The 275,685-nt window shown below is 47.7% G+C and overlaps 19 protein-coding genes across 26 annotated transcripts in view; 9 read left to right on the top strand and 10 right to left on the bottom strand.

Moving 5' to 3' along the window:
- MFSD2A (MFSD2 lysolipid transporter A, lysophospholipid) overlaps nucleotides 1–6,939 on the top strand; it is a 10,294-nt gene extending 3,355 nt beyond the window's left edge. The window contains exons 4-14 of the mRNA XM_050909808.1: nucleotides 1,299–1,422; nucleotides 1,554–1,632; nucleotides 2,216–2,388; nucleotides 2,497–2,587; nucleotides 3,222–3,343; nucleotides 3,657–3,740; nucleotides 4,639–4,722; nucleotides 5,059–5,171; nucleotides 5,383–5,526; nucleotides 5,720–5,896; nucleotides 6,277–6,939. Coding sequence (XP_050765765.1) covers nucleotides 1,299–1,422; nucleotides 1,554–1,632; nucleotides 2,216–2,388; nucleotides 2,497–2,587; nucleotides 3,222–3,343; nucleotides 3,657–3,740; nucleotides 4,639–4,722; nucleotides 5,059–5,171; nucleotides 5,383–5,526; nucleotides 5,720–5,896; nucleotides 6,277–6,334 — 1,249 coding nt within the window. The 3' untranslated portion in view covers nucleotides 6,335–6,939. The remainder of the gene's footprint in view (nucleotides 1–1,298; nucleotides 1,423–1,553; nucleotides 1,633–2,215; nucleotides 2,389–2,496; nucleotides 2,588–3,221; nucleotides 3,344–3,656; nucleotides 3,741–4,638; nucleotides 4,723–5,058; nucleotides 5,172–5,382; nucleotides 5,527–5,719; nucleotides 5,897–6,276) is intronic.
- An 11,974-nt stretch (nucleotides 6,940–18,913) lies between these two features.
- On the top strand, nucleotides 18,914–27,140 carry CAP1 (cyclase associated actin cytoskeleton regulatory protein 1). Its single transcript, XM_050909727.1, has 12 exons — nucleotides 18,914–19,042; nucleotides 19,494–19,594; nucleotides 20,066–20,143; nucleotides 22,028–22,171; nucleotides 22,268–22,353; nucleotides 22,885–22,990; nucleotides 23,098–23,275; nucleotides 23,955–24,142; nucleotides 24,349–24,472; nucleotides 24,575–24,657; nucleotides 25,203–25,346; nucleotides 25,734–27,140. Exons 1-12 carry the CDS (start codon nucleotides 18,949–18,951, stop codon nucleotides 25,815–25,817), a joined length of 1,410 nt encoding a protein of 469 aa, XP_050765684.1. The 5' UTR covers nucleotides 18,914–18,948; the 3' UTR covers nucleotides 25,818–27,140.
- Nucleotides 27,141–27,303: 163 nt separating this feature from the next.
- Nucleotides 27,304–32,298, bottom strand: PPT1 (palmitoyl-protein thioesterase 1). The gene is made up of 9 exons (XM_050909728.1): nucleotides 32,205–32,298; nucleotides 31,747–31,856; nucleotides 30,797–30,924; nucleotides 30,469–30,539; nucleotides 29,665–29,767; nucleotides 29,481–29,571; nucleotides 28,863–28,961; nucleotides 28,578–28,649; nucleotides 27,304–28,099 (listed from the first exon to the last, which is right to left on the bottom strand). The coding sequence occupies exons 1-9, from the start codon at nucleotides 32,296–32,298 to the stop codon at nucleotides 27,977–27,979; spliced, it is 891 nt and encodes a 296-aa protein (XP_050765685.1). The 3' UTR covers nucleotides 27,304–27,976.
- Nucleotides 32,299–32,999: 701 nt separating this feature from the next.
- On the top strand, nucleotides 33,000–37,595 carry LOC127024963 (sodium-dependent phosphate transport protein 3-like). The gene is given in 12 exon segments (XM_050909711.1): nucleotides 33,000–33,096; nucleotides 33,427–33,599; nucleotides 33,842–34,075; nucleotides 34,180–34,267; nucleotides 34,658–34,744; nucleotides 35,128–35,246; nucleotides 35,462–35,623; nucleotides 35,822–35,954; nucleotides 36,040–36,141; nucleotides 36,144–36,186; nucleotides 36,471–36,561; nucleotides 37,097–37,595. Coding segments are annotated over 12 exon segments (1,461 nt in total). The 3' UTR covers nucleotides 37,229–37,595.
- A 1,139-nt stretch (nucleotides 37,596–38,734) lies between these two features.
- Nucleotides 38,735–42,348, top strand: RPL11 (ribosomal protein L11). The gene is made up of 6 exons (XM_050909802.1): nucleotides 38,735–38,744; nucleotides 39,134–39,284; nucleotides 39,721–39,827; nucleotides 40,239–40,370; nucleotides 41,184–41,294; nucleotides 42,273–42,348. Exons 1-6 carry the CDS (start codon nucleotides 38,739–38,741, stop codon nucleotides 42,300–42,302), a joined length of 537 nt encoding a protein of 178 aa, XP_050765759.1. The 5' UTR covers nucleotides 38,735–38,738; the 3' UTR covers nucleotides 42,303–42,348.
- A 2,850-nt stretch (nucleotides 42,349–45,198) lies between these two features.
- Nucleotides 45,199–48,563, bottom strand: LOC127025182 (kelch-like protein 31). Its single transcript, XM_050910035.1, has 2 exons — nucleotides 47,365–48,563; nucleotides 45,199–45,931 (listed from the first exon to the last, which is right to left on the bottom strand). The coding sequence occupies exons 1-2, from the start codon at nucleotides 48,552–48,554 to the stop codon at nucleotides 45,199–45,201; spliced, it is 1,923 nt and encodes a 640-aa protein (XP_050765992.1). The 5' UTR covers nucleotides 48,555–48,563.
- A 3,795-nt stretch (nucleotides 48,564–52,358) lies between these two features.
- Nucleotides 52,359–68,260, top strand: ELOA (elongin A). The gene is made up of 11 exons (XM_050909953.1): nucleotides 52,359–52,430; nucleotides 57,713–57,769; nucleotides 58,398–58,516; nucleotides 59,414–60,629; nucleotides 61,923–62,037; nucleotides 62,410–62,565; nucleotides 63,017–63,114; nucleotides 63,397–63,577; nucleotides 64,115–64,226; nucleotides 64,527–64,678; nucleotides 65,257–68,260. Exons 1-11 carry the CDS (start codon nucleotides 52,359–52,361, stop codon nucleotides 65,316–65,318), a joined length of 2,340 nt encoding a protein of 779 aa, XP_050765910.1. The 3' UTR covers nucleotides 65,319–68,260.
- Nucleotides 68,261–68,730: 470 nt separating this feature from the next.
- PITHD1 (PITH domain containing 1) lies at nucleotides 68,731–71,709 on the top strand. Its single transcript, XM_050909923.1, is given in 7 exon segments — nucleotides 68,731–68,922; nucleotides 69,164–69,207; nucleotides 69,370–69,447; nucleotides 70,315–70,419; nucleotides 70,925–70,989; nucleotides 70,992–71,032; nucleotides 71,259–71,709. Coding segments are annotated over 7 exon segments (627 nt in total). The 3' UTR covers nucleotides 71,361–71,709.
- Nucleotides 71,710–72,165: 456 nt separating this feature from the next.
- On the top strand, nucleotides 72,166–81,616 carry LYPLA2 (lysophospholipase 2). The gene is given in 11 exon segments (XM_050909804.1): nucleotides 72,166–72,182; nucleotides 74,738–74,843; nucleotides 75,647–75,678; nucleotides 76,361–76,426; nucleotides 77,246–77,293; nucleotides 77,492–77,562; nucleotides 77,839–77,892; nucleotides 77,895–77,911; nucleotides 78,104–78,205; nucleotides 78,654–78,830; nucleotides 79,068–81,616. Coding segments are annotated over 10 exon segments (696 nt in total). The 5' UTR covers nucleotides 72,166–72,182; nucleotides 74,738–74,765; the 3' UTR covers nucleotides 79,119–81,616.
- Nucleotides 81,617–81,753: 137 nt separating this feature from the next.
- GALE (UDP-galactose-4-epimerase) lies at nucleotides 81,754–85,417 on the bottom strand. Its single transcript, XM_050909803.1, has 10 exons — nucleotides 85,231–85,417; nucleotides 85,011–85,126; nucleotides 84,627–84,740; nucleotides 84,193–84,369; nucleotides 83,948–84,061; nucleotides 83,784–83,850; nucleotides 83,579–83,664; nucleotides 83,346–83,423; nucleotides 83,023–83,137; nucleotides 81,754–82,934 (listed from the first exon to the last, which is right to left on the bottom strand). The coding sequence occupies exons 1-10, from the start codon at nucleotides 85,349–85,351 to the stop codon at nucleotides 82,879–82,881; spliced, it is 1,044 nt and encodes a 347-aa protein (XP_050765760.1). The 5' UTR covers nucleotides 85,352–85,417; the 3' UTR covers nucleotides 81,754–82,878.
- Nucleotides 85,418–87,190: 1,773 nt separating this feature from the next.
- HMGCL (3-hydroxy-3-methylglutaryl-CoA lyase) lies at nucleotides 87,191–92,135 on the bottom strand. 2 transcript variants are annotated; one of them, XM_050909841.1, is made up of 9 exons: nucleotides 92,085–92,135; nucleotides 91,630–91,719; nucleotides 91,259–91,366; nucleotides 90,746–90,841; nucleotides 90,085–90,233; nucleotides 89,400–89,463; nucleotides 88,925–89,113; nucleotides 88,667–88,792; nucleotides 87,191–88,272 (listed from the first exon to the last, which is right to left on the bottom strand). In XM_050909841.1, exons 1-9 carry the CDS (start codon nucleotides 92,133–92,135, stop codon nucleotides 88,171–88,173), a joined length of 975 nt encoding a protein of 324 aa, XP_050765798.1. In that variant the 3' UTR covers nucleotides 87,191–88,170. The 2 variants fall into 2 exon arrangements, with proteins under 2 accessions (XP_050765798.1, XP_050765799.1); XM_050909842.1 differs by lacking the exon at nucleotides 92,085–92,135 and adding an exon at nucleotides 91,789–91,839.
- Nucleotides 92,136–93,659: 1,524 nt separating this feature from the next.
- Nucleotides 93,660–101,635, bottom strand: FUCA1 (alpha-L-fucosidase 1). The gene is made up of 11 exons (XM_050909710.1): nucleotides 100,590–101,635; nucleotides 100,494–100,503; nucleotides 99,884–100,012; nucleotides 98,549–98,961; nucleotides 97,789–97,923; nucleotides 97,428–97,565; nucleotides 96,641–96,746; nucleotides 96,004–96,204; nucleotides 95,600–95,790; nucleotides 94,667–94,766; nucleotides 93,660–93,979 (listed from the first exon to the last, which is right to left on the bottom strand). The coding sequence occupies exons 1-11, from the start codon at nucleotides 101,633–101,635 to the stop codon at nucleotides 93,839–93,841; spliced, it is 2,610 nt and encodes an 869-aa protein (XP_050765667.1). The 3' UTR covers nucleotides 93,660–93,838.
- A 12,384-nt stretch (nucleotides 101,636–114,019) lies between these two features.
- On the top strand, nucleotides 114,020–118,483 carry PNRC2 (proline rich nuclear receptor coactivator 2). Of its 3 annotated transcripts, none has more exons than XM_050909987.1 (3): nucleotides 114,020–114,085; nucleotides 115,188–115,392; nucleotides 116,153–118,483. In XM_050909987.1, the coding sequence occupies exon 3, from the start codon at nucleotides 116,171–116,173 to the stop codon at nucleotides 116,591–116,593; it is 423 nt and encodes a 140-aa protein (XP_050765944.1). In that variant the 5' UTR covers nucleotides 114,020–114,085; nucleotides 115,188–115,392; nucleotides 116,153–116,170; the 3' UTR covers nucleotides 116,594–118,483. The 3 variants fall into 3 exon arrangements, with proteins under 3 accessions (XP_050765944.1, XP_050765947.1, XP_050765945.1); XM_050909990.1 differs by lacking the exon at nucleotides 114,020–114,085 and adding an exon at nucleotides 114,737–114,756; XM_050909988.1 differs by lacking the exon at nucleotides 114,020–114,085 and adding an exon at nucleotides 114,839–114,859.
- Nucleotides 118,484–119,055: 572 nt separating this feature from the next.
- Nucleotides 119,056–130,679, bottom strand: SRSF10 (serine and arginine rich splicing factor 10). Of its 5 annotated transcripts, XM_050909759.1 has the most exons (7): nucleotides 130,534–130,678; nucleotides 128,286–128,390; nucleotides 126,427–126,530; nucleotides 123,990–124,152; nucleotides 123,643–123,696; nucleotides 123,369–123,470; nucleotides 119,056–120,279 (listed from the first exon to the last, which is right to left on the bottom strand). In XM_050909759.1, the coding sequence occupies exons 1-7, from the start codon at nucleotides 130,596–130,598 to the stop codon at nucleotides 120,261–120,263; spliced, it is 612 nt and encodes a 203-aa protein (XP_050765716.1). In that variant the 5' UTR covers nucleotides 130,599–130,678; the 3' UTR covers nucleotides 119,056–120,260. The 5 variants fall into 5 exon arrangements, with proteins under 5 accessions (XP_050765716.1, XP_050765717.1, XP_050765713.1 ...); XM_050909760.1 differs by lacking the exon at nucleotides 123,369–123,470 and having other exon boundaries at nucleotides 130,534–130,676; XM_050909756.1 differs by lacking the exon at nucleotides 119,056–120,279 and having other exon boundaries at nucleotides 120,286–123,470; nucleotides 130,534–130,679.
- Nucleotides 130,680–134,254: 3,575 nt separating this feature from the next.
- Nucleotides 134,255–137,367, bottom strand: LOC127025030 (fatty acid-binding protein, liver). Its single transcript, XM_050909807.1, has 6 exons — nucleotides 137,311–137,367; nucleotides 137,128–137,165; nucleotides 137,026–137,096; nucleotides 135,804–135,976; nucleotides 135,423–135,512; nucleotides 134,255–134,342 (listed from the first exon to the last, which is right to left on the bottom strand). The coding sequence occupies exons 1-6, from the start codon at nucleotides 137,365–137,367 to the stop codon at nucleotides 134,292–134,294; spliced, it is 480 nt and encodes a 159-aa protein (XP_050765764.1). The 3' UTR covers nucleotides 134,255–134,291.
- A 1,968-nt stretch (nucleotides 137,368–139,335) lies between these two features.
- Nucleotides 139,336–166,033, bottom strand: MYOM3 (myomesin 3). Its single transcript, XM_050909806.1, has 36 exons — nucleotides 165,927–166,033; nucleotides 165,700–165,774; nucleotides 164,849–165,008; nucleotides 164,441–164,598; nucleotides 163,214–163,309; nucleotides 162,469–162,557; nucleotides 159,405–159,449; nucleotides 159,055–159,195; nucleotides 157,906–158,067; nucleotides 157,488–157,629; nucleotides 157,197–157,396; nucleotides 156,822–156,875; nucleotides 156,365–156,492; nucleotides 155,516–155,699; nucleotides 154,456–154,630; nucleotides 153,701–153,822; nucleotides 152,828–153,015; nucleotides 152,525–152,651; nucleotides 151,862–152,040; nucleotides 151,671–151,785; nucleotides 151,236–151,392; nucleotides 150,737–150,846; nucleotides 150,207–150,251; nucleotides 149,939–150,075; nucleotides 148,145–148,289; nucleotides 146,826–146,885; nucleotides 145,773–145,840; nucleotides 145,371–145,481; nucleotides 144,216–144,303; nucleotides 143,092–143,130; nucleotides 142,455–142,560; nucleotides 141,475–141,638; nucleotides 140,800–140,836; nucleotides 140,661–140,683; nucleotides 140,515–140,570; nucleotides 139,336–139,793 (listed from the first exon to the last, which is right to left on the bottom strand). The coding sequence occupies exons 1-36, from the start codon at nucleotides 166,031–166,033 to the stop codon at nucleotides 139,494–139,496; spliced, it is 4,293 nt and encodes a 1,430-aa protein (XP_050765763.1). The 3' UTR covers nucleotides 139,336–139,493.
- Nucleotides 166,034–173,600: 7,567 nt separating this feature from the next.
- On the bottom strand, nucleotides 173,601–180,937 carry IL22RA1 (interleukin 22 receptor subunit alpha 1). Its single transcript, XM_050910052.1, has 7 exons — nucleotides 180,895–180,937; nucleotides 178,556–178,688; nucleotides 177,645–177,826; nucleotides 176,218–176,402; nucleotides 175,609–175,744; nucleotides 175,239–175,360; nucleotides 173,601–174,620 (listed from the first exon to the last, which is right to left on the bottom strand). Exons 1-7 carry the CDS (start codon nucleotides 180,935–180,937, stop codon nucleotides 173,601–173,603), a joined length of 1,821 nt encoding a protein of 606 aa, XP_050766009.1.
- A 5,038-nt stretch (nucleotides 180,938–185,975) lies between these two features.
- IFNLR1 (interferon lambda receptor 1) lies at nucleotides 185,976–190,334 on the bottom strand. Its single transcript, XM_050910034.1, is given in 8 exon segments — nucleotides 185,976–186,695; nucleotides 186,697–186,915; nucleotides 187,124–187,251; nucleotides 187,777–187,933; nucleotides 188,477–188,619; nucleotides 189,022–189,203; nucleotides 189,459–189,582; nucleotides 190,277–190,334. Coding segments are annotated over 8 exon segments (1,731 nt in total).
- Nucleotides 190,335–228,451: 38,117 nt separating this feature from the next.
- Nucleotides 228,452–257,812, top strand: GRHL3 (grainyhead like transcription factor 3). Its single transcript, XM_050909873.1, has 16 exons — nucleotides 228,452–228,508; nucleotides 239,412–239,598; nucleotides 240,307–240,368; nucleotides 241,955–242,291; nucleotides 242,592–242,671; nucleotides 244,551–244,704; nucleotides 245,520–245,631; nucleotides 246,377–246,471; nucleotides 248,169–248,327; nucleotides 248,902–248,980; nucleotides 249,383–249,516; nucleotides 250,396–250,430; nucleotides 251,152–251,240; nucleotides 251,385–251,470; nucleotides 252,624–252,688; nucleotides 257,105–257,812. The coding sequence occupies exons 1-16, from the start codon at nucleotides 228,492–228,494 to the stop codon at nucleotides 257,217–257,219; spliced, it is 1,806 nt and encodes a 601-aa protein (XP_050765830.1). The 5' UTR covers nucleotides 228,452–228,491; the 3' UTR covers nucleotides 257,220–257,812.
- The last annotated feature ends 17,873 nt before the right edge of the window (nucleotides 257,813–275,685 follow it).

The raw sequence follows: 275,685 nt of genomic DNA, 5'->3' as shown, positions 1-275,685 counted from the left end.
TAAGCATGCAGGAGAGGAGGGGCTGGAGCTGGCTCTCCCCTTTTCTCCCCCAACCGGGGTGACGTGCGCATGGAAAAATGTGCATGTGTTGGGTCCTGTGCAATGCCTCTGCCGGCTCTCCATCCATGGAGATTTGGTTCCTCGCTTTTCCCTTCCCCCCCAACTTTTAAATTTAAACTTTGCGTCCCGTACGTCAGTCCGGATGGAAAGATCTCGCTGTACCCTGGCAATGGAGTGGCGGAGGGCCAGCCCTGACCGTGCGTGGCTCTGCCCAGTGTCCAGTTCTGCTGGCTTCATTCCAGGACACAGCCTCCGTCCAGTAGTTTGCGGAATGCAGGGTTCTTGCAAATCCCCAGCAAAATCAGTCTCCTAAACAGATGTGTATGTAACCTCAACACCTGGCTCGCATCCCTCCAGGAGGAGGAATTCCTCCTGTGCCTTTCCAAGTAACGGGGGGACCTGGATGCTTGCGGTGTCCTCGGGCTGCTGGTGCAGGGTAGAGCTGTTCCCTGTCTGGGTTGCAGCAGGACAAGGGTTGTGAGATGCGCTGGATGAAGTGGAGAGATGCTCTGGGTGGCTTCCCGCTGCGATCACCCTCGCTGGCTGGTCCTGCTGGGACTGCTGCCAAGGCCCAGCGCTTGAGCAATCCCCTCTGATCTTCTGTTGCGCTTTGCATCCCGTGTCTCTGTGCCCACGGCCCCTGGAAGCTAGGCAGGGGTGGAGGAAGGCGCCAGCCTGCTGCTGGCTGGTGGTTTGCCCCATCCCTGCCTGCAGAACGGAGGTGACCCTGGGACCCAGGGCTTGAGGGGAGCTGGCAGCAAAGCCAAGCTGGTGAGAGGCATTTGGCTGCTGGTCCCGCGGGCTGTGCTGCCTGACTGCTGCCAGCCCTTGCCGGGACGAGGGAGGTGATTACATCCCGCTGAACACACAGCAGTGCTGCCCGGGGGAGAGGTCGGGGCCGGGGATGGAAGTCAAAGGCAGCAGCAGATCAATCACTTCTGTTGAAGCAGGGATGTCTGTTTTTGCAATTAAAGCTCTTCCCTGGAAGTCTGAGCCAGCACTTCGCCTTCCCAACCCTGTGAGACCTGAGCTGCTACCTTCAGCCTGGTCTAAATCGCCTCCGTGGCAACCACCTCCTGTCCAAGTGTTGGAGCAGGGTGGGCCACCCCGGGGCAGCTCAGGAGCCCCCAAAATCAGATGCCTGAACCCCACTGGATGTGTGACAGCGGGGAGAGCCGGTCTGGTGGGGTTACCCAGGCTCTGTGTGCTTGCGAGGCTAATACTGTGTTTTCCCAAAGGATCATCTTCTCCACCCCGTTTGCCGTCATCTCCTACTTCCTCATCTGGTTTGTGCCAGACATCTCCAGAGGCCAAGTGATGTGGTACCTCGTCTTCTACTGCATCTTCCAGACCCTTGTGACGGTGAGTTGGGCTCTGCCACACCAGGGCTGGTGGGTGAGGGATGGAGAGGACGAATCCCTGCCTTCACCTCGCTGAGCTACACAGAGAGGCAGGTCCTCATCCCCAAGCTAATTCTCCTCGTGCCGTTGCAGTGCTTCCACGTGCCCTACTCAGCGCTGACCATGTTCATCAGCAGGGAGCAGAGTGAGCGGGACTCGGCCACTGCCTACCGTAAGAGTATTTCCTTCCCTTCCTCGCCATGGCCAGGGGCAGCTGGTGCTCAGCTCTTTTGCTGCAGCTCTCGCTGGGGCACGATCCTCCTCTAGATGCCTTGCTGGAAGGGCTCATTGGATCACACCCCACCCCAAGGGTAGTGTGATGAACATCATTCAGGGCTTGAACTGCAGCTGGTCGAGCTCTTCCTGTTCCTCTTCCCCAGCTCCTCCAGCAGACATCCTTGTGTAGTCCGGTGAGAGCTGGGCTGATGGGGAGGTGGTCGCTGTTATGGCCAAGTGCCTGGAGCAGATGATGGGGGATCTGAGCACCTGAGTCTTTCCTTCTGCTCTGTCGTACAGTAGTGGGAGCAGCATGACCAGGTCTTGGCCTCTCTCCCTGCCTCAGTTTCCCTAGCAGACGCTCTCCTTCCCTGTGGCTTTATCACTTGGTGATTTGGAGGGAGCTGTAGGAGAGCTGAGCTGGCTCATTTCTCCTGAAGGGCAATGAATTGCAGCTGGGGAGGCTCCGCTGTGGAGAAGGGTTTTGCACCCATGGGTGCCCAAGGGCTGTGCTCAGTCCTGCTGGCCTCTCCTTCCAGGTATGACAGTGGAAGTGCTGGGCACTGTGCTGGGCACCGCCATCCAGGGCCAGATCGTGGGCAACGTGATTACTCCCTGCATCGAGAGCCCCCTCTTCATTGGCAAGACCAACTCCTCGGTGGCCATGGAGGAGCTAAACATGACCCACGACACTGGGTCGCTCACAGACACGGTAAGCTGGGGGACCTGCTGGCAGCCCCTGCCACACTCTCCTTGCCTTTTTGATCGGGCTGGCTCTTGGGACGAGCCCCCTCCCTCACCGCTCCCCGCTCTTGCACAGAGAAACGCCTACATGATTGCTGCGGGGGTCATCGTGGGACTCTACATCCTCTGCGCCGTGATCCTGTTGGTGGGCGTGCGGGAGAAGAGAGGTGAGGCTTGAGACATGCTGGGATGCTCTGGACTCGTGGAAACACTGTAGCTCCTGCCAGGGGCTCCCCAGGAGCCTGGCTGAGCTCTCAGCCCCTCATTTGTGGGTCAAGCCCCAGAGGAGAGGGGCAGGTAGAGCTGAGGTCTGGGTATGGGGGCCTGGGGAAGGCACTGCAGAAGGGCAGCACTGTGGGCAGGAGGCCAGAGCATCTCCAGGGTACGTTATGGCACAGCCCTGAGGACTTAGCTCTCTGCTCTGCACTGTCAGAGATAACTTTTATCTTGCACAGTTCTGGCTGGCCAAGGTTGCTAGTGCCAGCTAGGGCATCCCAGGGTGAGGAGATATCCAAAGTCCAGTAGCTTCTGTCCTTTCCTCCCTCTGCTTTGTGACCAGCTCTGCTTATCCTGGGCAAATCAGCCAGGCCATCCTCTCCCCTCCGTGGGGCTGAGGGACCCCCTGTGTGAGGGCAGGGTGGTCCCTGCAGGCATTGCCCTGACTCCTTTGGGGTGGGATGCTGTAGGTGGGCAGGGGCTTGTGCAGGGTGCTCAGCAGCAGGCATGAGGCAATGCACTCCTTGCACCCAAGGGTGCTGTTTCAGTGGGTCTAACGATGGGCTGATTTGCTCTGCTCCCCAGAGTCCTCTGAGCTCCAGTCGGATGAGCCTGTCTCCTTCTTCCAGGGGCTGAAGCTGGTGATGAACCATGGTGCCTACATCAAGCTCATCGCCGGCTTCCTCTTCACCTCGCTGGCCTTCATGGTAAGCACAGCTGGGCTTGAAGGATTGGGGAGAGGGAACGGCAGCAGTGCGGCTTGGAGATGGCTGGGGGATGAGCAGCGTAGGGCCCAAATAGGATCCCGGCAGGCTGGGAGCATGTGAGGTGGCAGCTCAATGAGCCGGAGCTGCCCCAGGCAGAGAGGAAGGATGTGGCCTCATGCACTTGGATGGATCGGTGAATGGCCGCTTTCTTCCCCTGCTTGTGCTTTGCGTGCAGCCTTGCGAGGAGGAGTGCATCCCTCTGGGGTGGTTGGGCTGTCTGTCCCCCCCTAACCGCTGTCTGTCCCCTCCGCAGCTGCTGGAGGGTAACTTTGCCCTCTTCTGCACCTACACCCTGGGCTTCCGCAACGAGTTCCAGAACATCCTCCTGGCCATCATGGTGCGTATGGCCCTGTCCTGGAGCCCCTCGGGGCCGGGACCGCAGTGGGATGCATGCTGTGGGATCCCTTGGGTCCTCCCCAGGAGCTGGCATGGGATGGGTGCTCCGTGGGCTGAGGGGAGGGAGGCCGTGGGGCTGCAATGGTCTGCCGTGGGGACAGTGACTGAAGGTCCCCTGGGAGGAGGGGAGGGAGAAGGAGCTGCCAAATGTCCTGCAAAGGCCGGGCGGGTTGGCAGGAACAGCGAGGCCTTTGTTCCCGTGTGAAGGCGGCCAGAGACGGGGGAGACCAGGAGCCGTAGGGGCCTTTTGTCCAAATCCTGCCACTTATCTCCCCGCCTTGAGAAAAGGATCTCAGTGTTTACTGCCAGGAAGATGGAGCAAAACAGCTCCCTGAGAGCCCTTTCCAGCTTGCCTCACCCCTGGGAGCCCTTCCCACCCTCCTTGCTCAATGAGGTGGAGAGGTCCAAGGTGCCAAGGTCCCCACGGAGCCTGGCTCTTGGCCATGCTGTGCGCAGGCAGCGGTGACAAGATCAGGTCCGTTCCTAGCACGGAGGATCAAGTTGGGTCCTCCCTCTGTTTGGGCAGGTATGCCCCGAGGACGGCGGTGCTGGGTGCCAGGGTGCTCTACCCTGGGGGAGGAGGTGGCCCCACACACCCGCTCCAATCGCAAGCTCTCCTTCCTGGGAGCGGAGGCAGGCGAGGGATGGGGTGAGGGCAGGAGCAGGCAGCATGGCTGCATGCCAGCCCTGGGAGTGTGTGGAAATCGGAGGTGCTGGAAAAAGCTGGAAATGTGATGGAGGAGGCTGTGCCCAGGAGCTGCTCCTTGCTGGGAAGAGCTTTTCCCCCAGAGAAGAACCTGGCCAGCAAGTGACACCATGAACCCCTTCTCTTCCCATAGCTCTCGGCCACCTTGACCATTCCCCTCTGGCAGTGGTTCCTTACCCGCTTTGGGAAGAAGACGGCTGTCTATGTGGGCATCTCGGTGAGTGGGTCCCCTCGAGTGCAGAGGTGCATGTGAGGATGGTGTTTCCCACATGGGGTGAGCAGAGCTGTGTCCCCCTGAGAGGGCCTGGAGCTGGGCAGGGGATGATGATGATGATGATTTGGTGCCTGTCCCTCATCCTGCTATTTGTGCTGTCATGGATGTGGCCAAGGCCAGCAGAAATGGGCACTGCGGGGCTCTGGGAGGAAGGCTGCACTGCTGCTTCCCCAGCCGTCCCTGTGGTCGGAGGGCTGGCATGCACGGGAGGGAAGGGGAAAGGCCAAGGAGTCTGGGTCAGGCACTGCTGACACAACCTGGTTTCTGTCCCCTATCCAGTCTGCCATCCCCTTCCTCATCATGGTGGCTGTCCTGGACAGTAACCTCATTGTCACCTACATTGTGGCCATTGCAGCTGGGATCAGCGTCGCAGCCGCCTTCCTCCTGCCCTGGTGAGTGTGAGGTCCTGGTTCTCTCAGCAGTGCATGCTGAGAGCTGGGCAAGGTGCTTCCAGGGCCTGCTGGAGTGGTTAGAAATCCTTGGGAGGCTGCCTTGCAATGTTTTCAGCCCAAGATGGGGCTCTTGCAGGGAAATCCTCTCAGCAGGGAGAGGAGATGCTTTGTTGGCTCAGTCCTAGTGTTCACTATCCCGCTTTCTGCACAGGTCCATGCTCCCAGACGTCATAGACGACTTCAAGCTGCAGCACCCTGACTCCCATGGCCATGAAGCCATCTTCTTCTCCTTCTATGTCTTCTTCACCAAGTTTACCTCTGGGGTCTCCCTGGGCATCTCCACACTCAGCTTAGAGTGAGTTCTTGCATGGGAGCCGAGGGGCAGGGAGGGAGGCAAGTCTTGCACCTCTGCATCCAGGCATTTCTGCTTCCCAAGGACTGGGACGGGGGGGGGGGTCTAAATCCAGTTGTGGCTCCGAACCTCTCCCCACAGGGACAGGTTTGCCTCCTACAAACTCCTTTGCCTGAAGGTCCCTTTCTGTCCGCAGCTTTGCAGGGTACCAGACCCGGGGCTGCTCCCAGCCCAGCAAGGTGAACTTCACCCTGAAGATGCTGGTGTCGGCCGTGCCCGTGGGGCTGATCCTGCTGGGTCTGCTCCTGTTCAAGCTGTACCCCATTGACGAGGAGAAGCGGAGAAAAAACAAGAAAGCCCTGCAGGACTTAAGGTGTGTGTCAGCTTGTGCTATGGAGGTAGCAAGCACAGCATGCCAGCGGGGTGTGTGGGGGCAGGATCAGGCCCAGACGGGTTGGGACGCACTGTGACTTGTGCAGGAATCCTCCAGGACCTGTGGGTGGTGGGGCAAGGGAAGGGCTGGCTTGTTTTCCTTTTCCCAATCCCAGCTTCCAAAGAGATGGCGTGAAGTGTTTGAGATCAACAGGGAACCCGCCCCAGTTGCTAAAGAAAACTCGTTTGGGGACTGCACAAGGCGGTGCCGTCCCTCTCGAGCGCTTCGGAGGCTCCTCTGCTCCAAGGCAGAGGCCTGCTCAGAGGCAGAACTTGCTCCATGGCTCACTCCATGCCTCCTCCCCAACCCTTTGTCCCCAGGGAAGAGAGCAACAGCAGCTCGGAGTCGGACAACACAGAACTGGCCAGCATCGTGTGACCCCGGGCTGGGTCCGTCTGCTCACACCGGGGTCCGTCTGCTCTCCGAAGGACTCGGCCCCTCCGGGGCTGGACCAGCCTCATGCTGCTGTAGGTGTGCCCCATCAAGGAGCGTCTGGGAGAAGCCGTGCAGAGCATCCACCGACTTGAACACGAGATCTGTGCTGGTCTTGTGCCTTCCACGGGATCCACAGAGCGCTGGTAGTGTACATTACACAAATTGACCCTGTGGTACTTGTGTGCCTCATGAGAAACAAGCACTATTCCTTGCTGGGTCCCGGAGAGCAGAAAAGCCCGGAGTGGGATCCTTTTTGTTCCTAACACTCGTGCCCGTTGCCCGTCTGTGCCCAGCCCACGTGGGGCTGACCGCCTGTGGGACTGGGGGTAATGGTTAGTGTACATTACACTGTCTATGTGACCGCGCCAAGGACGTGAGCTCACCTCTGCTGTCTGTACATATGACACTAATTTGGAAGGCTGTTCTTTTTTTATAGATAATTAACTTAATGATGTAAATATGAAACTATTTCCTATTTGTATATATCTGTACAGAAGCTGAACTCGAGGACCTATTAATATTAATTTACATAAAAGTGGGGGAAGTCAGCAGTGTGGGTGTGGAGGATTTTTTTGTTTGGCTGTATCTTTTTTTTTTTTTTGTGGCTGTCAGCAAGCCCAGGGTCCCTTTACATGCCATGGGGTGCAGGATTGACTTCCCTGAGCCGAAGGCGCAGGAATGCCATAATCCAGGCAGGCGGCTGTGGCCGGCAGCCCCTTACCCCCGTGCGGCTCCTTGCTCAGTGCCTGCGCCGCAGCAACCCAACAAAGGCTCTATTATTTTCTCCCTTTCAAGAGGGAACGGGGGTGGAGGGAGGAATGAAATCAAAGTGCTGGCTGCGGAGATTGTGAACCTGGGGCTGGAAACAGCAGAGGCAGCTGGGGAGCGGAGAGAAAGGGAATGCGGGCTGTGGGTGACACTCAACATTTTCTCCCAGGGCAGAGTGCTGTGCAAGTGCTAATCTAAGTGGATATTTATACCTTGCTCTTGCATTCCCCTCTCCGCAGCAGAAGTGGGGAGAGCCCTGCCCTCCCCGCTCAGCAGGAGCACTGCACTCCTGCGGCAGCAAGTGTAATGCAGAGGGGGAAAAGCAGGCTGGAGTAAGCGCAGGGAGGATGCACCGGAGATGAAGCAGCCACCCATACAGTTGGGGCAAATGCCCAGTGTGAGGGGACTGTGCTAGCTCTGCTGCTCCGTCCCCATGGCCGTTGTGCTGGGGGACAGGGCTGTTGCCTTTTGTTAAGCACACTTGTCACACCAAGAAATTTGTGGGGTCAGTGCCTGAGTTGAGAGCGGCCCCTCTGTGCAGGGGGGCTCGGGAGAAGGATGGCTCATCCTTTGTTCCGCATTTGGGTACAAAGGACTGGAATGAGGATGGGGATTTAAAAATAGCCAGAGGGATTAAACCTTAGCTGGGAATGCTTAACTGGGCCCCACTCTGCCACCATGGCACGGATCATGGAAAGAAGCAAAAGGGATGATGCAAGGAGGCTGGGAGCTGGCTCTGTGCTGAGCAGAGGGCAAGAGGCAGCGTTAGCCATGGCCTGGGTGCCCCCTGCTCCCCCAGGGATGGAGCTTGCAGCAAAGGAACAAGGGCAGGATGAAACAAGGGGGACAAAGCCAGTGCGCTCTGAAGCCCCTGTGGCAGGGCAGGTAGGTGCCATGTGCACCCTCTGCGAGAGGAGGAGGGCAGCACTCCAGCCAAGCACAGAGCTCAAGATTGTTGCAAATGTAATGACCCCTGCCCTGTTCCTGGCCGGGTTTGTGAGGAGTCATCCTGGCCATTGCTATGACCTGGCTGCCTCCAGGGGCTGTGGGCAGCGCTGCTGTCTCCAAGGATTTGAAGGATTGCTGCTAGCTTTTCTTCTCAAAGAGTTTCAACAAAAATCAGGGATGTTTTATTCTTTGCCTCTTCTTTTTTGGCTCTGTGGGGTTCATGAGGAGTCTGTTCGGGTTTTTTGCAGCCAGCTCAAGAGACTAAAACCATACTGAGCTTGAACCGGGGCCCAGACATTCCTAGCTGAGCACACCTCTTCTATTTGAGACTTTTAAGAAAATAGATGGGGGGGGGGGGGGGGAGGGAAAAAATGACCATGGGAGTTGATAGCACTGGGCAAAACTCCAGCCTTGAAGCAGAGACCGTGTCTTGCTTCAGTCGTGATTACAGAGAGCTTTCACTCCAAGCATGAAGAAAGCCTCTCTGGCATGGAAAGTCTGCCTGGCCAGAAATGCATGGGGAGATGCTGCCCGCACCTACAGCTGGCCTCGGGCAGCAGCTGTGCTATGGCTTAATCCACACTAACCTTGATGATGAAGCAAATGCACCCGAGCGTCTGAGCAGCACCTCCCTGCAGAGCTGGAGTTACACGGCTGCTGCGTCCTCCGTGCCGGCCGGGCCAGCCACGCGTCGGGGCTGACATACGGGCAGCGCTGGTCCTGTGAAATCAAAGCCAGAACATGGAAAATGCAGGGTGTCAGCTGTGCGCTCAGCACCTGCTGAGCTGATGCCTGTAGCGGCATATGGGCTGGGGCTGTGCTGCCCAGGAACCATATGCGGGTGCTGGGAATCAGCCCCGATTCCCAGCTGATGGGCTTTAAGGGGCTCCCGGGCCAGCGGGGGCAAGGATTACCTGTCTGGTTCCAGGGGCTTGGGGAGCCTTCCCCTGAATTTGGGGGGGTACCGCTGCCCATGCTGGAAGGGAGCAGAGGGTTTCTGTTCTGCTCAGGGAATCAGGTTGTCTGGTCCCTTTTGTTCACGAGGGAAAGAGCCTTTCATTGTACATAGGTGAAGGTGCACGTGAGCAGTGGGGCTCCTAGAAAGAACCCAGCAGGGGCTCGCTCCGTGGGGAGGGAGGCACCCCTTTCTCCACTGACACTCATCAGAGTACGTTAGTGCACCCTGTACCCTTCCCAGGGCTTCTGGTCAAGCTGCAAGGCTCACCTTGAGCCCTGGGGAAACCTGCTGGGTGCCAGCTCCCAGTGCACGTGGCTGAGCCCGGACTGGTGGGCAGCTCTGCCTCTCTTGCAGCACAAAGTTCTCAGAGGGGCATTTCAGGAGGATGCTGCCCTGGCCACACCACAGGGCAGCACCGGGGTGAGCCAGCGATGTGCCATCGGGGCTGGATGTGCCGGGGGGAAGGTGGAGAGGGGTCTGGGAGGTGATGGGGCACAGACAGACATTCACCCCAACTGCAGGGCACTCGTCCTGGCAGGTGACTGCGGAGGGGACGAAACCAAGCAAACATCAGTCATAGCCTCCAAAGGGCAGCACATGAACCTGCAAAATTGGACTTACATCCTCTGTTTGTCACCAAGGGTGGCTTTGCCAAGAGGCAGGTCCCCTCCTGGCTGAGGCAGACGGAGGCAGTGGGAGTGACTGGAGGGATAGTCCCTGAGGTGAGAGCGGGCACGCTGTGTCTGTTTACCCTATGGGGAATAAGTGGAAGTGTGAAAAGTCTCTCCTTGCAGAGAGTGAGGAATAACCCCCCTCCTTATCCCCAGGGAAAGGGCAAAGAGCCTCGGGTTTATCTCACAGCAGGAGAGATTTAGGAAACATTCAAACAGCTGCTGGTGGGGATGGTTTTCCCTTGGCCCCTGGGCTGGAGGGACCCGCATACCCCACGCTGCAGCAGAAATCACCCAGGGCTGGTTTCACGGACACTTCATGCTGAACCAAGCACAGACTCCCACAGAAAAGGGTGTCCGACAGTACCGCCACCCTGCTGTGCTGGTACGGTCTCCGAGGGGCTGGATCAGGGAACAGATCCAGCTGGAAATTAGCTCAGCCTGGGAAGCTCTGGGGAGAAGCAGGATTGCTGGAGCAGGGCTGTGCTCGGGACAGAGGCACTGGCCAGTGTGTCATGGTGAGCAGGTCCATCTCCCTGGCACGCTGATCCCCAGGCGGGCTGGGCTCTGGCACCAGCTTGGGAAGGCAGAGTTAACCCGGGGCCAGCTGCGCAGCCCGAGGGGCGCGGGATGGAGGCATTCCTGGGTACGGCTGTCCCCAGGCGTCACCTTGTCTGTGCCACCCGGCTAAGTTCACTCACTTTGTCTGCAAACAGAGACTGAAGGCTACCGACCTGTTTTGGTGGGCTTTGGTTAATGTTTTGTAAAACCACTGTTTCCAAGGCACTACACTACGTGGCCAGAAACTGATGGGGCAGCGAGATGATTTCCTGCTACCAAGAAACTCCCTTTGTCCGGGAATGAAGCTTTAAATTGCTTTGCTGGGAAATGAAACGCTGCGTGCAGGCCAGTGCTCTAGGCTTAGCCTTAACCAGAGATGGCTCAGGGAGCTCTGAAAGCACAGGACTGCCTTAGCCCCTGCCAGGACTGTGTTTGCTCCTGCGGAGGAGTCGGAGGCTGCTGAGCACCACAAGGACCTGGGCTGGAGCTCGGACAAGCACCCTCCTTGCACCACAACAGAGCAGGGACAAGTGCTCTCCTTCAGCTGCAACAAGCCAAAGGGCGCTGTCTAGGGGACACAAAGGCATTTTAGCCATTTCATGGCTAAAAAAAGAAGCAAATATTCCCATGGTGCTTGGAGGAAAGGGGGACGAGGCACCAACCACCTGGCAGCAGCATGGGGAAGCTGTAAGCTTTTCCCTGGAGACAGGACAGTTACGGCCACAGGCTGGCGTGGTTTATGGGCACCGGGATCCCCCACAGAGCACTGACCTAGTTTACAGTCCTCCTGTATGCAGGCAGCTCTTCTGCGACTCAGCCTTACCAGGAACTTGATCTTTGTTCCTTCAGGAACCACGTTCAGCTGAACAGACGCACCCCAGAAGCAAACATACCGGCCTGGGGCTGGGTTGCGATATCCTCAGTGAGCCACGCTCTTCCTCTCCCCATTCTCTGGTTATTTCTAGTTCCTCTCCCCAGTCTCGCTTCCTCCTCGCGGCTGCAGCCCAGGAGAACAGCTCCTGCCTGTGCTGCCCACCAGGATTACCACTGCCCCTGCACCAGCGAGGCAGGACACGGCTGGTGCTTCACTGCTGTGACCGTCACAGGATGCTATAAAATGTGTCATTGGCTGCACAGAAAAGAGGTGGTTGTATCTTATTTTCTATTTTGCATCATGTCAATGGATCCTAAGGTGTCTGATCATGATGGAGATGACTGCGAGAGGCAGATCAAGTGTTGGCAGGGTGGAAAACGAGGCAAGAAAACCAGAAAACCAGGCAAATGGTGTTGGTGACTGCAGGGAGCTGCTCATCTCCTCTACAGGCTTCAGCCTAACTGGGAAGAACGATGCAAGGGCAGTGGTGCAAGTCCCGCTTGGCTCCGTGTGCTTTGCCAGGGCAGTGGCTGGGAGCCGGGGGGGGCTGCACTGAGGGAAGGGGGCATAGCGAAGACACACAACTCCTACCCGCTGGCTGCTCAGAAAAATCAAACCCTCAAAGGGTTCTGAACGCCTCCCCAGCTCGCAGGGAGCGCGAAGCCGGAGGAGACAACCTCACTAGATGTCAGCAGAGCCACGCTCCCGGCGATCCCGCTCCCAGCCCTCGGCAGATCCCAGGCTCGGCCCCGCTCCCGCCTGCCCTGGATGGGGTCCCACAGACGGAGCCTGGATCTCCTCTCCCACAGACGGAGCCTGGATCTCCGCTCGGGAGCTCGGCAGTGGACGGGCCCCACTTCCACGCTGCGCTGCGGCAGATGTGACCATCTATGGTAGCGGAGCGGAGGGCAGGAAGCGGTGGTAAAGTCAGCCGACCTCGCCGCCGCATTTTCTCCCTCCCATCCTGTCAATGTGTCCCAGCCCTCGCCGGGACAGATGCTCTGTTTGTCTGTCCAGACCCCCAGCTCCCCCGGGGCTGCTGGGACCCAAAACCAAAGAGCAAAGCTCCAGGTCCCTCGCAGCAGGCAGGGACGACTGCTGCCCTTTCACTAACCATGGCAGCAAACACGTTTTTAGAGCAAGTCCTGCCCTAATGGTAAAAGCAGGCAGTGGAGCCTTCTGTGGGAACAATCCCGTGTTGATTTCAGGGACCTCTTCCTGACTCAAGAGTTATTTGCCCCTTGAGCACCCCGGTCTCGGTCTCTCCAGCAACAAAGCTGGGACAACAATATTTATCCACCCTCTGCCAAGTGCTTTGAGACCCTCAGATCAAAGAGGGTCTGTGAGCACAAGGCTCCAAAGTGCTCCATACCCCCACGGGAGCCTTGTAGGAGTTGTTTGATGCTTGGGATGAGCCAGCACACACCAAAAGTAAAACCATCTTTGCTGCACAGAGCCAGCAATGGCAACCAACCCTGGCACAGAGCACCAGGGGCCCAGAGCCCGCCATGTTTTTCCCTGTGTAAGGCTGTAGCTGTTTCAATCGTCAGCAGTCCCCAGAGGGACCTTTCTCCCATCCTGCACCCACCAGACGTAGCTCAGAGGGGCTTTGACCTCAGCTCCCCCCGACACAGCCAGATGCCGTTCCTGGGGGACAGGAGGACCTGATGTCTCCCTTCCACCTCCTCTGTAGCCCCAGGCCACCCCGCTCCCCAGCCAAGCCCTGTCCCTGCAAGGCTGGGACGATCCCCCTCCCCAAGGGGGGCTCGTCCCACCTAGCCCCACCCTGGGGACCCAGGTTGCAGCCCCCAGCCACATCTCTAGGGCCCCAACCTCCAGCCTAACCCCTCTACCAGGGGTTCCCACCTCCTCCCAGCACCCCAAACCACCCCCAACCCCTCTCAGGGGGTCCCAGAACTCCTGAGGACCCCCACTGCCCCAACAGCCCCTTCTGGGGAGACTGCAGCCCTCCCCCAGACCTTGCCCTGGGGTGGGGGTCCCAGCTGCCCCCGCTGGGGCTCTCAGCCCCTCTGTGGGGGCTTCGGGCACCTCAAGGACCCCGCAGCCCCCCCTGCCCCTCTCCGGGGGTCCCGGACCTCCCTGGGGGTCCAGGGCCCCATCCGCCCCCTCGCCCCGCCCCGACACCTCCGTGGCCCCACCCCCAAGCGAGACCCCGCCCCTCCGCCCCCACCCCCTCACCCTCTCCGGCCACGCCTCCAACCCCACCCGCCAATCGCAGGGCGGTGGCCGACCGAAGCTCCTCCCCGCCGGCGCCGCGCCGCGCCGCGCGTACTTCCGGCGCGCGGGGCGGGGGCCGGAAGTGGCGGGCGCGGGGGGTGCTGGGCGGCGCCGGGCGGCGGCGGAGCGGGAGAGCGGCGGGGAGGTGAGCGCCGGAGTGGGGAACGTGGGCGGGGGCTCCCCACCGGGGCTGCGGGCCCTGCCCCGGAGCCGGTATCGGCGGGAGGAGACTCCCGGGGGGCAGCCGCTAGCGGCCGCGCCGGGGCTGGCCGGGGGGCGCCCGTTAGGGGTCGGGCCCGCCCGGGCTGGGAGAGGGGGGGGGGCTCCGTCCGCCTCTGCCGGGGCCGCGGTGGGCGGGCGCAGGGAGGCGGGAGGGGCTCCGACGCGGCTGCTGGGGGTAAATCCGTGAAACGCGGTGGTTTTGGGTTAATTTAGTCACGGAACGGTGAAAACTCCCCGACGCGGCTGCTACCGGGCCCGCCGCCGCCCGTGGCACCGGGCGGGGCAGCTTCGGGCCTCCCTGGGGCTTCCTGCGCGGAGCGGAGGCGCTTCCTGCCGCGGGGGCCCGGCCCGGGGGGTGTCTCTGCGCCCGAATTGTGCCCGGGGCGGGGGTACCGAGGTCTGGGCCACCGAGGTCTGGGCCGCCGTGGTCCATCGCCGCTCGGCCCGCTGCGGCGGGGTACGCCGTCCCGGGGAGGGGCGGGCTGGGGGCCCGTACCTGACCCCACAACCCCAGCGAGAGGGGTTTAATCCTGCTCGCTGTGTCCGCTCTGCCTCCATCGAAGGAGGGTCGGGATGTGCTGGCGGCCGGTCTGCGGGCAGCTTTCGGTCAAGAGCCGCCTCTCCCCGGTAATGTGGCGAGTGGGTGGGCTACCGGGGCCGGCAGCTCCTGGGTGACTCCCTCGGGTGGGGAGATGTGTGTGCCCAGGTGATATATCCAGCTTTCCGCGACAGGAGTGATTTGCCGCAGCCTGAAGCGAGGGTATTGCTGTAGTTTGTGCTTCCAGACCGCCAGGTACTCTCTCCATCTTACTGGGCTTGGGGTGGATCTCGTCTTTAGCCTGTTGCTGACTTCTCCGCTGCCTTTTGCGTTTTGGTGGTGATTAGGATGGGATAAACGTGTGATTGCTTTGGATTTTGTGATAGTGAAATGAAAAAAAAAAACCGATACGGACGTTTCACGTGTCAGGTCGGTGGATTTTGCACATTGGGTTCTGGAATTCCCCAAGACCTGGGCTATCGATGGACATCACTGAAAAACCAGGAATATGTGGCGTTGAGAAACTGCCGTATTCCCTTTCTCTTCCTGAGGCGATCCTTGTGTCCCCGGAATATTGCTGAGTTTTCTGAAAGCCAAAAATACCCCCTATTATTCATGTAACAAAGTTCAGCCAAGCAGCCTCTGCTTGAGCAGGCACAGCTCAGGAGGGATGCTGACGAGGTTCGATGCTCTGAATTCCTCATATGGAGCTTGGTACTGTATCCAATTTAGCTTAGATCTGAGATCCTCAGTTGCTTCCCTGGTGAATTCATCGCCCTGACAGGGAATGGAAACGAGAGGAGCGTAGCAACAGAGTCTGGCAAGTGCAAATCTCCTATTTCATATAGTTGTGATGAAAAAGGAGTCCTTGTGCTTGCTCTAGTGTGGAGCGAAGTGATACTTTAACCATCTCTTAATGTTTGAGTAAAAATACCAAATAACATTTTTAATGAGTTCAGTAGGATTTGTTATTTGGGAGAGCTTAAATAGGGTCCAGATGGGTTGGGGTTTTTTTTAAGCACTTTTGGTTTTCTAAATAAAGTAGATCTGAAATACCAGAAGTAGACATTATGGGTTCTGGAGCAATGTCAACAAGTATTGTTGTACTATAAACAGCAGAGATCTCTGTCTTGGCAGCTGCTGGGACTAGCAATAGCTGTCTTGTGTTCGTGGCTGGTCCTGACAACTGACTAAATTCAGGCATTTAAGTCCTGTCTTGCTTCAAATAATTCCTTACTTGATGAGCTGAATGGTTTTAAAAAAAAATTCTTTGGGCTTTTGGAAGATATAAATGTTGGAAATCATCTGGTAGCTGATCCCCTGAGATATTCCAGTGTCAGCCCAGAAATAAACTATGGTATGTTCTTAATTTAGTTGTCCCATCTTTATTCTTTTGCCTGTAGAAACAGGAAGTAGCTGATGCAAATTTCGTGTTGCTGACAGCAGTGTGTCGGGCTTCACAAAAGCTGAATCTGAACAGAGGCGTAGGTTTGACTTGCTTTGGCTATAAAACTACCATTTGCGTCTTCCAGAATGTCTAAGTGAGGACTCAGGTTAGTGTGCTGTCTCAGGCAACCGGAAGAATTTCATTTATGCGGTTTTTATGAGAACTTGCTCACTCCTCTGAGGACCGGCCTTTGGCTGGGACATGCCGATTCCTTGATATTCTCCAAACAGGAAACTCCTCTTACTGTGTTGTTGTACAGGATCGGCTTTGGGATAGCTAGTGTTTTTACAAATAAAATCCCTTCCCTTTATTGCTCTGAACAGTATATCAAAACAGTCTAGTTGTAGATGAAAGCTTGTTTGCTGTACAGTGTGTTCAAAGCCATGTTCCCAAGCTTTGATGGAAATAAAGGCTAGTTAATAGATTAACCAAATGTGCTATGAAAATGAATGGACTTTCTGGCCCAGGGTGAAATGTGCGTTTGCTGCCAGTCCATAGCTTCCGCTCCATTGGTAATCAAAGTTCAATTGAATTTAAACAAGACCGAGATTTAAATCCTGCATTATAGTCCCAAAAGGGAGAGCTTCATCTCAACTCCACTTCTGTCAGCGGGAGAACTCTAACCCCTGGCTGCACGGCGTAGCTTGAAAGCCTTTCTCATTCCTCCTGAGCGCAGGATGATGTGCTGAACAAAAATGACTCTTCAGTGATATATGTGTCTCAGCTTCCTCTTTAAAGAAGGCAAATGAGATCCGATAATATGTACTGTACTGAGATCTGTGAAGTCAGCTTGTCGCTTACTGATAAATTATTTTGCATTCAAAGGGATCAATAGACAAAACGCTGTTTAGATGTAGCCCAAGCAGGTCTACTTGGTGATCTTTTCTTTTTTTTCCTTGCTAAATGTTAATCTCTCTGGATTGCAAACTCTGGTTGATGTTAGTTACAACTAAATCTTTTTATTTCATTCTGGATGAGTATGTAGATAGCAGAAAGAGCTGTATCCACAGGGCAAAGAGCATAGTAAGGGTGAGTCAAGATAGCTTTAGCGAGGAGTGACTGAGATAGAGCTGCCTGCTCTAGGACTTTGTGCTGCCTGCACTTAGTTCTGATTTTGCTGCCAATTTACCAAGTGACTTATCTTGCGAGTTGTCCTAATGCTGTCCATTAAACAGGAATTAAAATGAGTTCACCATCTGCCAGATAGCGCTAGGTTTACAAAGCTGGTATTGAGCACTGTGAGTTTATGGCTTCTGTCAGGAAAACCCAGGAAGGATGAGTCAAGCGGCAAGGAGACTGGAAGGAATCTGAATCTCAAGGAACACTTTCTTGTTAAAGGACATTAATCCTGACAGCATATCTAGAACTGATGTGATATGCTCCTCGCAACAGCGTGTTTTATTGCCGGAGGTCAGAAGCAGCTTTCCATCTGGACTTTCTGGTTTGTAATCCTGATGTGAAATGCAGTTTGCGACTGGGTAATGGGGCTGATCAGATTAGAGCCTCGCGTGGAACGTGGTGGGGATCTGTGGTGCAGAACAGCAGCTTTGTCTGCCCTGAAACCCCTGCATTACGCCCCTCTATCTTGCTGCGCTCTCGAAGCACGGGAGAGTTTCTTTAACAGGTGGCTCTTTGGGGGAAAAAAATCCCACCCTTCTTTTAGTGTGCTGGGAGCGGGGGAGGCAGAGCCCTGCTCTTGGCTGCTCTCCCACTTGAAGACGTGAGCCCCATTCTGGATGCGTCGTCCTCGGCTGCAGCAGAGCGCTGACGATCCTGTGGTCAGGATTTCTACATTGTACAGAATTAAAAAAAAAAAAAAAAGGTAGTCATTACTGTTGATTATATGGGTGACCGCCCACAAGTTTCAGCCTCTCTGAACTTTTTTTGTATCTGGAAGCCATCCAGTTACTGCTGTTCAGTTTTATGCACAGTATCTCCTCTGGCTCGCTCTTGCACAGAGGAGGAAACCGCTCTCTTCCTCTTGGAAGGGGGGGGCCTCTCCCCCGCCCCCCCCCCCCCCCCATCAGTGCTGCTTCTCCTGATGCAAGCAGGCGAAAGAGGGGTGGAAAATGGCCTTGTTTGTCTTGTGACATCAGTGCCGCTTGTGACTAATGCTGGATCTGCCCCACATCCTCTGGAAATTGGGTGAAAACATGCACTTTGGAGCAGGGCTGAGAAGGCTTGTGAGCAAAAGCAAAAACCCTAGTTAGAACTTGAGGTTTCGTTTCTGAGGGAGATCTAGAATCAGTTCGTTGACGCAGCTGGGTAAACCCTGCCTTCCTTTTTGGGTATGCTGGAGAATGTGCTGGGAAGGACGTTCTCCTCCAGGCAGGGTTTTGAGCTCTTGCAGGCTGTTGCAATAAGAAGGAAGCTGTGTCCAGGCCATAATCGTGTTTCATATTGTAGAGTCTTTTGATAAGTGGTGATAAGATAAAAATGCAATTGGTGACTTGCTACTCCCTCCCTGCATTCCCTGTGCATTAGCGTGCTTGGAGCATGACTTGTCTTGCTCCTTGGTGTAGAGTCTCTGCAAAGCAGTAATTAATGGAAAGTTTATATGACTCTTAAGACTTTTCTGGATGAGACACTGCAAATGACTTACGTACCTAAATCGCTTTCCCGTGCAGTGCCTGCAGAGTAGGTTCTGCAGTTCAGATACCAAAGCCTGTAGAGGGAGAGTATGAACAGGGGCACATTGTTGTAGAAGCAGCTATGCCTTCTTAGCTTGTGCAGCTGCTCGTCTTAGCGTGTGCCAGGGTGGCTCATTCTGCACACTGATGCTCCGCACTATAGCAATGCTGGAGTTATAGACGTTCCTTGGAGGAATTCAGGACTCCAGGAGGTCCCTGCAGATGCGTTTGCAGAATCAAACCCACTAGTTCTAACCTGAAGTGTGTGAACTTCCAGCGAAGCAGTTGTACGTGATTTGCTATATGGTCGCAACTGGGACTTTGGCCAAGAACTGACTGCAGTGAGATTCTGTGCAGACCTCTGTTTTATTGAGTGGTGTCAATACAAGGTTAGAAGATGTAAGTTTTGTATCCTTATACATGTAAGAAGTCCTTACAGTGGAATAGAAACTGTGTGGCCATTAAGGAGCGACTGTGGCAATAGAAAGTGGCTGTTGTGTAATCCAAACGTCCTTGCTAATGTGAGGGTACCCTGCTGTCCATCATCAGGGTGCAGCTAGGTAGAAATTATTCTCCTGGAACTGGTAGAGCTTGTACCAGACAGCTGATAAACCCTCTTCAATATTTGGTGTAGGAGTTTCATGCTGTCAGAGCACACGAATAATTCTCTTCTGTCTGTGCAGGTTGTAGACAGCGGTAGATATGGAAAGACTGGTTGAACGGTTGGAGAAGGCTGTGGAGCGCCTGGAGACGGTGTGCCAAGGATCTGGCATGTGTGGAGATGGCTCTTCCAAAGGTAAGGCCCGAAGCACCTCCTCAGCAGCGTCGCCCCACGGGAGTCCCTGCACCGAAGCATCAGCCGGGCAGCGCGGCAGTGTCAGACATCGGCAGTAGCTGTTGCAGAGCGGGCGGTGCTCGTGCAGAGCGTGCAGCGGGCTGTTAGATGAACTGGCTCTGCGCAGAGGGGAAGTGAGTTTCACGGCAGATACTGCGCAAACGCAGAGAGGCCTGCGGTTACCGTCCTGCTAAGATAAGGGCTTCCTGTGGCTGCAATGCTTCCCTCGTCTGCGTTCAGCTGCGTGCCTCGGGCTGAGCCTCCTGCGTTTGGTCGATACGACCCGGGGGGAAGGTTCAGCGTGGAGCGGGTGGGAGGCCCGGGAGCGCAGTGCGCGTGTGTGAGTGCTCCCCACCCCGGAGCCCACCCGGTGCCTCTCGGCGATACCTGTGCTCTGGTTCCTTCTCTGCAGGAGTGGCTCAGTACGTGCAGGCTTTCGATGACCTTCTGGCTGGCCCAGTAGCTGAATACATCAAGATCAGCAAAGAAGTCGGTGGGGATGTGCAGAAGCATGTAAGGACTCAAGTTCTTCTCTCTCTGCTCTAAATAGATGTCGCTTGTCCTTCAGGGCTGTTAAGGGCCAAGTTTGCTGTCCATGTTTGCATTCCTTTAGCACCGTATTCTAGGATGTTTATAATCCCTGAGGATTCAAAACAGACGCAGATGCCCAGATAACCTCCAGCAGATTGCCACCTACACACACACGATGAATCAAACCTCCTTCTTGAAATCTTTGGTAGTTAGGTGCCTGGCTCTCTTTAGACTTCGGTGCATGCCTTTAGGAAGCCTGTAAACTACCCAGCCCAAGAGCTGTTGCACTCTTGTGAGTTTTCTCAGAGGATGGGTGTCTCCAAGAGTATGTGCTTTTGAGATCAGCATAGCTGCTTTCTTACAGACTGGGAACCGCAGGCAGCGGGAGCCTGAATGACTGTAGTGTTATGCTGGCTACAAGGGAAGCGCTCTCATTTTTCTCTCTATTCTTAGGCTGAGATGGTTCATGCGGGCTTGATGAGTGAGAGGGCTCTTCTGGTGACGGCATCTCAACATCAGCAGCCAACAGAGGTAAGTCTGGGAAATCATTTATCAGCAACCTTGTATGCTCTTACCTCAGAGTCGGGCATGACTGCAAGCATAGGGGAATCTGGGCTGTTACAGTTCCTCCAAACGAGGAACTGGAGGAGGACTAGAGACGCTTGCATCTGTGAGGTGGCGCTTGCTGAAAGCGTGAACTGTTCTGGGTGCTCACCCAATACTGGGCAGAATTCCGGAGGCTGATCCTTAGAGCTGCAGAACTGGCATTTTCCAGTCATTCGGGCAAGAAGTTTTCTGTAGCTGTCGGAGCAGCTCGTGAGTGTCATCTCACAGCATCTGTCTCGAGTTTCACCTGGCACCAACGCTGCACAATCACTGTTCCTTGAGATGCAACCTCCAGACAGGAACTTGTCTGAGACAGGAGCCACAGTGGCATTTGCGTAGAGCGTGCTTTTCATTATGTGATGCTTATAGACTTTCAGGCATTAAACTCCTTCTGAAGTATAACAGACACTTGTCTCTATTGAATGGCCTCTGAATAATAGCTAGGCTTTTAGGATTGATTTGTCCTCAGCAAGTAATTTAACACTTTACCCTAGGCTGCTGCTTCTCAGCAGGATGTGTGACTGAGAATCTGATCTGAATGCGTTGGCTTTTCCCTGCTGAGAATTGTTTTTCCTGAGCAACAGGATCCCACCTTGCTTTTCTTTGCAGTTATTATCTGGCTCAGTCATGGCTTCTACTGTTACATTGTGGTAGCTGGATTTCTGTGCTACTTTCCTATTCACTGCAAAATATATCTGCATCTTCTTCCCTAAACTCAGCATTGGAGGGTGGTTTATGTTTCACCAGGTTTGCTGGGATGCTGCTCTGCATAGCCTCTAGTCTGAGAATCTGCTTATGAATTGCACTGACACATTATTTAATTAAAGGATTATGAACAAAGAACAACCTTAGCCTAGTGTAGGTCTTTGTGCAGGTTGTCTTGCAGGAGTCTAGGCAGTCCTGGAGTAGCCAGTTTAAAACACAAAATGTATGAACTCTCATTGCTTGTGGTGAAGAATTTTCCCATCCTGTTACTTGACAGTGGTGCTAGGCTGGAGCTTCTGAAAGTGTAGCCTGGGCAGTGGTGCTCGAAACCTCTCTGTTTTCATCTAAACAGAGGAAGGGACAGCAAAAGGAAAAGCCAAGGCTTTGAAAAGCAAGTTTTGCCCAAATTTGTCCTTCACTGCTGCCACCAGCAGGAGACTTTCTGATCCTAAAGGAAGGCAAGTCGCCTAAGAGGCATCTCTGGAAATGTGTAATTGGCTGGCTGCTCTGCTCTGACCTCAGAAGACTTCCAAGCGCTTTCAGTCAGCATTCCAAGTGGACAACACACAGAAACAACTTTTATCATCCAAATACTAAAGGCTTGGATTGACCTGAGAAGTAACTTGAATCCTGAAGTCTAGCTTGATGGGGTGACTTGAGACTGATTGTAACGCAGGCTGTAGATCCCAAACTGCAAAAACCTGCATAGCACCCCTTTCTCTGAGGGTTTGTCAAGGAGAGGAAAAATTCGACAAACTGTCTTGGAACAAAAGAATCCAGGAAGGGCAAATGCTATTTCTGTCCTTGTTACTAACAAGCTTTGTCAGTGTCTCTTGGATTGAACATGAGTCACGGTTCTTGGCGTACTCCCATAGTACCAATCCGGTTGGGAGCTATGACTTCAGCCCTGGAGGAGCTAGGCTGTGGGACTGAGCTCGGCTCGCGGGGAGGGCCAAGCCTGGACAGGAGCTGTAGCAGTAACTTGGGCCGGTTGGAATCTTCCTCCGAGTGACCGTCATCTCAGCAGAGCCGCCCATGAAGATGTGCAGCCATTCCAGAGCAATACTAATGTACTTAATTGTTATTGTTCCTCTTGTCCTGCAGAGTGCGTTCTCATCGCTTCTGAAACCGATTTCAGAGCAAATCCAGGTGGTGCAGAATTTCAGGGAGAAGAACCGTGGTAGCAAACTGTTTAATCACTTATCGGCAGTCAGCGAGAGCATCCCAGCCCTGGGCTGGGTGGCCATGGTAAGAACTCCAGTAGGAAGTGGTTTCCTTGGGCTGGTGGGAAAAGTCTGGCTCCCTGGTCAGCTGCTCCATGCCAACGTGTTCTTTCTTTATTAGGCTCCAAAGCCTGGTCCTTATGTGAAGGAAATGACCGATGCTGCCATGTTTTATACCAACCGGATCCTCAAGGAGTACAAGGATGTGTAAGTTCACCTTCTCTCTTAAAGATGTCATTGAATACAGCTAACTGGGTGTGTAGGAGCTACTCCAGTGTCTAACCACAGCTGCCTTGGTCTTTAATTCATTCTTCTTTTTAAAGGCAGGATATATTTATAAAGCCTCACTTAGCTGTTCTTTCCTGATCCTTAGGGAAAAGATTCCTTGCGTTCATGTTGCAGCTGGAATCTCTGGTAGCAAGTGTATTGCTGCTCTTGTCTCAGCAGCATCTGGTGGCTGAACTGTTTCCCAGGGCAGCGAGTTGTGTCTCGGGAATGGGTCTTGTTGGAAGTACCAGACTCCTCAATGAAAATGGGTTACAGGGCAGAGCAATCTGTGGCCTGCAAGGTTAATACTGAAGCTAGAACGCAGTGCTGGAGGCGTGAGGCCGCTGTGCTGGTCCAGCTGCGTCTTGCCTGTAGGCTGAGAGGTGGAGAGATGTAAAGAACTGTTCGTAGTCCTTGGGTTTTAATGGCAAATGCACCTGCTCGCTCCTCATGATCTCCTTGTGTCCTCAGAGATAAAAAGCAAGTGGACTGGGTGAAAGCTTATCTGAGTATCTGGACGGAGCTGCAGGCCTATATCAAAGAGTATCACACCACAGGGCTGACTTGGAGCAAAACAGTAAGTGCTGCCTACATCTGCGGGAGCTTCTTAGATGAGTATTGCATGATTATTGCAGCAGATACGGAGCTTGTGCAATTGCCTTTCCTCTTGCTGGCCTCTTACAGGGTCCTGTAGCAACAGAAGGGGCTAAATCACCATCCGCTCCCCCAGCCGGGGCTGCGCCTCCCCCGCCAGGCCCTCCTCCCCCGCCTGCTCCTGCCCCCACGAGCTCCAGCACAGATGACTCTGCCTCCCGCTCCGCGCTCTTCGCCCAGATCAATCGGGGAGAAGGCATCACCTCTGGTAGGTGGAAGTAGCTAGCGGAGGGAGGGCAGCCACGAGCGAGAGTACTGTTGTGCTGCGAATCCTTGTTTTGCTGCTGTCCCTCAATACACCTGCTTAGAAAGTACGCTTGCAGTAACAAAAGACCATCTGGTCTGAGGATGAGGCTGGGAGCCAGAAGCAGCCCCGAGGCAGTTCACAAGGACAAAGGGAACGCATCTGAGTTAGCATTCTCAGCCTCATCTGTCAGGCGTAGCACGAGATTAATTTCTAGCTGGACTGGAGGCAGTGAGCCCTTTGGTTGCCTGCACGGCTCCAGTACAAAAGGTGCAATTTTGCACCTATTCATATTTGCACAGAACTGATCCCTTTTGTGTGCTACTTGGTTAGCGTATCAGGACAGACGTGAAACAAAAGCGAGGTGCTTGGCTCAAGGCTTTTTCGAGCTGCAGAGTGGAAGAGCTGGCGCCTTCTGGTTCTACAGTACATCTTGTGTTCTCATCAATATTGCATCAGTGTTTCTTGCTCCCTCTTTCACTTGCTGTCACTCATGCTTGGGCTCAGCTTAGGCCCAGTCTTAATAATTTATTCGCACTTTGAAAAATGTTATCATGCTGGTTGTTGTAATCACTGATGTCTGGTGTTTGTGAAACTGCATTCTTGGAGGAGAGCTGGATCTCGCGTTTGACTTCTCTTGCAGGCTTAAGACATGTCTCAGATGACATGAAGACCCACAAGAATCCAGCACTGAAGAACCAAGGGGGTCCTGTGAGAAGCGGACCCAAACCTTTCACTGCTCCCAAACCAGCCTGTAATGCTAATCCCTCCCAAAAAACCTCTCCAAAGGCACCTGCGTTGCTAGAACTAGAGGGCAAAAAGTGGAGAGTGGTGAGTGCCTGGCATCGGCATGGGGGGGTTGGAGGGATGGGAGCTTTGCAGCAGGGAAGGAGGGTCTCCTGAAGACCTTTCTCCTAAGAGGCATCAGCCTGAAGGTATATGCAGTTTGCTTTTAAAGGGGCTGCACTGTCCTGCTGTTCACATGGATTAATCGGTCTGCATTCCAAAATTAAATTGTGTTTTCCCTGCCTTTTCAGGAAAACCAGGAGAATGCCACTAACCTGGTAATCAGCGACACAGAGTTGAAGCAGGTAGCATATGTTTTCAAGTGCACAAATAGTACACTCCAAATCAAAGGCAAGATCAACTCCATCACCCTCGGTAAGTGGAGAAACCCTGAAAAATGCTTCTGCGTGCTGGTCTGTTTGCAGAAGGCTGAATCTCCGAAACCTTTCTGTGACCTACTCTGTCTTTTCTTTGCAGATAACTGTAAGAAGCTAGGTCTGGTGTTCGATGACGTGGTGGGCATCGTAGAGATCATAAATAGCAGGGACATTAAAGTTCAGGTGAGTGTCTGCGACCTGTTCTCTGCCTGGAGTGCGACTGCTGCACTGTGTAACAGGGCGTCTGTAGCATCTGCTGCTTTGAGTAGTTTTATTTCCAGAACAGGAATGTGCATCTGTGGAGAACATTCATGAAACACCATCTGTCCTACTGCTCTGCAGCTCACCCTGCCCAGCCCTTAGGAAAGGGCTGAAATTTGCCTCACTGAGCTGCTTCAGGGCTCTAGGTAAAAGATTAGTCTCTGTGAGGCGGGCAGCACGATATGACTGCCGAAGTAGGAGGCCAGCAGTAGAATCTACTCCGATTCCAGTTTTGGTATCTGATTTGGGACGGTCAGCTTGCCCAGCGTTCACTGTAGTTTTGTTCTAAAGAGATCAAAACAAGAAATAACTTTGGATTTTTGTCAGAAGTGGGAGTGCTTGAATCCAGCATGTCTGGGGCCAGGGGGGTTGGAGTCAAACCTTGAAGGCAAGCACAAAAGAAAAATGTTGTGGTTGCCCAGGTCAAGCTAACACTCCTCTAACTGCTGCTTTGACCGCTCTGCTAGGTAATGGGTAAAGTGCCAACGATTTCCATCAACAAGACAGACGGTTGCCACGTGTATCTGAGCAAGAACTCCCTAGACTGCGAAATCGTCAGTGCCAAGTCATCAGAGATGAATGTCCTTATTCCCACAGAGGGTGGTGACTTTGTAAGTGTTAGTTTTGAAATCGCTGTGGAGGCCTGCTTGGGGTTGGGGTAACGCAGGGCAGGATTCGTATTTTGAGCCCTGCAGGGAATGTCAGTTACGGCGAGGTCTGGAGGGACAAGTCTAGACTGTAGACTTTGGAGGTTGTGAATGATAATCAGATGTTAAAACCAGCAAATCAAGTTGTTTGTCTTTATAGTGAGATACTTGCTGTTTTGTGAGAGCTGCTTCTTCCTCAGGATCTCTTGGGGGCAGAACAGGCAGTGTTTGTGGTACAGGAGGGGACACAGCATGTATCTTAAGAAAAGAAATGCCTGAAGCAGTGGGAGTAGTTATTAGGCTCAGTCATAACCTGATTTTTGATGACAGATTTCTCTTTTTACCCTCCAGACTGAATTCCCTGTCCCAGAACAGTTCAAGACAGTGTGGAATGGTCAGAAGTTGGTTACCACTGTGACGGAAATTGCTGGCTAAGCAGAAAAGCTCCAAGGCTCATGCCCTCCCCTGGCCCTGCTGTGGGACAAATCTGCTTTCAGATGATTCTCTTAGATTTCTTGTACCTTTCTGCTCTCAAACTGCTTCTCTTCTACCCGAGAGACACAGCTACCTGCCGTCACTGAAATACCTCTGCCTGGGGTTTGGTGTAGGTGGCGGGTCAGTTATTGTCCACATCTATTAGCAGGAAGGTGTATTTTTTTTTTCTCCCCTTGTCCAATCTAACTGCACCATTGATCAAGTCAGATTTTTGGTGAACTTCACAGCCAGTACTGGCAGTTGGCTTTCAGAGTGTTGTTCGGTTTTTTTTGTATTGCCTTTAAGCAAACTGTTCATGTGAGAGAGGAATGTTGTCCCCTTTTTAACAAATAACGGTGTCTGTCGGGGTCCGTAGTACCCAGTTGCTATGGCAGATGTCTCAAGAAGGTCCTGGAAGCTGCTAATTCCAGCTCTATGTACTAGTTGGTGGCATTACAGGACACGGGAATGGCTTTGTCGGACCAAAGGCTGAGGACCTGGGCCATAGCATTCTACCCTGATTTCTCTTTCATCATTCCTACTAGCTCAGTGTATTTCTGATTGTGCCATGACAGGAGGCTTTATATTAACCAGTGCCACAGGAAGACTGCAGCGGAGTAACTGCAGTTACCCCCCGGCAGTCTGGCTGGTAGCTTGGAGCTGAGCACCTCTTACTCCATGAGCCCTCCACCCTCGCAAGGGAATCTTTGCCCCAGGGCTTCTTTCTCGGAGCAGCTGAACTCAGGTTCAGTCTTCCAGGACAGTTCTTCTGAACCTGTCCCCTTCTGCAGAGGAAGGGTCTCCTTCATTCCAGGGTCAGTAGTGCAGTATTGTAAATACCCAAGTTGGATCAAGTCGGTTCATCACTCTCTTCCTCATCTGCAATCGGTCCCCATAAAGCGAATCCTCTCAGCCTCCCCTTTCCCCTGTTGCTTGGCTCTTTACTTTGGTGGAAGCTTGTAGCCTCTGTTCCAGGGCCCTGGAGCAGAGTGATGGATCTGAGACACAGTACTGTACTGACCCATAAAGGGAGCTGCACATGCTTTGACCTTCATTTTTCCAATGCCTCGGGTGGCATAAGCATATCTTAAATGCATTCCCTCTGTAAAGTGTCAATGTTCTTTTCTCTAGGACAAAACTTACAAAAAAAAATATGCAATTTTTTTATTTTGAGACTGTCCTGTGACTTGTACTCGTCTTCTCCTGAGGCTTGTGAAAAAACCTTTCTTATGTACTTAAGATTATACAGAAGATAGAATAAAGTTAATGCCAACTTGCTCATTACAGTGGCTCTTGTTTACTCTTTGGGGGCTCACAGGACCTCAGGTAGGACAAGATGCCCTTTGCTGCCTAACCCTGCCTAGCCTGCTTTGAATACTTTCCCCATGGGGAAGTACAAGACTTTCCTCAGCTCCCCTCGAATCAAATTGTCAGTAGCTGCCAAATCTCATCTCTGTTTTTAGTTGGTTAGATGTAAAGTTCTTTATTGATTTCAGTTGCTGTACAAAAGTGCATAAAACAAGCCATTAGTTGAAAACTGTTCAAGCTGTTAATACCCACTTAATTCAAACCCCTCCTTTTTCCCCAAAAATCCCTAAATTTGGCCCTTTTCCCCATCTTGAAGGAGAGGCTGTAATATCTTTCCTCTGCATACAGCCATCTAAGTCTACTTGCTGATCCCCTTAAGAGGTACAGCATTCTTACACTAGTGATTTCGGTTAATACTGCCATTGCCTCCCGCGAGGAACAGGCGACAGGGAAAAACAAACCTCTCGTACAGCTAATCGTTTTGCCATCACCAAGTGACCAGCAGAGCTGCAGCTCTGAGAACTGAAGTAGACTTAGCAGGGCCTGTGCAGGATGGAGTGCTTCAGAGTCAGTGCAAGGCTCAGTCCACCCATATTGGAGCGTAATTACATCCAGACAAATCCCGGTCTCTTACTGCAGCGTAGCAGGTGCCACCTCCGCACACCGTGGAACTGCTGAGCTAAACCCCGCTTCTTCCCCTTCCCCGGATCCCCGCAGGTTTGTACGCAGAAAGTGCTGTTGCACAGTAGCAGCTGCATTAACTACAGTGGTAGACCCTCCCCAGTGTTCTCACAGGGTGCCTCCCCTTAGCTTCACTGGAGGAAGGGGAGGATAGTGGTGTAAAACCACTCTTCTGAGAAGTGTAGATGATCCCCTTTCACCCCCAGGAACACCAGCTTTCCTGCTTTGTCCATCTCCTGCAGCCCCAGGCGATCCTGCAGAGAGAAGTATGACCATAGCTTCCCGGGGCCCTGCCACAGCCAAACGCTGGCAATGGCTGGGGAACCCGGCGTGGAGAAAAGCACTGATGGACAGAGACTGTTGCTGCAGCAGAAGTGGCTGGCAGGCTAGAGCGGGTTCCAGCTCTGCTCTTCAAAGCTTCTCCTCATAGAGGGGAAAAAGGCATTTTGGATGACTCTTACAGCAAGGCTTTAAAAAGGAGCAGAGTTCATTAAACACATGCTGAAGGGGATCTTGAGCCAGGCATGAGACCACCACTGTAATTCCCACTGCCAGAACTGGCCTGGAGAGAAATGCCTTCCCAAACAGCTACTGGCAAGAGGAGGCAATGCCCCAGGAACAGCAGAGATGGTGAATGGAGCAGAGCTGTGGGGTTTAGAGCTCCTCAAGGCCCCAGGGACACTATAGAGTGGAAACAGCAGAAACCCCTCAGCCCCCAACAGAAGGACGTACCTCTGTGTACAGCGAGGTCTCCTTCAGCGGGATGGTCTCCTTGGCTTGGCCGCTTTTGTAAAACCCAAACCACTGTCAGAATAAAAACAAGGAAACAGTTGCTGAAGAGCTCCCAGGAGATAAGCAGGCTCTCGCCAGCTTCCGCTGGAGACAGTGCAGTATCAGGCCTATGTTTGTGCTCAGCCTGCTCCTCGCCAATCTCAAGTTCTGCCACCAAAGGACAAACCAGAAACAAGCAAGCACCAAAACACCACCCAAAAGCAGCACCCACCCTGCCGGCCTCACCTCAGAGATCGGAGGGTCGACCATGGTATCATTGAGAAATTTCACCATCACAAACTTTTTCAGAGCCATCAGGTTTTTCTTGTACGTCTCATTGATACCCTGGAGGAAAGGAACAGAGAACAGATCCGAGTCACCGGAAAGGCCACTGAGACAGGTCACGGAAACCTCCTGCTCCAACTTGCCCTGCACCTGCAAAGGAAACCCTGGACTGCACCAGCCTAGGAGGCAGGAACGTGCGTTTCTGTCACCAGCCTCCCTTCGCTGTGCTCATGGCGTTCAGCCTCACCTCCAGGCTGTAAAGAGGGGATGGGCCTCCCCTGCCTGCCCAGGGGAGGGAGAGGATTCACCCACTTGAAAGGTGACGGGTGGACCGCACACGTGACATATTTACACCAACCACTCCAAAAGACTGCAGAGACACAGGAGCTGCTCTGCCACGGACAAGTCGCATTTAGAAATCTACCAGCAAAAACACTTCGTATGCTCCTGGGATGCAGGGCAAAAAATGCTCCCCTTCGAACTCCAGCAAAACTACTGCCAGGGAGAACTAACATGAATGAACTCACTGCTAAGGCTTCTGCTCTCCTGCTAGCATTTAATCGTCAGCCAGGTCCTTACCCTCTCCTGATTTATGTCAGCCAAAAAGATGCTGTTTTTCCTGTAGTCCTCCTCCTTCAGAGGGTCGTGCCAATACTCTGCTTGTACCAAGCTGGAGAAGAGAGAAACCAAAGATCAGACCGGAAACCCAGAGCTTCTCACGTTGTCCCGGCCGCCGTCGTTGCAGCTTGACGAATATACTCACTGCTCTTGAACAGCTTGCGTGTAGGCGGCTAGATCCAGCGTCTTTCGGATCCAGTCACAGATATGGGAGCTCTCACCAGGACAGCGTGGAAAGCCGTACACGCCTAGGGTATGGAGACATGTAACAACTTGGTGAGCCAAACTGAAATCCCTTAATCCCTCCAGCTCATAAAGAACCACTGCTCTTACAGAGCAGCGGCAAGAATTACCCAGGGAATCAGGCAGCCTTTAATCCTGCAATCTCATTAGACAGCCCTCCTGCCCCTGGGCACTATTACACGCAAAGATAATGGATGATGTTCTTGAGCTGAGGGTATTGCTCTGGAGAATGGGGACGCGCAGACAAGCAGAGTACTGTCCAGCTCGCCTGGTGTGTTCCCGGAGGTCTCGGGATGGTTCCCTACAAGTCTTCCCACTACACTACAAAGAAATAGACTCAAGCCATGGAACTTCTCAGGGGAGAGTATCTGAAATTCATTGCCAGCCTCTCTTAACTGTACACCTCTTAAATTCCATTTCATACTGCCTCTTTAATCTACTGCAATAAGCACCTCCCTTTCCTTGGGGCTTTAGTCTTCCAGATGCTGACTGTAAAATATCCTTGTGACCCAGAAGGTGTAGTTTCACAAAGGCTTTGCTCTGTCGTTAGAAATTTCTTCTCCTGAAATAACTAATCCCAAGTGCTTTAATTAAAAAGAAAACAGTCAGTTTTTAGGACGAGGCCAAAAAAATCATTCCTCCTGCCAACAAGAGCCCCCCACCCTTCACAGTGGTTAGGAGGTGAGGTAGCTTCAGAGGACATTACCTTGGTGCTGTCCCCCAACGGAGATCAAATTGAGCATGGGAGGAGAAGGACACCTCTGGGCCACTGCCCTCCTGTGGAGAAAGAGGAAGGAGCTGAGCACACGCAGCTCTCAGCTTGCCGCTGCTGCGTGGGCAACGTTTGCAAAGAGAATTAACCCTTCCCGGTAGAGGAGGGCTACAGGTAAACACATTCTTGCCTCATTTGGAGCACTCCTACCTTTATGAAGGGGTTTGTCAGTTTACATCTGCTTAGTACTTCAAAAGAGTTTTAAATCGGAACCTAAAACCTAACAGAAATCACTGGAAATGGAACAGAAGTGTAAACTTACAGGAACTGGCCACCTTGGGAGAAGCCCATTGCGTTGTAGCCTCCTTTCAGGTGAGGGTCCTTTGCGAGCTGGCTGCACACCTCGCTCACTTGATCGTTCACATTCATAAAGAAGCTGTTCTCCATATCCTGATGGATTAGCCAGATTAGAAAGTACAACTTGTACCTTTACAATGGCTTATGCTATTTTAATCTCTGCAAATAGATCGCTAACAGTTCTGCTTTTGAAAGAGGACCTTAACTTTCACAGTATGACAAAAGTGAAATTCAAATTTTGAGACTTCCCTTCACCATGTCTTTGTTCTACTCTGCCTGGCAAAACTGTCTCATACGGAACAGTGACATTTCCCCAAACTTCTTGACAATTTGAGCCCCTTCAGATTTTGTACATATATATATATAAAAAATAAAAAAAAAAAATCAAACTTCACCCATCTTTTCCAGATCCCAGACAATAACATACATTGCACATTATCCTGAGAGACTATTTAAATAAATTCAGTAGGGCTACACAAAACCATCACAAAATACGAAGGCGCAGAAGAAGTCTATATCTATTATACTGAAGATGTATGGTGAATAAATGGTTGTAAATCAAAAAGGATGGCAAGCGATAAAGCTCTGCTTTAGCACAGTATCTTACTGCATGCCTTTGTATTACCTGGAGCGGTGAGAGAGTGCTAATCAGTGGATTTGCATATTAATCCAATTTAGACTAGGGATTTGTTTTTCCCCAGTTCTTTTCTGCAGATATTCTCTAGACTTTATTGGTTTCTACCTGTCAAAGCTGTTTACTTCACAAAGAAGAAAAATATTAGCAGGGAAAGCACTATGGCAATCCTTGTAGGACCACATTAATAACAGAGACTGCAATAACTATCGCACTTTCAGATCCGCACACTGGCCACCACCCTGCGAAACAGAAATGTGAGTGACAGCAGAGTTAGTCACCTGTATCATGTTGCTTCCAATCTTGAGAGACACAACATAAATCCCTGGTATTTTATTCTCCACTATTTTCTTAATGTAGCCCATGCTTTGTGGATTGCAGCAACTGTCTCCTGTGAAAGGGAACACCGCGAAGCACCATCACGCCACCGCCCAGGCCCTCACCTTGCCTCTATAAACATCACACTAGGAACCCCCCGCTGCAACGAGGCCAGGAGCTGCCAACGCATACACAGGCCCGGGGGAGGAGAGTCAGCACCTCCCAGCCTCCGCAGAAACCCGCGGCCCGGAGGAGGGGGACACCGGAGCGGGGCCGGGGGGCGGCCTGAGAGCTCCCCTCGGGCCTGCTCGGGTCCCAGCACGGCCACGTCCGCAGGCCGGGCGAGCGAAGCCCCGCCGCCCCGCCCACAGAGCCATTACCGGAGGATCGGCCCCGCCCCCCGTTGCCGGTCCCGGCTCACCCATGCCGTGCCAGATAACCAGGGGGACGGCGGCAGCCGCGCAACCCAGGCACAACCCCAGCAGCAGCAGCACCGCCGCCCTGAGCGCCGCCATCTTGACTGGGCACATGACTCGCGCCCGGCACGGGTCAGGCGGCGGGGGCGGGACCCAACAGGGGCGGGACCCGTGGCGGAGGGCGTGGCCTAGCGGTGGCGGGGCGTGGCCTGGGGGCGGGTTCTCACGCGAGGAGCTGGTTCGAGTCGCGCTGTACCTCCATCCCACCCAGATCCCTGAAATCCCAAATCCTGCCTCACCACGTGGCTGCGTCCCGCTCCCCACCCCCCGGGACACGGAGCCAGGAGATCCACGACCCCGCTGGTCACCTCTGAGCTGGGGGAGACACCTCTCCCCGTACGTGGGCTACCCCGGGGGGACGGGGTGGGGCAGGGAAGGAGCTTCCCTTTGCACCAGCCGACGGAGGGCAGCGGGGGTCTCTCCCACCCCGGGGTGCTCCTGCAGGAGCACCCCGGGGTGGGAGAGACCCCGCTGCCCTGCCAGGCTGTTGCAGTCGAGGGTTATAAACCACGGGTGGAAATAAGGCCATCCCGGCGAGGTTTGAGGCTGCTGTAAATCACTGCGCTCATAAAGTGTTTGTGCCGGCAGTGCGGGCATCTGCAACCGGCAGCCTGCTCCGCTCTCGCCGTGCCGGTAACGCTCGGCTGCTCCCGTGTTTGTTGACGTTTGAGATTCGCTTCCCAAAAGGGCTGGACGTGATCTTGAGGAGAAACAGGCAGCAACGTTGCAGGCAGGAGAGGATGCAGCGCCACGTGGACAACACGCAGGCAGGGGACGGGCCGGAGGCAGAGCAGGACGAAGCCCCTCTGCTTGCTCAGCAGTCCTCCTCCCGCACAGGTAACTCCGCTCCCTGGGGAGCAGTGGGCTGAAGTGCTGCCTCAGCAGGGCCTGAGAGCCAGCAACCTCAGGCTTCAACATGTCCCCTCCATCCTTGGGCAAGTCTCCTTGCCTTCCTGCCCTTCTGTTCTCCTTCTGAAGATACGAACTGCCATCCCTGCGAAGGAGGAGGGCAGGGGCTCAATGGTAAATGTCTGGAGGGTACCTGGAAAGAGCCATTTGTTGCTGCAGTAAGGTGATTGCCTGATGACACGGATCCATAGGAAGGGGCGAGAGTTAACCCGTGGCCTCTCTGACCAGCCCTGGTTTGTGGGCGCTCTCCCTCCACAGGGCTCTGCTCCGCTCGCTGTGGCCTGGCCCTGGTCCTGCACGTCTCGCTCTTTGTGGCATATGCACTCCGGGTCAGCCTCAGCATCGCCATCGTCGCCATGACTAACAGCAGCCATCCCCACGGCTGGTCCGGCAGCGCTTCCCACGGCTCCTACCCAGGATTTGCTCAGGACGTAAGTGGAAAGCAGATGCAGATAACTGAAAGATGCTTCCCTGGCTCAGTCCACTCTTGCTTTTGCATGAGGGCAGAATGGAAGCAGCAGAGAAAAAGCCTTGAGGACAAGGGGGGTAAGGAGCAGAGAGCTCGGTTTGTTGTACTCAGGGCTGCATTTCTGGGTTGCTTCTCCCCTTCTGGAGGAGTCTGTGCCTGGAAAACGGAGATCTCTGTCTGACAGACATGTTCTGTCTCCTCCAGGCCCCTGTGTACGACTGGAGCGCTGAGACTCAAGGAATCATCCTCAGCTCCTTCTTCTACGGCTACGGCCTCACGCAGGCGCTGGGCGGGTACTGCTCGGGGCTGTTCGGGGGGAAACCCATCCTGGGCAGCGGGCTCCTGCTCTCCTCTGTGCTCACCCTCCTCGTGCCCCGAGCAGCAGAGCTCGGTGTGAGCTTCCTCATCGGGCTGCAGGCACTGCTGGGCTTGGCTGAGGTCAGTCGTGGCTCCAGGTGCTGCCAGGCTACGAAACCTGCTCTGGTTAGCCCTGGCTGTGCTCTCTGTGTCCCTTCCTTCTACGCTCCCTGTTATCTTTGCAGGGAGTGATATTTCCAGCTCAGTACACGCTCTGGGCAAAATGGGCCCCTCCACTGGAACGCAGCAGGCTCATGAATATCGCTGATGCTGGTAAGACACAAGGACTTTTCCTTACCACCGATTTCAGTAAGTGCAGGACCTCCCCTCATCCCCTTCTTTCCAAGCCAGTCCTTGTAGCAGCCTCAAGTTCAAGGCCGTGGGTCCTTGGCAAAGAAGCATTAGCAGCGTTCAGCCTTTCTGCCTCTCCTCTCATCCTGTGTCTTCTCTGTCTCCTCAGTTCAGGTCAGCTTGAGGCAGGAGAGGGAACTCAGACACTGAAGGGAGCAAACCTGGATACAAGGGTGCTTGTTTGCACAGGCGCTTCATTTGTGCTACCACATTTTCCCATCACAAATCAGGCTGGAGGCTGTAGGTCTGTCCCACTCGCTGCTGGTCACACAAAATCCCATTAAAATGACTCTTCTGGTTTCTGATCCCTAGGATGCACTTTTGGGACTTTCTTTGCTCTCCTTGTGGCTGGGATCATCTGCCAGAGTCTGGGGTGGCCTTTTGTCTTCTACATCTTTGGTGAGTAATGGCCCATCACGTCCCTCTGCTCCAACCCCGCTGCAGACCGTTTGCTGGCAGAGCTCCCAAAGGTTCCTCATCAGAGCCCTGCGGGACCAGCTCCGACTTCACTAGTCCCACACAGAGCTCTGGGCTCCCCTCTCGCCCACCAGGCCAGGATGAAGCCATTTTGCTGGGGTACTATTAGGGAACATGTCTTTGCTGAACCTTTTGTGCCATCAACCCAGCCCCTTCCACTCTGAGCAATGGCTTCAGGGGAATTTGTCCCTTTCCATCTTCCTGCACTCGCCATTTCGCTAGCACCAGCCTCCATCCTGCTGGCTCTCAGCTCTGCCGCAGCTCACCGTAAGAGGAGCTGGCACCGAGAGCCCCGCTCCTCGCAGGTGGCGTTGGCTGTGCCTGGTGCCTCTGCTGGTTCCTCCTCGTGTACGAGGACCCTGGCCATCACCCATGGATTAGTGCCGGGGAGCAGGAGTACATCGTGTCATCGCTGGCTCACCAGGTACGCACAAACCTTTTAACCCCGACTGACCACGCTGCAGACACTGTGGCAAAGGGACTGCTCTGAGGCACTTCAGCTGGGTTCCTTATGCAGTGGCCAGGGCTAGTCCCAGTCTTCCCAGCAGCAGGTGGAGAGGCCAAGGAAAGCCTGGACAGCCTGCCCAGGGGATGTGAGACAGGAAAGGAGGCACTGGCTGATGTTTTATTCCCTTTCAGGGCAGCTCTCATGGCCACTCCCTCCCACTTGTGGCCATGGCTAAATCACTGTCTCTTTGGGCGATCACCATTGCCTGCTTCTGCACGGACTGGCTGTTCTACATGCTGCTGACCTCCATGCCCACATTCATGAGCAACGTCCTCCATTTTGACCTCAGAGAGGTGAGTGCTGCCCTGCAGCTGAGGCTGGTCCCTGCAACAGCGATGAGACTTGGTCCATCTGTAGGCTGGGAACATGGAAGTTCCTCAGGGACATCTCTTCCTGAAGACTGGTGGCTCTGGGACCAAGGGAGCTGCAGTCTTGGAGCTCTTGTTCCTTTGTGCCATGGACGTGACAATGCCTTGCTCTCTGCTCTGCAGAACGGGCTCCTCTCCTCCCTGCCTTATGTTGGGAATGGGCTGGGGCACATCCTGGCTGGGCTGCTGGCTGATTTCCTCCTGGCCAGGCGGGTGCTTGGCACAGCAGCCGTCAGGAAGCTCTTCTCAGCACTCGGTAAGGACAAGCTTTCATCTGCCGTCCAGCCTTTCCAACACACTTGTGTGGTCTGTTATAAAACACATCCCCTTTTCCTCCCAAGGGATGCTGCCCCCAGCCGTCTTCCTGGTGGCTGTGCCTTACATTGGCTGCAGTTCCACGGTTGTTGTGGTGCTTCTAACACTGGCCTTGACAATAATCAGCATGACAGGGCCGGCATCAATATTAACCACATTGACATAGCGCCCAGGTAAGTGGGTCTGACCTCTGTACCCTCCCTGGCTCTGCATCCTTCATGTTCCCAATCCCCCAATCGCTTCCCTTATCTTCTGTAGCTGGTAGCATTGTAAGCTAAGGAGTAAAATAAAGGCTTAAAATCCCCCCCCAGTCTTGCAGGGAAGATCCCAGTGTTGCTCAGCATGACAGGCAGTATTCATGCAGATGAAGGAAGGAACAGGCAGTGCCTACTCCTCTCCCTTCTTGTGACAGTTTCCTCCCTGCCTTACTCAGGAAATCTTTGCTTCCTCTCCCCAGATACGCAGGGTTCCTGCTGGGAATCACAAATACCTTTGGCATAGTTGCAGGAATTATTGCTCCTACTGCAGTTGGACTTCTCGTCAGTCAGGTAATTTGGGGCCACAAACCGCAAGCACATCCCTGGAAGAAAACACAGGTCTGCTCTCAGAAATGGATTCCTTTCTTTGCACTGAGTCAAAAATTACTCCAAGCCAACCCCCTCTCCCAATGAACACATGCGATGTAGCACCTGGCAAACCAGAGCTCTGGACCATTTTGAGGACATGGGGATGACTCAGAAAGCAGGAAGAGCTCCACATGGGCCCCATGTGGATGTACTTAAAGATAGGGAGAGGGTTGAGGGTGTGGGATGAGGGGAAGCTCTGTGCCAGGCAGGAAAGGTTCCTGAATTCAGCACAGCACACAATGTTTCCAAAAATGCCAAGGCAGGAAATGCATCTCCAGCAAGAGGGGCTCTGGCATATGTCTTGAGTTGAGCTAAGCTCTTCTGTTGTTGGTGCTAGTAGCAAGGAGAGGATGGAAATGAGTTTAATGCCAGTGAAGTGGGTGGCAGTAGTTGGGTGATCACTACATGGAGATAAAGGGAAGGGTGATACCATCATGATCTGTTCTTGGCCCCACAGGATCTCCAGACTGGCTGGAGGAATGCCTTCTTCGTATCTGCAGCCCTCAACCTGTTTGGCCTGATCTTCTACATAGCTTTTGGCAGCAGGACCATCCAAGACTGGGCTAGGGAGGACACTGCTGTGCAATGAGCGCCACGAATATGGGAAGGTACCCAAGGCAATGGGCTGCAAAGGGGCACGGGTCAGGCAGGAGCCCCCTCCACTACCCTGCTCTCGCCTGCGCAGCAAAGCTCAGCCGTGTGTTCCTGCCCACGCCCCGGGGGCCCTTGCAGCATCCTCAGGCGATGGCTCAAGATACACAGCCCTGCCTGCACTCTGACTCCTGAAGTGCCCAGCACCTTCACCCGGCTCTGTCCACCTTCTGATCCCAATCTACTCCTCTGGGGAGGCACCAGCCCTTCGACCCGTGTTGCCTGCTGTGTATTTAACCCTGCCCTCAGCCTTTGCCCACGGGAAGGAACACTGCAGCGTGGACAGATCCTAAATGGGACCCACGGAGAGCTGGTAAAGCTGGCTGTCAGCCGAGCTCTGTAAGGAGCCTGCGGCTATTTCCAGCAAAGCTGTTCTTACACGAAGTAATTCAATAATGAAGTAGTAATGTTACTTTTTAACTAGCAGCTTCTCACGCACAGAGACTCCTAACACTTTTTTCCTCTTCTTAATGAGACAAGATTATTATTCATTCATCCTTCATCCTCTTTTAGAATCAACTGGGGCAAAAAAATAAGGGAAGGCATTACAGAGTTCAGCCTGGTGGCCCTGAGCATGGCCCCTGGGAGGCAGGGAAGGGGATAAGCAGGGAAAGCCTTGAGCTGGTGTTGTCCTTATTGAGTGAAAGCATCATTGCAAGCATTCAGGTCAGGATGTGGCCACTGAAATAAACGTTTGGACCCAAAAAAGGGTGTGAATTTGGCTTGTCCCCTTCCCAGAGAAGCTACGTTATGTTCTGCTCCCAGCTGACTGCAGTGAGGGGGTGGGCTGCGAGTCCTCCCTTGCTCCAGATTAAATCAAAATGGTGCAAAAAGAGGATCCAGATCCCAGGCAGAGATCTGAAACCCACAACCGCTTCCCTGAAAGAGTGAAGTGAAATTGAAATATGTTCCCATGTCTGGTTCAAGGAACTCAGGGGTGTGGGGGCAGGAGAAGCTCCGGGAGCCAGGCTTGGGTAAGCTACACTCGCTGGTGCTTGGGAGTGAAGAAACTCCAACACCTTCTGGTGCAGCATCTCCCAGCAACACCGCTGCGGCTCATCCCTCCCGGCCTCAGCAATAAACCGGGGCTCCTGGCAGGACACCAGCCCCCTCCGCCGCCATCTGCTCCAGCGCTCTCCAGAGCGAGCCCCACGGCAGAGGCAGCAGCTTACGGTGGTGCAGGCCAGGCCCTGGTCCCAGCCTGGCTGCGGGGTGAGGGCGGGCAGGGCCGGCGGCCTCTCCGCACCCCCGTCCCCACGGGCCTGTGGGACAAAATGGCCGCGTGGGCTCCCCGGGACCCACGCCAGCCCGCGGTTGCCCCGGCAACCGGCCGCGGCGCAGAGCCGCCCTCCGGCCGCCAGGGGGCGCTGCCGCCCGCGCCGCGCCCTCCCGCGCCTTCCCATAAGACCCCGCGGCGGCACCCGACTGGTCTTTTTCCCGCCCCCATCATGGCGGTGAGTGGAGGTGCCAGCGGGCAGCGGCAGGGCTGTGCCGTCTCTATCCGCCGCCATCCGCCCTCGGCGGGGCCCGGCCGGGCCACGGCCAGTGCGGGCGGGAGCTGGGGAGGCCGGGAGAGAGAGCTGCGGGGCCGGTATGGGCAGGGAGGAGCCGGTGGGCTGCCCTGGGGAAACGGCTGCCATGACAGGCCGCGGCCTGCCCGGTGGCTGAGCCGCCGCGGCGGTGCTTGAGAGGGGGCTGCGGCGCTGGGGTTCGCCCTCGGGGTGCAGGGGGGCTCGGTGTCAGGCTGCGGTAGCGGCCTGGCGGGTCCTTCTCCGGCCGCCGGGGCGAGCGGTGGGCTGTCTCCCGGGCGCCCCCCATTAGCCCCCGTGTCGTTTCTCCGCAGCAAGACCAAGGTGAAAAGGAGAACCCCATGCGAGAGCTGCGCATCCGCAAGCTCTGCCTCAACATCTGCGTTGGGGAGAGCGGGGACAGGCTCACCCGAGCAGCCAAAGTGCTGGAGCAGCTGACGGGCCAGACCCCCGTCTTTTCCAAAGGTGAGGGGTGGGTTTGCCTGCCGGCTCTCAAGGGGGGGCTGCGTGTGCTGGGGGCTGCAAAGGAGCAGTTTGTTTTCTGGCTTCAGCAGGGGTTGTTTTCCTTCAGCTCCTGAGCATGCAGAGGGTGAAGTGGCAGCGTGGCTCCCAGGGAAGAGGCTCCTCGGCAGAGCCGGTGTGGGGAGGTCTGCTCCGATGTGGGCCTTGTTGTGAGAATTGGGGGCCTGAAATATTCAGGTGCTGGTGGTCACTTCTGTCAGTTCAGTTCTGCCTCCAGACTTGGGCTGCTGCTCTGCCCTTGTCCCCAAAGAGGGAACGTGTGGTTGCTTTGGTTCTTTTTACTTTCTTTTAAAGTCATTTCTTTGGTGGTCTTAAGCTCTGAATCCCCTGGGTGGGAATTCTTTGAGTAGCCTCTAAGTGTAATTATTGCTGTCTACAGCACGATACACTGTAAGATCCTTTGGAATCAGGAGAAATGAGAAGATTGCTGTTCATTGCACGGTTCGCGGGGCCAAAGCAGAGGAGATTCTGGAGAAGGGGTTGAAGGTGAGAATTTGGCTGGTCTGGATCTTTGATTTGTGAAAGAACAAAACTTAATCCATACCGACTGAAAAGATGTGTGCTTTGAAATGTTGCACCTGATCTAGTTACAGGTTAGTCGTGGATGTTAAGGGTTGGGGGAGCAGCTTTGTCTGATACGCAGGCTGCTGTGTTTGCACTGTTTCTCTGGTTGCTGTTTCATCCTTACTTAAGAGCTAGTGGGTGCAGTTGCTGCTTTCTCTTGAGGTTCTGTCTTTACTGCTGTGATGTATGAGCAGGCTGTGGGAGCAAAATCTTAGGGCTAAAGACTTAGTAGCCTGTAAGCAAGTTGTGGGTCTGGTAGCAGTTGGAACACACAGGACTTCTTACTCTGTTTGCAGTCAATAATGAAATAGTGACTGACAACAAATGTTTCAGGTGCGAGAATACGAGTTGAGAAAAAACAACTTCTCAGACACTGGGAACTTTGGCTTTGGAATCCAGGAGCACATCGATCTGGGGATTAAATATGATCCCAGTATTGGTATCTACGGCTTGGACTTTTACGTGGTGCGTATTCCCTGCTTCCTTGCAGCTACTGGGCTTGTGTGAAAGCTCTAGAAGGAACCTAGAATGATAACTGGCTCACGCGAACTTGCTGCCAAGTGCTGGAAGATAGAAAAATGTCAACAAAATCCAAGTCTAAACTGAGATTCCCAGGGCTGCTGTAAAATCCCTGATTTATGACATGTCTCACGAAGCCTCTTCAGAAACAAATACTGTTGCTCTTACTGCGGCTCCTGGGATAACACTGAAACAGCTGTGCTAGGTTTGGGGAAGGAAAGAGCAGCAGTGGAAAGCACAGCAGGGGTTTCAGGAATGCAGACTGAAAGACGGGCTGCATTGCTGGAAGATTCTCCCTGCATTTAGAGGGCTGGGGCTGGGTCATGTAGCGGCGGTGGTGGCTGGCGTGTTTGACTTGTTCCATTCTGCTTGTGCCTCACGCTAAATCTCTGAAATCAAGGGATGCTGTTCCGTACATGTTAGCAATGCTGTTCAATGTATCTTTTGTCGAGAGCTGAGGCCTCTGGGTATGGAATAGTGTGTCTTCCACACTCACTTTGGTTTCTCTGAGTCAGCATATGTGCTAAGTTGTCCAACCTAGGAGCTGTCCCTGTCAGTTTACCTGGCTGCTCAGAAGTTAATTAGTTTTCAATTTACATTGAGGCTGTAGAAGATAACGCTTTCAGTCTTGAGTGTGACTCAGACAATGAGATGTTACTGATGTGGAAATTCTAGCCTTCCCTCCTAGAAAACTGTTAAGTTTAAGAAAATAAATAAATGCCAGAATGAAATAGCGCTGTGGGTCTCCTCTCCTGGCAGGTGCTGGGCAGGCCTGGTTTCAGCATTGCTGACAAGAAACGCAGGACTGGCAACATTGGAGCCAAGCACAGAATTGGAAAGGAAGAAGCCATGCGCTGGTTTCAGCAAAAGGTAAAGTCCATCTTTATTTTTGTATCCCAAGAGTTTCCTAGCAAGTATCAGCAAAATGCTTCACTGTGGAAGGGCTGGAAGAAGTCACTGGGCAGGAGGAGATCTTGATCACTGCTTAAATCATTGAATTTTACTGCTCTGGGGCAGTAGGAGCTGCGTTTGAGCATGAGTGCTGTTCATGCCCCTTTTTTTGTGTGCTGAACTGAAAGGGCAGCTCTTGCAGGATAGCTGGAAGTATCAGCTCTTGTGTAAATCTGTCTCCCACAGTTTTTGGAAGTGTTGTGTGTATGTGGATCACAAGTGATGAGGCAGGGTTAGGATTGGTTTATCTGACACAGCTCCTGGCTCAGCTGCCAGACTTGGAGGATGGAGCGATCCACATAAAACAAGTTCTTTGGTTTATCTGTCCATAGCTCTCTCTGACCCAGACTGGATAATGAATGGGAGATGCCAGAAGCTTGATTGGAAATGCTCAGGGATGGGGACTACTGATACTTTTTCAGAGGTGGAAAGGGTGGGCAGTCTGTCTGGAGGCTCTTTACTGGCTACTCTGCCTAGGCCTACACCGGTCATACCCTGCGCAGGGCGGGCTCCAGCCTGCCCCTGCTGAATGGCTTTTTCCCCACCTCATGCCTGGTTGTGCTTACTGTGGCATAGTTACCTTCAGGGGCCAAATCCTGGGACTGCAGAAGAGATGAGTGTAGTTCTGGTCAGATCAACCTGTGAAGGGTGGGGCTGCTTGTTTCGCCAGGCTGATGAGTGGAGTTTAATTCTTGTCTGAACAAAGCCCCCCATGGAAGTTAACAGCACAGCAGCAAAGTCGAAAGGCAGTTAGCTGCAGAACTGGTGTTCCATGGCAGTGTTGTCTGGCTGGCTTGGAATGAATGTGGTGACTCAGTTTTCTGCACAGCAGTACTGCACCTTTACCTGATGGTACTTTCTCACTTGATTCTTTTTTTTTTTTTTTTTGTCTCATAGTATGATGGCATCATCCTTCCTGGTAAATGAGCAGTTCCTGTTACCAAAAAAGCAAATAAAATTTTCTAACCTTTAACTGCTGTTGTGAATTTTGTGGGGGCTCCTCCTGACCTGGGAAGCTTCTGGGAGCAAGGGTCCCTCACACTGGAAAGGCAGCAGAAGGACATGGACTGATGCTGTGCACTTGAGGAGAACATGCTGTTCTCGAGGAGCAGGCGTTGGATTGACATGGATACAGTCTCCACTTCTGTACTGTCCAACTGCACAAATAATATGTAGAACTTTTACTAGAGTCTGCAGATGGGCATAGAAAGAAGAAAAAAAACCAACTTTTTGACCAATGGAGTTGTAGAGCAAAATTTCTGCAGGGTTAAATTCCTGAGGGGAACAAAGTCAGCGTGCTGGTTCTGATCCTCCACAGACCAGCCTGCAGTCTTAAGGGCAGCCTGCTCTTTAATGAACAAGGGATTCTGAATTAGCAGAAGAAACTCAATTGCTCTAGGAACTATTGGAAGTGCAAGTTCAATGGGAAGCCAAAGGGAACAGCGCACATATCCTCTTAATAAAGCAGAGCCATAAAGCCAAAATGTGGCTGAGGGTTCTTTGTCTAAGCAAATATGACAGGACTGGTCGGAAAGGGCTGAGGGGATGGGCAAGGCCTGTGGTGCTGGCAGTGCAGGGGGACTGGCGAGGCTCCTGAGCTGAGATTCCGACCTGGTGCCACAGGAGGGGGCTGAGATCAGCCAGCAGAAACTCCCAATCCGTGCTGCATCCGAGGGTAGTGTGAGTGCCCTCCAGTGCCTGTACCAGAAACAACTGGGAGAGTTGTTTCTACCCTGCAGATTGTGGTGCTCTCAATGTGCTGTAGAAATCCTGAAGCAATTACTGGATGTGCTTGGAATGTAGAGGATGAATCTTGACTGGTTTCTTAAAATGTTTCAGGAGTGTGAACTTACGCTGCTGTAATTACACAGCCAGACAGTTTTCCCCTGCAAAGGAATGGCCTTTATTGTTTAAAGAGAAAATTCCCAGCAGGATAATACACAAGTGGAGTTCAGCAACACCCTAGCCTCTAGTATTTGGTTCTCTCCTGCATCTTACGATAAAAAATTATAATTAAAAAAATCAAGGAGCAAACTCACTTCCATCCAAATCTGCACACACTAACACCAGTGATTGTGCGGTGTTGTCTCAAAGACTAGACCGTTCCCTCGTCAAGCCTGTTGGAGCTGTAAACCAGGTGAGGTTGCCAGCGCTGTTCAGGATGGAGCCCACTCCAAAACGCACAGGGCAGCGTGTGCTGTCCATGCTAAAATGCACAGAGGAAAGTAGAATTTGAACGGAAACAATGTTCTGCCTCTGTATAGCTTTATGCTTGATATGAACTCTTAATTGAGAGAGGTGAATTCTCAAGAGAAAGATCAATACCTTTACTTGAACTGTAACTTCTGCAAGCTGCTCAGTTTTGGTGAGTTGCGAAAGGAAGTGCAAACCAGTCTGCTTTGCTGAAGCTCTTGTCTTGGCATCTTCATGGCACGTTGGGGTTCCCTCGGGGGGCTCGGGGGCTTCTTGGATGCAATTTCACTGTGTTGTGTAAAAAAGACGGGAACGAAAACAAGAGCGTTTGCCCAGATACTGAGCAGTGTGTAGCTGCCTTGGCCTGAGACAAAGGTGATGAGCCCATCTAGGATCACATGTAAATGCTCCAGTAACAGGACCTGTTATCAGAAGATGCTGGCCTCAGCATGTGACTGTTGTGTGATGTCTTGTAATGACCGTGGGCTGGAGACCAGGAAATAACCACCACTCTCTCTTGCCTCCTGCTCGTCACAGGTTATCACTGCTCTGGGGCTGTATCTCACACCCGCCGGGGCAGGGTTTGGAGTGCTGTGGTGTGGTTTGTCCTGATGTGCTCAGCCCAAGAGCCCAAGTGCTCTGCAGCGCTGTAAGGGAGGGTGTGCAGTCCCTGTGCCCTCTGAAAGGGCAGCCAGGGTTTTGATGAGGACTGGTAACTGTCTCACTCGGATGCAGTGACAGGGAGGGACCCCAGGCACTGAGCAAGTGCTTGCCCCTGGAAACTCAAGCTTTTCCTTTTACAGGTCAGACTCTGCTTTTACAGCAATGGGGAAGCGCTGATTGAGTTCAAAACCAGGCTGTCAGCTTGATGGTACAAGTAACAGGACCTAGCTAGGAATTTATCTGCAAGAGCTCCTGGTTTAGATGTGAAGGGATTCTGTTCCAGCTGATACTTATTTTCAGGGCACCATTTGCCTGTGAAATCTCCTGGAGTCTCATAGCATCCTCGGGCACTTCCCCAATTCCCTCTGCTTGAGCTAGAGTGTAGCACTTGGAAGAGCAAGAGATCTTGGTGAGTTCCTCCAATAGTTCTCTTCCTTGCTATCAAGATTCACTTTATTCCTGGTCTGAAGGTATCTAGCTTCAATGAGTAAATATTAAATGTCTTTCCCTTGAACAAATGCTACGTGAGCAACAGGGTCTGTTCTAGATGTGCCACTTTCTTGTACCTAATACCAATACTACTGTTGTTTTGAAAGTGTCTCACGATACTACTCCTACAGTAGAATTTCTCCTGCGTTATTCTAGTTTGTTTTTCTTCTTTTTTTTCCATTTTTTTCCAATCCACGCTGCGATACAGTGCTGCAGGCTGAGGAGAAAAGCTCTTCTGTCCTGCTTGCGTCCGTGTCTGCTCCGCTTGAGCAATCCCTGCTTAAGCTGTGGGATGGAGATGCAGGCAGCTCAGAAGACACTTTCCTAGAGCCCAAAACTTGCCGTGATGGAACAAGAGTGTCTGAGACTTCGCAGTGACTCCAAACATCAGCGTGCCTCCCCATCCAGCTACCCCACGCTCCTCAGCTCTGTCTCCTTCCCTAGCTGCTGGCTTAAGCCACGTGGCACCCAGGGCTCTTTACATGCTGGCTGCTGCTGAGGCCACAGAGCTGGCCCGGGATCTGGAGCTCGGGGAGCGTGGGAGGATGATAGTGCAGCACGAGACACCCACGGTGGCCTCAGGGAGGTCCTCGTCCTCGGCCCACTCGTTGAGATCAGGGTTGTAGCACTGCACACATTTCTGATACCTCTTCCTGCTCTCATTCCAGCCACCCACCAGGCACAAGCGCCCCTCCAGCAGAGCCACCCCGGCCGTGCTGACCCCCGTGGGCAGGGGCGCCACGTAACTCCACTGCCCCGTGAGTGGGCTGTAGCACTCCACAGGCATCACGTCCACCCGCTCGCCCTGGGGACCCAGCTGGCTCCCACCCAGCACATACGCTCGATCGGCCACGGTGGCCGCGCAGTGCCAGCCCCGGGGGGTGCTGAGCCTTGCCTGCTCCCTCCAGGTGTCAGTGCTGGGCTCATAGCAGCACACGGTGCGGGAATAGGCATGGCTGATGTAGCCACCGGTGACCAGGAGCTTGCCGTCGATGACGGTGGTGGCGTGGCAGCAGCAGGGCGTCTCCAGGCTTGCCTTGCTCTGCCAGCTGTTGGCAGTGGGGACGTAGCACTCGACAGATGCCAACGCGCCCTCGGCGTTGCGCCCTCCGACAGCGTAGAGGAGCCCATTGCAGGCGCTCAGGCTGAAGTGCGTCCTCCTGTGCTGCATGCTGGCCAGGTGCAGCCAGGTGTTGAAGCGCGGATCGTACCTGGGGGACGAAGGGCAGATCTGTCTGTCCAGGACTAGCATCAGAGCCGCGGGGAGAAGGGGCCTGCCAAACATCTGCCTTTGGAGGAGACAACTCATGCGCTGGAAGAGCCCCTTTGCCTTCTCCAGCAGTAAAAAAGCATCTGGACAGGCAGTGCGGATGGAGACGATGGCACTGCACAAGACTGGATCCTACCTGTGGCTGCTGGGGTTGTTGCCGCTCTAACCCTTGGGACGGCCCAGCATTGCTCCTGCCACCACAAGCTCTGGCCTGGCTTGGAAATGGCGAGTGCTACCGATCTGAGGTGTCCCCAAGCACCGTCACTGTCCCCTCTGTTGGGTCTTGGCAGGTAGAAGAGGACCTAGGGACAGGTCTTCCCTGCCCACCCTGCCAGGCCAAAGCCAAGCACCTGGTAAGAAGCCGGCTGCTTGTGTGCCCACGAGATGGCAGAGGGAACTGGAACTGCTGTGTCCTGAGCGATGCCACAGGGACTGAGGCCAGGCTGGGAAAGGTGGATAACCTACTGGCCAGAAATAGAAAGGAGACCTGCCAGTGGGTCCCTGAAACCTCACTCGGTGCAGGAGAAAGAGCCCAATGACGGTTCCTAACCGAGGGGTGGTGATCAGGGGCCGCGAAGGGCTGGCCTCGAGCAGTGCGGACGACGTTGCGTGTGGAGCCTCAGGTGGCTGAGGCAAGCCACCTGGAAGTTCAGGTTTAGGTTGCAAACAAAATACTGCATGTCAGGTTGCCATGGTTACTCCTCCTTTCTTTGAATAGTAATCCCTTGGCGAGCAGGTGACAGGTTTATGGGGATTTAGGAAACAAACCTTGTCATTTAAATGATGAAGAGAGAAATGGAGGTAGAGAGAAGAAAACCTGAATGGCAATATGAATCCTACAGACGGTAAATCTACCTTAAAATTAATCCAGACAAACGAGAGACCAGGTCGAGGCTGGCACTGGCTGGAGGAGCAGCCAGCAGGCAAAAAGGGGAGCTCCCCAGCATAACAAAATGGATTACTGCTAAATAATGAGGGCTTCCATTTCTCCAGGAGCCTCACAGGTTTGAAGAGGCCCTGCCTTGCCCTCATCCTGCACCGGTGCTGTGCGCTGCCGGAGGATGTGGGCAGCACAGCCCAGGCACCAAAGTCCCCAGGGGAAGCCCAGGCCAAGGTCACGCAGACCAAATGCCTGGAAGTGGTTTCCAGATCTTGGGTCTCACAGTCCAGCACCCTGTGCTGGGCCTCGGTGTTTGTCCCTCCCTGGAAGCTTTATCCCAGAGGCCAGACCTACCTCCTGGTTACTGATAGCAAAGAGGAACCTTTCTGACACGCTCGTCCCTCACCCCATGGGAGATGCTGGGGCACAGGCAGACACGGCACAGCTCTGAACCCCTCCCCAGGGTATGCGTGGCCAGGTGGAGCCCACCTTACCTGCTCAGGCTGCTGACGGCATGCTTGGCCTGGTTCCTGGCATCGTTTTGGTCTTCACCACCTGCGATGTAGATGAATCCATCCATCACCACCACGCACTGGTTAAAACTTTTTGCTGGCATCTCCGTCAGCTTGTTCCAGTTTCCCTCTACGTCCCTGTAGCTGATCTCCCTGCTAAGAGCCTTCTCGGTCAAAGCTGGACGACCCCCGACTGTGACAAGCACCCTCTGGCCTCCCCGAATCCGGGTTCTCCGAGATTGAAGGCTGTTTTGCTGGTGGGGGAGCAGGTGGTAATTCATGGCATCCACGAGGAGCTTGTGGCACTGTGGATCTTGCATCATGCGTGGCACAGGTTGCACGTGGTTGACCAAGTCTGGAGCTGAGATTGTGCCGAATCGAATGTTGCTCAGGAGGTCAGCAGCATATCGGACCCGTTTCGGGTCAAACTCCAGCCACTTGACAGCAATCTGGAAGGCTGCGACCTCACTGGGTATCTGCAGGCCATCATCCATCAGCAGCTCATTGATCTGATCGAAGGGGAGTTTCATGAACTGATCGGTCTTGGAGAACTCCAGGAAGTTTTCCCGGATGAATTTTCGGGTGGTGTCTTTCACCTGGTTGAGGCCGTAGGTGGCCGAGATGTTGGCGATGTACACGCAGTTCTCCACAGCCATCTCCCGAACGAGGAAGTCGCTGCACATGTTCAGCAGTGCCGGCACCTGCAGCTGGGTGGCCGCGGCGATGGTGCTGCCGATGGTGTACAGCGAGAGGCTCAGCTTTCCCGTGTAGGCGTAGGCGATGACAGTGGTCAAGCCTAGTGGGGAGACGTCGTGGAGCTCCACCCGGCGCAGCTGAGGGTCTCTCTGCAGCAGGCGGTGGAAGTACTCGCTGCAGGAAGCCAGGACGAGTTTATGCACCTCAAAGGACTTTGTTTTGGTGGCAATGGTGAGATCGCAGAGGAACCGCTTCTGGCGCATCTGGTTCATCCCCTCCAGAAGGCTGGCTCCATGGTCCGGCGCTTCAACCTCCGTGGCCGTGCAGTGGAAGCCATTGGAGCCGCTGTCGTACAAACCATTCAAGTGATTGAGGTGTTCAACATCTAGCAAAGCATCTTCCACCATCACCGGGGTGATGGATGCATCCTCTTTATCCACCTTGGGCTTCTTGGGGGTTTTCTTTTTGGGTGCCATCTTGGCAGAATCGGAACAGGAGCTGGTGAGAAAGGAGAGGTGAGGAACATTGTAGCAGGGGTAGAGGTGTCCTTCTGCTCTTTAGGACATTCAGTTAAGCAAAGGAAAAACTCCCACTGACTCATATACTCTTTGGGTCAGGCCAAGGGAAGGATGGAAACTGCCTCCCAAGCCCTGCACCCCTCTGAGCCGTGTGAAAGGCATCAAGGGCCATGATTGCAAGAGGGGATCCTCAACTCTCAACCAGTACCAGCACCTTTGCTGTGTTAAAAAAGGACTGGGGATCTTGCGTGGTTGCCTTGGGAAACTGTGAACATTCACTGGTTCCTGGGATGTGGGGCCGTGCTCGGCCCCACTGACACCTCCGCTGTCTGGAGTGACACAGACTCCAGGCAGAGTGAGGCAGTGATAGCAGGGTGTGTTTTTCCTGACTCAAGCGCATGTCAGATGGGGTGAATCAAGTCCCAGCAGCTCTGACAGAGCTTCCCACACAGCAGCGAGGTGAGATGAACCCCAGCACCGCAGGACCGCATAGAAAAGGGTGTGCATTTCCCCCTCAACCCCTTGGGCACGGCGAGGCACTGCTGGGTAACCAGTGGGACCAGCTACCCTTTGGGGTGACCAGTTCAGAGTGCAGGTGAAAGGGGGGGGAAAAGTCAACAACAACAACAACAACAAAAATCCAGCTTTTGAATGTTCCCAAATTCCAGTTTGAAACTCCAGTCTGAAACTCGGCAGTGACCTCAGCTCCTCTGAGGGAGCTCAGAGCAGCCAATATATGAGGGAACAAATCTGCTGGCCAGAAATAGCTGTTACTGCACTGTCTCACATGTCTGGGTACTGTTTATTATGCTTGGCCATAAAGATCAGGTTTCTTGGAACTGAGTAATCAGCTCGTATTTAGCACTGGGCAAAGAAGAAGGGGGGCATTATGAGACTTCAGCAAAAATATGGAGAAGGGAAAAGTTTAGTAAAAGTCCCTGCCGGGAAAGAGGATTCAGGGCTGAGTCTGAGGGTGGAGCAGCAGTGCCGGCCCGGCCAAGCTCAGCTGGCCTGGGTGAGCAGAGGGAGCAGGGACAACACAGAAGCCAAGGGGATTCAGGAGCAAAGTCCCAGGCACTTGAGCCATCCCTGGTATTGCAGTGTTTCACGGGGCTACCCCAATTTACGCCACTGAGACCTCATCTATCACAGTGTCATATCCTGGAGCGGGCATCAGTCCTTCTGAAACTGGGATGCAAATGCCACTCTGTCTGTGTGTTTGAATATGAAACGGTTTCTGACACCCAGCTGTGGCTTGGGAAAAGGAACCGGGATTTACCCTTTCAGAGCAACAACACTTTGACATTTCCAAACACACATTTTGTTCAGACTATCCATTCCCCAGGAAAATTTGCAGTTTCAGCTTTTCAGCTGGGTTTGAAGTGAAAATACGGGTTAAATATTGGAATTTCCCAGGAAATGAAAATGTTTTCCAGGCCTTCTATCCAGATCCCTCAAACCTGCATCTCTTTGAGATACGACACTGCAAGAACCTCCTTGCTGCTGAACAAACCCAAAGAGAAGCAGGACTTGTCCTGGAGGGAGGTGGCTGTCCTGCTGCCCCCATGCTGAGACCGGTCCCAGCAGGACGGGTGCCAGGCTGAGGTCTGTAACCTGCTGGGGCAGGAGGATTTGGCCTTGTGAAATAAGTGACCTGGGTGTCAGCTCCCACTGGGCTGCGCTGAGGATCTGCCCGATCCCTTCTGCTCCCCAGACGGCCTTGATTTTGGCCCTTTTTTACGGAAACAAGCACAGTGACTGCAGCAAGCCACTGTTTCCGTCCATAAAACTGCTCACCCCCCTTTCAGGGGCTCCAGACCCCATTTTAGAGAGGTGACACCAGTGCTCAGCAGCTCCGGTGGGCCTGGTGTGGAGCCCAGCATCACAGCTGGGCAAGTTGATCTCTGAAAGCCTTCTTAACTCCTTCTGGAAAGCCCAGCAATGCAGCTGGCTTTCTCCATCCCCTGTCCACCCCACTCAGGAGTCAAGGGGGGAAGCTGTTCTGGGATAAAACAGAGGTCTTGTAACTGCATTACGCTTCATACAAGTACAATGGAGCCATGAGAAGTTTTGGGCTCATATTGATGTCCGTGGGATCCTGCCTGTCCCCTTTGGGCACCTTTGACAGACTCCGATTTGAAGCACGTGTTCATGTTATTCCCGTGTCTGGCTGCAGGAGGGCAGAGCGACCTTTAGTACCTGCAGTTAATTTAAAATGGGGCATTATTGCTGCTTCTGATTGAAATACCACTGTAGTGACTTGAAAGCAATATTTTTCCTACAGATTAATCCTGGCTGCTGGATTAATCTAGGGAGCTGGAATGGTTTGAAGGGCCCAGACAGAAAGGAGGGAAGACAGGGCTTTTTTCTAGCTGTTTAAACTTCTCTTAAAAGATAGCAGTTGTCCTCACATCCTTTCAGTACTGCTGATCTCAGCCCGGCACCATATTACTGAGCTAACAGCAAAGCAGGACCTATGCTGGGTGATACTGTGTCTTGAAGTTACAGCAGGCTTATTTTAATATCTAAGCAAACAGGCAGGATCCCTCTACTTCACCTGCCGGTGCCCCAAGCCCTGGGTTCAAGCAGGGTCTGAGTGACAGCAAACACCAAGCTGGCCTGGAAAACTACCTGGACTCTGCAGCTCTGGGCACTATTTTGCTGCCAATAATTCCTCCAGCCCCATTTTAGAAAACAACAAAGTCTTTCCCCATGCCATTATGTCCATTATTCAGCAGTTCCCGTGCCCCACACAAGGTCTCTGCAAATCCTGCTAGGCGAGCCCTGGTTCTCTACGACTCATCTATAGGCTGGGTCTGCTCCTTACCTTGCTGTTAAGACCGGTTAGTCCAAGGGGAAGCTCTGACCAGCACAGGGCTCTGCAGGTTGAGACACAGAGACCCTCAACTTTCCCCACGCAACATCCTCCTCCCACCTCTCCCCTCCCAGCCAGCTGACTGCTCTTATCACTTCTACATTTACAGCAGGCTTTTGGGGTGATGCGAGGACAGCCGCCCTCAGCCGAGTCCCGAGAGGCATGGAAAGGGCTGGATTCAGGTAGCGCGGCTCCAGCCAAGGGCATCATCGCAGCCAGCGTCAGGAGAAGGCAGTAAACCAAAGGCTGGGCATGATTACCTGGCCGCTGCCCAGGGCGAGGCAACGAGGAGGCAGCCAAAGGCCTGGCTCCACCACAGAGGGGTTCACGCGGGCATTTGGGGATGAGCTGGGGGAACATCGCCCTGCTGACGCCTTCCCCGCTCTCCTGAGCGAGTGGAGGGGATGGCAGCTCCGAGGCCCTGGCCTGAGGAGCCCCCAGCCTGGGCAGCTGTGGCACTGCTCAATTTGCCTTTGGTCACGAACAAATCTAAAAACCTACTTTCCACTCCCAACAGCCGTGGTGGAGCCGTTGGGAGGCAACGGGAGTAGGTATGAAGCCACATTTGTCTCAGGAAAGACTGTCCTGACCACGGTGGGCCCGAGGTCGCACCGCTGCCTCAGAGAGGGGCGGCCACGGCGGCCGCGCTCCCCTCAGCAGCGCCCTGCCAGCACTCAAGATGGCGCTGCCTGCCGCCGCTGCCAGGCCCCAAGATGGCGCCCGGCCGAACTCTGCCCGCACCCGCCATGGCCGCCACCGGCCGGGGCAACGGCTGCGCCGCTTCCGTTTCCTGCCCGCAGCCAAGATGGCGACGGCGGTGGAGAAGCGCCGTGTGGCCAGCGGGCGGTGAAGCCGCTTCCGCCGCCGCGGCCTCTCCAGCAGTAAAAATGGCGGAGTCGGTGCTGGAAGTTGTGGGCAAGCTGCAGTCGCGGCTGGCGGGCAGCTCGGAGCCCAAGAAGGTGACGGGGGCGGCGGCGCGGCCGAGGTTCCCCCTCCTCGGCGGGTGCGGCGCGGCGGGGCCAGGGGTCGGGAGGGCCCGGGCCTCTCCGCGGGGAACACGGGGAGCGGGGCCGGGCAGGGCCTGCCCTCCGCCGGGCCTGCCCTCCGCCGGGCCTCCCCCCGAAGTTTCCTGCCCGGCCGAGGCCGCGGTCTGTGGGGCGTACACGGGCGGCCCGCTGCCTCCGAGCCGTGGCAGCGGGGCAGGCCCGAGAGGTTGTCCCCGGTGGGAGCCCCCCGCGCTGCTGCCAGCCTGGGCTGGGATCGCAGGCCCCGGCTGCCCCGAGGGAGGCCCGCTGCGGCGTGCCGGGGTTCTTGTGTGGGATTCCCCCGTGGCACGTCGATGGGGTGCGGTTTGAGAGGCATGGCAGGCAAGCGGGCAACAGGAGAACTTGCCGGAAGAGTCTTGCCCTGGTGACGTGTTCATGGTGGAAGAGCCGCGGTGCCCGGCGTGAGCCCGGGCAGGAGGTGACAGGGAGGCACAGCCCTGCCATGGGACAGGGGAGGGCCAGCACCGTGGCAAGGCCACCACGATTGCCAGGGAGTTGGGATCAGGGCAAGAAGTTGCTGAGTGTTAACTCTGCCCCGGCGTGAGTTCCCTCTCTAGCCTTGGGGAAGTTGCTTGATGCCTCTCGCCCATCTCCACGAGGTAACGTGTCCGCTGCCAAAATCTGCTGCCTGCAGCAGCTGTCGTGGAGCGGCTGCCGTGTGCGCGCTGCCCTGATCTGCGCTTGTGCACGAATCTATTTGGTGAGATTCGGCTGCGTCTGTTGCTGACAGCAACTCTCCTGCTGGGCGCCAGGGTTCCGAGCCGTTTTTTTTCAACTGAAATTTGGATTTAGGGTTGAGCTCAGGCGTGGGCCCAGCACATGCTGTTATCCCATTCTCTAGGATGTCATGTTTTAAAGGGGGAGCATCTGTTGTGACTATTTACAGGTGTTTGGTGCATGTTTCACTTAATTCAGGTGAAAGAGGAAGCAGTGAGGGCTGTGCAGCCACTCTGCGCTCAGTTAATTTTGTTTAACCTAGGCAAACGCCTGCAGAACTGCTCGCTTTCCAAGGCTTCCCATCACCCATGAAGAAGGATGGATACCGAAGTGCTCAAGTGCTGACCCTTTGAAATTGAAGCCCCTGTACCCAGCTCCAGCCTAACTGGGGGCAAAGCAATGCGAGGGTCTGGTTCCTTTTCTCATCCTCTCAGCCAAGACCAGAGCAGGGTTTAACCGGTGGGGCCCTGAATGGACTGCTGAGGAGTCAATTCCAGGGGGTCTTGGGCTCCGTGGTGCTGAGAGCACGTGCAAGGCTTCAAATATTGGCTCAGCACGCTGTGCGCAGAGAATTAGTGCTCCCGTTTCCTGACCCTTGTGTCAGCTTGGGGCAATAACTGCTTGTCTGTGTTTCTTGGGCATTGTAAGTCTTCGGGCGCTATTTGCACAGGCTGACTCTTTCTCCAGTAACCTTGCGGTGTTAAGTCGTTTCTTTCTCTGTTGATCCTATGCAGTTTTGCAAGGGGAGGGAGAGGTGGTAAGCATTCACAAGCTGTTACTAGCTAGGATAGTGACTTTAAACCTTTTCCCTTCCCCAGCAGAAAGGTCTTGTGACCTGTACTCTTTTTATTTCTGATACCTTTTCAACTATATCCTCGGAAGTGTTAGTGTTTCTAGGCTTGAATTTAGTTGCCATTGCATTGTCTTGATAGATTGTGTATCTTCTGAGCACCTTCCTATGTCAGAAAATGGCTTTTGGCTCTTCTGCTATAATGGTTCTGTAGCAGCTACAGCTTTACCCTGTCAGCAGGGCAAATCCACGGCACCTCTGGGTGCTACCCACAGGTTACACCATTTCCAGTCTTTGGTTTTCTTGCTTTGCCCTTTTGAAATATTTTATCAGCAATGTGAAAGAATAATATTTCCCCAGTATTGTGTACAACTCTAAATTGCCTTGCTGAAAGGTGTTAATATTGTTTTTGGGTGAAAATTGGGCTGCTGGCACAGAACTGTATGAGTGAAACTTTGGATGCTGCTGTAATGGTTTGGAAACGGTCTTTTTTTTCCAGCAGAGAAGGTATAAGCTTTGTTGCAGGACTGAGGGAAGAAAGAGAGTAAGGGAAACATGAACAAGAGAGCATCTTCACAGAGAGGAAGAGGCCAGGCTGTGCTGTAGTAATTTGATATTAATGTGTGTTGTTAGTGTTGTAACAGTCTGGCTGATTTTTTTTAGAAAAAGAAAACAGTCCAGCCATGTTAAACAAAACTTTCTTGGAGCTGGAACTAGGTGAAGTTTTTATGATTTGTGTCTTGTGGCTGATTGACTGAAACTCTACCATACGCTGGGGTGTTTTAGAAGAGCTTTCTCGTATCTATTTCATCTGGTGTCTAGCAAGATACGAGCCTTGTGTTTTCTGTCTTCTATCCGGTCACCTTTTTCTCGTAGGACTTGTAGGGTCTCAGTTATTTCTGAGATGAGCTGCCAGATTTGAGTCTGCTTGTCTGACTTCAGCTGAAGGCAGTGGGGTGTACTCCATCAGCTTGTTTCCATAGGAAATACAGATTAGTACAAGTTTTTAAGCCTCACTGCATCAGAGTTGTCTCACTTGGTGCATCTCATGCACATGGACCTGTGGTCCACAGAGGTTGCAAGCAAAGCGAGGTTTTGCTGTGCTGTACGAACGCAGCTCCCAAATATATCCCTACTCAGATACTGCCAGGCTGTATGCCACTTGGACAGCGTCAATAAGCACAGGTTTTGATATCTTAGATTGTCCGATAAGTGCATTACTGATGACGCAGGTAACAAAAATGCCTTGTTTCCTGACAGCGTCATTTCGAGATTTACTACTTGGCTGATAAGTCTGCTGAACTCAAACTGTGTTAACGTTTCTAATGAACGTGCAGACATAAAAGCTTGGTAAAGTGACACTTAGGCGAAGGTATGTGTATGGTGGCCTCTCAGAAAGCCAGCTCTTGCTTTTTTTTCAAGATATATAGAGGTTTCCCACCATTGACTGCAGCGGCTGTGGAATAAGCCAGTTCCCCGTGAGTTCTCACCTGTGAGATGTGTTCTGGATCAAATGTGTGGGTCCCCTGATCTTAAACCACACTTCCCCTGGCTATATAAAATCCAGAGATGAGCTCCGTTGAGAATAGCGCTTTTCTTCTTGGAATTCAGCCCTGAAGGCAACAAATAACTAAAGAGCAAAGAGAGCTGTGGAAGATGCTACAGTGGGGTGTAGCTAGAAAATAATTGGGAGGCGTTAAGGATACCATAATGAGTTTTCCCTTGACTTACTCTCATGATGGGATTTTGTAAGCTCTGAAACAACCTCTCTAGGAGGGTAATAGGCTTACAGAGACGCTATTGTTTTAATATTGCCCTGTTTTACTCTTTTTCTATCTAGTACAAGATCCATCCTTCTTCCCCTCCCTTCCTGCCCGCTTCCAAACAGGGCCTTTACGCACAGTAGTCCAAGCCCCTGCATTACCGATCCCAGAAGGATCTTGGCCTTCCCGGAGGGATCCTGACCTGTGAGCTCTGGTAGGCCTTGCCGTGGCAGTTTGAGGGGAGGCAGCAGAGGTGGGCTGTGTCTCTACCTCTGCTGCTTCTGTTCGATGGCTTCTCTTGCCAGTGGGCTTGTTGAGCCGCAGTGCTGGCGAAGTAACAGCGGTTCTGAAAACTGAAAGGATGTCGGGATTTTTTTTTAGCTTAACTGGCTTCTTCCCCTCCGCTCCCCATCAGCTGAGGTAGGTGGTGGAGCGCGTTACCTGCCCCAGATCCTGTGAATCCTGGGGGAGACTCCACATTACCGTGAGTCCGGAATTCCAGGGACAGAGGGCTTGAAGACCCTGTTAGCTGTGGTTACAGCACAGCTAGAACTGTTGCATCCCTCTCGGCATCCCAGCTCAAGAGTGCTGAAACACACTGTTACTGTTGGTACCAGTGTTTCAGTCTTCTAAAACAAGAAAACCTAAACCTTCAGTCATGGTAATTAAGTCCTAAATATTGTGGTTTCTGGTGAACAGAAACTGTCCTGTGGTTGTGCTTAAGCTAGATGAACCCTTATCTCTGTGTTGAGTATTTTCTCTCTGAAAGTAACAGCACTCTTCAAATAGCTTAAAAGAACTTATTTCCTTCAAAAGGAAGGAAACCTCTAAACCTCTCTGATCCTTGTACAGTGGAAGTGGGGGTGATTGGAATAGCTTAGGCCGACAGTGCTAATTTGAGCATGAGCATAGTGCTTTAAAGAGAAGATCTTCTGGATCACGGACAGCCCTTTGTATGGCGTATAGCGCAGCAGTGCTGAACAAAGCCTGGGCTGTATGTATAGGGGCTATAATAATGGGAACGCTGACAAGGCTGGTCTGTGGCTATAGCTGAGCTGCGGGAGATAATGTGAGGGGCAGCAGTGCTGTCAGACGTGTGCTGCCATGTACTGTAACTAAAAAGTCGGTAGACATCTCGGTGAAGTGCTGTCCCAAACCACCTGGGTGGCGGAGGTACAAGTACGTCCCCTTCACCTGCAGCCCCTCGCCGGGGTGCAAGTCGGAGAGGGCTCCTCTTCCCTCCCTGGCCCGCAGAGCAGCTGTACGTGCTGGCAGGGCCTCGCTTGGCAGCGTGTGTGTGGAGGAAAACAACATTTTTCACTGGTGTATGGCGAAGGGAAGGGAGAAGAGTGGGGCGAGAGGCAGTGGTTGTGGAAGGGATCAGTTGCCTTTTTAGCACAGACTGTAGCTGAGAGGAGAGAGACTGTCAGCAGCATTGAGAGAGTGGAGGGTCCGCAGGGGAGATAGGGATTCCCTCTTAGATCTTTAAGAGCATCTAGAAATCTCCCTTCCCTCAGTGTCAACTTTGTAAAACTTCAGAAAGGACTCTTAATAGTTTTTTTTCCCCTCCTCTCAACAAGCGATGCGATTATCAGCACCACCTTCTGAGAGTCACTAGCTTCCGAGTCCTTTCTTCCACTTGCTGTGCAACAGAGTTGTGTCTGTCTGTTCCTGATGCTTTAATCCAAAGTTAACTTGCAGTCCTGTGTGAAGAAAGCATTAATATTTGAGTGCATTTTAAGATTCTCAGATGGGCCCTCATAGGCAGAGAGATGATAATTTCTTTGATTTGGAGCAAGACAGCAGCTGTCTGCCACTTGGATCTTTCTAACAAGCTCTCATGCAGTGCAGAATTCTCTTCCTTTCTAATCGCAGTATGTGATTCAGTATGACAAGTCTGAACACTTTCCTTCTTGTCTCTGCAGCTGCTGAAAAGTCTGAAGAGGCTGGCTGAGTTGCCCATCACAGTTGACATTCTTGTGGTAAGAGCTGTGAAATCTCTCACTCTTTCACCGTGTCTGTCAAGTCACAGGATAACTGTTTGCCACGGAAATGCTGCTTTCCCTGGAATGGGGTGTGTTGCCTCGGCCATCTGCTACAGCCCGGTGTCCCAGGCGCGATTGTGATGAGGTTCTAGAGATTCCAGGCACGGGGAAGGAGCATGTCAGAGCAAGTGTGAAGCCATGGAGGACAGTTTGTCATCCTCAGTTCTTCCAAAAGCTTAACACTTGACTGGGATATGAGAGTCGGAGCAGTTCCTAATGATAACTGAATCAGCATGAAATTAGGAAGTGCTAATCCTTAAAATTATTAGTGACTTCTGTCTTCAAACTTACCAACAGTCATGGTAAATACTAACTTGGTTTATTAATACAAATAATTTGTGTTTGACTAAGGTAAAGTCTTCTTTGATTTACAGAACTGTACTAAATGATAGAATGTCTGCTGAAAACGTAATACATGTGATATCTTTGCCGTTAGGTCAAGGAAGTTTATTTCTAGCAGCAATAGGTAGCGGGTTAACTTTATTCACTTTGTAGGAAGTTTAGCAGAGGTGAGAATGCTGACTGTTTTGCTAAGATGAATTCATGTCTTGGCTCTCTCATGAAGGAGACGGGTGTTGGGAAGACTGTGAACAGTTTACGGAAACACGAGCTTGTAGGAGACTTTGCGAAGAACCTCGTAGCCAGGTGGAAGAAGCTAGTGCCGGTGTCCCAAGAGGCAGACAGGTAAGTGAACCTGTTCAGTTATCTTGATGGATAAGCTTTGTTTTATTTTTGCAGTGGAGATTATGAACTTCTCTGACCAAGGAAACAAAGTGAAGGCTCTGGAAAAACTTGTAACACAAGTGTGCTAACTCTGCATGGGGTTTTTGCCTTGTTTTGGCATAAACTTCCTGCCTCTGCTAGCTGCAGAGCATTGGGTTGCTAAGGGCTGCAGTTTTGCGTGAAAGTAGGGGCTGATTTTTCAAGAATTGGCAGTTTGATGAAGAGATTAACAGTATATGCCAGAAAAGTGCCCTTAATAAAGCAGGAGATGCAATCTGCTTGCTTCCCATTTTATGATGCTAAAGAGAGGAAGTTCTAGGCCTACGTAAAGGAAGTGGCTCGCTTTGAAAGAAGGCTTTTATGTGCAAAAATTCTATGGAAACTGAAAGTTAATGCTAGCAAGCATGTTGCAGTAACAAAGCTGTGTTGAACCCAGCAATGAGATCGTTTAGATGTGGGTGATGAAGACCCAGTTATTCATGATAATTTCAACGGCTGTGGTATCCCTGCATGCTTAACTGGTGAACTGAGGGCATGTTTCCCATAGGCACCACACAGCCAGGAGTGTGTGGGCATGGAGAAGTCTCTGTATGCATCTGTCTCTGCTTCCCAGTGAACTGTGAAATCTCTAGTCCTAATAAAAATGCTTAATCAATTCCTGCACTAGAAACGCAGTTTCTAAATCCCTGAATGTTGCTGTGCCTGACAGAATTAGTGGTATTCTTGGCACAAAACTACCAAATACAACCTTAGCCTTCTGTAAGAGAGGTTCCTGTCCACACAGTCCATGGGGAATGGCTCTTTTCATTCATATTGGGAAGTTTTAATCTTAACTATTTTGTTTTCTTATCCCTTCAGAAATAACCTAGATTCTGAAGACCGTGACTACGAGAGGAGCAGCTCAAGCAAAAGACATCAAGAACCCCCCCTCAGAGAGGATGAGGAACCTGACCAGGAGTATTCAGAACCCTTCCAGCCGTCTTGCAGCCAGTCCTATAGCCCAGATCATAGGGAAAAGAAGTCCAAAAGGTATCCTAGGCCTGAGAGAGCCCATGAGACTTATGGCTATAGCAGCCACGAGGGGAAGGGTTGGGGCAGATCTTCCCCAGTGCTCTCTTCAGATCAGGAGTACTCGGACTATGGGCAAACTGTGTCACCTGAGCCAAGTGAGAGCCCTCAGGATATGTACACAGACCCTTATGCCTCTGAGGAGCAGGAAGAACCGACAGTATTTCATCGGAAAGCCAGTAAAGGCCACAGCTTTCAGGAGAAGCTGGGGGGAGGCCAGGAGAGGAACCCCGGTGAGTTCTATGACAAAGGGAACATGAGTCGAAGCAAAGAGCACAAGTCTTCTCACAAGAAGCAGCGACTTGATGGCAGAGGGGAGGACAGGACCTCTGCCTTCAGCCCAGAAAGATTGCACAAGACCTCTTTTAAAGAGCAACTCCGAGAAGCCCCCATGGCAGGGGGCAGCAAGGAGAAGCAGAGGATGTCAGATGGCACCAAGAAGGAGAAGAACCGAGAAAGCGGCACCTCCAGAAAGGAGAAGTTGCACATATTGCCACACTTGGAAGAGTCTTTGGACAACCATGTCAAGAAGCAAAAACATCGGGACTCTGAAAAAAGCAAATTGGAAAAGCCCAAACTGAGCCTGGAGACCTCTAACACAGAGCGGGAGAAACGGAAAGCTGAGAGTGACTCGTCAAATAGGATTAAAGAAAAGGGGATTTCTGGGAGCTTAAAATCTTCAGAGGGGAAGCGCAAAGTCTCCGATGTGGACAAAAAACCAGTGGGTTTTTCTTCAAATTTTGGGGAGGGGGAAGTGGAGGATGAATTTGAACAACCTACAATGTCCTTTGAGTCGTACCTCAGCTACGACCAGCCCCAGAAAAAGAAAAAGAAAGCGGTCAAACCCTCTGTGTCAGCTGGGGAGAAAGATCGAGGGCACAGCAAACAGAACGGATCCAAAGCCAGTACCAACAGCTCAAGCTCGAGTCGGAAAAGTCCAAGCCACAAGCGATCAAGTGAGAAAAAGGCAGAGAAGAAACTCCCAGAGCCTCCGAAACCAAAGAGGGTAAGGTTTTGAAGGATCTGAAAGTGAACAAAGAAGGTGGGATCGGCTGCTCTCGGTCCTCTGCTGTCTGGGGCTTATTAGTTTTCCCCTTGGAGGTGCTGGGCTGTGTTCTGCATCAGGGTGTGCCTGCAGTGTCTCATTGGTATCTAGGTCTGTGACTCCTGGTTCCTGCTGGGAGACACCGTGTGTTTCATATGCCCTAAGCCGCAGGCATTGCTTTGTGCTGTTGAGTGGAACTCTGCTGTAAAAAGTGGGTGAAGAGGGAGGGGAAAAAAGAAATGCAATAGGCAAAACCCTGTTTATTCAAAAATGGGGAGAGTAAAAGAGAACACCTTCAGCTAAACACTGGTATGAAAGCATATTGGACATGATACACTTGTTAAGCATGCAGAATATCTTTATATGTGAGTTGACTTAGAATCCGGCCTAATATGCAGTGCATCTCCACCTGCTAGCAAGGTTCCCATATCTCTCCTCTCATTTTATGCTTCTCTAAAATGGACCTTTTTTATCTATATCAGTACTACAGTTTTGTTAACTAACATGTAACTGGTGTTACAACATGGCTTATTCTAGAAGACAGACCACCTTTTGTGAAAGTTTGAAAAATGAGCAATATTTCTGTACATATTCATTGCCACACGGGTGCCAGGGTTTTGTATATAAATAGGGACTAATGTGTAAAACCTGTACTGCTTAATCTTTTTACTCAACTTTGAAACACTTTGCTCTTCAAAAAGTGTTTTTATAATCTTAGCAGCATTTAAAATCCTGCTTTGCCATTCATTCTAATAACTCATATCAAAGTTTTAGGTTTCCCTCAGTTTCTGAGGTTCCCCTCTTCTCCACCACTGCAGTTTTTTGCAGGAGGCGGGGAGGAGGAGAAGAGACAGAATGGGTAAACGAGTGTTTGAGATCAAGGAAATGTTTCTGCCAGCTTTCTCTTCTGTTTTTTCTCTAGTTCTTTGCATTGTTAATCTGACTTGGGTTCTTGCCAGAGGCCTTCAGCATGGAACCTAGTAGGTTAAAGATGTGGATGGCTCTTACTGGAGGGAGCTGAGTGATTCAGATCCTGAATTTTGGATTCTTTGTATTGACAGCCTAGACAGAGCCACAGTAATGTGGCAGAAGTGCAGCCTCCCCCTGAGGCTATTTCCTGGTGCAAGCTGATCAGCATTGAGTGGCTTATTCAAAATATCAAACAAAATGCAATTCAGTGCTGTTTGTACGCTGGCAGGATGTAACATTCTCCGGTATTCTTGGCTTACTTGCATGTACATCCTCTCCTTCCAGATACTTTTAGATGTGGTACCAACATTACCAGACATCCCACTGCCCCCCATCCAGGCCAATTACCGCCCTCTTCCTTCAATCGAGTCCATTACCTGCTCCCAGACAAAAAGGAAAGGTATGTTGGGCAGGAAAATAGGTTTGGAATGGGCTGCAGCCATTGTTTGTGGGAGGGAGTGGGAGTGGATGCTGGTTGGGTTCAAGTCTTTCTGTTGGGGTCTAGCGTCCTGCCTCTGATGCCCAGAGCCTAGGTTTCAGAAAAAGGTAGCTGCTTTCCCACATGCTCTAGCAGAAATGAGGAAGATCCTTTGCTGACCCTTCTTGAGGCTTGGGCTTTGGACTTGCCCTTCCTGAACGAGGCTGCAGGTCTCTTAGAGAAGACCTTTTAGATTGCTTCTGAGGGACTCCAATTTGTGTCTCCTGTGCCGTTCATCAAGGTGGGCTCTTCTTTCCTCTGTTCCTTTCTTACTCCAAGTCTTTCACTTTACAGCGGTGTCCTCGCCAGTTGAAGAGAGTGAAGCGGGTTTCACAGGCCGCCGGTTGAATTCAAAGATGCAAGTGTATTCGGGCTCTAAAACTGCCTACCTCCCAAAGATGATGTCTCTGTATCAGCAATGTATCAGAGTCCTCAGCAACAACATTGACTGTAAGTGCCTTTCCTCATCTGTCTTAAAGTCATGTTGCCATGCAGATCATACTGAAGTCTTGGTAGCTTGTTTGTAAATATCCCAGCAGCATCTGGCTTGGAGCATGTGAACAGTTAGTTGCCCCTTGTCACAAAGCAGCTAATTAACATGGGACAGATCTCACTGAAAGCTCAGGTGCTGCAGGAATCGGCACCCAGCATGCTTTCAGGGAATGCTAAAGCACTGGAAATAGTGGTAAACAGAGCCTTGCGCAAGCACTTCTTAACTTGGAGATACTGGTGCCTGATGACTCACTAGAGCTATTGCACCTATGGTTCCTTTCTCCTTCCCCTTGTATTGTGTAGTGGCGTACAGCACTGCTGGTTTTTCCACTGCATTTCAAGGTGTCAAGCCCTTTCCTTGGCAAGGAAGGAGCAGGATAAATACTCTGTGCATCTTGCTTCTCTCTAGCAATCTATGAAGTGGGTGGTGTCCCTTTCTCAGTGCTGGAGCCAGTATTGGAGAGATGCACCCCAGAGCAGCTGTATCGCATTGAGGAATGTAATCATGTGAGTGCTGGGCCTGGGGAAGGGATGGTGACATGCGGGAGTGATGTTCTGTCCTCATCTGCAATAGCAGAATAGCAAAGAACAACGCTCTTTATAACAAGAGGTGGCTTTTGCTAGTCCCGAGTTCCTGGATTTGCCATCTGCCCATCTCTTGCTGCAAGCTGGCCGCTAAGCTGTCTTGTCCTCTGTGGTATTCCAGTGACAATGGTGCTAGCTGGTGCTGAGGGAGAGAGGAGTGAAGGTGTCAGGAGGGATCCTAGCTTACACGTGGGTTTGTTTCAGGTCCTCATTGAGGATACGGATCAACTGTGGCACAATCACTGTCTCCGAGACTTCAAGAACGAGAAGCCAGAAGAGTTTGAGTCCTGGCGGGAGATGTACCTTCGACTTCACGACGCACGAGAGCAGCGGCTGCTCATGTTAGCACGGAACATTGGCTCAGCTCATGCCAACAAACCCAAAGGTAAAGTAGGGCTGAATGATCAGAGAGGGGTCTGGGAATGCTGCCTAGGGGATATCTTTGTGTGGGGAAGGTCTTTTGGAATGACTGGTTTAAAACTAGTCCAATTTAGGAGTTGCTTAGCTCTCTGTTCTTTATGTGGTGGCCTTTGCTTAATGGCTTAGCAGGCTCTTGATTTCATCCATAGTGTTTTTGATGCAGACTAGACAGAGCAATATTTTACAGCAAGAACGTGTAGGGCTGCAGAGGCACCTCTTGTTCTAGAGTGGCTTCTCCATGCTGGGGTTGAAGAAAACCAGGGTGGGGGAAGCATTCCTGCTCTTTTGCTGAACGTAATGAGAAGTACTGAGCTGATCAGTCTGATTTCTCACAGCCCATGTTGTGACTGCAAGAGGTTCAGACCTTAGGGAGGAGGCTATCACCAGAGCTTTGGAATGGATGGACTGGGGAGAGGTGATTGGAGCTTGCTGTAACCGAGCTCTGAGGAGCTCCTTTATAGTAAGTTGGATCTAAGCAGTGTTTCCCTCTGGCCTCCTACAGGTAGAGTAGCCAAAATGGCATTTGTGAACTCCGCAGCAAAGCCCCCTCGGGACGTGCGAAGGAGACAAGAGAAGTTTGGAACTGGAGGACCTCTTCTGCCAGAGAAGACCAAGTGAGTGTTTCTTAGTAGCACTTGCTGTTCAGGGCCTCTTTTCCCATGGGCTCCTGCCAGCTTCCCCCTGAAGCTCTGCATCCTGGCAGGAAAGGATACTGTGTGTCTGGGAGGTCCTCTTGCAGTGAAACTTGTAACTGTAATAGCCTCTTTCTTGCTGGGAAGTGTGGAGATCCTCGTCACTGCTGGTTCCATGTGGTATCAGCCTTGCTGCTGTTAACAAATGTGGCTTGTGTCTGAAGAATTGCATCAAACCACAGTGACTCTTTTACTGAAACATCTGTCCCATCTCTGTTTCAGAATAAAACCAGTCCTGTACACATCTAGCAAAAGCCACACTCGTGTGAGTGAGGAGCAGTCCTATGATGGGCCCAGCACCAGCAGTGCCCATTCTGTCCCATCTTCAGGTAGCACCTTCTCCTCCTATGACCCCAGGAAACCACCAGTGAAGAGTAAGTACAAACCGCAGAACATCCGTGATGTCTTCTAGAGCTCCTCCTTTACAAATACAGGAATCTGCTCCTTCTGCTGTAAGAGAAATCCAGGCTATGCAGGAGGGTTGATGTTGGTGGCCTCTCTCCTCTCCCTAAGGAGAGGGTGATAAAGTCTATTCAAACTTCTTGCACAAGAAAAAGCATAGCGAAACATTCGATTCACCTGCCTGCTCAGTCCTGACTGTATCAGCCTGTGCTAATGGTACTAGTGAGGCAGAAACCCTGCCTCTTCCCTCCTGCTGTCCTTCTGTGTCTGTCCAGCTCTTTGGAGCAATGAAATTGTAGTGCAGTTCCCTTAGGAAGGAAGCAGGGCAAGTTTAGGCAAAGACCTGTGTTCTTGCAGTGCAGAAAGCAGTGACCTGTCTGTGACCTGAAAATATGATAGGCCATGATCAGAGAGCGCACACTTAACGCCTGCCTTGCATCTGCTTTGCCAGGGCTGCAGCTGTGAATTGCTCTCTGCTCTCCTAGTGACTGCTGCTTTAATGTGTGAGGTTTCTTTATTTGATTTGGTTTTTTTTTTTTCTCTGTTGCAGAAATTGCACCCATGATGGCAAAGACTATCAAAGCTTTCAAAAACAGGTTTTCTCGGAGATAAGTTTGCAGTGCAGATCTGGGACTTTCCCTCTCCTGGGGGAGTGGCACTGAAGGCGGAGAAGGTACCCAAACAGCCCTTTTCTTTGAACTCTTTGGAGGCTGCAGCTGCTGGGAGAAGCTTCGATCTGCACAAGACGACAGCACAGTATTTTATCTTTTATTCTGGTCCCTTTCTCAGTGTCAAGCCCCCCTCTTTTCCCCCTGCCCTTAACATCCTGTTTCTAGCTTTGTCATCCGTCAAAAGAAGGGTGTACAGAATCTCCCGATACAAGAAAATGTGAAGTCTTGGCACCTGCTGAGAGTGGAAGATCCAGAGACTATTTACTATTTAACCTCTTAATAAATTATAAAATGGTTTTAATTAATATTTTGCCCCTCTATCCTGCTGGTATTATTTATGTTGCTCCCAGTAGTCTCCCCCCTCCCAATCCAGTACAAGGGCCAGCCTCTCTGTGACTCGAGCTGGCAGGAATCCATCTGTCTGAGCGGACACTGGGTGTCACGGGAGTCTTTCCTCATGATCTGGTACCTGCTGGGCCCAAAGTCCCACCTGGACTCTCTGGGACAGGTAGGACTGGTGGCCCATCTGCTTGTCGATCCTTTGGCAAGCGCATCAAGTCCTGAGGCTTTGCTCTCTACTCGTGTATGTTAATAAAATCTTAGCTCTCAAGCTTCTCTGCTGTTACTGTAGATCTTGTACAGATGCTTACGTTGTTGTGGAGGGATGCCAAGAGCCATTGGGGACTTTTTCTCTGCTGCTGTTGTCTTCTGCTGGCTACTGGGAATAAAACTATGAGGGAGTAGGGGAGAAATTTTACTGTGCACCAAATCAGATTTTAACTTTTTTTTTCTTTTTTTGGAGAGAGAGAGGGGACTTTGTCTGCCTCTGGAATTGAAAACAGTTTTTAAATATCAATGAAGGCATCAGTTTGCCTCTGGGGAAAAAAAAAAAAAAGGAAGGAATACTTTTATCTTGTTTTCTGTGTGGAATTGAGAAGGATTTATTTCCAGTTTGGAAGCTGGTGCTTAAATCCTGTCTTTTCCCTGTATGTTTTGCTCTGCCCCTTCTTTGGAAAAAGCAAGGATTTTAGTCTTTGAACCTGAAACCACTTGACTGGGGTTGGAGGGAAGTGAATAACAGAATGTGGTTTGTTTTTAATGCGTGCATACTTCATAGCAGGAGTTGAGAAAGCTCGGTTGTACTTGGTATCTGAGGAACTGGAGCTCTGGAAGGAAAAGCGGTGCGATGTGACCCGGCGGACACAGGGGTTGGTGGAATTGTGAGGAAGTGCCCTGGAGCACAGCTCCTCTGGGGAGGTCAGGAGCCTGAGCGCTGCGTGAGGTGTGTGATTTCAGGTGGACTTGCTGAGGCCGCGGTAGAGAGCAGGGAGCCGGACACAACTAGGCACTTGCTATTAAATGTGAAGCCTTATTGTGGTGAACACTTCCGCTTGTGGGTTATGTCTGCCTCAAAAGCGAACTTGCACCCAGAGGTGGTGCAAGCAGAGGATGGAGTTGGTTAGACCCAGGTCATGTGGCGAGGGAGCCAGCCTCTCTGTTAGGGCTCAGAGGTCCGACTGGATCGGAGAGGGGAGAGATTCTCCTGTTCCAAGCCATATTTGCTGCCCTAGGACTTTGCTGTCTAGGTGGAAAAGGTGCTGGTAGTGGATGCTGTTGTTGGTGGCAGCTCTTGAGCTCTGCTGCTGGCTTTCTGTGGCTGCCAAATCCCGAACCGGTGGAGTTGTCTGTGCGCACTGACCGGGGGAAACCTTGCTGTGAAGAGCCCTTCCTGGAGGGCTCTAGAAAAATCCCTGTATGCTTCTGGTTTCTGTTGGTTTGTTTGTTTCTTTCTTTTCTCCTTTTTCTTTCTTTAAAACCGTTCTGAACACTTGTCTCTTGTTTATTTGGTCTGTTCTTTTCTTACTTTGAAGGTCTTGGAAAAATGTTCTCAGACTCTTATGTGCTGTAAGTTTGTTACGGTCCCAGATGCTTTAATGTTACCGTGCAGCATTTCAGTGTGTGGTGTGCTGTAAAATAATGGCTCCTTACTCTTGCATTTTTGCTGTATTTAATTTTGCTGTATTTTTAATTAGATAACAATATATTATCTTCTGCTGACCGTTGTGCTACCATTTATTTCTCCTCTGTACTTGGGGTAGGGGCGGAGGGGAGGGAAGGGGAGTCTGGCATTGTGTTCAGGCCCCAGTGGAGCAAAGGAACTGGGTGAGGCCCAAGAACAACCTTGGGCACTGCTAAACTGCCACTTAATTAATACTCTAGCTAGATACTCGGATGTGGGTATTGCCCAAAGCATTGCTGTTACGGGGTGATGTACCTTCCCTCTCAGAGCAGCCTCTTTGCTCTAGGCTTTGCCAACTGTGTCTGTATTTTAGCTTAGCTGGATTGCAGGAGGGGGGTGCATACAGAGAGGATCAGATGGGACGCTGTGTCTGAATTGACTCCACTCTGTGCTGGGCGAGTCCCACTGGTACTGGGACCGATGCCAACCGCTCTCCCTTCCCTCCCCTTCCTTTTGCTCAGACACTAAAACCACACAGACGGAAGAGGTGGGCACCAGCCCTCAGCAGGGAAGGCAGAAGGGTTACTCCATGAGACACAAACTAAGCAAAGTCTAGGGTAAAAGCGCTTGCTCCGCTCCCAGTCTCTCGGTGCCCGGGGTGTTACACTGGTGCAATTTTTCTGTGCTACACTACACACGAAGGAACTGAGCAGAGCTGCCTCTTCCCCCTTCGCCGCCCCGCTGGTGGTGGGATGAGTAACGTGGGCAGGAGGGGGAGTGACTTTGACTTGCATTTGTATTTTGGTCCCCAACTGTGTATATACAATTTTCTATGTTCCTTTTTTTGTGGTAACTAAGATGAATATTTTAATTAGATAAGTTATATGAAAAGAGGAAAATCATGTCTCAATAAAAGCCAAACACTGGACCGTGTCTGCTCGTTCTTTTCTGTCTGTGAGCAATAAACGTTACATACGCCATTAGCAAAACTAGGTCTCTGTGGCCCCTAGGAGGGCTTCTGCCCGGGTATCCCAGCGGCAGCGGCGGGGGGGGGGTGCTCCCGTTCCCCCTCCTGGCTGGAACAAGCCCCAACTCTAAACCCCAGGAGCTCTTCCTGGCGCTGCTGAAAAGCAGCTTTGCTCTTCCCCCAGCGGCTGACACTGCCGGCGCAGCCCGGCCTTCCCCGGGGTCCGTCCGAGGCCGGGGCTGGGGCCGAGCCCCCCTTCCCCGGGACAAGCCCCTTGCTGATGCTCGGTCCACCGGAGGCCGAGCGTGTGCACGGCCGAGCACCGCCCCCTCGCGCGCCGGCGGTGGGCGGGGCGACAGGGCGCGGTGGGCGGGGCGGCGGCGGCGGCAAGCGCGCAGGCGCAGTGGGCGGGGTTGAGGCGCAATCATGGCGCACGGTCACGGTCGCTGCTGTTGCTGTTGCGGGGAGGCGGCGGCGGCGGTCGGCGGGGACCGGGGCGCGGCCTGGGGGCTTTACCTGCGCATCGACCGGCAGCGGCTGCAGTGCCTCAACGAGCGCCGCGAGGGCAGCGGCGCACTCGTCTTCCGCGCTTGGGAGGAGCGGGGCGACCGCGCCCAGGTGGGGCCGGGCCGGGCCGGGCCGGGCCGGGCCGGGGCCTCCAGCAGCGCCGCTGCCTAAGGAGAGCCGGGCGGCGGGAGGGGGTGCGGGAGTAAGCGAAGTGTTGTGGGTCCCCGCCTTGCCCCTGAACCCCTCCGAGGTTACCCGCCCCACCGGTCTCTGTGTTCCCCTCGCCCCCGGTGCGACACCCGCGTACCTGCGCAGCCGGGGCCAGCCCTGACCTGCTCCTCTCTCTCCCCAGTTCGTAGAAAGCGACGATGATGAGGAGCTTCTGTTTAATATCCCGTAAGTTCTTTCCCTGAGCTCTTTTGGTATCGTTTTGGCTGCTGGCAGGGCTTGTTCCTCACCTTTGTGTTCCTCGGAATGAGGCACATCTGTGCACTCCGGTCACCGGGGCTGATTTGGAGAGAATGAAGATGAAAACGCCGTTTCTGTGTCTCTCGGCAGGTTTACGGGCAACGTGAAATTAAAAGGAGTAATTGTGATGGGAGAAGATGACGGTACGCATCCAGCGGAGATGAGACTGTAAGTAAAATGAGCATTAACTTTGCTGGAGCCTAAACTGAACTGATTGACTCGTAGCTAACGAGAACAGCGATTCTCACGTTGTTGGGTGCCCAAGCACCCAGCGAGCGTGCGCAGTGTGGGAGAAAGCAGCGTTACTCTGCAGCACCTCGGTCATTCCAGGACCTCAGGAGGGAAAACATAACTTGCTGCCTTTTCTCTAGAGAAATGGGGTGCTGATTTTAATTAGAAGAGAACGTTTGGTTGAGAGACTGGCTGTGCGTTGTGAAGAAACCAACCCGCTGCTGGCTTAGCGGGCTGCAGAAGGATCGGTGGGCCAAGAGGGGTTACGCTTTGGGGGGGAAACTGAGGCCTGGGAGGGAGGGACACAAGCGACGGAGCGTCCTGCGGCCAGGTGAGGTTTGTAAGGCGCTTGGCAGTGGTCCTGCCGTGCTGAGCCACGTGGCCTGCTTTAGCTCCTGAAGGGAGAGAGATCCTTTTTAATACTGCCTTTTTTTTTTTAAATGAGAGAGGATTGAGTACTCTGCAGTTCTTGCTTGTGGGGAAAGAAATACACCTTTATCGAGCCCCCTTTTTCCTTGATCTGCAGTGTGCTGGGATCTGGGTTTCTTCATGTACCCAAGCATGCTGAGATCTGTATCTCCCCAGCTTTGTTCCTCGCTCTTCCTTGTTATTTCTTCAGGGTGTTGGGTATTCTGGAATGTGATCATGCTTTGTGGTGGCGTTGGTATTTTCTCCCTTAGAAGACAAAGCAAATCCAGTTTGTTATTGTTGAGAAGAAGCCGGGTAGTGCTAATGGATGGGGAGGAAATCAATTAGCTGACCTGTATGTTAATAACTTCCTGGGTTTCATCCCTCTCTTCCCAGGTTCAAGAACATTCCTCACATGTCCTTTGATGACGCAGCCAGGGAACCGGACCAGACGTTCAGCCTGAACCGGGATCCGACGGGCGAGCTGGAGTACCCCACCAAGTACGATGCGGACCCACGCGCCTGGGGGGTGCAGGGGGCTGCTCTTCCCGAGCGCAGGAGCCGCGCTCTATCCAGCCTGCTGGTGTGCTGCCGAATTTTAGGAAAGTGTTAGCAGAGGGCAGTTCCTTCCCTTGCATCTCAAAGCTGCCCACAGTAGAATTTGCCTCCCTGGCTCCGTCCTGCCCTTGTCAGGTGAGAGCTCTGGTCTGAAAACCTCCTCCCCGGAGCCAGGGGGATTCCTGTGCCTGTGACCCAGGACTTTTCAGGGTGCAGAATCATCCCAGTGTCGTGTCCCCTGCTCTGGCCCCAGTGACAGCTTGTTCCGCAAGCGTGAGGGAAGCTGTTCCTCCTGCACCCTCAAGTCGTTTGCTCCCAAGTCTGACTCAGGTTAGGGTAGGAGCTACGCACGGTGCGGGGCTGCGGTGCCATGCTGAGAGGAGGTGGCAATGCAGCGGAGTGGCAGCCTGTACGCACAGCTCCGGTTTCAGGGTGTGTTTTCTTTCAGAATTGCCCGTTTCTCCAATGTTTACCACCTCTCCATCCACTTTCCGAAGAACTTTGGAGCGGAGACAAGAAGATTTTTTATATAGGCCTGAAAGGAGAGTGGACGGAGGTAGGTGAGAGCAGGGATGAGTGAGACTGTGCTAATAGTGTAAAAAGGGCTTTAAATCATAGCTGAAGTTGAGCTCTAGCGGTGAGGAAGAAGTGGGAGTACTGGGGGGGGGTCTGCGATGAAAAGTCTGTAAGATGGGAACCTGCTCAGCTCTTGGCAGTCAGGTGTTTTAGGAGGGACTTGGATTCTGCTCTCCTCTGGACTAACATGTTTAACCTTAACTCAGGCTCATCGCCACGAAGTCACCATCTGCAATTACGAAGCATCAGCAAACCCAGCTGATCACAAGTTGGAACAAATCACCCCACAGACTCACTTCATCTCCTAACAGTGCTGTCGGGAATCTCCCGAAGGCTCTGGTACAAGTGTACGGACGTGGTGGGCTGACTCGGACAGAAATGGCTTCCTGAAGCACTGGAGAGTGTTGGATCAGCTTTACGTTTCGGTCTTTGCCTTGGAAAGCAGAGTGCCGAGTGTGTGCAATGCCTGTACGAAGGCGGCCGCTGAGGGCAGCGGCGTGTCGGGTCCTGCAGAAGGCAGCAGATCTGCTGTTGTAACGGGAGGCTCGGTCTTTAGGCAGTGGCAAGCTCGTGTCTGGTATCGTTTACTTCTCTGACTGCCAATAAAACGCGCTGAGGTGCAGAGCTGCGGCCGCGGCCTCGTCACCCAGATCCCCATCCCTGAGTGTGGGTCACAGCCTGTGTGTGGAGCGGCCCTCCTCTCCCCGCAGGGAGCCGGTGGGTGCGGGGGTGAGCGAGCAGCGACGGCGGGGACGGCTCCAGGCCGCGGCTGTCACCGGTGGTTGTGTGGCGGGGAGGGGGCGACGCTCGGTGCCTGGCCGGCAGCAGAGACGGGAAGGGGGGCTGTGGTAACGGCGGGGGACCGCGGCCTCTCCCCAATCCACCCGTGACAGCTCCAGCCGCCCCGCGTTTCCCCTCCTGGCCGGGGCCGGCCCCGCCGCGCTCGCCTCTATCCCGAGGCCCGAGCGGGACCCCGGGCCCGCTGCGAAGATGGCGGCTCCGCCACCCCGAGAGACGGCCGGCGCGTCACTTCCGCCGCGCTGACCCGGCCGCGACCCGGCGGGCGGAAGTTCCGGTGGGAGCGCGTCGGGGGAGCCGGGAGGAGAGCGCGCGCCGGGCCCGCGGGAGAGGTGCGGGGCGGGACGTACCACCGGGGCGCGGCGGGGGGGGGGACGGGACGGGGACGGGACCGGGGCGGGGGGGGGGGGGCTCCGTGAGGGCAGGGCCGCCTCCCGGCGCCGCGGGGATGGGGCGGGGGAGCAGCGGCGGCGGGAGGCCGGGGCGGGCCGAGGGGACCCCTTCCCCGCGGCGCTGCCGGTGTGTTTAACGGGGGGAGCGGGGCGGTAGATCACCGGCTGGTGCAGCTGCGGGCCGGGCGCGGGGGGCTCCGTCAGCGAGGCCGGCGATCCGGGGCTCCGCTCCCCGGCCCGCCCCCGCTGCGGTTCTAGCTCTGGCCGGTGGCCGAGGGTGGGTCCCGGGTGGGTCCCGGCGCCCTGCGGCCTCGTGCTCGGGGCGGCGGAGGAGCACGCTGCCGGTAACGGGGCCGCTCCACGCAGCGTGGAGCCGCCCTCCCGCCGCAAACCCACCTCCTCCCACGCCCAGGGGCCTCCCGGGGAATCGGTACGAGCCCTCCAGACTCCCAGCCTTTAGCAACACCCCCCCCCCCCAAAAGCCCCATTTCCACGGAAAACTGGCGTTCCCGTTCCAGCCGGGAAGCTCGCGGGGCGGCCGAACCGTGCGTGGGGTTCAGGCAGGCTCCCGCCTCCCCTCGGGCCCCCGCACCCCCCACGATCCCTCCCGTCCAGCTGCTTCCAGGCGGGATTTCTCCAGCCTCCTGGTGGCTTTCCCTCCCTGCACCGGTTCGGGCCTGCGGGAGAGACCGGGGCACGTTAATAAACCACGATGAGCGACTTGCTCCCACCCCGGGGCCGGGCCGGGGGTTTCCCGCTGGCATTGCTCTCGGGGGCGAGCAGGGGCAGGAGTGGGGTGCGATAGCTCTGGGGCTACCACTGAAACAGCCCAAATCGGACACAGGTCTCTCAAAAGTTCTTTTTTTTTTTGTGTGTGTGTGTGTGGGTGCCTTTATGCAGGCACAGACCCGTTTTGGGGGCTTTATCCTTCCCGTGTTACGTTTTGGCCTCATGGCTAGCTCTGCTCGAGCTGGTCTTGTGGCGGCAGCCATGGACCCTCCTGTAGATACCCCAGGAGTGGGGCAGAAACACCCCAGAGAAATCTCGGGTGTCTCCAAGGGGTGGCCCGTGGGGTGCTTCGGGCAGCCTTGACCTTCGAAACCCCTCCTTTCCCTGAAGCCTGTGTGAATAAAGCAGACTTGAGTCTGTGTCTGCTCAGGGGGAGCACGTTTCAGCGTCTCCATCTGTCATGGAAGATGCTTTTATTTATGGCTCTTCTCGCCAGGATTTTTGGCAGGTGCTGTTTTTCCTCGCTGGTTGTTTTGACCCTGGAGTACACACGAGCACGTGGGCTGGGCGTCTGTGAGGTTCGCCAGACCCGAGGAGCTTGTTGTTCCCGGTGTTTTCATTTGAGTCGGGGAAACAGCTGACGAACAGTTGGTGAAACGAGTCGGGCAGGTCTTGGCCCGGGCTGGTAGAGGAGGAGGCTGTTTCTGTTGGGTAAGGCTGTCTGCCGGGGTACCGGGAGTTTGGGGGGGGGGGGTTCAGGTGGTCCCGTGCCATCCAAAACCCTCTGGGGATGGTGCTCGTTGTGAGATGTGAAGACTCGAGCGGACCACGGGGGCTGATTTTGCTCCTGGCAGTAGCCGGGAGGCTGGTCTTGCTTCTGGGAGATGATGGCAGCGCTGTAAACGTACTCTGATCTAATTAGTCCTGGGCGGTAAGCGGGGGTTAGGGCCTGTCACGTGAGGTGCAGTAGTTTTAGTGATTTGCGCCCGGACTGGGAACAAACACCGTCGACTGTCGCGTCTGAAGGTGGTGTCGTGGGAGCTGTTAGCTCTGCCGGAGCCGCCCGCCCCACAGGTGACCGGGATCCGGGAGGTGACAATCAGCCCTTCGTGCTGGCAGGAGGCCGTTGCGGTGGGGACAGCGGCAGTGGCCCCGGCTGGTTGCCCCTCGGGGAGGGACAGGGATGCCATCGCTGGGGGGGTGCAGGCTCTGGGAGGCAGCGCCGGGCTGGGTTTCAGGCCAGCACTTGGACGCTCCGGTTTATCCCTAAATGGCTCCATAAAAGAGGGCTGGACCTTTTATTAGTGCTGTAAAGCCTGTGCTGGTGCGTGCTGAGGGCCGGCGTTTCCTGCTTCCCTATCGGAGCAGATGTGGGTCAGGCTCCTCCTCGGCTCCGCTGGCAGCCGGGAAGGGATGCTGAGGCTGCGCATCGCCCGGCCGCCCTCTGCCCGTGTCGTTCCAGTCACAGAAATAACTTTGGCTTTGAGGTGTAACAGAAAGAGCTAATTTTAACACTTCCAACACCCCGCGCGCGCATCCCCGCTCGCACGCATCTGGTGCTGCGACGTGGGAAGCGTTTGCTGCTTCCTGGCTTTCCGGCGTTGCCAGGCCAGGGACGGAGTGGGGCTGTCCCAAGGGCTTAAACATCAAAGCCTTCATGTACTCTTTAATTTTCCCCCAAATAGCTGGTCCCTCTGGAGCAAATAGTTGCCAGGGAGCAAGAGGGGTTTATTTTCCTGCCTTACCTTTGTCCCTCTGTCCCGCAGGTGCCAGTGTCTGAGTCCCTCTCGGTGTATGTGTGGTAACAACATGTCTGTCCCCCTCCTCGCTGACGCAGTGACTGTCTCAGGGGCAGAGCGGGAGACTGCCGCGGTAAGGGCCGGACCCCTCCTGCCTCACCTGCTTCCTCCCTTTTAGCCGTCTTGAAGATAAGGAGCTGCTTCCGTGGGGTTCAGAGGGGCCACGAGCTGAGCCCGTAGTCCCTCAGCTCTTCAGGTGTACATCTGGGTGCATCGAAGGGGATGCAGGACCAGCAAGGTCTCGTCTTGCTGGGGAAAAGTAACTGTCCTTTGGGCTGGGCTGTTTCTGGTGCTTGGTCCAGCGCGGAAGCATGGGCACAGCCTCGCAGCTAGGCTTGACCTGCAGGGAAGTCAGTGGGAGTTGGACCTGATTTGGCTATTTGAGCTTTTAAAAGCAAATCCCCTGAAGAAAATCCTCTGTCCATCCCTGGGGCCCGGCAGGCTGCCTTCCCTCTGCTCCCCATTGCTTAGGGGTTGCTCTAGCCTTAGATGAAAAGCCTGTAGGGATGGGTTTTGTGAGTCCTTGGCAAGCTCGGCCTCTGCTCAGCGTGGTGCCGTGCAGCCTGGCAGGACGATCCATCGCTCCCTGGCCCTCTGCTACGCTGGGCGGCCAAGGGGCCGCCGACACCCACGGACCTGGCTGTGAGAGCAGGCTCTGTGGCATGATGACGATGATATGCCTGTTCCACCCATCCGTCATGCTCAGAGCTGCAGAGGCATGTCATTAGCATCGGCTAATTTGTGCCTGTTTGAGTCTCTTCTAGTTAGTGACTAAGTGGCCTTTTGCCGCTTCCCTGCGAGCCCAGCCCTGCCTCTCTCCCAGGGCACTGGCTGTCGCACCAGCTAATTCTTTTGTTTTTCTGCTTAATTTAACAGGTCATTTTTTTACATGGCCTTGGAGACACGGGGTGAGTATTCCTAGAGCTGGCTCTAGCTGTGACGCGTGGTTTGCTGAACGCGGGCCCGGGCCTGGCCGTTTGCTGCGAGCGCCGGTGCCCCCGGGGCAGCTCCGAGATTTGTCTGGGGCTTTGAGCTCAGTCCGATAGCCGTGCCTGCGCCACCCTCACAGGGAATCGCCGGCCGGCAGCTGTCTGCACTTGAATATTTATGATCCCGGCAGCTTGGCAGCCCCCCGCCTCCTGCGGGTTTGATTTTCTGCTTTCTTTAAGGCAAGCAGATAAGCACTGCGGTTTTTCCAGTCCTTGGGAAGGCTGGGAGTTGGGTTGTGTCTATGCGAGTGCATCTCTCTGATGTGCAAGGCTACCTTAGAGGACAGTGTGAGATACAGCAGTAACAAAAGGCTTCTCCCTGCACAGGAGATTCTCCCTCCTCCCTTGCTGATAGCAGCTCCTCTGCCTCCAGCTGCGGGGCTTTGTGTGCTGCCTTTGCCCTGCCGCAGAGGAGATCTGTGCCGGGGGTTCACATTGGGGTTCAGGCTGCTGGGGTGGGCAGGACCTGGTAAAATAACGTCAGGGCAGGGCGCCAGCAGCCTTGGAGAAAACCTGTCCTGGGGGGAAATCCTTCACCTTCGCCAGTATCCTCCAAAATGCTAAGGCAAGCCTTGAACTCCCTCCTCTCCTCTCTCCCCAGGCACAGCTGGGCTGACGCTCTCTCCTCCATCCGCCTCCCCTACGTGAAATATATTTGCCCTCACGCGTAAGTGCCGTCCTTGCTTCGGGAAGGGGCCTTAGGGAGCCTGGGTGGGCTGTGACGCTGGTGTCCGCTGCCGAGACTGTTCAGGGAGGCAGACAGTGGCCTGTGCCCTGACCTACCCGCGGGGCTGTGCAGTGAGTCTTGCTCTCCTGCTGTGGCCGGTTCGTGCAGAGCCCCAGCCCTGACATTTTCTGCCTGCAGGCAGAGTGGTTCCCCACAGAGCCGATCAGCGCAGGAGCTGCTGCTCTGAGTCTGTTTTCTCCCCGCTCCTGTCCTCCACCTCTCCCCAGCGGCCGCGGTGAAAGCCAAAAGCACCAGAGCTCCTTCCCCGTCCCCCTCGTTAGGCAGGAGGGGACTCGGCAGAAAGGGAAGGAAACGCTCCCCGATGCGTCCCCAGTGTCGATAGCAGCCCATGCAGGGGGGCACTCACCGGGCTGGGAGAGCTCTGCCGCAGCAGCGTCCCCGGCATCGGGGCCTCGGCTTCTCGGTGTCCCATCTCGGCAGCAGAGGCAGCCACTCCGTCAGCATCTCCTGGCTCAGCAGCAGCAAACAGGAGAGGGACGCAGGTGCTCTCCTCCGCAGGCGGGCTGCTTGGCAACGCCCTGGAGCTGCCAGCTCAGCCGGAATCTGCTTGGGGCTCATGGATGATCCTTGGGGTCACCTTGCAGCCCCCAGGCTGGGTCTGGTGGCACCGACCCGCTGCTGTCCCTTGGGAACCTCATCATGCAGCTGCAGGCAGGAGGGCCGGTCACCCCGCTCCCCTCGGCTTGGACTTGTATCTCTTGCACTTGAACTAAAACATCGAAACTGTTTTCTCCGCAGGCCCCGGATCCCGGTGACCCTCAACATGAAAATGGTTATGCCCTCCTGGTCAGTGCTTTGGGTGGCAGGGGTGGGTGGGACCCTTTTTGGGGTGTATTTTGGGGAGTGAGGGGCGGGGAGGGGACTGAAGAGCCCAAATCCACTGCCCTGTAGGAGTCAGGGGAAGGGCAGAGCACACCCAGCTCCCACCTCCCCACACCCTGGGTGCTGGGAGAGGTTTGGGGCTGACGCTGCTTCTTCTCCCAGGTTTGACCTGATGGGATTGACTCCGGATGCACCTGAGGATGAAGCTGGAATCAAGAAAGCTGCGGAAAACAGTAAGAGGCTTTGAGGGGGAAAGCGCTGAGCTCCTGGGCATCTCTCCCTCACTGGGACAGAAGTGGATGTCTTCCTTCCACCTCTCCTTCCTTTTTGCTCTCCTGTGATCCCAGCCCACCTTCTCCCTGGCTGAAGCCAAGTGCGTTCAGTCCATGGGACCTCTGGCACTTGCCTCTCCCTGATGTGCTGAGTGTCCTGTGTGCACCCCAAGGCGTCGGGTGATGCTCTTCAGCCCCCTCCACCTTCTGCTGACCCATTCCTCTCTCTTCTTCCAGTTAAAGCAATTATCGAGCATGAGATGAAGAACGGGATCCCACCCAACCGCATCATCCTGGGGGCTTCTCACAGGTGAGCTGGGCTGCGGGGGGCCGAGGTGGAGCAGACTGAGGGTTGGGACCCCTCTTCGCCGTCTGAAGACACCCCTTAAAGGGAGCATCCCTGGCGAGGAGGCGGGTGGATGCTGGGTGAGCCGGGGCTGGTGGGTGCCCCGGGGCTGCGGATCCCCCCGTAGCACTAACAGACCTTCCTCGCCCGCTGCAGGGCGGTGCGTTGTCGCTGTACACGGCTCTCACCTGCCAGCACCAGCTAGCCGGCATCGTGGCGCTCAGCTGCTGGCTCCCGTTGCACAAGGCCTTCCCGCAGGTAACCCCGCGCTGCTGCTGCCACGCGTCTTCGCAGGGAGGGTCGGTTTGGGCAGGGGGGAGGTGGATTTTCCCATCCGGAATTCGCTGCAGCAAGCCTGGGGTTGCTGGAGGCACGAGGTGGCTGTGGCAGGGGCTTAATCCCACGTCCCTGCTCCTGGGGCCTGGGGCAGGGGAGGGTATAGCAGAGATCAGGGCTCTGCCGCCGATCTGGTGTGGGCATCTGCGAGCCCATCTGCTCCCCAGGCCTCCTCGCAAGCAGCTCGGTCCTGGTGGCAGCGTGGGAGGAGGCGTTTGGTGGCAGAGCAGCAGGCGCTGTGTGAGCAGCTCCTCTTGAGGAGGGGAGCTGCCAGATGATGTGCATGGGGACACAGATAAAGCACCTGCCCCGTTCCCCACGGGGCATCCGCTCTCCTGGGCACCCCTGAGCAATTCCTTCCTCGCTGCAGGCGGCGAATAACGGCGTGAACAAGGACATCGCCATCCTGCAGTGCCACGGGGAGATGGACCCCATGATCCCCGTCCGCTTCGGGGCTCTCACTGCTGAGAAGCTGAAATCTGTCGTCACCCCCACCAAGGTCCAGTTCAAAACCTACCCCGGCGTGATGCACAGTTCCTGTCCTCAGGTCAGTGCCTCGGGGCGGAGAGAGGGGATGGGACCGTCAGGGGCTCGTCTCGGCTTTGGGACCAACCCCGGCACGGTGGGTCAGGCAGGGCAGGGACATTGCTGAGTCCAGAACACACGGGACGTGTTTGTTCCCCGATTCACTCCGGGGAGGCTGCGCAGCCCTCGTGCCCCCGTGCTTGGGGCAAGGCAGGGTCCTTGAGGAGCCCCGGCGTGATGGGCTCTGCGCTCTCTGCAGGAGATGATGGCGGTGAAGGAGTTCATCGAGAAGCTGCTGCCCCGGATCTAAGCGGAGCCAATCGAGACTGTTGCAGGGAAGGACGCCGAGGTCACAGCCGCTGATCTTTCCCCCGTGACCCGTCCGCTGCAAACGGAAGCCATGGCACCCCACCGCACCTCCCGCCGCACCCCCAGCCCCCACCTCTCCCCGTCTCCTCGCACCGCGTCTTCTCCGGCTGGGGTGCCCCGTCTCTCCCTGCTGCTCTCGGAGCTGAGATTGGAGCTGTCTAAGGCGAGTCTTCGAGTGGCCTTTTCTCTCCTCCTCTTGCTCTGAGCGGTTTCTGTGGGGGTCACCATCCCCTCGACTCCCCGTTCAGGCACCGCAGTGTGTGGGTCTGGCACGGCGCGGGTGAGGTTTTTTTTTGTTGGGTTTGGGTTTTTTTGTAACAGTGTTAGGGGTGGGACGTGCCCCTGTGTGGCGGGAGGAGCGGTGCGGGCACAGGGCAGGGCTGGGGCACCCTCCGGAGCCCTCCGTGGCCCAGAGCAGCCCGTGCTCCTCCTCTGCCCTCGGCCCATCCTCTCCGCGGCTGCTCTCGGCCTCCGCTCAGGCGACTCACGGGTTTTCAATCAGAGCTCAGGAACCCGGGACTCTCCTGCGAACGCCTCAAGGCCCAGGGGAGAGGCTCTGCTCTGGGCCGGTACTGCCAAAAGCTGCCCCGTCTCCCGGGGCCGGCAGAAAGGTGTCCGCGCAGCTCCTGCACCTCCTCGCACGGGGCCCCGGCCCCTGCCCTGTCGCACACGCACACTCCCCAGCGGGCTCACCCCCCGCTCCAGCAGCCTCAGCCATCGGGCTTGTGGCAGCTCTGCCCTCCTCGAGATAATCGCCTCCTTCCTCCTTCTCCTCCTCCTCTTGTTGCTTTTACAATCTCCTCCTCAGCCCGGCGAGGGCTCCCAGAGGCATCTCTCCCTTCCTCGGCCTAGCTCTGTGCCCTCAGAGCCCCAAAGCGCTGCCGTTTACAGCCGGTGTCTGAGCAGCTTTGCCACGGAGCCCGCCCGGCGCTGGCCCGGTCCTTAACGTCTCTCTTGCTGCTACTTCTCCTTCCCTTTGGACTTGGGCTGGCTTGGGGAGGGAGAGGAGAGGTGAGGAGAGGCCCCCCCCGGCCCCCAGGGATGGCTCTTGGCCCAGGCTGGCGTAGCTGGAGGAAGCAGGTTTGCTCCCAGCGGTCATCTCACCAGCATCTAACGCCCAGGTGCCGCTGCGCCCCATCCTGCGGGGCAGCACGGGGGTCTCCGTGCTCCCCAGGGCCGGGGCTGTGGGCTCTGTTGGCCTTTCCGTGTACAATCAATCACGGGTTTCCCTGGGATCCCTCGCCGGGCTGGCTGGAGGCTGCAGCCAAGGCTTGTCCCTCTCTCGAGCAGTGGCCTGGCTGGGGTGCGGGACCGGGCCTGTCCCCACCAGCAGAGCAGCTCCCCAGGCACAGAGCCCCGAATGTCTCCTCCGCGGGTGGGCTCCTGGCCGCCCCCTCCCCTCCCGCAGGGCCGAGGGCACTTGCTGTTGAGCAGCGCTGCCCTTCTCCTCGCCTCTCCTCCATGGGCTGAGCCCACAGCACTGTTGGGCCCTTCCGGGCTGGAGCTGTACATGTCTTTTAAAAAAAACCATACACCACAAAACCCGCCTAGCCTAAGGGCCGTCGCTCCCTCTCGCGTGCTCCGGCTCGGTGTGGGTCGATGCCCTGTCGGGCCCCTCACTCCGCAGAGCCTCTGCTCGGTGCTCCGTGGCCAGCAGCGGGCTGTGGCCGGGCTCGCGGTGCCAGGGCCGGCACCTCGGCGAGGGCTGCTCCGGGTGGGGGGCAGGCGGGGGGCTCGGTGCCGGCAGCTCTGCTCCAGCTATGCCCTCCCTGCCTGGGATGCGCAAAGCAATAACCCACTCTCCGGAGAGTCGGATCTGACAGACCCATCCTTGGTTGGTTTCTTGGGTTGTTTTGGGTTGGGGTTTGGTTTTGTTTTTTTCCCCCCCTCCGTTTAGGAAGTCTTAAACCAGCAAACCTGCTGCTGGTTTTGGGGTGAGCCCGGCTCTTCCCCTTGCTTGGGGTTCAGTCCTGCTGTTTCTTCTACTTTGTCTGTTTTAAAGCTGCTGTGTCCTCCCCTCCCTGCGCTCAGCGGGTGGGGAGGCGAGAGGCGCTGGCTGGGACGGGAACGCAGCTCCCTGCAGGTTACCTGAGGGCTGGCGGACAGACAGACCGACCTATTTGACTGTGAACTGGAACCATGTGCGTAGCGGGGGCCCGGGACTCGTGGCCATCCTTGGGCACGGCCACGGGTGGCCACGCTGGCCCCTTTGCAGAGCATTCCTGCTCGCTCCCCGCCTGAGCAGCACGTGCCTGGCCGGGGCCGTGCTGAGGACCCGGGAGGGAGAACGGCTTCTCTCCATTCCTCAATACAGCTTTTTTTTTTTTTTTCTTCTTCTTCTCTCTCTCTCTTTTGTCTTCCTTGTAAATGTTTGGGGGTTTTTGTGTGTGTGTTCCACAGAGTCAGAAACAAGGTTAAATAAATCATAAACCTCTCCCAGAGCTGAGCTAGCGTCATTCGTGGCCGGGCAGGAAGCACCGTCAGCACCTCTGTAACGAAGGTTTGGGGGGAGCGGATTAGCACGAGGCCCCAGGGGCAGCAGCTCCGGCTGAGGGGAAGCAGAACAGAGCTGCCACTTAGAAAGTAAGAAAGTTTATTTAAAAACGAATCAAAAGCTCAATTCATAATTTAGTAGCATAAGTTATTAATCCAACTGACAGCAAACCGGGCTGACTGCGTCATCGCTGCCTAACGAAGCCGTTAGAGCTGCCAGTAATAAATAGGACCAGTATTTGACAGCTGAGCAGAGCCTTCTCCTGGGAAGCCTTTGGCAACGTGATTACGGAAGCGGCTGCCACAGGCAATGTGAAAGCAAAACCAGGCACCAGCCAAATCTAACAGCAGCAGGGGGGCTGCGTGCAGCCAGGCGAGGCCGGCCGTGCCCAGGGCTGGCACAGCCATGGGCAGGGGCTCCTCGGGCTCGGCAGGAGCACATGGGAGATGAGATTTGGTCCCCAAAACCACGCTGGGGGGCAGGGGAAAAGGTGTGGGGGGAGGGAAGCCCTTGGCAGCCATCGGGGCTTTCGCCCTGGGGGAGCCAGGCTGGGGAAATGAGCCATGGTGGCCTCGGGATGTGACTGGTCCCTGTGGGAGTGGGGGATCAGGGGGTTCCTGGGGCCCGAGGCCATGAGGTAGGTGCTCAGCAGCCCTCTCCGTGCCCAGGGCAGGGGGCAGTGGGTGCCCCGGCTTCCCCCCTGAGACCGGGACCCTCTGCTGCTCCCTGAGCTGGGCGGGTTGGGGGCTGGGTGCAGCAGGGAACGGGTGGGTTTCCTCCGCAGTTTGGGCTCAACAGGACTCCCTTGTTTGAGTGCTGGATGTGGCCGCTTCCCAGGGCACAGGGAGGGCCTAGGAGCAGCTCCGATAGCGGCTGCAGGGCCCAGCCAAGCCCCTTCTGCCTGCTGGGGCTGGCACCAGCCCCTGTGCATTCCCACGAGGGGGTTTTGTGCCCTGGGTGCCAAAGCCAGGCTCTGGCTCCCTTCTTCCTTGTGTTTCTGCTCTATGAGATGCAAAGGACCTGAGGGGATGAGGATGAGGAGTGGAGAGGCTGGGGATGCTCCTGCTTTCCTGCCCCACGCAAGAGGCAGGAGGGGGAGCTGGAACTGCACCCAGGATGATCGCAGCCTCGCTGGGGCCATGGGGGGAGGCAGGCAGGGCTGGCCCGGAGCAGCCCACGGCAGCCAGGAGAGCCCTCGGGTCACGGCTCAGTTCTTGCTGAAGCCTGTGGGATTCTGCAGCTGCCACCGCCACAGGTCCTCACCTGCAACAGGGAGAACGGCGGTGAGGGGTGGGCCAGGAGAGGGGGCAGCCGGCGGCGCACGGCATGCCGGGGAAGGGGATGCTCTTACACATCTTGTCCAGGCCAAAGGCAGCTTTCCAGCCCAGCTCGCGCTCGGCCAGCGCCGGGTTGGCGTAGCAGGAGGCCACATCTCCCTCCCGTCGGCCCGTGATCTTGTACTTGATCTGCAGGGAAAGCAGCACCGTGGGGTCTGGGGGCTCAGCTGAGGGGACTCATCTGAGGCCTGGGAGCTGAGGGGGTGGTGCCAGTGGCTGCTGCAGACGCAGGCACAAGGGCTGCCGTGGCAGTGACGGCTTGGGGTGGCAAGGGGGGGGCCTGTGGGAGCAGCTGGCTCTGTGCCTGTGGCCCTGCAGGCTGCAGGTCAGACCTTACCTCCCTCCCTGAGGCTTTCTCCATGGCCTGGACCATCTGCAGGACAGAGTAGCCGGTGCCTGTTCCCAGATTGTAGATCTGGGAGGAGGAGAAGGGACATGGGTCAGCTTCTTCTGCAAGGGGAGAAGGGCTAGGCCCCCCCTTTAGCTCCCCTAGGGCTGTGAGACCCCAGCCCTGGCCCAGCCCCACAGCCCCAGCAAGGCCGACCGCCCCCCAGACAACAGCCTTGGTACCTTGCAGCCACAGTTCTCCTTGAGCTTCTTCAAAGCAGCGATATGGCCCTTGGCCAAATCCACGACGTGAATGTAATCCCTGACGCCTGCGGGGACACAGAAGGTGAGCACAAAGCTCTCCTGCCCGGGGTGCAGCCAGGCTGAGGAGCTGCGATGGCTGCCCCAGGGGATGGGATGTCTCTCCTCCACCCGTTCTGTGATGTACCCGTTCCATCGTCCGTCTTGTAGTCGTTCCCAAACACACTCAGGAATTCCCGGCGCCCCACTGCCACCTGCACAGAGGGACAAGCCCAGGAGAGCCCCGTCAGCCTGTGCCCCACACAGGCACCATGCGCCCGGGGGTCCTCAAAGGCTGGCACGGGGTGGTACCTGCGCCACGTAGGGCATGAGGTTGTTCGGGATCCCCTGAGGATCTTCTCCGATCATGCCTGACTCGTGGGCACCGATGGGGTTGAAATAGCGCAGGAGAACGGCGTTCCAGTCCTAGGGAGACACACAAACATGGCTGCCTGGGGAGGGTGTAGCGCTGCACGGTGCTGCCTGCTCACCCCAGCACGCTCCAGTGGGAAAAGACCTCGGTTCCCAGCCCTGCGTGCCTTCGGGCAGCTTCTCACCCTCTCTGCTTTGCAGAGATCTCGAATCATCTCCTCGATGAAGTACTTGGATTTGCCGTAGGGGTTGGTGCAGCCTCCAACCGGGTGGTTCTCATCCAGGGGCAGGTACTTGGGGTCTCCGTAGACGGTGGCAGAGCTGCTGAACACGATGTTCCTCACGCCGTGGGCTTTCATGGTCTGGGGAGCAGGGACCAGCCGCCACTGAGCCAGCAAGCTCCGTGCCCTCCAGCTCAGCTGCACAGCTCAGCCCTCCGCAGGCGGCAGCTCCTGCCATGCAGGCACCGTTACACCCCTGGGACAGGGCCTGGGCATGGGGAGCACCACAGGGACCAGGCTGCCAGCCAGCACAGCCACCCCAGAGCAGGCTCACAGCCAGCGCCAGTCACCCAGCACCCACCCCGAGCACCACACGCTGCCCTCCCGGTTCCGCTCACCTCCAGCAGCCGGATGGTCCCGGTGAGGTTCACCCTGTAGTACTCCAGGGGCTTCTGCACAGACTCCCCCACTGCTTTCAGCCCCGCAAAGTGCATCACGGCTGAGAAACGGTGCTGCAGGTGGAGAAAGAGCTTGGCATTAGTGCCACAGCAATATGAGACAGAAACTCCAGGCAGAAACCAGTCAGAATTCTCCCCAGGAGTTTCATTCAGGGAGCCTGCGTGGTCTCCACGGCCCAGAGGAACGTTTGCTGGTGACAGCATTTCCTCAGCACCGTCCTCCCCAGTCCACGTCTCCCTCCTGGCTCCCACTCCCAGCACAAACCCCTCTCGCCCCTCGGAGCCCATGAGGCCACCTTGGGGCACTGTAGCTCTTGCTCTCACCTTACTGAAGAGCTCCTGCAGCGCTGCCTCGTCGGTGATATCCAGCTCCTGGAAGAGGATGGGCTGGCGCACGATCTGCTGCACACGCCGGAGGCTCTCGGGGAGCGCGTCTGCCCCTGGGGAGATGGAAGGGGATGAGGCACTGGGATAGCTGGAGGTCCTGGCACAGGCTGAGAGGGGCCAAGCCCCTTGCGTGGGAAGGGATGAAGGCTCTCCGTACCTCGGATGGCATTGTGAAAGTTGTCTATGACCACGGGGACATAGCCAGCCTCCACCAGCTCCAGCACACAATGACTGCCAATGTAGCCAGCTCCACCGGTCACCAGGATCTTCTCTGCCATGGTTCCCTGGGGGAGGAAAGGCCCTTCAGTGCAGAGTGCTGTGTGAAGCGGCCTGGGGTGGGCACGACAGCCAAGGGCCCTGAGAGGGAAAGGGCAAGGGACACTGTCACGTCAGCACTGCCTCTAGGCACTCCCTGCACTTGGCCAGGCCAGAGCCAGAACAATATCCGGAGAGGAACGGGCTGGGCAGGTTGTAGCACACCCTGGCGAGGTGGTTCACACCTCCCGGGCAGGGAAGGTTTATCTGCCACTTGTCACATCCCGGGGGAAAAACCCTTGTTCTTTTAAATCCAGTCAAGATCCTGGTGTCACCCATATCCTACAGCACAAATCCCTCAGGCTAATTCACCCCACAGCACAAGGGCAGGGAGTCAGCTAACGGTATTAACTTGGGTAGTCTCCTCAAGGGACATCAGCTCTGCCCTCTTCCCCCCATTCCCTGTTTTTTCTCCAGCTCTGAAATCCCCTCTCTACAACAGTCCCAGCACTCCCTCCAGCCTCCCTTCCTTTGCCCAGCGCTGGCCCCGTTCCACCCCTGCTTCCCAGGAAGGTGGGCACTGCGTCACTGCAGACTACAGGGACATTTGCTGGCATATACAAAGTGGAAACCTGGAAGCTAACCTGCCAGAAAGCCCCCGGTCCCTGGGAACCCAGCAGCAGCTCCTGCCCAGCGGGTAGGAGGGAGAATCCACTTTATTACCAAGGCATGTGAAGGCAGCACAGGGAAAGTTTCCACCCTGGGTGACTTTAGTCACTCTCAGAGCTGCGTCTCAGGCTGAAAACCAAACTGAAACCCCTAAACTGCCCTGCTCTGTGTCTGCTGCCGGCCCCAGGGCTGCTCTGGCAGGCAGGGAGGGCAGCTCCAGGGGAGGCCGGAGCCTGAGCCAGGCAGGTGGGGGCTGGAAAGCCCAAATAACGCTGCTTTTCACCGGGCAGGTGAGCAGGCAGGCGGACAGGGCAGGGGCCCGTGGGACAGGGTGTGGACGTGGCACAGCCCCGGGACAGGGTTACCTGCGAGGCCGCGGTTACCCGCAGGGCCGGGGATACCCGTGGGTCTGAGCTTGGGGCCGGGAGTTACCTGAGGAGCCGGGACCAGGGCTGCCTGTGGGGCCGGGGGTCTCCTGAGGGGCTGCGCATTGCCTGGGGGGCTGGGGTCGGGTCCAGAGCTTACCTGAGGGGCCGGGACTGGAGGTCCCTGTAGGGCTGGGGGGCCCCGAGGGGCTGGATTTACCTCAGGCCCGGAGGTTACCTCAGGGGCCCGGGGTTACCTCAGGGGCTGGATTTACCTCAGGGGCCCGGGGTTACCTCAGGGGCCCGGGATCTCCCTGCTGAAGGAAGGCACGGCTGGGTACGGCAGCACGTCCCTCCGCTCACCTCCCGCCCTCGGGCCTGGCTCCCCGGCGCCCCCCACCCCCCACCCCGCCCGCTCACCCGCCGCTCCGGCCGCCTCCCGCCGCCGCACTCGGTCTGCCTCTGCGCCGGGTGCGGCCCCTTTAAGGCCCGGCCGCGCTTCCCGCCCCCCGCGGTGCCACGCGCACCGCTCTCCCATGGAAACGTGTCACCGCCGCTCCAGCTACGGGGCGGCAGCGGGGACAAAAAGCCGCGCGGCGCGCATGCGCGGGATAAGGCAACCACACACCCCCCCGGGGCGGGGAGCAGCGTAGGGGGACAGCTGCCATTGGCGGGCCGGGAGGAGGGCGGGGCCACACCAGACTACCCGCGGGGAGGGGCCGTGCGCGCTCTGTCCCGCAGCGCCCCCTGGCGGAGGGAGGCGGCCACTGAGCCCCGGGCTTAAACCCACCGATTTATTCACCGATTCCAGCTTATTTCAGTGTTACGGTTTATTTAATTGTTACAGCTTATTTAAGTGATGTAGAGAGACCCGGAGGGACAGTCCCGTACGCAGCACGCTGGGACAGTCAGAGAAAGGTGCAGCACACAGCTACAAACCAGGCCCACCCCACGGAAGGACCCCACTTGTCTCTGGTCTCACGAATAAACTATTAAATAAATTATTTTAAATAGAAGATTGGGGGAGACTGCCCTAGGACCTGTCTACCTTGAGGAGTACATGTGCGTATAGAATAAGCGTGTTTTCACGCCGTTTGCTCTCTGGGGATGGGCCACAGCCCACAATGATGCAGCGTTCCCACAGAAGAGGCGCTTGGAACCAAACCAGCAGCAAAAGCTCTTTACCTGGTTTAGTTAACCCAAATTTCTAACAGTTTAGAATATTAAATAATGTGTTTTTTACTCCTAGTATTTAGAAGTATCTTACAACAGATACAGTCCGTTATTACAATCCCTAAACGCTAAGACAGAAGGTCCAAGGCGGCCCCTTGACACGTGAATGACGAAGGGGAGTCTTTCGATTTCAGTCTTAACATTTGTAGTGAGGAGAGAGAAGGGAAGAAGGGTCAAGCCTGACCTGGAGAAGTGCTCTAACTGGAAAAGCTGTGGTTTATCCTTTGCTGGTAGTTTACGGCAACACACTCTCAAGGTAGAAGTTACCGGACGCTGTTCTGAGCTGGTGCCAGACACCGCAGCTCTCTGTGAGAAGGCAAGTGTTGCGGCCGCTACTTCTCCCTCAGCCCATCCGCACTCCCCCTTCTCTAAGGCAAACAGCTAATGTCTTCAAGGTTGAATGTAGTATTCTTGATATTTTCATTTCTTCATAGATTCTGGTGGATTATGCGTCTCCTCTCAAGCGCTGAGCCTGGAAGGAGCACTGAAGATAAGAGGCAGCAGCATGGAGGGGAAACTCGGCCAACACCGGATCCTTGCTTTCTTCTTGATCCAAGGAGAAACTCAATTCAGTATCACAGTCTGCAAGATGCCTGGGACACTTTGGAATTGGTTCGTCTGTTGAGAGCATTGCAAATAAACGTGCCTGTGTCCATCAGCTTCTGCAGATCCACACCCTTCATGGGAAAAAAGATATGACATGCCTTGGTACCGGTTCTGCCACATAAAGCTGCCCAGTACCAACTGGCATCACTGGGAGAGACTAGCAGGGGGTGAGGGAGCCTTTAAAGGGCACTTTAAGGAGGCGCTCAGTGCCCGCTGCTCACTAGTGCGATTCTGAGAGTGAGGGTCAAATCGGAGAGCGCTGAAAAAGGGAGAGGAGGAAATGCTGCCGGCGGGCGGGAGCGGGATCGGCGTGGCAAGGCAAGGCCCCCAGGCACAGCCCGCACAGCAGACCCAGAGCGATCCTCCAGCTGCTCCCCGGGCCAAATTTTGAACCCCTGCTGAAGCCCAAACAGAGCCATCGTGCGAGAGGCTCAGCTGCTGCAGGCAAAGGCTGCTCGCGCTTACCGTGTGGATCCCCAGGCCGTTCAGCATGTACACCAAGTCCTCCGTCGCAACGTTTCCCGACGCTCCTTGGGCGTAGGGACAGCCTCCAAGGCCAGCGACGGAAGCATCAACCACGCTCACACCCATCTGCAAACAAAACCACTATCGGTAAACTCCTCTTAAAGGACAAACTGTGGTCCTGCTCCTCAAATCTACGGTTCACAAGCAAGGACAAAAAAACTCAAGGAAAGATGCTATACTTCAAAGCAAGAACCTTACCTGAAGTGCTACCAAGATGTTGGCAAGAGCTTGCCCGTAGGTATCGTGGCAGTGAACAGCGAGGGCCCCAACTGGCACCTCCTTCATGACTGCTGTCAGCATCTCCTTCATGCTCCCCGGGGTCCCAACGCCAATGGTGTCACCGAGGGAAATCTCGTAGCATCCCATCGAGTACATCTTCTTTGAGACCTGTCCAAAAGTCAAGATGCTTACTGAAAAGGCAGCTTTGTCATTCCCTTCCCCAGAGCTGGATACCTGCTGTACAGAGGAATCAGGGCATGCTTCCCTGGAGCACAACAGCCATGGGGACGACAGACTCTTCTCCCTGAATTCCCCCATCCATTTCAGCTAGCTGTAACCTTCCCCAGTCTTCGGTTAAACGGTTTGACACATCCTCCAGCCCCCAGTGCCCAATTCACATCCATAAAAGCCAAAAACCTCTCAGAGATTCTGGTTATATTTATGATGAACTCACCTCTGCAACTTTAGCGGCAGAAATCTTCCCTTCATAGGGACATCCAAGGACACAGGAAACGTATCTATGGTTAAAAAAAATAAGCACTTTTAGCTAGAGAACTGAAGTGAGATTATACTGGCCAAATTAGTCAGGACCTGTACTGCATCTTGCATGCTCTATACAATGGAAGAATTCATTTCATATTCTAAAAATCAGTCCAGTGGACAAAGCTTACATAATTAACTATTCAACAACTACTTCTTCCATGGACATGAAAAATTTGCCAAGACAAGAGTACACAGGACTGCTGGGTTTGTGGATCTACGCAGTTCCATGTGGAATGTCTGCCAAGAAGCTAGTATTATTTTGGATCATTCGGTAAAGCTGAAGACAGAATAATTACACGCAGGGTGAATCCATCTGGAGGAGTGTAAACTGCCATGAGCGGTACAGGCTTTGCACCAAGGCAGCACCTGAAACTGTGTTAGTGTGGTGGTGGTGCCAAATCAACGCTTCTCAATGCACTGAGCTCACATCTGCTTGCACCCATCCAGGTAGAGAGACACCCCCCAAAAAAGGTAAAGTTTAAAAGAAATCCCACGCCCCAGCGCTGCACGGGCTGGACTCCAAAGAGATAAACTCAAGCAGTCACATCTCTCCACACAACCTGCTCGATGCCAAGTTCGCAGTAGGAACTTCTTACCCCCGGACAGGAATGCTGGCTGCTCTCGCTGCAGTCATCACTTCATCGAATCTCTCCAAACTCTCCTCTATGGAACAGTTGATGTTCTTCTTAGTGAAGAGCTCAGACGCTGCTCCAAAGATCGACACTTCTTTGGCCCCTGCTGCCACCTGCCAATAGAAAGCATAAATTAAAGCGAGCTGATTTCTCTTGCAAGGGAAATGACAAGCACAACCATGACTACAGTTCTCTCATTTTATAAAAAATATTTTTTCCCCAATTCTTCCCTGAACAACCCAATTCTTTCCTCAGATAGTTCTATAGCAAAAACATGACGACACATCCACGTTTGTCTTCAAAAGAACTGTAAAGTTACAGATGCAGCACTAAAGCTACATCTGCTGGATGTAGTCAGGAGAGCTGTGGGACATGCAGATAAGACTGAAAGTATCACTCTCAATTAAAACAGATTTTTTTTTTTTTAAATAGAAAATGAATCGAGGTATTTTCTATTATAAACAACAGGTTTCTATTTCCCCAGCAAAATGATCCCTTGTAAAGGAACTACAAGATGAGACTGCTGAAAGATGCATTTCCCACCCTTAACCACAGTTGAAACGTTCCTTCGTAGGCAACCCCGCACATGAGGCACGGTGAACATTCAGACCCCGCCGTCTCTTACCGCTGCCTGAAATCCTTTCAGGTTAGGGGTCAGCACAGGATAACTAATACCAGGCAACTTATTAATTCCTTGCATGACTTCAGTATGGTCAGCCATCTGCAAAGTAAACAAGGAAAGGTTTCTACGGGTGACAACATCCACTTCTGCAAATTATAATTTTTAAAATTGCATTTTAGAACGGGAAGAGAAATATTTAGGAATAAGAGAAACGGGCCTCTAAAGAGCAAACAGCATTGCACCCTGTGAAGGATCATAGTTCAGTCACCCAGCCAGGCCAGCGCCAACACGTGCACAACCTGCTGTTTGTATTTGAGCTGTACATTTGCTCTTTCGCAGGGTCCAAAGGGAAGGCCTGGGACATTGCAAGCTCTTTTATTTGGCTTTGCTGCTTCTTGCCTGGTTACAAGCCAGGGGAACAAGGACTTTGGAGCAAGCAGAACCTTTTCATTGGATTACTATCTATTATTAGGCATTTTTGTAATATACGATGTTGAATCCCGTTTGAATACTGACCTGAGGAACCCACTTGGGGGAAACAAAGCTGGTGGCCTCTATAACCTGAAGCCCCGTCTCTGACAGCATATTGATTAAATTAATTTTCACTGGTGTCGGTACAACATTCTAAGAAAAAGAAGAAAAGAAAAACGACCTAAAGTTATTATTTGCACAATAAACTTTTCCACCGCTGCAAAAAAAACCCTCATCTTTCAACATCAAAAAGCGGCATTTAAAAAAAAACCCAAAACCCTGTCGGCGGGGCACAATGGCACGTTAACGATTGGTTAGCGAACCCCCCCCCAGTGAGGTGCTGAGGGGCCGCGAAGGGCTGAGGGAGACGCGGCGGGAAGCTGAGGGCGCCGGGAGCCCCGCGGGCCCGCCCGTACCTTCTCGTTCTGGAGCCCGTCGCGCGGCCCCACCTCCACCACCTTCACACGCTTCGGGAAGGCTCCGGCCGCCGCCGCGGCGGCGCTGACCTGGGGACAGAGGGAGAGCGTCAGCCGAGCCCCGCGCCCGCCGGCCCCGGCCCCCCCGGTCCCGCTCACCGGCCGCAGCGACACCGCCCAGCGCGGGAACAGCCGCCCCGCCGCCGCCATGTCCGCCCACTCTCATGTGACCACGCCCCCCCACCCCCACGTGGGTCGAGGGGGGTGTGGCTTCATAGTCACATGACAGCCGCGCTGCCACGCTCTCCACGTGGAGCCGAGACCCCCGCTCGGGGCCGGGGCCGGGGCCGCGGCAGCGGAGCCGCCCCTGCCCCTCCGTCCCCTCCGGCTGCGAAAAGCCCTCGCTGCCCGCCCCCGAGCCGCCGTCGGGGGAACGAGAGAGACCCAACCCGTACCTGTCCCCGCGGGCCGTCCCGCGACAGCGATCCAGTGGCGCACTGCGGCATGTTTCCCTCCGGCACCGGCACTGTGCGGCCGCTCGGGAGCCGCTGACTTATACGATGGCTTTCCCGCTGGCTCGTGCCGCTAAATAAACACGGCGTGTTTGTTTTGGATGGGCCCCCTCCCCGCACCAGAGGTTACCAGCGTGATGGGGTTGGGAGACAAAAAGGCCATTGCTCTGTTGTCCCTTTTTTTTCTCCCTCTCTGTGTTCGTAACAGCGTCATCACCGGAGCCGGGTGATGCTCCCGTGAGTAAGTGGGTCTCTGGCAGCCAGTGCCAGTTCTCTGAAGTCCACACAGATCATCAGCACAGACCATTATTTGACAATTGAGTAACAGCTCCTACACCACCAGCTCAGCACGTGCCCCAGCCCTGGGGCTTAGCCTGCGCTAAACTCTGTAAGTGTTCTGGCAACTTTGGCTTGCACCACATCGTACAGTAACAAAATAAAGCCTGTATGCAACGTTGTGGGGCCTTCGCAACAACCGTGCTGCAGAAACACATGCTGTTATGACGACTTTCATCATTTACGTACATGTTGTTCAACCCTTTTTAGGGGAGTTCAACATCGACGCAGGAAATCTTATTTCAGTGAAATAGAAGTCAGAGGTTCAATTCAGAACAGTGGCTTCTCTCTTAAATTCACGTAAGAACAAAAACTTCTGCTTATAGCTGTCTCCACCAGAACATATATAATTATTTACATATATAAAAATATATATTAAAAAAATAAAAGTTTGTTAATGGATTTGTACTAGATTATCATTTTCTATAGCTGATTTCTTCTAGACCTCTTCAAACAACAAGCTTCCATTATATTTATTCGTGATGGAAGTATGTGATCATAATTGTTTCATCAACACCAAAGTAATACAACGCATCTTATCGTGTACCTATTTTTATGCAAGTACATCATACGCAGGAATCTGCGATGGCACTGCGGTTGGTCTTCATTAGAACATTCCCATCCCATGCAAGGCTTCATGATTCCACACATAAGAGTATCACATTGGTTATCAAAATTAATTTCGATGAGTAATTAAGCTAGGGAAGTGGCAGGGCCTGCTCCTGCCTGGGAGGTGCGGACCCTGCTGCCGTGCACAGCCTGGCTCACCAGCGCTGGCTACACACACGTGAACACGGACACAGCTCCCGCTGCTCCACGTCCTGTGAGCTGCTCTAACAGTCCAAATCCTCTCGCCATTAACTTGTGCATCTCCTCCCTGGCAGACACGCATCCTCTGGGCAGCTTCACTCACTAATACCTAGGTGCCACGTGGCCTGGCCCGACACCCCAAAGCAGGTCCTCTTAACTGCCCCATACTAACTCTGTTCAGTCTCCCACCAACTCTGAGTCTGTCCAGCATCACCGCCTATAATCCCAGCAGCGAAGCAGTAACGTCCACCAAGAAGCCCAGCTTGACATTAAAAAACCTTCGTGTTCCAAGCGTAGATGTTTGGCTCACGGGCTGTCACATCCCAGCAGAATACTGCAAAGGACGTCCCGACTTCCCACTGCTGAGCGGAGAGGTCAGTCCTTTGCAGCCAGACAAGGCCCGCTGATACACAGATGGCTTACAGGCAAAAGGGATTAGAAGAGAGATTCTCTTAAGAGAAAAACAATTTATTCAACAACAAATGAAAAATCCTCTTAGACTCCATTTAACAGAAAGGCAGGGGGAGACTGCTGCTTTCATCCCGCAGCCATCACTTCACACCCTCAAGCTTGACAGTCCAGCCGGACTGAGGAGGCAGAGGAGATGGCAGCATGTAGGGCAAAGTTATGAGGAGTCCTTTACCTGGGGACTTCTGCCACTCCAGAGTCCCTGCAAAACCCAACATCGTCACCTGCAGAGGAGGGCAGGGGAAACACTCGGTTGTAGCTCACACAGGCACTTCCCATTTGCACACCCCAGTACACCCAAAACACGTTTGCAGTCTCTGTACAGCATTTCCCACACACTCAAAGCAGTCCTGCACGTTTCCACCCATCTCTCACAGTGCACAGAAGGTAACACACGGGATATTTTGGGGCCAAACATTTCACCGTAGTTTGTTGTTTGTTTTTTTTTTTTTTTCTAACTGAGAAGGCTTTACCTCTGTTTGTTTAGAGCAAAGGGCACTCTGGCATTTGCGTCACTTACATTTCCAATTAGCGGGTCAGTGTACCTGATTTGAATTTGAGATGCAATACCAGGGATCCCTTCTATGTGTGAAGCTTGTTATTTACTTCACCTCCCTGTGTCAATGGGATCAAAACACTCTGGGGGAGAAGTGTCTCTGCCTATTCTAGTGCAGCCTATGAGCCTGTCCTGGCAAGTCCTATCCAATGTTCTGTGTTAACAGTGAGCTAAAGCCTGGAGAATAACCTGGGATGCTGCAAGGATCTGGAGGGAGGCCAGAGCACCCCAGAACAAGAAGTACGGGACGATGACTTCCACACTCTCCCCAAATGAAATCAGGTTGGACCTTCCCAACCCACATGTGCCCAAGATGGGCTCACAGAGTGCGTTAGCTTTTTTCCAAGTTCCTTACTTGTGTGGCTGGAGATGGAGCAGGCGAGGACAGCTCCAAAACGTTGTCCCGAGGCCAGATCAGAAAGATGGCATAGACAACTGGTCCCTTAGAAGTGTACCTAAGAGAGCAAGAGTTCAGCAAGGTGAAGAGGCCCATGAGAGAGAACCAGACACGAGCTTGACCTTTCCAGACAGCACGAGAACACCGGCTTGCCTACTGTCACCGCACACGGGTCACCCACTTGCCCCTCATTCCAAAATCTGTCACTTTGGACCCACCGTTTAGCCAGTCAGCACTGGCTGATGAAACCCAAACAAAGTCCATGTGTGCTGCCTAAAAGCAAATGTCATTTGCCGATCTGTCCTTGCTGCAGCCTGTGGTCAACAGAGCAGATTCGCTGCCTTCTCCTGATCATTGCTCTGCATTGCTAGACTGAACACTCTTGGGCACACTTGAGGAAAAAAAAACAACTCCGTTTTGTAGCAATTTCTGGCTCTTGACTCTCTATGCCCTTCTCAGTCAGTATAAACCTTAACAGTTGGGTAACAGTGATTAGTACTACTATATAACAGCTTAAAACCAAGTATCGCTACCTTTACAAACTGTATGTGTTTAGATGAACTACATTTGTGCAATTCAAACTAGCCAGGACCAGTACTTAAACAGTCCTGACAGCAGCAGCATGGATATTTTTTTAAAGGAAGAATTGGGGTTTGTCCAAATCAAGCAAGATGGATGACGTCCTGATTTTTATTCTCTTCTTTCATGCAAAATATTCCTTAGATAACACCCTGGGGCAGTAACTGAGCACTCCAATTGTAGGATATTACCTAAACGCCATCTGCACCTGATGGCAACACTTCAGAGTGTACCAAATTTAAGAACAAATAAAAAAGAAACGTCAGCTCTGGAAGTCCCAGCCCAGATGGTACTGAGCAACAGAGTCCTTACCAGACCGTGTCTGTGCTGTTCTCCATCTGTACTCTCCATGGCTTCGATTCATAAACTGCCTCCCCATTAGTGTCCAGCCACCTCCCAAGGGCCAGAAGTCTTTCTTGGAAGATGGGAACAATCACCCCTTCTTTTGTAGGTCCCACATTGAGAAGGTAGTTGCCTCCAAAACTCACAGTCTGCACTAGCTCCTGTGACAGACAAACCAAGGTAACAAATCGCATTATCTTCACTTCTGACGGCAAAGAAACCTGAGGAGGGCTTTGTCCTCATCAACTGCTCCTTTAACTCCAGCCTGATTGTATGAAACACATGACAACTCTTTCTGCAAGTAGGAGGATGAAGGAAACCTCTAATTCTCAGTAACTCCCCCACACCCGTTATTTTGATTTCAGATTTCTCACCTCAATGATACTTGCTTCATCCATTAACTCAGCAATGTTCATGTTGCTTCGATAGCCCCAGGAAAGCTTGTCAATAGAGGAGCACATCTCCCACTTGTGAGTTGGCAGGGTCCCTGGCTTGTATTTGTCAGCACAATTGTAGTAGCCTCCATGATGGCAAGAGCAGTTATTACACCAACGATCATTAACAACAACAGTGTCCTGAAAGAAGAAACTCAGCTCAGTAGGGAGAATGTTTTGTCTTGGACTTTTCAGCTTGCATTCATCCCTCCTAAGTTAGCAAAGGCATCTAAGTTAGGAGGTAAGCACCTAAACCCCCCTGTGTAATCAATGGAAAGAGAGAGACGATCCTCCAGAGAAGGCTGAATCCCTCTCTGGGAGAACCTCCCGCTATTCACTCAGGTAGAAGTTGAGGCAACAACGTTCCTGGCCCCTGAGCCTCCCACGTGTGCTGTAAAGGACACTAGAGTCTTCTCACAGGAGCACGGTATAGGCTTCTGATTTTTTGCGGAAGAATAAAGCACATTCGGCACCTGTCAAGCGAGTTTCTGATTTGATCGCATTCACATCTCACTGCTGCCAGACCTTCCATACCCATAAAATGCTAGCGGCCATGAGGGATAGCTGAAAGTGATACCTTGACGGGACTATCGTTATAAAGCCAGGCAAGGAAAGAGGTAGAATTCCAGTATGACTCCGGAGCTTCCCAGTCTCCATCCGACCAAATCAAATCTGGTTTATATCTAACAGAGAGATGAATGTTATTTCAAAATGGCTTATTTTCTCCTACCACAAAGGAAGCACTGTGTTTCTTGTGACTGGAGTCTAACTTCACTTCCTCTTCCTATTGCCTGACATTACCAGGAGGTTTATGCTATCACTTTCTGCTTCAGACAAAGCTTTAAGCGAGGTTCTTGCAGCAGCAAAGAATGATGTGTTGATCACAGCTCAAGAGAGGATGCAATTCTTCCAAAAAACAGAAGTTTGCATCTCAAAGGCAATTATGAGGCACATTCTTGACCTGGGACAACGGCCATTCTGAGCGACACGTGTCCAAGCCTTGTCTTTTTGTCAACAAGGGGAGGCAAGGTAAGGATGCAAATTCACAGTGAAATCGCTCCTCTGCTCTACTAAATACTAAGCAGCTTGCTCCACTTTCAAAGCCACCCTGCACAAAGGCAGTATTAAAGGGAATTGCTCTGGCATGAAAAATTTGCCCCTACTTTATTCTACAAATTAGACTGTCCACAGGGCAAATGTGAACCCCTTTTCTAATTACCACAAATCATTACCGATAAGTAAACAGATTTGCCTTGGCAAAAATTAACATTTGTCACCTCTCTTCTCTGCATCCACTTTGCATCTTTCTCTACAGTATTGAAACCAGGAAATGCTCTTGATTCCTAACTGGTTGCAGCTCTTACTTTAAGACAAGATCATAAAGTTCTGGCATGGTCTTCTTTAAAACAAAGTTCTGGGTCTTGAAGCCACTTTCTTTGTCAGCTAGATAGAGTGGATTAAACCACTCTAACAGAGAATGATACAGTCCATAGCGTATGTTCCTGAAGGACAGAAAACACAGAGGAAAGAGTTAGGCTGGCAGTAGGGATTAAGAACCAGGAGCAGATTAGACTACTGGCATTATTATTTCACAGAAGATTTCATGACTTTGCAAGCACTACTCTTTTCATATTAAACTCATCGTTTTCCGCTGTTCGTCAAGAACAGCCAGGAGAATTCAGTGTACACAGATGAAAGGAACAGCGCAGTTTGGCAGTGCCATACCTCTCCCTGAGGGCTTGTCCCAGCTCTCCTACAAGATCTCGGTGGGGCCCCGTATCCAGAGAATTCCAGTTCCAGGACACGGGGGACCCCCAGTTGGTGAAGCCTTCATGATGCTTCGTGGTCAGTACCACGTACCTGAGGGAAAAAAAAGTACTCGATCAGGATGACAAAGGAACTACCTAAGATATTCCCCAGCTTCACTGGCAAACCCTGTTACTAAAAAAGCAAGGGACTGAAGAACCATGCTGTGAGGAGCCCTCTGTCATTACCCTTTAAATTTAGAGGCAACTACAAGAATAGCAGAGGTTTTTAATGGATTTTAATGCTGGAAAAGAATGAACAATCAAGACTTCGGAAGTAGCAAGACCCATCATCTCCTCAGCACCCTGGGCATGACCCCTCAGCGATCTCCAGCACTGTTCAGGGACCCCCAGTCCCTCAGGGACCCCCAGACCTGGCCCTTCCATCCCCTCAGGGACCCCTACATCCTCTTGGGGACCCCAGGCACAGCTCCCACCCCCCCCATTCTCCCTGGGCTTTTCCATCCCACCAGGGACCCCCAGACATGGCTCCCCCATCTGCTCAGTGACCAGGGACCATCCCCACACAGATCCCCAGAAATGGCTCCCCCATACCCTCAGGGACCCCCCGGGCATGACACTCATCCCCTCAGGGACCCTCCGTCCCCTCAGGGACCCCCAGACCCACCCCCTATCCCCTCAGGGACCCCCAACCGCCCCCGTCAGCACCTGACGCTGACCTGGCACCAGCCCGCTGGAAAAGCTGGGCCCACTGGCGGGGCTGGAAGTCGTGGGCGGTGAAGCCGGGCGCGAAGTCGGCGTAGGTGGTGTCGGGCGGGTACCGGCGCTGCACGAAGCGCTCATAGTCGGCGCAGTGCTCGCCCTGCCAGTGCCACCAGAACCACTCGGAGCCCCAGGCCGGGACGGAGAACACCCCCCAGTGCACAAACACCCCCACCTTGGCCTGGTCGAACCAGGCGGGCAGCGGCCTCGCGTCCAGGCTGGCCCAGTCCGGGCGATAGCGCGCCGCTGCCAACACCGGGCCCAGCGCCGCCGCCAGCCACACCAACCCACCGGCCGCCATGCTGCCGCGTGACGTCAGCGCGGCCGCCGCCATGACTACCGAGGCAACGGCGCCGCGACGCCGCCATGGCTACCGAGGCAACGGCGAGGCGCCGCCATTGCTACCGAGGAGCCGCCGGTTCGAGGCTGCGGTCCGGCTGGCAGCGGGGCTGGCGGCCCCCTTCCTCCCTCCTTCCCTCCCTCCCAGCCCGGCTCTGCCCCACTATAGCCGCCTGCGTGCCTCTTCCTGCGGTTTGAGCCTTCTGCGTCCACGCCATGATGGGCCAGGAGAGAGCCCATGGGGCTGGCCCCCATGGCAGCTCAGCCTCCATGAGACCCCTCTCCCCCTGGCCCTCCCGTACAGCCAGAGCAGGCCCAGGACCTGGCTCCAAAACCCGTACGTGAGGACCGGGTGCATCCTCTGGGGAAACAGGGCAGAGTCCAAGGGCCTCGCAGCCATGCCCCGGGCAGCCCAGCCAGGCTCATCCCTGTCGGAGGCGTTTCGGGAGCCAGCAGGAGCCCTGCTGCTCTCCGGGGCGCTGGCGAAGGGCCCCGTCCCACTTTGCTCTCCTTGCAGGTTTTGCAGCTAAAGGTGCTGCTTTTGTGTAGTTTGCAAAAAAAACTATCGAGTTCCTCACGCTCACAGTGTCTGCCGCAGCGTGGGCTTAAACTTGTCGCCTGGAAGAGTTCGTGCCCCAGAGGTTAATGGAGTAAAAGGCTGGAAAATGGCTTTAATGTTTAATCACATAACGTCCAACAAACGCCTGTGTGGCACAGGTTAGCTTTCCTTAAATTTGCTGAAAGAAACGTGCTGCCTGCAGGGTCCTGTCCGCCTCAAAATCCTCAACTATGGCAGAGTCCATAAGCCACAGTGAGAGCATTTCAGTTTTCCATAAAGAATTAGACACTAAAATCGACACAATCCTAAATGCTGTGAGCCACAATTAGCCAGGACCTTCTGCAAGCGAGTCTAGAGAACCCATCTGCACCTTTCCCAGCAAGGGCCGAGGTACCTCCTGCTGCTGCCGGTCTTGCTCCCGCACGATGCAGCGAGGCATTCGCCATCGGCGAGAGCTCGTCATGACTTGGTGTTGTTCTCTGTCGCCTTTGCCAGGAGCTGAAGACCTTTTGTCACCGTGCTGCTAATACGTAACACCCCGGCACAGCGTTCAAGTCTGGTATAAATAGATGTACCTCTGCTACGTAGCGATGTGCTGTTAGCGCTTTGCTGATGGTGCGTGTACAACTCTGCCTGTGCCCGGTTAAGGGGTTTAGAGAGAGTTGTGTGATACCTGGGGATTTCTAGAGAACCTGAAGGTCTGCGCAGTGTTTTACTTGAGGTTAGCTATATTTTAGGGAGGGCAAGGAAGACACCACTGAATGTAAGAGAAATGGGTTAGGAGGTTACTGGTGGACAGGCGGGAGGAGTTGTCATAAAATATTAGGATCTGCTATTCTGGGGCATGGCGTTATCCGCTGCCTCATGGCTGGCACACTGATGTGGCACCGCTATCTCTGCAGCTTGGGGACCGGCTGCCTGTGTAAGTCTGCGCACTTTATGTCCCAGCGTCTAAGAATAACATCAGTGGGAGCTGGCTCCATGACAGGCGTCTGATCCCTCACCTCCCAGGACCTCCATAAGAAAAGAAAAGAAAAAGAAAAGTGATCCAGACTGTTTCTGCCAGCCTGAGCACGGACTTTCCACGGCTGCCTCCCTACGTTATGCGCATGTCCTCGCAGACGGTCTCTATTATGGAGGACTTGTGGGTGCTCTCTGCTTCTGGGCTTTCCTCAGAGGCCTTCTGCTGCCTCCTGAAGCGAGAAAAGACCATCCTCAGGGAGGAGTATAGCTCCTTGCTCCGCAGGGCATAAATAATGGGGTTCACCATGGAATTGAGCAGGCAGAGGGTGCTGCAGAAGGCAAACACCTTGCGCAGGTGATTGCTCAGCCTGGCAAAGATGCTGTAGATCATGAGAACGAGGACCGGAGACCAGCACAGCACGAGGACAGTCAGCACCATGACGAGGGTCTTGGCCAGCATGACGTCCATCCTCATCCTGGTGTTTTGCTTCCCTGCCTGCGCTTGATGCTTCTCCATGTAGGCCACGTGCTGGTGAGCCCTCCATAGCACGTGCGCGTAGGCGTAGATGATACACCCCAGCAGAACTATGATGAAGCAGATCCAGCTCGACAGATAGTTGTCATCCACAAACGGGAACAGCTCGGAGCAGGTCGAATTGAGCGTGCAGCAGTTCCAGCCCAGGAGGGGCAGGGAAGCAATGGTCGCACATGTCACCCAGAGCAGCCCCAGGGCTATCCATGCTCTCTTCCTCGTCATGAGGAGCTTGTATTCGGATGGTCGGCTGATGGAGATGTAACGGTCCAGGGCTGTCAGCAGCAAGCTGCTCAGGGAGGCAGAGAAGGACGTGTTCACCCCTCCCAGCTGCAGCAGGAACATTTCTTTAGAGAAATTAGTTTCATTAAAGACATGGAAGTTAACAAAACTGCAGACGAAGATGATGCTGGCCAGGATGTCAGCCAAGGCCAGGCTGCTGATAAAGAGGTAGGAAGGCTTTCTCCTGGTCCCAGGGGAGGAGAAGATCAAGTAGAGCACCAAAGAGTTCTCGAAAACGCACAGTGTCCCAAAGAGGCCGCACAGGGTGGCAATGCTTATCTTCTGCGCTTGCGTGCTGAGGACCATGAAGCACTCCATGGTGTTCACACTGCATTTGGAGGCGTTTTCATGTATCTGACAAATATCCATTGTAATTAACTGGAGCCAGGAGCTTGCAGAGAGTGTTTTTGTTTCCTTCTGTACTTCTTCAGATGCTCTGAAAAAGACCAAGGCAAAGGTGACTTACAGGAGCACAACGAGCAATAAATTCAACCCACTCAGATACATCCCTCCCTTTACACGGAAGCACGCAAAAGAAAAAGAGCCCAGGGAGACCTACTTTCAGGTCCACAGCCCAAATGCTGGAGATGACTTCCACCCTTTCCTAGCAGAGATCCAGGCTTTATCCCACCGGTGATTTAGCTGAGACCTGTCTATCGTAGCCCATGGGTACCACGTCCGTACCGCCTCCGTACCACGTCCATCTCTCGGGCTGTTTCCTCACCACAAGAGGGAAGCAGCAATGCTGAGAATTGTACAGATCCTGGGCAAGCTCTTACCAGTCCTCCAGGATTCACTGGCTAGGACCAGCAGCGGTGGAAGGGACTGCTCATGGTGACACTGTGCCGTGGCCAGAGACAGGCCCTGGAGAACAGCCTGTCCCAGTGAAGCTGCCCCGGGAGATGGCTGGGATGGAGAAGGACGAGGGATACTGCACTGCCGGGGACTCGGTGCTGCTCATCGGAGAATACAAAGTGCACTTTGAAGCATTTGCTGTTCACCAAAGCTGTTTGAACACGTAAAATGACAAGACTGGTTTTATATTTAAGCTTGCCCATTGCAGTTTTATAAAGCTCAGCCTCATTAAAGTTGCGTTTCTCCCCCCACAATCCCTGTGTCATGAGTCAGTCTGTCCCATGGTCAAAGTGATTAAAAGTTATTGTTTAACATTAATATTAGAGTGCAAGTTGGATGTAAAAATGGGGACGTGCAGGAGTTAGACCACCTGAACCTAAGAACCCCTGTCCATGCGCAGGATTAAGTTAATTTTATCAATATTTTTAGCTTCAGCAGAGATGTGATGGAGGGAAATGCTTTATTTTCCCCTAGGCAGATGTTGAGTTGCTCGGTGCACTCTGTGGCAGGTAAGTCATGTTTTTCTCTACGCTTCTGCAGCTTAATGCATTTAAATCCCTTCATCTTCATTAAACTAATGAGCTTGTCCTTCAGATGTTATTTTTCTCCCATTCTTACTCTTGATTATAGTCGTGCTTTAAACCAAACGCACTTTCATTGAGAGCTCAGCTGCCTTGTGTTGCCTCATGTAACAGGGGGAACAAAGTCATCCTGGACTGGGTTATAGAGAGCAGATGAAGAGGCGGTTGTCGGACACACTAAAGCTGCCTTATTAGCAGAGAGATGCTGTGTCCCGAGTGCCATGCACCGGCAGGTCGTACCGCCCTGCTGCAAAAGCCCGTGGGACAGGAACTCCCTTCCCGAAAGCATCTGTGTGGCTTCGAGTATGCAGGATCCCACATCCAGGCAATGGGACCATGAGTTCCCGCTGTTGGAGGAAAGCACCGAGCTGTCGGCGTTCCCGTTCTCCCAGCACAAACAAGCCACCGTCTCTCCCTGCCCTCAGCTCTCTTTCAAGAGAGGAAATGTCCAAAACGTGTGAACCACAGCAGACGGGATGTGTGACAGCTACAGCTACCCGGGGAGCGGAGCAAGCGCCCGGGCGCTGCAGGGGCCGGGCTGCCACGCTGCTGGGCTGCAGGTACCTGTAGTCAACCATCTGCGGTTTCTCTGTCTGTTTTTTGAAATTCAGCAAAGACAACGGCTGTCTTTAGAAGCGACGATAGCCAGCAGTGACCAACATGCTAGAAACCCCTGTCCACAACATCTTAGCAGTGACACATATTTTATACCTGTCTTCGTTACTTCCTTCCCCACTGATTCCCCTGTCCCCTGACGCTCATCACTATTTCTGTGGTTTGCAGTAGTTGCAAAATACCCCTGAGCACTTGAGATGCTGCCCAGGAGGTCACGGAGAAGAGCCCGAGCCCCACGCTTTGCTCCTGCCTGCCGTCAGGGCTTGAACATCAGCAGTTGCAGAGCGTTCGGTGCATATTACAGCCAGAGTAGTTCAACCCTGATTTGCATTTCTTGGCATATCAATCTGGAGGAGTCGTGGACTTTGGGCTGAAATGTGGCTCAGCATTGCAGCAAGCCTCTCTCCTCTTACATCAGGCTCTGGCATGGGGTAATCACGCAGGACCGGAGATGTTGCACTCTAATCTCAGCACTCCTGTTTCCTGCATCTCTCAACAGAAACACTCCCACGTGCGGCAGTAATTACTAACTGTTTTTATTAAACCTGACAACATCTCTTTCTCCAGAGAGAGATGGATTTAGCGGACAGATGGACTTCGACATATCTCAGAGCTCACCAGGGGCCACCGGGGCAGCAACTGCCTCCTTGAGTATCCAAAACTCCCCAGCCAAAACTCCAGCATCCAAACCAAGACGTCTCTTAATTAAGCAGACTCCAGCATCAGCTTGACATCTATTAATTGCAGCCAGCATTCCCAGGATCATCTTAAATTCTCAGTATCTGCAGTTGTGCAATGTCCAACGAACGTACTTAGGAGCTTGGAAACTGTACTGAACACTAGGCAAGAGGCTGAAGGCCAACAAAATGCTATCCCTCACGTCACATTGCCTGGGGAGAGAATTTGGTTATAATGGCAAAATAACTCCTGCACGGACTGTTCTGGTACAGCTCTCTCCATTAAGCTGACATAATTCAGATAAGCCCTCAGGTTCAAAATACTGTGCTGGGCTCATAGCAATCAGCCAGCCAGCCCAGACCTTCTCTTCCCACATCTGTTGTGTCTCAGGCTGAATGACAAGGACGAATCTCTTTGCAGTTTTAACTGAGCTCCCCCAAATCCTCCTTCCAGCTCCCGTGTCTGTGAGGGAAAGCACGGGGCTTTGCTCCACCACAAGATGTCTTCTGCAGAGGCTCCGGAGCATGAAAACAGGGGCAGTGCCAAGAGCCCCTCTCCTTGCACTGCTTGTCCCTTTCTTTTTTGGCCATAAGGCTGCTTTTTCCTGCCCAGAAGACATTTTTCTCTTGTCAGATGGGCTCCTGGATTCAACCATTTCTTTGTTCATGCCCACTGCCTCCTGCATGCTTCAGCTCCTGGGAAACAAGCCAGCCCGTATGCGGATCCCAGGGGAGAGCTGATCTGCGGCATCCTCCATGGGGCAAGCCCCACTTCCAGGGTGGAAATCCCCTTCTGAGGGGCAGCAGCTCCCCCTCCCTGGGAATTACAGCCCTGGGCACAGCTGCCCATCTCCCCCACAACCAGCCCAACAAGCCCAGAGAGTCCCTGCCCGCCGGGCTGACGTTTCAGCTCAGGAAGAAAGAGTGAAGGGGCTTCTCGCCCTCCTTTAGAGCCAGGGGGTTGCGGCACAGAGGGACGGGGTCCCTGGGAGCCGCAGGAATCGAGCGGGGATTTCCTGCACCTCTGCACGGGATTAACTCTCCTCCCAGCACAGCAAAGTGTCTCCTGCCAGCAGGATCTCCCAGGGTGGAGAATATTCTGCCAAAATAAAGCAATGGAAACCCCATCTCTTGCAACGGAGAACCCCCCCAGACAGTGCCAATAACCATAGCCCCAGGAGGCAGCGAATGGAGGCAACGTACTGAATGAACAAGAAGCCCAGCTATTAGGAACAGAATGCAGATGAGACATTTGGGAATGCAATATATTTCTGATACAGCCTCACTGACTGCAAAGTCTGCCCAGAAGCAGCAAAGAAACCTTCCTCCCATTAGATCTGCTTGTGAGCCCACTCACTCCAGCCTAATAACTCCACTGGCTCCGGTGGAAATTAAATCTACAAGTGAAACAGTCCTTTTCCATTTCAGTGCATTGCTGCGATTGATTTCAGCTGTCAGACTTACACTGCCTTGCACGCAGCAGCACGGTTTCTGATATCACTTGGGATGGTTTCTTCATTTACAGAGACATCTCAGAATCCTTGTGATTAATAAGTTAACGTATTGGTTGCTTAGATAATGTAAAATTAAATTTTCCTGCTGCAATCAGCCAGTGCAATGTGCCTGCAGCACTCTGAAAGCGCTGGTCTTGAATATTTCATCGCCAGAATTTCTGAGAGATTTGATCTTTACAATAAAATAAAATGTCTTAAGTGATCACCTAATATGAACAAGTGAAGTGATTTATGCAAAAATGGTCATTAATGCTTGGACATTTTATTTACTGAAAAAGCAAAATATCTTTTGCTTTACAAATATTTTAGTTTGTACACAATTTCTTGTTTTAGTTGCAGGAGAAGTTTTGCCATTGTTTTGGAAATAGCTGTTCATCCCAGTTTGTCCCTCCAACCACATTAAATAATGCCGAGCGGAGTTACCTCCCTGATGTAAGAACTGTCTGGCACAAATGCCACGCAGAAGATTATATGCTTTATTTCTATTCAGGGTCCAGTTCTGTCCGTGTGTGACTCCTCGGGGTGACAGCATTCGAAGCACCAGGGGGGTGTGGGTGCAGAACAGCACTGCGAATACCAGTGTGGGTACAAAGCATGGCAAAACAGAGCTTGTCTCACTCCACCAAAACCACCACATGCGGAGTCATAATAAAGACTAACTCATGCAGAACGCTCAGCCTGAGAGCTCAGTATCATATTCATGCTTGCGAGGCATTTGGAAATACCTCTGACATATCCAACGTTAATATTTCCTAAAACCAGCTGTAAAGAGTTAGTCCCTAGTCTGCTATTTAAACACTTACCTTTCGTGTTCTTGTTAAGAAAGCATTCATCCTAAAACCCAATTTTCCCACCCTTTGTTACACATGGCATTGCAGTTCATCCTGAACAACACCGGGAATCTCCCCGTGACAAACCCTGCACAGCGGAGTCTCCCCAGACTGCCTGCGTGCGTGTCAGCACCGTTGGCTCAAAGGTACGATGTGTTTTACTGCGAAAAAAAGGATCCTTGGCTGCAGGATCTCCCCACGGGTTAGCAAACGCAAACCACTCACCTCCTCTCACTCGCGTTGCGGGCTGGGGATGCTTGGGGGGCTTCCCATCCCTCCAGCTCTCAGGGCAGTTTCTGCAGCTGCGGACGGCACCTGCTTCCCTCTCCTTTCACATCACTTCTGGTTTCATTTGGGTTTCTCGTACCATTCTGTTTTATTCCCCGAGGCTGGAAATCCATCAGTGCGAATCCTTCCTCTGGTTTCTTGCTCTCTTTTGCATTCTTTTGGTGAACGTGCGTCAGGTTTTCTTTCTTTCCCCACTTCCCCTCTGGGTCTTGTGTTCTGCTTCTGGCTGCTAGTGCCACATCTCACAACCACCCTAACCCTCCGACTTGCTGAAATAATTTGCTCGGTCCCTCCAATTCCTCCAGGTACCTGCAGTGTTTGAGGCGAGAGACATTCAGGGTCTTTTCCTGATTTCTCTGGGGAAGTGGAAAAGGAGGGAAGGGGAAAAGAGCTGGAAAGCAGACATGGAAAAATCTGGATATACCTAGCTGTATGCAGGTCTAAGGGCAAGCTCAGAAATCTGCCATCTGTGTGCTTGCCTGGCACCATTAACAGCAAGAACCCACCACGTCTGTGCCCCAGAAAGTGGGCAAGCCACTTCTCTGTACGCAAACATGCTCTGCTAATGCCAGAAGAGTAAGGTGATTTTCTCTTTGCAAGTGAAAGGGAAAGGAAATGGCTTAAGGTCTTAAGTTACACAATCATACCCCTGTGGTCATGACCGACCCAGGGCTCAGGAGGCTGAGGTCTCTGCTCTACCCGCTCTCAGCGATCCTTCCTCACACCTTACCACTTCTCCCCCTCAGCTGCACAGCAGCAGCCCTTAGCTGGTTATTTGCAGGTTGTGCTGTTGCTGCTGGAAAGCAGGGACATATGGCAGGTGACCAGAGCACCAGGGAGAGTATCCCCTGTTACTCGAGGCTCCGTGTCGGTGGGTAGAGGCAAGTTTGCCCAAAATCCCCAAGAAATTGCCACGTTATGGTTGGGTAAAGACCATACAACCTGTAGTGGGGAGCACACGCTGCGCTGGCTGCAAAGGAAGGGCCGTGCTCCTTAGCCCCTGGATGCACCCTGCCCTGCCGCAGGTCCCGCTCTGACATCCTACAGAGCTGCTGCAACCTCCTCCCGCAGCCCCATCCCAGCACCATCAACCTGTCTTCTCCCAAGCGGGAACTCAACCTTCCCTCCTGCTTGGATCCCAGTTCCCCCCATTTGGTGGATTCGTGATGATTTTGAATAGCAGTTACACCTCCTGCTCTCCAAATCTTTGCTTCACATATTTCCCCTCTGCCATTATTTGTGGCTCAGGAGTTTCCCAGCAGCTGCTGGAGCTCAAGCCCTGCGCCCGCGTTCAGCAATGCTCGGCTGCCCTCTCCAGGGGAGCCCGCAACACTCGCGGGGACATCGGCCTGCGGACGCCTGAGAAAGAGGCAGAATTGGGAACCCAGTGCTTCCTCTTGGCCCCTGACCAGGAAAAGGAGGTTCCCCTGCTCACCGGGGTGCTCAGGCACGGCTGGGACCCGGGACCTGTCTGACCCTTTCGACGCTGCTCGGGGCTGGGCGGTTTTGAAAGCCCCTCTCTGGATCTCATGTGTGGAAATCACAATAAAGATGAAAGGCATCACGGACTATTGTATAAGCAAAGGAGAAGAGGCAGGTTATCAGCTCTGTCTCAAAAAATAACAGCTTCCATTTCGGTTCCCATGAACCGACAAATTCTCCTTTGCAAGAACAAATACGAGACTGTAAAGAGCTAGCGAAAAACAGAAAGATACTTTATACTAGTCCTGAGTTCGAAAAGCAGCACTCAGCCCCAAACTATTCCCTGCTCTGTCACAGCTTCACATCCAGCAGGATCCTGTGCAATATAGACCCAAGTTTCCTCTACCTGCAAAGAGAGCAGTTCTGTCAAAGGAGTGCATATTATAAGAAAGAAACATTATTACTGCAGCATAGCTAGAAGCTTGTCATTTGGTTTCTCTTTTAGAGCAAAACTTGTCCTGCCAGAGTAAAAGAAAACCATTAAAGGCTGACTTCCGTAATGTAAGGGCTTTTTGTTCCCCTCTAGCTTGGATTTTTTCCCTTGGCATCAGCTGCAGCTAACACAGCTGTGAGCAGCCCTGCTTTAGGAAACCCCCCCATACCCAGGGTCAACATCTGGGATCAATGATCAGCTTTACATTCCCGTCAAGGTCACGTTCTGCTTCTGTCACTTTGCCTGCTGGCACCAAGCAGAAGCAGAGTCAGCTTGTAACTACTGGGAACTAAAGGAGCACCATCACTGAAGGAGGGCTCTAAGAGACTGCCTTGGCCAGCTGGGCTTTAAATGGCCTCTCTCGCAACTGGGTGGGGTTGCCTGAATTCAGCGCACCTGATTTTATGGTATTTAAGCCAGAAGCACAATGAGGTGCAACTGAGCTGTTGTGTGGATAGTGGTGTGGGGTTTTGCTGAGCTCTTCAGGACAGTCTTGGCAGCAGTTTGCATTTCTTGCCTTGCTGCCAGCAGCTGAGCCAGATTTCTCCAAGTGAATGAGGCTGAGCAGCTGAGCAGAACTGGCAAGTGGGGGAGATGACCTTGGAAGGGATGCTTTCCCTGCAGAGCTTACACAGGTACTAGCTCTGGCAGCAGAGGTGTCTGGCTAGTGGGCACCCCAGCTTGCTGGGGCTGTGTCTCGGTGAGCTGCTGCCTCTGGTCCTGCAGTGTGCTGGAGGAAAGGCTCAAAGAAAAGCTGTGCAGGCAATGGGGAAAAGGGCCAATGAGTTTGGTCTTGCTCAGCAGTAGTGTGTCTGTCTCCAGAGCAGCAGGGAACAATGCCTGGGGCTGCTGTTAGGACAGAATTCATGTGATGGGGCACTTAGTCACCAGCATTTGCAGAAAGTGTGGCTGTGCTCTGTGGGAGGACAGTGACTTGCTTGTATTTCTCTGACTTTGGTGTTTGCTGGGGCTGACTTTGAAACTGAGTGGCCAGACAGGGCTGAGGGTGGAGGCACTGCTCATGTTGCTAAGGTGTGAAGCAGAGAGCCAGTGTGACTTCATACTGCACTCAGAGGAAATGCTCAGAAAAACCAGACTTATTCCCTTGTATAGCATAGTTCATGAGAGCAAAGCAGGGCTTGTCTGATGAGTTTGCCTTCTGTCCCTGTAAGGCAGTGCCTGTGCCCTGGGTGAGCTGTCCTGCTGGAGAACCACCTCTGCTTGCAGTTGTGCAGTGAGGTGGGCTGAGGGTGGAAACGTTTTTCCTGCTGATAGGATATCAACCAGGCGTATAGAGTTAAATGGGCTGAAGGTTCCTGCAGGCTTTTGTGACTCAGTGCTGGTGTGGATTTGAACAGGGAGCTGTTGAGACAGAAAACCTGTGGGGTGTGACTCAGGAGTCATGCCTGGATGTGCTTTTATTTACAGCATTCAGACATCAGCTGCAATGAAACTGCTTCAGCACAAGCCCTTTAAACCCCTCTGGGCCATAAGGCTCAGGGCTTGGATAACTGATCTGCAATGAGCTGTGTGTGTCCATGGTGCTTTCAGTCTTGGTGCTGAGTTTGTTTTGTTCTGTGTATATGTATAGATACAAATGTGCATGCTGCGGTCATGCAAAGGAGGTATGTTCTCAGAGACACTCCTGAGCATGTAACTGGTTTCAGCAGTGCTGAGGAGGAAACTCTTATTCTGGAGATGATGCAACTCAGGTACTGGTGGACACTGACTTAATTCATATCTACAGCTTATATAGAAAGTAACTTTAGGTATCCTGCATCTGCTTTGTTTAACAACAAACTTATAAGGAGCTTTAAGCAATTAAAGTACACAGTTTTATTGAATTGTTGGGGTGCTTGCCTTGTACCTCTTCTCTGTTTACTCTGGAGAGATTCAAATATCCACCTAGTTCCTGTAGATCACTGCTGTGGATATCCTGAGCTTTGACTGAGAAACAGGGGTCCTCTGCCAAACAGAAAAAAGGATATTCTAAATATTACTGTATACTCAATACTTTTGTGGAGATTTTTAAGAAAATACAAACTCAACACATTTGGTAGGTTGTCACCCTGGTTAATGTTTGGCTCAGATGGAAACATCTAACTAGTTTCAAGTGTGTCATGGGACTCTTAGTAACCCCAAGGTGTTTACTTTTTATGGCTCTCAAAATCACATACCACCAGAAGCTTGTCACCTGTGGAATAAAACTGGGGCAATGGTTCACTACTGACTTAACAAATGATTCATCTGTGCTGCTTACTTCCTGCAGCATCTGTCAGTGGGTAGTTCCACTGAAATGCTCTGGCATGAATATGTGCATGGCTAGATCCATCTTGATCACAGCTGGAAGCATTTCAGTTTGAGGCTAATGAAGCTCTGGGGACTTTGTCTTCGCTGGAACTTCTGTGCAAATTGCTAGTTGTTGCAATGCCAGCACAGATGGAGCTGCTTTCCTGGGCTGGTATTAACACTTGCTTTGAGAGGGAATGGAGATGCTGAGTGAAAAAATAATAGTGGCTAGGGAAAACCTTGAGTGGTTGTCACTGTGGCAGCAAAAGTATGGTGGAGGGCTGAGAGGAGGATTTGAGTCACGTAGACCCTCCTGAAGAAACTGGCTCCCTGGGAACATGAGGAAACTTGGTAGTTATTGCAGTCAGCCTTGGATTACCTGGAGGAAGCAGAATAATCCAGACAGAGCAGACACTTGCACAATAGAAAAAAACATGTACAGTAGGTTATAAGAGGATGTAGCAAAGGTGTAGTGGAGCTGAGGTCATTGAGTCTGTGTCGCCATGTGGCAATGCACAGCAAAGTCAGGTTTGGAGGTACTACCCTGTTCAAGGAGCATGTTTGAGGGCACTGCCTCTTGGACCTTGTCTTTAGCAGATGGAGGGCTGCATGGCACGAATGGTGGCATGAGCTGCTCCTGGAGGCAGCTCACATCTCACTGCAGCCCGGTCTGCCCATGAGTAACTGAGGTGAATATAGTGCCATAGGCTTTGGAACAAGAAGTCTTGTGTTGAGGCCATTGGGAAAAAAAGAGGGTTTAAAAATCACTATTTGGGCGAGTGAAGTAGCTTCTCTTGAAGGGATCTCAGATCTTGATGAGAAGGAATCAAGACCGAACCCTGGGATTGAGCCTGCTGTGTCTTCAGGACATGCAGTCCAGGACATGGCAGGCACTTCAGCGCTTCTGTACACGTTAGGGTTGCTGTAGCTCTGGGAATGTCTGCTTTTCTTCCACTGCAGGAGAGGAAACCTGCCCAAGGTTTTAGCCGCTGAAGTGTAAAGCATGGGTAACTCTCTTTGCTTGCAAGTTGGGCATTGTGGTGTTTTGGATATTCTGGACTGCCTGCCCTTTTGATTTAAAAAAATACCCCTTGTGTTCCTGCTTGAACTCTGAATGACACAATTTATTGTAGCATTCAACCGGTTTCCTGGTGTGTTTCAGTGGAACAGTTTCTGCACAAGTACAGGATTGGTTTATCACTGACATTTCCTGCTCCCCTCTGGCTAAATGTGTCAGCCTGACCTCAAAACCAGTTCTGAAAGACAAGATGCTTTTTGAAATATCTAAAAGATAGTGAGGAAAAACTGCCAGACCTTGTGTCATCCTTGATCTGGATTGAAAAGTACATGGCTGGTCTGCTCCCCAGACAAGAGAGCACATTTGCAGCCAGTAAAATGCTGTTTCTAAATCGCAGTGACATGCCCTGGCTTAAAAACATCTACACACTGAGATGAGATGATGTTTTAGCAGATATAAACACACTAAAGATAGAACCAAAGCAAAAATCTGCTGATGTGCATTGTAGGGGAGTTGTTTGAGATAGTTAGTGGAATTTCAAGGCTTAAGTGTTTGGTTACAGTAGATACTGTTGTCTGCTATCTAAATGAAAGCTACCAAAAGGATCTTAGCCATAACATTGTGCCAAGAAATACAGAGCAAAGGGAGGAAAACAAATTAATCTCAGCTTGGTTTGTGCAAACATACAATAAAGAACACAAACAAAAGTCTGGGCTTGGTTATGTCAACACATCTTGTATATTAAAACATACCATGTCTTTTTCAATAACACTGCATAATGAAATACAAACTTCTTAAAGATGCAGCTCCTCTTTGGGGTACTTACCTTTGTCCTGTTAGTGCCTGAAGACCCTATGATGGGTCAGAGCCCTGTGATACTAGGTGCTGGTCAGTAAAACCAGCTCTGTTTCAAATGGTTTACAGATAAAGGAGGAAAGAGTAATTTTTCCATTCTGTAGCTAAAAATGCAGGGTAGCTCCAATGAAGTCAAGGCATCTGTTTATACCTCAAATAAAAACTCTGAATATTCATGTGTTGTTTTTAAGTACTTTCCCCCCTGACCTGCCCCAGTGGTGTTTAAACTGAATTAGTTGCTTTCCATTTTCTTTTGAGATTCCTTTTTTTGGTCCTTAATGCAGTGTACGGTGCTTGACTGGCCCCTCAGTGGTGGACAGGGAGCGGGAGCTCTCTTAAGTGTGCAGGTTTCTCGTCTGTATGTAATTTGCATTCAGCCTGTACAGGGTAAAGGCCAAATCTCCTGGGTTTCAGTGTAAACGATCCCTTGAGGCAAAATAAGAGTATGCGAATATAAACATCAACAGCAGCCAGTGCCAGGGGCTCTGCAGTTTTGAATCCCTTTCCACAACAGTAGTTTAAACCTGTGGAAGCTTTTCCCTACATTTTGACATTAGAAATCCTTCTACATAATTTTTAATAATTTAAATTTTAAAAGTTATTTAATTTAAATAAATGCAGGGGAGAGGTATGGGCTCGACGAACCCGAGATACTCCATTTGGCGATCTGAAAGCTGCGGGGGATCTCTGCGGGGCTGGATTTTTGCTCTTTGTTCGCCGTTCAGTGAATCCCCTCTCCCGGGGACCCCCTTACAGCCGGGGGGGGGTGGGTGTTGTTTTGGGGTTTGTTTTTTGTCGTTAATTATTTTACTTCTTTGAAGCCCCAAGCGGCAGCCGGCGCGGCCATTCCCCTCCCCCCCCCCCCCCCCCCCCTTTTTTTTGTTGTGCTAATTCCCGAGCGAGGGGGGAAAGCTGGCTGCATGGCCGGGGGGCATTGGGGAGCGCAGCCCCGGGACCCTCGGGCCGTGCCGCGGCCGCTGCCCGGCGGAGCGGCCGCTCCCGGGACAAAGGGCCGCGGCCCCGCTCCCGAGCTGCCCTGCGCTGAGGAGATTCAAACGGCGGCCAGTCTGCCCCGTCCCCTCCCGGCAACAGGCGGGGCTTGGCTCGCATTGGCGGAGGGAGCGGGCAGCGCGCTCCTATTGGCTGTCGCAGGGTCGTCTGGGGAGGAGGGAGGAGGATGAGGGTGTTATACGCAGTAGGGAAGCGGCCGCCATTTTGTGTGGGAGTTAGAGGGGGAGCGGCGGGAGTTGGTGGAGCGGTTTGGGCTGTGCTTTGTGGGGGGGGGGTGTCGGAGAGTGACGGCGGAGGAGCAGCGGGGTCGGTTCCTAAAGGCCCGTGTGTGTGTGTCTGTGCTTGTGGGCGAACGAGACGGACAGAAGTCGGTAAGGGAGGAGCGGTGCGGGAAGGGCCGGGCGCTGTGGCCGCCATGTTGTGCTCGCTGGGTCGCTCCATTGTTGGGGAAGTGGGGACGCTCCCCGCGGCGTCAGGCGGGATGAGGGACCGGGGGGGTGTAGGTAAGAGAAGAAGGGAAAAAGTTTGGAGCTGAAGAAATGGCGCTCTGGCAAGCGCCGAGCCTGTGAGGGCCGCTCCGGTGGGAGCAAACAGCAGCTTGGGTTGTGCTAATAACGTTATCTCGGCCTTTAGTTTTAGTCGCAACAAGGCGAAAGCTGGAAATGAAGATGGGCGGCTCTTCCTGGAGCTTTTGGGGGGAGATGGAGTCGGGGTGCTGATGACTCTGAAGAGTGACACATCGATTAGGGGGAGTTGAACAGATTGGAGTGCCCTAAGATTAAAATGTTTAAAAAATTTCAGGAGAGGGTGAGCCATGGGCTAAACAGGAAGTTACTGTAAGAGTTAATGAGGAACTGCTTTGCTAACGAAGGTGAAAAAAACAGCTGACAGATCAGAAACGGAGCTCTGCTGTAGTGGCCGGAGGAGGGTTTGGGGGTGCGATTGGTTTCATGGGGAGTGTTGGGGCACTCGGGGTCAGTTTCTGTGCGCAGTCAGTCTGGGCGGTGGTGCTTTCCTGTTGTGGTCCCACAGAGCTAGGCGGGTGAGTTCTCAAGGGGTAGTTCTCAGGGAGGGTTTCTTTGTGCTCAGGAGGGATGCGTTGAAGCGCTAGTTTCCTAAGAGTTCATCCCAAAGTATTTTCCATGGTATTTGAGTTTTTTTCCCTCTTAAAAAAAAAAAAAAAAGTTCTTGCTTGCCTATTAAAATATTTATTAAGATAGATAAAAATGCTGTTCTTTGTGAAATGCTAAGTGTGATGGTGAAGTTTATATAGAGTAGGATAAATACTGCCATGTCTTTTGGTTGTGGGTTTTCTTTTTTTAAGTTTGAAGTATATTGTCATCTTTAACAGATAAGGAGACGCAACTGACTTTATGAATTCTCTGAATTATTTCAGCTCTTTTTTTCCCCAAATTTGAAGGGGAAACAATTGTTTCCTTAACCTGAATTAAAACTTCATTCTTATTTATGCAGTGGGACTTCTCCCTTGGAACTTCTGTGCCGAGAATCCGATGTTGGGCTCGGCTACCTGGCTGAATACAGCAGATCAGCCCATGAAAACTTCTATTCCTAGCCAAAGGAAGGAGTCCAGCAAAAGGCAGCACCTACTCTTTCAGGCTTGGAAGCAAGAAAGGGGGCAGGAGTTGGAGAGTGTGGAATCTGAGAAGACAACTGAAAGGTAAATGCGGGTGGGAGAGGAATAGCATACTCTAGGAGAGTCAGCACGAAGGTGCCAAGTACGTGTGATAGTATCTGGCTATCTGCTTTGCAAGTTCAGTTACCAACGGCTGCTTTCTATTTGAGGTGGTTCTCAGTTCAGTTTGGGTTTATCACAGTAGTGCTTGGACTTACCAGAAAGACTGGGGAGTGGCTTTATCAGTGCAAACTTTGCCCAGCTCTTTAGGTGTAACAAGCTTGGTTTAAATGTCTTCAGGATTAAATACTAACACCTTAAATTTGGCACTGTATTTTGCAAGCAATGTGTCTTTCACATTCTTCCAGTAACACCTTTTGCTGAGGAGAAAAGAAGTGGCGTATTTAGTAGTTGGGCTGCCTGGAGGACTGTTTTCATAACTAGGTAGACAAAGCTGTGACTGTGAAGTGAACTGGGTTACAGTTCCTGAAGGATGGATTGGCATATGATGTGCTGGTCAGCCATCAGCAGCAGAATTGTTAAACCATTGTAGAGTCAGTAATCTCCCACTCAGAAGATACACTGCATTGTAATTCAGTTCTCATGAGTGTGTCAGCTAAGTTCTTGAGTGTTATTGAAGTGGCATCCAGTAAAGGAGAAAACCCACTACTTTCAATTGATATAAGTTTTGGTTAGATTGATTTCAGTCCCCTTGCTTAGACTCTCAAAATTCTCTGAAATATTTTCTGTTTAAAAAAAAAAGTAGTAATGCAAACTCCACCGACTTTTTCCCCTGTTTTTACAGGTGACATTTAAGTTGAAGATGGGTGGTGGAGAAAGATTCAACATTCCAGTTCCCCAGTCTAGAAATATCACCAAGAACCATCAACAACTTAAAAACAGGCAGAAGAATAAAGACCAGAATTCACAGATGAAGACCTACATGAAGAAAGAAAGAGGACATGGATGCAACTCATCATCTGGTGCATGGCAGGCCATGCAAAAAGGGGGAAAGAACAATGTTCATTTCCCCAGTAATCAAAATTGGAGTCCTACTTTATCGAATCGCAACCTGTTTTTCACACCTCAAACCAATCAGAACTATGCTGGAGCAAAATTTAGTGAGCCACCCTCACCAAGTGTTCTTCCTAAGCCACCAAGCCACTGGGTACCTGTTTCTTTTAAACCTTCTGATAAAGAAATAATGACATTTCAGCTTAAAACATTACTTAAAGTCCAGGCTTGAGATGTAACTTTTCGTATTTTTAAAGTTACTTAAATTTACAGGGTTTCACATTTGAGAATTGTTATTCCCAACTCCAGATGCACAGGTGTACAGAACTAGATGTTCTTGCTGCATGTAGTTAATCACTTGGAAGAGGAGGGGGTGGAAGTTTACATTCCCCTTATGTTTTACCTCAAAAGTTGTGTGCTGTGTTCACTTCACTGTGAAATAGGTATTTTCTCTATAATCCATCTAATCAAATCCTAACAGTCACCATTTCTTGTATTTATTGAAGAGTAAATGGGACTGTCTCCCAAAATTGGAGTTGTGACTACTTTTTGGTATGGCGTTAGAAAACCAGCTTTTACCTAACTTAGTGCAGCGGTAACTGGAAAAAAATGCACTGAAAGCTTTAGTCAGGTACTTTGCTGCTCTTCACACTTGCGTAAAATTTGCTTGTTAAATAAAAACTGCAGAGCAGATTTGCTGAGCGGAGGAGACCTCCACCTAGGCACTAGGTAAAGCAGATGAGTTGTCTCTTATTTATACCTGTGAGCTTTATTTGGCACTCTTGAATTGGTGGACAAGCATTTCAAGCCTGCGACTAAAAATGAGGTCTAGGAAACATACTGGTGCGTGTCCTTGAAAGGATGGAAGAACACATCAGGCAAATCTGTAATGGCCTCTCCCGCTCTAGCAAAACTTCATTGGAATCTCAACAACTCAGACTGTGCCAACTAATGACGCTGCATTGCCAGATGACTGCCAAAAAACGCTAAAAAACTCCTTTGTATTCCAATTGCACTGCTGCATTCTAAAATACATTTTTGTATCAGTTTTTAAAATTGTGAAAAAGGTGAAGTAGTTACTTAGGCTGGTCTTAAATTGGTTACCCTGTAATAATCGTTTTAAGTTACAGTAGCTTGTGGCAGGTATTAAAATGTTTTCATAGGGAAGACAGAGCCATGTAAATAAATGTAAAACTTTGTAGCATATGTAAATTTATGCTGGGCTTTCCTGCACAGAAGTATTTTTAGTACAAAACTGCTGAATGTAAGATGACCATGTTGAGTACATGGCCTGATTTAAAAAAAGATATTTTGTTTAAAAAAAAAAAAAGGACATTTGTGGCTGTGCCCTTGCACTTAACATACAGTGAATATGCACGTTTTACTTGGTTGTGAGTTCATTTTTAAAAAGTAAACTTGGTGCAAAAGAGGCTTATTTAGAATTTTTTAATAAAATAAAAAACCTTAAAAAAAAAAAGCTGCTCAAGTTTAAGATACTCATGTTCTGAATGTATAGGAGAGGTGTGTATTAAATGATGAAAAAACACTAAGGTGTTGAAAATCAAATCAGATGTTTCACAAGAAATGCAAATGGCTGAGTTTGGGTGCTTGGTAAAACTGAAGTATTGTCACAGTTTTCTCTTTCTAAAATGCATCAATGCTATGTTACTTTGTCCAGTATTTGCCAGATTATGTCAGCTTCAGAGTGGGGACGGGGCAGTTGCCAGCGTGCAACTTTCAGTGTTGTCACAATTCAGTTGATCCTCTAATAGAAACAACTGAACTGTGGTAGCAGAATCCAAGGTTATTTCAAAATACAGGAACTACTAAAGAAGTGCTTTAACTTGAAAGGGAGTTTTGCAGATTGTGAAATGTTCTTTGAGATGTCTTTCTGTACGTTCAAAATGCATTGGCAGCTGGTTGAATGTTTACAAATCTATTGCTCCAAATAAGATGGAATTGGCACTCTTTAAAAACTTACGTCTTTGTGACCTGGACCTTCACCAGTGTATGAGCCGTTATCCCAGTTACAATTGTGTATACTTGACTTCAAATTGTCAATTGCTAATGGTATCTGTACAAATTGGAAACAACAAAAATTTAAATAAACTAAACTTTTTCACCCCCTAGAAGCATCTATTTATTTTAAGACAGTAATGGAAAAGTGGGATTACATCACTTTGGCAGCTCAAGGAGTTCTATAAAGCTCTGACACTTCAGAGTACCGATTAATGCATTTAAACGCCCCCTTTCGTATCCTTAACTGGCAAGAAACTCTTTACAGTTATCTGGTAAGAGTCGGCAGCCTGGGAGCCCCAGGCAGGGGCTCGCTCTGCCTCTTCAGGCTGAGCGGAAATCACAACGAAGGAGGTTTCTTGAGCTACAGCCCCCTCGTGCGAACACAGGGCGTGAAAATTAACACTAGTGTTCATGTCGCAAAACCCACCCCAAGCCTGCTAAGGGGCTGGTGGGCTCTGCCCAGGAAAGCTAGACTTTGTGAGCGAGACAAGCTAGTCTGAATAGATGCAGCTTAAGCTGAGCCGGGTACAGCTGTGATCAGGCTCTCTGCTATCTGACAGCGGGTGGCTGGCTCAGTGCTCTGGGCTAGAGGGAACCTCCTCGGGTACTCAGTGCTCGGTGATCAATCTCCAACAGACTACGGCTGTATTAATTAAGTCAGAAGGTGCTCTCAAGTTATAGTCAAAACTTGTACATTTTATTCCCAATTCACAGGGTTATTTGCACAGATGGAACACAAAACTCAAGAAGAAAGGATGTGTATGAATAAAACATTAGCATCTTTTGATCAAACACACTACAGGGTACATAGTCTTCCCTTCCTATAATAGTCTCATCAGTAAGAGCATCTTTAGACAAATATTATAGCAATGGACTACAGACTTTTTAAGCAAGTTACAAGATAAATGGAGAAAACCAGCAATTATTAATGGGCGATTATGTCCTAAAAATGTGTAAATTTATCCCTTTGTACTTCAAAATGTTATTCTGCAACATCCCTGCCAAAAAATCAAGTAGCAGTGCTGCGATGTATATCAATCCAATTGCCCTTCTCTGAACATATTTCAAGCTGTTACCCCAGACTAAACAGTAAGAAAAAAAAAAAAAGCTCTTTCCAAGAAGAGAGCTCAAAATAACATTTAAATTGAAAATTTCCACTTTGAATAAAGCCATTATACTGTACATTTAAACATCTTTAAAAGACATAGAAAGGATAACATTTAGCTTTCAGAGACCAGTCTATTATAGTCCCTAATTTAAACACCCAGCTACTTAACCACTAAATTTAAGATTTTTAATTATCAGTTGGGTGCATGGACTTTTGGTGAAAAAGAAGTTCCAATAGAGCCTTCTATTACTGCTGAGATAAATCAATACGCTGCAGATACTTTGGAGCACAGCCGTTACTTTCAGCAGAATTTTTACATACTACTTCAATTCTACAAATTTTGCAGGAATGACAAAATCTAGTTTACCACAGAAAAACATAATTCCCACCGTTCTTGAGACTCCAAAAGAAAGATGCCTATACATGATCTTTTGTAGCCTGCGTATGTTCTTGCATTCCAGCTGTGCATAACCTGCGGGTAGCTTGCACGAGACAGGCTACTGCTTTTTTTAGAGCAGGACTAGGATACCTGCATCAAGGAAGGGAGATGTTATCTAGATGGGCTGTGGCTTGACTTGCATGAATGCGTAAACATTCCCTGCCCTTTTGGCCACATCCTGCTAACTCGTCCCCAACTGAAAGGCCCACAGAACAGCTTCTTCACAATTTTTCCATGGGAGCAAGAACTAGGACAACATCTTTATTCATGCACTCTTGAAACATCGTGGGTTTGTGTTCGGCTTTTCTGGCTTGTTCATATACACAAGTCAAGTCAAAGTTTAGTCCTACCTCTGGGAGAGAAAGAAAGAACCATCAGAACTGTCAGATACTACATTATACTTGCAATGAATTGGATTTTCAAAACAAAAAAAAAATTTTTAAACTGTGCTATACATAAAGGTTGAGGCACACAATATAAGGACATGCTAACAAAATAGTTACGGTATAGTTACTGTTACTCTGCAGTCTCAAATTAGAACCTCAGCCTGGACACAAAGATGTTCTCCTCCCTCCTCCCCACCCATCCAGCTGTAATTCTGGCTGGACTAACGTGAACATTAATTACAGCAATCCCTTGCAGGTTGCTGACAAAAACATAACCACACTTTCCCACGACACAGTCAGGTGGACCACTTTCAAGCAGGATTTTAGTCATGAAGACTATACTCATTAGAGAAAGCTGAAAAAGGGTGGGGCTTTCTGCTGTTAGAAGCAGAAAGCTACAAGATAATCACAGCTCAACTTACAAAGTGTAAGAGTGGGTTTATCAAAGCAATTAAGTGCTTTTCAGAGTTGTTTTCCTTCAGTTGTATATACCACAAGTGCCAGGAGGCAGCTCGATTTCTAAACATCATCAGCAAAGTTTTACCACCTTCTAGAGAACCACTGCTGGTGCAATTTTTGATATGGCAAATATAAATCGACAAGGTGATACTAGAAATTTGGTTCTATATGAACCTTCAATTGTTGACTTTAAGTAGTTCATAACCTAGCTAATAATATCTGAATTATAACCACAGGGCAGTCCATCCAGCAATAATGAAAGTTAATGGAAAAGAAATTTCAATATATTAGACTAAAACATATGCTTATCATTCTTACTTTGTCTAGTACCCCTTTAAAAATGTGAAATGATATGCATTCAGACATTAAATGATAAATTCCTGACTTTACTGAAATACCATAGTAAGGATTTTACTCCATAAGGGATGCATAGCTCTACTACTAACCATGCTCTGGAGTCAAATTCTAAAGCTACAATAATTCCAGTGGATCAGTAGTTCCTTCATTTTTTTATTACAGCATGTTTGCTAAATTTACAGCAAGCAGAAAATAAGCTGGGTCTTTAGTTATTTTGATCAAAACATTGATGTTTTAAAGGTAGTACACAATATTTGTTAAAAAGAACATATAAAAATACCTTTTTAGAAGCCTCTATAAGAAAGGAAATACAAAGTTTAATCCCACAACTTTCCTCTGCTAGAGCTGCACGCTACTGCTACAGTTTTAAATAGACTTTTTGCCGTTTTTAAACTATACATCCAGGAAAGTCTACAAAATTAAAGGAACGTGCATATAAATGATTGCATAGCAGAACATGAACATTAACTGCAAACAGTAAAGAAAAAGTTAGAAATACTATCAAATGTACAAAGATTCTAGGATCAACCCCCTAAGCACGTTCCACTGCCAATATTTAAAAGCCATCTGCGTTTCTTTAAAGGCCCTGCTGAAAACACTAAAACCAAAACCTAAAACATTTCTCTAAAAAGGAACTTTTTGAAATCAATGTCTTTATATGCTACTACATAAGACAGCGAGGAACACTAGGTGTTTGATGCTGGCTTTTGAAGGTAAATAGAAAAAACAATGCCAAAAGCCATTTTCATAACAAAGTATCTTGCCTTCTAGAGAAATACTGGTAAGATTACACACTGGTTTTGTTATTTTTCACATTCAATTTACTAAATATACCGTATTAGTGATAAACTAAATAGCTAGAGATGCAGCTCTTGTTCATATCCAACTTCAAACATTTGTTCTTAAGTAAAATGAAATCTTGTAACCAAACCACTATCCATTCTGAGGAAGAAGTGATTCAGACTTGCTTGACCAAATACTTTTTGATGTGTAAAAGCAAGCCTTTGTTACTCAGGAAGAGAGATGGCTACAGTTTTATACCTATGAATACACCAACTAACCACAGGAGTCATTGGCATAAAAGTTTAGTTCTTATATACTGTACACACACAACTCGAAACAATCTACTTGTATCTAACAGCAGGAAAACTAAGCAATTTTATGGTTAACTGCTCACTAAAATTTAGAATAGATACAAAAACTGCATAAAATGTACACACAACCTACTATTCAGTTGCTCTGCCATTTGCTGAAATCTGAATTTAATTTCCCATTTCAAGGTATTTTTTTTTCCCCTCACACATTTAGTACTAGCAGCCAGGTCAAAAGCAGTGAAGCCTCTATCCTGACAAGTCACAACACTGCACAATCTCTGAATGAGCTTCCAAGACCAACTCTCTCCCCATGTAGTACATGCAAGGTTAGTACCATCTCTCCAGATGGCAGGGTTAAAGAGAAATCTCAAAAATATCTCTCCATAGAGCTCCATTTACCAACCTACTTGTGTCAGTGGGCATGGAGAACACAGAAACCTGCCTTTGAACAATGGAAACATAAAATTGCCAGTCTGCATTTCACAGCAGTCAGTGTTGCACTACAGCTGTCCAGTTTTCCATTTATATCACAAAGTTTAGCATTAAAGAACAAGTTAAACAGTTGGTTTAACTGTTCAGCACAAACTGGTACCAATTTCTCTACGGGTATGACATTTTTAATAGGACAATGTTGCAAGTTACGATCAATCAAGTCATCACCAATATCTAAGCATTAAAAATGCAAATCTTTACAAAAATATACATAGAGACACCACAACCAAATCAGTAGCTGCCCATGACATTTAACCAAGTGGACACACTCTCTCTCTCTCTCTCTCTCTCAGTGGCTTCTCAACACTGTTTTAATTTTAACCATTGTCGGCTACAGGGAAAACTGACAAAGAAAATATTTTTTAGCACTGTTGCAACATCATATTCCTGATAATTTAAGTAAACTGAACTGTGTGTAAATGAATCTTACATGCCTAAAAACAACATGGATACACTGTTAGTGGCCACTGGACTTGGGACTAGTCCATGACCTTGATCTGGATTTTGACCTAGATCTAGAATGTGATCTTGACTGTGATTTGGATCTAGCTGGTTCTTTTTTTCTCGACTCCTTTTCATATCTTGAGCTGGACTTATAGTGTGTTTTAGAATCTGTTTTAGAGGTGCCTCTAGATTTGGTGTGAGATGCAGACCTAGACCGTGATTTAGCCTTCATTTCTTTCTTGGGCTGTGACTTGGATCGTGATCTTGAATTGGACTTAGATCTTGAAAAAGATCGATTGCGGTGTTTGAACCTATCAGAATAAAGGGGAGAGAGGAGATTTGAATGTAAAAACACTATTCTTAGACATCTAGTACATTAAAAATTGTTTACCGTTTTTTGCAGGAGAAACTTTTTTTTAAACCTATTGTTAAAGGAATACAGTGATCTAGTTTTCAATTTAAAGGGTGTAAAAAGTATTTTACCTATCATTGTCCGAATGGCTTCTGCTACGACGAGGTCTTCCAGTAGGTCTACTGCTAAAAAGGTACATCAGAAAAAGTAAACGGTGACAAACACCTATGTATGTATACAAATGCTTAATAAATTATTTTTTAAGCTGCGCGTTTGCTTTTAATTATTCTTCAGTGAAGCATGGAATCATTTCATTCAATATTTCTGATATGATGTAGCATGCAAGATATGTAACTCCCACAAGTTACTCCCACAACAGAAAAAGATTATTCAAAATCTTAACAATTAAACAGTCAATGTGGTGTTTCTCCTCCAACAGACTGCTGTGCAGTTGAAGCCAAACACACACTACACTTACTTTCTGGGACTATACGATCTTCTATAGCTGTAATCAAAAGAACGACTTCTAGACCGTCTCCTTTCGTAACTCCGACTTCTAGATCGCCTATATCTGTCGTAGTCATCATAACGAGAAGAACTGTATAGGTTTCTCCCTTCCTTGGCTTTCATTTGATTTGGTGCTGTAAAAAACAGCAATATTTAACATTGTAAGTTAAAAACGATGCCCTGCTTTCCCTTTAGTGACGCTACTAATCCATATATTTGCTATTTAGCAGAAAGCCTAATTCATGATTCTAGCAGAGATGTTTATAAAAAGGACAGATGATAGACTGCTGTATGCCATTTGCTTTTTGCTGCTTTAACCACTGGACAAAAATTAATGCAGCCTTGTGGGCATTATAAATCTGGGGGGGGGGGAAGGGGGGAAACCAACCCCCAAACCACAAAACAGTAAGAAAGGACTAATGCTCCATAAAACCAGAACACAGAACTGGCTAAGGTGATTTCAGGCCACCCGGAAACTGGTATGACAGGCCAACCTCCTGACTGAAACATTCTAACATTCCTGAATTTACCCAAACAGTGAAAGCTAACAGGGAATTAATTAAACACCCATTTTCTTGACTACACAGCACCACGCATTACACCTGATCCACAGTCGTCTTTAATGATTAAAAGACAGCTTATACAGAAGCATCAATGGATGCCACACAAAGAGAAGTTTGATTCTAAAAGTAAGCCCCCACCAGTACAACAATGCACATTCACTCCGTAGCTTAGTTATTAAAATAACTAAGAAGAATGAATGAACTTATTAGTCTTCTGTTGTATTGTCCCTAAGCAGCACAGCTATCTTTCCTTTGTATTAAATCCCATTCTCATTAAAACCCAAAGACCGTGCTCAAAGTATTTTAAATATACCATGCCATAATGAACACTCTCTGTACTAAACGGCTACAATTTTTAAGTGTTGCTGTTTACAACACTAAGGCAGATTTAGTTAATTTTCGTTCAGAAACTTATCAGAACTCCCCATGTTTATATACAGGACAGAAACTTGTCCTTCAGAGCATATAACTTTTATTGAAGTCAATGAAATTAATTGCACACATTTGAGGGAAATCTGGTGTCTTGGTTTCGGCTGGGATAGAGTTAATTTTCTTCTTAGTAGCTGGTACAGTGCTGTGTTTTGGATTTAGTGTGAGAATAATGTTGATAACACGCTGATGTTTTAGTTGTTGCTAAGTAGCGCTTATCCTAAGTTAAGGATTTTTCAGTTTCCCATGCTCTGCCAGCAAGCAGGTTTGCAAGGAGCTGGGAGGGAGCATGGCCAGGACAGCTGACCCCAACTAGCCAAAGGGGTATTCCATACCATGGAACCTCATGCCCAGTATATAAATGGGGGGGAGCTGGCCAGGAGGGGTGGATCGCTGGTTGGGCATCGGTCAGCGGGTGGCGAGCAATGGCATTGTGCATCACTTGTCTTTTCCTGGGTTTTATTTCTCTCTTTTTTTTGTTATATTCCTTTTCTTTACAATTATTATTATTATTATATTTTTCTTATTATTAGTTAGTCTTATATTTTATTTTACTTTAGTTATTAAACTGTTCTTATCTCAACCCACGAGTTTTACGGTTTTTTTTCCGATCCTCCTCCCCATCCCACTGGGAGGGGGGAGGCAGAAGCGGCCGCATGGTGCTTAGCTGCTGGCTGGGGTTAAACCACAACACCTGGACAGTTAGGTTGTTTCTTTGACAGCTTTAACTGAAAGATCTTTAAGGTGCTTTTAGTCCCAAGCTGCACATGAGTATTATAGTCCTGGTTTAGATCAACAACTATGTGTTATGTTTACCAACAGCATGTTTTATTTTTATATAATATCTGTATCTATCTATATATTAAGAATATGTATACGAATAACAGATTTAAAAGACATAAGTTTTCTTTACAATTATCTGTTCAGAAAATAAGACTTCTGTTCCATATGGAATTGAGATACCTTGAAATTTACTTTTATCCTGAAGCCAAATGAAAATGAAGACATTACCTCAATCCTGGAAATTGGACCGCACTGGGAAATGTCAACACAGAATCACTAATATGCTTCAACACAATATAAACATTGCAATACATTAAAACTGGGCTACCTATTTTGACAGGGAGAATTTTCAACAGTCAAGCTTTCTTTGCAGAAACACAGAGCTGCACAGAAAGCTCTTAAGAATTTTCAGCTAGCAGCAAGAATCAGATTGTGGTAAGTGACTGTTGCACTTAGTTATCTGTTTTTAATTAAAATGAGTCATTAATAGTTACTGGATAAAAAGCAAAACATCCACATACTATTTATAAACAAGTAAGAACATATCACAACAATTAATAACATGTAATGTTGCCTGGCACTAAACATTAAGGCTAAAATCATAGTCTGATGAAATACACGCAAGGCACTTACTCTTCCGATCCCCCTGCGCAAACTGGATTTCTATTTGCCGACCACAAATCCACTTTCGATCCAAATTATGGAGAGCATCTTCTGCATCACGGACATCTTCAAATGTGGTGAGTGTTAAGGTACTTGGGAATTTGAGTAGTTTACAGATTTGGTATTTAAAATAAAAAAAAAAAATCAGTTATTTTCTAATTTTACAGGTTGTTTTGTTTTGTTTTTTAAAAGTTCTTTTGGTCATGCTACAGTACACGCTAGTAGATTTATTTTTTTTTTTAATTAACCACCAGCTGAGAACTCTATAACAAAATTAAAATCTCATAATATGAACATGAACTTATCCATCAGCAAGCAGTTGCTATGAGATACTCTAACTTTTTTCTTCTCCCACTTGTACTTATGCAAGGAAAAAAAACCGGTATCCTTTTCAAAATACATTTGTTAATGGTCATTCAGTTCTCTCCTCTACATTGACTTTACTAAAATTAAACCCTAGTTCTTAAATTATGTTAGGCATACCAACAGTAAACATTAACATGTGTCTATTAATTTTAGACTTGGGATAAAGCTTTCCTTTTTTTCGCCAACTGATTTTAAGTTTAAATTATGTAATGCCATGGACACGTACACAGACCTTCAACAGTCTGAGATAAAAAGCATACACTAAAACCCCTACACTATCAGTCAGGTCAGATGTTCAGTAACACAGACATTACTAATTTTAATCCGAGAGATTGACCACTACGGTAATTCACACACCTTCTGCCAGCTATGTGACCTGAAAGAACAAATTGCCTTTCTCCTTGTAGCAACTCAGTTCATCATCAGCATCATCTATGCAGAAAATAAACTATCATGTTGTAGGTATATATCTTGATAAACCAAGAACGAATGCACTTTCATTCAAGACCACAGTTACAGTAGCACTCACAAGAGAAATATTACAGGTTTTGTCAATGGACTAAACCAGAATCATTCATCAAATTACTGCTTACATGACAAACAGAAGAAAAACTGTTATTCTGTAGGATACATCAGGTATGACTCCTTTAATCTTGGCCACCATTCAACTTCATCTTGACCTTTAACTCTGTAAGTGCTTGTCAGAAGGACTTGTCATGAGATGCTTGGCCAAAAATGACAGATGGCTTTATCTTTTACTTTGAAAAACAACCTTTTCCCCCTTTTGTAGATAAAGCGAAGCTTTGTCTCCCATTATGGCTTGTCCTTCTTCCAGCTTTTCTTTATTTTTTCTTTTCCCAAACTCTCCCTTCTCTTCAAGCCTGATCCTTAAGAGGTCTTTGGCTTGTCTACTTGCCTTAATTGTTGAACTCTACTCTAAAGGTTCTTTCATGCTTTCTCTTTGGGGTCGCCATTACTGTACAGCTTTACATTCTGAGGCAACAACAGAGGACAGTAAATTAGGGGACAATATTAAAGAAAGAAGTTCACCTCATTTTTTATACAATCTGATTTTGATCAAGTGATTCCAGTTTCCATTTGTTAAATTAACAATGAATACCAGCCACAGTTTGCTAAGCACAAGTTTACGTACATACCAGTGATAATAAAAACGTGCTAGACAATTTTGAGTCAGTGATAAATTTTCATTTAAATCATATAGTATTAATTTCAGTGGCATAAGCAAGCTTTTATATTACTGGACTTAAGTTTTTCAAAAAGGCAAAGAACAATTGAGAGAAGTTAATCTTCAAAAATAATGAAACACCACAATATAAGTAAGACACTTATTAGATACAACACAAAAGTAAACTGCTTTTTCATTTAGATTTGTTACCTCTTACACAAACTTGAATTTCAAACTTCAACACCCCTCACTAATCAGCCATCTGAAGAAAGGATATTGAACATAAGCAAATCCTCTGGGACGACGAGTGTAGAAGTCAAGTGGAACGTATACATCAACTATAGGCCCATAACGACCAAATTCACGGCGCAAGTCTTCAGACCTAGAATATCACAAATATCTTATATGTTTTTTCATTATTTAAGGTGTTACAAAACATCCACCAAATAAATAAATAAATAAATAAATAAATGAAATTAAAAATCTACAATCAATATGACCACCCATCTCTTTGGAAGTAGTTGGTAGAGGATGCACGTAGCAAAACGTTTTGGGGGGAAAAAAAAGTCTTTGAGCAGTTCATTGTTAAGCAACACTAGGCTTTTCTGAAACACTCAAGACTCAGGATGCTTAAGATACACCCTGGCATTTTGAAACCAGTGTTCAGCATAACTCTACAATAGAAGTGTAAACTGAGAAGTGACGCATATTAGTCAATTCAATGCAGGATGTACCAGCAAAGGTGGACAGAAAGTGAAAAGAAGGGTCTAAGAATTATTGTTATTCAAGTACCTCACATAACTCTTGACAATGATTTTGCAACATGCAAACATCAACTGTAAGATCCAAATAAACAGTATGAGAATAAACCAGTCACACAAACTCATTTCCATAGAATAATCAATACTTACAACCACATCAAATAGAACAAAACTTGAATGAGCAACCACTCATGCCCTTAGGATAGCTTTTCCAAAGAGTTGGCTTTAGAGAGCTGAGCACAAAACTGTTCAACAGATCTGTAACTATACTTGGAACAACTACCGTCTCCTCAGCAGAGAGGTTTCTTAATCACATCAGCTTCTTTACATGTATTTTTGTGTCATTTGAGGACAATAATCTGTATGAGAAAGACTGATGTAATACCATATTTATGTGATAGGAAAGAGTTACTAATATTCATTTCTCTTTCTCATCGGTTGGGAAAGAATCTACAATGCATACAAGTCAATGACGGCAGAAGGGAACTAAAACAACCAACATCAAGATCTCACAACGCAACCATCTCTAAGAATAACGTACCATCTAATCACAAGCTTATGGTGAAAGTCTCAATAGGATCCACAGTATTTTAAAAAGTTTGGAAGTAATAGTCCTCCTTGACTGTTCTTACAGTAAAACAAACTACTGGAAAGAGGAACGAGAATTCACGCAAAAAATTTAAAATTTTTCATTTGAAGCTATTTACGCTTTTGATCACAGTAATGTTCTTAAATTCATTCCATTCCATCGTGCCCACGCTACTGTTATTTTCTGAACAACTTTGGTGCAAGCTGCCCAGGCAGCAAGTTTGAAAACTCATGCTTGCATTTTATACAACTAGACCTTACAGGGACTTCCATACAAATTCTACAATAATTAACAACATAAGAGTGCTCTAACTCACATATGCATTCTATACTAATATGCTCTATAAATGTTTCACAGCTGATAAAACACAAAAGGGACACGATAAACTGCAAAACAGAAGTGGAGAAATCTAGTTTACTAAAGACATCTAAGCAATAAATAAGAACCTGTGCAATACACACTTATTAATTCTTTTAATTCCCTATGAAAAGTTATTTCACTAAGTCGCTGCACATATTTAGTCCTTATGGAATTTTGCTACAATACAATTATTAGAGACAAAGCACTGGTTTCCCCCTCTCTCTATACTGAGCGTTAGAAGAGGACACGGTACATAACAATTAATGCAATAACATTCCACCTGAACTGGCAGCAATTACCATACTAACGGAACCAACTACGCCATGAATTTTGGGGACACCCGCAGCAAACGCGCAGTTTTCTCCCTTCTAGTAACAATCGCTGTATTTCAGAAGAGCATTCAAAACTCCACCGGCTGCTGAGCATCGCTAAGGGGCACAGGCGGCTATCCCCGAAGCGGGCAGGCAAATCCCGCCTCGATCTCCCGCTGGACAAACTCAAACGCGGGTACGAGAGTCTCACTTTCTTCCGGCCCAGCTTTGTTCTTTCTGGACGTTGTTTTGAAACCGATCCTCGTGGAGAGGAGGGAAATAGAGCGGCATGGCGAGGAGGGAGAGGAAAATGGAGAAGGGCGCGGAAGACAAGGCAGGGAGAAAGGTAAAGCAGAAGAAGGCAGCAGGCCGGCCTCTCCCCCTCCCCTTCCCTCGCTCCGGGAGGGCCCCCGCGCCCCTCCGGCGGCAGCCGCCCGCGCGGCCTAACGAGCCCGCCAAAGCCTGCGCAGCCCCCGCGCCCCGCTGGCGCCCGCCCCCACTCACCGGGTGTCGTCGGCCACGTTCCGCACGAAGAGCGAGGTGTTGGGGGGCCGCAGGTAGCGGGACATGGCGGTGGCGGCGGGGGGGCGCGGGGGAGGGAGCGAGCGAGCGGCAGGGCCCAGGCGCTGCGGGGAGCCGAGCGGCTGAGGCGACCCTCCGGAGCTGCACGCAGCGCCACCGCCGCCCGCCCGCCGCCTCTCGCGAGACTTCCCGCGGGACTTCCGGCGAGAGCTCCGCGCGAGGAGGGAAACACGGGGGGAAAGGAGGGGAGACTGCCGGCGCCAAAACCGGCACTGCCCTCGCTGCGCATGCGCGCGTTCTCGGCGAGCAGAGGGCGCATGCGCAGAGCGCGCCCGCCCTCCATCACTCACAGCCCGAGCGGGAGCGTCTCCCCGACCTCCGGCACTGCCCGCGCATGCGCTCTGCTCCGCCCCGGCTGCCGCTGGCTTTTCCCGCCGAAAGAGGGAGAAGGGCGCGAGCTGCGCTTCCCGCGCGGGCAAGATGGAGGCCGGGCCGGCGCTGTGAGGAGAGGGGGGGTTCCTCCTGCCTGACGCTGTCACCTCTCGATGCCATGGCTCACTCCTCTGCAGTTGCAGCACAACAGACTGACACAGCAGCGGGTTGGGGTGTCGGGCTGTAGGGCTCGCTGCACAAGGCCTTTTCCCGTGGCTCGAGGGATCACTGTCCTGTGGCCTCATTACCGACAGCGTTGTTGTGCCCCAGGAGTTTTCATCGGACAGTTGTAGAACAGCGCTATTTGCAAAGGGCCAGCCCTTTTCTACTAAAGCCATTTGTGTGGTGAGAACAATAAACTAGGTGGGTGGAGAGATTATTTCTTAGCGCCTTAATGTGTTACTCACCAAAAGGTATATAGGCAGATAAATGGCAGATCTGTGACTGAACAGTTACAGGTGATTTGCTGAAGGGTTCAGTAAAGCAGCATGTCTGCATCTTTGCTGGTGTGAGGAATTTTCAGCAAACTGCAGATGGGAGAGAAAGTCTTAGAGTTGATGCAGTTTTGATGTCTGTCACTAGCGTATTTTCACTTTTTTATTTTTAATGGCTGAATATGAATGAAAACTCTGGTGGGTGGACACTGCTGTTCATATCCTGGCAATCTCATGTTCAGAATTGCCTGACATTTCTACAGATTTTGAATGACAGATGAAGTTCAATCACTGACACAGGAGGTGTATGTCAACTATATATGCTGCTCTTCCGAAAAAAAGAAAATGATGGTGGTCGTATGCTTGGTGGTCTGTGTTCACGACTCTGCAGAAAAGAGATGGGGGTCTCTGACAATGTTTTCTGCATTTAATATTTACAGTTAATGTTCTGTACTAAGTATGCTAGCAGCAGGTTTGAGTTTGTTACCTTGTGCAATGCATACACAGATCTGCTTACACAAGTCATCAAAAGAACATGAAAGTCAAGCCGAGAAAGCACATTAGAAACTGAAATTATGGTGGGAGTGTGTGACACAAAGCAGAAAAAATTCCTTCTGTAGACATTCTGAAAAACAATGGAATCACCAAAGAGTGGAGCTTGGTGATGGATACAAATATTTGTTGCCAGGATTACCCTTTCAGAGCTTTTCGAATTGGAAATGAACAGTTCTGAAGAAGATGCAAATAAGATTATAAATACTCTCATGAAGTCCTTTGCAGAAAAATTCACTTGGTTTTGTGGAAGAGGGGATCCAGTACTATTGTCCAAACCTATAAGTGTTTGTCATCCAGAAATGATCGATCACTTTGGGCAATGGGGCAAGGTTCGCAATCTGATCAAAATCCTTCAGGTTTTGACTGCTTCACGTAAGGAACTGTACCAAATATTTCCCCTGAATCTGAGATGTCCTGTGGCAGAAGGATATTGCCATTGGATTGAAAAGATTGGCACAGTTGTTGGAAATACTAAATCAGCGCAATTGTGAAGTAAGGTGAGGTATTCTTTTAAGAATTTTTAGCGCTTTCAAATTAAAATGGTTTAGCATCAGTTTAAGTTCTATATAAGCTTAGTGTGTTTTTAGTTTGTAGTATGTACAATGTGTAACTTAAACAGCCTTTGTATACCAATTGTCGTGTATTGAGATTGATAAGGGGTTGAATAGGGAAGAAGCGAGTTTGCAAGGCAGATTATGTCAAGTAGTTATTGAACCAAAATAAGACCTTCATGTTTCTTTTAAAAGCAAACAAATACATACCCATTTTGCTTTAACATCATTCCCATTTTACATCATAATGTATCAAAGCAAATAATTTTTGTTTTGTAACAGGCTTTAAAAGTGTAGTGTTCAGAGTAATGAATGATCTCTGCGTTAGTTTAGAAATAAACCTGAAGTGTCTCATATTTTGTATCCTACAACTTACTGATACAGCATTTGGTCATTGAAGACTTGCAGTGTTCTGTGAATTTACCGTTGGGAAACTACGTTCTGTTTTGTAGTGTTTCATTGTGTAGTTAGCAGCGGTTACCCAGCAACTTCCAAACAGAACTGTTTCAAGCTCTTACATGGCTTTTTGCAGTACCAATGCTTTAAAGCAGTCTTCTCCCCGAGTTTTACCAGTGTCTTGATTTCTGTTCTGTTGATCTTATCTATGTGTAACTCACGTGGAATTTAATTTACTCTGCAAAAGTGTACTTAGTATTAGAACTGCCTGGGAAGCAAAATGAACACAATGATACTTGCATGGTTACACCAGTAAAACCCCCCATGAGGACAGCCTTATCCCGGAATAAGAATACACTTCCCAGATTGCTTCTATCATGTTGCAAGTGTTATTAACTAAAACTCAACCTCTCCCCTCACAAAGTGCTCTTCTCCTAGCATAGGAAGATGTAGACTCAGCACTCTCAACTGGAATAAAACGTGCCCATCGGGATTTTAAATGGCATAATCAGTCCAGCAACTTTTTTTGTGGAGGTCTTACACCCAAGACCAATTCTAACAAATCTGAGGTGACTTAAATAGAACTGCTAATATAATAGTAGGATCTAATCAGCAGTGAACAGAGACATGGTTATAGACATGGGTCCTGTGCATTTTATACTTCAGTAGAGACACATAATCTGAACATAAGCAGTCTAGTTTACTTGAGCTTCTTAAACTTGAACTGTGACAAGCAGATATTGGGAGTATGTTGCAAATTGGAAGAATGTTTAATTCCCTTTGCTCTTGTAGTGCCTCATTTTTGTTTAATTGTACTCTTGTGTACTTCAGTTTAAGAGCAGTCATTTCTATTATTACTTTGTAATTGTTTATGACTGTTAAATACTTCATAGCTTTTAAAATATTACTGTTTCTATTCCTGTTACAGACACGTGGTGCAGATGAGCTAAACAAATGTCTAATTGTTCTTTGCTGGCTAGATTATAGAGAAAGGGTTTTAGTAGAAGACTAAACTTTATTAGACAAAGGAACTAAAGCTGAATATGTTCACTGAGTATGTAAGAAATCAAGAAGCATTTATATCAGCTTTTGTCTGCTCCCAAGGATTGTTACGATAAATCGTAATGTTCCAGTTAATGTCCAGGTCTGGCTGTCTGGGAGGCAGACTTCTGTAACTAAGTGTAGAAGGGATCTGTAAGTGTACTTAGGAAAAACACGGTCTTATAATAATGGGAAGCGATGCGTGTGTGAAAGGAGAGTAGAAATCCTAATTATTTTCTGTACTATTTTTTCAGATAACAAAGATCACACCTGGTGGAAACTGCACTTTATTTTAGGTATGTAAAGATGTCATAAAGAAAGTGATCTGTCTTTAAACTCTCTTGCTTCTTCTCACAAGTGTTACTCCACCAAAAGTCATAGTCTGTAGAAGACAAATATGCATAACTTGTTTTTCATTTAGACTTTAGGAAATCTGTTTATAGCTGAGTGGCTAGAAGTTTCTGTAATTCATGTGTAAATCCGTCTTATTCCACAAGAAAATACATTTACAGTACCTGCCTATAAATATGTGTGTAACATTCACACCAAAGAAAATTTTTTTACAGAACTAGTTCTGAAGATGGAAAATCTAAATATAGATGCCATCATCAACTACATTTTATCACTCTGTTTTAAGCGGTATTATAGATACTACCAGAAAGATCTGCTTCCTGTAATAGAAATCCAATGTCCCAAATAGTAATGGGTTCTTTTGCCCGGTGTTTTGCTTAGTTAATGTTAGAAAAGTACTTTGAGATATTCAAAATGATCTTAGGAAATGGTATGTCCAAAAGATATAACTTTAATGTAGTTAGCTGTCATTCTTGTAGTAGTCTTTACCCAAGTGGACACTTCTTAGAAGCCTAATGAGCTTAACTCTATAGAGAAAAGCTCTTTGTCAGTACCGAACAATTTAGAACTAACTACAGAACTTTGAAGAATTGTAGGTGGAACAAGTGTATTATAAATTTTGAGGTTTGACTCAGCCTTTACTTTCTTCTCAGAGGTAATGCTGTGGATAACGCTAAGGGTGGAAACACTGCTGTAGTAATCTAGAGGAATTTATAAGGCGTCTTTCTGCAACATGCTCAGCAGCTAAAGCCCTTCACACTTCAGTGCCTAGAATTGGCCCCAAGGTAGTAATTAATAAAAAGATTTGTTGAGCAGGATGCATTAAATATATGAGCAATGTTTAAAGGAGAGTCATCTAAGGCAGTTGGTTTTAATAAGAAGCAGGAATAATAAAGGATACTAATAGTATTTTCCACTAACTGTGGTTAGTTTGAAATACTAAAATTCTGTATCTGCATATTTAAGCACCTGTAAGGAATTCTGCAAGTAATGTAGTAATTTTGGGGCCAGGATTTGTTTAAGGTATTGAGCCTACACTAAGAGCTAATCAACATAGAACATTTTTTCCTTCAGCATTTTTCTTAGTGTGCCATTATTTTCTAACACTTACCTCCACCATTTCACTTCCTTTAACTTCTTGCTCATGAGAGAATTTTTCTGATTTGCAGACAAGCTTCCCATTTACCATGTTCACAGTACACTGTTGAAGCAGATTTAAAAATTATAAAAAATTTTAGATTTTGGAATTCAGTTAGAATAAGTAGAGGACTACACAAATAGGAAATAAATGATACCAATGTTTCATAATCACATCTGCTAATTTAAACAGGAGACCACAGCATTTTAATAGGAGTTTTAGAAGAAATATTTCTGTTTGTTGAAATGATAGAAATGTATGCTAATGGAAACGGTACAAACAAGTTTCACTCATACAGAGAAACTGAAGTATAAGGATGAATAAAGAGATGCACCCATTCCTGAAATGTATTACCTTCAGCTTTTTGCCATTCATAGTAGTAATGTCAGCCTCTTTTCCAAGCGTAAATGAGTTAGTTACAGATTGCTTGGGTGTTTTTGATGTCACAACAAAGTCATCTCCTTTTTGTTGTATTTCAACAACAGGCTTAATGTCTTTGGCGACTTTGATAAGGTCATCTGGCAATGCTGTAAAAAAGGCAAAAAAGGACGTTTTCTGTTATGAAGTAGTGTGTTGATATGAAATAGCAAATTCTTTTCTTCAATAAAGGTGCAAAAGATACAAACCAATAATAGAAAGTGATGTCCAAGTTAAAAGACAAATCCTGTTTTGCATTCCTCACTTCTCTGTAGGCATATTGTTCCATTCCATCTCGACTGTATAGATTTTGCTATTATATTCATTAAGCTTGTGTCAGAATATCTATTGTTTCTTTCTGTAGCGGCTTGCAATGTGATGACATTTCTCCATGACGAAAACCATGTGTGTATTATTTTGTTTCCCTCACCTCTTCCCAGGGAGATTGGAGGTGGGGCTTATCTGTCTAGTCAGAGCAGCAACAGTGCAAGTAGCCTCAAACTACCTTATCGGGGTGTCTCTAGCATGATTTGAGAGTATCATCTTTAGCAGTAGAGGAATTGGTTCAGGCATCATACTGTCGTACTAGGCTTTTCAACTGTAACTGAATTTCATTCTACTGAGTATCTCTTATATACTCTTAAAAACCCCAATGTGAATGTTTTGTCAAGATTGTCAAGAGGGTAAGTGCATTTTTATTAACGTAGGCACTTACTAAGTCATAACCACCAAGTCTATTCCTTACAGATTATTAAACAGCTATCACATATGTTAATCACTAGTGCTGTAGAAAGTGCCTGCACTACTAATAGCACATTGGAAATCTGTATATGTCATTGCCAACTTGTTTCTAGTTAAATGTATTTATAAAGTTATGTGTTAATCAAACCCAGTTGATTTCTGATACACCTCTTCTTTCATGAGGGACTCATCTAATGTTGAGATAGGGATTTGGGCCTTATCTGTAACCTTTCTACATCGATTTGTACGATTTTCAGCTTCTTTTCATTTCCAAACTGACCTAACAGACTTACCTGGCAGGGGGTAGTTTGTCATACAAACAAAAGAAAAAAAACATAGAAATAGAGTAATAAAAGATGTCATGCAAAGTGGGTGTTGCAATCTGAGCAAATTATTTCAAAAGTAACTAGAGACTTACCAAGAGCTTTCAGAAACTCTTCATAGTTCTCTTGAGCGTAGACCTGCCAGGTTCCATTGAATGCCATTATGGATGTTATAATGCAGTTTAGGGCAGTGATGCTAGCAGGAAAGTGAGGGCTCTCCCTGGTCATTCAGATGCTATTTATGGAAAGGGAAAGGCCAGCCCAAATTGTAAGATGACTGGCTAATTATTAACTGTGAAGTAACAATTATTAATCATTTATTTGTTCTTAATGATCATAACCTCTAGTTCATTCTGCTTTGTAGAAAGTCTTACCTTGACCAGCTGGTTTGGGATGTTATGTTTATTGTGGGTTACTGAATTCAGATAATTATTCATAATTGTTGTAAAGTGTTGCATAGATTAATTTGTTTTCTTTTTGTTCACAACTTCTATGTTTAATGCATTTTATGTGTTTTGAATAGAATTCTTTGGATAAAATGGTATAATTTACAACAGATGCGAGGTAATTACTGTCTTACAGCAGGAACTTTCTAATTATCACAATATTCGGTACTATGGGCACTTGAACCTTAAATGGTGGGAATAAAATCCACAGCTATTTCTTCCAAACTTGTGGGCCTCCAATTGCTTGAGGACAGGGAAAATCATGTTGGAGTGGGACAGTCAGTTATGACTTTATCCAGTAGATGTCAGTCCTGTGCATCTAAATCTGTATTAAATTCAGTTTATTATTATTTTTTTTTTTAATAATCACTGCATACATAGAAGATTAAAGGTAAAATAAAACATGGAACGTTGCTTGGAGACTGAAATGAAAGAAGTAAGTAGGATGTATTATTTTTCTTCTCACAATTGCACCAAGAATTCCTCACTCATTATAGCTATTGAGTGATATTCCTTGCTGTCTGTGCAAGCATGACTGTTGATTTTGGAAGACATTCATTAGATTATGTGTCTTGCAATTATATTGCTTAATTCAAATAGAGCCTGTATCCCAGGGGTAGGTGACCTTTCTAAGTTAACTTTTATTACTCCATACCGGTCAGTAATTCTTCTATTTAAATAGAAAACCAATGCTGAACTTTTTCTTACAAATTCACAACTTTTTTTTAGTATGTAATTTTAAAGAATATTCACACACAAAGAGCCAATTTGTAATCACATTTACATATGATAATACTTGAGTGGCAAGGACGAGGTACTGATAATGAATAAGGCCGAATTTATGTGTGGGGTGTAACACACATGGCTCTAAAAGGTACATGTTTACAGTGGAGTTATTCTAGGACATGATTCATCTGTTTTACCATAGAGTAATGCTAATGATGCCATCAGAAGGGCCTGCTTTTCTTCATTCACTGTAAGATTAATCTAGACAATTAGCTAAGCTCTCGCTTTTTAATATTATTCAATTTAATAATATAAATTATATACAATTAATTTAATTTTAAGTGATGTCTGAAATGTAACTGCCTTTGGTCAAATGATTGGCAATCCTGTAGAGGATTGCTGTGCTCATTTATGTTGACACTGGAACAGCAGTGTCCCTCAAATAACTGGGAAAAATACTGCTATTGTGAGGACAGTTTACACTAGTTTGTGGAGCAAGGTAAGATGCTATTGCAGTGAATAAATGCATTTAGCTGGATGGCTGTATTAGGAACACAATCACTTTTTTATCTTTCACTGACACAGTTTTACTGGTAGAAGCTGGGAGTGTAGCTGTGGCTTCAGAGCAGTTGAGAGGCCACGCTTCTTTCTACATCCAGAATAATCTTAACATCACTAATGAACCTAAAAATCTCTTTAATTCTAAAGAATATAGGTGTCCAGTAGGATGGAAGGATCTGAGTCCACCTCTGTAGACTTTCACTCAGCCCTCTTGTGTAAATGTATTACTGCGTGTCAGTGTATATACAGAAGCTGAATGTGTTCCCCTGTAAGAACCAAGCCTTGAAAATGTCACTGCCTTTTTTTCTTCCCATATGGCTTAGGTTTGTCAAGGTGCATACTTCAAGGCCCTGATTCAGCACGGTACTTAGGAAAATTCCTAACTTCCCATACGCACACAGGCCGACTGATTTCAAGATGGAGGTACTTGACAACAGTGCTGAGGTGTCACCAAGGGTATAAGTTTAATGATACACACACGCAAGCATTTGTCAGCTACAAGATAATAAGTAACATGTAGTGATTTAATACAAAAAAACTGCACCAAAAGCCTGGTTCTCATATGTTATTCCTCTGGTATTTCCCACACAGATTTACTAGGAAAAAGTTTCTCTGTAAGGTGAACATGCATGTGTACACATGCGCGCACATGTGCGCATGTGCACACACACATGCACGAGAATAGTTTTCTAACAACTACCAAAATAAAAATACTAAAATATTACTAAAATAAAAATAGAGACATGAGCCTGAATTTTAGGGCAGAGACACTGAAAGGAATCCGAAGGAGTTCAATTCCTTTTAAATTCAGTGAGACAGAATTGACTAATTCATTTAGGCTTTTTCATTATAATCCCACCTGGGACTTCCTCTTCTTCCATTCCTGTTGGTATCTCTCCATGCTTATAGACACTGATAGTAACCTGCCCTGTTTCAGAACCGTACTTATTCTTGACATAGATGCTGTATTTTCCTGTGTCTTCATTGCAGACTTTCTCTATGGTAATTGTGATAACTGTCCCCTTCACATCCATTTTGTAACGATCTTTAAAGACGATAACCTTCTCATTTTTGAACCAAGTGATTTCTGGGTAAGGATCTCCAGATACACAGCAAGTTAAACACAGGGTCTGTTGTAAAACAGATAGCAGAAATAGATTATGAAGATATAAATGAGCAAGGAAGTTCAGTTGATGAGAAATTAAGAAAAATAAAAATCAATTCTCTTGGATTTTCAATAGGTGAGATTCCAGGACTGTCCACTGCTTTTCCTGATATCCTCCAGTATAATCAGGATTAACCTAACTGAATTCACTGGGCGTGACTCATATTTGTGCTACTGTCTTTTTATAGCTTTCTTACATTTTAAAGTGACACTTAAATAGGCACATGGTGAATTTGCAATTACTTTACAGGATTTTTGTTCTGCCTGTGTACCAGTAAAGGGGAATGTGACTCAGAAATGTAAGCAGCAAGTTGATATGATGGGAAAATCGGGTCCAGTGCTTAAAGGCCTTAGTCTAATCCTATGAAATGGGAAGACAACAGAAAGGCTCTGGCTGTGAAACAGACCTAGGAAGCAGTAACATCTGAAACCAGCCAGAAAGAGGTTCTGTGCCACAAAGAGCACCTATATATGCAGAAGCACATGAATGTTTGGAAGCACCATCAACAATATAGAGGGCTGATACAGGTATTGTGGAGGGTACCGCTTCACACCTTTGACAATTGCAGTAGCTCAGAAAAGCTCCTGGGAACATACAGGAGGGGAAAACAAGTAGTTTTCTCCCCATCAGTTATTCTTCTATGTCTGTGGAAGGGCCAATTATACGAACAGTTACTCAATGTTACCTTGTCCTCCATGATGGTGGCAACATCTGGCAGACCTTGAACAACTCTGGCACGACCTGGCAATGAACAAATATGACCTTTTAGTTTTACTTATCAGCATACCACTTGGCTTTGTTTCGCAGAAGGAAGGAAATTAATTTACTTACACTTTTCTGCTACTGCTGCTTCCCTGAAAGTGAGAGAGATAAAATTATAGTAGTTTTATTTATTAGGCATTGTATTCTCAGTGCAGAATATGACACTCAAAATAGATTTAGCTGTGAAAATATTTAGGCAGGAACTTACTTTAGCCTTCTGTGCTCAGCCAGGGCATCTTCAAAGGCTGCAAGGAATGAGAAGGTTTTAGGGAAAGTTGCCGTTTATGTCATTTGACTTAGTAGACTTAACATAATGCATCAGTGTTGGAATTACCGCTATTTGTGCACATAGATATGTATAATTATCATCTAGACAGTATCCATATCTGCCTTAAGGAAATAGGACTCTATTTATATACTGCTGAAATAAGCGGGATCTAGTACTCCCTTTCCAAAGAGAAGTCCGGAGGAAGAAAAAAACCCCAACTTTGAACAGTTTGGAAGTCTTTGTAAACCTGAAGCCACATTCTCTTTTTCGAGATGCTACCTGTAAGCTCTGTTGGCCTATGGAGGAATCGGACACATCCCAGAAGCAGCTGCCCTCCCACTCATCCTTTCCCTAGGAGTGCCTTACGCTATGGCAGCAAGGCTCCCTAAAGGCTTCAGTCCTTTCTGCTGCGCATTTCTCCTCTCCCCGTGTTTCCTCTGACTTCTGTGGGCACTTCACTGTCCTTCTTAACCCAATTTTATAGCGTGCTGTCATGGAACTGCGGCTCCAGCTCAAATAAAGCAGAGAGGAATCACTGCCCATGATTTGAAGGCATCTTGGAAAGCAGCTCAGATATATCTCATTGCTATGACGGTATTGTTTGACTCAGCTTACCTTGTCCAGACAAGTCAGTTGACAGTTTGCGAGAGTTGTTCCCATCAAATAACTCCAGGGTGTATTTTCCCTTGTCTGCATCTATTGGGTTCAGTATGTGAAGCCAGATCTGATTCATTGTGCTCCCAGCTTTCAGTCTGTCACGGCTTTCCAGTTGTTTCTCCCTAAGTAAACAAATTATGTCATTTCAATAGTATTTAGTAGAGCTGTATAAATTAGAGTGCTAACTTTTTTTAGACCTATACTGGTTAGAATAAGAGAGTGGGAGTCAGGACCTCCCTGTTAATTTCATGGAGAGTTATGTACTCAGTCACTTTTGAAAATCTCATGGGGCATCTAGCTGTGCTTTTAGGCAGTTTGCCAAAGCTCTACAAACTCTACAAAAGACCTCTTAGTTCTTATTTAGGAGATTAAATAGGATTTAGATGTTGAATATTTGTAAGCATTTAGCCCTTAAACGTTATTAAAAATTGGCCTCCTTATATACCTGTGTAGGTGGTATCTAATAAAACACCATTTCTCTATTTTATGAAGACATTATGAAGCTAAATTAGCTACTGTTTGGAAAGAATTTTATAATGTTTGGGAATATTTGTTATTCAGAGTGGGGGAATAGAGTGGTTCAGGGAAGTACAAAGTAGTAGAAATAAAGAATTTGAAAAAAACAACTTCTTTTCCTGTCTGTAAACAAGGTGGCTGTAACTGAGTAGTACCTTAAATGCATCATTATTATTCTAGTAAAGATGATCACTTATAAATATTTCTGCAGTGCTAAGATAAAAATAACATGACTGCTTATTTTGGAATTCCCAGGCATGTTCCAGGATGCAGAGTGAATTGTGTTTTTCAGCCCTTCCTCAGGCAAATCTACCATTGCCTTAAAAAGCTACGGGCCCAGGCCCAGCATGTTTAATTTTGATGATAAACAGTTACAAGCAACAGTACTCCAGAAGCCTTGCAAATATCTTTTGGGGACTTACTTGTGATACCAAGTTGTTTTCATGTAGTCTGTGTAGTACTTCACATTTGTGTAGATTTTGATGCCTTCTTCAGTAGGCTGAATTTTCAGAGGTGTAGCAGAAAGAGCTAACAGTATAATTGAAAGACTGAGATTGAGGAGGACGTTCAAGAATGCACAGTTTTACATGTTATGCAAACAAAATCCCAAGCAACCTATTAACATTTCTCTCTGGAGAATGTGGCTAGCTGAAAGTAGGATGGTATTCTACCTCTTGAAGACCCTGGATCTTTTAGCAGCTGGTAGAAAAATGTCAGCATCTCTTCTAGAGACTTGGGTCTGGAATACACATTTCATAGATAGAAATAGTACAACTTGGCCAAATTCACATAGCAAGTGATGTGACAAGAGCAGGCTACTGGCACATAAAGGTCACAGAATTAATTTGTAAGTGCAGAGGGTTTTATGTCCCCAGGTTTATTTACTGACCATCCTCCCTGACAGTTTGAAGGTGCTTCTAACACTCAGGAATAGCAAATGGGTGGTATTGTACTTGCTCCAAACCCAGGGACAGCTCCTCAGCAGTTTGCTCTGATTGTGGCACCCCACCTTTCTCCCCTTCCATTATTACTGTGTCAGCTGATGAGAAAATGACATACCACTGATCCTACACAGCTCCTTGAGAAGATCTTCAAAGGCTGCAAAGACATAAAGATTTAAGTGTCTATAAATACAATATTTAGCAAATCACGTCTGATCTACCAACTTAATTTGATAATGTTTAAAATGTATTATATCTAGTAGTGATTCGTTGTCTTTTTCTGTTGCAAAGCTTACTCGGAATGGAGTTTTTGCCACTGACTCATTTATTTTTAGATGCTGGGCATTTCTTACTAAATTTAGATGCTTCTATCTTCCTTAGCACTCAATGCGTGCAACAGACTGCCTCACAGAAAGCAGATTTATGTATCAGGTTTAAATGATAGATTCCAGATGTCAGGGTAGGATTTAATCTTGGGAAGCAGAATCTTCTGATTGATGCTGAGTTGAAGTGACTGAAACATTACTGAGCTTTTAACTGTGGTGCTTGACAGAATTTATAATGCGGTCATAGCTTGATAAATGACTACGTATGTAAATGACATTAGAATGTCAGAACTGCATATTTATTTTTAAATTTCCAGAGCATATTCAGAACACTGAAAAGTGAAGCAGGAATCTGCAGTAACATGTAATTGTTTTTCCACTTGATGTTGTCTTTAACAACTATTCTGTCATTGTAATTCAGCCTAGAATTTTTGTCACTGGTGGGGGATGCAGAGTGGAAATGGAAGTTTGTTCTCCTGATGCTTCGGAGGACTGGCTGAACTTCCAGGAGTGAAAAGTTGTCTGTGGATTATCAAATGAAGTACAGTATGGACAGATGCAAAAAAACCCTCTGAGATCAGATACAAAGGAGACTCTTATTCTGTTCCTTGGGCTCTGTATAACTCTTGCAGAATAAGAGACTGTTTTACATAGTGCATTTTATGACTCCAATCTCACATGAAATACTTGTGATTTTTAAAATGATCAGCATATATATATATGCACTATAGTAGATCAGGAAACTCTTGAAATTTGACCAGTAACTTTTTATGCCGGTTTTAATCCCTATAAAAGCAAGTAGGTACTATGGTAATTAACAATGGGGTAGAAGGTTATGACATTTGTTTCTAAATCCAAAATTAATCCCAGGCAGGGGTGTGAATGTGTATTATTGCCTGATACAAGGTTCTCTTACCTCCTTTTGTGAGATCAAGTTGGGTGTAGTCCTCTCCTCGGTCGTCTGAAACAAGTGCTTTGTATTGGCCCTCATCTGCTTTGGTTATCTAGCAAACACATATGTACATATGTAACATTTATTAAAAAAACCTGCAAAACCCAAACCCAAACACATACACACCCCCACAGAAATTTCACATATCAGTGAAATAGGGCAGGATTTGGAAGAGGGGGAAAAGCTGCGATTTTCTTCTTCCCTCCCAATGAATTTGGCTGGGTGGATCAGAAAGGATGTCAAAAAAGGCAATTCGCCCCAGAATCTCCTTTGAAAGGTTAGAACGGGCCCTGGTTCATTATGAACGGATACGTTGTCAGTTATGGGGAGTCAGTATCTCAGCTTTTGCCCTCAGTCACCGTGTAGCACCACTGGGTGCCCTTAGTGGTGCAAGGTATAGGTGCGTCTGGACTCAGTGATGATGAACGCCCACTGCTCCATAAATTTTCCTTGTGTTGCTTTGCCAGTGCTCTTGACTTCCAGCCTGCAGTGTTCCTGCTGGTCCTCAGACTTGTGTGAGCAGAGATTCCTGTTCACATACATTTATCTACTTGTTTTCTATGGTGATTCGGCTGTTTGAAATCAAGATGAAAAATCAAACCTAAACAAGATTCAAATTAGCCACACAGAGATTGCAATGAAACTCTAACTGCGCCATCAAGCTCCCTTTCTTCAGCTGTATCTTCTCTGAGGCAGAGTTAAGATTACAAGGGGCATTATATCAGCTTGTCTGGCCTTCTCTATAGGTCGAGCCATAAAATTTCATTCAGTTACTTCTGTAATGAGCTCAGTAACTTTTTTTTTTGTTACTAAGGTTCATCTCCAGAATAGGCAACCAGTCCTGAAAACCTAAAAAGCCCACACATTTCTTTTTAGCCACGCAGGATATGTTAAACTTTTAACAGCCACTCACTGTTAAAACCATCTTATTTCTAATTCAGATCTATCTGACTACAATGTTAAATGGTTTCTTCTTTTGTGCTTTTCTCAGCGTTTGTTCAATTTCTTTCATTTAGTGGGCACTACCCAAAATGCATATGGAATATTAATAAGATCAACCTGTATTTTTTGCATTTTCATGTGATCGCCAAAGCCTCTGAGCTGTTTTATGTTTTTCACCTTTTTAATGCGAAGAGTTCCTATCCCAGTCTGTGGATCAAACACACCACCTGCTCGTGCTTTCTTATTGAAGAACCACTGGAAGCTGGTGTCCTTTCTCAGGTTTGTTGCCTGTTTGAAGTCAACATTTAGAAGTCAGGGTCCCAAATGCATTTTATTTCTGAATGCCTGGATGTCCTTCTAATATGAAACATCACTTGCATTAGAGGATTGCTCCAGAATCTTAGAAACTTCCTTCCTTATTAAAATTTCTGTCCAAGATACACTATCTCTTAACTTTTCATTGGTCTGCAGATCTGCATTTGGATGAGCACTGTTCATAACCTTCCCTTAAAATTCACATCTAAAATTTAAAGCTAAAGGAATTCAGACTGAGCAGTTGCATCACATAGCTGTATGTACCTTGCAGGTAAGGAGTACTTCACAGTTCTCAGTAACCTTCCATTTCAAGTTCTCTATAAAATGTGGACCTATAAAAGAAAATAAATGTCTTCTGCAATGCATTGCCACAGCTCTCACGTGTTATCTACAGAAATGCTTCCATCTAGTGGTGAATCCCCGCAGTGCGGTCTGTAGGGAATGCTTCATGCTACTGAGTTTTGCATGCAATAGGCACCACAGTTTAGAGCATGTAATTATTGCTGGTTTTGTAATGTCCTTAGGTAACGTATCTTTGTTGAGGAATCCTATCTCAAAATGTAGTTAATGATGCTGCCTAACCAGTCCTTTATGACTCTACTTTGCATCAAGTCAGTGTAGGAGTTGATAGATATTTCTCAGGTGAATTGCAATAGAATAGAAAAGCCATATACTTTCTGATTTTCTTCCTGATTCTGGGAGGCTAAACTGGGGGGCAGGTTATATACACTTTCATCTTATACTAAGCGTCTCTGAAGACAGGAGACTGGACCTGTAGTCTGGTGTGGTATCACAGTTGTCATTGAGTGAATATTTTTATCCCCCCTAGAAGGAGATAACCTTTCCAATTGTAGTATTTTTTTTCTGAAACTGTTTTATAAACTTCCTTATTCATCAATATAAGATGGGGGATAAAATGAAAGTGGAATGCATGGTTCTTTTTAAACTTATCTAGAGAATCCTGTTTTCTACAAGGAAAGTGAGTGGTTCTTAACTACATGCTATATATTCAGATTGCACATTTTACAGAATTCAGAAATGTTCAGTGTTACAGCACTGATGCAGAAGATCTATACTGAGGATTGTGGCTAGCAGGGCTAAAACTATTTAAATAAATTATTTTGATTTTTAAGAGCAGGGCAGAGTATCTTAAAATAAGGAATCTTATCCTAGTGTATTAATCAGCTTAAATAAATAACACACTTTAAAAAGATGGTAAAGAAAAGTATTTAGAGCACTCAGTGAAATAGCTTTGCTCAGGTTTTGCCATCCTGTTGGCATGGTTGTGGCAAGTCATTAATCTTCAGCTTATCTTACCCTGCTTTTTCTTCCATTCTCTCCGTTTTGCATCAGCCTCCTCTGCAACTTTAGCAAAACCTATGAGAACAGAAATGGTCAAAGTCAACAAACCCCCCACTATTTCTCAGTGTAACACTTCAGAAATTTCTGATCACGAAAGGTATTCTCATTAGAGCTGTGATACTTGTTTATAAGACATTTCTAGTGCATGAGTTACCTCTGGTCCCCACTGAGAACCCTGAACAGATTAGTGCCATCATTCTTTCATTGTACTGGTTGCTCAGAACCAAACATTTATTTTCATTAAAACAGAAGAGCCTTTGAAGACCTGACCATTATGCATTTAGGAAATCAAATAGGAGTTTTGACCATACAAAAAGGTAGGCTAGAAACCTTGAAATGAAAATGTTTAAAAAGTAAGAAGCACAGAAGAACGCAGAGAGCATAGAATTTACCTCTGTTTTAGACAACTGCATGTAACTTTACTTATCTCTACTTCCTTCATTGCCAGTAAAGAAAAATGGGCACTTTTAGAGCACAATTCATCAAACTTATTTTATATCCTGAACTTAGCATGTGCTGAATCACTCTAAAACTGCCTGTTTCTCTCCACCGGTTGTAAAGGGAGTCAAGTAGGCTTGATGTTTTATAGACAGTTTCCATTCAAAAAGTTTGGAAGCTTTAGAAGGTCACTTGAAAGCAAACTGTTTGCAAGAACTGAAAATAGAGATAGACACACTATGGGGAAGCATTTGAATGAGACTCTTGTTACTGCCTATTTTTAATTAATTAAGAAAAAGCTCTCTCTACTAACATATACAAGGACCCTGTATGTTTCACGTTCAGCTTTCTTTGTTGCTTGGACTTGTCCCTGAGTACAGTTGACACTGGTTTCTTTACTGCATTCAGTTTAATGCAATTAACCAGCTGTTAAATACACTGAATTTTCAACCTGATCCTGTCCTGACATAAATGAGTACATGTAATAACACGTCATACAATTTACTGCCAAGACACAGACAGTTTGCCATAGCAAGATAATATGTAAAACATTTGAAAAAAATAGCTAAGCATTCCACTGGATATTTTGCTTTAGCAGACCATTTTTATCACCAAGGACCCTATTTATAAGACCAAAAGCTTCAATTTATGTTAAAGAGAAATTCAGATAATTTCTTACATGATTCTTGGACTTTAAATGTGTGCTAAGATAAGTATTTGTTCTCCCCATTCCCAGTGTGCCATTATAACTGTTGGAAATACTTTGGGCCCTTACGTGCCTAGAAAACTTTCCACTGAGCATGGCAGTCTATATTTGATCTTGAATTTCCACTTACATTCATCCACAAGAACTAGGGTGAATTGATTTTTAGCTTTTCCATCTTGCAGCTGGGCTGTGTACATCCCTTTATCGTCATCACAGAAATTCTGGATTATCAGTTCTACGAGGCCTTTGCCTTTGACAAAGTTTATTTTATGTGTCTGTGTAAAACAAAGGAAATATGATAAACTGAATAGTTTTTCCACAGCAGAACCGTTCCAAGGTCAGATCCTGGCACAGCATCTTCTACAACGCTCAGAAATTACAGTCTTTTTATATATGTACCTTTATATACTTCCCTCATCTTACAGGAGTAATGAAGCCAATGCACTCTGATATTCTATATTCTGGGATTCATCTATTATTTGTTCATGTATGTAGGTATAGTAGAACTGCTTACAGCAGAACTTTTCTCTGGGAGGAAGTTTCTGTTAAAACCACATAACACAATACATTCTTTCTTGTTGGATATTACAGACCTTTCAGCTTACCAGAATCTGTATGATTTTTAGTATAATAGAAGTATTGCACTTAATTACACATCTGTGGCATGTAATTGCATATTTGGGCAATGATGAGTAATATTGCCACCCTCTTGACATCATGCAGGCACTACTGAACCTTTTATACATACACCCCGAAACCTGCCAGATGCTTAAACATAAATATCATCATTATGCCTTACCATCTTGTTTGCTCTAAGCAAATATTATCATTACAAAGAGCTTGACAAATACGTTGTAATCTCGCATAACCATGTCAGTTCTCCAGTGTAGAAAAGACAGTTCTTAGAATAGACAAATCCTTCAATAAATTTGCTACACATTGCTTTAAAAAACCCCAACATGGCAATAACAGCTCTGAAATTCTATGGCCTAGTCCTATCCCTTTGTTGTATCTGTTCTTTTTGTTATCTTGGCATTGCTACACTGCATTTAACTGACAGGCGAATGATTTATACTGTTCTTCATTCTCAACTGTTCTCCCCTCTGGTGCTGTCATTCAAAATATTTTTTAAATGTTATAATATTAACTTGATATGGGAAGACAAGGAAGAGGCTAGAACATTTTTTTAAATGTATCCGGAGGTTGGAGTGTACCGTAACACATGATGCAGTGTTATTTCCAGTGCCTCAGACTGAGAAATAAATCACTTTCATTTGCTTTTAGAATTCATGAGATTTATCCACGTTCAGTTCAAAGAGATAGGGTGGAAAGCTTGCAGCTTTGCTTGGTAAAGCAGAAGAAAAATATCCTGTCTTATTGTGAGAGATGATATTTCTTTAGCATCCACTGAAATGAGTCGAGTTTGTTCATCCAAGACAAAGCTCTCTGTCCTGCACAGGTGCATTTCTAGTATGATCAGATGAATTACACGTGGCTGAGGTTTGTTGTCAGAAAATTCCCTTGTAAAAGGGAAGTCTCTGCTGCAGCAGGATTGTCAGAGGCAGCCTCTCAGGAGGGTGGGGATAACAGGAAAGCCGGATAAGGAGGGGATGTTCTCTGAGTATTACCACTGAAGGTTTTGCTGGCTACAGCACTGAGGAGTATTACGCTGTCTTTAACAACAGCGTCAATGCTGCAGCCTTGCTTGACACTAGGACTGGGCAGCTTGAGAATCAGACAGTTTGGCTTTCTGTTTATGCACAGTGGAAAACCAAGCCCTAGAGTCTTCCAAAAACACACATCAAAATATCTGATGGGAATTTAGAAAACTGGGAATGTACCCATTTGCTCTGTCTCCCTGTTCAGCAGGAGGAAAGTAAGTCAGAATTACAAACAAAACAAAACAAAACAAAACAAAACATACTGGAGTACTTGTAAGTTCCTTGTCATTGAAGATTAAATGCAGCTCTGCATTCGGTGACAGCTTTTCAACCTCCAACCACAGCCGCACTTCTCCTTTCTCCAGAACATCAATGTTCCATCCAGATATCAGCTTGATCACTGGAAAACAAAGAGAACCATGGAGCGGAATTCATAGGCAAACCACAGAATTTGGCTCAGCCAGGGTTATGCCAGGGTTCCTCTTTCAGAGTCCATACATATGGTAGTGGCTTCTTACTGGTTCAACTTACATGGGTTCCTGATTTCATGGCTACGTTTCAATAACTTGTCCAGATCTGAAATGCAAAGAATAACAAGTCATTTAGATTAGTACAACTAGGCCAAAATGAATTAATTGTATGAATTCAATTTAATTTGTTAATGAGCTTTATTTATGTCAAGAAGAAGATAATAAGTACAAAACATTCGATAGTGGGGAGGACTAGAAAAGGTTGTGAAGATAATTCTTAGTTATGTCTGAATAAAATGTTGATTGTATCAATTCAAGAAACATGTTAAAGAAGTTTAAATCACTGATAGTGTAGCTGTGTGTGAAATCTGAACTGTAATGGAAAAATGACCTGCCAGGAGCATGGAATCTTTTCTTAGGGGACTGTAAAAGAAACTGCCCTTGAGCCTTCAAGGAATGGGAAACATCTTTCTAATGATGCCACTATCATTATCACTTACTATTCCTCTATGAGAAACTTTCCTCTAAACATCTAATATTAGAAAATTATGGCACATTAGGTTTTTGTTCATGTCAATTATTAGTTTTTACCTTCTTTCGTTAAAGTGCAGCTGGCAGAGATATCATCATCTACATCCGTGACCTCCACTGAGTATATACCCAGATCCTTTTCTGATGGGTCTTTCAGTATAAGCTTAGATCTTAGAAATAAAAAAAAAAAAAATAAAAATCATATTTTCCTCTAAAATGAAGCCTTCTGTAACAGAATGCAATACATTTGATACACCTGGAACATTAAATATAGTACTCATTGTCATTTATGTATGACACTGAGGAGCAAGGGAAAAGCATTAGCAATTTGATGGCTGATGCTTCCCTTTTGTGACCTGAAGATTGCACTGAATGCCCCGTTTCATGGACACCAGAGCTGAGAATCAGGGACAGAGATTTGCAGTTCAATAGTGTATATGTATTTTAGCTGAATATTGGAAAGAGAGGGAAACATTTGGCTTCACATTTTTGTCAGTTTTAATGTGTTCTTTATTTGACAGTCCACAATTAATTTTCTCAGTGTGCATTATATACTCACTTATTGCCTTTCTCTTCAGTCTGAACTCTGTCAGCATCTGGTGGTCCTTCATAGTCCTTTGACCAGATAAATTCAGAGGAGTCATTCTTTTCAGGAGCTTCAAAAGCCATATAAATGAAACCCTCTTCATCGACGCCAAGTTCAATTTCATTTGTGCCTGTATGAGCAAAAAACCCACAGAACATTCCTTACCGAAACAGATCGGGGCTTACCTTCTGGACATCTAACTCAAAAAAAAAAAAAAAACAAAAAAAAAAAAACCAGAATGCACAGCTAGAGTAAATTCATTTGGGCAGTTTGATTTGCTAATCTTTATTTTGACTGAGGTTCTTTCTTGCAATGAAACATGTAGCTGATGTTTCGTAAAGCAGTTTTTTACCGGAATCATCATAGTATTTACAGACTCGTACAAGCTCATCACTTTTAGTTTCATACCGGCTTTGGTTTTAGCCACCACAGGATCCGAGGGGAGTGAAGGGGGTCCAATTCCAGCCTTGTTCAGTGCTCTTACTCGGAAAATATAGCATTTCCCTGTCTCCAGATCTGAAACCTGCAGGAAACAATGACAGGAATTAACGTAAGACTAAACGAGAAGCAACACTTGGATACTAAATGCATATACAGACCTTCATATGGGTGGTGGCTATGGACTGCTTATTTATTTGTTTCCATTCCTCTGACCCTTCTTCACACACGTCTATATAATACCCTGTAACTGGACCTGCTCCTATGTACAGTGGTGCTTTCCAGTGTAGCTTCAGGGATGAGTCTCTTACTTCAGTGCACTTCACATCATAAGGAGGGCCTGTTCAAAGAAGCGTATGCTGTCAAACAGTAACATTAAAAAATGCAACTGGGTGCACTTTGTTTGAGTTTGACATCAGAAAGCAGAGAGTTTTAAGATAACAAGTGAATAGTGGGTCCATAGGAGATGCTTTCCATGCTAATTAACTGTAGAGGTAGGTTCTAGAAAAAAGCATACATCAGCTAATTTAATGTTATTTGCTTTGGTGTAATATACAAAGACATTAAGATATTAGATCCAGATTCTTCATTCTCTGGAAAAAATATTATTAAAAATACCTGGGTGCTGTATCTGTGTAACGCAGAAATAATACCCTACGTCTAAATTGGAACTTCCCTAGAAGTGTTTGTGTGCTTTTCTGTACTGGGAGCCACCTTACACAGATCTATAGTTTTCAGAAGTCCCTTGGATTCACAGAAGAGTGAGGAGGTAACTGGTATACCTGGTAATATTTTTCTGGCTGTTGTTTTTATATGAGATATACCTGGTTCTGGCATTGTCCATTCCTCACATTTGAACAAGTCACTAGGTTCTGATACTTCCCCAACACCAGCCATGTTCATTGCACAGGCACGGAATTCGTACAGGTGACCTTCCTCAAGGTTGCCGACCTTTGGGTTCAGAAGTGCAAACAGATTATTAGTACAGCCCTGCATGGTCGTAGTCTTGTGAGGGTCGGAAGAGAGTTCTAGACTAGAGGAAGTAGAGGAGAAACAGCTCAACATTTGTTATAACTACGTTTCCCAGTGTGCTTAAAGAAGGACAATATTATATCTGAAATGAGTACCGTGTAAACTCGTTGAGGAATTGGCTGAATGTTGACTTCATGCCAGTCTAGTTCAGATGTATCATGCTGATCTAGGAAATAACCCAGAATCTTTGTTCCTCCCTTGCGCTTTGGGGGTTTCCAGCCGATGGTCATGTCAGTCTTCCCACAGTTTAGAAGAACAAACCCGTGTGGTGCTGATGGACAAGCTGTGCAGCAAAGGGAGAGAGAAAAGAGGGTGTTGTTCAATGCAGGTTTGGGATCTAGGGATCAGGAAAAGAGGTGTAGGTATGGGATGAACTGGGCTGAGGAAATCTCTGTGTGCTCATATCAGATGTGATTCTATTTGTGTTAAGGCCCCCTAATACCACTTTTGCAGTATAAAATTATTTGAAAATGACCAGATTCTTATTTGGAAGTCACAGCAAAAGTCACAGATGTGTCTCAGGATGTTTCTTGCATGTTGCTTTATGGTTTGTCTGCCAGAAAAGATGGAAGCAGTGGGTCGCTAAAATGGAGAAGATGGAGGGTTAGATACTGGCTAATGTGGTTGGCAGGATTTTGTAATTGCCCTGGAGAAATTCACAATGCTGATTTCAAGATACCAGCATAATTGAGCACTTAAAATGGTCACTTGTACCAGCGCCAAATTAATACTGAAAATGTAACACACTGCTAAGTCAAAATGCTAATTAACTCTGTCCACCCTTGACAAGTATAATTGATGACCGAAGCTGCAGGGTACAAGAAAATCAGTTCCGTGTTGGTTTCCTTTGCTTATCTGCTCAACATTATTACCATTACATGTAACAATAGCTATGCATGATAGATACATTTTTGACGGATTTAATTTTTGTGTGTATGTGCATGTAGATTACCAATATAGCTACTTACCAATAGCTGGCCTTACAACGATAGGATCTGTTTCTGGTGAGCTTTCACTCAGTCCTGCCTCACTGACAGATTTCACACAAAAGACATATTCTTTTCCAGGCTGCAGCCCAGGAACAGTAAATCTAGGAGAGCAAATTAATATGTTTGTGTTTGACTGTTCAAAGTACAAGCAAACAGTCATTTGAACAGACAGCAATATATTTTAATAAGGCATTGTTACTTACAAAGTCATTATTTGCCATTACAAATTAAAGTGCACTGTGTCACATAAAATGGCTACCAATAAATCAGACAGTAAGTATAGATCAGATAGAGAGGTATCACACTGCTGGCTGGCATTGTCGGTAGAATAAATAGGACTTTTTAATGGACTTTTTCTGCTTGACATGTGACCCCCCACAGCTAGAGAGAGATTCTAAATCCTATGTGTGAGTGATACCAACTTACTCTACTGCAAAGCAAGCAAAAAAATTGAATGAGGTTCTACTGGTGCCACAAGGTCTATCTACCTTCTGCAGATCCAGAGTCTATGAAGATATACACAGACTTTGCTGTCAGTCTGGCTTTGGATGTAAAAGTGAGACTTTGAGCAATACTTAATTCTAAATGAGGACGTGGTGTTTGTGTGCGTGCAAGCCTATGTGTGTGCAGTGAAGGAAGTTCTTTTTTTATCTGAAATATGACTCCAGCCATAAACAGAAGAATCCAAGTTGGCACCCTGTCTTCTCTCAATGGAGTATAATAGCTGAACTCACTCATTACATGTCACGGGCTTATTATTGACAGTTTGCCATTCTTCTGTCCCAGTCTCCCGACAGTATATGTAGTAGCCAAGGGGCTCCAGACCATCCTTTAACTTATCCCACTGCAAAACAACAGATGTCTTGGTGTCTCTGAAAGCTAAAACCTGAGATGGCGGAGGCAGAGTAGCTAAAAAAAGAAAAAAAAACCACAGAGAAAAAGAGGGGGTTTTAAAATTTATAAATTAAAAAAAAAATTATAAGTGAGTTGGCCTGTTTGATTTGTTCACCTTTTCCAGAGCACTGTTTTCAAATTAGAGCAAAATACCACGGACATTGTCCCAGTCTACAGCCTATATTTTTATGTTTGGGTTTGCCATATCTCATACTACTCTCCCTTACAGTGCATTGATTTCTGCAGAGTTCCACCTACTTAACCTTCTCTGAAGCAGAGGAGAAACGAGACTTGTATAGTGACTCTCAATAACTGCACTATGAAATGGGACCGGCTTCACTCTTCAGAAAAAAGGACAGTATGAATGAACACTAGGGCAGCTTTAATATGGGAGAATATAAAAAAATAAAGAGTGAGTGCTCATCTCTCTGCATAAGGGAAACATGGGCATGAGCCTTTGCGTCTTTTAGTGTTGTCAGCTCAGTCCAGGAGGAAAACAAAACAAATGAGCACTGCGAAGACTGCTGCTCTGTCTGGAGCCCCCAGAAACAGGCTGCTTCAGCAGTCGTATCATTCCTTCCAACGCTGGTCTGTGTAACCTCTCTCTTACACAGTGCTGGAAGCATACTTGGATTAAACACAGGCTTCAACTGTTTCTTATTTTATTAAATTTAATTCCCCCATCATTGCTTGGTTAGATTTACACTGCACTGACCAACTGCAAAGTAATTAAACAAGGATTTAAGGCTTTAAGAGATTTCCTGATATCAAAGGAACTGCTGTGTAATCATATACCATGAAGTTTAAAAGAAAGGGGGGGCAGGGGAACCCACACGTTACTTTCATAGTACATTTCCTTTTCCATATCATTAGTGTAGAGAATATTAATGAAATAATTACCCAGTTTTGCTCCAGCAGTTACAGGCTCACTGGGCAGGGATGGCTCACTGATTCCATACTTGTTAACAGATCGCACGCGGAAGCAGTATGATTTTCCTTTAACAAGATCAAAGAGTGCAAATCTTGGGGAATTAACTGGCATATCCAGATTAACCATTTGCCAGGAGTTGCTGCCTACAATCGACTGTAACAAAAAAGGTGATGATTTACAACTCGTGTTGTAACTCAAGCTTAAAACCCTCCTGAGCAATAACAAAGCTGATCTTTACAGGAAAGTAGTTTTTTTAAAAAACAAACAAACAAACAAACAAAACCAACAACAACAAAACAAAAAAAAAAAACCCAAAACCCCCACAAATGTAAATGATGTATTTCTTGTTGATATACCCAAACTTTTCTTCCTTGGCAACAGAGGGCCCCTTTGCAGCAGAAATGGTACAGCAGGTGGGAAATGAGTATGTATGAAAGGAGATTGGTAGAAGATACTAATTAACTGGCAAAATGATTAGTGGGGAACAGGAAGGTGAACTACTGTGCAGTTCTTCACAGCTTTTCCACACTTAAGGGCCCATAGGGCAGGAACAGTCTTCCTGTTAAAACTCTGCTACTGTTCTGTGGTGTAAAACTTACTTATTTATTCTTTGTTAATCATTACTACTTGAGTTGGTGTCGAGTCAGGATCATAGCTCAAGTAAACTGTGGACCTGGAGAGAGGCTAGGCAAGCCATTTTTGAGGCTGTAGTTCTCCAGTTATCGACACAGTGAGTAGCCTTGCCTGTGCTATAGACCATCTGAGAAATAAATTATTCTGTTCTGCAGTTTCCCTTCTATGTGATATTATTTTCTTACCTTTTCCACATAATATTTCAGTGGCTCTCTGCCTCTTGGATCTGGTTCGTCCCAGGCCAAAGCCACATAATCTTCTCTGACCTCAGTTGCATGAACATTGGTGGGTGGCAAGGGAATTGTAATATGTCCTATGGGAAGTCAGAATAGGCTATGCTTTAGTTATAACGTGGCAGGAAAAAAAGTTCTTTTACAATGGATTATGTTTTCCCACTATAAAATAAGATTCTTCAATATAAAGGAGGAGACTTAAATCCTTTGGGGACGTAGAGGCAAACCAAGACTATTATAAAAGGCTGTGCTGTTTAGGATAGTTTCTGATCCTTGTGCAACTTGCAATGATGTTTCACCATATATTTTCCTAAGTGTGTTTTCTCCAGAGTCATGTTATTACAGATCTCATTGTTGTAGAACAATCATTCCTCTCTGAGAGAATGGCTCAGTATAAATTTGAACTTACCTTCAAGGTCATCCTTGAAAATGTCTATTGTCCTGCCTTCGTCGTATGGAATAACTGTAATGTCAAACAGGACAATGTTATCCACTAAGAGAAGATGTTCGGGGCTTGTCAAGAAAGACAGAGCCCAAGACTGTGTCATTTTGTTATATGCATAATTATATACATTTCATTACACATACAATGAAATGTCGTAACTGGTATTTTGATCTTTTTCTGTTCAGAATAGTGCTAAGGTGGGTACAGCAAAGGCACAGCATGGCAGTATGTTGCAATGATATTTGTGAGAATGGGGAGAATCTGGACAAACTGCATTCAGTTATACCTGCAGCCTCACATTGTATGTAAGGAGCAAATTCTCCTGTTTTTAGTACAAACCTGTCACTCTCTTGTCCTTGCTGGGGTCATATGTTGTAACTGGATCACTGGTTTTTGAAGGATGACTGATGCCCTCTTTATTGATAGCCTTTACTCGGAACTGGTATGTCTGTCCTTCAGCAAGGCCCAAGACAGGGCATCTGCAGGTTTTCACAGGCTTGTCATTGCACGGGACCCAATCCTCTGACCCAGCAACACACCTGAAATGAAACACAGCCCATGGAATTCCTTCGTGGTTTTTCCACAACATAATCATGAGCTTTTTTGCTCAAAGATGATTAACATACAGACCTTTCAATATAGTATCCCAGGATCGGACTTCCTCCATTATCACTGGGTGCTACCCAAGAAAGAATCAAGCAGTCTTTATTTACATCATGGCATTTCACGTTGAGTGGGGATCCAGGTGCACCAGCTGTTTCTGCTGCAGCATCTATAGAAACACCAAGTGATAGTGGTTAGGTTTTTTTCTTCTCTGTACCAAAATTTTCATTCAATAACTTAGTGTCTAAGGGCCTACATCCCAGTAATACAAGTCATATTTTCTAATACCTAAATCACTACTGAAAATAAGATTTGGACGTTTTGATAATTGTATCCATGCACAAAATTGGGAGATATTTTCTTGTGTATGAGGTTGTGAATTCCTTTATGCCAAGGTATTAGGAAAGGAGCTTTTGTTCTAAGTAGGACAGAATCCTGCTTATACCTCTAACAAACACATAAGTGGTCTGCTCTTTATATCCATCCAGTGAGGGGACGCGGATAGTGTAGAATCCCTCATCTTCTTTGTAAGCACATGACACAGTTAGAGAAGCCTCCCGGTCTTGGTACTTTAGTTCCCGACATTCAGAGTTCTGCAGCAACTCACCTGTGAAGCATGAAAAGGGGTAAAGGAACTCCACCTGAACTGGTTGAGTCAGGAGTGGCATATTTCCAAATGCAGAAAAAAACGCAGAGCAAGATGAGGGATCTGTAAGACACTCCTGATATTATTATTGTGCCTCCAAGTTATAGTCATGGACTCCGATCTTACTTTGTTGCTATGCCTCTCTGTTCCCTTTGTACACAGATACAGAGCAAAAAGCACAGTCCTTGTCCTGAAGAGCTTGCAATCCAAGCGAAAAAGAGTAATAAAATGCAGCTTCAGATGAAATAGTGAGTAAAAGGTACTCTTTACACCAGGTAACTGGATGCTCTGAAGTCTGCCAGATATTATGCCAGCTCTGACTGAGGATACATTACTGCTCAGCTTGCAGGATCTTTTGTCCGAGTGGTGCTCAAAACCAAGAAAATGGAATGGTGCATACTGTGCATTTTGTGTGTATTTATCAGATCTGAGATACAAACTCTGCCCAAATTTGCCTCAGATCACTAAAACTCAATAGGTCCTGCTATTTTCACAGCTGATTCTGGCAGAAGTGCTGGAATGGCAAGAGCAGTCTTACTGCGTTGCTTCTGCTTTCCAAAACTTAATAGCACAGAAGGATTACCAGTTTGGCTAAACTCGACATCCGTGATTGCCAGCAGAACAATACAGAATATCCAGACGTTTTTTTCACTAGAGAACCACTGGCTTTTCAAATGCTTGGCACTTTCACTGTATAGAACTAAGGCTCTTAAACTATTGTTATGAGCAGAAATGTCATTACCTCCAAAACATTTTAGTGGTATCATCCTTTTACGAATGAGGAAAACATACAAATTAAATAATAACATCTGTAGCTTGAGAAGAGCTGAGAGCATCTCAAGAATCCTCAATTCTTATTCTCTTCTGTGAACATTAGATCACAGCTATAAATTCGAATGGTATATTCATATAGGTATATTTATATAAACTTAGCTGTTGCATACAAACCATCTCTGAACCAGGTAATGTCTCGTTGGTGTTCAAGTAAATCAGAAGAGAAGTAACAGGAGAGGGTGAAAGGCTCCTTTTCTCTTGAAAATAAGGGTTTCAGTGGAAAAGCAAAATCTGCCTCTCTGGCCATAAGGGATCCTATAAAATAAAAGTCAGCACGATAAAGAGGATTCCCAGAGCTTTCCTCCTTGTAGTATTTTTATTATCATATATTTAGAGTGGTACCTGAGCCTTGCACTTTTCACGTGCAGTCAGGCTAATAGGAAAACCTATAGCTCAGAAAAAAAGAATCAAATAGCTTCAGGCTATAAAAATAAAATAAATAATAATAACAATCATGTACTCACTTCTGTATATTTCTGAATCAAATCCTGACTCCTTTCCATAATATTCTGTAAGACAAGAAGAAAATACATTTAGCAAATCTCATGCCAGTGTTTATCTTGCCCTCAAAAACATACAATGATGCTCAGCAAACTATGTTTTTCCATCAAACCAGCTCTTAATGTGAACCTTCAAAGTGTCATCATGTGGTAAAACATTAATTCATTTGACAGCTGATGACCTTCACAAGCAACTGAGGATGTGTCTGCATAGGAAATTGTTCATATGACTATACTAGTATAAGTAATACTGCTTTAAATGCTCATGTGCACACAGGTACTCTTAGCTAAGGAGGGGTTTTTTTCAGTTTGGTTTCTGTCTTTTTAAGCTGCACTTAGGAAAGTTATGCTGAATAAAAGCATGCATACAGGGAGCTACACCTTTTGTCATGTAAGTGTACCAATATGGTACTGTCCAAATTAGAAGTGTGACAATCTAGGATCACCCGTAACTGAAATGCTTCAATTATGTCCCTGTTTGGAGACAGAGCATGACAGGTACTCATTGCCACATGCAGCACGGAAACAGAAAAAAAAAAGCGTTGGTGTCATAAACATTACCGAAAGTGGAATTTGGCCAAACCTCTGGGTTTAAACAGCATTCCCAGAGGATGATGTGGGATTCTTGAAGACTACCAGTGACTGGGACTTCAAGCTTTAACCAAAAGAAAGGATATCTGTCCTGAGACACTGAGGTAATTCCTGGAGCTGAGGGAAGTGTGTCCCCTACCAAATCACTTGTTTCAACAGCCGTGGGTTCTTTGGAGGCATCATACGTGAATGGTGGCCCGCTTCACCTGATCTGGCCTGCGAGAACTGCTGGCGTCACACCATAAAATGAAATTATTTGGAGCTGAAATCTAAGAACTGATGCACTTAACACAGGATGAAATTGAGATACTTTCCTTTCTTATCTTTATAAGCTGCAAGAAATGCACATAAAATAATGCCTATTTTTTCAATGAATGAAGCTTGGCAGTAGCAGAGCTCACTCATAAGCAAAAGATGAGGACTGAGTGTTAACAGCTGAAGAGGAAAGAAATAGAAAGCATGAGAGGTAAAGGGCAGCCTCATCCCAGGTCCTGTGAGACCCTCAGCGATGTCTTTAGGGAAAGTGAACTTCTGCTGTAGGAACCACGGATCCCGGAGACCCTCCCCTGGCATCAAGGGCATTCCAGACAGCGTGGGGCCCGGAGAAGAGATGCCATCGGCCTGCCTGGGGGATGAGGAATGTTTCCAGTGGAGGCAGGATTAAGGCCTTGGTGTAGTCTCTATTTTCAGAATGTTAAATGCAAATAGCAAAAGGAAGAATCATGTTACTGGGATGGCATTAGACAGGGTCAAGGGAGAAGGAACAGTGTGGGCCTCTCACCAGCAATCACAAGGAACAATGTTTGCAAGCTGTTTGAAATGCTGATCAGGCCTGATGAGGGACAGTTTAATCAGGCACTTAGAGGTAAAGAGAGCAGTCCCATCCAAGGTTTTCTGTGATAAACCACAGCCCTTATTCTATCATCATGCCTGCTCTGATCCTAAAGATTCTGATGGGAATTGGGAGGCGTATGTGATAATTACCATGGATTTTTTTTTCAGACAGCTGCTTCTGCTTTATGGCAAAGGCCCAGTTCCTGAGTTCTGGACATACTATAAGAACCTTTATTGAAGAGAAGCATTGCACGCTTGGTGACTTTTTCTGTATTTCTGCATTAGGGTAAGGGGAATGTAGGAATCTGGAAAGGCTTGCAAATGCAGGTTTTCTGGGCTATTATACATGTCCCTTTAGAATTGGTAAATGTGTGCTGCATATTTCCAGATATGCTGAATTTTGACACTGTTTAATTAAAGGATCTGAAAGATATCAGAAACAATACACTTCTGTTACAATTCTGGAGTCACATTCTTCTGTACGCATATGTATCCCCAAACGGTATTCAGATGTGACCAAAATACGGCATGCAAAGAATAAGTATGATAATAACATAACCCATGACAGAGCCAAGAATATATTAAAGCACTAACAATAAATATACTATCTAAACCAAAGAAGACCCATTCTGTCTGAAAAAATAGTTCAAGCTGGCTTTGCAACAATCAGTCGAAGAAACCCATCTCTTCATGACCAGTAAGATGTCCAAAGCAAACGTGTTCCCTTCCTATTCATCTGTTACCATTTGAATTACTCCCTGGACTCTGTCAGTCCCACTGAAGCATTTAGTTGTCTACAGTTCTGTAGGTCTATTCTGTTCAGGCTTTTTATGACAAAACTGTTATTTTTTATATATATGTATGTATATATATGAAATGTGAACAGCTGAACTATGATCCTATGCGACTGCACTGCATATTTCTTAAAGCTTGATATAATTTCCCTTTTTAAGTACTGGTAGTTTACTTCCTTCACCATATGTCTGGATTTGGCTTGTGCAGAATGTGTATCTACGGAGTCTACACCAGTTATTTTAAGAACAGCACAGATCAAAGAAGAAAATCTTGTATTTGCTCTTGGTAGTTACTGATTTGAGAGAGAAATATGGTATTCTATGCAGTATTGCACTGAGAGATCCCTTTGAAAGCCACAGTACTTGTTAACCAATTTCTTGCTTATCTTTAGAAATGCAGCAGACTGTTTCTAAGCCTGTTATGTATTTAACTGTATGGCTGTTTCATATCAGCCCAGAAGAAGTAAGTACCTAAAGTTAGTACAATTTTAGCACAGTGGAAGAACAGCTGTGTCTGTATGGAATCTGAAAGATTTTGCCTGAGTCCAGAAGTGACTGAGAAGAAGAAGCCGTTATATCAGCCACATACGTATTAGTTAGTGGTAGCTAAGGATTATTTTAGCCAGTTGTGTTTTCTCCTCACTAATAACCGAGATAAATTCTCCTCTCCTATTAACAGAGCACTCACTTCATTCTCTGTTTTTCCAGAGTGCTTGTACGTTCCTATGATATAATGTACAGCATTGAAAATATTTTGAAGAATCTAAAGAATTTGAAAATTCAAAATCAAAGGAACATTTTCTACTTACTCCTGACAAGCACTGTAGCAAATGAATAAGCCTCGCCGTATTGATTCTTAACTTCAACACTATATTCAGCAGAATCTTCCATGGAGCATCTGGAAAAAAAAAACATTTCCCCTCCTTTTTAGCTTTCAGTTATTGTTCATACTTCACAGGACAAATTCAAAGGGGTTCCCCTTTAATCCCAGAAATTAGAAGTAGATATTTGCTTTTCATCAAAAAGCTGCTTTTCCTTTCGATTACAAGGATTTCTCACACTTAGTGGTCAATTTTTTCTCTTTACACCTAGAAGCAAAACATTTCAAGTAATGAACAAGCAAAAGACCTGTGGAGCACTTGGTTCCACTGAAGATATGCATGTATCTTTATCACATGTATAATTCATAGAGTTGAACTAGTGTCATTCTGATTACATTGATCCATCCTAAATCACATTGGTATATCTGCTTGTGAAGTGCTGTTAATATGCATGGCCTTACCCTGTATGAGAACATTTTGGCCATGCCTAAAAAGAGGAGCAAAAATAAATAAGGCTCTAAATTTATTTTTAAGATTTTTTAAACCTCATGAACTGCTGTTGAGATTGGTTCCTAATGGCAAAGGTTTAGCTCAGACACAACACACTAAAGTCAAGCAGGGTCAGATTCCAGAAGAATTATCTTTTTTTGTTTAGCATACACAAACTGGGAGTTTAAGGAGAGCAAGTCTTATTCAACTGAAAAAACAACTCAGACAAGAGCACATACATTACCTGCTGATGTGCAGGGTCAGCATCCCAAACTTGTTTTTTATCTTGTATTTTCCTGCTGGGGCTAGGCGAGGATCAATACGGACTCCATTTTTATACCTAGTTGAACACAAAGGAAACATGCTGCTTAGGAAAGGACGGAGAAATTGACTGGTAAAATTAACACTTTATTTTAAAATTAACCATGTCAAGCACAACAGAGGCACATCAGAAAAGAGGAGTAGACACAATTCCCTCTTGTAGAGGTCTCCCACATCAATCCAAAACAGCCTTGCAGCTAACCTAGATCCCCTCCCATAGTCCTGCGTGTGCTCCTTCCCTAGGGCTGCTTGCAGACTGCCTACGGGCAGCTTAGCATTGGCTTGTTTCTTCCTCCTCAGTTTACACTCTCTGCTTTGCAGGTTGTGTGAGGGAGTTCGAGCAGATGTCTCTTGCTTCTTTGTGTTCACTGGGAATCTGTGGGAGGTTCATATTCTCTTTGCTCTTTGAATAATTCAAAGAGGTTATTCTGGAAGGACACAGGACATCAGGAGCTCTGACGGTAGCGGAGTTAGCTGCCTACGAAGTCATTAGTAATCCAAATGTTTGCATACTTCAAACCGTCCATGGGAGGAATGGTCAATCACTTTAACAAACTGATCAAAGTACACTTTGCAAATTGTTTTTTGAGGTGATCTTTCATTTATTTCCATTCCTCTGTTAGTAAATGCTGCAGCCAAGCCCAGTACATAACACTTCCTCTCCTGTGGTTTGGTAAATACGCAAAGCTGAGTAAACGAAAGAGTTGGTTTGTATTTTACAAATTGTAGAAGCGATAGCAGTTTAATGCTAAAACTTGCATGGTATCCAAGGTAGCCAGGCCTTGATGGTGTGTGTGTGTGCGGTGATTTAGTGCTGGCAGTAGATTCTGGTTTCTGAGACTTAAATCCCAAGTTTGCCTGCAGGACAGAGGACAGCACCACAGGAAGCAGGGAAATCTACACGAGTGTCAGTCCTATCCCAGAAGAAGCCCCGTAGGACAGTCCACTGCCTCCATGGCCCACTGAATATTTAATGTCTTTACTGGTTCTAACAGTGGAACTGGAGAATTGAAAGTGTTTTCTGTGATTTCTGAAGCTCTCCCTTCCTTCTTTCTAGCACGACACAGATGTTACTCCTCTGGCTGCTTCCTGAAACGCACAGACTGTTAGCCACATGGGCAGCATGAGTCACCGCTGTCGACTGACATACCAAGTAACCTGCGGCGGTGGGGAAGCCAGGACTGTACATGCCAGCTTCACTTCCATCCTCTCCCAGACTGCATGTACTCTGAGGGGGATCCAGAACATAGGTGGTCGCCCCGAACGCAGCTCAATGTATTCCTTCTCCACACGTGCCTTTTCTACAGCCTATGACAAGGATAGACTAAATAAAGGCAATAGAAAGGGATTATGTTCTAATTACACAAATTCTTTTACAAAAGGGACATGTATGATAATGCTTCAGTGGCAGAAGTATAAGGCCTTGTCCTTATTTCTAATGGTTTTGAGGTTGTCCTAACACCTGATTAGGTTTAGTATCCTCTCCAGAATGCTAGTTAGTCTTGGCAATTTTAATCCTGTTGGCATTTCTGCCACCAATAGAGATGTCTGATCTGACCTTCCTCCGAAGGGCCTTCCGGTCGGCTCTCACACGCAGCAGTCTGCAGTTCCGAATAACCTCCTTTTCCAGCTTTTCCATGTCATTCCCAAACCATATTCTCTTTTGCCCCCTCTGTTCTAGCTCTAGGATGGCAGCTTCTCTTCTTAGCTTGTAATCCCTAGAACACAGGATGATAAAAGCCAACAGAAGTTAGGATAATGCTTTTTATTTTGTTTTGGTCTTTTTTGTTGTTGTTTTATAGCACACATTTTTGGTTAAATCAGAATAAGTGTTAAGGACAGAAACATCAGCTTGCATGCAGTAAGGATGCGTATAAATGTCAGACAGTTATGCCTCATAGGAACCAGCAGTACTACCATGAGAGATTATACTTTAATGGCACAAGAAGGGGACCCACTATTTGACCACTTTCAATCCCTGGCCGGGAACTGGGAGAAGGATTAAAGGGAGGAGGGATGTTGCTAACTACTTAGGTTGGTCAGCCATCACAGAAGGATGGACAGCAGGTTCATTGCCAAGATTTTCTAGGAAAGAGGGGTAGTTCCATCTGTTACAATTAATTTATTAATCTGACTGTATTTTCCATTTATTCCTATGTAATCTGGTTTCTCTTAAGGCCTTGCTTGTGAGCAGGGCAATATTACTCATTATCACAGGTACCAAGGCGATGTAATTTTGTTTCCTGCATTTTAGTTGAAGTCTGGTGTTTTTCTTTTTAAAGGAAGAACCTCTTGATTGAACCTGCTCTTTTTGCTTCCAATGAAATGAGTTGGAAACTGTGACCCCTATATACAAAGGCGATGTTGCATACAATGGTTGTATTTGAGCTACAATGATTTCTGACTTACTGTGGTATTTCGGAGGTCAAGGCAAGGGCAGCTGCTATCGATAACTCTGAAAGGCTGAAAGTCTCTTCTTCCTCACTTCCAGAGGCAGACGCACAAAAAAGAATCCAGACAAGGTTCCATAATTTCATAAACTCAAAATTCAACAAATCTGTGAATGCTCAGTGCCGAGTGTAGAAAGTCCTCTCTGGACCTGATTTACTCGGCCTATCCCTAACTCTGTGGCTTACCTGGTTTTGAACTTTCTCTTTCTAGTTGTGGAGGTCATTTCCAAGCTCTGTTGCCTCTCCTCCTTTTGCTCCTCCTCTCTGTGGTGGAAGAAGGTTCGGGTTCCCATGCTGGGAAGTCAAAAACGAACTTTCTTGCTGGAATAGAATAAAACATAAAGTGGCTTTCGAATAAGACACCTTAACAGAATCTCTTTAAGTTATCATTAAGTCCTTGCTTTGCTTTGACGTTCAAGGGCTGTGAATGAAAGTTCATATAATGCTATCTTCTGGCATTCAGACTATGAAAGGGGTTTGTTTCATGATGCTTCTGTGAAAAATGGAATCAGATGAAGAACTTATTAAGTCTTTAAAGGCAGCTGAAGCTGTAGCAGAACAGTAAGTAGGCAGCATTTTGTGGGTAGATTTGTTTTCCTAGGACTGATCTTTGTTTTCCTAGGACTGATGTTATGCTCTAAATCTGGTGGATATTCTTCCAGGGAGTTCCATTAGATCAGACCCCCAATATAGCACGCAGACGAATGAGGAGCATCATGAGAAGGCAGATCAGAGGGACATGGGAGATTAGGGACAAAATAAGGTATGGAACATCAGATAGTGAGATACAAAGAAAAAGTTTAGAAAATAAGCAGATTTTTAGTCTGCAAACTATATTGCAGGGGTAGCTATGATGCCAAATAGCCTGTGACCTGCCACCCAGGTTGTGATCGCACCATATTCTAACCCTGCCTGGATGTGCCAGGGGTTAGATAAGGCAATGCTGCTGAACCAAACACACAGGCTGCTGTGCAGAAATCACTTGGTGTCTGTGGTAGTTGGAAAATCCAAGTGGATTTTCTGGAACTAACCAGTTCCAGTTGCCGTTGCCGAAACAGAGCACTTCTTCAGCCTGTATTCCCATCTGTGTTTCTAGGCTGCTGACAAGAACAGTTGTAGTTCAATACTTTAAGAGGATAATGCTTTATCCAGTCCTTTGTGTGCATCCTGAGAGATCAGTTGTTTCTTCTTAGGTCTTAGAAAAAGGTTGATAAATCATGGAGAAAACATAGCATTCTTCAAAATGTTAGCCAGTAAACAGCATGATTTGCCCCAGAGTGACCAGAGAAGCCTTCCCAGAGAGATCCCTCTCCTACAGGTGAAACACGGGGAGCAAACGTCAGTGCTCTTGGCTCCCATCCATCTCCTGCATTAGCTGCTAAAGAACTAGGCTGTTGCTGAAGCCTCGCCTCTGGGAATAAGCAGCATGCTGCTTTTAGGCACTGACTAATGAGTGGGCATTAAACAAAACTAAATTTTAAAAGTGTATCCCTCCTTATCTCATTCTGTCCTGCAGTTGGTTCAGAAACGTACAGCACAATCCTTAAACTGTTTAGATTTTCAAGTTCTAAGAGCTTAGGTTACTTTATAAAAACAGCTTTGGAAACGTAATTGTTGCTGAATAATATTTGTTCAAACATACTTGTAAATCTTTCCCTAGCTCATGTTCCATTATTGAAATTTTCCCTTGGCAAATTTTGCACCTGGATTTTAGTTTTACTGCTTTCTAATCCTAAACCAATAAAAAATACAAAACCCTCAGCTTTTACTAGTAGTACAATTTTATGTTAATGTAAACAAATTTCTTAAAAAACAGTCCATGGAAAAGCACAGTTGTATGGAAAAGCAGAGTTGTTGTGGTAAATGCAAAATATCCCAAAATGCAAACGAAAATACAGGATTATCATGATAATATTTCCTCAGTAGATGTTAACTTTGGAAGAAACAAAGAAATGTTGGCAAGTATAAGAAAGAGAAAATAAAACAGGCTTTTATGGAAAAAATATCTTTGTAATTTCATAGAATACTGCTCTTCAGGACTATTTCAGCTGCAGAATGACTACTGGGCATCAGATCTTTGTTTCCATTTTCATGAATAGTTACTGATCCAGGTTAATTTTTGCTATATAATGTTTTTTATTTTTCCCTGGAAAATTTTCAGTGCTTTATAATCTGGTGTTTATTGTAAAGATATAGAGTTCTGTTCTGCTAAAACCTACACTTTTCAATCCAAGTATATATTTTTTTCTCAACAGACCAGTAAACCAGAATAGATTCTTGTGAGAAAACATGAAGTAAAACAGTATTTTCATAAGAACAACACTGGAAAAACAGTAATGACACTTTAAAGCAGATACAATCACGAAGCACAGTCTATCTCTGAAGCACAATTCAAATAAAGTGATCATACAAAATAACTGATGCTGCTATGAAGATCTTATAAAATCTTGCTATAAACAGTAGTTTATTTACAGATAAACCAAACTCACCCTGTGAAGACTACAGTGAGAGTGCCTGTCCTCATGAAAGAGAAGGGACAAAGGAGCGTTTCCTTCTCCCTGTTGATGACACTAAGAATGACTCTCCCCAAAAGAATGTTCCCCATGTTTGAGTACCCATCCTGGAGTCTTAAATATAGCATCCTACCATGCCATCGCAATGACAATGGGGAGACCCATGCAGGGGTTACGCAGTTGGAGCTGTTTACTGCAATGGCAGCTAATCACAAACTCTTTTTCAGATCGGGCAAATTATTGCCTTTGCCAAATGATATAAGGAAAGACAGGTGCCTCCAAAATTCAGGCACCAGAGTATTGGATTATCCTCTGCTCATTTAGGATAGAAGCTCACAAAGCATCTAAAATGAATTATGAATATTTTAATCTCCTCCAGGAATTTCCCTTGGTTTAACATTGCCATTGCCGCATAATACAGTGAAATCATTTACTTTGACATCTCTTTAGTGAATGCCAACTCCAGCCAAATTATGTCGGTGTATAATTAGTTCAGGAGCGAACAGCGGCTCTTATGTTTTGGTTGGCTGCAACTACTATACTTTCCTTATTACAGGCAAATGAAGGCTTGCTGCCACAATAGTGGGTGAGCTTACATATCCAGCTGCCCATGGTGGTATCTAAGAGTCTGGGGTAGGGTAAAAGAACAGAGACTGCTGGTTTTCCATTTATTTGAAATAGGCTTGCAGTTTCAGCATTCAGGATAAACCCTTCCCTGCAATGTGAGAAGCGGATGCTATTTTTTGTGGTGTCAGAAGGAGAAATGAAGGTTTGAAAGTAGCAACGCTCTCAGGCTGCAATACCAGTTTGTGAGCCAGATGTTTTCCAGCTACATTTTATTAGCTGAGGAGTCAGCGCATCAGTAGTGGGCTTCTCAGAGCTGCTAGAAGTCTGTAAAGAGGGTATGTAAGAACATAAAGTCACCATACTGGATGAAGCTGAAGGTCTGTTCAGCCCAGTGTCCTGTCTCTTGAGAGTGGCCCATAGCTTTTCCAGAGCTGGGCACAATGCTTTATTGTCGCTAATAGTCCTATCCCTGTTAAATTGCCTAATTCCTTTTTGAACACTTTCTGATTCTGGCCTCCACAAGGCCTTGTGGAAATGAATTCCACCATCAAATTTGGCACGGTTTGAGTCACCCTGCCTGTATCAGTAGGATCCATTTCTAAGAACCTTTGTTTGCTTTACCATCCAAATAAAACAAAGCTGAAGTCCAGCAGGATCAGCGCTAGAACTGCAAGGACTTCTGTGTGTGAAGTTTATTCAGTGGCCATGTTTCAGACATTTCTAAGAAAGCAATAAACAGGTACTACTGGGCAGGCATGACTGAATACGTTTTGGTATAAGCTGAGCTGTCAAAGCAAAGGAACACTTTTCTTTCATTGGTTTTGAACCATTGCATGACCACTTGAATGCTTTCCTGAATTTTGTATTATGAGAAGTAATGAGTAATTATTGTGTGTTCTGCTTAATATTAATAAATTCATTCATCTTTGTTGTATCAACTCTCTGTCGTATGTTTTAAGGAGAAGAGTCTTAACTTATGCTCTCCTCATATGGACGCTGTTTCAAACCTTTGACCACTTTTGTCACCTTTTTCTTACAAAATCTCTTATAATCATGTCTCACAGCTCTCATTATCTCAGCCTGAGAAGAGAGAAGATATACATGGACATTTGAAATCCTCTGAACCAGCAAGTGTAAGGCCACTGGTTAGCACTGTGATCCAGCTGCTCTGCAAGTTCTTTCATGTAGTTCTGCATCACACCTCCCCATCACTCACAGCAATACTGTTAGGCCACTGTGATGCCAGAGCTGAGATATAAAGTCTATTTTATCAGGGTCCTAATACTTTCAGAGCTGCCCCTCAACTCTGCTTCATTCTGTCTCCAGAATTTGGAGCTTTTAATTTGTTCCTTGAGTAAGATTTTCCTCAAAGGACCTGTTAAAAAATCATCGGTGATTTTTTATAGTCTTCAAACAGGGCACCTTTCAATGCCAAAACAAATAACGAGCAAATAACGAGGGAGAACGTGAGCCTCAGTCTGCAGCAATGTGTTCATCCCTGTGCAAGGATCCCTGGTGAGCTACGAGCAGGGCTGCTGGTGTGGGGAGTGGCTAAGTGACAGCTCCCAGATTTAGCTGAGAAGACAAAGAGTAATACTTTGCTATAGGGTTACAGCTGCCACCTGCTATGCTGATATCCTTGTGACAACTGGAACTGCAATTCTCACCTGTCATCGTCGTGACATCTGCCTAGGAATAAGCACGGTCTTTGTGGCAAGGCATTTCTAGTTTTTATTATCTAGAGCTATCAAAACTGTTATCTGGAAAAGTCAAGATAAGTGAGGAACAGTCTGTTTTTAGATACAGATGGCTTGCATGGGAAGACCTTTGAAATCCTGCTGTTTATCTGAAAATGTCCTTACACAGAATGAGAATGAGATAATTAGATCCTACTGTAGCTGTTTGCTGTGATGCATTTTGAAACAAACAAGGCTATCAATTTGATTATGAAAAGCAATGAAGCAGAAGGCAGTAAGGTCAGCACATGTTGATGGGGGACAGAGGAGCACTGCACTTTCCTTGCACAGCTACAATAAAGCTCAATAGCGTCAACATCGCTTTCCAAGCTTTTCCAAAGAGAAATAGTTTTAGAAGGGATGATCTTCCTGTTAAATTTAAGAGGTAACTCATCAGACAAGAACCAATGTCCTCCTGCTTAGTATATCAAGACCTAAAAGATAAATATTGACTCAGCCGTGATCAGAGCAGGAAGTTCAGAATATTGCTGTCAATCACCTCCTTAAGACATGGCTTACAGAGTCTCTCTCTTGACTGCGTTCCCTGTTTATTACAGTTGCTGCTACAGGGGTAGAACAGACAAGGATAGGATGGGGCAATAGCTGGGTTGTAAGCCTTTGAGATCATTCCTGCCATATGCAGCCTTTGAGTGTAGTCAGAGGCAATGTAGCTTTTAAGGTATTTAAGGTGCCTGAAGAAGAGATCGACATCCCAGCTGTAGGACACTTTGCATCTTTAGGCACCTACATACATTCTAAAAATCTGATCCTAGGCTTTCTGCGCCTAGGTTCCCATCTCTCCTCCTGGGGCACCAAGATGATACATTTATTAAGGGCTGGACATGATCAGACCCTGTGGCAGGGGGTCTGCAGAGGGATTTGAAAAGGCTTTTAAATAGGAAACGTCGTATTTTTTAGCAGCATCTTCAAACTCTCTCCTAAGGCCCCCTTCCCTTCCACACTACACTGCCCATACTGGCCCTGTGCTGAGGGTTATGTTTCACAACATGAGCCAAAATGTTGACATTGTGGCATTTGATTATTCCCTGAGTAGCATCACTGGGAATGTTGTTGACACAAGATATGCAGCCCACAGGCAACTCTGAATAAGGTAATTGGCATCACTGGCTTGAAATGCAGCCTCTCCAGGGGGGGAGTTAGTGGGGCAGAATGTTACTCCTGGGGTCTCACACACCTTGGAAACAACACAGCTGGGCTGCTGCAGCTCCTATAACTGCAGCGTTTCTGTGTGTATTGTTTTTGATGGTATAGTTTGGACACAGAGTACATGAAACAGCTCAAACAACATTCCACAAAACCTTTGACACTGAATGGTATGAAGTAAAGCTAGCACAATGGAAATGTCCTTCCGGATTGCTGCCCAGACCATGCACATATTCATACCTTTCATACCCTGTGCTGTGACACCTCTTCACCACATCTGGCATTTCGACCTTTTGGCCTCATACGATATGGCCATAGTGCTTTGTTCGTCATTGATGCTGGAGTTAGGAGCTGAACCTTTGCCTGTAAAGTTTCTAAGACTATTCCTTTAATCCTGGGTTGAATCATCAAACCCCTTTACTTCATAAGGCTATGGTTTATTTGCAAAATCACACCAAAACAAGTGGAATTTAGCCTTTAGCCTCAGCTTCCCTGGACTGAGAAAACACTGAAGTGCACTCATGGTGAGAACAGCTGAGTTTTGCTTCTGGTCAGCCTTTCTCCAGCACTGCTCTTCAGGTGAGTACTTCCCCATACCATTCAAAGCCTTGCTTATTCCTATAAATGGTTTCAGTTCTCTAAAACTGATGTCATCAGATACTCACACTTTCTCACCACACCAGTGGAAATCAACAAGCTGAACTATGCATTCCTCTTAATGAAAAATAATTGTCTCCTCTGTCCCCCGAATAAATACCATTTAGCTTGCTTTTGATAAAGGTGCAGTGCTAAAGGAATTTGGCTCTCAGTTTACATTGGGTTTGGTTCATTCCGGCCCTGGAGGTGGGTGTGCTGGTAATAGGAGCAGGGCTCTGCAATGGTAGACTCCTCTCTATCATGCAAATGGCACATGTTCCTCATCGACAGCATCTGTGAAGGGTGGGAGGAAGCAGCTCAAGACCTCCCTAGCCTCTGTCATAGATTACTGAGTGCATGAATTGAGATTAGTGTAAATTGAGATTGAGGGCTGAATTCAGATTAGTGTAAATCCTCACATTCCTGCCTACATGGAATGTGATCCTAGATGCTTCGTCCCTGGGGATTTCAAGGGAAGAAGAGAATGTGTGACTATTTCAGAGAAAGAAATGAGCAGCAGCTGAGAAATATGTCAGAACTGGGCCAAGACTGCATTAATCTGTTGCTGAGATGAAAAAGGCTTTATCTTTCTACAAGCTTTAAAGAGCACAGCAGGATAGGGGACATGTAGTTTCACAGAATTGCTGCATCAGGAGCTATTACCACAGTTTCAATGACGGCTTTAAAGGCAAAGTCCATTTCATGGAAGTAGCCTATTGTTTTGCACGAATCATATATCCAAGGGCAAAACACCAATATATATATACTTAATTCTTTTACTGTACCATGGTACATTTAATTCTTTTAGGTTTGCATACAGCTGCACCTGAATTTCTTCAAAGGGTGGATATATCTTGGACCTGGATGTTTGGTGTTGGTAAAGAGCGAATACAGTTTCTGTTGTGAGCTTTGCTAAATTTTCAGTAAACTGAATCTGGAATTTGAACTTGAATCTTAACTCAGCTTTTGAAGTAGTCCAATTCATAATAAATTTGAAGAATATGCAAGAAATAAAGGCCTATTATTTAAGTGCAAAGATACAGTATTGCAGCGTACCAAGAAGTAATTATATCGATAAAGGTACCTATCTCCACGATAGAACAATAGTGGAAACAGTCTGACAACTCTGTGCCGTGTTAATACATCCAAGATTAGCTATGTTTATTTGCATTGCACTGTTTGCAGGGTAGGCTACTATTTCATGCAAGCAGACATAATCTGGATTTTAATATCTTTAAGTCATCCTAATAAACTTCTGTGTTTTCATCCTGATCCCACAGTACTTTTAAGTCCAAATCTTTGAACAGCATAGTGAGAGGAGTGCCATTGTCCCGGTCTGAGATAGTGTCTTGGGACACAACATTATTCAGTTTTGTGCAGTTTAGCTCGTTTGTTGCTTTTAAGATTTCTGTTTCTTGAGTCTCTGGGAACTGCAATTTATTTGCAGAATGTGAGAGTGAATCTGACAACATCCATTGCTCTGTGTTGTTCTCTCCAGGGAAGTTGTTACCAGTACCAAATGAGAAAAGGAGGGTTGCTGATAGAGATGACAGCGATTCATCCGCTGGAACATAGTCTGTGTCAACCTTCACTGAAGACAATAACAGTGGCAGTTCTGCTGTCTGTCGTCTATAGCATCCTCCTTGTTCCAGCAAAGACAGTGACAGCTGGGATACATACACTTTACTTTCCATCCCGTCAGTCTGCAACAGCAGTTGCTGTGTTTGCCCAGGGCTCCCCTGTAAGAAAACTGACTCTCCTGTGTCACTGCTGTTCCACAATGCCAAGTTTGGCCTCTGTTCTTTGTAATTCCAGTGGCCACAGCTCTTGGCCAGCATCTGGGTTATGAGCTTTCCACCAACCAAACTATCTGGAGAAACTTCCTTTAGCATTTGGTTTGGCTGCAAATTCTTCTTGTCAACATGGTCTGTGCCTTCGACACACACCCCATAGGTTAAGGGCAGAATTTTGCTGGATGCAGCAGTAGGAACAGCTGTGTGAGGAGCGTAACCAGTAGGAGCTGTGCTTGCCAAGCAGGGTGGCTGGGTGGGCAGCTGGAATGTCGGTACATCCATCTGTTGCTGATAGGCAGTTTCTGGTGGACGGAAAGACCATGGTGGCTCCAGTGCTCTGTCCAAATGTTGGCTGATCTGTGGTAACTGCACTTCAGGGATGAGAAGTGAAGGTTTGGATAAATTAATGGGCTTTATAATATGCTCCACTGTCACTGTAAGAGGCTGGAACGATGAAATCCCTCTGAAGTCCTGTTGAAGCAGATAGACAAACATGAGTTATTAACAAGAAGGTGTGACTTTGAAGGTTTGCTTTAGATTCTTTAAAATTTTCTTTGGAGAAATATCAGTAAAAGCCAGTAACAACCACCAGGGATATGCTCTGTTGACAAAAGAACTCTGGTTTTTTTCCTGGGGAATGACCCTTCAGAGGAATACAGACATCTCATTATGTATCAGGGCACCTGTGCAATCCTAAAATACGAGGAAGAAAAAATCCTGCTTTAATTTTTGCAAAATTTGGCCTAAGCCCTGGAGCATGGAAATAGATTGCCCTTCAGCTCATTTAGCATGCAGAACCAATGCTTGCTGTGGGAGATGAAGGACAGGTAAGAAGGCCCAGGGTTTCAAGAGGAACTAGTGATTTAGGATGCCTCAGGTTTTAGCTGCCTAACCTGATACCTCCTTTAAAGGGGCCCAATTTGGGGGAAGTTCTGAGCACCCGTCTTTAAAGTACCAGTAGTCTGCAGTGATTGCCTAGGCAATGCTCTTGTCTGCTCATTCATCCTCCTCAATTAGCAATGCTATTTAAGTGCATGCACGTAGTCCAAGCATTTTAAAGATTTGCTACAATGGCTTAAGAACACTTACCAAAGACATAGGCTGTGCACTGTGTTGCTTGACGTATTTGTAGATCACATAACTAATTGCAGCAAACACCAGTCCGGCACAGAACGCGATTGCCACGAAACAGTAGAGAAGCCATGTGTTGTCTGGTTAGTGGGGAGGAGAACAAGTGGAAAATGTAGCTTCAGAGAGTTGGATTAGAAAAACTGCATGAGATTAGCTAAATGATGTTATAGGTCTAGTCTCACAGGACTAGATTTTTAAATTAGGAAAGTCAGTGTTGCTTCAATACCTTTAGCAAGGCTATGTTATTTTATACCAGCTGAAAATTGGTCTCTTTTCTGTATCCAATATCCCAGCTGGACTTTTAAGTTAGCAGAGTTAACAGCCTCACCTGCTAGTGTTTTAACCCAAAATACTTGAGATTTGCTGCTTCTCTGGAGGAGATATATATATACTGTTCCGTTATATTCAGTGTCTGGGTCCAAGTTGGAAACTTCAAATTCTTTGTTGTGCTCATTCTTTGTCCACTATTTAAAATAAAGGCAAATTCTGTATTTTAGAAAGATTAAATGCATACGTTTTCTTCAAATCAGATTGCAAAATTCAGCATAAAATTTTATTTACTAATAAGGTGTCATAGGACTATAATAATTCTGTATATATGGAATTCTAAAGATATAATTTGCTTTCTACTGTTACTGTATTTAATTTTTGCATTTCAGTTCCTTAAGACTTGAACTAATTAAGTTCTCTTTTTTAGTCACCAGCGGTTTTACTTTTTGCTAGTTATACAGTATCCTTGGAAATTCCAGTTTCTTTTCCAGACTTTTAGAGGTATGCTTAAAGTTCCTCTTGTCTACTGAGAGTCAAAGACTCTGAGACTTTCCCTTGTACATCAGAAATCTCATCCATCATGTATAAGCTCTGAGGTCCTCCTCCATCTTATGCAAAACGTGATTTACAGAAGTCAGTGGGCTAGTGGCCTGAGGTTGTGCTTTACCTTTTGGTGTGTCCTTTGGTTGAATATTGTTAAGTGATAATCAACAGCACCAAATTTGCTATAAATGTCCTCTATGGTTAGCTGGCGGTCATCCTCACCTCTCAGTGGAGTATAGGGCGGCTGTATAAGAAACTTTATGGACCGTACATAAGGAACATACTCCACTTCTGGTGCTCCAATAATAGCTCGAAAAGATAGAACAGGCAGTGTCAGCTGTTAAGATTAAAGCTGATACATTATCAGATCATCTTATACACATCTTACACACACACTCCAGGCTCACTGTAAATTATTACTTCTGTTTATATACAAAAAGGTATTTAAGCTGTATTTCACTGAGCATAGGAAAATGGCAACTGGAAATACTGTCTTCCCTCGGAGTTCTGCCACCTTTAGCCAGTGTTTGTCCCTAGAAATTCTCACCCCGAGCTTTTCCTGAGGACCATGTTCTCACTGCTTCCATGTTGCTTCCCTGTCCTGCTCAGGGTCATCCTCCTTCATGCGTCTGTGATGAGTGTGAAATCCCACCACAGGGCACTCAGTTAACTGCTAGCTAAATTCCTATTCCCATCCTACATCAGATTTTGTCTTTAGAGTAGTTCAGCTCTTTTGTATCTATGCTTATCTTCAGTGAAAGGCATATGCTACACCCAACATTTAAACAGAAGTTTAACCCAATCTATAACAGCATACTTAAAAGCAGCATTCAGTATTCCTTCAAGGCCATGTAGCTTGAAAACATCAAACTGAGAAGAATGGCTCTGGGGGATAGGATCACCTTGCTGTGGGTGCTAATGCCTATGCTGCAATGAAAAGTGAATGTTTAATGATCAAAGCAACCTATGGCTCTTTCATAGCTTATTTTGTGCAAAGATCTGAAGGCTCTTCATAATCATTGACTGCTAATGCCACCTCGAATTATTCTTGACAAATACACAGTGGGAAAATTTTAGTCACAGAGCCAATAAGGCTCCCAAAGGCTATGTTGTATGTCTGCGGTAGAGCTCACTTAGGGGTTCGGAACATTAAGTATCCATTGGTCTGGCTGCTTATCCTGATTTTCAGGATTTCACATTTCATAGCTTCCGTAACTGTATTAGTGGCTGTCCTCAGGTTGCCCATCATGTCTCTTACTAGTTTCCTTCTGCCTCCCGTCAGCCTTAATAGCAGTTCTTCCTTCAATGACATCCGGATTTTCCTTTTCTCCTCTAATCCCACTTTGGTGTTGGACTTCAGGGAAGGCCCTGCCCATTTCCTCATTTGCCTCCTTGCCCAATAACAAGCCTTCTTCAGGCCTTCACTCCCTTCCTATCAAGCACAGAGTCTTGTAATACTGAAATTAGCGGAAATGCTATCCTAAACATCAGCGAGACTTGGAATGAATCCCTAGCAACCAGGATTTAATAGATTTCAGCAGCAGTACATACTCTCTTTTCTGGGTTCAAATCTTTCTGAGCGCACCCAGTTGGAGGAGCAGTAGTTCTGGCCAGTGGCCCTCACCCTGGCGTAGTAATGCTCCGTGAAGTTTTCTGTTTCACGAGTGAGATTGCAGAAAGGCTGTGTGATACTCTGGCACTCACGCTTGTTAAGCCAGGATTTTTCTCCATACCTTAGGACAAAAAAAGCTTTTAGTCTGTTTGGTAGAAAAGATGCAATACAACCCTTCTCCAGAATGATCCAAACAGGCTGTTTTGCCAACTCTTAGTAGTTCTTCAATTCATTAGTGCAATTAGCAAGTGGGGGGGAATGGAACAGCAGAGAAATTTCCCCTGGACTACAGCCCTTAATCTGTTCCTGTTGATGGCTTCTGCATGGATGTCACCTTGAGGAAGTGCACCTTATTTCAAGGCACACACAGGAGTGTCCTGTGAGTCAGTGACTCCGGGGTTCTTTGCCCAGCTCTGACACTGAATGATTGCATGCAAGTTTGCTGCAGAGTCTGCAGACTTACCCAAAGGCAACAAAGCTATTGTGTAGCACTGGTCTGATTTCTCTTAGCTCAGGTGACTGAACCAGAGGAAGACAATTGCTACTACCTGTATTTACAGGCGAGGAAACTACAGAATAGAGAGAAGGAAGTTGCTGAAGGCAAAGAGTAGCTCAGTAATGGAGTAAAGCTGACAACCCAAGATGTAAAAGTAATTGCTTAACTGAGCACCATCTACCAGTTTAAATAATCCTGTCCTTTATTGAGTTCTTGTCTAAGCAGAACCATTTCCGTACCAGTAAAACAAGCAACAGAAACAGCAAAATTTGCTTTTCTTTCTTGGCCCTTCTCTCTCCGAGAACAGTGGCCCTAAGAACAACAGAACTCCAAAAAGAAGCAAACTTCACATACTGTTTATATTGGACATCAAATACAGTGCCAGGAGGAATATCTGCTTCAGTTTCCCATGTCAGGATGTTCTCAAAGTTTGTAGAAGAAAATGCTGCACGTTTCAGACATGATGACCTCTCTGTAGTCACAATGCCTAGGGGAGCAAAGAAACTAGTATTAAAATGCATATTCTGGTATCTCAGATGGATATGGGTCCGATGCTGCTCAGTCTTTTAGTGAACAGAAATATCAGGCATGCCACTTCCAGACTGCTACAGATGGGCTGCAAAGCAGAAGGTGGAACAGAACAGGAATTCAAACCATGCACACATCATCGTATACGCCTTGCAGATTGTTGACTCATCCCAAAGAAATGTAAGTAAGTCAGGAATTTTTACAGAAAGGCCTCAAAAACTCAAGAGTCAGAAAGAGAATCCTTGAGTTCCTTATCAGGTTTCTTTTAAAGCAGTTAAATGGCTGGAAAACTAAGAACAATAACCTGTTTTCAAGGCTAGATTCCTGTCGATGAATGTCTCTGCTTTCTGCCCATACTCAGGGAGGTAATATGCTGAGATCACTTTCATATCGTTGAAGATGTGACTGCCATTAACCTCTCATGCTGCATGTTCTATTGAACGGAGACTGTCTGTACAGAGCGACAGGCAAAGACCTGATGCCTGGACTCTGATCTGGGTGTGCCAGGGTGAAGGCAAACAGCTCACTCAGCTTTCTGCTTTCTGAGCCCTGTGCCTCTTCCCCACAGAGTATGGCTTCTGGGTTTGGTAAGCAGAAATGTCACTTGCCCCTGACAAACATGCCCCTGGTCTGAGCTGCCTGTGTAGAGCGGAAAACCACCATGAGCCACGTGCAGCAAACTGGCTCTGAGCAGGCGCTGCAGAAGAGTGTCCTAGAGACTTTTGGCACTCTCCTGAGAATACACAGTGCAAAATTTTCTCAAGGCTGATTCACAAGACCTTCTAACTTGCAGAGTAACCTTCAGAATTTATAAGCTCTGTAAATTCGAATTATAGACACATCCTCAACGACAGATAATTTATACATTACTCAACTCTTGATTTGCAGTATTGTTAAACACCTTGAACATGCATGGGCTTCAGCCTGCACTTGCTGAAAATGAACAGTCCCATTATGGTGCTGGTAAATGGACACTCAAAATCAATGAGTCCCCCCATGAAAAAATGGTGTGATAAGCAAGTAAAAGTAGTACCATTTTACAGATGGGAAAACTGAGGACCAGAATGGGGGTGACTTGGACAAGATCACATTGAGCAATTGTGGTAGAGCAGGGACTAAACCACATCAGTTCCTGGATCCTCGCTCCAAGCTTTCCCTCCACCTGCCTCCATGGAGGAGAACTGAGTGTCAGCAGTTTAAACTAGCCTGCTGTATAGGAGGAGAATTAGGCAGAAAGGCATAGATCCAGTTCTCAGTCTTGTTGTGTATGGCATTTGGGCAGGGAAGCAACACAGAAATGGACTGCAGTCTAGTCCAGATTTTGTCCTGACCTCATCTGCAGTTCAGCACTTGCCTCTGCTCATGCAAGGCTCAGCACAATCTTCCTGGCAAGGCAGAAATGCAGCAGTCGGTATAAAGTGGGTGAGTTTCTCTGTCTGAGCACCATGAAAACTGAGTCACCAATACCCTGATCATATCAGAAGTAGGAAATCTCCGTCTTCCAACATTTGTCCATACTAAAACACAGTTATGCAAAGCAGCATAACACAAGCACAGTCAAGTGTGGGCAGGGAAAAACCAGGATATTTCACAGTGTGAAAGTCCCTCTGTTTTAGAAGTTTCTGAAGGCATCTTCCCTACAGTAGAAGATCACAGACACAAAAGCAGATGAATAAGGTTCCTTGCTGAAAAGCTGGCATTTGAAAACATAGCAAGTTTATCTTTGATTCACCCAGGAGTGAGTTTGCCACATCTGGAGTAGGATTAAATGGCTTTTAGGGATACATTATTTGTTTGTACCTCTTTTAAAATCAGGGCTGGTTTTGTATTCATTTGTGTCTCTGCTTAAGACACACCAGGACTGATCCAAAGCCCCCTGAAGTCAATGAATATTCTTTACTCCTGTAGGATTTGGGTTGTAACACATCAGTGGCAAACACTTTGAAGTGAAGGCATCTTTTCTTCACCCTACTAATCCTTAAAGCACTGAGCGCACCAACCGTACTTTGAAAATAGTAAAAGGAGAGAGCAACACGGAAGAAGGCTTTTGAACAACCTCAGACAACAGCTCATTCTCTAGGTCTTATTTCATACTATCTCCCATACTACAGGATCAAACAGAAACAACCATGATCAGTGACAAGAAGTGAGAAGTCAGGACTTACCAACCACTGAAAATACAGCCAAGATGATCAGAAATTGCTTCATGAATAACTATGCAAGCTGGGCTGGGAGAGCAGGCAGTTGATCCTGTGTGCCGGTGAATCACCTTTTACAAGAGCTAAATTCTTGTTTGTGAGGCCAGGGTGGATTTGTTTCTCAGTAACAAGCTGCAGAGCTACTATCCCGCCTGCATTTGGATCTGAGATTACCAGCTAAAGATTTGTGCGCATGTGTAATAGAGAATGTAAGAATGACAACAGGAGCACCTCTCCCCTTCTGAGTATGCACACCTAACTGTACAAAGGTGCACAAGCCAGAAGCTTAGAAAATCCCCAGCTTTTGAAAGAGAGCCAAATACCATTTTTCTGATAAAGAGCTTCCTGCCTGAAAGCCCTCACTGAGGTTTCTTAGTTTTGGGGCTTGCTTTTCTGGTCAGGTAACTTTGACTTGTTAAAACTCTAGAAATTAAAACTTAGTGCTGTGCACCTAGTAGGTTTTATAACTGCTGCAAGCAAGACACCTATTTCCCTAAGAAATACCTTTGAATACTTTCTTAAAATGAAAGCCAGCCAGATCACTAGTTTTTAAGCTCTTCTATTGTTCATACTGGCCTTCGATGGGAGCCAAATGACTAGCATGTAGCCCTGCTGCATACTGGGCAGAGCACGAGCTCCTCAGGTCTGCCATGACTTTGCACTACCAGGTGGCTGCAGCGGTTCTCTCATTTGACGTCAGAAGGAGGTAGCCTTTCCGTAGGAGGAGCACGTGCTGTCCCATGGCCTTTCTCAGAGGCTGCTGTAGACCTACAGTTTATTTTGGTGGCTGCTTACAATTTAAGGCTCTGTTCTGAGTATCATGAATGCCATAGGGTAAGAACTGGGAGTTTGTATGAAATCGAAACAAGAAAGAGATATAGTTCCTTTTCCATAGCGTGCTTAGTTTTTTAGGGTGTTGTTAAGTTACATTTTCAGGCTTTTCTCAGAAGAGGGAGAGACATTTCCTTCTTCGGTCAAAAGTGAAAACTAATTGCCTGTCTACAGGATATGTGGATTTAGAACCACCAGATGTGTACAACATCTGAAGAACTGGTACAGCTGCATGCTGCTTATTTTACCCAAGATGTCTTAAGCGGAGAAAGCTTCACACACAGAGCCTGCATCTGAGGCTTAGGAAACTCCCTTAGCCACTGCTTTTGAATTTTTAAGAGTATAGCTGTTCCCTTGACAAAGTGGATAACCTCCCTGGCTTACTTCTCTGGCTTACTTTATCCCATGGTCATAACTGTTCACAAAATGGGGAGGTCCTGTCCTCAGTCCTCAGTTTTGCCTAGGACTAACTGGACCATTGCATAAAGCTGAGGTTCCACCAAAGCAAAACTGACTGGACTGTCTTTCTGAACACTGAGAACTGTTCAAATTGTGATGGCTTCAGCCCTAGAAAAGCTTTAACAGAAACATCTGCCCTAAACCACATAGGACAACTGTGCATTAGACAAATTCTTTATGAGCAGTGCTCTTATATTGTCTAAAGCCTGTTTAAAGCTCCTATATGCTAGATTTTTTTCTTATTATTACAGGAGTCCCATAAGCAACATCACACCTGCAGCCAGTTGAATCAAAATACAAACCATGTGTGCTTCTGAAGCTGCCAGCGCACTACTCCCACTGTTCTATCCTTATGGCCAAACATGTGATAATAGAAATTACTACCCCTTCTGCTTACCTCTTCATCTCATGGATTTTCTGTTCCTGAAGTTGTTTTTATTCCCTGCCCTGCTTCGATATTAACGGGGCTGTATGCTTCAAACCATGCCACTGATGCATAGCTGTCATTTTGTCTTTCTCATCTCACTTGGACAAATGCAGAAGCCTCACAGGTTTATTAAACGAGACACACCTATCCACCACTATGGCCTACATCTAATTAAGTACAACTCTTTGTTAGGGTGTCTCCTGAATAGCTTGCTAAAGTATTTCAATTTTTTTCCTTCCCTCACGTCACTGCCTCATGCTTCTGCTGGGTGATGACCCATGATAGGGCAGAGGTGAGGGACACTGTAGTGCACCTGAGACCCTAGTTTTGAGAATATAACTTAAAACTTTATTTCTGCCCTTATTTCTAGAAAGATGTTACCTTTTGAATAGCTCTGAATCTTTAGGTACCTGAAGATCTCCAAAAGTCTGGTTCCAAGTTAAAAATTAAACACTTGACTTTCAACTTCCAAACTGTAGAGCCTGAGCCTATCTCAGAAGGTAGTTCCTAAGGACAAAAACAGACTGAGAGTTTCGTAACACAGATTTTCCATGGAACTCTGCTTATAACTTGGCACAGCTGGGGAAAGAGGAGAAAAATCTTGTGTGCCAGAGATTTGTGAAGATAGTAGATTAAGGTAAAAAAGACCAAGGTGGTTATTTCCTCCAAGCTGCTGCAGGGCTCAGGCTGCAGAGCCCCACTCTGTGAGGACTGCATAAAGCCTAGCTACTGCTGATCCAGGGATGCAGGAGATTTGATTCCAGCTCTTGCACTTATACAGTAGATGAGCAATGTCCAGGTTTTTTGGTTGACTGGGTCATACCTCTTCCAATGAGAAGGGAGAGCTGCTTTTCTCATTACACAGCTACAACTGTTAAGTAAGGTGTAAGATATGGACTGATTGCTCTGGAAGAGGGAGCACTGTGCTCTGGCCGTTCCTGACCTTTTTGCAGTGGAAAGGTCTCAAGCCCCGGTGAAAGAAAACATGGAGGAGCGGGACGCTGCCTCCACCAGTACAGCTCACCTGGCCTGCAGCCTTTCCCCCAGCTTCCATCCTGAGAAAACCTGGACAAGACAAAGAACTGATCCCAGGCCCTGTTTGCAGAGCTGTGACATGTCAAAATAATTCTGTAAAGGTTACACAACTTCAGAGCTTCCTGTAACTCAAAGCCTGGGGGTTTTTCCTTGATTGCACAAGAAAATGGGTGGTGATTATATTTGGATGATCTCTATCTTTCTAAATGAACAGGAGGGATTACAATGCAGGATGTACCTAAGGACACTTTGTGGAGGTGTCCTGGTTTCAGCTGGGATAGAGTTAATTCTCTTCTTAGTAGCTGGTACAGTGCTGTGTTTTGGATTTAGTGTGAGAATAATGTTGATAACACGCTGATGTTTTAGTTGTTGCTAAGTAGCGCTTATCCTAAGTTAAGGATTTTTCAGTTTCCCATGCTCTGCCAGCAAGCAGGTTTGCAAGGAGCTGGGAGGGAGCATGGCCAGGACAGCTGACCCGAACTAGCCAAAGGGATATTCCATACCATGGAACGTCATGCCCAGTATATAAACTGGGGGGAGTTGGCTGGGAGGCGCGGATCGCTGCTTGGGCATCAGTCAGCGGGTGGTGAGCAATGGCATTGTGCATCACTTGTCTTTTCCTGGGTTTTATTTCTCTCTTTTTTTTGTTATATTCCTTTTCTTTACAATTATTATTATTATATTTTTCTTATTATTAGTTAGTCTTATATTTTATTTTACTTTAGTTATTAAACTGTTCTTATCTCAACCCACGAGTTTTACGGGTTTTTTTCCGATCCTCCTCCCCATCCCACTGGGAGGAGGGAGGGGGGAGTGGCTGCGTGGTGCTTAGCTGCTGGCTGGGGTTAAACCACGACAGGAGGACAGGTAAGAAAAAAAAGGAAAATTCTAGTTGATGAATCCTTTCTCCCACCTCCCCTTTTTACTTTAATTCAGGACCTTAATTAGTACATCTTGCTTTCCTATTTCAAAGCAGTTCCCAACCCCTCCTATCACCCCCTACCTCTTTCTAATATTGTTCTCCTGATTCGCTGAAGATGTCAGCTTTAGTACCCTCCATCAACACCCTTCCCTCATCTGAGACAACTCTCTCTGAATGCAGAGAATGGCTGTTGTGTGTCTCCCTCTTTCCTTTAACGCTTTGCTTTTCTGCCTGTCCTTTTACTGGAATAAAACGGGAAAGTATGTTTCTGTGAGATGTGAAGAGCACAAATTAAAAATACACTGAAAAGGCCAGTCAAGGGAGGCCTTGTCTCTCCTGTGCCTTTTGCTGGTGGACTTCTGATTTGATTCCTTGCTCAGAGAGATGGTCACAGTCCTGGTCTTTCAGTGACCCAGAGTGACCTGGCTGGCAAGTTTCATAGGATTCCACTCAAACCAAAGCACGGGGGGTCCTGTTTTAAAATGTAATGTTTTTCAGGATGAGCTGCAGTCACCCTTTGTAGTTCTGGGAAACATAAAAACACGCACACATGGAGTTATATATCAAAATATTGTTGCCTCTGCATAAAGCAGCTCTCAGACATTCTGCACAGCAGGGGGAATTTCAGCTTCAATAAGTATATTTGTATAAAATAAATAAATAAACATGCTGCACATTTATCACTTTGACTTCAGTTCACTCTGTTGAAACACAGAAGGTGATCTTTGTAGATCGAGGTGGAGATCTCTTCGTCCCACAAAAAGCAAAGGTTGCTAAATGTCTTTGTAAGGTACTTCCAGTCAAGCAGGGGCACAGTTTTGCAGTTGCAGAGAAGCAAATGTAATGTTAGGAGTTCATCCTGGCTCAAAATCAACATGCAGGCACAACACTGTGTTTTCAGAACCCAGCTGATGGTTTCACACAGGTCTGGGTTGTGTTTTTGCTGTCTCAGAGGTGTTTTTGCCTTTCATAACTCACATGTAAAAATTACCTTGCTCTGAAGTCTCAAGTGAACACAAGGCACTTTGTGTTTGCTGTGTGATACCTACATGATGTATCACTGCATGCCTCACCCCTGGCTGGGTTCAAATAGTGTGCCTCATACTAGAGCCTTAACACCTTATCACAGCTGTACTTGTACAGAGGGATGGTGAACGTACATTAGTTACTCAGCAGTAAAAATACACCTTTTGTGTCCCTAAAGCCATACACCTTCATAGGCCAGACATCAGTAGAAAAAACTCTGTCTAGGTGAATAAATACAAAAAGCACCACTATCAGTTATTTGTCCTTGTTCTTGTTTAGGTATCCTTGCCTGGATATCTGGAGCGCTCTAGCATTTTCCAGGCATGCAACAGAACTGCTTCGGGTACTCTAGCTCCTTCCCATGTAATGTGTGTGCTCGTAGCCTTTGAATTTAAACTTTTGATCATATTTTTCCTCCATATTTGAGGTTTCAAATGCGTCACTTAGCACCGTGGATGCAGGAGGTGTCCCTTCTGTAAAATTATCGCTGTCACAGTCACTCGCAATACCTTCATCTTCTGGCACCTGTAATGTCTGAAAGGAAATGAGCAGCTCGGTGCTGGGATTCTCACTGAGCTGTGATGTCTCACCAATCTGGACATGCAGATCAACTACTGGTTTCTGGTAATACTTGATGAAATGATGAGCCTTCCTATGCAGGTAGTGCTCATCAGCTGGAAGTTTGGCACAAATCCCCTCCATCAGTGTTTGAAGAGGGGTCATTTCCAGGCATTCATCCCTGTCTGTATCATGCTGTCCATGTTCCCTGGGACCTGGGAATCTCACATCAGTGACGGATATTCTTCCTAAAGAGGAACAGTGAGAAAGGGATGCCTTCTCATTTCCTTGGGATCCTGAGGTGTCCACCTCATTCCTTCTCATTGGAAAGAAAGAGAAACCCAAGGCACTTAGGTCAAGCACAGATTCACTATCCACAGAGAGACCTCCAGATCCAGAGTCCAAGCTAGTTTCCCCCTGAGCTGTTCTGGATGGTTGACAGTTGAGATGTCTCTGTGGAAACTGAGGCATTTCAGTGTATGGGATGAAAGTACTGCTGTCTTCCTCCTCTCTCCTCCTCCTCCTCCTCCTCCTCCTCCTCCGATGATGATGATGATGATGATGATGAGAGGAAAGAAGCCATCCATGGTAGGTTGTTTCTCTCTAAAGCTTTGTTTGTCTTCCTTTGTGACGTTGGCTTCTCTGTGCAGATAAGATAGTCCCTGAAGAATTCCTTTTCGCTGAGCTCACAGTGAAAGGCTGGTCCAGCAGCTTTTAAATGAGATAAATCCTACCAGGGAAAAGAAACAAGACACACAGATCAGTGAGTTAGTGATGCTTTTTAAAGAAAAGTTTGGATATAGGAAAGCTTACTTATAATGGGACTTATGAATGCAAAACTGAGAAGCGCAGAATTCCCCCACTCCTCCCCAGTTACCCTCTGAAAATCAGCAAGACTTTGAGTCAGGAGGATCCGGACCCCAGCATTTGGGCCATACCAAAGCATGAGGCATCTTCTTTCGCTTAGCATCTTGTTTCAGTGAGCAGATGATGAAGGCACTTGCCAGAAAGATGAAGAGGACAAACACAGGGATCACGGCAGGAAATGGGAACTTCCATTCCACTGCTGAAAAAGAAAAAGACAAAAATAATGTCCTGCTGGTGGTATATTTTATAGTAATAATGGGCTCTTATACTCAGCTTTTCTTTCAGAAATCTCAGAAAATGTTAGGCTCAAGATCCTTATTTTACAAATGCAGAGGAAGGATAACAGACTTACCTAAGATCAGACTCTTAAGTCAGAGTCACAGCCACAAATAAATGTTGATACCAGCCAGTGCCTTACTTGGAGCAGGTAAAAAATGAGGCTTTATTCACATATTTTTCAGGACAAATTCGAATATTCCCAAAATTTCATTGTGAGCATAACTCAAGTACAATATTTCAGGATTTTCAGAAAATATTTCAGGGTTGGGTTTTTTTTAATGAAAATGTTTCTACAGAAAGCAGGAACCTTTCACTAGAAAATCCAACCAGTCCATTTAACACGAAGCCCATTTTTTTTGTTGAAAAACTAATTTTCGTGGAAATCTTTGACTTGCCCTAATCCCGTTTGATGTCTCACCGCATCCTTTTCTCAGCAGGGCCATACCTTTGTGGTTTAATAGCACACACACTGGTTGGGAGAATTTGCTGTGCTTGAAGCCAATGCTTTGGAAGGAAGATCTGGCACTTAAACAGTAGTTGCCTCTAAGTGCAGTGGTATCGATAGTCACTGTATTCTTCCTAAAGATATCTTGATATTGCTTCTGTTTAGAAACAAAAAGAACAGAAGGTTGGAAAGATGATTCTTTCATTATTTGGGTGGTGTTTCTCTACCTTTTAGCCCATGATTCTCTTCATTATGTTGTGTGGCTCAGTGGCTGGAAGGTGCATGGAGAGGCACTTCATGTCTTGCTTGCTGTTTGTAGCAAGCACCTCTCCTAGGGCTTATGGATTCTAGGGTGGGATTTCCAGCTGGTGCTGTGCTCTGTTCTGCCATGGCACGCTGTTAGCAGTACCTAAACTAGTTGTTTTAAACCTCAGACATTGCCCTGTTATACTGACTATAATGTAGCCTCCCCATTACATCTTCCTGATAAAAATAGGGAACTACCAATAAAATAAGGATGCACACCCCCCCCCCACCCCCACCACCTTTTTTTCTCTGGCTTTGGTTTAACTCGGGTTTGGCCATTTCATTTTCTCCAGGCCCTGGATCCAGTCCCTCCCTGCCCAGAAATTTGGAACTATTTCAGTTCAAGCTGGGCATCGTTCCTCCGTTTCATGTAAGAAGTGCCACTTTTACTGACCTTGTCTTGAGATCCAGCTTCCCAAAGGTGCAAGTCATACATCCAAGAAAAACTCTCCACACAGGTGGCCAAAGGGAAGGAGGCATTCACATGGATTAAGTTCTTCTTGACATTCACGTTTAGCACTGGGGGAGCCAGTTCCACTGTAAGTGAGTGACCAGACATAAGAATAGGGCTTGCTTGTGTGTTAGCTACACAGAAGTAATGCTTTTCTGTGAGTGATCTACACTTCTAACTGTAATCTTGTGATAGACGTGAAGGAAGGAGGAAGGCAAAGGAATAAGTCTTTTTTATCTAACATACTCCAGCTGGTATGTGGAAAGCTTGAAGCCAGTTTGTTCACCTAGAGCATTGATGAACAAATTCTGACACTTGCTTCAAAATTTATTCTTCTCATTGTTGTTTGTGCTCACTCAAATCTCTGTCATTCATAAAGCTGCTTGTTACTGTTTCTCTTTCTGTGGTGTGTGGTCTACTCATTTGCTCATGCCAACACTGTTGTTGGGATGTCCTTTCATCTAGGCTGTAACCTAACAGACACTCACCATCCAAATAGTATTCCTTGAATTGTGATTCTACCCATGGCGACTGGAATCGTCCAGAAACAGCTTTTACTCGAGCCCGGACTTTAACAAAGAAGTTTGGAAGCACACAAGTCAGATTGCAAGAGGTTCTGTGAATATTTTTGCAATGAGGAACCTTTATCCATTTGTCCATGCGTTCCTGGCTAAAAGAAGAAACAAGAATACCATAATATTAAACATGCTGTTTTGTTATAATTTATAGAGCAAGAGAAGGAAGTGTTTTGGAGGATGGGTACCGAATCTTCCTCAGAGTTTGGAGCACTTTCCAGATGGATAAGGATTGGTTTTGGTGAAAGGACGCAGCCAGGTCACTGATCATAATGACAATGATTAATATACATGCACAGATGTTTGCCCTGTGCCATACTTTCAATCAGACATCCTTTGTAAGCGCTTACCTTTCATACCTCACAGTGTATGTCACATCTGGTGGAGAGCCTTCTCCTGGAGCCCATGTCAAAATCATGTCAAAATCCTTTGACAGTAGTGTAACATTTTGAGGAGGGGGAAGTTGAACATGACCTAATTGAAAGGGAAAATTACGTGAATGATTTAAAATATCTTTGGGGATAGGAAATATCACCTGGTTTTGACCAAGGTGGTTTCAAAATTTGGGGCAGAGCAGCTCAGTTCATTTAAGACTGGAAATTGGCTATGGAAGCAGGTATGTCTGTGATGTAGTCGTGTTTTCCTCATCTCTTATAACACGTTTTCATCTCAACAGCTTTTAGAATTAGGACCTACATTTGTGTGAACCATCCTATTTTATAATTTTTAGTGGCTTCCCCATGGAAGGGGTCTCACAGGATTTCACTGACCTGGTTTACAACCCCACAAACTCCAGCCTGACTCCCTTGCGCTCCCACCTCCTAGCCCCTGGACGAGGCAGACACAGCTAGCTCACACTGCTCATTCAATCCCAATTCTTCAAAGGCAGATCCTACCACGAATGCAGCAAGATGCAGGATGCAGGCCTGCCACTTGTACTTTCCTGGCACCTATTGTTTTTAGTAGATAAATATGTACATCACTAGCCTTCAACAAAATACATTCTTTAGACAGATTTTAAATTGCCATTTCTTTACGGTGGAATCTTTCACTTTATGTGAATCATTCCCATTTAAACTGCTTAAAATTTACTTGTATAAGTCTTCCCTCCTACAAGCAAAGCCACATAGCATAGCGAAATGAAAAGTAACAGACAGCTGTACTGTACCTCTAGTCTGCTGCAGGAAGCACAGTGCCATCAGGACTTTGACCTTCCAGGTAGACATGCCGAAGCAGAACTTTTCCACTTGTAATATATTTCTTTTCTTGCTACTTTTTCATCATGTTGTTTTCTTGTATATAGGGTGTATGAATTACGGAGGAGCATGTGGTTAATGAGCTGCACACATGCGCACAGCCTCGCTTCCTGGTACGGCCCAAATATAGCACTGCACATTGAACTGAGAAAGGAGCAGATGTGAGAGTGCTTTTGATGAAAGAAAAATGTTGTAAAGATTGCAGTGCTACGCCCTCCAGTGTAACATAACTAATCTCTGTCACAGGCTACGTGCAAAAGGAACACAGTGTGAGCCTTATCTTGTGAGGCACCTCATTAAAAAATTGACCTTTGGAATTTACCTATGTGGCTGTGAAATATTAATAGAAATCAAATAAGGTTTTACTGCATGAGATATCTGATAATAACCTAGCAATAATAAAAAACAGTAATCAAACAGTAGTATGTGATATGATAGTCTTGTGTATACAAGACATCAAGGATTTTCTCTTAATTTATGTTACCAGGTTAAGAATGTTTTTCAGAAGTTAGGGAATTACTCCACTTTACAGATGGGGGATGTAAAGTGCAGAAATGGGACAGGGATCTGCCCCATACACAGTGTGGGCAAATGAAAGGACGTGGATCCGTCGGATAAATCCTGTGGTTTTGTTGAATGCCAGTGCTGCAATTTCCTTATACCTTGGTTACCACTTATCAATTATTTGTCACCAACCCAAAAATATCAGTCAAGATCAGGACCAGTTGCCAGGACTGTACCAACACACGGATGGTTCTTGGCCCCTGCATTGCCTAATCGATGAGCACATTGGCTGTTGGCCTCGGCATTTGCAGCTATGAAACTCTCAAGGTGTTTGTGTTTTCAGCACGCGGTACCTCTAAACTCCAGAGCTCTCCTGGGGCAAAGCTCAGTTCCTAAGTTGCTGCTGTATGTTACAGCCTCACACATCTTCCTAAAGCAAAGTCATGGAGACAGCAGTTTTGTTCTGTGTGTATCATCAGAAACATAGCAGGAAACATCCTGGTTCAGCGTGAGCTACGCTACTAAGTACAATGTGCCCAGGCGTATGTGCTTGGAATAGCTGTGCCATTGCATCCTGTGCACAGAGAGGGAAGGGGAAAAAATAGCTGGATCAGTCGTGCTGTTTGGCTGGCTTGTCTACTCTCCTGCTCTTCCCATCACAATCACCTCCAGGCCTGTGGCATGAGGAAAGGAAATGGGTCAGTGAAGTTACCACACAGAAGATAACACCGGTATAGAGAAAAGGGGCTTTTCTGGGTCTTCCCCAGATGGAAGACTCACCAAGCCCAGCAGACAGCCCATTGCTATACCTGTGAATGTCAGGTTCTGGGTACTAAGTGGGAGAAGAGCCGATGGAGCTGGGTTTGTATTGGCAAAAGCTTGTATGATTACCACAAAGGTATCAAATGTCTCATTTCCCTGAACATGGTACGATTCAAACTGTAGGAGGAGATGCAGTCACAAGTTTCTTCAGTCACAACTTTCTCCAAAAATCTCCGTTTCTTCTTACCACGGGCTTCTGTTACTAGTACTTTTCTTGTTCCTTGGCTGTTTTGCTACCTCTGTTTAATTTCTATGAAGTTTTTCTACTATAATCCTTTATAAGGAAAAAACCAAAGCTAAGGGTCCGGAGGGTCCTAGGTCTATTCCCCTTTAGCATCCAAACTGCAGAGCTAGTACCAACACACGGCTTTTATGCTTCCTGTAGCAGCCTGAACAAAATAGGAAGCAATTCTAGGGCCAGCCTCATTGTCTTGCTAAGAACTCTCAGGCAGCTTCTCTTAAAGATGACGTGTGATTTTTAGTAAGCGTTTGCAAGAGGTGAATCTTATCATCATCATTGTTTCCTGTGAAATATCTGCCCTGAAATCTGGGCTCCACCGGACTCTGTGGCAAAACTCCCCCTGATTTTAGCATGACTGAGAACCTGTCCCAGGAAAAACGAGTGTAGTGTTGGCAGTAAACCGGGCCGGGGGCGGGGGGGAGAGGCCTGTGCCACGAGGTGTCGCTGCCTATCAAACAAAATACATCTGTTCCTCCAAGCGACAGGCTCTCGTCTAGACCTATTTAAAAACTTGGCAAGCTTCGCTAAAACTCCTTTTGCCCTCTGCATTGCCTAGCACCCTCCTGTACAGCGGCCTACATGAGTGTTTTCAACAGCATCCTCTAATGGCGGGCACTGAGTTTGCATTGGACACACCAAAGTTTTGCTCTCCTGTCCAACTGGCCTTCGTCCCGGGCCTTGGGTGCCCAGGCAGGCAACGGACCAGGTGCCGGCAGGAGCAAGACTCACTACCCGTGGGTGAAGGGCAGGAAGCACCGTTGCACCCGTTGGTGTGCTGGGAGCCCGCTATGGGGTCTTTTGGCCTGTGATGATGTTATGATTGCAGGCAGGGATGCCTGCTGCTGCAGAGGACTGGGCTTGATAGCGCTCTCCATCACTGGGCAAATTATGCCACTCTGCCTACGTTCTCCCACTGTTTTACTCATATGGAGCATAAATGCTTTGGGATGGGGTTGTCATTCCTTAGTACAATGCCTCATCTGTAGGTGGGTCTTTGCATACTGCTGTAATACCGATGATACTTGGGGGACTCTCTCGATTTGCCACCTCTTGCCTCTCTGTGTGCAACAGATGATTCAGACCACGAGGGCAAACCCTGCAACGTTTCCTGAGTCAGACTGACTGGTATATTCCTTTCTTGAGGAGGGGCACTGCAGGAAACAGTCTTAACCTTGTGAGGAAGGCACAGTTTGGGCTGTGGTTTGATTTTATGAAACCTTTGGAGGCAATAGGCAGCATAAAGTACTGTCATCCCAGCTCCTTCCTTTTGCTCTTACCCCATCCACGTAGTTGTTCTGGCAGAACTGTGTGTGCTGCCTTCTGTGAGCTTGGGAGGACAACTGATCCTGCTGAGAAAACCCCCACATATTAGAAAATTTAACAGGGCATTTCTGGTACGAATGGCACCATGGGAAACCAAACCACTGATCCAGGAGTGCAGCACACTTAACATTTCCGATGTGCTCTTACATTTCTATCACCACTATATTGCGTGAAGGGCTGGCTCAATGTTTTCAGTATTTCTTAAAATGTGAAATAGCCTTCTGAAATAGCCTCCACATGGAGTCTTCTGCAGTTGATTTTTGTTTCTTTCTGAAATGTTAAGAGCTTTTTTTTCCTGAGTGACACAAGAAGACATATTTGGAGAAGGTTTCTACTGAAACATTGGAAAGTTTCAACTCAACATTGTTAGGGATGAAAATTTTCAATTTCTGCAGGACAAAAATCATTCTTCTCTAGCAGCTCTCATAGTCCTGTGCTAGGTGAGATTGCTCAGCCTAAGAGAATGTTGCAGGTGGGGAGAGGAGGTGGCAGTTGTCACAAACATTCTGGACACTGAAAGTCTCAGGGAATGAGAGTGACATTTTCCCAGAGAAATTTCTTAAAGGAACATGATCCAGATAAAAATTATTTTAAAAAGAGTTTTTGCCAAAGATCTTAGCAAATGAGTGACTAAGACCTTTAGTCATTCAGACTCAGCTCTTTAAATGGTCTTTTCCTTTCCTGCTATTTAATTAACTTCTCTGCTTCGCTGAGGGCGTGATGCTGCAGACAGTTCTGGCAGCACCTGCTATCTGTACTGCTCCTGCAGCTGAGCTTGCCGCCCCTGCGCTTGGTGCTGTACATGTGCTCATGGCTTACGAGGCAGCCCACACCCTACATAGCATTCCTCGTTGTTTCTCCAGAACGTAGCCCTGTATCCCTCTCAACACGGATGTGTACACAGGTATTGTGCAGATCGGGACTGAGGCACAGAAAAAATTAGTGACTTCCCCATAGCAGTTCAGAGGCGCGAGCCCAAGGCTTGGCAGTCAGAAAGTAATGTCTTTGACTTAGGGAGCTACCTGCAGAGCTTCCTAGCGGAGGTGCAGTCTTCACTAGTGCGAGATTGCTTTTCTTGGCTTAATGTCTTTATTTCTGGAGGTGGTGGAGCTGATGTAACTGTGGTGGCAAAAGTGTGCAGTACGGGCCTGTCTTCAGAGCTGGGCAAAGTAAAACCCGAGGGCAGGAGAGGAATTTTTCCTTCAAGATTTTTCACCACCTCTTTGGAAAAGTGAATGAGTGAATTTCTCTTCAGTGTCTGAAGAGAAAATACTCATTAGCCCCAAACTAAACAAAAAACATAATCTGAAATTGAAAGTGAGACTTCACCCAGTTCCAAAGTTTTCCCTGGAAACCACTTGTGATTTTTGTGGAGAACATACTGTTCCTCAAGGAAACCTACGCTTAGGGGAGGGGCAGAAAATTTTTGAACAACTCGAAAGTCACCAATTTTGGCAACTTCCTCCCCTGTCGCGAGTTTCTTGCACCGAGAGGACAAGTTTGGACCTGAGGTGCAGGGATCACTCTACCTCAGAGAACATTTGTCTCTCTGGCAGTTCTTCTGCCCAACTCTCCCTTCTTTCTCCCTGGCTTATGTAGGTCTGTAGGACGAGTTGTGTGGCAAAGGCATTCGTACCATCCAGGAACGCGGAGTGTGGAAACAGCCACCGCCCCTGTGAGCGGCTGCAGATGTGGCTTTGGCAGCAGGGTGCAAGGCACATACTCCGAGAGGAGGAGATATATCAAAGTGACAGCCTGAGACCATAAACACCAAGGAGCTCTAGCAGCGAGACAGATCCTGGCTTTAGTGAACTAGTTTGGTGAACGTGAACCTTCTTGCCTATCCCTGGCAAATCTTTTTGTTGAAGGCTTAGCTGTGACCTGGAACTGGGGGCACTTGATCTTCTGCAGATCAGGAGGGAAAATATTTTCCTCTATGTGCTTAGAAACTAGCCTGACATACAGGCTGCTGAGTGTTTGCATTTGATGGAAATTATTTTGGAAGGTTTAGGAAAGCAAATATGGGGAAACGATGGGATGAGCAAAGAACAAAATGCTATTGGGAATTAAGAGGTTAAAAAATCTGCAGAGCTGGGCGATGCCAGATGGTAAAATAAAATGCAGCAGTGTCCCCTTGACCCAGACAGGCATCTGGGCAACCTGTCACCAGGAGGAAGAGAAGAGAATGGGCTTGATTTGTTTTTTAAACTGAGTCTGAAAAGACTTAAAATGAAAAGCAAAAGCAAAACCAAAAACATAAAATGTTCCCCATACAAGTGCTGTGAATCATTTCACGTCCTTTATTTTTTCTACTGGGGCAGGGTTTTTAAAGAAACTCAGGGCTTTGCCTGTACACAGCAACTGTTGCTGACACAGTTCCTGATACAAGGGTCACGATTTAAAGGGTGTATGCATTTAGTACTCTGCTCCTGCATGGTAAGGAGAATACAGTAATCCTGTAAAGACACCTGAACCCTGTAGGTCAACCTTTGTGTTAAGGATTGTACCTGTGTCATAGTTTCATTAGACCATCATACTCTGACAGGTATTAAGGGTGGTTAGACAAGGCCTTAGGAGCTGCCTAAGGAGAGCGTAGCGTTTCACAGCTCTTTCAGACCTGCACAAGCAGCATGTAGTCACAGGTCAAAGGACTCTCCTCCCTTGTAAGCCTCATTACCGTTAATATTGCAGTCAGGCAGGCTGGATGCCACTGTGACGCTGATGGAGGAGGGCTGCACAGCTGCCTGGTTGCGCTGGCAGAATACGGGAGCTCAGACTGGTTGGGCCAATGCTAGTGTGGGGAAAAAGGGAGACTTCACAGGCATCTCCGTCCCTTCCAGGTTTAGGTCCTCCTCTGGTTCAGGGAGAGCTGGTAAGATGTATGCCTGTATCCAGAGGGGACAACCTTCCCCTATCTCCTCCCCTGTATCAGTGATTCAGTCCGTCCTTCCTGCGCCATCCCTTGCTGCTTTATCATTTAGCAAGTGCAAATCCGCAGAGATTTTTTTTGTTCCCTCAGCAAAGAGAAGCCCCTACTGAGCAAGGCACAAACCCTGCACTCATGGAGTGAAATCATTCCCTCCAACAGGTTTCATTTCCCTCACAGCAAATGAATGAGAAGAAGAATCTCTTATGTCCATGTTTATGGGATGCCAAGAGGGTTTGTAGCAGCGGTTACTTATGCTGCAGCTCCGAGCTGACTTCATTTTTACCTTCCCTGTGACCTGCTTTTTATGTGCAACTCTGTGGTGTGCAAACACGGTGCTGCTTTACTGAAATCCTCTGGTAGCAACCCTCCCTGAGCAGCTGGCTGCGTAACATTAAAGGCAGCAACTTGCCTCTTGAGCAAAGGCAGCACTTCTGTCAGCTGGCAGTTCAGCTGATTCCCCAGATCCCACATGGACCGGTACAGGAAGGGGGCAAAGTATCGCCCCTGATTTTACTTGCTTGAGTTGGGCCTACCAGCAAGCAGAATCCTTTTCTACCACAAATGAATTAAATGCAGCAGTTAAATAGATCTCAGTTAAAGTCCAAACTATGACAAAGTAGACATAGTTTGGATCCCAGCCTGAGATCAGACAGACCTCTCCCTTCCGTCCCAGCCTCCCTGAGCAGTGGGGCAGACGTGTGGGATGGTACTGATTAGCCACTGGACTCAAGCTGATGGCCCGTTTTACGCTGCTTCTCTCGCTTTTCCTGAAACCTGTCCCTTCCCCTTTACAGTGCCTTTTTATTCATACTGAAAGCAGTTAGGGAGCTTGCCTGGACATGCAGTAACGGTGAAACTCCAGTGCACACAGAGTAAAACATGTGCTAGCCCACAAGGTGCAGATATAACAACACGGGAACGTCCTGGGGGCACCGTGCCTCCCGAAACCCCTAGCTCTCACCGATCAGCGTGGGAAAAGCAGTGAGGACCCTGCATGTTCCAACAGAGAGAGAGACTTAATTCTAGCAACCTGTCTGTTGTACTCTCTGAGCCAAACTGTGCTCTTGGGGGTCATCCCACAGGCTTCAGAGCTTATCCCTCTTCAAGAGCATTTCCTTACTGTGTGATATGACATCACCTTGCCTGATGTGAGGGGTTTCTCCGTTGGCTCAGGACTGTGGGATGCCAGTACGCTGGCCCTGACTGTGAAACTCTCCCCTGCATAGCAGGGGGATGCAGGGATCTCTACATACCCCTTTCAAGCAGGAAATAAATTTTATCTTGCGTGTATTTCCCCCAATGGCAGACTGAGTGCACGTGCTGGGAAGGAGGAGTACGACATGGGGAAGCCATGTATGTTCTGTATCTTTCATATGAACATCATGAGAAGAAGGTGAGTTATCTGCAGAAGTGGATGTGCAGGGAGTCCCGGGAGCATGGCACAGCAAGAGGCGGATTTCCACGCATCTTGGCCGAGGCTGCCAGATGCTATTCCCCCGCAACCACTAGTGGCAGCAGCTTCCTGGTGGGGTGGGTAGTCTTTGTTTGAATGTTTGCAATGTTTTGCATTGCAGTATTTGGATGCCAAAGCTATTCAGTGCCGTAAAAGTTAATTAGCCAGATAACTAATTAAAGACTTCTCCCTTTTATTGTTGCCAACTTGCAATTCAGAAAGGGGCTTGTGTCAAAGTAAATCCAGCCACACACCCCAGTGAAAGAAGTGATAAACCATTCAAGATCCAATTAACCATTCAGGGGACTGGTGCGGGAAAATCCCATCACTGTCTGGGGGGAAGAAACATCCCAATCACATGCAGCACCAGCACAACTGACCTGGCTTTGAATGCCTCTCCAGAGGGGCTCTTGCTGTGGAGGGGAGGGTTACAGCCTGGAACTGAGCATGGAGGACAGGATTTATAGGTGCCAACAGACGCTATGCTGGTGACATGTCCTTGGGGACCTGGTTTGATCTCCCTGGTAAAGGTCCAAGTTGTGGGTTTAAGGGGATCTGAGCTAAGAGAGGATGCACAGGAGGCTGTAAGGACACAAACTTGTGAACTTGCTGGTGGGTGATCGGTGGTGGCTATGCAGCTCTCCTGCTCTCAGAGAGGGTCCCTATCTGTTGAGGGTTTCACTGGAATGGAGGAGGATCTCACTGGACAAGCAGACATTGATAATCTCCAAGGCTGTCACTTTTCCGTGGGTCACTGCATAGGAGATTCATAATTTTTTTTTTTTTTAAATCATCAACAGCAACACGTTATCATTCATATGGGCCAGCTTTGCCAGTGGAAAAAGAGAGTGCACATCCAGTTGCTTCAGCAGTGTCCTGACCTGACAATTGCTGGGGTCATTTTGGCCCTAGGGAATATGCAGTTAGAGGGTGGAGGGTAGAAGAGCTAAGATGAGGTTCAGACTCCTCTGATCTGGCCACCAGCCAGGAGACGTGCTGTAACTAAGTGGCATTGGGCCCAGAATTTCCAGGAGGGCTGAGCTCCCATCTGAAATCAGGAGAGGGGCCCAGATTTCCACCAGCACTTTGCACGTGCTGGGTGCGCACAGGGTCTGGGCTTTTGTGAAATCCCAGCCCGGCTGAGGGTGGCTGAGTGTTTGAAATTCCACCGACCTGCCCAGCCCTCCCTCCCCACTGAAAAAGAGGGGAATTGAGCAATTTCAGCAAGTGTTCCTAGTCTGTGGAGCTCACGTACTCTGCAGGGCAGACAGAGGATGATGCTGGTTTCACCCAGCAACCTGCTGCCTTGCAGAGAGGGGTGTGTTTTAAGGCTTGTAGTTTTGATGACATGACTGCTGAGATCAGTCCACTGGCACACATTTACACCAGATGAGGATCTGGCCAGAGTCCCGATACTGGGAGAATATGCTTCCCACCCCCGCTACTATCAGGCCCAGCCCTCAGATGACAAGAATTTAATTTAAAGGCTCAATCTCTTGTCTGAACAGCTCCCTCCCTCCCCCACTCTGATGAGAGGAAAATCTTCGGAGAGGCATCCAGGCGAGTGGGAAAGCTTTGGAGAGAGCTGTCTCTTGCCCTTTAGCCATCCAGAGAGGAAGAGCTCATCTGAATGAAATGAGGATCAATCAGAGAGAGGCATGGGAAAAGTTGGGAAAAGGAGCCTCCAGTGATGTATATTCATGGGGGGGAAAACCTCCCCCAGACATGCAGAAGCTTTGATGAAAACCCTCCCAGCTGTGCTGTGCCTTTGAAGTGACACAGCAGAAGTGTATTCACGATTACCCAAGAGATAGAAGCAGATGAGTTCTCAATCAGCTGAATCCTTATATTTAGGGTAGACTTTAAAGCTTACTTTTTATAACTCCTTCCAAAATTAATGAGAATCATCTGCACGGCACCCCATCGTTCTTCTCCCCTGCTTCCTCCCGCACCCCACCCCAGATAACCTACAAAGCCAGAATCACATTCCCAGAGGGCAGGGGATGAGGTGGCCTTGGTGTTTCATGCTGCAGAGGATAACTGGGAAGAGTCCTGAACCATTAGCAGGAAATAAAAGGCTGATGGAAATGGGTTACTTTTTTTTACCAAAAAGGAGGTTTCTGAGATCTCCCCACATAGCTTGTGTCAAAGTGTCATAGCATTTTATCAGCAGTGTGTCTCCTACTCCTGTATTTGTCTCTATCTGCTCCTCTAATCTGGGTCTTTGAAAGCTGAGTCTAAAATCTGTGCTCTGGTTCTTGGGCCGAGCAGTGTTAGAGCTGTTTTCAACTGCGAGGGCCTTTGTATGCAGGGAGACTTATGCAGAGGGTGGGAGGGATGAATCCCCAACATGGCAGTGTCCAGCGTGGCATTGTGAATCACCAGCATGGACTGGTAGCACCTGCTATCCAAGGAGTTGAACCTCATCCATTGAGTTTACATGAGCACGCAAAGCCCGTGAGAGCTGTTGAAGGTTTTTTACTGCTGGAAGGTTTCTCCGTTCATAACCACAGTGGAAAGGTCAGTTCTTGCCGAAAGCTTATTCAGAAACACACTTTCACCTGGCCTTTGCTTACCTGAGCTGGGTGACACGCTAAACACCAAGTGCTGAAAGTTCCTCCTATGAAAAACCTCAAGGAGTATCCAGTAACTCAAACCCCAGGTCATTTCTCCCTCATACTGCCCCTTCTCAGCGGGTGGCTCCCTTGCAGGTACACTTAATGGAAACAGGCAGATGCAATCAGCCAAGTCATATATGTTTAACACGCTTCAAGGTGCGTTGGCAGTTCCAGATGATCAAAGCCTCTCTTGTGATGCAGTGGCATTGCCAGGGTGTTTTCTTTTAACTCTATCAGATAAGTTGAAAGAAAGTCAGTAGTAAGTTTTGATGTTGTAAGAAATCAATTTGGGAATGGTCAGAGACAAAAAATTGCTCAAGAGTTCAGTTAACTGAGAGCATGGGCACTGCCAAGGCTGAGAGGGGACTTGCACATATTTCTGGTTCTTTTGGTACTAATGTGGCCTGGTTGCACTTGCTTCAGTGATTTTACAACTTCACAGCTGAACTGGAAATGTCAAGTGTCAGTGATTTGAAATGGGAGGTCTTAATCCCTGAGAATCACGCTAAAATCTCCTCTGATGACCTGGCACTATGATAAGCCTCCACCCAAGAGAATGGGTCTTCCCAGGCTCTTGTTATTTCTCTTTAGTGCTAATGGCAGTTGGGCACATGCACCCAGCAATGAGGAAATGTCTTCACCAGGTGCCTTTGTGCTCCTAGGAATGTGTTTGCATTAAAAATATACGTTTCTTATACAGATTTTTCTGTGCAAGATGGTGCAGGCTGTGTCTAGTGTTTAACTACCAGGTGAGGCAGGTGTGGTAACACGTAATCTTTATAACCAGGCTTGAGGAAAACCATTATAGGCTTCACTTCGGTTCAGTGAAGTCCTAGTATGGTTATGACAGAGCAGAGGAAGTGCACTGAGAGCGAAGAAATGAGGTTGTTTATCCCATGAATCCAAGAAAGAGGCAGTCTGGTCTAGTGGAAAGGGCATCAGTCTCGATTTTGAGCTGAGTTCTGCTCATGGATCTCTTGTGTGACTTTGAGCAAGAGGTGTACCATTTCTGAGCACGGTTTGCCTTCCCTCTTGCCTCTTGTTTCTTAAGATTAAAGCCAGCTTGGGTGGGATGTGTGGCACACAGGCAGTGTGGTGGAGCTCTCGCATTTGCTGGCATTGCTAATAAATGAGTGAAAGTGATGGTGGCAACAAGCACGTGGCATAGCACAGCAGCTCTGAGAGCTCAAACTGCTCCTCACCCACCTCCTTGAGAAGGTCCAAACTCCTGTCCTCTTTCCTGGCTGCCACTGGTCCATCATGGATCTGAGTCACCCTAACTAGAGACCCTCCTTCCCAGCACACCTACTGTGTAGCAAGCTCTGTAAATCTGGAAGAAGCAACTGTTAGTAGGTCTAATGCAGTCATTTTGCTCCGATGTCTGCAAGCCCTTTGCTTTCATTAGTAAGTGTGTAGCTCCATTTGTGGCTTCTCTCATCTCTCAGCCCAGTTGCCCAGCTCTGCTCCTGCTTTGATCTGTGCTGTAGGCACTGCTGCGTGGCCAGGTCAGCAGGAGAGACCGCAGCTCAGTGACAAGGCTCCTGCGGTGGCCCAGTGAGTCAGCCAGAGGACTCAGAGCAGGGCCTGGAGTTGGGATTTCCACTGATACCCTGGCACATGACGTGTGCGTTATGCACTAGGCAGCGACATAATATGTAGAGAGCAAGACATTGTGAGATGACATCTCTGTAGTTTAATATGCTAACTCAGAAAAAGCATGAGATTTTAAATATATATACTTACTTTGCCCTACTTTTCTATGTCCCCTTGTTTGAGAACATTTTGCATTATACACCCATCGTGTTTTCAAGCTTTCTTTTGGCAGTGTCTTAAAAGTGTGAATTTGAAGTGAGCTACTTAAGCACCTTTAGATTCAATTAGAATTAGAGTGGTCCATACAGACTCAATTAGAATTAAAGGGACCTTCTCTGGATTTACTCTAATTTAATTGAAAGTGATTTCAGATTAAATGACTCGGTTAAAGCTATCTGATTCTGAACTGGAGCATCTGCATGAAAGTTCATTGCCATTTTACTGACCTATTTTAAGTTATTACCATTCATGAACTCAAATTGATTTCCCTGAATTTCTGCCATGTAGACAAGCTCTAGGAGTTTCAGCATCAATCTGAAATGACTCCACTAGACCTCCAGCGTTTTTCATAGCCTTCAGCTACTTTGGAGAGGAGTGAGGAAGCAATGAGCAGAGGAGGCTATTGGCATGACCGTTAGGAAATACCTCAAAACAGCAAATCTTCCTTCACTGTGAAAGTAAAGGGACAGTTCCTCTGGCCTCTGTGTCCAATGAAGAGAGTGGAGCAATAGTTCAGCAGGAGTCTTGCTCAGCCTGTTTGAAGGCATGCAGGAGCTGTTGTTGCATCCTTCATGAATGGAAGTCGTTCTTCCTGGTTCCTTAGGGCAGGCAGGGATTTCCCGGACCTGTCCTTTAGGAACAGCCTGTGTCCCAGCCAACTCAGGCGCTGTCTGAAGTGGCATATCAGCACGCTGGTACTGCTGCCACCAGATGTGTCCGTGCCTCATGCTTCCTGGTCCCCAAGCCACAGCAGCTTGCATTAAGCTATGTGTATTCCCTGGCACCACCCAGCTGTGGGGTGAAGGTGTGAAAAATGAGGAAAAGGAAAGGAGCCCAGCCTGCTAACTAGTCTTCTCCTGGACATTCCCACCTGAAATCCTGAGCTACTGGCACCCCAGCCTGCAGAGGCTGTTCCTGCGGGACAAGACACAGCTACTCACAACCTGCTCTGGTTTTTGACATCGATCCCATGGGATCTTGTAGCAAATGGGCCAAAACCTCTGCCCTTACCACAATGATTGCTCTCTCTTCATGATGGGCACTGCTTAGGAAGCCTAGTCTCCCCCTCATAGCACATCCCTCTTCAAAATATCTCTCTTGGGAAGGGCAAAGGCTTTGTCTGCTCTGTGGTGTGCTCATGCATGCGAAGATCTTTAGAAAGGCATGAGATACCTTCCCCTTACATGAGCCAACAAAAATGTCACGTCTTGAGAAAGTGAAATGAAATCTAATGTGTCATCTATCCTGCTGGGCAGGCAAATATAATGCCGGGGGAGTTTTTAAAGGGGCCTCAAATTTTCAGTGCATGGGTGAAGTTCTAACCTTTCTTGAAAGGAACTAAGGGGAAAAATCAGGATTCAGTGCTTTAATTATTTTTTGTGGTGGGTTTGTACTCACAAAGACAACGTTGGATCTCTGCCCTGAGCTCTGCTTAACCCAAATACAGAAATGTGGCTGTTTAAACCTGCTAATGTTTGTTCATACTCTCCACACTGAGTTACATGACAGGAGAGTGACTGCTAACATCCAGGTGGGTTGGCCAGGGAGATAAGTGTTGTTTCAACCCCAGGAGAATAACTTTGTCCTTTGCCGAGTGGTTCTGCAGGGAAAACTTTTTAAGACCCTTTTCTGTATTAGTTTATGGCCCAGCCCAAAGCAGAATTGTACGGAAAGCATGGGAACAGCAAGGGCTGGCTTGCTGATGCCTTACGTGTTGAGGCATTGCCACCGCAAGGCAGCGTGGATGCTGACCATTACTTAAGGGCTAGTACCATTACACACCATATTTTTATGGGTACAAAAGCTTGGACATGGCAAAGAGCAAAGAAAAGTCAGGCTCTGGGGTGTACTGTATTCTGCATGGGTCAAGGAGAAAAGCAAAAACCATTGGGTTTTGCTCCCCACTCTGTTTTTGGGCAAGTCACCATACTCTCTCTGAGCAGTATTTCCCCCATTATATAAACAGTGTGTCAGTAAGAAAATTTTAAGGGAAAATAACTTTTTGTTTAAAAGAGGTAAGTGCCAAAGACAAATTCCCTTTCAATTTTCCCCCTCTTTTTGAACAAAAATAGAAAATCAATTTTTTTGTTGCTTCCCATCCTATGTGTTATAGATTAGCTATCTTCTGGAGATGAATGGGACGATTTGAGTACTGATTATATGTTTGCTATTGCAAACATCTATCCAGCATCAAATTACTATCCAGCATCAGCCATCATTTGTAAAGGGTCTGCACAAGTGCCTTGAACTTGGTAAAGCTAAGTGCCTTTTTTACCTGTTTCCTGTAGTCACTGCAAAACAACGTGAGGGATTACAAAATGCCTAGCTGAATCAACAAACAGCAATAAGCAGTGCTTGACAATGCTGTCCGTAGAAGCCCATTACCTCCTCTAATTAATCCTCACTTCATTAGGCAGAAAGAAGGCCACTCATGGGAGCGTGGGTGTGATGAGGACACGGCCGCGGTAACTCCTCTCCCCGCTGCTGTTTGTTGGTTTCTGTGGCCCTGAAGAGACAAACAGACCCGCCCTGAGCGCCTGCGTGGGTTCGGCAATGAGCACATGCTGAGCAGAGTACTTTTGCCATTGCATTTTCTCAACAGGGATTAAAATCCATTTCACCCATGGTTCTTCTGGCTTTCTTTAGGCACGGAGGGGAAACCTCTCTCCCTCTGGGGCAGGGGGATGGTGGTGAACCTCCGCCTGGGTGGACACTGCTGCAGCCTGCGAGCTCCAGTTTGGGCTGTGCCATTACACAAAGATGCTTCTTGCATCACGAGAGATCCCAGTCCCTATCTTCAGTCCACGCCCTCCTCATCCTATTTAATTCTGCCCTTACCCAGCAACAACCATTCAGACAGAAGACACCTTTCCTCGCATCTCTGCTCCCCTATTGAATGCTAGTCTGAAGTAAGATAGTATTTTACCTGCATAAAAAGTAGAGTGTCAGGGCCTTCCACTGTCCCTTTCCTTGGATGATTTGACAACCCATACATTCCTGGCATTAAATCTCTCCATGCAAAGCCCTTGGTAAACATCTTTGAGAAGAGAAATGTAGCACCAATCTGCTGCCATTTTCCTCTAGCCTGAGCCCAAATGAGACCACTCCATGCTGGAAGACAGCTGGACCAGAGTGGCAGGATACGTGAAAGCAGCCATCGGGTTGCAATGGGCTGTCTGTTGTGAAAGAGGATTTTTAGCAGACAAACCTGTAGTTATGAAATGAAGTCTGCCTCAAATATAACAGAGGAGGATCATAGAGGCAGTTACTATAATTACTACTAATGATACTTACACTTACCCATACGTTAGTTCCATATAAACCTTTTTTATTCCCTGTGCAAACAATGAATAATTAGCAGCCTCTATCATTGCCTTTTTAAGAGTTACGTCATATTCCCTGGGACAAAGACCATCTCTTTGAACAGCACCTAGCATTCAGATTTCTAGGGCGTTGAGTGCCACTGTAATAAAACCATGTCAAAATTGCAAGTGAATTCATTAAGATCAGGAGGGACAAGTTATCTGTAGGGCAAAACTGTTCCCAGTAGACCTTTTCATTAGCTTTTTATTGGTAGTGTAATTTTCTAGGGCGTTATTTCACATTATGGAGGAAATCTGTTTTAGGCTTATTTCTTTTGCCACTGAAATTGTAAGGCATTTGTTTAGGGGCTCTAATGGAAGACAGTTTTGCTGTTTCAGGGGTTTGAAGGCTTTTGGCATTCATCTGCAGTTGTTTCCCTATCACGTACCTTTCTCCTACCTCTGTTTTGGCAGTTGCTCAGCCTTATGTGAGTGAAATGTCTCTCTCTCAGCCTTGATTAGGCATCGGGCATGCACTTGTGAAAACAACACACAATTTTTCTTCCCAACATCATTTTTCCTTCAGACAAAATTGGATTTATTGCATAATAAATATGTTCACTATAGCTAAGGTGAGTTGGTGGTTAAAAAGAACTGTGGTTTACATCCCTTTTCAGACCACCAAAGCCCAGCCCTCTGGTTTGTGCTGATGCATTACCGCTGACAGCAGTAATTTTTAGTGACAGATATAGAAATGTCCTTAGGGAAAATACAATAGTGATGGAAGTTTCCTGTGGGAAAAAAGCCTTTTTTTCTTTTTCTTTTTTTTTTTTTTTTTTTTTAAAGTGCTTTCACCTTTTCTGTTTTTTCTCTTTAGGGACAGTTTCTTCACAGGCATTCAAAGGCTCTTGATCCCATTAATTTCACCATGATTTAAGGTCAGTCCACATCTTATGAGGAATAATCAGTTTCTTTTAGGATCAAATCTGAAAAATTGGCTGTGCTTTCCAATTGTATTGGATCTAAACGACAAGCCAGCTGTGGTCTGTATTTGTTGCAATCATTGGAAAGACCACACCTCTGTATGAAACATTGTCTTTTGCATAGCAACTGATACTGTGAGTTAAGCTGGATTGCACAATTTGAACTCTAATCTTGACTGGAAAGATAGCATCAATTCTGAGTCAGAACCATATTTTCCCGTATCTCAGAGACAGGATATTTTTGCACACAAATGGCAAAAATTTACATGTATGTAAATGTATTTAATCTTGATCCCACCACTCTGAATGAGTCCTGGGTCAGGTAAGTCTTCCACTGAATGCAAATAGCTGTTTATGTGTCACAGTCTGAACAAAGGCTGGATAGGGCCCCGCTCACAGGATCTCACAATCTAAGTGCAAAGGAAGAATTGCAGTAAACAAAGGGGAGGAGACTCATAGGGGAGGATGAAGGTTACAACAGCGAGAGATCCTGAGATTCACCTGTTGTTCTAAACCATTTAGTTGGGCCATAGTCCAGAACCAAAAATTTTCATTAAAAAAACATTGCTGGGTGATAACATTATACCTACTTACATGATTTGTAAATCGCGATCGTGTCAGAGCACGGAAATGATGAAGTAAATAACTGCCCACAGCTCAGGCCACGTTTACACAGACAGGCGCAAGTAAGCACGAGCCTCATCTGTCCATACCCTGCGCCAAAAAATATGAAGTTGTTTCAGCCTGGAAGTCCATTAGCCTTATTAACATCACATGAACTTGTGCTAACAAGCAAAAGCTTGGCACAAATATCAGCCACTTTTTCTTTCAGTTTGTCTAATTGATGAGCATAATTTCATTAAACTCAAAGACAATTTTCTTGGCCTGAACGTAGCTTGAAGTTTGTTGCTTTTGAGTCAGATCTAGATGCGTGTTTGAGTGCCCAAAAGCGTCTGTGTTTTTTCATCTGTAGCAGCTGGTTTATAAAAGATAACGCCTCTCACTACAAATCTTTGCCTTGCTTAAACGCACTGTGAAATCCTGGTTCCACTGCCATCAGCAGGAGCGGTAAAGGATAATGCCCCTTGCTGCAAATCCTGCCTTGACTAAACATGCTGGGAAATCTTGATATCGGTAGGAGTTCTCCACGCAGCTTCACAAAGTCAGGATTTCTGCTATGTAGAGAAGTGTACTTTAATGTCACATCATGTCCTTAACTCTGACTAGAAAATTACCCGTCTTTTAAACTGTTTTGGCTCTTACAGCCTTGATGCCATTCTCAGAATATGTTCTTTAAGGAATATGGTGAAATGGAAGAAAACAATTAATTGATACATTTACTCACTTGCCTTTGAGTATTTTGCTATAGTAATGGTAGCTATTACCTCTTGATAATAAGGTGCATGTATCTTAATGGGAAACTTAATTGCTGTTGTAGTAGTGTCTGCAGTCCCAGGACCCCTGTGCTAAGTGCTGAACCAACTCAGAACAGAAGGCAGTCCCTGTCCTAAGAAGACTGCGGCTACGATGGGATGTGTCATCAATATGTTCACATAGTTTTCTTGCTTCTCATTTGAAAGAGTGTTTAATGATAAAATTCCTGGATTTTGTTTTGATCAGGAGAGTGACTAAGATATTCATGCTGTAATTAATACTTGTTTCTTTATATTTGATTACAGTGTGCTTGTGATGTGAGAAGTATAAGGTTAATGGCACATGTAGCAATCCATTGTTTTGTTTCTAATTGGTGAAGTTGTGCAGAGGAAATGACAAACACTCATGTTGCTGTTGCTCTGTGAGTCTGGATTAAGCTCTCAACTAGTGTAATTGTCTCCTGATAGGACATGTAAGTTGTACGGACTTAAACTTCCTCAACACCTCAAACCTGACTTGGGTCTTTTTTTGGAGACATTTTTAGCTGGATTCCCTAGGATGTTTTTTTCTCAGCAGACAGTTTGTTGTGGATCCTGTTACCTAAATGTCTGAATCATCCCTGCATTTTTAACAAGCTTACCTCCGAATAAACAAGTGCAGTAGAGGACTGATGTTATCACTGGATGAGATGGAGGTAAAGAGAGTTTTCCTCAAAGTCCTATAGAAAATCTGCAGCAGAGACCCTGAGTTCTGGGATAATGCTGCAATCACCTGGCTTTCTTCCTGGCCATAAGGTGCTTTGGACTCTGATCTGAGTGGGAGGAGATGGAAGGACTGAGCCCGCTGATCAGGGAATACTACAGTTACTTTAATTGTGACAACTAAGTGCCAGGATTTTGATGAGGCCCAGTGTATTCATTAGAAATTGATGGTTATTACAATTAATAATACACTGAAATTAATTACTGGGAAGAAAAATTATGTCCATGTTGATCCATCCATGTGAATGACAGTAGAGATGCCTTCTGTGGCACTTTCTTCTCTTGCCATTTGTACTGTTTTCCTGGAGGGAGTGGGGTTTCCAGTTAATTCTCAGAGTGACAGTTTAATGTGTTTATCTGATGTAATTCATTCCCCTCTGCAGCCCCATCTCCAAGCAACAAAGCAGGAGAAAATAACCGCTCAACCACCCCTTAATCCACTAAGAGTAAAGGCAGAGACACTCTGAACTAGCCTGACAGGAATGATGATCGACAGAGCAAACGGCTGGGGGCCCTCGAGGGAAATCTGCCAAGCTTTGGTCCTATAAACCACCTAATCCCTTTGTATCTGAGTGCCTTTGGAGCTGCTGAAAGTGTTATGGGGCAGAAGATGCTGTTGTGCCCGTTTGCTAGACTCTTGAGTCCTGATGTCTGGGTTTTTAAGCTACTTATTATGGGGGTGCTGGGAGTGATATTACAAAGTGGCTCCGAGCCAGCTTAGGTCTGAGAATAAGATTTCCTGGAAGCTCAGGTTTGTACTGCTTCAGGACTGCATAGACCATCATTCTTCCACTGAGAAACGGATTCCTTGCAGGTATCCTCAGCGAGCACACGTGCATGCGCACGCACATGTGCATGTGTGTGTAGCAATGCCTGAGACCTCGTAAAAATGAGATTCTATCTATCTGGACATGATAATTCACTTGAAGCAGACAGGAAAACTGAGGCAGAAGGACTTACCCCATAGGTAAATGTTGAAAGCTGAAGTACTAGGCAGGAAGGAGGTTACTAGAGGAGTTCTTCCAGAATCATTTTTGGGCTCAATCTTACCCATTTTTTTCAGAATAAACAAAAAAGTGTGTACTGATGAAATCTGCTGATTCTCATATGGACTTTATCATCAAAAGCAGGGGAGGGTCAGGGCGTTCTACAGAAAGAGCAGTGTGACCTTCAGGACCAGAGCAGTAGAAAAAAAGATGACATTCAAAGTACAAAATGCAAATTCATACATTCAGGGATTAATAACTAATCAGCTATAAACAGGGAATGTTTAATTTGGAGATAACAAAAGAAGGGAAGGAGCCGGGTGTGCTAAGTGATCACAGCAGATCTGTGAGCTGTGGGAACTAGGCAGAAGTAAAAGAAAGCCAAATGTGGTATTAGGATGCACGGGGGGAGAAGAGTATTACCAGGGAGCTAGAGAAGTATTAGTGCCCTTGCACAAAGCCAGGGAAAGCTTCATCAGAAATAATGTCTATAGATGCAGTCATCAGCGATCAGTGAAAGGCAGATCGACAGCGAGACAGGTTGAGTGGGGGTCCCAGGACAACCAGCCTGCAAGAGCTGGCTCTGTGACCCAGCAAAGACCACGCCGAGTGGGAATATGGTCACTCACCATAAATGTATCAAGAGGCGAACATTGGGAAAATGAGAACTGTTTCAGAGGAAGGACAATACTGACATAATAATCAGTGAATTCAAAGTGGCCCTGGGTTGATTTAGACTGACAATGAGGCGGCACTTCTGCCCACTAGAGATAACACATTTTGGAGACATCCAGCAAACTTCATACCCTCCCCGTGTTAGCAGATTGGCTGCATTCAGGAGGAAGAGGAGCCCAGACAGAACCACAGATCCGGCTGCCCAGTCTTTAGCCACCAAAGGTGGGAATTTAAAATCAGTTCCACAGACATATTTGGCTGGCCAGCATAACAGTATTGGATAGTCTGCCCCAGCTCAGAGTCAAAACACAATGGTTTGGCCTGCATTTTTCTTTTTCTTTGTGTCTGATGTGTTTATCCCTGGTCCTTGGAGAGCATCCTTGTTGATTCGTTAGGACCCCAGGGCTGGACTCATCCAATGTCCCTTTTATTTCATGGCAGTATTGCTGCCTGACTTATTTGTTAGATGTCCTTACCAAATCAAGCCAGTGGCTTATCCAGTGCAGTATCTTTATTTTTTTACCATCAATAGTCGATGCCTGGTATTTCTACGGATGGTGAAACTCCTACAGAATGCACCCAGCTACTTGAGCAATGCTGTGAATGGGAAGAAAAATTCCTCCGTTGTCCCTAGAGGCCACCAGCTCATGCCCTGAAGCAGAAGGTTTCATTACCCCTATTTTTTTCCCTTGGGTTATATGACTGCCAGTGTTATTTGCAGTCATAAAATTTTCCAACTCAAGTTTGAAACCCAGTCAACATTGTTTGTCTCAGTCGCCTTCCTGCGGCTGCAAATTCCTTTGCTCTGCTATGCACTGGACACAGCTATTTCCTTTTAGGAGCCCGCCATATGCTGCCCTTTAATTTCACTCAAGAGCCCGCTTTTTCCCACAGGGTCTGGCTGAGGGTGCTCAGCACCTCGCAGGATGGAGCTCGCTGCTCAGGGCTGGCCTTAGAGTTAGCAGGACTTCAAAGAGAGACAGACAGGTACAGAAGGAGTCACAGCTATGGGGCAAATAGCCTCCCCTTAGCAAGGCCAGGCTGGAGGAGCTCTTTGCTTTGCTCATCACCATGGTTCTGTTAGCAAAGAGTGCAGTTTTTGCAATGCCCGCCATAAGCAGGGCAGCCCCGTTGCGAGCTCTCTGAATCATCTTTCCATGGCACAGGCCATGGAAATTCAATGGTATCCCCACCCATCTTTGTTGCTCTTTAAATGAGCCTTATGTATTCAAAAGTCAGGAAGTGCACTGCAGAAATTGTGGGGCTCAATTAGTTTTATTTGTTCTTTGGTTCTAGATTTTTTTTTTCCAATAAGTAAGGTTGAGAACTTCCTTTTTTTTTGCCCTTTCTTTTCTTTTCTTTTAAAATGACTCAGATTCTTCCAAAATGAGAGGTTTGCAGGCTCTGGGGCTATATGAAAGAATGTCAAATCTTTTTATTTGAAAGAAAGAATACTATTGAAAGCAAGATCATCTACAAAGATGCCCAAGAGTGGTTACTCTGGTAAAAATGGAAAGCACAAGTTGCTTCCTCGCAACATGGTATGTCCTCTAAGGCAGCATTGACACTCTTCGTAGCAAATGTGGCAGGGAACGGTGCAAGCTAATCTGTGGTAGATATTTTTCTGGAATAATCTACATGAAAGGGAAGGCAACAGGATGCTATATAAAAAAAGGAAGAGATCCAGAGATCTAGGAATCCAGAGGTTTGCTTCCCATTTATCTCCTGAGTTTCTACATTTAATAGAGGCAGGGACTGAAACTGCTGCGTAGCTCTCGTAGTGGCTCCAAGACAAAGCCGTGGTCCCCAGCGATAACCGCTTTCGTTCTCTCACAGAGCGCTGAGTCTGCAGGGTAGCACCAGGGTGGGAAGAGGCTCAACACTTAATTAAAGGAAGGTGCTTGGTGCACTGGGGTGGAGGCAAAAGCTAGCTCCCTGGGGATCCCTGCTGCAGAGCTACAGGGGATTGCGGGGCCTGCGTGAGCTCCAGCTGATAACAGTAGGAAGGCCATTACACACCGGCCAGCACATCTGTTTCAAATAGCTCCAGAGGCTGATTCATGGGTTCGTTTATTTGATGCTTCCCCCCCCTTTTTTTTTTCCCTACTCCCCTCCTGGCAACAGCAGTGAAGGACTGAGTTTGCTTGCTTTACTGACAGGAAGGAAGACTACTCAGTTAATATGTGAGCATCTACTCTTCAAAAACAAAATCTGTCAGCAATGCAGACATAATGTCAGCCGCACAGAAGGCACAGAAGCGTGTGAAGAGCAGTGAATTCAGTAGTCCTGGGCTACCGTCATCCTGCAGCAAGAGAAGGTACTTACTTAAAACATTTCAGGGCAGACAGGCAACTCAGAGAGGCCAACAGCTACTGCATCTGAGGGCTGCGGCTGCTTTTCCTCTGCTTGGATCTCCCTGGGAACGGCAGTGCAGGCACAGAGTGGGGGGTGTTATGCCAAGTAGGCCTGGTGTCTGTGGAGAAAAACTATTTCTGCCTCTCCAACACCTGAGGTTTTGCTTCGCTTCTTATTGTTTCCCTCTTCGCTATTGGCAAAGGAGAGCAGAGGGGTTGCTGTCCTCCCTCCTGCCTTCGTCTTGGCTCTAAATAGGATTACAGTTACCTAGGCTGATCCTTGCTGCCAAGCACCGGGTTTACCCACGCTCGGATTGCAGATGGAGAAGTCATTTTCCCTCAGGCCCTGGTGGTAGGGATATGGGGAGGGCTTCATCATAACTTGGAGCACCAGAGTAGGGCTAATTTGGCCTGACCTCCACTCTCCCACCATCCCAGCCGTTTGCCGTGGCAGGGAGATCCCTCTCTAAGTAGTTATTGCTGTCATGCACCTTTGCTAGGGGAGTCAGGATCGTCAGCCATGCTGGGCTGGCATCTGCAGAGGATCTGAGGCCAAGCTGAAGCAGAGCTGGCAAATCAGACTGAGTCTGGCCCTGGTTCTTCCCCTGAAAAACACATATTCATTGTCAAGGACGTGCCATACTTCATAGGAGCAGACTATAACAAATGCGAGCGCTAAGGGGGTGTAAACCAGGCAGAGAATCTGGCCTTTTTGTCTTCAGCGCCACGAGCGCAAACAGAAATACCTGGGTACAATGTTTTTACTTTCATCAGGACTCTACAGATGTGAAGGGGCCCCTGTTAGATCATTTGCAGAGATAACTCAGAACATGTAAATAAATCCATTCCTGTCTCTCCAGAGATCCCAACTCAGATGTTGCATGCTGTAAACTCTAGCATTTGTAGCTCTCATTTACATGATCAGATGGGGAAGGGAGGCAGGTTAGTAACAAAGGGTGCAGCTGCCTGCCCCACATACTGTCTCCAAGATCAACAGATTCCTTCACCCCCCGAGGTGCTGGAGTCTTTAATCTAAAGCTCCATGGAGATGCTCCATGCAATTAGCACCTATGCTTATTACTCCCTCTTGCTCCATTCTTACCCCAAAGCTCTCTAGATAAAAGGGAAGACTTTTAAAGCCCAAAGTTTTCTGTGGCAGTTTCCTACTTCGTGCAGTTTTACCGTGCCTCTCCTCTCCCTACTCCTTTCTCCATGGCTCTGAGAATCTCCCAAGTTTGTTTGTGGTTTTTATTTTTCACAGGAAGTTCAAACTCTCCTTTCCCTTGTTAGGATTGTCTGTAATTCCATCTCCTACACATCCATCTTGTCATCCTTGAAACTTTTTTCTTTTTTTACACACCATTCTGCATCCTGGAGCCCAACCAGTTATCTTTTTCCCCCACTGGGTGGCTGCTTATCTGTTCATTTGCAAAACTGGATGGAGGTCTTCTCAGAGGAGATATTTTCATTTGATTTCCAGCTGTCCTTGCTCCAAAGAGAGGCAGAAACTTAGCAGAAGGGAGATTTTAGGAGTTTTTTTTCCGTAGTCCCAACCAGAATCTGAAAACAGTGTGGCAGGAATCAGTAGTGCTTGTTGTTATCTTGGCTCTGCTGCTCTCTCATGCTGCATTCTTGGGCAAGACACTTCAGCTTTGAGTCTGTTTTCCCCAGTTATCAATGGACAGAATCAAATGGGTTGGTATATCTCCCAGAGATGCTGTAATCTTTAATTAGATGGTCCCTGTAGAGTACTTCCAATATGCAGCTTTCTGTGGCAGAGCTAACTGTTATTGTGCAGAGAAAAAATATACTGGAGTAAGTCCTGGCTCTTCCCAAGAGGCTGAGTAAAGGGTATGATATGTGCTGGAGAAGCAATAAAGGGATGGGGATCAATTCTTTTTAACCACAGACTCCTAGAGGATTTGCATGACTTCTAGTGGGTCTACAGATGGTAACTGAGAAAAGGAAGCTTATTGTCAGCTGGTTCCAACTGATTATATACAGAAGTATGGAAAATTTATAGAGATTCTTGTCCAAAAAATGTTGAAAACTACTGATGGCTAGAAATGGGTCAACACTGGGGTGGAAGAAGTCAACAAAGACTTGCTCAAACTTTCATGTGAGTTCCTTTGTGACTGTACACCTGTGGGGTATTCTAGGGATGGGTCAGCTCCCAAGAATAATCCTGGAACTAGTGAATTTTAAGGAGCTCTGATTTTAATTCATATAGTTTAGTTTCTGTGGTTTACATCAAAAGACACCAAAATGCTGGGAAAACCTCTGGAGCAGCCACACCTCAGTTTTGAGAAGGGCAGTTCATTCACACCTACTTCAGTGCTCTTCCTTTTAAGCTGTATTAATTGTTTTAATAAACAAAACAGTTTTCTTTCTAGAGCATTCTATTCTTTTAGCTGCTAGTCAGTTAAGCGGTGTCCCCATATGCTAAGAAGTTGTCCTTGTTTTTCCTTTGTCTGACTCCATTTATAGATTTTCATTGAGTTTGAGATGGGCAAGAAAGAATAGATTTCTTGTGACAGATCATTCTGTCACTGGCACATTCTCAGAGGCATTCACTGCTCTCAGCTCACCAAATCCTACAGCTGTACACCCAAATCGAGCAGGTAGCCATGAAAATAGGGAATTAGGTGGCAAGTTACCTGATTTGCATGCACAAGTTTACATTTTTATGTGCAAATGCAGCTTCTTTGAGATGTAACTGGTTAGGTGTATTTATTTCATTTCTCTTTAAAATAGTGTATCAGTTTCTTCTGCCACTTTCACTTGCTGCAAATTAGGGTCAATCCAATTAAGTTGGTGCAGTTGCCTCAATGAAAACTAGTATAAGCAAGAAGAGAATTGCTTTTATTGTCTGTGTGATGGTTGTCACTAGAGAAAAAAATTGGTGTGCACTATGCTGGGATAGTTGACTTTGCTGCATATTTGAGATATTTCCCATTCTAAGTATAGGAAATACTTGAACAAAGTCAACAACAGTGTAGTCAGCATGCAGTTCTCTTTAGATGCCACCATTATAGCTGTGTTGTGCTGACGGAGTGAATTCCAGATGGAGCTTGGAGAAGTGATGATTAATTTCCAGCAGTTCCAAAGAGGAAATTATACTCGTTAAATCAATCTAGGCGAATTTCAGCTCTTGCATAAAAGACACCATAATTGCATTGGTGAATTCAGAATGAACTGCAGTACAGTGTGCAGGAAGTTCACACACGCCTTGTACTATCATTATGATTGCAAAAGAGCCTGAAATGTTTACTCACTCGGCCAATAACATGTTTGTGTTCCCTCTTCTTTTTTTTTTTACCTTATTTAATTGCAATGGGAAGGGGGCAAATGTATGGCCTCTGATGAAGTGGAACGATGCACTGAATAAACCCTTGGCCGGTGTTGCTGGGTCTCGTTGCACCACAGCAGCGCAAGCCAAGCTGGTGTAAAATGTGCTGTTCAGCTCCAGTCGTGACACCAATTCGCTGTAGCTGAAGATCTGTGTCTAGCTCTGTGCTTGGGAACATCAGTCATGGTTTGTTGTTATTTTCAGCCTGCCCTACTTTGCACTGTCATTAATCACGGAGAGGTAGATGGGATGGGGACGAGACTGGCAATTCCTTTTGTGGTGATAGTCACGCAGCCGTCGGTGTGCAGTCAGCCTGCGTGCCGCTTTCTTTCCACCAAACTTTCCCAGAAGCGGGGTCAGTGAGACATTTAATTTATTAGCTGTGCAGGGTGATTTACTGGCATCAAATTAATATGAGTTAAATTCACAAGGAGCCTGTGGAGAAGAAAAGCAGCTAAGGAATGAGGTAGCCAAGTGTGTTGTGGGTCTGTGACTCGGCAGGTTGCAATTAGGCCACGTAGGGGAACAGAAGGGATGGCCACTGTCTCTTCCCATTGCAGAGTCTCGCTGGGGACAGCAGTGGTGCTGCTTCAAGTTGACTGTTGGGTGCTTAATTTAGCCTGTCGTGCTTTGGGCACAGGCTGGGTGAAGATTTTCCATCAGCCTCTTTTATTTTTAACTCCCTCTCTCTCTCTCTCACAAAATGGCAATACTTATGAAAGGGCTGGGATAGAGTTTTGTCTGTGTCCAGGCTGAGTGCAGTTAGGTTGTGTGTGGTCCCTGTCACTTTATGGGACTTGGGTAAACACCAACTGCTTTGTTATGTGCTGAATAGGAAAGTTAGCCCCAAATTAGCACTAATGTGAGGTCATTTAACCCTTATGGGAGGTCTTTTGAAAAATCATAATAGACCCATGCCGGAGTCAGGAGAAACCAGTCACAGAGCCTGGTGAGGTTTTGTGCAAGATTGACAAAGTGCACTATTATCACGCTGAGACGAGGTCAAAAATGTAAATACTCTGAGACCAGCGGAGAGGAACTTTCCTCCTGCTGGGCTGATTATTCCTAAAACAGGTGCTGCTCCCAAATCCCCATGCTATGGCTACAAGCTCCCCATATTATTCCTGCAGGGTTTCAGGCCAGGAGAATTAAAAGTGAATTGGAGCCGAGATGAGCGTCAGCATCTCTCAATCCAGCGTATTCATTGACATAATGGTTGCTGGGTCAGGGCAGCTCTTCCTGCAATTTCATTGTCCAGCCCTTGAAACAAGAGCTAGTCTTTAATTGCCATTGAAAATAACTGTGTGTGGCTTGTTTGGGACATGTAGCAGCCTGTGAGTGAATGGAAGCTCTTATAGGCGTGATACAGACACTGGTGTCCTCCTTTCTTGGGCAGCTATGGGCTAGGGATGGGCAGACATTTCCAGCCTGCTTTGCTCCTTGTCAGCGGGAGCAATGGTCTCTGCTGGTCAAGATGTCTGAAGTGGGGTCTATATGTGTGTGGGAGTTTGCTTTCAAGTAAGATGCACCCTGGGGGAAAGCTGTGATGACCTATGGGACTAAGCAAACTATCAGGGAGCCATAAACCTCTTGTAATTGGTGACCCTCATTTGCAAGATATATCAGAGCTGTTGGTCAAGCCACAAAGGTGGGGTTATAGGAGAAGAGCCCAGCATCAGTGGAGGCCATGGGTGCTCCTGGTGTGCACTGGATGAGGTAATGGGTGCATGCAGATCCCAGCCAAGGGAGGACTGTGGACCAGGCTGTTGTGGGGTGGGTGGCACAACTGGAAGGTGGGCACAGATAGCCCTGATGCAGGGCACATCTGTCTCCGTTTTCATGGGGACCTCTGCACTGTGCTGTGTTGCAAGGTAAAGACATACCTCACAGCGTAAAGAGAGGAGAGGTTTTCCCAGCTTCACAAGAGCACTGGGAAGATAAACCATTAGAGTGTGGGGCACTTGATGGGATCAGAGGCCACAGGCAGACAGGGAGCAATCCAGACCCCTGGAGCTGCCAGAGCCTCTTTATCTGGGCACTGGCAAAGAGAAGAACTGAAGGCCTTAACCAGCTAGCTTTTTACAACGTTAAGCACATTTAAAGTTTCCATATGGTTTATATCCACTTTAAGTCCAAAAGTCAGGAGAGAAACCTTGGTCACTCTTTCCTGGTGAAAACCTGGCTGTGCTTCCCTGAGTGCCAGTGAGTGCTGGCTCTCTAATTCCAGCCTTCCCAGGATGATTCCCTAGGTTGTTGTTGAGAAATACCTTTCTGCCAAGTAGTCGGCGGGACCGGAAGCTCCAGATACCTTCTCATCTGGAAAGGCAATCAGACAAAATGCCAAGCCCAGGGGGCAAAATTTCAGTCTTGGTGCCAGTCTTGCTTATTACATATCTGGGTTCTGCAGCCTGGTAGACTTTCATCATATAATTTATTTGCTTCTCAACATCCCTGCAGTTATTAAAAGCATCGTACTCAGAATTGCCACCCAAGGTTTCTCTAATTAGTACATCTGCCTTTCGGGGCAATTTTGGATTGTTCATTTTACAGCTTGACCTCAGGCAGCGAATGGCCAGAATTCGATCTGGGTTCCTGTTAGCCAGGGGAGCTGCCTGGGGTCTTTAGGACACAGGAGATCACAGGGAGAAAGGATCTGATACTGCAGGGATGGGCTCTGTAGAAATGTCAGCCAAATGTCATGCTCGGGTCAAGGGGGAGAGTCTCCAAAATACCCTTGCCTGCACACTGCCACACAATGCCAGCTTGCACCGCAAGGCTCTGCAAAGGGCAGTTGTTCCTTGTGTGGAGGAAAAGAACAATCCACAATCCAGAATCTCCCTTGGGAAGGCTCACAATGGCCCTGCACTGCCCTGCTTGGCACTTGCCTACACTCAAGGTTCAACACTGGCTCCAGACAGCTGGCTGGGCTCCCCAAACATCATCTCATATAGTGGGATTAAGTAGCTGGGTGCAAGGAGAACTCCTTAGGTTGTGTTGTCTTCCCACTCCTTCCAAAGCGTGGTTGAGGTGAAGAAGTAGTCTAATGCAATTAATCCCATCAGCTGGAATGCAAAGGCAGTGCAGACCTAAGACAAGGAGCAAGCCTATCCCTGCCTACCTGCTGAGCACCTTCAAGTGCAGGAACCCAAATGGAGAGGCAGGTAGGCCAGGCGGGAGCCTCATGTCTCATTTGTCTGACCTTTTATTCAAGAACGGATAAAATACATTTAAATTGTTATAACAAGGCTTTCTCCGACCATCTGGCATCCTTCATCTGAACCCAGTCTTCAGCTTTGCCTCTCCACTGAGCTCTGAATCTGGCCGCTCCTCGGTCTGACTCAGATTAGATCTTTCTAGTTCATCCTGAAATTATTTCATTCTGTGCTGAAAATGAGAGCAGCAGGCACTGATTTCACTGGCAGTGATTAATCCTAAAGCTGCTGTAGGAGCTCACAGGAAAAGGTCTCACTGTCAAGGTTGTAAATCCTTCAGGTTCAGATGAAATTGTAGCTTCCTTTTTGTGCCTTTTTAGGACTCATCTGTACTTGGGTTTTGGCCACAAGTACCAGTTCCGGCTCCAGTAGAGACATGGTTTATGCTGGTGCAGTATAATTTGTTTGATCTTGTTTCAAACTGGGGTAAAAATGCATTGCTATAAGTCACATCTCCACTAGTGGTTTGCGTGGGTGACTAGACACTCAGGGTAGGCAAATTTTTCTAAGACTCGCATAAAATTACTTGCAGTATGGTCATGGCTGCAAATCCCATGAGAGCCCCAGGGGTGGCATCTGTCCAAGTGCTTAGTGCAGGACTGCCCAAACAGGCCTCTAACTGGAACAGGCACAAAGGTTGTGAGAGGCAAAGCTCAGGCACACTGATGTGCAGCGAGCAACGCTTTGGTCTCCTGCTTTCCATTTCAGTGCCTTAGAGACAAGCTATGGCAACAGATCCTCCCTGAATATCAATGACGAGTGCCGTTGCTGCTCAGACTCAGCATCAGAGGTTTGCAGGTAAATCGGGTTTGCCATTCTCAAGAGGCCTACCTAGCCATCAGTGCCTGGTATTTGGGTGCCATATAATATTTGTGGGGAAAATATGAAAGTGTCAGCTTAGAAGGGAGGCTGATTCTCAGATCTTGAAGTAAAAGAAGATTGATTGATTTATTTAACAAAGCTAAAGCAACAGTTTGTTTTGTAATAGGTATGTGCTTCTTGCAGGAGGCATTTTCTATGAGGAAGGAAAATCCCCAAGCCCCTAAGGGCCAGCAGCCCTTATGTGCTAACTGCCACCCAAGACGTTCTTGGTGTACCTCTTTAAATGTTGCAAAACTACCTGATATTTTTCCACTCCACAGGATAACTGGTACCTTGCAGTGAACTTTCTGTTAATCCCCCACCACCAACCTGCCCTGAGAAGGGAGTTCTGGCCCTACAGAGGCTGACGAAAAGTAAAGTTATCATCTACTGGATTCGCTGTGCAGGAAGGCTCGTGGATTTATACATTTGAACTAGATGCTGGGCAATCTAGAAACAATCTAATGAGTTCTTACAAGGTTCGGTTAGATTTGTTATCTGAGAAGGCGATGCACTGATATGATTTGAATTTATGTTTCATTTAAGATGGCAAGATTTTTCACCGTAGATATTGGATTATGACCTGGCCAGGAAAAGTAAGCAATGTGAGCAGGCAGAGTGAGTCAGAATTAAGTGGACCTTTATTTGGTATCAAATATGATAGACAGGTGCCAGCTAGGAAGCAAAGAGAGCTTGCCCACTACCAGAGGGTGGAGTAGATGGGTATCTGTTTTTCTTTCTCTCCTAGACTTCAGAGCCATGGGGAGGATGTTTGGGAGAGATGATGCCGGTGGAGTTTCAGGGTTCCTCCAAGCTGCTGTGTGCCTGCTCGTGTACTGTAGCTCTGATAGGGAGAGATAAGAGCGGAGCCTAGGTTCCTTGCAGCTTTTGGTCTCTTTGACAGAGGTGTCAGCAGCAGATGGGCTGCGGTGTGTGGGCTCTGGCAGGTGAAGACCTGATACCTGGCTGTGATTACCTGTATCCTCACCAGATCACAGCTTCATCCAGGGGTGGATGCAGCTGCAGCGTGGATGGAGGAGGACGATGCAGCTGAGGGGGTGCTGGAGTGACTCAGAAGGTCCCCTGACCCCCTGATAAAGCTTTGCCTGCTGTTACTCTGTGCTGGCAGAGTGCTGGTCACAGCAGCGGTGTGCAGCACCAAAGGGGAGCCAGAGAGCCACTGACTCCCTCATGCTGTCAGATAAAGATGACATACTGCAGCGACTCCCTTGAGCTGTGCTTGCACCAGAAGATAAAGTCCAAAAGTTCAAGTTTCCCCTTTCTCCAGCCCAGAACTGTAATTTTTACGGGAGGCTTCAGCACTGCCAGCTTTGCTTGGGTTTTGCTGCAGCATCTGACACACTGTGGGCTCCGCATATTTTGCGAAGGGGGCTCTCCTTTCCCTTTGATGACTGCATGTTAGCATGACAAAGCTGGAGCCCTTGGGGAGGGAGCAGGGCCAACACTGGGTCTGTTTGCAGGAGATTTGCAAAGGGAAATCCCTCCCTGCCTGTAAAGAGCTGAGAACTAGAGCTCCAAGTACCGGGTGCTTCTCCCACATGAGGTTGTTCAGAAGTTTGTGCTGTATTACCTGCGCAGTATCAGCCGGTGAGAGGATAGCTCGGTGACTCATGCAGGGCCTTTGGCAGGGGTTTCCAGTTTTCTCAGTGGAAATGAGATTCAGTTCCCACAGTTGATGTACCAAGCCCCTGCCCAGCCTCGCTTCTTCTCCCCTCCCTCTGTGTTTGCCTTTTCATTTGAATGCTTCGGGAGCGGAAGGTGTCTCCAAACCAGGCCTGGGATCTAAGCACGGAATCCCAACTCCAGGGACAATTTTAGAGTCAAATCAAGATTGCGGAGCCAAGTTCTTCTTCCTCTTCTCTGTAAATAATCAGGTCCAACAGCTGTCTTCTCAAGGTATTGTGGGAAAGTCAGCTCCTGCCAAAGTGCTGAGACAGAGAAAGGCAGGACAACTGCTGCTGCGTGCCAATTGTAGACATCCCAAAACATCCCCTGTACCAGTATCCCATGACTGGTTCAGATGAGTAATGACAGGTGTAGAACAGAAGTGAGAAATAATTAAAATTTGCAGAGTGCTTTGATTCCAATACTGACCAGCCTTAGCACTAATATGTCATGAGCCGTGGTCCTGCCAAACACAGGGCTGGCTTAGAAACCACAAGCCAGGTCCCTGGTAGATGTAGGATTGGCTTTAAAATTGCTTAACTTTGTGGGGTGTGTGAGGGAGTTATTTTCCTTTCTGTCTCTTCATTCCTGAGCCTATAGGGATTGTGTTTTGAGACGTTTTGCAACAATCACGAAGGACAGAGATTTTTATGTCGAGAAAACTTTCACATGATCATGTGATTACAGGAAGTCAGGCTTTAAAAAAGCAACTAAATAAACTAATAACAACAGCAAGTATCAGCAGATTTGTAATGAAACCATGAAGGCTGGCAAACCTGAGACATTATGAGTTCCAGATGTTGCACACAGATAAGTATCTCTGGCCTGAGCTTTTCTAATTAGCTACAGAAACTAAGTTGTCACATAAAGATGTCTTTCAAGGCTCCTTGAGCAGATTCATTATAGTCCACCAGGGCAGACTGATATTCATTCATTATATTTCCTTTTTTATTTACCACTTAGGAATTTACTGAATGAAATCCCATTTCTGTGCTGTACTTAGATTGAAATCGTAACTAGCATCTCTGCAACTGCGTGAACCGAGCAGACACTGGGATCCAAACACACTTCGTGCTTCAGCTGGAGTCTGAATCTGAGCCCAGTCTCTGCTGCTGGGATCTAACCCGCTGGCTGATAAGGGTAATTTATTCTGAGCAGCTTGGGACACCTCTGCCAGTGACATTTCCATATCTCTGCTCATGAAGGGCTGTTTAATGATGAATGGAGTCAACTGAGGTACCTGAGACCAAACTCATCTCTGCTATAGCGTCACTGGCTGACATCAGATAACTTCCTGAAGGGAGGCAGCTTTGATCAGGCTGCAGCAGTGGGGGAAATGGTTGGGAGCAATACCTGATGTTTTGCATCTGGTCCATTTTAAAAACTGTCTTCATGTTTAAAAATAAGTTTCTCTTGGTGAGGAATCACAGCACTGCGGTAACTGTGGGCCCAGCCCTGAGCGCTTCCTTGCACTGCTGGCGTCATTGACAGCACCTTCTCCTCCTGGTGTGGTAATCACTGGGGGGGGAATTCAACTCCTTGGGTTTTTTTGCAAGAGGAAATGTGCTTTTGAGTTTCGAGTTGCATGTGTGAGACAGTTGATAGGAGGGAAGTCCTGTGAGTTAGGTATGGCTGAAGAGCTGCAGCATGTGCTCCCTGTTGGGTGCTGGGGTTAGAAGACAAAGTTTACTTGGAGCCAGTCTGAAATCGCTTTTAAAGAGGACCCAGTTTTCCTCCATGAAACGTTCCCCTGACTCCTTCCCTGTACATATTTGTAGCTGAATATCACAGGAAGCCTGGGCCTGGGCAGCAAATTTGGCTGAAAGGGACAACATCCTTGCGACATCTCCAACCAACTCCCTCCTTCTATAGACTAAACTGGCATGTCCATTCCCCACTGTGGGTTTCTTCTAGCTGGGTTTGGATTGACAGGTGTCAGCTAAATGCATGCACTGAAAGTCAGCTCCAGAGTGAGAGCACGGGACAAGCTCAGGTCAGAGCACGCAGAGAAAAAGTGAAGCTTCTTCCACAAAGAGAAGCTGGCTGAGACAGTGGGTCATGTTTGTTTATTTAAACTGAAGGTGGCTGCCCTGAAGACTGTTAGTTGGGTCAGTTGTTTGCAACCCAAACTTATTACTGTGTAAAAACTGGTAGAACTAGATAAAGACAACAGGAATTTTCCTATAGCCCCGTGGGCTACAACAGATAATAACAAACTGGCCTGACTCTATTAAAAAGACATTTAAGCATCGGGTCATGTTGTTTAGTGGTTCTAGGATCGAGCAGAGCCAGCTGGCTTCCCAGATACTCTGCAGATAGAGGTATTCACCTAACTGGAAAACAACTGCTGAGAAAGGGTCAGTGAGGGGTTTGTCTCTCACTTGCTTCAGAAGGCCAAATTTTTTTTTTTCCTTTTCCTCATTATTACTATGACAATAGCACTACAGAGTGACTTTTGTAGCCTCTGTTGTGCTATGTGTTGTACAAACAGAGCAAAAGGGCAGTGCTGCCAGACTAAGACTTGCAGCCCAAGGAAGTTCCAGTTCAGCTTTTTGTTCTGCCTTCCCAAGGAAAAGGCTCTGGGAGGCAGAGGGAGTCTCACTGGGAAAGAGCATCTGGTCTGGATATCAAAGTTTCTACAAACTTATATGGCACAAGCTATATTTTTTTGCTGGAAAAGCACCTGAAGCAGGCACATCTCCCTTTGGAGAACAGCTCACTTTAACCTGCTTCAGGCTGCTTCCTCTTACTGCGTATTAATTGTTGAAGTGTTTTAATAACCTTTGGTCAAAGACAGCTGAAATTCCTGGCACATCACAGGACAACTGGAAAGGATGTTTGACACCTGTCAGTGGGAAAAGCCGTGTATCCTAAAGGGATTAAAGCCCTTGCTTTGAAGTTTCTTACGAGTTATACAGAAAAGGAGCCAGACTGGGAACAGGGAGTGTGAAATGATTTATCTGAGGTCACACCACAAATCGGTGGCAGAGGGAGAAATAGGAACATCAGGGTGGCATGGTCACAGGGCCGCGCTGCACCTTGGGCACCTCCTCCAGGTGCAGACCCAGCCGGCTCCTGACACGGCAGCAGCATCTGAGGGCTGGAGACCTGATGAGTGATATTGTCCTCAATCATGGAGCTGCTGATCTCTCACTAACGAAATGCAGCTAATCACAGTCTGCCCCTGGATGTTTGAAGAGGGTTTAACAATCCAAACACAAGTGCAACCCTGTTGCCTTAGAGAGGGTGTAGCTGTGAGCAAAATCTGGCCCTCTCTTTTAAACTTTGCAGTTTGTCTTGACTGCTGTATGCTTTATTTTTAGAGCATCATAAAGGGCTTTTGTTCCAAGGTATATTTAACAGGGGAGTGGAAGGGAAGTGGGAGGGTTTTGTGCATAGAGAATGTATCTCTTGGTCTCTTTCTTCTAACCCACCCCCTCACCAGATACTCTTGGAGGGTGGAGTATAAATGAAAAAAAAAGAGAAAATAATAATTAAAAATACTGAAATCATAGTCAAAGGGATTGTCTAGGCATCCAGGCCTGGAGGCCTCTCAGGCGCCATAAAACATACATTATCACAAAAAAGACAAGGTGCCCAAGAGAATGGAAGAGGCAGGGCAAGGGTGGTCCCGTCTGGCAGGAGCTGGCGAGTGTTGGAGGCAGAGCAGTGCCCAGGCAGTGGTGGCTGTCCCTGCTTCCCACCAGGACACATCGCACCTAGACTGGTGTGTGCGTGCTGGGGTGGTCCTGATCCTCCTTCGCTGGCAATAGCGTAAAGCTAAGTCAGGGGAGGCTGTGAGGGTCCTGTCTGTGGGAAGATTGGTGATAGGGATTCGTTAACATTTTCATCTGGCCTTGAAAAGCTGTCCGAGAGAGCAAACTCAAGCTGGTGTTACCATAAAGAAGGGAGGCATGTGTACTGGCCCCACAGTACTGATGCAAAGGGGGCTGGTTTCTGCTGTGAGCGATTTTACCGAGGCGCCATAATTCCTGGAGGCTAGGAGAGTGCCTCAGTGCTGCAGGTAGGCACATAGCTAATTGCATAAGAAATAAGACTGTATGCGAGAACGAGCACGCATCTTCCTACCTGGCAAAGTCTCTCATTCCGCCATTGCAATAAGATCCTCGCAGGAAAAAGACGAGGTCCTGGATCAGTGGCAGCAAAGCTAAAAAGAAACTTAATGCTTAAAAACAGAATTAGTAAAACTAAGAGAGACAGTCACAGCTGTCCTTTTGGAATCCCAGTGAATTTGTTCAAAGGAGAATCTGTGTTTCTGTCCTTTCTGCCAGTCCTTCCCAGCTTCCCAAGGGACCTCCTGGCTTCTCAGGCAGACTCCAGACACACTGAAGCAGGACAGGGCACATAGCCTCGCCAGTGACTGGCAGACAGCACCAAGAGCCTGGTAAGCCCGGACTGGGCCTGGCTGTCCCCACTTCCACCCAAGCTGTGGCACATGAGCTGCAAGTGCAGCAGGGGTGGGCTTAAACCCTCGAAGGTAGAAACAAGGCTTTGTGAGCAGCATGCTGGTTACAAAGCTTAGCTCCAGGCAGGCAGAAGGGTCTGGTGGCTTCGTTTTTCTCCTGTCCCCTATCATAGAGCAGCAGACAGCGTCATCCCTGCTGTTCTGCAAAAGGCCAAGTCTGAAAACCTGAACGTTTCCATCCAGAGGTGGATTTGGCCTGGCCGTGGTGGCACTGAGGCCCGCCGGGCACCTTTCACTGAGGCAAAGCCTGTCATGCTCAGCTTTGCCAGACACGTTTCTCCCTCTTTTTTTCTTTGACACAGGCTTTTTCCCGCGGAGGTCAGAATCCTGTGCCCTGCCATTCCCCTGCATGGTCTGGCTCAGCTAGTGTTTTCTCCTCCTTCACTTTTGTTGCTGGAATCTGGTAAGTCTCACTGAAAGGTTAGAAGAAACTTGGAAATCCCCTAAGGGGATGTTGCTGCTCCTTGCACTACCCAGAGTCAGTGAAATACTCTCTGCCTGCATCCAGGTAAAGGACAAGTACCCAAGACTATGACTCTGGTCATCATGAACTGGGCAAGGTTTCTTTAATTTAGAGATATAATCAGAATGTTGATCAACTAATGCCACCACTGCATAAGATTTGTGCTTTCCTTGGCTGGATAGGACATAAGTGTTCTTTCCTCTTCTTTTTTTGTACTCTCACCACTGCATGGTCTCTGCTGTGGCATTGATTCTGATCATCAGCCTTCATTCTGCTGACTTTTGGGTATTGCTGTCCTCTGCTGTACAAGGTCTTGGCAGCTGGTGCTCTCCAGTGATCCCCAATGGAGTTTGCATTGCTCCAGACCTTTGGTTTTCATTCCCAGAAAACAGACTTTGTCCAGTCCCTAGATCCCTGGCAGGCAGGAGTTTGCACAGCAGAATGGAGGGCGATACTTGCTGGCTGGGTCAGGCAAAGCTCAACCCGGCACGTCCTTATCAGCCAGTGCAGATACACCACGGTCATCCTTCATCCTGCGCTCTGAGCTGGCCATGCTCTGAGCCAGAAGCCATAGAGATGTGTTTGAAGGGTGTTGTACCCAAATTAATATGCTCTGTCTTCACATCTGCCTGTGTAGACATGCCTTGTGCCTGCCTGAGTGGGCTAGTAAGGCCATTTGTCACCAAGTTGGGAGAGCTGAATTTACTGTTATGTGAAGGAAGACTTAGAAGCTTTCTTGTATTCACCTGCTGGTGCAGGGCGCTGAGTGGGACAGATTCAGTGAGTGAGACGGTGATGGGGGGTGAGAACGAGTGGTGGAAGCCTTTCTTTTTCCCTTTGTTTTAAGGCTTGTACCAACTTGTCTTGTAAAATCCTCTCCTGCCTTCCAAATCCAGTCAACATGAGTCACCCGCTGAGCCCATCCTTTGCCTCCTCATTGCAACACGGATGACAGAAACCATCCAACAGGAGTGCTTGAATCCATGATGAGTTTTGTTCTATTGCATAAATCTTTTCCCCGTTTACAGGTGAGTTGCTACAGAGCTATTGCCTGGGTGGTATTCCTGCAGCCAGTTCCCAAACGGCGTGTGTCTGGGCTTCCCGCTGCCGTCCCATGCGTGCTGGAGTAACGCTCTTGTCTGCGCTACAGAAGGCAGGACAGCGTGCGTGAACAGTACGGAAAAAGGTTATCCTGCAGACCTGTTTTTCTTACATATCCAGTGTAATGTGAAGATTCCCTGAGCCAGTATATTTGCTGCGTGTCTTGGCATCTAAAGTTAGGGGTTTTAAAGTTACGTTTTTAAGAGGAAAAAACCCCACACCTACGGAGACTTTCTGGAGTGAGCAGCTAAGAGAAGGTGAGAAAAGGAAAGAAAGGGTTAGCCTGTCAGTACAATTACCATTTAGGAATGAGAGGAAACGAAGAGGCTTTTCTTCTTCCCTAATTTATTCCTTTATATATATATGTATGTATTTTTGTCTGTATATTTATATATAAAGAAACGGCAAAGGACAAATCAACCCCCAGATTCATAAAAATGACAGCTATTTGGCATCGCCGCATATGGAACACGTCCACCAAACTGAAACTAATTACCACGGAGATGAAGAACTGATTCCACTCCTTTATCCTATCTTTTTTCCCCCCGAGGGCTTCTCCCTCCCTCTCCCCCCGCCTCCCTCTCCCCCGTCCTCCCGGGGCCGGCAGGCAGAGGGTTACGGGCTGCACCTGTCTGGGTGTACCTGTCCCACGGCACCTGTGCCGGCAGCCAATCCCCGCCGCCCTGCCAACCGACCTGTCAGCAAAATACCTCTACGCAAAACCTCAACATAAATCAAACACTTCACAGGCAATGTCTGTCTTTAGCAGGTACTAGAAGAGAGAAGGCATCAGAATTTACCGTCTGCAAAGATTTGGAAACGGGGGGGAAATATGTCTAATGAACTTGAGTAAGTAGAGGGTTTTTTTTTTTTTTTCTATTTACCCACTCCTCTCTGTAAAGGCTGAGTGTTTCTTCTGGGGCTTGTGTAAGTGCTTTGGGTCTGAATGAATTAGACTCCTTGGGTTAATCCGCCTGTCCAGCTGTTTGCAAGTGGAAGTAAAAGAATGGGATGGGAGCGTTTTTCAGGCTTTCTCTTCCTTGCTAACCTGTTGCTGCTCTTAGAAGGAATCACTTCTTACTGTTATTACTTAAGAGTTGTTTAAAATCATGATCCTTTCCCCCCCCCCCAGACTAAAATTTGACACATGGGGTTTCTGTCTAGAGGCAAGTCTGTTCTGCCTCTATCCAACAAAATCTAACATAAGCTACAGTGATTCTGTGTTGGTTTTTTTTCCCCCTTAGAAAATACCTTCCAAAGTATTCGCCAATTTTGGATGAGTTTCTAGCTTTTTGGGGGTGGAGGTTGTTGTGTGGTGTTCTTTTTTGTTGGGATTTTCTGTTGGTTTGTTTTTGGTTTTTATTTTAAGTAAATGGATTCACATTATGATTATATCAAGTAATTATATTGATTATATTATTTTTTTTTAAACAAGAAAAAGCATTTAACATTTTGTTGATCCTGTATAACTCTTGCTTCTAATCTTGAGACCTCCAAAATATTTTGCACCTTGGGTACTGATGGTATGAATTTACACATCATATCATGCCTCGCACCTCTGGAATAAAAGCAAACAATTGTCTTATTGGTACGACATGGTGTAGTAAAGGGTGGAGGAATAGTGAACAATGGTAGTGAATGCTGCTGTCAATCCAGTCTTAAAAAACTATCTAGGTATATAGCCCTATATGAAATAAATGTGTATAATAAAATAGATCAAGAAACATATGTCCATATATACATCTATGTACAGATATGGTGCTTCAGAAGGTGTATTTTGAAAGAAAAACACATACCTGTATGTGTTTACAAGCCTGACAGAAGTGTTGTGACAGCTAATCTCTTAATAATTAAGAACCCTGAAAAGGTGCAGCACTAATTATTATTTTATATAAGTACTGGGATCTGTATGCTTGGATCGATTAAGAATCAGTGACTTAAATTTTCCCTTTCTGAACTCTTTGGGTAATTTATACTTGATGCTTTTTAAACTTAAGAGTCAGACCATGTGGTTTACTCTCAAAATGCTAGAGTGTGTGTGTACACAGTGCATTGCAGAATTAGATTGATGTATTACTAATTATGGACTGGGGCATTATGTTACCTGATGAATTACATGGTTGCTTGACTCTTCTCTTACTAACGGGCTGTTAACCCCTGTGCCTTTCACATGAGAAGGGGGGAATTGATGGGAGCAGCATCCCCTTTGTGATTCAGATCTCAACTCCAAAGACCGATAAAAACGCAGAGGTTGCTGTCTGCTATCAGTCTTTAGGACAGATCTCAGTATGGGGCTCTGTTCGGTGACCTCCTGATGTAAAAGGCTCTGTGCAACGTTTTCCTATAGATTGAACCTGAGGACACGTTTGCAGATCTCTGAAAATTTTACTTTCGTTCACTAGCCCACGGCTGGAGGAAAAAAAATTCTCTCGGGAGCGCAGACAGCGGAGTGTAACAACTCCAGCCTGCTGATGCCTTGTCAGAGGGGCAGGCACTGCCAGCTCGCCTGGAGAAACCGTTTAGGAGCACAATGGGCCTGGAGTACCTCACCCGAAAGCTCCCCAGGGGCTGACGGGGAGCAGTGATAGGAGATAAGGGAGCTGGGAACTTCGTGGTACCAAAGGCATAGCTGAAACGTTCAGACAGCTTTTGGGTTTACTGTGAGGGGGAAAAGGTGTCACCGGGGAGGAGGAACCTTGGGAAGAGCTGCTAAAGCCCAACATCTGAGCAATGGGGCTGCTGCAGTAGCTGTTAACCTCTGGTTAATCACCCAGGCCAAAGTCATACAGGGTGTAGCTTTGTAGACATCGGTGGAAGGAGAGGGCTCTCAGGAGCAGTACTTAGAGGATCTGATAAAGGCAGCAGTGTGTGTCTGTCTGTGTGTCTCGCACAGCCATTGTTCTTTATACAACCCCCACGACAAGCTGAGCACAGGGAGGATGGATCTGAGCTGTGAACATGTGCCCAGATGTAGCTGATTTTAAGGGAGCTGTGATATTCCCATGGACTGTTGCTGTCACCCAAAATGACAGGGAGAATAATCTCATCTCTCCCTTTGCCACTTTAATTTCACAGAAAGGACTGGGAAGAGACTAGCGTGGCATGAGAGAATGAGATGTTTTGCCTATTATAAAATATTCTAACTGATAATTTCCATAGTCTTCTAAATTGAACTTATGTCTAACTCTGCAATGCGTGGGCTTGAAAGAGTTAACCAGGAGTTACTCCCAGTTGTGGTTTTGTGGTCGAAACCATGATCGCCAGAAGCAAATTTTTGTCATGCATAAGGTGTGTTATTAAAACTTGAGTTATGCTCCTGGTGAATGAAAAGTTAAAGCCCTTTTATAAAATCCTGGCAGTAAAGCACACAAGGGATAACCATGCTGAAGCAAGGTACGCTTTCAAGGGAGACGTGGGTTTTATTTTTTTTTTTTTTTAAGTTATGTAAAGAGAAAGAGAGATTTGTAAATTAAAGAAACAACAATCAAATAACTGCTATGCAATTCACAACAAAGGAGTAAAAGCCCTCTGAATAAACTCTAGACTCAAAGCAGAGATAAATCAACATTTACATAGTATCTCTGCTTTGATGCTTTGGGTCACATTTTCAACTGATTGGTACATTGGTATAATTCCAGATAAATTTGTAGAATAAAGACAGTTACACTGATGAGGATCTACTCCTGCTTTGTTCAGTCTGATATTTAAATTGTTGATCATTGTGAAGTATTCATCCAAAAATGCACTTGCACTTCCATTGCACCTTCAAGTGCTTTAGTTCAGCTGATTGGCAGGGAGACCGCTCCTGATCAGCGCCTCGGATCCTCGAATAGTGTGTGCTCAAGGATGATAAAGGCAACAGCTGAAAAATACGTTAATCAGTGGAATTGATTATATAGCATACGATTATATTCTGGCTGGGACTCTATTGCTAATACCCAAGTTCCAAAGGCTTGGAAGATAGGAAAATGCGATGGCTTGTTTGTTGTTACTCCTTTAGGTGTTATGTTGTTCTGGCTGGTAGCTGTGATTATGGTATGGGTGAGGGTAGCTCTGATCCAAAAATGTCCCTTGTCCCCAGAGTGTTCATAACAACAAGTATTCAGAGGAAGAGAGCAGGCGTCATTTACCAACGGACTTGGTTCCGGGGTGCCACCTGCTGTGTCGAGTTTTTTGTTTCTTTTCATCATTCTGTCTTTGCTGTCTGAGCTGTGATGCTTGCTCTCCAGAAATGTGTTGTTTAATAGGGTTATGCCTAGAATGGGATGAATCGTGTTTGTTTGGCAAAAACATTGTTTGAAACACATTATGCTATTTCTTTTTATTAGACAGCAAAGCAAAAGGCTTGCCTGACCTTGGGGGACACGTGTTCACAGGATACTCTGAATTCAGAATACGTTAGAGTGTACATACAGAGTACATCAGCCAAGCACGTTATAGGAGATCTTGGCGGCTGAGATCTGGCCAGCCTGAAAAGTCCCTCCAGGATGGGAAGAAAGAGGAAAACAAAAGGGGAGAGCCAACCCTGGCTGTATCTCACCAGGTCTGCAGATAGTCCACAGTGGAGCTGAAGAAGGTATGGCTGCTGCCAGACATGGAGCAAGGATAGCCTGATCGGGCAGGGGAGCAAGCTGCATCACGTGAGGCTTGTGTCAAGTGTCCTGCCCTGACACATGCTTCCTGTATCCTCTTGGGCAATTCACTGGAGGATTCACCTCATCCACCTTCAGCCAGCTTAAACCAAGGTGCCAAGTTTGTTAGCTGACTGAATTTGCAGGCAATAGGAAGAGATCAGCACATCCCAGCCTAAAATGGGAGGACCAAACTGTCTGTTGGCTCTCAGTGCACGTAGGAAGCCTGAGACTCAACGCATAATTCTGAAGTGGCAAACCTCCCGTGAGGTTAATGTTAATCTCTGCTCTTACTACTTTCTTAAATGAGTGCTGAGGTTCACACAGAAATATGTAACATCATTTAGTGTGTTACTGCAGGTTCCTCTGATAGGTTGTGATGAGGGAAGTATAGAAACTTGAGTAAAACTGGGCTCTGTTCTCAGTCAGGGCCTCTGGGCCCTGCTACAGTACAAATAACCCATAATAATTGGTTACTAGATTAAAACCAGATTACTTGAAAGCAGTAAAAAAGAAACAAACTTTGTCACAAAAGATTGCATATCCCTTTATTGTTACCATTGGGGTTTTTTTTAATCCAAGTCTTATAAAACTGAATTTTTTATTTTTTTATTTAAAAGCCACAGCTCTTGGAGTCAGTGAATATATGAGAATTAAAAAATAAAATAGCAAGTAGCTAGGTTTTTGGATGTGGAAGCTGGGGGGGGAAATCCATAAGCACTGAAAACAAAAAAAAGATAACTGAAAGCACCTAAACTCTTGGAGTTATGAAGCTCTTCTTATCTTGTGTAATCTTTCTTATGGTAGTTGAAGGACTGGGAGCTTCAATGCAGTGTGTGTTATGTGTTGGTGGAGATGAAGGTTTGTGTTCATGAATACATGTATACATAAGGTGTCCTTATCTGTCTACAATGAAAGTAAGAAAGAGAGTGAGGTTTAGACCAATATTTCAGAAGTGCCAGGTGGTAGCAGATGCTCAGTCAGAGGCACTGTTCAGAGCCTGGTTTTTGTGTTCTCCTTTTGGAGGCAGATCACCCTGAAACTCAGAACACCTCAAACCTGAAGCATCTGACATCACAAACTTCTGGAAAAAATCAGCCATAATTCCTGAACTGCAAACTAATTGTGTGCTGTAATTTGTTTTGTTAGGTAGGGAAGGCACTAAAGCACGAATCATTTGTGAAATGTGATTGTGTGGGTGGATACCTCAAGGATGATGTTATCAGGTAAAACACAATACCAGCTGGTGTCCCCCAAACATCACTCAACACTGAATTGTCTCATGGAGCCCTTCAGGCTAGAAAGGCAGGAACCAGTCCAATGCTGGCGAGATTTATAGCAGAGGTTCAGGTCTGGTTCTGTTCCCTCATCTTCACTGAGCAGCCTTGGATAAGTGATTTTAATGTCAATCCCCATGCCTCAGTTTCTCCTCCTGTGATAATAAATAGCTTCAAAAGCGGGGAGTTAGGCTGGTGTAAACAGGGAAGAATACTGAGCTCGAATCTTGCGTTTGTGGGTCCTAAAGAGCTATAAGTCACCCAAGAGGGCCAAGAGACAGGCAAGTTCCCTGCATATTACCCAGGTAGCGCCTGCCCCTGGAAGGTTTGTCTGGCTCCACAACGGTTTGGATTCAGCCTGCAAACCGTTCCAACTGGTTTCAGCTCCACAGGAGAGTTGGGGTGGGGGATTCAGTCAAAGAGCTTGGCAGGGTTCTATCTCCCCGAGTGTCAGCACAACGCGCATCGCCCCGGTCCCCACCCTCCTCCATCCCACCTGCGGGGACGTACCACACCTTCCCGGCTGTATGGCCGGAGCCAGCTGCACGGCTAAGCCATCTTCCTGGGTGGTGCTGAGCACCGCTGGCTTGCATCGACGCTGAGAGCTCTCAGCACTCTTTTGGGAAACAGGAGCCATTTCTCAAAGATGCTCCTGATGGCCCCTTTTCTTTCCATCCCAGCCACCGCACATTTCTGCTCAGCACTTATTAAATGCAAGCAGATGCCCTGTTGTGTGCATCTGTGCAGGGTCTCTGGATGAATGCGATGGGGTTAGCCTGTCTCATGCATGTGCCACGCAGGCCACGTGCTTCCAGGAAAAAAAAGAGAGGCTCATGCACTGTCTTTGTGGGTGAAACAGAGCTGAGGGATGGCTAGGAAACATCTAGCTGTTGTGCTGAGTTAACATACTGTACTACCCTGAGGCTGATCGTGCTGCTGAAATGCCCCTGAAGAAATCCAGTGACAGAGGCCACATTGTTATCCAGCTGCCAGAGAAAATATTTCAGTCCTGTAGGCAGTGCAGGTCAGGGTCCATGAGATTAGTAGTCTCCTAGGCCTTTGACACCTATGGATCGACACTGTATTGTACTTGGCATCTAGGCAATGTTTTTCATCATTAGTCCGTGTGTTTGTTATGTTTCTTTTTGTGTGTGGTTTTTTTTTCCTGGTTCTGTCTCTGTCTGGATTTTTGCCTGACTGTGTGAATGGGCCTGTGACAGTATGCTTACTGGTACCTGTACTGTCACATTGTCTTCAGATGTGCTTATTTATTAAACTTGCAAAGATAGGGTAAAATCAGAATTTAGCTGAGAAGTTTGGATTTAGTTACGAGGCCACTTTGTGGCTGCTGTTCTTCCTTGGCAAGGGGGCCTGGTTTACAGGCTAAAATCTCTACCCCAGAAAGCAGTCATGGTAAATGCTGCTCTTCATCGGCCCCGCTCTCTTGAGTGTGGTGTTGATCCTTCCCCATATTACTGATAAGAGGCTCTTGGGGAACATCAGGGTTATTTCAATAGGGAGGTGAGAGCAATGCACAAAGCCAGAGCTAATGAAAGCCCCCGCATGAACTGCCTGGGGTATCTCTGAAGTCCTGCAGGCCGGGGGTCTCTATTTTGTGGCTTTGAATTCCTGCTGCTGGTTGCCATGGATTCTCTACTCCTTTGACAATGTGATGTTTCTCTGTAGCCATCAGCATCTGGCATGGCTAATATTTAGGTTGGAGGCTTAATCAGTTATAGGGGAGAGAACAAAGACAAGCAACACAAAGCTTAAAGGCCGGCAAAACCACCCACTGAAACCCAACAAAAGGCAAAAGGAATACAGGCGTTTCTTTCCTGCTTGGCTGATCTCCCCACCTAGACCCTTTGGGTATATTCTCCTCTTTCAGCATAGCCCTGAGTGTTTATTCGTAATCAGGAGGCCACTGTTATGGTAGACTTGGCAGATAGGGGAAACAGAGATTGGGTGGGATGGAGCGGGGAAAGGGGGCTGGTATCACCTTGTGTCAAATTCTAAACTGTTTGGAAACAAATAGACTGCTCCCTTCCCAAAATCGTGCACTGCTTTGCACATGACCCTGAGGCTCCAGCGGGGTGAGTCTGTGCACACAAGAAGGGAGCACGCTGGTCCCACGTGTTTGTGTTTCACTAACCGATCCTCGCTTTGTCTGAGCCACTGCACCAAGGCAACTGCCTGTAAAAGGAAAGTTTGTTTTGCCAAACAGAAAGCAGACAGTTTGCAGTGGACAAACATGGCATAGCCACATGGAAGGGGCATCACGGGGAGTGATGAAAGTAAAGTTCATGTGTGTTTGGATCTGGATTTGAATGTCTCTTTCCTGCATCTCTACTTCACAGAGATTGCTAATGCTGAGTCGTTAAGTAGGCTGTAGAAGCAAACTGACATGATGGTATCCTGTAGCTGCATGAACTGAAATGCATCTGATGTCAAAAAGGTGCCTCTAAACATGTCATCATATCTGCTTATCTTGTCATATCATCCTCATTCTTCAGATATTGGTTAGCCCTGTTGACCTTCTGGAATAGGGTCAGAGCAGGGCCGACCTCTCTGGAAAAGTAAGGTGGGATGGAGTCTGCATTACGTCTCATCTGCAGAGCTGTCCCAGCTGCCGAGTTTTATCTGAGGCAATTCACGTGGCTCATTCAAATATAATTCAGTGACTAATAGGGATCATATGAACTCTGGAAAAGAAACAAGATGGAATAAATGTGCAGTCCCCATCATGTCACCTTTGTCCAAGTCCTCAGCTGGGTGAATCAGTGCAAGCTCACTGAGACCAATGCAGTTCCCAGCGCACAGGAGGTGCTGCTGTGTTGCTGGGCTGTCGGCCCACTTTGCGGTTTCTCAGCGCTACAGGGTCCTGACTGAAGCCTCCAGTGAGTCTTGCTGGAGTAGCCTAAAATGCTGCTGTCCTAATCTTCCAGTCCCTCCTTTCTGCTGGAGTTTGCTGCTTTGTAACAGGAGTACCATAAGGCAATGTGTGCCCACATTTTAGCGCTCTCAAGTTCAGGCCATGGCATATGACTTCAGGAAAATGCCTTTGCTTTAGTATGCCAGGTTGAGGGTAGGGCAGGTTTTCCATTGTGCCATCTCTACTGCAGGGACAGTTTCTCCTAGCAGAGGTGTGGGGCAGGCAGTGATGAGATGGTGATGTCTGCAGCAGCACAGCCAGAGCTACCCAACGAAGCCAGGAGCCACATGTGAAAATGAGATGCAGGCTCCTAGGGCACTTTTCAAACTTTTATTCTTCATAAACTGGACACAGCTACAATAGGTTGAGATCTCAAGCCCCACCTCCAACTTCCCTCTGCCTCCAGAGTGCAGACCCGGTGATAAAATACTAAAACATCAGCCGCTCATGCATACAGTGGTTGTGCCACGCCAAAGTGACAAGGCAGGGAGGCAGAACAGAGTCACACAACAAGAAGTGCTTCAGTTGAGGGCTCGGGTGAGGGAGAATACAGCTCCAAAGCATTTTTCCTTGTAATACCTGTGCTTTTTTAAGCTCCTGAATGCTTTGTTGCTACATCTTACCATGGTGTGTTTATCTATGTTGATTACAAGTGATAGGAGCTGAGTCTCACCCTGAGAGCAAGCTCTGTTGCTGCCTATTCTTCCTTGAGAAGATCGGATTGAGAACGGGTGAGGATTCCTGTCCAGACAGGACTGAACAGCCCATCGCCAAGTCGACAGCAGTGAAATCTGAGTCATGCCGATTGCTCGCCTTGGAGACAGCAGCGGCACTGAAGGGGAGGGAGGGCTGCGTGAGAAATGCTAAAGACAACGAAACTCGCAAAACACCTGGTGAAGTTTCAGGCGCGGGGTGAAACTGGTGTTAGTGCATCATCCCGATGTGCGAGGGAGAAGAGGAGCAAACTCAGCGCCTCCGTTATACCAGCATGTGATGGGAGCTTGCGGTGGCCAGAACCGTAACATGGAAGCGGCTGCTCTCTGTACCAACCTGAGCTCAGGCGCCTGCTGCCACGTGAGCACAGAAACCAGTGGGAATTGGGTGCCTCAGGCCATTAGCAGAGCTGTTACCAGCTTCTCTCCTGTGCAGCTCAGATGTGGAGGGACTCTGTGTGGAAGCAACATATTCTTTAATAAAAAGGCAACAAGGACAGTAGAGGCAGCCCTTGATGGCCTACATCTGTGCTGCTCTGGGAGAGACTGTGTACCATTATACGGCTGCCACTCTGCTCAGCCCAGGAGAGCTCTTGAGTCTGATCCAGGAGCGTCACCAAAACTATCCATGCACAGTTTATATGTTTATTCCCTGCTGGAGACATGGCAGTGTGAGAGATTGGTGCATGTGCAGGAGTGAAGCCATCTTAGTTGGGCTGCCTGGGAGGATGGACCAGCATCCTTCACCCCATCCAAGGTCCATCTCCGCACCCTTCCAGTTTCCAGCGCAGGAGCATCCACTGAGCACCTGGCTTTTCACTCTGTCAGCGTGGGCAGCTCACACCAAAGGGGCTGGCAGCATCTGTCGTGGTTAGCAATAATTGGGAGTTTCAGAGATGCCAGATTCCTTTCAAGAGGAATTATTGTTCTCCGAATTATTCACTTAAAAGTCTAGCCCAGGACTTATTATAAACACATGGAGAGTAGCTTAACGGAAACAACATATTCCTTATAAAAATGCCATTGAAATGTAGCACTCATGTAGATTTTCTTTGCCTTTCCATAAAAAAAATCAGCAATTGAAAAAGTTCTGCTCCTGGCAACTTTGGAGATTTAAAGAAATCTTCTTATAATTTTTAAAAATTTCTTCTGCTATTAAAAACCAGTCTGGCCTTCCTGGACATTTCCATTGTGATGAAAAAGGAATTTTTGTCCACAAGCTTGTTTTTTATGATGAATAGTATGAGCTCTTGTGGTGACACCATATACACGTGGCTGAAGGACGTGACAGGAGTACGGCCACTGATTCATCCTCTCTGAGCGAGGTGAACCTGCAGCACGGAGCACCCAGGGAATGCGCGGAGGCGCTTCTGTGCTGGCTGCTAGTAGGATTTGCTGGAGGAAAAGGAAAGATGACCAATGTTTGGGTAATTAAGTGTCTGACAGTTTATTAACATAAGATGGAGAGACCTGGAGAAAGTGCCAGAAGAGAGGACAGGCAGGGCATTATTTTGGTATGTTGCTTCTCAGCTCACGTAGTCCTATGAGCCTCACCTTTGTCAGGAATTTTTTAGTGGAAGGCAGGGTGTTGTGATCTGCCTGTCTACTTCCCTCTAAGTAAAATCATATACAAATGATTGAAAAAAACTAAGTTAGATTGGAACTAAATTTAAAAGCCATGAACTACAGCAAAGAAAAATGATGGGTTTGTTTCATCTGGGTAGGTCAAGTTCTCTGAACACTGAGTGATCATTTATATTTGTGGGCTGCACTGGCCTTTAACTCCAAATTCAAGGAAAAATTTTGCAAAGTTTCCTGATCACGTTGCATTCAAGTTACTGACCAACATCCCACCTTGACGGTGCATGATCTGGCTGGCTGGTAGCGTGCGCTTGCTGAGGAAGGAGCAGTTGCAGACGACGTTGTGGTGTTTTGCATCCCTGGGGCAGAAGGAAAGAAGCAGAGGTACATCTGCCTCTCTGCATGGCCCCACCAGAGAGACTCTGACCTAATTTTGTACACAGCTACAGGCAGAAGAATTGGTAATCCCACAGACTCTGGGAGTTAAGGACCAGGAAAGCATCCCTTCTCCATTCCAGCAGTGCCTTTGGGAAGCCTTTCACATGTTCAGCCAGGTGGTATGGAAATTGCTGTGGAAAATTAGTATCCTTCATTCCCTGTTTCCTCTGTCTGGCTCAGTTTTAGATCTGTGCGTCTGATGAAGAATGACACCATGAACTTCCAGAAATTCCCCTATACCAATGAAGATGAAGCCTGGAAAACCTACCTAGAGAACCCCTTGACCGCAGCCACCAAAGCTATGATGAGGGTGAATGGAGATGATGACAGCGTGGCTGCCCTGAGCCTCCTCTATGACTACTACATGGTACGTTCCCGTTGGGGCTGGGTGTCTTGGGGGAGTTTGTCCCAGAGGAGAAATGTGAAGGTAGAATATGTGCTCAGCCACCTTAGGAGGGTACCCATCTACTGAGGTCTCCGTGGTGTTTATGCAATGATCCTCATAACACCCCCAGGCATAGAGTGCCACTATTATCCCCAGTGCACAGATGGTAAACTGAGGCACAAAACACCATTATACTGTAGAGGGAATCCAGAACAGGGTGGAAAACTGAACCCGGGTGTCTTGAGTCTCAGGCTGGTGGGTTTTTTTACCCGACAGCTTTCGTATAAGAAACAGCAGTGCTTTGAGAGACATGGAGCTGGAATAGCTATGTGCCTTGCAGACCTTAGCATCTTTATTTTTCCAGTGCTGCTGTAGGATGGAGCTTCAAGAAATGTGGATACAATTTAGCCCTAATTGAAACCAATAGGACTGATGTTCCCATTCACTTGGGTGCTTTTGAAAGTCTTTCCCAGAACAAGATGATGTGGCTTGCCTAAGGTTACCTTGGGAATCCATGGCAGCAGCCCAGCAAGAGAGCCCAGGTCTCCTATGTCCTCACCCAGTGTTTATTATTCACCCAGTGTTTTATCTATGAGACTTCACTTGCTACACAGACAAGGCTAATTTTGCCTCTGTTTTCCATTAATAAAATCTAACAATAAACAAACTCTTTGTTCTGCCTTGTTCTAGGTCCCAAAGGAGAAGAGGATTCTTCCATCTGGTATGATGGGACGCAATGAACTAGGAAAGAGGTTAGCTTCATTTTTTGCTCTCTGTAGCTGTCTAATTCTCCTGCAGCTGCTTGCATGCATGATGGGTCTCTTAGCTTGCATAAAATAGACATCAAAGCACAGTGTTATTACCAACAACAGTGGAGGTTATTAACCCTGAGACATGTATTAAAATTCTTTAGGCCAGATCCCAAGCAGGTATAAATTGAGCTACACCCATTTACACAACTGAGGATCTGTCTAGCTGTGTTCAGAGGAGTTGCACTGATTTGCAGCAGCTGAAGAATTTGTCTTTATTTCCTACTTTGTGACAATTGGAAAGGGGAAAGGGATTAAGCAATGGCAGCAAGAAGGGAATGACCAAGTCCTCTTCCATTCCCTAGGCTGAAAAGGGTTTCTGTTCCACTTGCTTCCAGTCTCACAGAATTCTCTTCCAGTGACTCTCATTTGTCCTTTGAGGTTTTCAGATAATTAACTGTTAAATTAATGGCTCATTTGCCACTGGAGTTCAGTTCCCCTTCCTGGATGCTGTGTATTTTGGCAACCTTTTCTGGTTGTCTGTTTTTAACTACTTGACAGAATAATCCTCTTGAACGATACTTCATTCCTTCTCAATAAGTAAGCTGAGTTAAGCTGTTTTCTCCTCTCTGAAAGGCCACTGCGTTCTGGACAGTGGTATGTTTTTTATTAACTATGGAAATTTCAGCATATACCTGAAGGTGAAGCTCTCGAAGCAGAGTGGGTGGGAGCTGCTCGTTCAGCTTTACTTCCCTTGGGGGTAGCTCATGCTGCCAAGAGGTGTGCGGGTTGCTAATGTGGGGGTTGGTTTGTTTTCTGAGCATGGTAACAGGGGCAATAAGCCACCTTTTCCCAGCTCAGCTAGGGACAGTTCTTGGGATGCTGCACAAAGGGATGGTTTCCATGCGCGAGAGGAGTGCGGTTTTGTACATGTCTTTATCACCTGATAGCTCCTATACTTAGTCTTTTCTGCTCTGAAGTCTGGGCCATACACCTCACTTCCAATACTGCAGCCCTGTCAATTTTTCACTGATCTCCTTTTCTCTGGGAGTTTTGCTTCCTAAGCTCCTGGAGTTTGTGAATTTGTACAAGAATCAGCTTTCCTTAAAAAACCAAACCAAAACAAAAAAAACCCCAGACAGTTTTAAAAAATCAACTTTCAGTCTCAATGAGCCCTAAAAAGACTAAGATGGAAAGACCACATAGCAGTTATCTTTCTTGTTGTCCCTGCTGCTCTGAGTGTTTAATAGCCTAAATAAAGAAATAATGGATGTAGGCCCTGGCTGTGCAGCCCCAAACCACATCTAAACCATATTCTCTGATTCCATGTGATCATCCCCTATCTGCTGAGCACCTCTGGCTCTTGCTGATTGCACTGAGAGGTATGTGTGGGTGGAGATCACCCATGGGGCCTGTCAGATCTCCTGTATCAAGCAGGAGATGTACACAGCTGACTCAAGGTCACCTGGCAGCTAGACTGTGCAGTTTGCTTCCCAGCAGCACGTCAAGGCACTTGCTTCTTGCTGTGACAACTTGCTGGGGTTGTCCATGCTCTGCCCTGGTTTGAGATAGGACCCTTTCTCCACCAGGCACTGCCACGGAATGGAGTACGACCCAGAGATCGCATCCTTTGATGGCTCAGCCCATCTCATGAAGCTCTTGTCTGAAAATGTTTCCATGACCCAAGAATATTGTGAGCCACAGAAGAAGAACGGCTTAAGTCTTGAAGGCATCCCTACTCCTCACAAGCCAGCCATGCTTCCACCAGGCACTAGCAAGCTGGATGCCACCCCAGACAACTACATGGTCCCTCCAGGGGATGTATACGACAACAGCTCATTGAACTCCCTCTTCGAGACCATCCCCGTAGCCCCACCACAGCAGAGGTGGCAGCCAGACAGCACTTTCAAAGAGGATCCCCAGGAGGTCAGAGCCGTTAGTGGGTTGCATGCTGGCAGTGCAGCCCAGGGGGTACTGCATGAGGCTGTCTCTAGTTTGGGGTTTGCTCATGCTGGAGTCAGTGGGAGCTTTGCTTTTGCATTAGAAGCTTGATGCCATTCCCATTGAATTGTTGGGGTTTTTACATTGATTTTGGAAGTAGGATAAGACCTTGAAATGAGGGTCCATGTTTTATCTGTGGCCTCTGTTATAATGTCTGGGAGAAGATGGATGGACAAAGCAATGAAAGATTCTGCTTTTGACTGTTTTGTTTCCACTTGTCTACAGTCGCTACTCTTCAGTGATATCCTCAAACCCCAGCCAGAGCCACCTTGCCCCGAGAGTTACGCTACGGACGGTGTTAAGAGGTAACTGCCAATCCATGGTCTCTGGGTTTCCACTGCACTTGGCTGTGTCCCTTTCCTGGGGAAAGACTGCATCCCTTTCCTTGCCCCAATGCCAGTCTTGACAATGACCATTGCAAACTTATAGATCTCATGCTTTTGCAGAGACAAGCTGTGTCCCCCTGGTGCCTTAAGAGCAAGTTGCTGTTCCATGACTTTTTAGACACAAAGCAGTGATGAATTTTAGTGTTTGTAGTATGAAGCAGGGATGAGGGTTTGAAATGTTTTGCTGAAAAGGAGTCAAACCCGGTCTTAAATTCAAGTTACTAGACGCAGTTGTGCCAGTTCATGTTTTTAGCTTGAGAAGTGTGTGGTTCAGACTGTACTCTGTTGGCCAAACTGGTGTAAATCCAGTGCCGACTGCTTCCGCTGCTGTGGTCACATCTCATCAGCACCTTGACCTGCACAAGGGGAGATGTGGCACTGAGGTTCTTCCATGTGAGGGTTTGCTGTGCATTACAGCCCCTTCCCAGGGAGCACTGCTTGGTTCCCGTGCTACAGATAGATCCAGGTGGCTGCACCATCTTTCCACAAGCTACCTGGAATGGGGTAAATGACAGAGAAAATGAGGATGACAGTTGATGAGGGTGATAAGCAGCCTCCTCCTAATCTAAGGTTTAGGTTCTCAGTTTGGGTTTAGCACTGTTAGTCAACCTTGATTTTAGAAGGTGCCACTGCCTCTCATTCCTAAAACATGAGAGAGATTTCTTCCTCCTTTCCACCCCTCTCTCAGGCAGAGCTTTCCTGCTCTAGATACTGCATCAAACCTCCAAGTAGGTAACATTATTCCACCTCCCACTTTTTATTTGCCTCCTGAGTCACCTGACTCCGTGACTCAGCTGTCAGACGTGGGGATTTTCACACAGACAGCAGCTCGCATTTGTGACCGAGAGGCTTTCTGTTTGCTGTTTATTTGTGCACTAAAGTTCTCTGGCTCTCCTGGCTCTAGATAAGAGGAGTTGCCAAGCCTATCTTCAGAGATGGCATCACAGGGGAGGTGGAGCAGGAAAAAGAGATGGGTTGGTGACCAAACAGGAGTACTCCAGCACACTTGAAGGGTCTGTGTGAAGGCTTGTGTACAGGTGGTGGCTTGCACAGCTTCCTCACAGAAGAAAATAGCTTGAGCTATAGCCTCATGGTTTGAATGCTCATAGGTGCTGGTGAATGCCTAAGAGCGGGGCTTCTTGAAAATCAGGCTCTTCTTTTAAATTTGCTTGTCAATAGTGACACCTTCCTCTGTGTAACACTACAAATCTTTTCTGTAAAGACTGAAGTTGCTGCCCACCAGACTGAGAGTTCAACAAGCTGGGCTTCTAAGTCCATTTTTAAGCATCTAGATAAACAAACAGATGTCAGTGTCCTGCAGGTCCTCCTGTTTCTACAGGACGCATTAGGACACAGTCCTCCTGTGTCAGCCATTTATGGGTGTGAATTTGGAGACAGGAATCTGAGTTTAGGATGTTGTAGAAGTCTCATCACAGGTACCTATTTTTGTTTGTTTTGGTTTAGGCTTTTGATTGTGCAATGGTTCTGTAGCCATCCACAGAAAAATACTGGTTACAATAATGTTCAGGGTTTTTTTTAAGCCAAAACCAAAGGGTAAAATGAGGATATCGGAGAACTGCTGCTCCCCAGGGTGTTGGGGAGGATCAGTATGCGCTGTGCTGGGAGGTGCTCGATGGTGTAGGGGCATGTGAGATGGGGAATAGGGCAGAGAATCCTGTGTGTACAGTGTCTGTAACCTGTAACCTGTAGGGGTGGAGACTTGCATGTCTCTTGTTTTGCTTTTGGAGTGAAACAGCAGCATGTGCTTATTCATCATTCTCTCTTTGTTCCATACAAGTGACTTTGAATACACTCTGGGGTCACCCAAAGCCATTCACATCAAATCTGGGGACTCTCCCATGGCCTACCTCAACAAAGGACAGTTCTACCCCATCACACTGCGGACAGCTGGAGACAGCAAATGTTTACACTTGTCCTCAAATAAAGTGAAGGTAAGAGACAAGCTGACAATTTTGCTGACACACGCTGTAATCAGACATCCAGCAATTGCACTGGCCTGGGAACAGAGCTGAACATGAAGAGTAATGGCTTTGTGGCTCATGTTGGCTTAAAGCGATGAATGGGATGGATTCACTCATAGCAAGCTAATCCTCTGATGCACAGCAACAGCCTTCATGTTACCTGGCAGTTGAAACCTTTCACAGTAAGGTCAGGGATGCACAAAAGGCCTCCCTAGCCGATGGCTGTCTGGGGGCCCTGGTGGGAAGACTTCTGAGCTAGAGAGAGGTTCCCCATCTTGCTCCTGGGATGTGTGGCCAGGCCTCAGAGCCGCCCCTGAGACTAAGCTGAGCTTGAGTTCCCAGCAAAGAAACCTGGTCCTCCAATCCTGAGCGGTATTTAGGGGCTAGACTTTGGACATCTGAAGACTTACAGGATTCCTGAAACTGAGCATGTCTAGAAAAAGACCATTTAGACTGTCCCAGCCTAATACTTGCTGCAGCACTGCTAACATTCCTCCAATGCAGGATCCTTGTATGCCTTGGAGTCAGTGGAAACTCATGGGCAGTGCAGTTAGGGGGCATGCAGGGCATCGCGGTTTTGCTCCTGGCTCTGTTGCTGCCTGTCTGCCTGACCGTGTTCAAGTCCCTTCCCTTGCCTGCCTCAGCGTCCCCAGCTATAAAACATTAACAGTGACACTAAGCTGCCCTTGGCCGGTGCATGGATGCACGGGATGGAAAGGGCAATGAGGGCACCAAGCATTAGCCTGCTGTGTATACTGACATGGGATATCCTCGCTGTGTTACAGAGTGTTGTGATGATTGTTTTTGACAACGAAAAGATCCCGACGGAGCAGCTCAAGTTCTGGAAGCACTGGCATTCCCGCCAGCCCACAGCCAAGCAGAGGGTCATTGACGTCGGTATGAGCAGGGCTGTCTGATTGCGATGGCTGGGTGGGGTTGATAACTTCTAGCACCATTTTACTGCATTTCCAATACACAATAATACAGCTGAAGCTCCAGAATCTGGCCTGGGGGAAACCAGGGAGGAGCAGGCTGATCTGCTGGCTTCAGATCTTTTCTGGCTGAGGAGCTCTTGCGGGTTTAAGATGGTGTTTGCCAAGTGTAGGGAGATGTGCTAGGAGACCAAGATACATCAAAGAAGAGGCTCAGTCAGAGAGACAGAAACTGCTAAACAATTTTGGCTCTTACATATGTGACCCATGGCCTCTTGGAGTCTAGGAATCTGAGCTAGAAAAGGCTTTGGTACTGCTTGTCCTTCTCCACTGCCACCACGCAGGCTTTAAAGTGTGTTATGTTTGGCCAGACAAAGGTTTTGTCCGTCCAGCTGAGCACCTCGCTGAGCACCTTGCGACTCAGAGTGAGACACACAGTTGTTTGAATTTAGAAGCAATCTACATTGACTTTGCATAACATCACTACTCAAATAGCAGTCACCAGCCAATACCTTTGAGTCATTTCTGGTCTATCCCTTACATATGCACACTAGGGTTTACCCAGTGGTATCAAGTATGGCCTCTATTATATTACACGGCTTCTTTTAGCCTTAGGGTCAGTGAGAGGCAGGCTTTTGGGGAGTGGAAAGCCTAGGGAATGTAACCAGTTTTGCAGCCAGAGTATAAACTGCTTCTCCATTGCATTTCAGCTGACTGTAAAGAAAACTTCAACACAGTGCAGAACATCGAGGAGTTAGCCTACAATGCGCTGTCATTCGTGTGGAACATCCACGAAGAAGCAAAGGTACAAACTGCTTGTGGAAGGGATATGGGAAGCCTTGGTCCGCAGCAAAATTGTATCTTCCTTTCTGACAGCCCGGGCACGCTCTCCCCACTTCTCAGCTGAAAGACAGAGAGAGTTTCAAATCCAAACAATGTCATTCCAGTGGCCCCAGGTAGTGTTTGTCTGCCAGGACAGTGGGGAAGGACACCGTGCTTCTCTGTGTGTTTAAGCATTGCCATTAGCTAATAAACGCTCTGGGTACACCTGAGACTGGCTCAGAGATGTTTTTTTAGTGCTGATGGATAACTCTGAAGAAAGCCTTTTGCAGCAGGCAGCCTAGATCAGGGCTCTACTCACATGTAGGTGAAGCCCATTTAAGTAAACCACAGCTTAGGGAACAAAGACCCTCCTTTCAAGGCAGCATTTTGCTGCAGAAATGACTGACCACCCTTCTGTGGCTTGCGTGATGTGGAAGGGAGCCAGGCAGGTCACAAGACCCTTTTGACCTTAAAATCTGTAAAGCTTATATCAATGTCTTTCCAGCTCTGCTGTCTCTTCTGCATCTCTTCAGAGTCTCTCGTTAACACTTTGTATCTAGTGTGGATTGAAAGGAGCATATAAAAAGAGACGAAGTAACTAAGAAAAAAAGAAAAGCATAAATACCTCATCTCTCTGAAGCTGGTAGCTTGGGAAAACTCTGGTTTGCTTTGGGATCTCAATAAGCCCTTCTTTTAGCCCAAAGGCGACCTTGGTCTTTTACAACCCAAGAGGTTAACAAATGTCTTCAAGGCAAAGTTGTCAGAAATGGAAATATGTCAGGTATGTGGCAAGCCCTCGGGGGCACCTCAGCAAAACTGGATTTAACTCTTAGCAGAAACTCTGTACATGCACTGGCCTGGGGCAGGTAAAGGTGAGACTTCAGAGAGCTGCGAGGGCTGGGAGCCGCGACAGGAGGGGTCAGGTATTTGGGTCGTCTATAGCACCTGTTACTTCTCTTCTTCCAATTAAACTTCACACCACAGTTAAGTGGTTTTCTTTTCTATATATAGGTACTGACTAGATCTGACATTAGGTTTCAGGGCTGAAATTCTCAGCCAGAGCCCTGCTGAGGGAGCTGTGGGAGCTTCACCAGCTGCAAATCTGTCCCCAGGGTCCAGGGGAAATTTCAAGGTCACACAAATGAGTTGGTAATGTGGAGATACAATGTGGATTATGTCTGTGCTCAGCTTTTCTTCAAAAGTTTCCACTGGAGGTAACTCCATCGTAGTGATAAAGGAGACCAGTGTGTGATGAATATTTATTTAACTAGGAGCAATGATTTGTAATTCCTGAAGCTGTCATCTAGCCCTCCTGCTTTCCTCCAGGGCTCTGCTGTCTGAGGGTCCCTTGTTCAAATGAAAGATCAGAAATATCAGCAAGAACATCCTCAGGCAGACTTTACATCTGGTCTGACGCTTGCCTGAGCTGATGGGAGTGGATAGTCTAAGTGTTAATAAAGAGATGGAGAGCTGCAATAGGTGTGGGGAGAGGCTGTGGCTAGGAAGGACTGGTGGTTGTGCTCAGGTGGGAAACCAACAGCTCACATGCTTGGCTGACGCTGGGAAGGTTGGAAGGATGTCTCAGTAGCTGCTTTTGTTCCTACCCACTGCTCTCATTGCTGTTTGAGAATAATCTTTTCAGCACCAACAAGCTGCATCAATCTCTGTTCCTACTTGCAGGTATTTATTGGGGTGAATTGCCTGAGCACTGACTTCTCCTCCCAGAAAGGAGTGAAAGGTGTCCCGCTGAACCTCCAGATAGACACTTACGACTACGGCAATGGAACCAGCCAGCTGGTGCACCGCGCCGTCTGCCAGATCAAGATATTCTGCGATAAGGTAGAACACTGCTTTTCCACCAGGTTGTCCAAGAGGAATTTTAAACTGGTGGCCAGTGACTCCAGGAGAATAAACAGAAAGGTTGTGAGAGTTTAGAACAGCCTGGAGGTCAGGCCTGAGGAACAGAGATGGTTAGCCCCCTCAGCTGAGTGAGACAGGACAGCGGGGATGTGTCTGCACTGCTGAGGCCTTTGTAGAAGAGAGTCCTTTTTTCCGTATCAGACCCACATGGGATTGTGCCTCGTAATAAACTCTCTAATTTTGACAAGTTTTTAAATAGCAGAAGAGATAAGAATCTCCTTAGAGACAGGAGAGCCTTGGATATCTTCCCACGGAAAAATTTCTCACAGCTATTTTAGTCTGCATTTTTCATTTTTTAAAAGCAAATTTTGTTTTCATTTTTAATTTATAAGTATCAGAAAGTTCTGGAGGCCTGTAGGTCTCTGAGAAGAGCATTTTTTAATAAAGGCTTCCTTTACTTTAATGTGCTTACCTCCCAGAGATGGCCAGTAAACCCTCTCTTGCCAATGTTAGAACTGTCAATGTCCTAATATTTGCCTTATCTTCCCCACAGGGAGCAGAGAGGAAAATGCGGGATGATGAAAGGAAACAGTTCAGAAGGAAAGGAAAATGCCTGGACTCCAATAACAATGGTCAGTGCTAGTGTTTGTTACCTGATCCAAAGCGTGTTGAAATCCATGTAGGCTTGTCCATTAACTTCCACAAGATCTGGCCCTGGGTATTTCCAAGCCTGATGAAATCAGCACCATTCAGAAACAGCTTGTCAGTCAGGTCCTTGCCTGGTCTCCTACCAGGACTCTCGAAGCCCTTTATTAATACTAACCAACCTTTCTGAATTGTCTTGGGGTCTTGGCAGGGAGCCTTCCCTAGGGAAGACAGCATTGGGCAAGCCCTGAAGACCTAGTTCTGCGGGGTCCCGTCTTTTTTCTAATATTTCTGTTGGGAGACCTTGGGCAAGCGCTTTCCCCTCTCTGCATGTAGTTGCCTCTTAAACTGCCATCTGAACTGAGATGAACTGGACTTTCCATCTGTAGGTCTGAAAGGCTGTTTGCTCTCTGGCTTCAGAGGGAATGAAATCACGTTCCTGAGGCCAGAGACTGACCTCGAAACCCAGCCAGTCCTGTTTATCCCCAACGTCCATTTTTCAAACCTGCAGAGGTGTGGCACGGTAAGTCCCTTCAAAAAAAACAACCAACCTGTTGCCCTCATCTGTCACCCCCATCATTTCCAAACTGATCAGTCCCCCAGACATGACTTATGTTATGTAAAAAAAACAAAACCAAACCACAATTCTGCTGTGGAAATGTGGTGAACTTGAAGACGTAGCTGTCAGGAGTGGCCTAGATAGTCATGCAGCAGTGATGGGCAAGATAACCTTTCCAGGTTCCTTCCAGCCAGATATTCCTGTGGTTTACGGGTATCATCTGCAGCTTCCACAGGGGACTGGAGTGGTAGCAAAAATATCAGAAGAAAGTAAACTATAAAAAAATGCAACCATATCAGTCCCTGCGTGTGTGGGACATCTCTCACTTGTCCTCTGCCCTCCTCTGTCCCCTTGAGCCTGAGGAAACCTAGACCCACCTCCTTCAGAGCTCATCAGTATTCCCTCAAGAAACAACTGTCTCTGTCAAAAAGGGGAAAAAAGCCAGCTGTGACAATACCGTAGCATCCTATTGCAGTGGCTGCTGTACTGATGCATCAGCATCAAAACCAGGGGCTAGAAGAATCTGGTTTACAACCGAAGAACTCGCTGAGAAACTTGGTCCTTGATCCCAGGCAGGTTACGAGATTTGACCTGCTTTTGGGTCTAGCTAGATATGTGTTCAGGTCTCTTCTAGGCAGAGGAGGAGAATCTAGACAGGTTCTTTATATCAGGTTTCATTTAATCTAAGAAGCACATACGATGTTTAGGTTTAATTGCATAGGAAAAATGATGGACTGGGAGGAGGGAAATCATATTTAAAATGTGCCCATGTTGCCTTCCCGCCCAGCTTCATTGGCACACAATGAGACTGTGCAAACTAAAAGATTTCCTTTCCATTTCAAGGTGCTCCCTCCTGCTGTTCCCAACTCTGCAAACAGGTAAGGATGCAGCAGTTTGTATTGCCCAGCCATCAGCTGCTCTATCTCTTTGGATATGCCACGGTTGTTTGATATCCATAGGCAGTATATATCTACAGGTGCAAAATAACATAGCACAGTGTCTCCCTGATGCCCTTGAGCATCAAAATACGTGTTAAACTTTGGCCTAGAATGGACTTAAGGGATGCAGAAACACAGATACATTTCTTTCCCTGCCAGTGAGCCGCTCCAACATGAGTCTGGTCCATGACTGTCCTGCTGTTCTTATTGAGACAATGTTTGAAAGAGGGGAAAAAAAAGATCAGAGAACTATCACTGAAGGGTTCAAGTAACCAGAGGCAGATACTGCTGTGAAATAAACTGGAATGAAGTAGAAATCACACTTGTAATCTGTCTAGAGTGGGGAGAACCAGTATTTACCCTGGGCTTGATCCACTGTCTAGTGATATCAATAGAGAACAATGACATGAAGGTGCAAAAGGCTTTTGTTTATGACGTGATACCAAAACCACTGCCTGCACTCACTGATGTCCCTGTATGCGTTAGGCAGGAAGTCGCGACTCTGGTAGACACTCTGCTGCCGTAATTACAAAACCGATATTTAATTGCTGGATGTTTGTTGGAGTAATTGCTTGTTCAATCAGAAGTTCAATTGCTGGAATTGTTGTGTTCACTGCTATTGTTCCGTCCTCTTGAGAGTAATCGTGTTCCTTTTGCTTAGGCTGCCCTTAAAACGGAGTGGTGCCTCATTCACAGATGAGTTTGACCCGATACCTCCAAAGCAAACCAAGGAAGAAGATCCTCAGAGAGGTAACCCCTGGGATGGGAACTCTTCTTGAATGTAGTGTCTCATTTGATTCAAGTAACCTTGGATCTTGAATTACATGAGGCCACATCACTCTGAGAACATGCTGTAGAGAGCCCTGATTCAGTGCTGTGCTTTATCTCTTTCAGTCTTGTTGTACGTGCGGAGGGAGTCAGAGGAAGTGTTTGATGCTCTCATGTTGAAGACACCAGATCTCCAGGGCCTCAGAACAGCTGTAAGTGTTATCAAAAAACTGTGGCAGATGAACAAACTGCAGATAAAAGGGCAATGGTATTTGGTATATAGGAAGCTGGATATAAGACTCCTTATATCTCATGTCTGCTTTCTCTTGTGAATGGAAATGGAAATTGTGAGTAGCAGGTGAATTCTACCCACAGCTCCTGGCATGGGCTGTGTGGTGTTAGTGCTGCAGTGGGAAGAACACGCCTTATGGCAAGATATTTTGTTCAGATCATAATATAAGTCTCCTCTTGTGACAACACATTCATATTTTCCATTGTAAAACACCCTTTCCATTCTCAAGGCTGTCGATGTGCACTCTGAAGCCAATTCTGGCCTCATGCTGGAATTCCCTGTGTTGTGTTTGAGGAGCACACAGACATATTTCTGTGATGATTATCAGCAGCATCTCTGATAACTCACCTCTCTTTGGAGATTGCTGGGAAGGAAACAAACAATAAACCTCCCAGATTTGGGGTGGCTTTATGGCTGCACTTTAAGCTCTGTTGGTTTTACAAACTTTTAAAAATAGAGAGTTTGAAAAATGCCAGCCCAAAGGATTCTTTGCCATCTTCTCCCTCCCCCATCCCTCACCACAGAGAGTCAAAAACCTCTACAGAAAATGCTTGTGAAAAAGTTCCAAAACTCCTGTCATTCTGAGACCGTAACTGTACTTGCCTAGGAGAGGTCTGCAGGAAAGCTTTGCAGATCAGCTAAAACCTAAGCAAAAGCTGCAGCCAGATGCATCCACAGCAGACACAAACACTTTCTGTAGTTTCTCTCGCCTTTGGATGCATCATCAAAGGAAAAGCTTAGCGCTCTCTCTGCCCAGCAGGTTGAAGCATCAAGCCCCAAACAGGCCAGGGAATGAGAGAAAGAAAATGAAGGTTATTCCCCAAGGTTCCTGGCCTGGCAGTAGCCGTCAGAAAGAGAACCAAGGCCAAGCTGGAGCCTGCCCATCTGCCCACTGCAAGACACAGACATGTTCAAATTGTCCTGTTCAGAACATTGCTTCGGCCCTTTTTTCTTGAGTAAAAGGGAGGGGGGATCCTTTGCTGCTGAATACCCCTGGCTCAGTGTTATCTTTGATTTTTATCATAGGAATTTCATTTTACAAGTACAAAGAATTGCCATGTTTTCTCTCACAGATTTCAGAAAAATATGGGCTTCCTGAAGAAAGCATTTATAAAGTCTACAAAAAATGCAAAAGAGGGTAAGCTAATCTCTCATCTGCTTTTATGCTGTGCCTCTAAAAGCCCATTCTCTTTGGTACCCTGCCATAGGCTGAAATAGCGTTTTAACAAGATAATAAAAAGTAAAGCCATGTGAGGCCTGTGCTATTTGGAGCATGTAAAACTCGGATCTTTCTGGGCTTTAAAGATTTGGGATAATGCTTGTTTGTATTATATTTGTTTGGAGTGTAAAGTCTCCCAAGGAAAGGAAGTTGGATGAAGGAGGAATTGTTTGGGTAGTTTAACGGGTGATCCTTTGTGTCTCAGTCTGAAAGCCTGAGGTTATGGAGAACTTATCTTACTGCCATCAGAGAGGTATAAATGTTTGCTTCTCCAAACCAAGTGCCTAAATGTCCCTGGCTCAGAAAGAGACTGTACTGGCTAAATGAGAGCACGGGCAGCCTCGGTGGAGAAGAGGGGAGATCTGAAAGGGGAGCGTCTGTTCCCAGCTTTGCCATCCCATCCCCGGACCAGGGAGGTCATTAGGAAACGTCACACTCGCTTTGGGAGGTGATGGATCAGACCCTTCTGGGCGCTGGTGGCTCTTGTGCAGCCCCAGTACAGAAATGCAGGTCCCAGTTGAGACGCTTGTCAGGCACTGCTGGGAGACAGGCGTAGCTCTACGGGGGGTGACAGGGGAGGTTTGCAGTAAATGTGAAATGGCTTCTCAAGTGATTTCAACGTCGTGTTTATTAGTGACTGATCCATGTGGATCTCCTCCATGGCTGAGAGGGAACGGTGCTAGTTTGCACTAGCCGCTGAGTCTTCCGTGCAGGGCAGTGGTCTTGATGTGGAGCCAAACGCTACTTTCAGAAACGTTTTCTGGACTAAGAACTCCCTCTGGATTGTCCCCATCTCTGGCAGCGGGTTCTCCCTTCAGCTGATGGAAAGGGAACGACTCATAAACTCCCAAGCTTATTTTCGTACAGCTAAATCTAGAGCCCTTCTTGCAGAGTGAGCGAGATACAATCAGGCTTTGCAAGCAGCAGTGACTGCCTGGGAGATGAACTCATTGTTGTTGCTGGCCTGGGTCCAGAGTTTGAGCATGGGGAGAGACAGGCAGAAAAGCAAGGCTGATGACAGGTCCCGCGTTACGCAGCCCTGCTGTTCTCACTAGCACGGCCCCCCAGAGAGGTCCTCCGCATAACAAAACGAGGGAACAGAGACCTTGGGAGCTGAGGGTTAGTCCAAAGCTCTGCTTCTGCATTTGCTTTCTGGTGACAGTGAGATGAGAAAGTCCTAAAGCTCCTCGGATGGGATCTTCCAGCTCATTTGGTGTCACCATAACTTGATCCCCTTGGGACTTGGCCTGTTTGCTTCAAGGGGAGCAGAGCTAAAGTGAGGCTTGGAGGCAGCCGCAAGGTGGGAGCGGGAGAGGCAGTGGTTTCTCCTCCATGCTGTGATGTGGTGTCACTGAACTGGGAAGCTTTTACAACCCCCTCACCTCTAAATCCACAACTGAGCAACGCTTCCCCATTTAGGAGGGGTTTTAGATATGGTCCTAATTTTAAGTTGATGGATGGGCCATAGTGAGGTATCCGAATTTGTCAGGAGGCTCTTCCAGCTGTTCCTGAACTCAGGGCCCTCAGTGCTGCCAGACGCTGCTCATCCACTAGCCCCAGAAATGGAAATTTTCTCCCCAAAGACAAAGAGCAACACTGGCGGCCTCAAGAGAGGGGTTGTCCCATCCACCTTCAGCCAGAGAGTGCCTCAAGTCTGATCTCGAAGAACAACTGCGAAGGACAGGGTGGTCAGTTTATTATTACAGCTTCAGGCCTGAGCCAAAACGCAGGTATGTCAGCTGTGGTGGTGGCTTGTGATGTGGCCATCACAGGTCATCAGACTGTCATCAGACAACAACTCCTCTCAGGTAACTCCAGCTTGGGTTGGAGTTTTCTGAAGCAGCTGACTGTGAGCATCTGCGTGGCAGGAGAGATCCAAGCACTGATGAGTTTGCAGGTGGACCAGGAAATGGCACTGCTTCAGGGGAGAGGCCACCTATACTTTGTTTTGCTTTGGTTTTGTTCATTACTTGATCTGATAAGTAGTGAATGTTGTTTAATAATGATTGGGCGGGAAAACAGGCAGATGTCCTTTCCATCTCTTCCTCAAAATGGAGGAGCAAAGAGGTATCTAAAGAAAAGAAAAGGCAAAACCTGGAAATTAGATTAAAAAAAAAAAAAATTGACACCTAGTTTAATGAAAGCTGGACATGACTGATGCCATAGGTTATTGCTGAAGCGTGGGGGACATACAAGATTTTCTCCGGTCTACTAGATGGCAGGGCCAGGCACTGTTTCCTGCTCCCCCAGATTTAATTTTCCTTTGAATAATTTTATCCTATTGCTCCACCCTAAACAATCCTCTCTTGGCAATTACAGCTTGAGGGTCAGATCTTCACCTGGTGTAAACTAGTGAGGCTCAGTGGTACTACCTGGGTTTACAGCAGGTGAGGACCTACTATCAGCCGTGGGCCTCCTCAGTGTGATGAGCTCATTCAGATGAACTTAGTCTCAGGGTGACTCAAGAGGAATAATAAGTAATTTCGTATCTTGGTGAGGTTTGGTCTAGAAAAACAATACAGGGCTCAGATTCCTAATCAACACTCCCTTGAATCTTTTGTGGTTGAGAAATCAGATGGAAGCACGGTAGCAAGAAGCACAGGTGACTTCTCTGGCTTCCTGCACTAAGATAGCCAGAGATAATCGGAGCAGCTCTGTTGCAAGGCTTTTTGTGACAACCCACCCTTGGGTATCCACGCTGTCTCTCTGGGGGGCACTTGTCGGAGGCCAGACTCCCTGGGATCCAGGGCTGGGGGCCTGGGCCCCTTGCCCCCAGGTAGCCCCAGCACCGCTCCTGTCCGGTGCCAGGAGGTGAGATGCAGCCGTGATGGTTGTGATTCACCGGAAAGACCCCTGGACGCTGTCAGACCCTGTGTCTCAGCCTCCCCCTGCGCTGGGTGGGATGCCCACCCCCGACTGTGCCGGAACAGAATTAATAGCCTGTTGGTAAAGTGTTTTGTGCTCTGCCGAAAGGCAGCGCAGTGTCGGGCCCTGGGACAAAGCTCACACCAGAACAGACTGGACACGAGGGCAGAGCTCCCACCTTCACCTCTGAAATTTGGGCATGCTGGACCAGGACTCTGACGAGCCTGCCCGTACGCGCTGTGATCAAACGGGCAGGAGCCAGTCGCTGCAAGCCGGTGTGGCTGCACTGACCTCCGAGGCATTCCCCGGAGGGACACCGGGGCCCCATGTTTGTGCTTGTTAAACTGTTAGATTTGTTAGATGCTCAGCCTTTTATTTTTCTTGTTTTTAATCTTGGCTTGTGGAGCATTGCACAATTAATGCTATTGCCCCATTAATGACCCCAGCAGGAACCTGGAGGGGATGTGCTTTCTGCAAAGAAAGATAATTTGTTCTCTTTGTTTCCTCCAAACAGTTACAAATTTCACATCTGATTTATGGGAACACAGTGGGGTGATGCAAAGCTGCCCTGTTACTTCCATTACAATAATGAGGGGCTCTTGCCTGGCACAGAACCGCAGCCTCAGGTTTAAATCAGCTGTTGAAATGTTTCCGTCTCCCCGCGTCTCCAGGTCAGAGAAGCTGTGGGATCTGCAGCAGGGTTGGAGGTGTGCCCTTGAGCACGGGGAGGAATTTGCCACCGGCTGGCCCAGCTGGCTGCGTCCGCTCAGCCTGCCTGTGTGTGTTCCTCGCAGAAAGGGCTCCCGGGCAATGCTCAGGGCACGTCTGCATGGGAGGTTGTTCTGGATGGGAGAAAGGCGTCCTATTCCAAACCACTTCCATCTACTCCCAAAGCAGTCTCAGCTTGTTCAGAATAATGCGCCCCTAAAAGCACCCAGGCAAGAAGCGAGGAATGAGCAATTCTGCTCTAAATTCACACCCTGCCGTAATCCAGATTAATTTGCCTGTGTAGCAAACGCTGGGCCTAGGCATGTCGAGGGTAGAATTGCGAAAAGCTCTGCAGGATGTTCCTTTGTGTTGTATCGTGGCTTTAATTAATTAATTATGGCTGAGCCCCTCCAATTGGGCAAGGTGGATGCTGCAGTGCCTTCTTGTGCCTGCCCAGGGCTACGACTCCCGGAGCAGCCCAGTGGCAGCCAACCTGCCTGGCTGGCGGGCAGCGAGGAGCGTGGCTGCGATAACGCGACGCTGATCAATAACAGGGCAGTAAAGGCAATTTTTAATGGGAATTTTGTGTGGAGACATTTCGGAGAGGGCCACCCCCATGCCACGAGGCTTTGTCAGTGATGTTATTCCCGGTTCACGACTGGGAATCCTGAGTGTGTGGTAATGTCCAGCCCTCCCGACTAAGCTGCTCCGCAAACCTTTCGATGTGCTGCATCTGACCCAGCCGTTCTCCCTCTCCTGTAGGATCCTGGTGAACATGGACAACAACATCATCCAGCACTACAGCAACCACATGGCCTTTCTCCTGGACATGGTGGAAGCAGAGGACAAGTTCCAGATCATCCTCAAGGAGCTATAAAGAGCCGCAGGCAGCACTTACTGGGACTTCTCTCAAAGCCGGCAAGTTTGACCCAACAGAACTCAGCCTAGTGCCTCAACTTGTTGCCTTTACTTGAATACACTGCCTCTGGGGAGGGCCTCGGCCTCGCGGTGCCGGGCCGGAGACTGCTTGGAAGATCTGTTATTGATGTGAACCTGGAACTTCTCTCTCTTGAGTTAATTATTATTATTTTTTATTTTATTTTATTCCCTTCTGGCGATGGGCCTGACCTCCTGTTTCACAGCTGGGAACGCGCAGCTCCACTAACATGGCTGTCAGAGCCTGGGCAGAGGCAGGGGACTGCCTCTGCTCGCTGTTTGCCTTGGCCCGTGACTGATCCAACCCTAGGCTTTGGCTTTCTCCCAAACCACCAGTCACGCAGAACCTTCAAACCGTTTCCAGCAGGGCTGAGCCCGGCTCTGAGCTTCTCTCTGTCCACAGAGACTTCCACAGATGCATTTAAAACTCATTGAACGGACACCGCCTGCTCCCGTGCCCCCCACCCTGCCACATCTCTGAGTGTAAATACCACGAAGGCCTCCATAGCCCTTGTTTATACATTTCTGATGTATTGTTCCTTTTATATTTTATATATGTATAAATATGCATTGTTTTATATTTGACTCAGTACGGTGACACAGAGCATTTCAAACACAGGCTGCTTCACATTTCTCCGTGAACTCCTTTTGTAACTGTGTTGTTGGTTTTGTTGTTTTGGATATTCCGTAGTAATAAAGGTTCAAAGACGGAAGTGAACTGTTTTCACCCGGCTCCGGAGCTTGGAGTTGGGAAGGGCCGGGCAGGAGCCCGGGCAGGGAGGCGACCTCTGAGGCACGGAAAGGACTCAAGGTTGGTTTTGCACCGCACAGCGCGAGGGGTTTGTCCGTCTGAACTGTCTCTCCGTGAAGGCGTGACAGACAGCAAGCGCTGCCGAGCTGCTCACGTCGCAGCTACCGCTTCCACCTCTGCACGCAGATCAGCGCCTGGACTCCTCCTGAACCCTCCCCTCCTGGACGCTGGGCTCTCCCTCCCGTTCCGTGCCGGCTGCTGCAGACGTGCCGTCACGGCGCTGCGGGCGGGTGGAGGTTACGGAGCAGTTCTAGGCACATCCCTTTGATGGAGGGATTACGTTACACAGATTTGGTGAAATTCTAAGCAAGTGAAAAAGAAATGCCCTGTTTTACTTCTGCTCATAGGAGGAGCAGCTCAGCCTCTATCCCTTTGGCCAGGCGGTGTCACCGCTGTGTACCTCCTTCCGTGCGCCGCACTGGCTGTTTAAACTCCTCACACCTGCTATCTCTCACCCACCAATCCTTCACCCCTGTGCTAAAATGGTCTGCAGCTGCTTCCCATTTCAGTGAAAAAATACCAAGGGGAGCCCTGTGTTTTCTAATTAATTCTCTGACCACTGAAACCCAGGGACTTTCCTCCTCCCTCATCTTCATCCTCTGCTTTTCCTGTCCGTGTCAGAGAGAGATGCACCTGAGTCCCATGAGTGGGGAAGAGAGAGCAGCTCTACTCCCACTGGGAAGGGGGTTTTGAAATGTTGAAATGCATCAGGCTGGTGAATTTTGGATTACTTAAGTGTTGTTATCACGACAAGGAGGGCCTCTAAGATGAGGCTCAGATAAGTGCGAAGGCTTATCAACCTTGGAAGATCTCTCCCAGCACTCTGCACTCCTTCATCTTCGTATCATAAACTCCTTCTTCAGCAGGATTTCTCTGATTCAGTGTTAGTTCTGCAAGGCCATGCCTACGGTCTTGCTAGAGCAGAATTTCAGCTCCAGTTAAAAACAGGCACACCAGCAATCCCCCAACGCTTAGCGTCGATGGCTGGGAAACCTACAGCTTCCCCTCGTCACCCTGATGCGTCAGGCGGGCGCAGGGGCTCTGCCCTTCTTGGGGAGAGCTCTGCAGCAGGACTCCACGCGCAGGGCACCCTGCCAGCGCTGCCTCCGCAGGGCTGGTCCTGGGGAGGCTGAACCCGTCCTGCCTGACCCCGTGGACAAGCGGTAGCTGCTAAGGTAAGAACAGAGGTTTCCCTCTGCCTGTGGGAGAGGGAGCACCCAGCCCCCTTAGAGACCAAGGGGGTAGGTGGTTCAGGGGAAGCACCGTGTCCTCCGCGCCATCGGAGAGGCCTGAACACAAGGAACCGGTACAAACAGCAGATGGACGGAGCTGGGAGGTTTCTGCACCGCGGTCGTGCTCTCCCCAAGGAGCTGCCGTTGCCCCGGCAGAGGCTGGGGCTCTTGGGGAAAGCCCTGGTAGCGGAGGCGGCTCGCTCTGCCGTGCAGTGCGGCTGTGGGGGTGTTTGTGCACGCAGTGTTACGGGCTTTTGGTGACCTCTCACCCCTCAATTAGTTGCTCAGAAAGTCTGATCTTGGGGCTAACTTCCCACCAGTGTAACCACAGCGCTACCTGTCTGTTCTCTTCTCAGTCGCACTCAACTAACTCCACTGACTCTAGCAGCACTACTCCTAATTTACAACAGCAAAAATCATCTCGCGTTGTAACTTTAGGTTCCCAGCAGAACAATGATGGATTTTGCTGGATTTTACGGTCGCCCATTTCACACCGGCTACGAACCCGTCCTAAGTTTTGCAGGGTGAGAACTGCCCTGGCTGGAGCCATGTGTGTCTGCAGGGCGCAGATGCCTCCCCCCCCCCTTTCTGTTCACGGGCTGCAGGCAGAGAACCAGGTGCTTTTTCTGTGCGGGTTCTGGGTAATCTTGACTTTGTCAGGTTTTAAATCACGGTAACTCCACTGCGTGCAGGGAAATGCCGGTTGATTCACGCCAGCGTAAGAGCAGGCACAGTCACCGCCCCCTGCCACCCCTGCCGAGGGTGGGTGTTTTGCTGACTGGCTCAGTATCGTTCATCCCTTCCAGCAAAGGCGAGTTGCTGGAGAGGTTGCGTAAAGCAGAGCTCCCAAATATGTGAAAGCATTCTTGACTCTTTGCCCGGAGCCCACCAGTTCCTTTTGAAGATTAAGATACGAGTGATGAAGGCGATTCACCTCTGAGCGAACAAAGGTCGTGTGAAAGTATGAACCCACTTCTGGTTTGCAAAGGGCTCGCGCTGACAAACGAAAGCAGCTTCCTCTGGAGCGGTGCCTGCTCCGGACAGTCGGCAGCTGGTTTGTGCTGACTCGAGTCACAAACGCTCAAGTCAACTGCCTTGTAAAAGGTACACGGAGGGTGTCCAGGCACAGGCGCACCGCGGAGGTCTGACACGCGTTCCGCACCGGCGTCGTGCTTCAGCTGCACGGACCCAAGCGTCCGTCCTCTGAGCGAGCAAGCGGCAGAGGTGCAGGATTTGCCCTCGCTGCCCTTCTCACGTAGTTCTACCCAGACAAGAAAGGAGTCCCCACCAGGGTAACATCTCCTCTGGGCATGGTCAGTCTCCAGCACCCGTTTTCTCTTTGGTTTATCAGATGAAAGCACCAAGAGGAGGTTGGGTTTTTTTTGCAATGCCCATTAATTATAGTAATTATTCAACAGCTACAAAACTGGAAGCTTTCAAATCAACTTCAGCTAATGATCATCTTCCAATATACAGTACCAAGTACCGCTAATTAGCTGCCGAGCTGTCAGCGAGCTAAGCGCGGCAGGCTGAGGACGGGAGCGCCTACTGTGAGTTAGCGCGTGCTTTGCAGAGTTCGAGGGAAGGCCTGCGTGGGGAAGCCTGCCCTGGTGTCCGGGTTCTGCTGCTCGCAGCGCTGGGAGCCCCTTCCTGCCGTAGCTGCAGATGAAGGAATGCTCGCCGAGTGCTCTGGGTGAATAAGCGCCTGCAATGACAGAGATGCAGAAAAAAAGAGAAACATAGCAGCGCGTGAGCTGAGTTGTGCAAGAGCTCTGGTATCCCCAGTGCTGGGTGGAGGGCTCTGCTCTTCCCTTCTACAAATAACACCCAGTTTCTATGTCTTTATTCACGCTTATTCATTCCTTGCCTCATCAACCAAGCAGCTGAGGATCTCGGCGTGTGGTGTGGTTCTCCATCGCTATAAAGGGAAAAACAGCATCCTGTGTTTTGTTAGGACACCCACGCGTTGTGTTTGGTGATGCCCTGGCGCTGTGTTGGGTATCGGAGAGGAAAATGAAACTCTGCATCTGTTTTGCAGTGTGGAAAGCTTTACTGAAGTCAGTGAGGGTCCCCTCCGCTCTGCTTTCTCACTTAATTCCTCGGGTAGTTCCCTGGATTTGTGTAACTACATTTCTGATCGGTGAGATGGGTACTAAAACCCTCAGCCTGCGTGAATGTCCCGGTATCTTCATCCAGAAAGTGTCCTTGGCCGTAGAATTAGAGTTTAGTGCAACCGTTTGGTGTGCACAGACTTGGGTTTAGCTTCAGTGTGTCGAGGGCTGTCTTGATTGTACATTTGACTGTGACTCCTGTGCAAGGAATCACCCAGAGTTCCTGGAGACACTGAGACCCTGGCTCCAAACAGCCCAGGCATCAACAACTGAATAACCAGCCTTTAATAACGCTGCTGCTTTGTGCCAGCCACCGACCGATTTAATTGTGAAGTATTTTGCCTCCCTGTAGTTCTGCTCTTTGTGGTACAGTACAGAGAAGTTCTGTACGTATTGTGCATTCTTGTGGGCAAAGGGCTCACGTCACCTCTAATCTCACGACTGGGAGTTTGCATCCAGCGGAATTTTATTCCCCTCTTTTCAGGCTAGAGCTGAAAGGAGATGTGGGGGTTTTCTAGCAACAGAGAAGACTACATGGATGGCAACGTCCGTGGTGACGGTGTCCCCTTGCCCTTTTCATGCACTGCCATGGTATTGCATGGGTTTCTAATCAAACTGGCATAAAGGACTGATGAAAATGAAAGCGGGCATTTCTCCACCATTTGCAGAACGTATTTCTAGCCCATTCCTTTCCTCTTTAATTAATTTGGTAACCATCCTTGACAATTGTGGGCCAGATCTTCAGCATGAATAAACTGGCCTAGCTCTGTTCCTTTAACTGAAACAGACTGATTTACGTTGGCTGGGGATCTTGTCCTAGCTTAGTCAGCAGAACAGCTCTCGGGGAGCCGGCGTGTTGATGCAGTGCGTTGCAAGTCCGGGATACGATCCGGACACGGCTCCAGAAAAGCCCATTACCCCATTCGTGCTGCCGCAAGGGCTCTGGAGAGACTAATGGCACCAGCGTGTTCTCTCGCTGTCTGTGGCTGGTACAAAATCTGCAGCTGGCTAAGTTCAAACGCTAGAAATAATAGCAGTATTGCTATTTTCTGCTCTTCCAGCCCTTCAGTAGCCTCCCAGAAGGACTTAAGAATCTTAGAAGAAATAAACAGGGCAAGAAGTATGAGTCTGACTAACTGAAAAAATAATGTTACTTGCGCCTGGCAACAATTAGCCAACGGGCACGGAGGGACCCGATCCGCGCAGGCTGAGCTGGGCTCTGCCTCCACCCCCTGACCAGCTCGGGATCCGCGTGGTCAAGAACTGCTCCACACAAGGAGACCGCAGCAGGATTTGTCCCTCCATCTGCCTCTCTCTTATCAACGCTAACGTCGGGGTCAAAATTCGGCGCTGTTCCTTGCGTGAGCTGTCCCTTTGCCCTCGAGGAACAACTCCAGCTGGGACCGCTGCCTGCAGGAGCCAGGCAGCTGCCCACTGGTCCCGGCCAGAGGGACTGGTGGCTGTCAGTGTAACTCAGCGTGCTGTATTTAACCCATTCCTCACTGAGGCGGGGTCCCTCCTCCCGCTTCCCCGGGCATTTCCTGATTACCAGCTGCAGGATGTGTTTCTTCTCCCGTTTTACTCAGCTTTACGTCAGGAAAGCTCCGGTGAAGCCTGTGGAGGACAGGACAGCCAGAGGGAATAAACCCAAGGAGACGGTGCTGAGGTGCTCCGTAACGCCGCTCTCCAGCTGGGGCACGGAGGCTCTCCCTGCTGTAAGAAGGCATGCTTCCCCGCTCCTCTCTCTCCCTGCAAGTGCTCCTCTCTTCCAATCAAATAGAAAAGTATTGCAGGTGAAACATCTGTTGTGCCAACAGCCAGAATTATGTGATAGTTTTACACATGCACCGGAACTCACAGAACCTGTTTGTCAAATGCACTGACAGTCACTGACGCTTTAATGGCCTTTACATTGCAAACATGCTTTTTTCAATCTTGCCTTTAAAAATAATATTGTAAAATATGGACCAGCAAGTTGGACAAAGAGCTGCTAGTCAGGACTCTAGCGCTGCTTCTGCCACGTTGCTGCTGTGCGGCCCTTTGGATGGTATTAGACCATCTAAAGGCGTCAGGAGAGGCTATGCTCTGATCTTCTAAGGATTTAGACACTTAGTGCTCATCACAAACCTACTGCCCCCAGTCCACAAAAGGTCCTACATGCCATGTGCTACTGAGTTAAGTGCCTTTCCGAAATGGCGTGCGTCTTCAGGTGTCCACATGCCTTGCGGGTGAGCTCTCCTAATTTCTGTGCTTCATTCTTTTTCCTGTCGAGTGGGCAATAGCGCTGTTTAGTCACATTTGTGTTTTGCTGTCTCTAGTAGTGAGAAGTACTTCAGAACAATTCTTGTTTTTACCTGCTCCAGGGAACCCTTCCTGTGATCCACGCTCTGTCCATCGCCCCGTGTTTGAGGAAACGCAGCACGTGAGCAGTCCTGCTTTGGAGACCCTTTGTAATCCCCAAGATCGTACTGCCCAGGCCCAGGCGAAGGGGGATCTTTACAAGGTGGGATGGCTGGAGCCGAAAGAGTCAAGCAGAATTTCTGCCTGTCAGGAGAAAAAGAGATTTGAGGAACTTCTCCCACACTGATGGCGTTGTATGTCTGGAAATAAAAGCTGTGGTTTCTGTTAAGTGCCCTGGGGAGGTGGATGCTTTCTCCTCCTAAGCCAAAATCTCTGGGAAATGATCTGGGGAAAAAAGGGTCCAACTGCAATGCCATAGACAGCCCGCCTTGTTTATTGTAAAATAGAAAGACCTGCCAGTGGTCCAGCCTCTGTAGAGACCTGGCTGCTCAGCTACTCCAGAGCAAGATAGCGCTGAAACCAAGACAGCGATGCCAAATGGCTCCAACTGGGAGTTCCTCCCATTCTCTCCCACTGACTGAAACAGGAGAGGGAGCAGGCTCGAACCCCAGCAGCTGGGCGTGGAGTGTTTTTGTGTTTTCTGATAATACAGACTGGCGATCTTCTCTCCTCACATTTAATTTGCCCTTTCCTCTAGCCCTCTGTCCTTATCGGATGCCACTTGGCATTGCTTCCCTCCCAGCCTACAGCTTCCCACTCTTTTTACAAAACCCCTGTTGTAAGATACAACTGCTGAGAGATGTAGTAAAGATACACCTGTTGGGTAAGGAGAGCCGTGGGCTTTCTCATGTTCTCATTCTTTTCCATGGTCAGGAATTTATTGTTGATCTTAATCTTAGGGCAGGCAACGTCACTGCATGGTGACAATAAATTTACTTGAACGATTTGCTGAGAGGCAGATTTATTTGTCTTCTCATAAGGATACCAAGGGGGAGGAGGGCTTGGGAGACGGGAGTTTCCTTTCATGCCTTTTAATCTCTTTGAAACAAGCGGAATACAAGGGAATGGCAGTTCTGGCTTGAAGGAAGTACTTGAGACTTTTACAAGCCTCCTTCCAGCTCTCATTCCCAGCCTTAGCAGGGGCTGAGGAAATGCCCGCGTTTTACCCGTCAGGTTCCCTGAGATGCTGTGCAGCCACGAGCATCCCTCACCGTTCCTGCCCAGTGGTTCCCAGATTTGACTCTTTATGCCCAGTGCGTTCCTCTGGGGGTGAGTTTAGGCACTGGCAGTGCAAAAGAAACACAGCCTAACGCTTAAAACCTCTGCCTGGGATAGGAAGGATCTTTTTCCAGGTCATGTGTGCTCTGGCTTCTTGCTCTGTACAATGGGGATAAGAAACTACCCCTACATCATAAGGGTGGTGCAGTATTTAATTACTGTTTGTAAATGTCTGAGAGCTCATCTGATAAAGGTACCTCTGATACACTGCTCCGGGGTGTTAGCAACCCACACTCCCCTTCAAGGCAGTGCAGTGTAACGCTTCCACCTCTGAGCCAGTTCCTGCAAACCTGTGGCAATAACTGGCCCCATTGGGCCAGGCCATACAGTGGGACACCGTGGGATCACTCTGCTGTCTGCCATATTTTCCTGTGTCCCGTGGAAGCGGCACGTCTTCCAGGCTGGACTTACCTGAAAGGAGTTTTCTTTGCTGCCTTGGTAGGTTTATGCGGCTGATAGGTTGCAGGCTCTGGAGTAAATCTGCACATCCTCGTTAGGCGGGAGGTCTTTGACTTGAAGCAAGACGTTATACCCTTGGGAGACACCTTGATGAGGGAATCGTTGATGTCGTAGTGACCTGCAAGACAAACAGGAAAGGGATGTAAATACCAAACGAGGCCACGAGAGTGGCACTGAGGAAGGAGAGTGCATCAGTCAGTGAATGTAACAGAAGGAAAAAGAACTGGTATAACAGGACTGTGTGGGGAAATTGCTTCTGGATTTAAAAAGTGCTGTCCTGGGCTGAGCTTATTTCGAGGGACGCTGATAAGGCAACACTCAACTTTGTCCTGAGCATAGGAACAAACGGAGATATTAGCAATTTTAAAGAATCAAACAAACAGGAGGAGAACTCGCACGTGGTATAACTTGTAAGATAAGCTACAAAGCTACGTGCTCTCACACTCCAGGTCTCAAACCTCACCAGGCAATGGGCCAGGAGTAGACTTCTTTTGCAGCTTGAGTACTGTGGAGCTTGGTACATTATACACTAATGTGGCTTCTCCTGAAGCCTCTGGCATTTACACGGAGTTGTGGGGTGTTCTAGTGATTCCTTACGGCTACTCAAAACTGTCAGGATGGTTTCCGGACGGTTGTCTCAGCAGAGATTCAAAGGGATTCAAAGACCCACAGCTCTTGGAAGGGAGACTCAGTAGTGTCCTGACACCAGCTTAAATCTAACACGCCCGAAGAAGCTCCGAGTGACCTGAGTTTGTGTGCGATGGTGCTCTGCACCCTGGAGGATCAGAACCAAAATCGCCAGCAACATCTTTCCTCCCAGCTCAAGGCTCACGTACGTGGAGAAGGCCATTTTCCAAATTTTTCCAAATTTAATCCTCTTGTGGTTTTGGACATAAACACTGTCTGGCCAGAAACGTTGTTGCTTTGCTTGCAGAAATCCGTAGAGGTCTGTTTCAGAAAAAGAAAAAGGGCTTGTGAATGCCTTTGAATTGACTTTACCTGTGGGTAATTACCAACAAAGAAAAACCCACATTTAAAATCCAGTTGTCTCCATTGTGAGTGACTCTAATGATACAGCTGTAGGCCGTATTAGGACCAAAATCTGGGAGTGCTTACCAATTGTAGGTAGGTCTCTTTGTGACTGCCCGGCATGTGAAGGTTGCATTTACACAGACGCCGAGGACTTGAAACTCTTGCAGAAAATGTGGCTTTGTGTGTTTAACTGCCGTCTCCAGACTTCTCCGACGTCAGCTGTTAAGTGTCCGGTTTTGTTCCCGTCACCACCTGAGCACAGAATTTGAGGCGGTGCTGCCAAGACGCCAAAGGGGCATCTGCGTGGCAGCCCCTGGAAAGCGCTACAGAGAAAAGGAGACGTCTCTGTGGCTGCCGCGGCTGGGCCTGCAGGGTGGGCTGATGCCTTTGAGCTAAGGATGACTCCAAGACTCTGTATTTCAGGTCGTTCAAGCCTGCAGATAACCGCTGGAGTGTTTGTGCCCTCCTGCAGCTCACACCGAGCTCGGTGTGCAGCACCGTTGTTAGGCTGCTAGCGGTCCCCGAGCTAATTAACTCGGACGGAGGTGCCAAAAGTCCCCGGGGGAGCAGGTCATGCCGCTCTTCTGGAGCGCTCAGCTACCTGCTGCAGTCACTGCCCTGCTGCGCACTGCGGCTCTTCTACAAAATCGACACAAAATCTCACAGAAAAAAGTGAGAATTGCTCTCCTTACAGAGTCAAAAAACCTATGGTGCCAAAGGTTCTACGAGTTACCCAAAATCACAGGATAGAGCACTGGTGAAATGGGACAAAGGAAAGAGTCTTCAGATTCCCAGGAGGAAGCCTTACCTCCTGGAACATGCTCTGGGATTTAAAGCTTTTTATTGTTGGCTGCTGAAATTGACTTTTTCTGTTCGGGCTATAATTACAGAAAACATCTGATGCTCAAGGCTAATTCAATGATGTAAGTGGAAGAGTCCAGTTCAAGCACAAGAGTGAGGAGGTACCAAGAAGATACCTGCGTTAAAGATTCAAACACAAAAAGACTGGTGCTTTTTCCCTGGGTTTTTTTTTCTTATGTTTCCTATAGTAAGCTGGTGAAATGCCTACAATAGTCATGATGTTTAGCTGGCTTTATTTTAATATAGGGTTTGGTCCCAGAGCTGAAGACGGCCTTGAGGACAGCTCGGGACACTGTTTTCTTGTTTCTCACTCATTTTTTCTCCAATATTCGTCCATTTTCAGCTGTCACTGCCTCAAAAGCAGATCCTCCAGTTACTAGACCAAAGTTCCTTTTTGCCTGAGTGAGAGCAGTGACCACGTAAAGACTGCAGGGTTTGTCCGCCTTTTTCTTCAGATGTCTCTTTGTCTATAGTCATAAATTATCAGACACTGCCATCTTTTAAATAGATAGTTTCCTGTTCTGCCTCTTGTAGGTTAGATATTATCTCCTACAGTAAATCATGAGTCAGTGATTAATTCAAGAAGGCCGTTCCCAGAAGCAAATTCTTACAATGTTAAAAATAATATGATGCAAATCCATTATAGTATGATATAGAAAATAATTATGGCCTGCAAACTAGTTTAATCAACTTAGAACATGCTGGGGCAGATACTCAGTCGGAGTGAGTCATTATAAGAAAGTTCACAGTCTTAGCGTATAGGTTGTGTGAGCGAACATGATTACCCCATGTCAGCTGAGTCTCGGTAACTCTGTACGTGTGCTCTTTGCACACCCAAATTGTGAGGTAAGACATGTTTGTTTAAAACACCTTTGCTGATGTTTAAACTGTATCAAATTACTATAAAAGCATGAATTGCTTCAAGAACATGCATGCAGCCAGTTCAGATGTCTCAGCTGATGAGTGGCAGCTTATTAAGCTTATTAAATTGTGTCGTCTTCATTCTGTCTTAAACAGCTATGCAAAGTCATCAAATATTAGAGGATCAACGTGCTCTGCCTCACCGCGCAGTGGACGTATCTCGCGTTAAAGTGCAGTTTGAAAGGGGACAGCTCACTAGGAAATGGCTGCAACGCAGACATGCTGCGCAGAAAAAGACAAAAACTCTCTCTAAAGAAGAACAAAACAATCCAAAAGTAATCACAGCTATAGCAAGACACCATTGAAGGGACAGAAAAGTCCATTAGCAGTGCGTATATTATTATAAACTATCTGATAATTGTTAATAACACTTTGTGTTTTTAATATCTTCCGTATCTCAAAACGTTCTGAATTCCTGGGGACTAAAGCTTACGACACCCCAGCGAAGCCTGGTCACCGTGGCATGGGTGGGGAGGATCAGGCACAGAACAGTTAAGTGACTTCTTACACAAGGGTGAATCAGCAGGAGGTTCAGGAACTGAACCTGAAGGCTAGGTCCTCAGCTGATACAAACTGGCACAGTTCCACAGCGAGTGGAAGGGCACAGTCAATTACATCAGTTGTGCGTACGCAGACCTGATTCCCAGCTCTGAGGTTGAACCTCAAAAGCCAGTACCTGTTAAAGACGTAACGTTCACCTGCCTTGAGCTTCTTGGCAGAAGTTCCCCATAACCAACCGACGCAGGTTGGCTTTCTGGGATGAAAACTCATGGGATGCTATGGGGTCTTTCAGTGTCAAAGCCAGTGGACGTGGCAAGGACAGGGGTTGCTGCCATCCCAGGGTCAGGGATCTGTTCTTCCTCCCTTGGTATTGAAGAGTTACGGCCCGATGCGTGCTCAAGGTTCACAACAGTTTGGGGTACATCTGCAGCACGGTCAGAGGCGAGACAGCAGATCATGTGGAAATACCTGACCTAGCTTCACGCTCCTTCGTTTAGGTGTCGGTGCCAAACTGCCCACAGTGGCACAGACCCCGAAATCATCAGGCACAGGATAAGTTCCTGGTGTAAAGGTCTGGGCTGTTGCAGCTACCCTGAGAGCTGCACCCAAACTAGGTAGGTGACAGCTAGTTTTCTGTGTTTTCATTCTAGCAAGAGAAATATCACACGTGCTGACCGAGCTGTGTTAGTTACCTCTCTCCTGGGGCAAACGCAAGGAGGCACAGGCACAGGCTCACGCCGATGCTAATGGGACGGCTCCTTTCCCCGCTACATCCCTGCTCTTCCTCTTTCTGAGCGCAGACCAAAACGTAGCAATTCTTTTAGGAATAACTCGGAGAACAGTGATGCTGGAACAGAGCAGTCGTCCATACAGTCCATATGTGTCCATATGTATCTAAACAACTTTTAAACCTCGCTTACAATCGGTCTTACTGGCCCTTATGGCTGAGTTCCACAAATGAACTACTATTAATTTTTTTTTCATTATTTTTATATCTGTTGCTCCAAACAGCTTTCATGGTAAATTGCCATCCCAGTTTACAAATGGAGAATGAACATTGTTTGTACAATTACTTCCTTCTTTCAAGTTTAAATTTATTAGTTTTTAAGTTTATGCTGATATCCTTCTGTTTTATATGATATGGGAGAAGCTCACTATTTCATTTTTCTTAATTATCTCACATACATTTAAAGCCATCTTATTTGCCTTCTCTCTAAATTAAACATCTTCAGTGTTTTCAGTCTTTACTGGGACTCTAATGATCATATATCTTATTTCTAAATGGAGTCTATTTCTGCCGTAGCCTTTTTTTAGAGTTAGGATGGCCAGAACTAAACATAACATTCCAGCTGAAGGTGTACCAGCAGCATAAATGACAGTATTATCGTATTTCCCGTATCATTTTCCAAGTCATCACTTGCACTCCTGAATTTTATGCTTTAATTGTAATTGTGCATTGAAGTAGACATCTTCATTGTTTCAAAATCATAATCTTTTAATCCAAGTCTCCTGTTGCATGGAAAACTGAATATTTCTGAGCATGAGGAAGATCAAATTTCTCTACTGTCTACACGGCAATTTGTATAGACTGGGAGCCACAGCAAATCTAAAATCTCACCTGTAACATCTGAGTTAGACGTCATTAATTCAGCGTGTGGGCAGAATGCCTTATTCGCAGTCACCACACCTTTCCTGACTCTGTTCTCTTTCTGGGCTTTTTGAAAAGAGGACTGGGCGGGATTCTATTTATAGAGCCAAATAAATCAAAACCCGCCTGTGTCGTACACGATACCTCCAGCTCTTCAGATGTGGTCCCACGAAGTGCTGAATGCCCTTGGTAGCATGCCCTACTTCTGCCAGTCCCAGAAAAAAAAAGTGGGACTTGGAAGGTCTGGGACCGTACAAGATGAAAGAAATAGCTTTGTACTAACATAAATGTGAAATTATTCCAGCATGTAGGGTGGAAAGAGCTGAAGTTCCTGATCTTTAAGAGCATTCTACCATTATGTGAACTTCATTAAGTGTCTTGTCTGCCAGTTACCAATGGAAAATATGCTGGAAGTGCCTGGAAGCAACTTAGTTCCCGTTCTGATGACTTCAGAGTTGGATTCTGACAGTGATCAAATGCCTCCCCCCAAAACCAGTGTGTGCATAACAGTGAGGGAAAGAGAATCGGGTGCATGGGATTGAAGAACAGGCAATGTGCAGTCGAGAGGAGACAAGAAAGTAGTTTGGGTGTTATTCCACTCATGCAAAGTCGTGAGGCTGAATGAAGGGATTTGACTGTGTCGAAGTTTTTGCAGGATCAAGAAGGAGCAGGAAAGATGCAAGGTGAGAAGTGGGGAAATGGAGGCCTGCATAGGACGAGTGTATGGTCGATGAAAAAACACCATCCAGACAGGACCTGTGCTGATGGCCGCACAGCAGCAGCAACCCCGGAATGACTCGCTCCCCCTTAAGGAACAACCAGAAATGGCAGGGAGAAGAATGGAGGCTCTTGCTCTGCTTGGTCTTGCAAAAGAGAGAACTAAAGGGAAGAACAGATGGGAGTGGGCAGGCAGTGTTGTCTACTGGAGAAGATGCCGTTGATTTATAGTGAGATCATGGGCAAAGCACTTCACCAGTCTGTTTTTCCACTGCAGCTGAGCTGTTTCTTGCTGCATGCATGGACAAGTGTAACAGTGCTACTACAGTGCTAAAAATAATAAAACGCAAATATGTGCCACTTCCATTAAAACTGGAAGAGCGTTGCAAGGGAGCAGATCCCAGCTCTCCAGTTCTTGTTATTTGCACACATAATCCTTGCGGATTTGGCCTTCCTCATAAAAAAGCCACCTGAGTTATAAAGCAGATGGTCGCAAATAATCTTTTCCACACGTTTTCCTTTGTAGGAAAATGCTTCAGGACAAAACAAAATTTGAGGCATGTGATGCAACTCTGGGCATTTCAGCAGAGCTGCTCCGACTTACGCTATGTTTCAGTTTAGCCCCTGTGTGACACTCCTCGGATGCCAAACTTACAGGAGGAGATTTCTGAAGATGTGGTCTGAGGGCTCGTCCACATGGAGCAGGCAGGGATCCTGAGCTAGCGATTTTTTATCAACCTCCAGAACTAGAAGCAGAACAGACACCGCACTGCCCTGGTCTTCGGCTTGCATCTCCACGTGGCCTTGCCATGTGGAAGCTCTGCCACGTGCTTGAGGTTCTCCACCCTGTGCTCCACGGGTAAGAGGGTTGTGCTGAGGGAAGCAAGATTGGTCCGATTTGCTAGAACTGGCTATTAAAATTGCAGCAGGTTTCCTAAGCAGCTGATAAAAAACTGCATCTGCAAGCTCCATTCCCCGGTGTTGCCCAGGCTTGGCTGCTCCTGCTGACCAGCCTGCTGAGGCTTGGATGGAGTCCCATGCTCAGCCCTGCCCCATAAAGGGGAGTTCCTCCTCCGGCAGCACGTTCTTGATTAGCGCCTTCCAGGATAGCACGCGTCAGGGAAGCAGCTCCAGAGCCCTTCTCCCATCCAGTGCATCCAGCTCTGGGTTTGGCATGCCCATCGTCACCTCAGTGTTGTTGAAAGTAATTGGAGATTAGACATCTACACGCCCTTGGAAATTTACCTCCTGCTCAAGTGACTGCACACCTCTGTGCCCTTTGAATGCTTTGAATCGGATTCTGGTAATATAAGGGGGCACTGTGCTGCGAGGTAAGTCCGTGCCTTGCAAACTCCAGTGTTCTGGTACCCGTAGGGATGTGTGAAGACAGCGCTAAACTGGCAGAGTTACAAAAAGTGGGTCAACTCACCTGTTAGGTATTCTAGGTCAGGTAATAAGAAGCAAATAAGCTCTTTACATTGCCTAAATTACAAGTGGGTAAACTTCATGTGCTGGCATTATCCCTGACTACCCTGCCAAAGGAATGTGCTCCAAAATGGCTTGTGCTGAAGAGGACACAGGCAAGGGCTTTGGTGGAGGAAACGAAGTCAGCAGCCCCCGAACGGTCTAGTGTTAATGGATCTAACGCTTCCCCTCCCCTACGCGGTGCAGTAACTTTTCTCTAGGGATAAAGCTTAAGAAAGAATCAGCCAAGCCCTTGTGTAGCTTGTGGTTTGGCTTCCTGCCCGCTCTGCCCTTTCAGCAGGAAATTCTCAAAGGGAAGGGAGTGCTTTGTGAAGCTACCTTACGACTCTGCCTCTTCTCTTTTAGTCAGAACTTAGCATCAGGTCATCTGGAACTCCTGGAAGCTGACCAGACAGACTGATGGCGCCTACAGAAGGTATTTAAGCAACTTCTCTACCTTGATCATTTTCCCTCATCTTTTGTCCTTTACGTCCTTGATTGCTGTTATTCAATCCTGAGATAATACACTCCTGATATCACTGAGATGGGAGAGACAAGCAAGGAGGAAGAGATCAAAGGAAGGAGAAGAAAGAGAAGATGCCAAAGGCAGAAGAAGAAAGAGGGAAGATGCCAAATACTTCCTTGATTTACCTACTTTACATACCCGGTACACAAAGTTTCAGAAATTCTTAATATACTTAATTTTCAGAGTTCTGGGGTTACCACGTAGTCACCAGACAGCAGGAGACTGTCAGCGGGGGCCATGGGCATCCTCTTTCCACCAGGAGAGGAAGTAGCTTGAAAGCTGGATCCAGAAAGCCCAGGAGGCCCTTGGCACCTGTGAGCGTTGGCTGGACTTGAAAAGAAACCTGGCAGAGTGCAGGCTGGGAAAACAGTTATGGTTTTAAAATATCTTTCTGCTTCCCTCTGCTGGCCAGATAGCAGATGTACCCATGTAATTCCTACAAATCAGAGAAGGATCAGGGTGAAGAATAGCAAAAGATAGGAGGGGTCTTCTCGTGCTGTCACTGCCCAAGGTTAACTCCACTGATTTCTTCGACTTTGCTCCTGAATTTCAGAAGAAATGCAACATATATGTATGGGTCCCGGAGAGCTCAAGATTGGAAATGGGATCAGGGCCAAAGCTGGGTGGGTGAGAGATGGGGAGATGGTACAGACGAGGGTGCGATATGTGGAGTAATTTCAAGGTTTATACCAATAATATTGCATTACCATTTTTCTCATCCTGTTATCAGTTGTGATTACAAAGTTAATTTAACAACCTTGATCTAAACTTAGTTGCTATTCTTGTTACAAAACAGGATCGTTATGAGTTGCAAAAAAATACAAAACAAAGACATAAACTTCAAACATTTTTGTTACTCACTTGGTTATACTGAAATCTCTTTGATTGAGAATTAAATCCCTTTTTTCCGGAGTTTGAGATTATTTTCCTACGGTGTTTGTAAGGACTGGAGGAAATCTCGAAACCTAAAAGGAACAGCCAATGACAACAAAATTCTGAATATGGAGATACAGGAAATATGTAACTACAACGCCAGCTTTCATTTTAAATAGGATGTGTAAGTTAAAGGCAAATCTAACATTAATGCAGTATTCAAGTCAAGAAATCAGCAGTCATTTCTGCATTTAATTTCCCCGTTTTATTCAAGAAGCAAAAGGAAAAAAAGCACTTCGAAGCACTACTGTTGATGAATGGGCTTTAAGGGTGACTCAGCGCTGTTAAATCGCTTTTGCAGGTTGTCCTCATTTACTGAGTCAGGCATCTTAACAACTCACTTCACGGGGCTGACCTGAAGTGAGACCTGAAGTGAGCTAAACTGAAAACCTGAGGAAAGATGCTGAGTGCCCCGGCTCCTGCCGAACTCGGACGCTAAGCTGCCCGGTGCCACCCAAGAAGCGCTGCGCTTTGCAGGCCTGGAATCAAAGGCCTTGTCTTGGCAGCGTTGTTAACTGCCAAGAGATCGTGAGGTGGAAGCTACTACAGGTTTTCAAATTGCACAGTCTCTCACAGACAGCATGACAAAAACACTGATACCTCACCTAATCAAGCTCTGGCGTTATTACTACCAGTCACAGAGCTGCGCTGCGTTAGGAAAGTTTCAATATAAGCTCTATGAAAATGTAAGTGTGCTTCTGACCAAGGATAGTGCAGGTCTTAAGATGAGCTCTGCAATTAGAGGGAAGGTAAGTGCAGGGAAGAGGTCTGAGTAATCGCTAGGGACCGGGCTCTTACGGGGGTGGCGTACAGGACAAGGAGTTGGGCAGCGCCGCAAGAGAGCAAACGGCAAAACTTTCCACTGACTCGCCAAACACAGCGACAGGGTTGTGATTTGATAGCGTTTCTTATTCCCTTGTGCTGGTTTGTCCCCAAGGAGAGCAATTTTGGACCTGAAACACCTCTAACTGGCTGTGGATCTAAACTGTTTGAGATGTCACTTCCTCTTTATTTGTTTCATTAATGAATCCTTGCTGTGCTTTGAAAGAAAAACCTTTGCATGGTTGGGGTTTTCCTTCTTCAGCTGTGAAACGACTGTTGCAAGCGCTGCTCCTGTTCGCTACATGGTACCGAGCGGTGCTTTTCTGCTTGATGTGCCTCGTGCTCCTTCAGCACATCCACCAGTATCTGCGGAAAGGCAGGTATCCGTGTTACAGAGCTATCGCACATCCAACTCTCCACAGCCCTACCATCTTGTTTCTAAAACAGATCAATCACAACTATTAACGTGCAGCAGACGGACAGAGGCTGGACGGACCGGGTCAGCCATAACCTTTGTTTTCTCCATTCAATGAACCCTGTCAGTCAGAACCTGCTGCAGCCACCGCTGCCTGCGTACAGGAACGATCGCTTGGGGAGGGGGGAAGAAGGGGTGAGAGGGGAGGCGGGCGGGAAGCGCGGCCGCCATGCCTGGGAGCGGAGCGGGGGGCTGCCTGAGGAAAAGCCCCTTGGTGGAGCTACAGGAAGCAACGTCACGGCCCCGCCCCGCGCAGGTGATGGCGCGGTGCATGTCGGGAACGGCGTCAGCCCACCCCGGCCGGTAAGCGCGGTG

This window comes from Gymnogyps californianus, chromosome 22 (assembly GCF_018139145.2).
Source record: "Gymnogyps californianus isolate 813 chromosome 22, ASM1813914v2, whole genome shotgun sequence".
Lineage (NCBI taxonomy): Eukaryota > Metazoa > Chordata > Aves > Accipitriformes > Cathartidae > Gymnogyps > Gymnogyps californianus.
This window is presented reverse-complemented; position numbering and strand designations above follow the sequence as displayed.

Excerpts from the sequence above, each read along its gene's own strand:
- CAP1 (XM_050909727.1), top strand. The coding sequence starts at position 18,949 with ATGGAAAGACTGGTTGAACGGTTGGAGAAGGCTGTGGAGCGCCTGGAG. Across the intron at positions 20,144-22,027 it reads AACATCAGCAGCCAACAGAG|AGTGCGTTCTCATCGCTTCT; the intron begins GTAAGTCTGGGA and ends CTTGTCCTGCAG. Across the intron at positions 22,172-22,267 it reads CCCTGGGCTGGGTGGCCATG|GCTCCAAAGCCTGGTCCTTA; the intron begins GTAAGAACTCCA and ends TTTCTTTATTAG.
- PPT1 (XM_050909728.1), bottom strand. The coding sequence starts at position 32,298 with ATGGCGGCGCTCAGGGCGGCGGTGCTGCTGCTGCTGGGGTTGTGCCTG. Across the intron at positions 30,540-30,796 it reads TCCCAAGGTGGCCAGTTCCT|GAGGGCAGTGGCCCAGAGGT; the intron begins GTAAGTTTACAC and ends CTTTCTCCACAG. Across the intron at positions 28,650-28,862 it reads TCGACCCTCCGATCTCTGAG|TGGTTTGGGTTTTACAAAAG; the intron begins GTGAGGCCGGCA and ends TTATTCTGACAG.
- RPL11 (XM_050909802.1), top strand. Across the intron at positions 39,285-39,720 it reads GACCCCCGTCTTTTCCAAAG|CACGATACACTGTAAGATCC; the intron begins GTGAGGGGTGGG and ends TGCTGTCTACAG. Across the intron at positions 39,828-40,238 it reads TTCTGGAGAAGGGGTTGAAG|GTGCGAGAATACGAGTTGAG; the intron begins GTGAGAATTTGG and ends CAAATGTTTCAG.
- LOC127025182 (XM_050910035.1), bottom strand. The coding sequence starts at position 48,554 with ATGGCACCCAAAAAGAAAACCCCCAAGAAGCCCAAGGTGGATAAAGAG. Across the intron at positions 45,932-47,364 it reads GCCGTCAGCAGCCTGAGCAG|GTACGATCCGCGCTTCAACA; the intron begins GTAAGGTGGGCT and ends TTCGTCCCCCAG.
- ELOA (XM_050909953.1), top strand. The coding sequence starts at position 52,359 with ATGGCGGAGTCGGTGCTGGAAGTTGTGGGCAAGCTGCAGTCGCGGCTG. Across the intron at positions 57,770-58,397 it reads TCACAGTTGACATTCTTGTG|GAGACGGGTGTTGGGAAGAC; the intron begins GTAAGAGCTGTG and ends TCTCTCATGAAG. Across the intron at positions 62,038-62,409 it reads CTCCCAGACAAAAAGGAAAG|CGGTGTCCTCGCCAGTTGAA; the intron begins GTATGTTGGGCA and ends TTCACTTTACAG.
- GALE (XM_050909803.1), bottom strand. The coding sequence starts at position 85,351 with ATGGCAGAGAAGATCCTGGTGACCGGTGGAGCTGGCTACATTGGCAGT. Across the intron at positions 83,665-83,783 it reads CAAGACGGACGATGGAACGG|GCGTCAGGGATTACATTCAC; the intron begins GTACATCACAGA and ends GTGTCCCCGCAG. Across the intron at positions 83,424-83,578 it reads AGGAGAACTGTGGCTGCAAG|ATCTACAATCTGGGAACAGG; the intron begins GTACCAAGGCTG and ends TCCTCCTCCCAG.
- HMGCL (XM_050909841.1), bottom strand. The coding sequence starts at position 92,135 with ATGCCGCAGTGCGCCACTGGATCGCTGTCGCGGGACGGCCCGCGGGGA. Across the intron at positions 89,114-89,399 it reads CTGCCGCTAAAGTTGCAGAG|GTCTCAAAGAAGATGTACTC; the intron begins GTGAGTTCATCA and ends ACTTTTGGACAG. Across the intron at positions 88,273-88,666 it reads ACGGCCTGGGGATCCACACG|GGTGTGGATCTGCAGAAGCT; the intron begins GTAAGCGCGAGC and ends TTTCCCATGAAG.
- FUCA1 (XM_050909710.1), bottom strand. The coding sequence starts at position 101,635 with ATGGATATTTGTCAGATACATGAAAACGCCTCCAAATGCAGTGTGAAC. Across the intron at positions 96,747-97,427 it reads CTTTATGATCTTGTCTTAAA|ATATAAACCAGATTTGATTT; the intron begins GTAAGAGCTGCA and ends TCTCTCTGTTAG. Across the intron at positions 96,205-96,640 it reads ATAACGATAGTCCCGTCAAG|GACACTGTTGTTGTTAATGA; the intron begins GTATCACTTTCA and ends TTCTTCTTTCAG.
- PNRC2 (XM_050909987.1), top strand. The coding sequence starts at position 116,171 with ATGGGTGGTGGAGAAAGATTCAACATTCCAGTTCCCCAGTCTAGAAAT.
- SRSF10 (XM_050909756.1), bottom strand. The coding sequence starts at position 130,598 with ATGTCCCGCTACCTGCGGCCCCCCAACACCTCGCTCTTCGTGCGGAAC. Across the intron at positions 126,531-128,285 it reads AGAGGATTTGCTTATGTTCA|ATTTGAAGATGTCCGTGATG; the intron begins ATATCCTTTCTT and ends AACACTCACCAC. Across the intron at positions 124,153-126,426 it reads TGCGCAGGGGGATCGGAAGA|CACCAAATCAAATGAAAGCC; the intron begins GTAAGTGCCTTG and ends TGTTTTTTACAG.
- LOC127025030 (XM_050909807.1), bottom strand. The coding sequence starts at position 137,367 with ATGAATAATTATCTGAATTCAGTAACCCACAATAAACATAACATCCCA. Across the intron at positions 137,166-137,310 it reads ATAACATCCCAAACCAGCTG|CATCTGAATGACCAGGGAGA; the intron begins GTCAAGGTAAGA and ends TTCCATAAATAG. Across the intron at positions 137,097-137,127 it reads GAGCCCTCACTTTCCTGCTA|CATAATGGCATTCAATGGAA; the intron begins GCATCACTGCCC and ends CATTATAACATC.
- MYOM3 (XM_050909806.1), bottom strand. The coding sequence starts at position 166,033 with ATGGGAACCCGAACCTTCTTCCACCACAGAGAGGAGGAGCAAAAGGAG. Across the intron at positions 162,558-163,213 it reads CTGACCCTGCACATCAGCAG|ATGCTCCATGGAAGATTCTG; the intron begins GTAATGTATGTG and ends TTTTTTTTCCAG. Across the intron at positions 157,397-157,487 it reads CTGGGATACTATATTGAAAG|GTGTGTTGCTGGGTCAGAGG; the intron begins GTCTGTATGTTA and ends GTTTCATTTCAG.
- IL22RA1 (XM_050910052.1), bottom strand. The coding sequence starts at position 180,937 with ATGAAGCAATTTCTGATCATCTTGGCTGTATTTTCAGTGGTTG. Across the intron at positions 177,827-178,555 it reads TTTGATGTCCAATATAAACA|GTATGGAGAAAAATCCTGGC; the intron begins GTATGTGAAGTT and ends TTTTGTCCTAAG. Across the intron at positions 175,361-175,608 it reads TTGGGTTAAAACACTAGCAG|ACAACACATGGCTTCTCTAC; the intron begins GTGAGGCTGTTA and ends CCCACTAACCAG.
- GRHL3 (XM_050909873.1), top strand. Across the intron at positions 239,599-240,306 it reads TCCTCTATGACTACTACATG|GTCCCAAAGGAGAAGAGGAT; the intron begins GTACGTTCCCGT and ends GCCTTGTTCTAG. Across the intron at positions 242,292-242,591 it reads TCAAAGAGGATCCCCAGGAG|TCGCTACTCTTCAGTGATAT; the intron begins GTCAGAGCCGTT and ends ACTTGTCTACAG.